At 38.2% G+C, this 281,154-nt stretch overlaps 1 protein-coding gene across 1 annotated transcript; it reads right to left on the minus strand.

The window, feature by feature from the left end:
* Positions 1 to 73,283: 73,283 nt before the first annotated feature.
* On the minus strand, positions 73,284 to 243,451 carry OLA1 (Obg like ATPase 1). Its single transcript, XM_027055467.2, has 11 exons — positions 243,261 to 243,451; positions 241,861 to 241,961; positions 228,024 to 228,167; positions 224,188 to 224,315; positions 139,895 to 140,070; positions 117,934 to 118,014; positions 117,512 to 117,609; positions 80,042 to 80,182; positions 79,278 to 79,374; positions 77,102 to 77,224; positions 73,284 to 73,792 (listed from the first exon to the last, which is right to left on the minus strand). Exons 2-11 carry the CDS (start codon positions 241,959 to 241,961, stop codon positions 73,691 to 73,693), a joined length of 1,191 nt encoding a protein of 396 aa, XP_026911268.1. The 5' UTR covers positions 243,261 to 243,451; the 3' UTR covers positions 73,284 to 73,690.
* Positions 243,452 to 281,154: the final 37,703 nt, after the last annotated feature.

Genomic DNA, 281,154 nt, shown 5'->3' on the forward strand with positions numbered 1-281,154 from the left:
CTGCTTGGAGGCAGCCCAGCACTGAGTCTGGCTCTACTCCAGCCTGGTTCCAAAGCCAGAAGTGGGAGTATGTGACAATGGGCCGTGAGTGCTCCCTCGTTCCTCAGTTGGGGCTGGAGGTGGGAGAGGGGAGGGTTTGTTAAAAGTAGATCTAAAATAGGAGTAGGCAGAGAACACTGTGTGAAGTCATTTAAGAAGAATGATCGACTCTCAGAGTTTGCTCTAGACTAAACTGGAAGAGATTTTTTTCAAAGTTGCTTTTACCATCTCCTATAGAATATACGGGTCCCTCATTATTTTAGTTCCATGATGGAAACCAGCAACTTGCTAATTGGAAAGAGCATGGGCTTTGGAGTTCCACCAATCTGACCCCAGCTCCTTCCTTGTCAGGAAGAGAACACACTTCCTATTTACCTAGAAATGATGCACTGGCAGGGAGGGTTCACGGATTCAAGATGAGGTCTAGGAAAAAGGAAGTTAGTAAATAAGAAGTTGTCAGTGCTTCTCTACCATGATGCAAGAACGATGGAACTCTGTTCTCCCTGACTGGTAGTCTTAAACAGAAGTATTTGTAGAACAAGTACAGAGAGGAAAACCAGCTCCCCTGGTCTAAAGGCTGTGCTCCCTGCGAACAGCCAGTTCCTTCTGTTCTTATTCTACACCCCACAATCTGCCTTTACATCTACAATCCAGTTTCCTGAGTAGACTTGCTTTAGAGCATCCTGTGTATATAACCAGCTCCAATTTTCAAACAAAGCCTTTCTCCTATTGCATTGTTTTCCATATTGGAGACTTTAATCAAATCCTCAGAGGTCCATGAATTCTTTAGAATAACTTTTAAGTGTTGTGTTTTCATTTGAAAGATCGCATAAACATTTTAACACAAGCATCACCTGGATCACCATCTTTTTACAGAGTAATGCTCTGTAATATCAATGCCCAGACTGGATTTGCATTGATGACTATTTTGGTCAAGTGATCATCTAAAGTCTCATAATGTAAGTGTGAAAGCAATAGTTCTCAAATGGGGATATATTCAAAGGTCCACACGTTTTCAAGTCTGAGAAACATTTCTTAACTATAAATAACATGACAGGCTGGTTTATATATCAGTCTCTTGTAAGTTTGGCTATGATGAATTAATCCCTCCCAGCTTAATCACCCTGAATGAAGGGACCCAATAGTTATTGCATCTGTAGAGCTAAAGATCAGATCTGTGGTATCTGTACCAATATACTGCCAGTCAGTGAAGCAACCAGTTAAATGACCTCCTCCTGAAAAGCTCTACTCTCTTGTATGTGACACATAGATTGTGATTGGCCATCAGAAAAACTAATCTTAGATCTGAAATAGAAGACCTTTTGATCTCTGCTCTCAACTTTGTAAAATGCAGGTGAAGCTACCTCCACTACTATTAATAGGGATATGGGGCTAATAATTCCAGACTTTCCGCTGTGCCAGGTCTGTCTGGCCCTGCTCCTGACTCAGTACTCTTATCTTAAGGAGATTACGATGTGCCAAAGACCAATGAGATGAAAGAGGCATGAGAAAGAACATCTGGAGAAAGTCACACCTGAGGTCTGCAGGCTAACTCAGGTAGGACTATGAAAAATTTCCTTAGGCAAATCATGCATCTGAAAGACATCTCTGAGTCTGGGTCAGAGTAGTAGTATTCATGTTTTGGATGCAAATAACAAAGTCACCAAGGGGACTCATTTGTTCCCGTAACTGGCAGTGCAGAGGTCGATCCGACTTCGGGTGTAGACTCAGTGGCTCAGCACCGCCCTCAGGACAATTTCTTCCTGCCACTCTGCCCTGCCAAACACAGCATTGGCTCCAACCTCAGGCTGGCTCTCCTCACGAACACAGGATGGATGGCTGCCAGCAACACGTAGACCATGCGCTTCCTCCTTTGGGGATGCTTTTATTTAGCATTCCAAGCAACAATTCCAAGATTTCACCCTGCTTAGAGTCCTTGAGATCTCTCTTCTCCAACATTCACATCGAATCAATCAGAAAACGATGGATTCTACCTTCAAAATATATATGGCATCCAACCACCTGTCACCATGTCTGCTGCCACCACCCTATTGCCATATTTCACCTGGATTACTGGAGTCACCTCCTAACTGGTCTCCCTGCTTCTGCTCCTATTCCCCCTAAAGCAGCCTGCATGATACTTTAAAAATGTAAGTCAGATCATGTCACTGCTCAGAATCTTCCAATGGCTCCCCATCGCACTTGCGAATGAGCCAGCGAGTTTGCAATGCCCTGTAAGTGCATGATCTGGCTCCCGGCACCCTTTTGGGACCTCAGCCCCTGCCACACCCCCTCCCTTTCTCACACCAGGTGTGCTCAGCTTCTGATCAGGGACATTATACTGGCTGTCCTCTTTGCCCAGGACACTCATCTTCTGGAGAGCCACACGGCTCACTTCCAAGTCACTTTGTCAGTGAGACCTAACCAGGTCACCCCATTGAGAACCACAATGTCTGCAAGACCCTCTGCACTCACAATCTCCCTACCCTGCTTACTTTTTTCTCTAGTACTGCTCACCTAGTGTACTTATTGATTTATTGACTCCTCCCAGCAAGAATGTAAGAGATTTATGTCTATTTGTTTCCCTGATGCAGGTGCTCAAAAAGGTTTGCTGAATGAATGAATGAATCAGCCTGGCTCTGACACCTCACCTACTTCTGAACTGTTTTTTTTTTCCAATGTTTATTTTTTGAGAGAGAGAGAAAGAGAGAGACAGAACGTGAGAGGGGGGAGGGGCAGAGAGAGAGAGGGAGACATAGAATTCGAAACAGGCTCCGGGGTCCAAGCTGTCAGTACAGGGCCTGATGCAGGGCTCGAACTCATGAACCACGAGATCATGACCTGAGCCGAAGTCAGATGCTCAACCGACTGAGCCACCCGAGCGCCCCTACTTCTGAACTCTTATGGGAAAATGCCTAAGACCATAAAGTTAGGAGTAGGACCTACGAAAGTTGGACTACGCTGGATGTCTCCAGAGAATTCTGATTGGAATTTTGATTATGTTCTAAGAAAGAAAATGATAGGAATCAACAATCGGTGGGGTTAACAACACCTATGGTGCTTATGTAAAATGATGGTTCTTGGGTCCAACCACAAACTTACAAATCAAAATTTCAAGGGACAGGGATTATAAAAATCTCCATCTTCTTTTGTTATTTCTTTCTTTCTCGTTTCTCCTTCTTCTCCATCTTCTTCTTTGTCTTCGTCTTCACCCTCATCTTCATCTTCGTCTTTTTAAATCAGCAGCTCCAGGTGATTCTTCTGTTCATTAAAACTGAGAATAGTTTGGGGAGTGTGTATCCATACTTGGCAGGAGCAGCACAGGTGTACTGTGAGACATAACAAGTATGACAAAGACAACTGAGATATAATAAACAGTATTTTTAAATGTTTACTTATTTTTGAGAGAGAGAGAGAGAGAGAGAGAGAGAGAGAATGAGCAGGAGAGAGGCAGAGAGAGAGATAGAGAATCCAAAAGGGTCTCTGTGCTGACAGCCCGAGGCGGGGGCTCAAACTCACAAACCATGGGATCATGACCTGAGTTGAAGTGGGATGCTTAACTGACTGAGCCACCCAGGTGCCCCAAGAATATTTTTTTGGTTGTTTATTTTGAGAGAGAGGGGGAGAGAGAATTCCAAGGAGGCTCTGCACTGTCACTGCAGAGACCGAAATAGGGCTTGATCTCATGAACCATGAGATCATGACCTGAGTCAAAATCAAGAGCAGATCCTTAACCGACTGAGCCATCCAGGCACCCACAGAAGAATACTTCGAAGTCGAAACTGTTAATGAACTTTGGGAGTTGGAGTTCTCTTTAGATAATTATTTCCTTTTGTTTGCATAAATCTTTGTTTCTTGATTTTTCCATACAAATAATCAATATTAAAAAAAACAATGGTATTTTTGTCACTTAAATAGAATTAGATTAACATTTTGTTAAATTTCATGCCAGTTTATAGGACTAGATTTTGCTTTTGACATTTTCATAATCATATTTAATCAATCTCTGAATCTGAAGGACAGTTTTTAGTGAAGTGCTACTTTTTGTTCAACAATAAAATTATCATTGTTTTCATCCAACTTATTTAAACAAACAAACAAAAAGTTCACCCATTTCTCTTAGCCCTACCACTCCCTGCCTCTGGCAACCACCAATCTGTTCTTTGTATCTATGAGTTTAATTATATGTTTTTTTCTAGATTCCACATATAAGAGAGATCATATGATACTTGTCTTTCTCTGGCTTCTTTCATTTAACACAATGCCCTCAAAGTCCTTTCGTGTTGTCACAAATAGCAAAATTTCAATCTTTTTTATGGCTGAGTAACATTCCATTTGTGTATTTGTGTGTGTGTGTGTGTGTGTACCCCAATTTCTTTATCCATTCATCTATTAATGGACACTTAGACTGCTTCCATGTCTTGGCTGTTGTAAATAATGCAGCAATGAACATGGGGGTGCATATATTTTTGAATTAATGCTTTCATTTTCTTCAAATAAATATCCAGAAATGGAATTGCTGGATCACATGGTAGTTTTATTTTGAATTTTTTGAGTATCCTCCATAGTGTTTCCATAGCAGCTGCACCAATTTACATTCCCACCAACAGTGCACAAGGGTTCCCTTTTCTCCACATACTCACCAACATTTGTTATTTCTTCTCTTTTGGAGAATAGTCATTCTGACAGGTGTGATGGTGATATCTCATTATGATTTTCATTTGCATTTACCCAATAATTGGTAATGTTGAGCGCCTTTCCACGAACCTATTGGCCATCTGTATATCTTCTTTGGAAAAATGTCTATTTAGATTCCCTGTCCATTTTTTAATTGGATTGTATGTTTTTTTGCTATTGAGTTGTTTGAGTTCTTTATATATTTTGGATATTAGGTTCTTATTAGATATATGATTTGCAAATATTTTGTCCCATTCAGTAGATTGCATTTTGATTTTGTTGATTGTTTCCTTTGCTGTGCTTTTTAGTTTGACATCATCCCACTTATTTATTTTTGCTTTTGCTGCTTTTGCTTTTGGTGTCAGATTCAAAAAATATCACCAAGACTTATGTCAAGGATCTTACCACCTATGTTTCCTTCTAGCAGTTTTTTTTTTTTAATGTTTATTTATTTTTGAGAAAGAGAAAGAGAGAGAAAGCATGAACAGTGGAGGGACAGAGAGAGAGAAGAGAACAGAGGATCCAAAGCAGGTTCCAGACTCTGAGCTGTCAGCACAGAGCCCGACACAGGGCTCAAACCCATAAGCCGTGAGATCATGACCTGAGCCAAAGTCTGACATTTAACTGACTGAGCCACCCAGGCACTCCTTTAATCCATTTTAATTTTTGTGCATGTTATAAGATAGTGGTCTAGTTTCATTCTTTTGCATGTGGCTGTCCCAAGTTTCCTAACACCATTTACTGAAAAGACTGTACTTTTCCCATCATATTTTCTTGGCTCCTTTGTTATTATTGACCGTATAGAGGCACCTGAGTGGTTCAGTTGGTTAAGCATTCAACTCTTGGTTCTGGCTCAGGTCGTGATCTCATGGTTCATGGGTTTGAGCCCTGAGCTGTGCTCCTGTCTCTCTCTGCCCCTCCCCCCCCAAAAAAAAATACATACATACATAAACTTAAAAAAATAATGGACCATATATGTGTGGGTTTATTTCTGGGCTCTCTATTCTGTTCTATTGATCTATGTTTGTTTTTAGTGCCAATACCGTATTGTTTTAATTACTAAAGTTTTGTAATAGTTTGAAATAAGGGAGTGTGACACCTCCAGCTTTGTTCTTCTTTCAAAAGATTGACTATTCCAGGTTTTTTATGGTTCCATACAAAGTTTAGGATTTCTATCTTTTTTTTTTTTTAGGATTGTTCTATTTCTGTGAAAAATGCCATTTGATAGAGCTTTCATTGAAACTGTAGATTGCTTTGGATTTTAACAATATTAATTCTTCCAATCCATGAGCGTGGACTATTTTTCCATTTATTTGTGTCTTCTTCAATTTCTTTCATTAATGTCCTAGAGTTTTTAATATATAAGTCTTTCACATCCTTGGTTAAATTTTTTCCTAGGTATTTTATTCTTTTTGATGTGAGATTATTTTCTTAATTTCTCTTTCTGATAGCTCACTTTTAGTATATAAAAATGAAACATAATTTAAAAAAAAATTTATGTTTATTCATTTTTGAGAGACAGAGTGTGAGGGGGAGGGACAGAGAGAGGGTGAGACCCAGACTCTGAAGCAGCCTCCAGGCTCTGAGCTGTCAGCACAGAGTCCCATGCAGGGCTCAACCCACAGACTGTGAGATCGTGACCTGAGCTGAAGTCAGATGCTTAACTGACTGAGCCACCCAAGTGCCCCCAAAAATGAAACATATTTTTTAGTATAAATTTTGTATCCTGCAATTTTGTTGAGTTTGTTTATTCTAACAGCTTTTTGATGTATTCTATAGGATCTTCCTGTATACATTATTATGTCACCTGCAAATAATGAGTTTTACTTCTTTCTTTCTGGTGTAGATGACTTTTATTTCTTTTTCTTACCTAATTGCTCTGGCTAGGACTTTCAATAACATGTTGAATAAAAGTGCAAGGGTGGACATCCATGTCTCATTCCTGATCTTAGAGGAAAAGCTTTCAGCTTTTCACCATTGAGTATGATCTTAGCTGTGGACTTGTCATATATGGCCTTTATTATGTTGAGGTATGTTCCCTCTACACCCACTTGGTGAGAGTTTTGTCATAAATGGATGATAAATTTGGTCAAATGCTTATTCTATCTACTGACCTAATCATATTTTTATCCTTCATTTTGTTAATATGGTGTATCACATTGATTGACTTGTAGACATCACACCATCTTTGCATTCCTAGAAAGAGCCCACTCAATCATGGTATATGATCCTTTTAATGTATTGTTGAATTTGGTTTGTTTTTTATTGAAGATTTTTGCATCTATACTCATCAGGGATATTGGCCAGTAATTTTCTTGCGGCATCCTTGCCTGCTTTTGGTAACAGGATAATGCTGACCTTGTAAAATTCATTTAAAAGGTTCCCTAAAAAAAAAAAAAAAAAAGCCACCTGGGTGGCTCAGTCGGTTAAGTGTTCAACTTTGGCTCAGGTCATGATCTCACAGTTTGTGGTTCGAGGCCCACATCAGGCTCTGTGCTGACAGCTCAGAGCCTGGAGCCTGCTTCAGATTCTGTGTCTCCCTGTCTCTGCCCCTTCCCTACTCGCACTCTCCCTCTCAAAAACAAATAAATATATATTTTTTTAATTTTAAAAAGAGTTCCCTGCTCTTCTATTTTTGAGAAAAGTTTGAGAAGGATTTGTATTAATTCTTCTTTGAATGTTTGGTAGAATTCACTAGTAAAGTCATCTGGTCCTGGACTTTGTTTGTTGGGAAGTTTTTGATTACTGATTCAATCTCCTTATTAGAAATTAGTCTATTCAGATTTTCTATTTCATCATGATTCAGTCTTGGTAGGTTGTGTATTCTAGGAATTTATCCATTTTTTCTAGTTTGTCCAATTTGTTAGTGTAAATTATTTATAGTTGTCTCTATTAATCATTTGTATTTCTATGGTATCAGCTGTAACATCTCTTTCATTTCTGATTTTGGGTCCTCTTTTTTTCTTGGGGAGTCTAGCTAAACACTTGTCAATTTTGTTTATCCTTTCGAAGAACAGCTCTTAATTTCATTAATCTTTTCTATTATCTTTTTAGTTTGCATTTCATTTATTTCTGCTCTAGTCTTTGTTTACCCTTCTACTAACTTTGGGCTCCATTAGTTCTTTTTCTAGTTTCTTGAGGTGTAGAGTTAGGTTGTTTATTTGAGGTTTTTCTTGTTTCTTGAGATAGGAATTTATCACTATAAACTTCCTTCTTAGAACTGCTTTTGCTCTTAACAATAGAGAACAAACTGATGGTAACTGAAGGGGAGTGCGCAGGGGGGAAGGGTTAGATAGGTTATAGGTATTAAGGAGGACACTTGTTGTGGTGAGCACTGGGTATCATATGTAAGTGATGAATCACTAAATTCATACCTGAAACTAATGTTACACTGTACATTAACTAACTGGAATTTAAATAAAAACTTTGAAAGAAAGGAAAAAAAAACCTGCTTTTGCCACATCCTATAAATTTTAGCATGTTACATTTCCATTTTCATTTGTGTCAAAGTATTATTTTATTTCTCTTTTCTTTGTTGAACCACTCGTTATACAATAGCATGTTGTTTAATTTCCACGTTTGTGAATTTTCCAGTTTTCTTCATGTAATTAATTTCTAGTTTCATACCACTGTGGTCAGAACAGTTGTTTGATATGATTCAATCTTCTTTAATGTATTAATACTTGTTTTGTGGCATATGGTCTATCTTGGAAAATGTTCCATGTGTACTTGAGAAGAATGTATATTCTGCTGCTTTTGGATGGAATATTTGTATATATCTATTAAGTCTCTCTGGTCTAACACATCATTTAAGACCAATGTTTCCTTATTGATTTTCTGTCTGGATTATCTATCCATTGATGTAAGTTGTGTATTAATGTCCTCTAGTAGTCTTGTATTGCTATTTTTCCTTTAGATCTATTAATATTTGCTTTATATATTTGGATGTTTCTCTATTGGGTACGTATTTACAAATGTTGTATCTTCTTGTCGGGTTGACCCCTTTATCATGTAACAACTTGCCTTGTCTCTTACAGTCTTCTGTCCGAAAGTCTATCTTGTCTGACAGAAGTCTAGCTATTCCAGCTTTCCTTTGGTTTCCATTTGCACGGAATATCTTCTTCCGTCCCTTCACTTTCAGATGTAAGGGTGTGTCCTTACATCGAAAGTGAGTCTCCTGCAGATAGAACACAGGGGGGTCTTGGTTTTTTTTTTATCCATTCAGCCACTCTGTCTTTTGATTGGAGAATTTAGCCCACCTATATTTAAAATAATTATTGAGAGGTATGTGTTGGTTGCCAGTTTATTAATTGTTTTCTGGCTGTTTTTACAGTTACTGTCTGTTTCTTTCTTCCTCTGCTGCTCTCTTCCTTTGTGGTGTGATGACTTTCTTTAGTGGTATGCTTACATTCCTTTCTGTTTATCTTTTGTGTATTTACTACAGTTTTTACTATGTGATTACATTAGGTTTATCTGTGACAACTTATATCTATAACAGTCTATTTTAAGTTGATAATGCTGGGGCACCTGGCTGGCTCAGTGAGCTGGGCGTCTGACTTTGGTTCGGGTCATGATCTCATGGTATATGGTTTCGAGTCCCATGTTGGGCTCTGTGCTGACAGCTTAGAGCCTGGAGCCTGCTTGGTATTCTGTCTCTCTCTCTCTCTCTCTCTCTCTCTCTCTCTCTGCCCCTCCTCCATGCACACTCTTTCTCTCTCTCTCAAAAAATAAACACTAAAAAAATTTAAGTTGATAATAACTAATTTGATCCCATCCTTTTTATAAGGATGCTAATCATATTGGATTAGGTGCCATTCTACTCTTAATCTTAACTAATTATTTCTGCAATGACTCTATTTCCTAATAAAGTCACATTCCAAGGTACTGGGAGTTAGGACTTCAACATATGAATTTGTTGGGGACACAATTGAATCCATAACACCATCCCTTTCTCTTTGTGATTTTAAGATCCCTAAACAACTTTCTGGTTACTAGCATGGTTCCCCAGGTACCCAGGGTTTAGCAGAGGATCCTGGAGAACATATATCCAAGAGGATTCTCTCTTGGTCAGTAGAGATGAATATCTCCATTGTGAACTGATGTTCCGTTCTTTCAAGTCTTCAGTGAGTCTGGCTAGCATGACTCGGTCCCTGAGAGCCTGGTCATTCTGGTTATATTGACAATGTGAATTTGGGGAACTACACAATAGTGACGAGCAGTCATTAGGCCCAGTTTGCAGAATTGGTTGACTTCTCTCTCTGACATTAATGTATCCTCTCTATAACTGCGATCTCTCTAACTCTATCCATTTTGGAAGGTTCAAAAAACAGCTAATAATGTCAGGAGATGTGCCTAGTGAACATCCTCTGCCAGTCCTGTTTCTCGGCAATCTCCACACCCAACCTACTTCTAAGGTTCCGGGCCTGACATCCGCAGATACGAAGTATGTTATACAGCATGCCCTCATTAAAAACGGAATTGAGGTACCTAAGGCACAGGTGGAGATTCCCAGATATTTTACCACAGTTAGTCCATTCTTTCACTGGCCCCATCTTTCTTGAACAACAGGCATTTTGAAAAGGAGTTAACTTCTGAAAGCTAGTTTGCACAACAAGGTAGCTAGAGCTATCAACCCAGGAAAATATCCACCTGTCTTTCCTATGCTCTGTGGCAGGATAGCCCCCAATATCTTTCGTAACTTGGAGCCTTCATGGAGGAGAAGAAAGGTCTTGATTTCAACTTAAACAAATATTCTTTCTTGCATATCCTTTTCTGATTCCATCAAATATCTTTCTCTCCCTGGAGAGAACACAAGGCTAAGGCTTAAGTGGAGGTTCTTAGAGGCCTCAGACATTATCATAAACTTGAAAAAATGCTTTCTTATATTAGCTTAGCCATTTTATCAATTAATCAACTTGTTCTATCCATGGAAAAGGATATCATCAAATAGTTCAGTTATGGTTGGCTAAATATATTACATGAACCCTGTGGGCCATTAGCACCAACTCTAAGTTTGAGAGTTTTAGATCTACTCCAGCTTTAAAACTCAAAACAGAGGAGCCAAAACTTGAATGCAATGAAATTTGCAAACCCTAGTGGTTGACCCAGAAATTTAATACAACAAAATTTGAATACAGGAGAAGCTCTCTTAATGGAACATTACTTAACCAACTTACTGGATTACCTTCGCTCCCTAACTCTCTTTAACCCCCAATGATGCCAGGTGCACTGAATGTTAGCAGGCTACTCTTTATCACAGTATTTTTCAAAGTGTAAGTCTTCATATCAATTTACTGGGTTGACATAAATTCACTGAGTCATGACTGGCATCTTTAAAATGAAACAGTATAGAACAGTTATATTGTATGCTTAAAATCAGTTATTTATTCTAAAATGTGTTTATATTTATGGCATCAAAAGTGAAACATGAGTGCAAAAAAAGAAAACCCCAAACAAGTAAATTTTAAAGCCAGACATGAAAATTAATGTAAAAATGAAGTTGAACACTTTGAAAAGACTATAAAGGCAGGTCGCTAAAAAATAAATAACAAAAACTGATGTCAAATTAGTTGCAAGCTAGAAAACTAAAAAATGAGGAAAGAAATTATAAAGCCTAAAACAACTCCACACTAATATTGTTTACAAGTGTCTTTAAACTCTCTCTCCCGCTATAGAAAAACAAAGGTTGGCAATCCTAAACCCAAGGTATCAAGAATGGGGCTTTTGCAAGAAAAACAAGGAGGATTTCCAATCAGCAAACCCACACAGTGAGCCCCACACCTAAAAACTGGGAAATGAAGGTACAATTATATGTTTTAAGTACAAATAAAAAGTTTAAGGTTTAAGTTGTCTTAGAAGTCTAAATCATTCATGAAAACAGGACTTACATATTTTTAAATTTTGGCCAGTCCGTAGAATATGATGGAATAGAATTTGAATGTTATAAACTCACTGCACCTATCAACAAAGGAAGGAATGACAAAGCATACCATTAATGTATCGGAGAATGTAATCAGATGGCTAGAGTATAAAACAACATGATCAGAGCAAAGTACAGAAAGAAATAATTGTCTCACATCAGGAAGGACTAACCACTTGTAAGCTAAAGACTCATAATCAGCCAGATAATCAGTTTTCTATGATGCTTTCTTGCCTCCTCCTTCTCGTTGTCCTCTTGCCCCACGAGAACTGGTTACTCCTTCATGTGCCACTTGCTGCTGTAAGTTTGTCTATTCAGGGACCTACCAGAGCCTCCGTAATAATTCCCTATACATCATCGTTTATAAATATGCATGTCCATTATCTAGATGCCAAGCTCCTGGAAGATAAGAACCAGGTGTTGCCTGGTATTCTCAGCATCAGCCTGGGGCCTGGCACTTGGTAGGTACTTAGTAAATTTTGTTAAATGAATGACTGTGCACATAGAAGTCAAGGTGTTGCCCTAATTTTCAATAAAAATGGAAGGCAACTTAGTTTGAAGTAAATTGTAAATCTGGCATTAAAAAAAAGAAAGGTTATAAGTGCACCTGGGTGGCTCAGTTGGTTAAGCTCTGACTCTTGATTTGGGTTCAGGTCATGATCCCAGTGTAAGGAGATCTGACCCAAGTTGGGCTCCTCATGGAACCTGCTTGAGATTCTCTCTCTGTTCCTGCGCCCCTCCCCCATGTGCTTGTGTGTGTGTGTGTGTGTGTGTGTGTGTGCACGCGCGTGCATGCTCTCTTTCTCAAAAATAAATAAACTTTAAAGGAAAAAGGGTTACAGTAATACAAGCAGGATGGCACTGTTACATTTTTAAGCTCAAAAAGAAAATCACTGGCAAGGTCAAAGTTCAGTAGGCTGTTACAACCATTCTATTCACTTTGCCTTGACTCTGGATTTAATATGAACCTTTCTATAATTTTGGCTCCCTGTTTGAGATCTTGACACTTCAAAGGAAGTCCTCCTAAATAGTCAAGACAAGTATTCTGGTCACTGAAAAAGAAAATGTTTCCACCTCTCAAACTGGTAAGTTGATTTTCTCACATAAATCAGTAAAGACTGATCTGGTCTGGGAAAAAAAATGGAGGAAAACCATTGTTTTGCTCTCAGGTATGTCCCTCCACCTGTAAATGTCCAAAATATGATCACTTTTATTACTTAAATTACATAATTAAAGTAATTTTCCTGAGTAATGGTGTAATACATACTGACTGTAGAAAAGTTGCAAAGGTCTAAAAAGTATAAAGCAAGAGAAAACACACACACACACACACACACACACACTCTCATAATCCTACTTCACCATGGTATCAACTCTAACATTTGGTGCATTTGCTTCCAATTGTCTTTTTTGCAGTCTTCTTTATATAGCTGAGATTACTATACATGATGCATTTTTACGGCCCTAATCTAACAAGATAAGTTCACCTATCAAGTTTTCTTCTATTTACCCTGCCCCATGAAGAGTTTTCCTTTCCTGTAACTTCAAACTTTCTAGAAAGACCGCTCTCTAGAAAATAATATCAGTGAGATTCTATTCATCAATCAAAAAATGTTTATTGAACACAAGCTCTGTGCAATGTATCAAACTGATGACACTGAGTACAGATAGAAATAAAAGTGACTATGTTTAAAGAAATTAAAAAGCAGATTGAAGAAACAAACCATCTGTACACAAAACATGTCAAGCGACCCCCTGTTTAATTAGGTGGCAAAGTAAAGGGGTACAGAAGGGGGGATACCAAAGGTAGCTTAAGAGTAAGTGGGTGCTCCTGGCTTCGACAAATAAGACTAGATACATTCTACATGAATCATTTCATTTAATCCTCCGGTGAACTTTGGGAGGTGAGTACTACTATTCTCTCCCTTTTACAGCAGTGGACACTGCAGTGCGAGGAGGCACGTAATTTGCCTCAGATCATAGAGCTAATATCTCAGTCTGTCTCCAAAGTTGGGCTCTTAACACTGCCTTCCATGCGATGTCCAAAGGCTTCAGAGAGACTGGAGAGTCCAAGAAGAGGGGGAAACATCCAATCAAGTATTAGCAGAAAGCAAAGTATGAGCTTGCAGTCTATGGTAGGGAGCAGAGGAGAAGAGGTAAACAAATGGAGTATTTGTCATTCGGTGATGATAAGCTTCCCAGGAGATCTCCTCCTCGGGCAGGACCGGAATGGAGGCTGGAGGCCGTGGTCTGCCATTAAGATGCTCAGCCCTCCGGTCATATTGGAAGACAGGACTTCCCTGGGGATTTCCTGCCATCCTGAAGTCGGACAAGCTGCCTCACCTTCAGGTAGCCCTAACCCTTCCCCCTGCCCCTCCCTAAAGGTCTGGAGAGCTGGGGTTCTTGGAATAAAGATCCTCATTCTGCACGGACACTCACTGCTGCTCACGTACCTCGGTACACGCTCGCATTCACACACACCTTCTGCCTGGAACAGAGAGCCCCTCACGACTTCAAGTTTCCAACGTGGGGCCCACAGAAACGAAGACCTCTGGTTCAGCACCGGGAGCCCCGGCTCGGTTGAGGACTCCCGCAGGAGTCGCACTGGAACCCCGACCACCGAGCTCCCGCCCTTCAGATCTGAGCACCCGCAGCGCGATGCACTCTTGGCCGCCGCCTTCCCCCGAGAGCACAGAGTGCCTGCGCTCCACTCTTAAATCCACGCTTAACCGAGCGGCAAGAGCAAATCCGAATTGGCCCCGGCGGGCCGTAGGGGGCTCCACCAGCCGCCCCTCCTTCCAGGTCTCTGCCCCGACTTCCGCTGAGCCCCTAGCGGTCAACGCCCCCCCCCCCCCCCCCACCTGGACGCTCGGGCCCAGCCGGGCGGGCGTCCAGGCGGCGGCGACCAGCGCGGGAAAGAGAACTCTACGCCCCCTCCGACGTCAGGAACCGCTCGCCATCCCAACCCCGTACTCCTTCCCAGCGCCCGGCTTCAGGCGCCGTGGCCCCGGCACGGCCGGCGCGGGCCGGTCACAGCCACCCGCTGCCGCGCCCCGCCCGCGGGCGCGCCGCCACCAGAGCCCCTGCCTCCCCCGCCGCCCCTTCCGCTCCGCCCTCCCCCCTCCCCGCGCCCACCCCGTCCCCTGCCACCCTCTCCCTACTCGGTTCTCCTTCCCCTCTCTCACCCGAGCGCTGCCCCTGCCTCCTCCCCCGCGCTCGGCCGGGAGGGCCCCCCCCCGCCGAGGAACGGACCCCTTCCCTCCCCCGGTTGCTGGAAGCTGTGGAAGTTGAGGCCCCGGCCGCCAGCCCGCCTGCGTCCCAGCACTTCTGGACCCAGACTCAGCAAACACCCGGCGCTGAGCCTGCGACTCCCGCCCAGCAGGTTAAAGGCGCGCAAGGGGGTTTCCACGAGGCTCTTTCAGCAAATTAAGCTTTTCACACGGTGGCTCCTTCCTTAGCGCCGGGGGAAGTAAGGCAAGGTTGCAGCTCCTGAGAGGAAATGTTCGGACGCAGAAGGGGCTTGTGGCCCTGAGGCGCGGTGGAGAGTGGGCAGGATTTGGGGTGAAAGAGCAAAAGTCCGGGGCCAGACCTGCCTCTCCTGTGTCCTGGGCCTCTTCAAGGGGAGCCCGCTTGACTTCCCTGCGTGTGCCCTCCAGGCCTTCGAGGTGCTAGAACCTTCTTTAGCATCTTTAGCGCCTTTCCTTGGTGGCCCTCAAGACTTCACTGAGAACAGCGGAGCCAGTATTTTAGGTTTAGGTGAGGGGATCACAACCCCAAATCTTAGGAATTTAGAGCCAACATTCTGACTTGACCAAAAAGCAAAAGGATGTGCTCGAGGAAGAGAGTCGAGTGGAACTACAAAAAGATGGTCAGACGGAGAATAAAAAGATTGGCTTATCTCGGCATTACCTCTAGCTAGTTTTAGGCCTTGAACAAGTCAGGGAAGCTCTTTGAGACCATTTGCCTATAAAATGGAATAATAATAAGCCCTACCCTCAATGTTATTGTAAGGAAAAGCAGATTGATGCATGTGACAATGTAAACTATAAATTGCCATACAAATTTAAGGTATTGTATCTTCAGAGATTTACCGCCCAGTCCAAGGAGAAAAAGAAACAAGACAGCTTAACCTTGACTTCTAAGAACACCACAGTGAAAGCCACATTTCCCAACATGGTTTTAGCCATACTTTGAAGAAGATCCCAGGGAGCTGTGGGACTGTCACAAAATTCTTGCAAAATCGTCTTAACCAGGATACTTGTATTTTACCTTCATTAAAAAAAAAAAATTGCTTGCCATTTAGTACATCTGAGAAGAGGGGATGTTATGAATCAAAGACTGAGTGTAAAAATAGTGAAAAAGTAGATGAAGACTAGGAAATCATTCAGCTGAACCAAATAAAACAAGTTGTGTGTTTTACTACAGAATCCCTCAGAGCCTTTGACTGCACATTGTGACTCAGAAGAGATTCCCAGGAATCCGCACGTGAGGCCTGATGGATCTGTCAAGAAATGCACCCGAACACCAAGCCTGTTCTTTATTCACAGCTTCATCACAGGCCGATTGGACTAATCTCATACCCGGGATTTCTAAGCTTTGGGACCTCAGGCAAATCATTGCAATTTCCCCTTCTTCATCTGTAGCCAACTGCTTGCAAAGAATTAAAACCTCATAGATTCATTAACCCAACTTTTATTGACGGCCTATGTGCCAGGCCTAGCACAGCACGGTTGGCACACAAGCACAGGAAGTAAAAACTTCAGCCCTTAAGGAGTTCCAATGGCAGGAGGAGACGCACACAAATAATGAAGTGACAACTGGTGTTGGCCATTCACCTTGAGCAGCTGTCGGTTGGCCTAGAGCGGAGGGATCTGGTCTCCCACGCAGATGCCTACAGGGAAGAGATGGGGAATAGAAAGGTGAGAGTCTGGGAGTGCAGAATGGGAGAAGACAGGCGTGGTCTGCAGGCAGAGCCACCGTGAAGCAGACGCTGATTGTTGACCCAGTCCTTCAAGAGAAGCCAGACATCTGAACTGTTATGTGAAATCCCCTGACTTCCGAATGTTGTCAGCTAGGGCAGGCTTTTAAAACACACTTGCAGGACCATCAAAACTCACCCCGCGGGCTGCCAGTTCGTAACTTCTAGGCTGCCATGTCACCAAAAATTATTCCATAGTGTGGTAAGAACACAAGAAGCTTGAGAGACAGTGTTTTATAACTACTATCAATAAAGGAAGTATGAGTGCCAGGTAAGTGATATTCAGTCTTCATAACATAGAAAAATATTGATAATGGGCATAATATGTGATGATCTTATTACTGCTTTGATTTTAATAACCTATGTGAATAAGTCATCAGGATCCAGTACCTTGGTTTACCCATCAAAAAAACAATAACAGAATCTGGGCTTTACCTTGGTAGCAAAACACTAAATTTTCCGAAGTAAAGCAAATAGAATAGAAATGATGAGGGGAACATGCATGTTTGCTGAATTCGAAATGTTGTTTTATAATCCCACTCCCTCTAGGTTCTCAAAATACTTGAGTTTGGGGAGGAATTCTGGTACACATATACTATATTTTTTTAATGTTTTTTATTTATTCTGAGAGAGACAGAGTGGGGGAGGGGCAGAGAGGAGAGAGAGCAGGCAATGTGCCTGTCAGCACAGAGCCCGACGTGGGGTTCCAACTCATGCACCGTCAGATCATGACCTGAGCCCAAACCGAGAGTCGGATGCTTAACCAACTAGGCCACCCAGGCACCCCTATAAACGTAATTATATTTATATAATTACCAATTGTTTCAAAACTGCTACCCAATACAGTTTGCATTTGTTTTTGCCAAACATCTCACCCAACTGTAGTTTTTTCGTTTACTTTTTAAGGGATGGAGTTCTGAACCAAGTTGCTGAAGGGTTACCACAGAGGGACCCAAATACTGTCCGGCTAGTTTGGCTGAGATTACCTCAAGGAGAAACAAATTAACAATTGATTACATTGGTCTCCACTAGTTTTCTGACTGCTATTTCTCACTCTCCTTCATGGGATCCGCTCTCTCCTTCCTTGTGTTATTAAGTTAACCTTTCCTTTCCTTCTCTTCTCCCTGAAGAGGTTATTTGTGCCCACAGCTTATATTATCATAAGGACACTGGGACTCTCAAATCTGTTGCTCAGGCCCATCCCTCTGTCCTGAACTCTAGGTCAGTGTGTCCAAAGACCAGATGTCTCCAAAAAGGATCCCACAGATGCCTCCAACTCATCATGTGATAACAGAATATGGGGCACCTGGCTGGCTCAGTCAGTAGCACATGTGACTCTTGATCTTGGGGTTGTGAGTTCGAGCCCCACGTTGGGAGCAGAGATTACTTAAAAATAAAATCTTTAAAAAAAAAAATAACAGAATACATCACCTTTACCCCAAATCCCACTCTTCCTCCTCTATTCCTGTCGTTGGCTATGATATCTGTTACCCATGCTAGATACCCAGGGGTTATCATAAGCTCCTCCTCTTCCTACAGCCCCTACATCAGGTCAGCCTTCAAGTTTGAACTTAGCAGCTTGTTATCTCTTCTCCACGCTCTCACCAAACGACCTTAGTGTAGTTCATCTTTTATCTGGACTTTATTAGGATAAAGTTGGAAATACCTCACCTTGCCCACAGGGCCCTCCACAACCGACCCCTCTCTAGCCTCACTTGTCCCTGCTTTACTCCTTGCATGCTACGCTCCAGTAAAAACTGTTAGTATTGTGCTCACGTTGATGGAATCCAGATGTTTGCAACTCAGCATCTTTGTCAGCCTTAAGGCTTTACTCAGACCCATTTTCCTTGCATTGGGCAGTGACCAAAGCAGAGAGTAGTGCAGCCTGCCACATCACCAGAACAGGCTCTAGAGGACCCCTCCTGACCCAGTGAGCCCCCACCACAGTGTGCTTGAGATGGCTTTACAGGTCCCACTGCCTGCCTCTACCTTGTGGACCCACTGAACATCTTCACTGTCACTTCTCTCAGCCACCTTGTCTCTCATCCTTGGACCTCAGGAATGCTAATGTCTGTCAACAATGAACACACGTGTATCCCTTAAGGTTGCTGCCAGTGTCATTGTCTTATTTTGGAGAAAATGGCCTCAACGAGGAGAGCCTGGTTTTCTCCTACAGGCCCTTGTCCATTCCGCTTCTGTTCCCAGCCAGGTCACAAGTGGGTTTTTCTTTGTAGGGAGGAGAGACCCCACCTAGCTGTTGGCTGAGGTCAGCTGACATTTCTCATCATCATCAGAGTCCACGGCCCCATGATACTGTTGGTGAGGATGAGGCTAACTTGGGCACTCACGGTTTTCAAACATAAGTTTATTAAAACAAAAAAAAAATTGAATTAATAATAACCCATCCTGGTGTAGTTTTGGCCACACTTTGAGGCCAATAGTGAGATAATCCTAACGTTCTTAACAAGGAAATGTATTGGGGTTTTCAGCGGGAGGGAAGGACTTTTCAAGGCACTCTATCCCGCAATTAAGATAGGGCAAGAATTGCCTTTAGATGCTTGACTCATGTGCACAGAGGAGAAGGGAACAACTGTCACTCTGCGACAATAAATTGTCAATTTAATTATCTATTAATGTCCTGCAAACTGAAAATCATTTGATATTTTCTCCAAGAAAACATCTCCAAATTGTCAGCAGTCTCCCCTGCGTCCTAATTATTGTGTCACTAACTGTGTTGGTTTCATTTCTTTTTTCCACAAAATGGGTCCCTCAGCATCGGCTGATCATAGTTATCATTTTTTAATGGCCAAATTTGATGGATTTACAAAGAGTTTCCCCAAAGCTGTGGGCCATTTGGGCCTCATGCATCAGTGTGAGGCAAATGTGAATTGAGTAATTCTTTCTCAGCCATTTGTCAACACCTCAGAGGAGGAAATGTCAGCAGCACATGACGGTGATCAAACTAGTTATGAATTTGAATTTGGCTGTTCTCCTTTTAAGGATGATAACCGCATGATGTTAACCATCTTTTATCTTTACATTTCATAGTTGGGTTTTTTTTTAACTATATCGTTTAATTTTTATGCCATAATTCTTGGCCTACCAACCATCGGGAGGATAACACCAAAGGAACTAGACATTTAGTCTACAATAGTAATAATTAAAAAAACAGGGGGCGCCTGGGTGGCTCAGACAGTTAAGCGTCCAACTTCGGCTCAGGTCATGATCTCACAGTTTGTGGGTTTGAGCCCCACGTCAGGCTCTGTGCTGATAAGCCAGGAGCCTGGAGCCTGCTTCAGATTCTGTGTCTCCCTCTCTCTCTGCCCCTCCCCCGCTCATGCTCTGTCTCTCTCAAAAATAAATAAACATTAAAAAAATTAAAAAAAAAAAACAACAGCTAATAGTTAACACGGGCTTACTAGGCTCTGTTCTGAGTGTGTATTGACTTTGTGTGTTTGGACTCATTTAATCCAACAAAAGCTCTATGAGATCGCTATTGTTATTATCCCCATTTTACTGATGAGAAACTGAGGCAGAGAGTTTTATTAGAGTTACATAGCCAGGCAGTCTTCCCTTAAAACCAGTCACCTGTACCAGGAACAGCAGCATCTTCATTATCACCAAAAAGCATTCATTGGATAGTTAGGACAGGCATGTGAACTGTCTCACGTGCATTCTCGCATTTAATGCTCTCACCCCATAAGGAAGTACAATTATTATTCCCCATTTTACAGAAGAGAATACCGAGGCTTACATAGTTATGTGCCCAAGGTCACAAAACTATTCGGTGCCAGGTCGGGAACAATGGATCTGTCAGATTCTTTCCCACTGTGACAGTTGCCTGTAAGGATAGGATTCTGAGTCTGGCAGCACATTATGCCCTTAATAAAGCCATCAGCATATCAGCAAAGAAATTAAAAATGCCCTGGGAGGCGCTCTGGAGAAATGGCAGATTCTACGGCTGGGGCTGAAAACACGGGGTGAGCTTGGGGCATTTTACACTGACAGAAAGTAAAGTCGTGCTCAGAACAAAGCAAATCACAAAAAGGATGAAGGCGTGTCAGGAGGACACAGGGGCAAACCGGAAGAAGTTCCCAGTGTCCAAACCCGGAACATTTTGAGCACTGAATACATACCAGTAGTATTAGATTATAAGTCAAAGAAAAAACAAACACCCATGAGTCCATACTGATAAAAAATAAATGACCGAATAAATAAATGAGTAGAAGAGAAAAACTGTCCTTAAAGAAGGATTCCAAATTGTAAATGTAGAAGGAATGAGGAAAGTACAAAATCGCCTTAGAGCCCTGTGGTAATTATGGTGGCAGGCAAGATCCTCTGAGGAATGTGAAAGTTGGTGGGTGAGGCTTTAAGGAGAAACGGGATCTTTGTATCGCCCCAGATTATCTACCCAAAAATAATAATTAATTACTGTGGTGGTTTTCACATATATCCACAAATTCGTTGATACTCCTTCCTCTAGAATAGGAGTTTCATTCCTTTTCCCCGGAGTGTGGGCTGGATTTAGTGACTTACTGGTAACAAAGAAAGTTAGTAACATGGAGCATCTGGTGGCTCAGTCAGTTAAGCGTCCAGCTCCAGCTCAGGGCATGATCTCACGGTTCGTGGGTTCAAGTCCTGCATCGGTCTCTGTGCTATCAGTGCAGAGCCCGCTTAGGATCCTCTGTCTCCCTCTCTCTCTGCCCTTCCCCTGCACATGCTGCATGCTCTGTCTCTCTCTTTCTCAAAAATAAACATTAAAAAAATCTTTAAGAAAAGTAGTAACCTTACTGTTGCAAAACCTGATAGGTACCACCTTAACCAAGTGGTCAAGGTTAACATCAGCTGTAGCGTTATACTCATATCATGAACCCCTGATTCAATGTCTTGAGAAAGACACTGCCCCTGTGTGGTCTTCTTCCCAACAATTCACACCCCAGTCCAGTCATGAGAAAACAGCAGACAAACCCAAATTGAGGCACATTTTACAAAGTACCTGACCGATGCTCTTCAAAAGTGTCAAGGTCATGAAAGACAAGGGAAGCCTGAGAAACTGTCACAGACTGGAGAACACTAAGGAGACATGACAAGTAAATACAACGTGATATTCTGGACTGAATTCCAAGAACAGAAAAAAGATATGAGTGAGGAAAAAATTAAAATTAAAAAATTGCCCCACCTGTGCTTTCGAAGTAAACCGAGCACAGAGACTCACTGAAAATTAGCCAGAACTGCCCTGCTTTGGCTCCAGAGACCTTGTGAGGATGCCCAGAGGGAAGGGATGTGACAAGTGGCAGGGAAGCAGCACAGAGACGATAGCAGGACTCCGAGGAGGGTGACAGGAAAGAGAGGGGTGGTGGGAGAGCAAAGAAAGGGGTGTCTGCACTTCAGGCCGTTTGTTTTACTTGGCTACCCTGCCCCATCAGTTCCGGTGCCTCTTAGCTGCCTCTCTTCCTCCTGTGCCTATTGCCTTTTAATATACTGCATGATTGTGCTAATGCTGTTTGTCCAGATTCCTCTCCACTCTTTTCCACTCTGCTCTGTGCCCCAGGGGACTCCCTGCCTGCGGCTTCCCTGGGGGCCAGCCAGTGGGCGGCACAGGCAGGAGCCCTGAGAATAAAGGAGAATGGGGTCCAGTCCTGAGGCTCCCACCCCACCTGGGGTGCCTGGCCTGGCCAGGTCCCTCTAGCAGAGGCCACAGCCCCCACCCAGAGTTCTCACTGGGTTCTGGTGACTGCCCCTTCTCTTGCCCTGTTAGACTCATGCGTGGGCACTGATTCCCCCACAGTGGGTAGTTCTCAGGTGCAACTCCGTTTTCTCTTTCTCAAAGAGAAACTCTCAAAGTCTCAAACCCTGAAGTCCGCCCACATCTTGGTAATTCCTCTCATGAAACTTGTCTCGATTACTCAATTGACTAAGTCATCTGTTTCCTGCTGGGATCACAACTGATGGAAAAAGTTACTATATTTATTGTCCATTGTTTATCTTCCCCTTTAGAACATAAACTCTATGAGGGCAGAAATGTTAAGTACTCCCTTCGCTGCCATGACACTCTGTAAATAAATATCTGTTGGATAAATGAGTGGATGTTCATTTTATCTGTACTGTCTCACACGGTAATCACTCATCGCATGTGGCTATTGAGCACTCGAAATGTGGCTGGTAGGACTCAGAAACCATTTTAAATCGTATTTAATTTTAATTTCCATAGCCACAGTCCTAGTCTATGGAAATTTCCCGAGCATAAGGCAATTCTGGAGCTACTGATGTCCGCACTGCCCCAGGAGGAGTCTGGAGGGTGGCTCGGTGGTCTCAAATGTTTGCTCCGCCCTGGCGATCTGCGGTGCTGGCCTTCTTGTAGGCAGCCCGACTCAGGAATATGTGCCTTGTTTTTATACATTTACATTTTCATTTCCCTGCAAACTGTCCATTTCTTGGATAATAGAGTTACAGTGTGCTCACCAGGCCCTTACAAACTTGCAGCTTACAAAAGAGCTCTGGCCCCTAGCCAAGGGAGTCTCCAGCTGCTGACTGACCCTGCCTGGAAAGTCAACTTGGAAGAGACGCAAATGTCCTAATCCTCTTCCAAACCACTCTAAGTAGGTTTTATCCAGTGACCTGTAAAACCAAATTAGTAAAGGGACACTTTAATTCCAGCTCATTAGAGAGCTTCTAAAATCTTTGAGAAAGCCAACACAGCAAATTTCTGTGCTGGGGGGCTGAGAAACGCATCCCATTTCCAAAAGCAAAATGTCCTTGCTTTCTTCTGGTTCTTGCACATCACTCGACATGCAGAAGATGTTTTCTGAGGCTTTCACAGGGATCTCCAGTGAGGTGGGGAGCGGTTCCTGCGAGGGAGAAAAATATGGTGGCCTAGGGAGGTCAAGTGATTTTCCCCACGTTCTGCCAAGTCCAGTCCCAGCTCTGGTCTCCTGACTCTGGTGCAGGGAACATTTGCACTGTTCTTATTATTACCCCAGGAGCTGGCTTATTGCACAATATCAGGAAATAGTCCATATGAAATCCTGGCCCACAAAGCATACATGTTCTGCTTTTTATTCTGCAGCTTTTTTATAAAGTGTGTTTTCCTTTCCCATAATGTCATCTGGAAGCAATTCCTCCCAACAGCTGGATTTGCTTTCACAATTGGTAAACACGTAAAATGGAAGGCAGGGGAAGATGCGGAGTGTCACTAGAGGAGCCTTTCCCCCACCCGCTTGGCTCGTGTTCTGAGGCTTATCTTGGGTCTCTGCACAAGCCTCATCAAAACTGAGAACGTCTTCAAACAAGCGACCCACACTGCATTCCCTCCTTCAGGGGGTCAGCATGTTCTTTGGGGGAGAAATTTTCTGAATACTTTGCAGATAAAATCGATCAGATGCAGACCAGATTGCCAGCCGCCAAGATCTCAGAGCTACACGTGGAGGCCAGCAAAGCAGCACCTTCTCCAAGACCTCACCATCCTGGTACAGTCAGGACCTCTGGGGTCCTGCAGGAAGCCTCCCGCAGGGCACAGCCTTCCCAGAGCCACTGCCACCAAAGCCAATACAGGACGAGAGCCCAAAGAGCACCGACTAGGTCATCAAAGAAAATGAATGTCCCCCCCACCCTACCCCCCCATGTGCTCCCAAGGAACAAGTTTTCACACAGGCACAAACAGAAGGCAGCCAGTACTCCGGAAGGCCAAGAGCACAGCTGTCATCTGGGTGTTGGCTCACACCCTCTCCACTCTGTCTCCAGGGTCTCGGGGGCCGCTTCTCTAGGGGTTCACCAACATGGTTAGTTCTGGTCCAGGAGGTTCAGGGCACAGTTTAAGCTGGAATACAGTGCCGGGGGGCAAAGCTGAGGCTTCAGGCACTCTCCTCCCACATAAGAAATGCTATTCTTTGATCAAAGTTTCAAATTTGGAAGAAATCAACCTAGCATATGGCTCAACTCTCAGAGGGAGCACGAGAGTATGCCGTTGACCAGGCAGCCCTACAGAGATGCAGAAGAGGGTATGTGTCACCCGGCCCAGCGGCGGGGATGACCTCAACACGGTGCCGGCCAGATGGGGAGAGAGTGGGGGGTAGGAGGGTCTTCCTTCCAAGCACCACCAACCCTCTGGGTAACCAGGGCCCCACTTCCTGTGAGGGAGCTTCCCTGTGCTGTGGACCCTTGGCTGCAAAGTCCTCCTGGAAGAGATGAGCACCCCACCCATTGAACAAACAAAAGGAGCCGATCGGGAGCAGGGCTCACCAGAGGACCCTGAGGAGGCTGACTGCCCAGCTCCTCAGCACAAGCTGCAAACGGAGCCCCTTTGCCTAGGCCCATGGTGGGTGGAGTGCACTCTTTCTCGGGTCTGCTTCTTTCCTGGGGTCCATCTTCTCTCTCTGTCCTCCAGGAAGAGGCTGTATCTTGTCTGGAGTCAAGGAACAGAAATTTCATTATACAGTTTTCCAAATCTCATGCCTCATATCTGAAATGTCGAAACTCCGTGTTTCTAGTTGCAGGCCAAGGCTGCTTCCTCCAGACCCTGGTCACTCTGGTCTGATCGCCTGCACTGCTGGGAGGGCCCTCAGAGTCCACTCAGTGAGATTCACTGAAGCCCAGGGGGGTGGGTGGGTGAGAGCACCCCCCTGGTTAATACTTCAAAGTGATCCCTAGATTAAAGCAACTAGAGCTCTAACAACCATATGCAATGTGTGCACCTTGTTTGGATCCTGATTCAAATGTAGCAACCGTAAGGAGACATCTTGGGATATTTCAAGAAAATTTGAATTTGGACTGGGTATCAGAAAACATTTAAGAACTTATTGTTAATTTTGATAAGTAAGTGTGGAAAAAAACATAAAAAATAAATACGTAAACAAATTTTTATATGTGTGATAATGGTGTTGTGGTTATATAAGACAATGCCCTCATCTTTTAAAAAGTATACCCCTAAGTATTTGGAAGTGAAATATGACATCTGGGATTTATTTTAAAATACTTAAGAAAAAAACATCATGATGGGTACAGCTAGGTGCCTCAGTTGGTTGAGTGTCTGACTCTTGATCTCAGGTCTTGAGCTCAGGTTTGTGATTTCAAGCCCCAGGTTGGGCATGGAGCCTACTGAACAGAAAAACACATGATGAAACAAAGATAGCATCTTAGTCCATTTGGGCTCCTGTAACAGAATTCTATAAACTGGGTATAAACAACAAAAATTATTTTTCACAGTTCTGGAGGCTGGAAATCCAAGATGGAGGTGCCAGCAAATTCTGTCTAATGAGAGCCCCCGTCCTGGTTCATAGATGGTGCCTTCTCATTGTAACCTAACGTGGCAGAAGGGGTGAGTGAGCTCTCTAGGGTCTCTTTCATAAGGGCACTAATTCATTTATGAGGGCCCCACCCTCATGGTTTAATCACCTCCCAAAGGCCCTACCTCCCAATATCACATTCAGGGTTAGGTTTCAACATACAAATTTTCATGGGGACATTAACATTCAGCCTATAGGATATGGTAAGATGTTAATGGTTAGATCTAGATGATCGGTGTATGGGATTCTATATACTACCCTCTCTACTTCTATATATGTTGAAAAACAATTATAATAAAAATTTTTAAGTATAGACAATTTTATCACAAAAGCTCAGAGAGGACAACAAACACACATGTTTACCCACTCAGTGGTGACTGAATCCTGTAATGAGGTTCTTCATCCTCCTCATGGTCAGGAGGGGTTAGCTCTTGCATACAATGGGGAAGTGACAGGGCCCAGTCCAAGATGATCCATACGAGCTTTGACTGGGGGTGCAGCAACACCCTCAGCCCCTCTGCCTGGCAAGAAGCGGGAAGGAGCTCCTCTCCCAGAACAAATGCAGCCTTCTTTGCTCCTGCTGGCGCTGGCTTTGGGGGCTGTGGTTTCCTCCTGTGTGTGCTGCATTGCTTCATGAGCAGTTCAGGGGCCTGTGTGTGGGTGGTGGAGTAGGACACAGGCCACTAAGTATTAGGTTAAGTTCTTGGTATTACAGCTCGAGATCATTCCTGCTGCCTTCACCCCCACTACCCCCCGCATTCTACACTGTCCCATCCTGCACTGACTCATTCACAGACACGCGTCAGGGTAATCCTATGCCAGTCCCCTTGCGGGGCATGGGTGGGATAATGACGGTCTTTGAAGGGCAATGGAAAAGGCCTCCAGTTAGAAAAGTCAATGCAGGCCTGACACTTACTGTTTCCCTGCTCTGGCCCTAGGCATCAACTTCTGTGTTCTCATTCTAGGTTAGTCCATACTCTTTAGCCTTAACCTGGTCTTGGGAAGGAGAAGATTCTTTGCCATATTACTTATCTCCTCTTTCTGGAAAAACAAGAAAACCAATTTTCCCCCTTCTGCTTTGAAATATGCTGGGCATTCTGTTTTTCCTTATGTCCTTGAGTAAAAAGTAAGTGCCCTTTACTGGTGCTGGGCCATGCCTGTTCTTTCATTCCTCTTTTTTCTTTTCTTTTCATTTTTATTCCAGCATAGTTAATATACAGTGTTTATTTGTTTCAGGAGTACAATAGAGTGATTCAGTGATTCCCTATATTAGTGCTCAATAAGTGTGCTCTTAATCCCCATCACCTATTTCATTCTGGTAACCATCAATTTGTTCTCCGGAGTTGACAGTCTGTTTTTTGGTTTGTCTCTTTTTTCCCCCCTTTGTTAATTTGTTCATGCGTTTTCTTTCTTTAATTCCACATATGCGTAAAATCATCTGGTATTTGTCTTTCTCTAACTAGCTTAATTTGGTCTCTAGATCCATCCATGTTATTGCAAATGGCAAGATTTCATTTTTTTGTGGCTGAATAATGTTCCAGTGTATATATATACTGCATCTTTTTTATCCATTTATCTGTCGATGGACACTTGCATAATTTGGCTATTGCAAATAATGATGCAATAAACATCAGGTGCATGTATCCCTTCAAATTAGTGTTTTTATATATGGGGGGGGTAAATACAGTAGTTTGATTACTGGATCACATGGTAATTCTATTTTTAATTTGTTGAGGAACCTCCATACTGTCTTCCAGAATGGCTGCACCAGTTTGCATTCTCAACAGTGCACAAAGATTCCTTTTACTCCGTATCCTCACCAACACCTGTTGTTCCTTGTGGTGTTGATTTTAGCCATCCTGACAGGTGTGAAGTGATATCTCATTGTGGTTTTGATTTGCATTTCCCTGACGATGGGTGATGTTGAGCATCTTTTCATGTGTCTGTTGGCCATCTGTATGTCTTTGGCGAAATGTCTGTTCACATCCTCTGCCCATTTTTAACTGGGTTATTTGGTTTCTTTGGGGCGTTAAGTTGTGTAAGTTCTTTATATATTTTGGATGCTAACCTTTTATCGGATATGTCATTTGCGAATATCTTCCCCCATTCAGGAGGTTGTCTTTTAGTTTTTGTTGGTGGTCATACCTGTCCTTTCTTAGTACTGACCAGAGCACCCAGTCCTTTGGAGTGGAAAGAAAGGTCTCACATATAGGGCAAGTGCTCTTGCTAAAGACCTGCCCAAGTTATTGCCAACATATTTCATAAGTAAGACTGCTCTCACAGAAACAAAAAATAAATTTTAAAAATCCTATTTATACTTTGTTAGACTCAATATTTGATATTTCTACATTTTAAATAGGTTCTCTAATTTTGCTTTTTTCCTTCCTAATGGTTTCCATCTTTGTCTCAATCATAAATTAATGAGAATTACAAGTCTTACCAATAACATACACTTTTATTTTTTAAATGTCTCTTCATTTTTAGTGACTAATAAGGGCACTGACACTGCAAAGACTGAACTGGAGCCCCAATGGTTGTGACGTCAGGTGGTAGCTATGACATTTCACTCGTCAGCGGGTCCGTGGAAGTCCAAACTCAGTCTGCAAAGGGCGAATGGAGAAGGTCAGTGTATACAGTTCGAAAGTGTGGGTGGTTCAAAAGCCGAATGTACAAAAGTTGAAAATGTTGCCCAGCTCCAACTAGAACGTAAGTGTCTTGCAGACAGGAATGTTGTCCATTTTGTACACAGCGGTATCCCGTGCCTAGAACAGGGTCCTGCACACAGTAGATGCTTCATGCTTTCTGGATTCATGAACTGCCCGTGCTTTGGAATTCTTGCAGCCACTTGTCACATTGTACTGTATATACCGGTATCACATTTAACTTCAAGATTGACAGTATCTTGGAAGCAGAAGGAAGCCTTTTTTCTCTTGCGACATCTACATCGTCCATAACTGAGATTCAATAAATGCACATTGAGCAGGTAGAAGTACCTTTGTATTGTTGGGAGCTAGCTAGTGATTAAACAGTTTAAAAACAAAATCCCTCACTGGTCATGAGAAAAACCATAGCTCATGCTACAGAAATGGACAATTGCTGAAGCCCCCAGAAGTTTCTCAAGTACTGTGTGGCAGGGAAGTAGATTTCCTGCCCCAGAAATCTGGCAAAAGAATTCACTTGAGGATTTAAGTCTGAGAAAAAAAAGACCCAAGAAAGGAGGCAGAGAAGGGGAGGTCTTTTCCAGGGCCTAGAGATTAAGGCTATTTAGATACCACTTAAGAAAGGAACCAGATGCCAGCCAGGTTTGTGCTTCGGTTTAACCGTGTTCTCTGCAAAACTTGCTTATGGGAAGATCAGAAGCTCTGACGATCATTACTGAAGAGGATTCAGAGAAATTATCGTCTACTCCTGGTTGAAGAGAGAACAAGTCCTGATCTTTTTTTGGTGTCAACCTCTACTGAAATGTGCTGTTGTCAAATCAAAAAGGGGATAGATTCGAATTTTACAACTCTGATGAAAGTGAAATAAAAGGAAATCTGTATCATCTTAATCAAAGCATGTGCCACCTGAGTCGGCTCCCTGTCTCGTCCCTTGGCCTTGGTGACTCTCATGTGCTGGAGGTTAAGGGTTTGTTAAAGAAGATGGGTTTTGATTAAGTGTCACATTTAGTGTGATGTGACATGCTCTTTATCATTGCAAGGGAAGATTGGGGGACCAGGGGGAGCTTTATAGCTAGTTCCCAATATAAATTAGGAGTCTTGGGGAATGGGTACTTTGCAGTTGGCCTTGATCTTTCCAGGGCCCAATGAATGTGTGTATGTGAGAGTGTGCACACATGTATGTGTGTGTGTGTGTGTGTGTGCGCGCGTGTGTGTGCGTAGGGATGGCAGAAAAGTCAGTTTTCACGTGCCTGCGCTAATGGGCTGGTTACCCCACTTGGAGTTTGACTTGCAATTGTAACATAAGCCTCCAGCTCTAAATTTGTCCATGTTCTTGATATGGGGCAAAGCTCTCCCTGCCTTTTACTTCTTTGGAATTTCACTGTTGCTTAGGGAAATCTCAAGCATTCATTCATCCCTTTGGGGGACAGTAACACAAATTTGAGGAGGGAGAAGCGGGAGGAAGCATTCCAAATGCCACATGCCATTTCTAGCCAGAGGCCATGGCCATTGCCTCCCCTGACTTCACCTAGAGAAAGGAGAGCAGTCAGAGCCAAATCCTCCTCCCTTCAAATCGGAGATGTGCTCCACACCTTAAGACTCAGATTCTGGCTTAAACTGGAGTAGTGAGAGCACAGTGAAAACGGGGGTACAGTAAATTCCCAGAGTGCTCATGAAGGCAGGGGATGGGGATTGAAGGAGACATCCCAGAAGGAACCATTCCCATCCAAAAGGCACCTCACCCCGCCTCCAGATCAATTTTTCTAAAATATCACTTGTGGAGCTCCTGGCTGGCTCAGGGGAGCATGCAACTCTCGATCCTGCAGCTGTGAGTTCGAGCCACACATTGGGTATAAATACTATTTAAACAAATAAACTTAGAAAAAAAAAAGACTCTCGTCAAGTCAGAACCCTTCCATAAATACCCTTCCCTTCCCTCCCATTGCCTTTATGCCACAAGAATAAAGGAAATCCATACCCTTTGTTCCAGCATTCAATGCCACACATCCTGGCACTGGCAAATTGGCCTACTTACTGCCTCTCAAATGACTTAGCTTTTATCTTGCAGCATTTGCTTGTCACTCCCCTGTGTGGAGTGCCTTTTCTGTTTCTCTCACCTATGGCAAGATGGCGCCCATCTTCCAAACATTGGCTACAGCCCTTTCCTTTTTATGAGGGAGTCACAGCCCACTTGAGACAATGCCTCTTTTTATTCCAAAAATCTGAATGGAGCTTCTACTAAGTGCCCAGAACTGCTCTAGACACCTGGATTAGGTCACAGAACAAGACGAAGACACCTGCCTTCAAGGAGCATGCACCGTAGTCATCAGGAGGATCGTGCGGTAAACTTAAAAGACAACTCAAAAATATTACTTAATGGTAACAGTTACTATGGAGAGAAGAAGAAGAAGAAAACAGAGCAGGGTAAAGGAGATCAGGAGCTCCCACTGTTTGAGGCCAGGGGCTGGCTACAGTATTACAGGATGACCACGGTAGGTCTCATAGAGGGATGTGTGGACCAAGAAACTAGAAGAAAATCCATAATGTCGAATAACAAACGGAAAGGCCTCCAGGGGCACCTGGGTGGCTCAGCTGGTTGAGTGACTGACTTCGGCTCAGGTCATGATCTCCTGTGAGTTCAAGCCCTGCATGGGGCTCTCTGCTGTCAGCACAGAGCCTGCATTCGATCCTCTGTCCCCCCTCTCTCTCTACCCCTCCCCCACTTGTGCCCCTGAGCTCGTGCTCTCTCTCTCAAAGATAAACATTTTTTAAAAAAGAAAGAAAGGCCTCCAATGTTTGGTACAACCAGTTCAGGTGACATTAAGGAAGAAGTTAGGCAAGGAATGGAGAAATGCTTAGGTTTTTATTGCTATGTTCAAAAGTAATTTTTTTTTAATTAGAAAAATGATTTACTTTTACTCCTTCCCTACATCTTACTGTTCAGGAAACCATCTTACAGACGTATCTGCAATAATGTACTGTTCCCAATCTGTTTAAAGGCAAAGCAGCATAGGGAAACACCATCAGCGGTCCAGACTTCTCAGCTTATGGGATCTTGCTTCCTGATTTTACATGAAATCCTGAAACTTAGAAGTGTTTTCTCCAAAAAGGAGAAAACAGGGCATTGTAAAAGAAAAATCACTTTATTCAGTATGACAGTTTTAGAAATGGAATATATTTTCTTTAAGGAACGAGAAACTTTTTTCTCAACTGTTATTGGTTTGTCAGTATAGGTCAGCAGGAAGAAACATTAACAAGCCTGGCTCTTCAATATCAAGACATCTAGTCCAAGCGATGGTATGGCTTTCTTCCTTTTCAGAGATGCTTCTTTTTCTGGTGCTTTCCATCCTTTTCCACATTTCATATTAGAGGATCAGTACAACCTTTAAAACTTCCTGAACAACAGCAAATTCATAGCCTCTGATTTCTTCCCAAAAGGCTTTCCAGCCCGTGACTGTTCCAGCCACCAAACAAACCAACAGGACACAGAAGAGCCCAATGAGTAGAAGAAATCTCCTGAGTTGTGGGATGTTGGGTGCATTGGATTGGTCCAGCATTATGAAACAGAAACTTCCCCACTATCCATTGTAAACAGGAAGCTGGATGCAAGTCCTTCCACACTATATTGGCCATTTACTCCGTAGGCCAAGAAAGCTGCTGGCCTCTGACACCCATGTTCATCAGAGACAGAGCCAACGCTAGGAGGTTCTGCAACAACACCATCAATTGTTCCTCCCACGACGAGGATGTCAGAGGCCACCCGCAGGGCTTACACCATCGTGGTCCTGCACCCAGGGCGACTTCTTCAGCTTCAGGTTGGGACCATCCAGCACAAGAACAAGACTTATTAGTACAAAGTGTCCGTGTTGGTGGTGGCAGGGGCAGCTCTCAGCCTCAGGCCCCACATGCCACCTGGAAGCAGCTAAGGTAATTTTTTAGACATTAAAATTATAAAAGCATTAACTGGCGATTGCTTCTTGATATGGAAAAAATAATAAATACACTTCAGAAATTGCAAATACCCCTTTGCTTCATGAAAAAGTCCCTCCCTGTCTTTCTTCCCCTTTCCCTGACTCAGCGATTCTCCTGCTGCTTGGCTTTGACCCTCATCACAGACACTTCCCTGGAGGCTTTCTAATAACCGGCCCCCGGGGGACCCTCTTCCAGCCGCAGTCATACTTGGAGACAACCTAGCTCTGGGAGGGAATCTGGAGCCGGGTCTACACGCTTGCACTTCCTTCCCATGAGTCTTTGCGCGAGTTCCTCAGCCAACCTGTGTTCGTCTGTAAAATGGGATCTATGTTCACAGGGTTCTGCAGCTCACTTGAGATAATTCTTACAAAGCATTGGGTATAGGGCCTGGCCTAGAGCTGATCCGCAGATGACTGCTCACCGTTGCACCTCTGGCCTCGGGTGAGGGAGGGGTGGCTATGCCTCCTCCCTCCTGCCTCCTGTTAGAGCTTTCTTCCTCTTTCTGCGGGAACCCCGAGAACTTCATAGCCCCTGCTATCTGTCTCTCATCCACGCTGTCTTCTGCCCAGCCCACAAGTGGTGAGGTTTCTCACAGCGCTCTCTCTCTGCCCACACTTCCGAAGTGGGCTCCTCACAGCCACAGCCACAGGCACAGCCACAGCCACAGCACTGACTTCGACCCCACCCCACCCCATTTATATTGGTGGCCACCACTCGATTTCTCTATCCGAGCTCCTCTCCTGCACTCCAGACTGGTGTGTCCTCGAACTGGGTGCCTCTGCCTACCCAGAGGTTCAAATCTGCCCCACCAGCCCTAGGCTCTACCCCCATCCCTCCATCTCCAGAGGTGGGTCTGTCTTCCCACCCCTCCCCCTTCCTGCTTTGCCTCCTCACCTCCAGGAGTATTCCCGCTGTTAAGAAAGTTCTTTACAAAGTGGCCCCTGCTTTCCGAGAACTCTCAGAGCAATAAACGGAGGCAGATAAGGACAATCTCAAGAGGAAAGTGGTTTGACTAAAGGAAGCACAGTACTTAGGTAAGAGGGCAGGAGAGAAGCCCACCTGGCCTGGGGGGCCAGCTCCGACTTCCCTTAGGAGAGCTTGGGGAGCCAGTGTAAGATGTTTCCCAGGAACAGACCTAAATACATTTTCATTTTGGAGCAGGGCAAAGGTGAGATGGGGGGCCTCTTAAGATTCGCTATTACCTGAGGGGAGAAATAAAGATTGCTTGGCCCAGGGGACTCTCACTTGTGGAGACCCCACCTTACTTGGAGTCAGGCATAATACCACAGGAGACACAATTATATTGCCCTTTTTGAGAGATCTCTCATAATTTTGTAGGTTTTTTTTTTTTAATTATATGGTTACCAGAAAAGAATTTAATATATATCAACCATTATTTCTCTCAAAGGCCATAAAGAGTCAGAAAATCTTGAATATAATAAAAAATTAAACCTATAAATTGCTCTCCAATTTAATGAAATTTTTATGAAATCAAATGTTAACAATTAAAGGAGCTGATCTAATTTACATTTTGTAGTCATTGCAATAAAAAATTGTAAGTTTTAATTTTGCACTTCCCTTATTTTTGAGCCAACAGCCCCCCCCCCCAACACCCTCAGATTTCAAGTGTTTTGGTAGGACCTTGGCACACTTGTAGCCCTAGTGATAAGCTTAGGGGTTCTTCCTGGGTCATCAGAACCAAACCTACATCAGCCAGAACGGAGAGTGTAGTGGGCTTCAGTATGCTCCCCGCCCAGAGGTGCCCGTTTTCAATGCTTCCATCCCCCCCACAGCCTGCAATGGTCCATGAGGCACCAAACCCCAGACTGGCAGGAGTGTAGGGGGTTTGGGAGAAGCAAAGGGCAGCACCCCCTGAGACTGAGTAAAAGGCACATGGCCTACTCTTCAAACAGGACTTCCTTGACCAAAGTAATACAGACTCATTGAATAAAATTTGGAAAACACAGGAAAGTAAATATACTGCCCATAGGCCTGTTACCCAGACATGAACATTGATCACTTTTTTATCTTCTCGTGATTTTTTCTGCATAGGTGTGTTCTTTTTTTTTTTTTAAACATAGTTATAGTTGTGCCTATAATTTCATATCCTGCTTTTCTTACTACATTGTGTTTCCTTCTGTCATTGCTCACTTTAGTGTACTATATAATAAGTGCATAAAATGTCATCACATGGATTTATCAGAGTTTACTGACCTATTGCCCTATAGTTGAACATTTATATTGCTTTCAATGCCTTACTATTATAAATTTTTTGTTATTCTAAATGACATTGCAATGCATGTGTGCACGTAACCCTTTGTTTAATGTTTATTTATTTATTTCGAGAGAGAGGGAGTACATGCACACACAAGCAGGGGAAGGGCAGAGAGAGAAGGAGAGAGAAAGAGAGAATCCCAAGCAGGCTCTGTGCTGTCAGCACAGAGCCCAACGCAGGGCTTGATCTCACGAACCCTGAGATCATGACCTGAGCCGAAACCAAGAGTTGGTCGCTTAACCTATTGAGCCACCCGGGCACACCCACATAACTCTTTTTTGACATTTAGGATTATTTCTAAAGATAGAGTCTCAGAAGTGGAATTATGCAGCTAGCAAATACAAATGCTTCTAAGATTTTTAAATTCATATTGCCAGATCGCTCCCCAAAGAGGGCTGTATTAATGTGCACTGTCACTAGCAATATGCGAAAATTCCAGCTTTGAGATGGCTTTCCACTGCACTGGCTATTATCACTAATATATGTATATGTAATATGTAAAGTAAAATATAATATGATATATTATTATAATATAACCTAAGAGGTAGAAAGTGGAATTGTCTTCTTATGTAAAATTTTTGGCGAGGCTTATCATACATTCAGAGAAGTACACAAATCATAAGTGAATTTTTACAAAGTGAAGACTTCTAAGTAACCAGCACCCAGATCAAGAAACTAAACGTTACCAGAACCCCAGAAGCACCTGTCATGCCCCCTTTGACCCCTTGCCCCCCACCCAAGGGTAATCACTACCCTGACTTCTCATACCCTAGGTTAGTTTTGGACAGTGGCACTGTTAACAATTTTCATTTTTGTGGTTACTAGAGGAGCTAACCCTTTTTCCACGTATTAGTTGATGAATTGAGTTCCTCTTTTGTAAATTATCTTTTCAAGTTCTTTGTCCAGGAAATAGTTGATTATTAAGCAATCTCCTAATGTCAAGTTTGGCTAAAGTTGGACTGTAGTCATCTGGACACTGTTCAAAACTGGGGAAGTGTGTGTGTGTGTGTGTGTGTGTGTGTGTATGCTCCCAGGAGCTCACTCTGACCATACTCTTACTTCATCATGCTTCTTTCCTGCGAGGCAAGGTGGCACCTCTGTAGGGAACACCTGGCAGGGGTAACTTTTCAGTGACAGAGCTGAGCCTAAATAGACTCCGCTGTTCTTTCAGTGTGTGTGAGAGTTACAGAAATAGGTCACTGGACCTTTTTAAAAATAGAACTGACACATTTGGGGAAAGCATTGTTTCTGCTGAGATCGCATACAGTAGGAGATGAAATGATCTCTACGGAGTAGATGAATTTAGACATTTGGTATAAAAAATAAATATCTTTAATGGTAATAACTCACAAGAGATATAATGTCTTTCGTAAGAAAGGTCACTAAACATCATTACCTGAACAGCCTACGGAAAGTTTTTTCCCCTTCGGTTCTAACCAGTTCTAACCGGTTCTAAGCAGCAGCTTGCTGGCCCCTGGCCGGCCCCACCTGGCAACAGCTGTTGATGGAAAGAGAAGGGCCACACCGTCAACTGCAGTCAGCATTTGTTCCCCCAGCAAAGCCAAGACGTCCTGTCTCAGTGGGTTTGCATTCTCTCCGTTTAAGTTATGAGACAACCCCCTGCTACCCGTGTACCACTATCTGTGCTACAAAACAAGCGGGGACAGCGACAGCTGCCTGAGTGCAGCTCCATTCCAGCCCTTCCAATGGCTTGACCAATTTGTGGCAGGCCAGCCCCACATCTTTGCCCACAGCAAAGAGCTCTCCCCAAGAGCCGTGTAAGGGCCCTGGTCTGCCCTTGGGGGGCCCTTTTTGGCCCTCTCCTGAGACATTCTCAGTAAGCTCTCTCTGGCACACCCAACCTGCCGGGTTCAGAAGCTCCATGCACTTAGGGGACAGACACTTCTGTCTTCTCCAGGGATTCCCGAGGAGCTGCTGACAGTGCCATGCTTGGGCTCCACTAATGAGACAGGCAAGATGTTGGCCGGAAAAGCAAAGCTTGGGGTTACTACGGGGAGCACACTTTGATTCAGCCCCAAGGAAGGCAAAGAAGGCAAGGAAGACACAGAAGGGGGTTGGTTGTCCCAGGAGTGGGGGTGAATGAGAGCAAGGGAGGAGGGGACAGACACCTGTGTTTCAGGAAAGTCTTGGCAGCGGGGGGCGAGGGACAGGGCTGATAGTGCCCAGGCAAGGGAGCAGCAGCTGTGAGGGGTGGGAGGTGGCGAGCAGGAGGGGACAGGGGTGTGAGACATTTCTCAGAAGTAGAACACACGGGCAGGACCTGAGGACTTTGACATTGGCACCAAGGGAAAAAGAAAAGTCCCAGATGCAGATGCAGCATTTTCTAACAAGAACACAGTTCCTTTTTTAAGACACGCATCCACCCAATGAGCACGTGTTGCGTTCTTGCCTTGTGTCAGATAGTTGTAGACTCTGGGAATGACATGGAATTCCTGCCCCAAAGGTGCTTTCACTCTGCTAGATGGTGGGTGGGCTGTGTAGACAACAAACAAATAAGCAGGGGGAAAAAAGGATGATTTCCTGTGGTGATAAGTGGTCTTGAAAGATAATTTGTGCTTGGGGGCGGGGGGGGGGGGGTTGTGTGATCAGAGAGGACTTTTCTGAGGAAGTGATATTGGAATTGATATGAAGGAGCCAGTCAGGGAGAAGAGCCAGGTCAAGAACATTCTAGATAATCAAAATTGCCTCTGCAAAAGGCCCTAAATAGGAACACATAGCACATTTGAGGAACAGAAAGAAGACCACTGTGGCATGACGAAGAGTTTTACAACACAAACTTGTTTTCTATTTGCTGCAAGGCCACTGCCTTAGAGTTTCATCTTTGGTTTCTAGACACTCCACACCCCTTCTAGACCCTTCTCTCATCTCTTTTCTGTCTCCCTCCAGACCAGCTGCAGTAAGAAGTGAGACCAGTAGCTATCAATCCCATCTGGGAGTTGCAGAGGGACTAGAACCAGTTCAGTCTTTGTAGAAACCAAATGGGGAGGAAGTCCTGGGGCCAGCCTGGCTCCTTTTTTCAGGTCCATAATTCTTAACCACTTTTGAACTATGAACCCCTTTAGTCACCTGATACAAGCTGTGAAAAAATACAAGTATATGAAAAAATTACCTTATAAACAGCAGATTAGCCTATGAATACAAGTCTTATGACCATTGTATCTTCCATAGAGATATATCCATATATGACAATATGTAACCGTAATGATAATAAAAATACATTTGCACAGTGTTTTTTACTTTCCCCACACATTTCCACTTAACATCCTTTGGTCCCATTGACATCCTTGACACATAGGTAGGAAAGGCATTTGTTGTCCCATTTTGCAGATGAGGACACAGTAATAGAAGGCTAAGCAGCATGTGGGCAATAATAGGGCCAGTTGGCTGTAGCTTTGGGACAAGAACCAAGGTCTTGTCACTCCAAGGTCCAGGCTCTCCAAGAACAGGTCCTGCAGTGACCATCTTGACTTCTCTTTGACTTCTCTCCCCATGCCCTTACCCCAGGGCCTGGAGACACTCACAGCAAAGACAATCTTTACACATACAACTCGGCCCACATTGCCCTCCTGGTGAGGAATCATATGGATATGATTCTTCCATAGTGATATGGAAGAAGTGATATTTTCTAACACAGGCAAAGAGGCACCGAGTCTGATTATAGAAGTCAAAATTGTATGGATGGAGGGGAACTTCCCGCTGGGGCTTCCTTTTGGCCAGTTAAACTTAGCGAGTCATTTCCTTTTTCTTCTGAAGACTTACAGCATTTCCTCCTACAGTCCCACAGAAATGAATCTAAAGGAGTGCCACCTAGTGGCCCGGACTCTAAGGATCACCGATTATTTTCCCCTCGCCATCCCACCCCCACTCCATGGGGCCACCTTGCTGATCAGAAAATTGGACCCATGCCTCTTACTATCCACCAGGTTAAACACCTGGTGTTTAGAACAGTGTCTAAGTATCTGTAAGTCTCTCCAACCAGGATTCCTTGGGTCAAAAGGAGGCAATGTGGACCTCCTGAAAGAGAAACAGGTGAAAACCCATCAGCCTGGTTCAGCTCCGGCCTTCATCACCTCCTTGGCAGAAGGGAAAAGAAGTCTCACTACTGTGCCTCACAGAACAGAGAGAATTAGGATATCAGGATAAATGGAAACCCAGTCCAAATGCAGCCCACCTCCCAAATAATGCTTTCTAATGAAAAATAAAATATCCAGATGCAGTAAAAGAAAATATTAGTAAATCCAGCAGCAGTTTTTAAAACCCTGCTTGGGGCACCTGGCTGGTTCAATTGGTAGGGTGTGTGACTCTTGATCTTGGGGTTGTGAGATGAGCCTCATGTTGGGAGTGATTACTTGAAAATCAATCTTTAAAAAAATTATTTTAATAAAAAGAACCCCAAACCCTGCAAGTCAAAACCACAATGAGATATCACCTCACACTTGTCAGAATGACTAAAATTAATAACTCAGGCAATAACAGATGTTAGCGAGGATGCAGAGAAAGGGGAATCCTCTTACACTGTTGGTGGGAATGCAAACCGGTACAGCCACCATGGAAAACAATATGGAGGATCCTCAAAAAGTTAAAAATAGAACTACCCTAGGATCCAGCAATTGCACTAGGATTTATTTAGCCAAAGGATACAAAAATACAAATTTGAAGGAGTACATGCACCCTGATGTTTATAGCAGCATTATCGACAATAGCCAAACTATGGTAAGAGCCCAAGTGTCCATTGACTTATGAATGGATAAAGAAGGTATGGTGTATATATACAATGGAATATTACTCAGCCATCAGAAAGAATGAAATCTTGCCATTGCAATGACACGGATGGAGATAGAGTGTATTATGCTAAGTGAAATAAGTCAGAGTAAAACAAATACCATATGATTTCACTCATAAGTGGAATTTAGGAAACGAAGTAGATGAACATAGAGGAAGGGGAAAAAAGAGAAAGGGAAGCAAACCATAAGAGGCTCTTAATGATAGAGAACAAGCTGAGGGTTGATGCAGGGAGGTCGGTGGGGGATGGGCTAAATGGGTGATGGGAATTAAGGAGGGCACTTGTTATGATGAGCACTGGGTATTATATGTAAGTGATGAATCACCAAATTCTACTCCTGAAACCAATATTACACTATATGTTAACTAACTAGAATTTAAACTAAAATTTGGAAAAAAAATTGCCTGCTCTATGGCAAAAAAAAAAAAATAGCATGGTGAAAGAAAAACTTTGCAACATTTATCACAGATACAGGCTAATCTGTAATATTAGGAATATAAAGAGCATTAAAATATTAAGAAAAAGAGGCCAAAATAAAGGCCATCTATGAAAAACCTGCAGCTAACATTATACTCAATGCTAAAAAATAGAGCTTTTCCCCTAAGATCAAGAACAAGACAAGGATATCCACTCTTACCACTTTTATTCAACATAGTACTAGAAGTCCTAGCCACAGCAATCAGATAAGAAAAAGAAATAAAATGCACCCAAAATGGTTATGGAAGAAGTAAAACTTTCACTATTTGCAGATGACATGATACTGTATATAGACAACCCTATAGACTCCACCAAAAGACTACAAGAACTGATAAATAAATTCAGTAATGTTGCGAGATACAAAATCAATATACAGAAATCTGTTGCATTTCCGTACACTTACAGTGAAATTGCAGAAAGAGAAATTCAGAAAACAATCCCATTTATAATTGCACCAAAAATAATAAAACACTTAGGAATTAACTTAACCAAGGAGGTGAAAGGCCTATATTCTGAAAACTATAAAACACTGATGAAAGAAACTGAAGAAGACACAAACAAATGGAAAGATATCCCACACTCATGGATTGGAAGAACAAATATTGTTAAAATGTCCATACTACCCAAAGCAATTTACAGACTTAATGCAATCTCTACCTAATACTAACAGAATTTTTCACAGAACTAGAACAAATAATCCTAAAATTTGTATGGAACCACAAAAGACCATTGAATAGACAAAGCAATCTTGAAGAATCAAGCCCAGATATCAAGATATACTACAAAGCTGTAGTAATCAAAACAGTATGGTACTGGCACAAAAATAGACACATAGAGGCACCTGGATGGTTCAGTTAAGTGTCCGGCTCTTGGTTTCAGCTCAGGTCATGATCTCACAATTAGTGGGATTGAGCCCCGCATCGGGCTCCACACTGATAGCACAGTGCCTGCTTGGGATCCTCTCTCACCCTGTCTCCCAATCCGTCCCCTGTGCGCATGTGCTCTCTCTTTCTCTCTCTCAAATAAACTTAAAAAAAAATAGACACGTAGATCAATGAAACAGAGCAGAGAGCCCAGAAATAAACCTACAATTATATGGTTAATTAGTCTTCGACAAAGGAGGCAAAAATATGCAATGGGAAAAAGACAGTCTCTTAAACAAATGGTTCTGGGACAACTGGACAGCCACATGCAAAAGAATGAAACTAACCATTTTCTCACACCCTACACACACACACACAGACACACACACACACAACAAAACCTCAAAATGGATTATGGAGTTAAATATGAAATATGAAACATGAAACCATAAATATCCTCGGGAGCAGAAGAACTTCTCTGACATCAGCCATAGCAATATTTTTCTAGATATGTCTCCTGAGGTAAGGGAAACAAAAGCAAAAATAAACTATTGGGACTACATCAAAATAAAAAGCTTCTGCACAGCAAAGAAAACAATCAAGAAAACAAAAAGACAGGGACAATACCTGGCTGGCTCAGTTAGTGGAGCATACAACTCTTGATTTGAGGGTTGTAGGTTTGAGCCACCCTGTCCCATTGGGTATAGAGATTATTTAGAAATAAAATCTCTCTTAAAAAAAAAAAAAGAACCTGCTGAATGGAAGAAGATATTTCCAAATGACATATCTGAAAAAGAGTTATATCAAAAATATATAAAGAACTTACACAACTCAACACCAAGAAAACAAATAATCCAATAAAAAAATAGAAGACATGAACAGACATTTCTCCAAAGAGAAATAGCCAACAGACACAGGAAAAGGTGCTCAACATCACTCTTCAACAGGGAAATGAAAATCAAAACCACCATGAGATGCCACCTCATACCTGTCAGAATGGCTAACATCAAAAACACAAGAAACAGGGGCACCTGGGTGGCTTAGTTGGTTGAGCGGCCGACTTCGGCTCAGGTCGTGATCTCACGGTTTTGAGTTCAAGCCCCGCGTCAGGCTCTGTGCTGACAGCTTGGAGCCTGAAGCCTGTCTCGGATTCTGTGTCTCCCTCTCCCTCCACTCACGCTTTGTCTCACTGTCTCTGAAAAATGAATAAACTTAAAAAAATTTAAAAAACACACACACACAAGAAACAGCAAGTCTTGGTAAGGATGTGGAGAAAAAGGAACCACTGTTGGTGGGAATGCAAACAGGCGCAGTTTCTAAGGAAAACAGTACGGAGGTTTCTCAATAAATTAAAAATAGAATTACCATATGATCCACTAATTCTAGGTATTTAAACAAAGAATATTTAAAAAACACTAATTTGAAGGGATACATGCAGCCCTATGTTTGCATTGTTACTATTACAGCATTATTTGCAATAGTCAAATTACAAAAGCAGCCCAGTGTCCATCAATAGATGAATGAAGAAAATGTGGTACATATATTCACAAGGAATATTAGCCATAAAAAAGGATGAAATCTTGCCATTTGCAACAACATGGTTGGATCTAGAGGGCATAATTCTAAGTGAAATAAGTCAGAGAAAGACAAATACCACATGATTTCACTTATCTGTGGAACCTAAGAAACAGAGAAAAAAAGAGACAAACCAAAAAATAGACTCATAACTATAGAGAACGAACTGATGGTTACTAGAGGGAAGGTGGGGGGGATGTAGATGAGTCTTAAAAATATGAAAAGATGGGAGGCACCTGACTGGCTCAGTCAGAAGAGCATGTGACTCTTTTTTTTTTAATTTTTTTTTAACGTTTATTTATTTTTGAGACAGAGAGAGACAGAGCATGAACGGGGGAGGGGCAGAGAGAGAGGGAGACACAGAATCGGAAGCAGGCTCCAGGCTCTGAGCCATCAGCCCAGTGAGCATGTGACTCTTGATCTTGGGGTCATGAGTTTGAGCTCCACATTTGGTGTAGAGATGACTTAAAAAATAAAAAAAATTTAAAAAAAAAGATGTATACTTAAAAAAATTTTTAATAAAAATATGAAAATATATTCAGCTTCTGGGGCACCTGGGTAGCTCAGTTAGTTAAACATCCAACTTCAGCTCAAATCACGATCTCATGGTTTGTGAGTTCGAGCCCTACGTTGGGCTCTGTGCTGACAGAGCCTACTTTGCATGTTCTGTATCCTTCTCTCTCTGCCCCTCTCTCACTCTCTCTCTCTCTCAAAAGTAAATAAATAAACATTAAAAAAAGATATTCAGCTTCACTCATAATGATATAAAGCATATTAGAGCTACATTGACATATTAGTGTTTATCAAATTATCAAAAATTCAGAAGTTTGGTAATATACTCTTTTGGCAAGGCTGTAAAGAAAAGGGCATTCTCAGCGTGCCTGGCTGACTCAGGCAGTAGGGCATGTGACTCTTGATCTCTTGTGAGTTCAAGCCCTGCATCAGGCATGGAGCCTGCTTAAAAGTAGGGGGATCCTCATAATCATTGGTGGGAGAGCAGAATGGTACAACCTCTAGGGAGAGAATCTGGAAGGCCTAGCAAGACTACCTATGCATTTACCCTTTGATCCAGCAATTCGAATTCCAGGGATTCACCCTGAAAGTGCAGTGCCACAAACCTAAAACAGTATTTTTATAAGGTTCTTCACTGCGAGACATTATTTATAATAACAAAATATTAGAAACAACATAAATGCTGACCCATCAGGATACTAACTGAATAAACTATGAGGAATTCACACAATGGAGTAAATATAAAGCCAAAAAAGGATTGAGGAATATTTCTATGAATTAATATGTGGTGATTTCTAAGATATATTAAAAGATAAAGGTGTTCAATACTGTGATATGGCATCTTCCTTTTTTTTTTTTTTTTAAGTAATCCCTACACCAATTGTGGGGCTCAAACTCATGATCCTGAGATCAAGACTGGCATGCTCTACCAACGGAGCCAGCCAGGCACCCCTATCATGTTACATTTTGCATAAGAAAAAAAACACAGGAAGAATAAACCAGAAACTAATAAAAACATTGCGTATCGTGGATGGGTGGGAATGGAGTGGAAGGAACTTAAGGATGGGGATAAGACTTCTGAATGTACATTTTTATATATAGTTTTGACTTTTAAACCTTATGAAACTTTTGTAACTTTAACCCTGTAAGTTAAGCCTGTACATTCAGGGGCACCTGGCCGGCTTAGCTGGTGGAGCATGGGACTCTTGATCTTGGGGTGGGGGTTCGAGCCCCATGTTGAGTGTAGAGATTACTTAAAAAAATAAAATCTTTAAAAAATAAATTGTTTTCGAAGATTTGAAGAAAGCAAACCCTAAAACTAAATGCAAATAGAAACAAAGAAATCTGACTATATATCAAATTGATAATGGAACCACACACACACACACACACACACACACACAGAGTTCATTTCAATGCTTTGTAAATACTGTCCGTGTATACCTTTAGTGGGATCATTCTAAGAACAGACAGAACTGCAAAGAAGTCTTGAATTTTTTTCTTAGAAGGCTTCTTTGAAATGGTATTGGAGTAGTAATTCTGAAACTATTTTGAGTACATTGTAGGATAGAGCAAATGAAATACATTGATGCGATTGGGAATCAGGGTTCTCACTGTGGAGGAAGAGAGATACAGACATGGAATGGGAATGGAAGGAAGAACTCTATGGAGCTGGATTTGAACTGAAATAAATTTCTTTAAAGACTTTTTTTAGGGGTGCCTGGATGGCTCAGTTGGTTAAGTCTCTGACTTATGTTCAGGTCATGATCTCATGGTTTGTGAGTTAGTGCCCCGAGTCGGGCTCGGTGCTGACAGCTCAGAGCCTGGAGCCTCCTTCTGATTCTGTGTCTCCCTCTCTCTCTGCCCCCGCCACTCATGTTCTGTCTCTGTCTCTCTCAAAAATAAGCAAACATTAAAAAATTTTTTTAATTAAAAAATCTTTAAATACAGTTTTTAGCTTTGTCCACTAAAGGGGTCTATTAGCAATGATATTCCAGTTGCACTATTCTAGTGGCCAAAACTTGTTTCTGAATGCCATTCTCCACTAAAAGAAACCTTGGAGAGACGGCTGATTCCAGGTCTGGGGCAGGGAAAGTACAGAGTGAGCCAGAAAGTAAGAAAGTGCACAGACTGATACGAATGTATGGGAAGGAGCTCAGCTTGAAGGAACTTCTACTGACCAAATTTGGGATAATTAGTCTATCAGAAAGAAGTTATTATAGTCGATTATTTCACTCAGGTGGCTGTTGGCAGCCTCACCATATTCACATCCAAGATCACTCCTGTGGGCCTCTCCACACAGCTGCCTCACAGCACAGCAGCCGGCTTCCCTCAGGACAAGTGAGGCAAACAGAGAGCTCCCGAAATGAAAACCACCATCTTTTTATAACCTAATTTCGGGAGTGACATTCTATATCTCCCGCCATGTTCCAGTCTTTAGAAGTGAGTCACTAAGTCTAGCCTGCACTCAAGGGGAGGGAGACAAACAGGATATGAATTCCCGGAGCTGGGGACAATTGGGGCCATCCTGGAGGCTGCCTACCAAGTAATCAAACATAATGACATCACCTATAATGGGACAGACTGACATTATATGCCTCCCGAAATAACGGAGTGGTAAATACACAAGGTCACCTATGTAGCATTCCTGGGAAGAAAAGTAAGGGAACAGAGAAATCCAGAACGTGGGACACTCTATAAGAAAATTAGTCCGGGGGCACCTGGCTGGCTCAACTGGCAAGGCATACCACTCTTGATCTGAGGGTCAAGAGTTCAAGCCCCATATTGTATGTAGAGCTTACATGAAAAAACAATTTTATATTTTTTTTCTTTAATGTTTATTATTGGGAGACAGAGACAGAGCATGAGCAGGGGAGGGGCAGAGAGAGAGGGAGACACAGAATCTGAAGCAGGTTCCAGGCTCTGAGCTGTCAGCACAGAGTCCGACACAGGGCCTGAACTCACAAACCATGAGATCGCGACCTGAGTCGGATGCTTAACTGACTGAGCCACCCAGGCGCCCCAATTTTTTTTTTAATTTTAAGAAAATTAGTCTAAATTCAAAAATATCAGGATCATGAAAAAGAAGAAAACGTCAAACTGAGGTTACAGGAGACTAAGGAGAAAAGATAACTCAATGAAATCTGTGATCCTTCAACAGATCCTGATGAAATCAAAAACAGCTATAAAATGCTGTTTCTGAACTAATTAGGGGATTTGGATAAAGACTATACCTTAATGATCAAGTATATGTGAAATTCGTAGGTGTGATCCTGGTGCTGTAGTTATGGAGGCAAATCTAACAGAAACATGCTGACATATTTAGAAGTCAAGTGCCATAAATATCTGCAAGGTAAGCAGTTTAGCAAAAAAGCCAAAAACCGAAAAACCCCAACCCCTAACAGAAATACCTGTATAAGGGCACATGAGTATTTGCCATATGAAAGATACACTCATGTTCCTTCTCCTACTCTTTCAACTTTCCTCTAGGTTTGAAGTCTTGCACATAAAAGTTTACAAAGGTGGGAGGCACGGGTTGGTTATCAGGACCCTTGGTATTTGCCAGGCCATCCTGGAGATTCCAAGGAACCCATCAGGGCCATAAAGGTCTCTTTGTGGTGCTCAGTGTACATGCTGGGGATTCTGTGAGTCAGCCCTCACTCCATCATGCAGGGTCCAAAGATGATGGGGGGGGGGGGGGAGTCAGACCTGAATTGTAATCCTTGCTCTGTCTCTTCCTGGCTGTGTGTCTTGAGGCAAGTTACTAAATGCCTCTGACCTCATTTGTAAAAAGAGAGATCAGGACCCCGAGATCAAGAGCCGTATGCTCTTCTGACTGAGCCAGCCGGGTGCCTCCCATCTTTTGTTGTGATGTGCTCAATAAATAATACTTCCCAATCCCACCTCCCAAACTGCCAAATCATTCATTCAACAACCATGCATTGTTACTCCCTGCAAGGGCAAGGGGTATACATGTGAATTCAGTTACTCCAGGGAACTCGTGATCAAACGGGGGTGGGGGGGGAAATACACTGGTAAATTCTAAAAGTGCTAAGGCTGTGACAGAAACACTGGCGTCTGGAGGGGGAGGGGCTGCCCCGGAGGTGGGCTTGGTGGCCTGAGGGGGGGATGAGGGAGGAGAGGGAGCCGCACTGAGAGGCCCCAGGGACAAAGGCAGAGAAGACTGGAAGAGAGTCTGGCAGAGTGGACAAGGCCAGGTCAGGACACTGGTTGGGGAGGCCACGGGAGCAGTGTGGGCCCTGGTCTCAGAAGTAATGGGGCGCAGTAGGCCGCGATGTTTGGTTCAGAAAACATACCAGGGCTCAGCTATCTGAGGTTGGTTTTAAAACACTGGAGGGAGGAGAGTTCTCCAATAAAAAGGAAAAAAATTTTAATAAAAAAACACTCGAATTAATAAACAAATAGAAGGAAGTAACAGACCCTAAGCTTTCCCCTGTTGCCCTCCTCCCTGAAGGGGAGGAGGGAGGCACGGATGGGGGACGAGGTCTGGCAATAGGGCCTGCTTCTGTGAAGGGAGAGAGGGACTACCAAAGAGTAAGTAAGGCTCATCTATCACCTGCTATCACCATCTCCTCATCCAGTTTCTGTCCCCACGCACATAAAACTATGAGGTCCACCCACCACCCCATCTCTGCTTTCCAAATCACGTATTTCTGGAATGCATTAATTTTTTTCCCCTTGCTGGGGAGGCACGGAGGCCCCCCACCCTGTGCCAGCACACCAGGCACTGAGAACTCCGGGGTCCCTGCCCCAGCGGGCCCCCCAGGGCCCCTCTGCTGGGCTGAAGGGGTGGCCGAGGCGGCTGGGCGGGAGCGCTGAGCCTGGCTGGGTACGCAGACGCAGAAGGAAGCTTCTTGCCTAATTCCAAATCATTTTTCTAAGAACAAAAACTATGTACAAATGAATATTTCCATCTTTATTTCAAATTCTAGGTTTCAACTGCAATATTAATGCTACTCCACAGTGTAATTTACTTGTAATAATATATCATTATTTCCATTTTACAGTTCTCTTCTTAAAGTAGTAAAGCAAATGTTTAAAACAGCACAAATCCACAGCCCCACAATTCTCCATTCAGGCTCAGAATTTGTGCTCTCCTTTCAGAATTGCACATAATTGAAAACAATGAAAACCCCCGATGTGCTAAATGCTCTAGTCATTACAGCATTTTTTTACTTTGGAATAAAAGACGATTCTTGTGGTTATAGTTATTATTTATTTATTTATTTTTAGAAGCCCCAAACAAGCTGCTTCCTGTTCCCAGACTGACATCTGCTGGGGATGTCAGGCTGACCGGCTTCCTGGGCAGGCCCGCAGCCGGCTGCCACTCCTCCCAGCCTCGGGGGGCAGGGGACCGCACCAGGCGGCCAGGGCCCACCGGCAGTCCAGGGCCAGAATGGCCTCTGCAGGCCAGTATCCAGGGTCGGCAACCTGCCCCAGGTACCCAGTTTCTCTCCTGCTTCCAGCAGCTGGGTTAAGTGCCAGAATAGCACTGGCTTGGTCTCCAGTGTTGAATCAGGCAAGAGGCTGGTAGACAGGAGAGAGTTTGGGGGGCAAAATCAGGCACATGGGCAGGATGATTGTCATCTGCGTGCAAACAGGCCTGCAGACTCTGGAGAAGCCCACGCTGTTTCTTTGCTTTCTCTGGGACGTCTCCATGTGCATCTTTCTTTTTCTTTTTTCTTTTTTGGTACTGGTTCCTTTGCCTTTGATACAACAGCTCCCCTTTAGGCAGCCCTGGGAATCGGGAATCAGGCCCTGTAGGGGAGGGTCTCCGTCCTTTGTGAATTAGATTTCAACGCCTTTGGCCTCACGGTTAACAACCAGGAACGAAGCTTCCTTTTCCACCCAGAATGCGGGGCTCCCTGCCTGTTTCCCAATTTGTAGGAAGCCTGGTCTCCTCCCTCTCCTCCACAGTTTAAATCACCGAGCCGGTGGGGGTGGGGACCTGAGGGGCTGGGGCAACAGAGGGTTCTTTTCTCTCTCCTGGAGAGATCTTCCAGCCCCTTTATGATCTGTGTCTCTGGCTCTGAGCTCTGGCTTCCGGCCCCATGAAGGACATTTTCCGTAAGGTGACTTAGGCCCCCTCAAAGTCAGCATCCTGCCCCATCCAGACCTCTAACACACCTCCTACATACCCCGGCCCTGCCCCAGCACCTCCAGTGGGGACTTTGAGCCCTCCCACCCTCCCATATCTGTCCTACATCTGTCCCTTCATGACCACCAACATTTCCTCCCCCCTGCCCGACTTCTACTCCTGCCAAACTGCTCACCTCTACACCAGGATGAAGGCACCCCCAAACCCACTTACACACCTCTAATCAAACCTCATCGTCTACAGAAAAAGCCCAAGGCCCTTGGCCTGACCCAGCCCAGACCCAGCCAAGATTTCCCAAGGCCCAGAGCTGCCCTGGGATGACTTCAGGCAGGATGACAGGGAGGCATTAGAAGATGGGGTGCCTACATGAGAACAGTGAGTTTGCTTTTTACTCTCATTTCTCAGTGTCAAGGAAAAAGTCCGGTTTGGTGTTAGTCACCTTGTTTGTTCGCTCATTTTATAAACTTTTAACTTAGAATCGTTTTAGATTTCCAGAGAAGTTGCAAGAATATCACACGGAGCTCCTGGACTCCCTGCTCCCAGTTCTCCCACTGTTAACGTTGCCAGGGGAGGCTGTCAACACCTCCCTGTGACTCTCCCTTTCAACAAGAGCCCTTCTGCAGCCACAGCAGGGAGGGTGAGCTGGACGCTAATTACATTGCTTCGTTTGCAATGAATATATTTTCTGTTACCTTTTATGTCCAGCAAGTGATACTAATCACCCACATTCTGAATTCCAAAAAGCTCTGAAGAAAATGAAAGGTTTTTTTGTAAGTTTGGAGCCAAAGCTGATTTGAGGCAATCTATAAATAGTCTTTATGCTGCTTGGTGTAAATATTCATACATTTCTCTGCAGAAATATTCATTCATTCTTTGGCCCTCTGGGGATGTTAAATGATGTTGCATATATGCACTATATCACCTTTTGAAATCAGAAAAAAAAAATGTGAATTCTGGAACACATCTGGCACCGGGGGCTTATCGTGGGCTTACCATTTACGGTTACGATATAAAGTTTCTTTTGAAAACAAATTTATGTAAAAAGAGCAAGTCATTTCAAGAGAAACAGTAAGTAAATTGTAAGTACAGGTGACCTGTACTTTTAAGTTCCTCTTTCACTTTTTCCTACCTCCTCATAGAAGCATACGACTGGCGCTAAACAGAAAACAAAGAATCTGCAAGGCCTTCAAGATCTGGTCCAAACACCCCAGGTGGTCTTCATCTGTGCTCTGGCCCCACTCTCCCCACCACCCCCCAGCCTTATCTCAGTGCCCTCAACATGCCAGACTTACTCAGGCCTCCAGTCCTCACACAGTCTGTTCCATCCCCTTTCCCCACCTCTTTCCCTGGCAAACTCCCTGCCCTTCTACCAAACTGAGCCCAGATGCCACCTTGTGCAGGAAGCCTTTCCTGGTTGCACCCGGTCTTGATTTGGTGCCATCGTGTGTGGTCCCAGGGGACATAGTACCCCGGGGAAGGAAGCAGTCTTAGTTTGACTCCAGTCTCACTCGGCCCCTCTCGGCTGGGTGGTTTGGTCACTTAATTACACCCACCAACATTAATCAGTGGGATCAGTCATGATAGCTGCTATTTGCTACCTACAAATTCATTTCATCCTCACAAGCCTGAGACAGAGAAACTGTTCTGATCTCCATTTAACATACGAAGAACTGAGACCCAGAGAAGTTAAGTTCCTTTCCCAAGGTCACGGTAGGCAGGGGCGGCAGGGATTTCTTCCTCCATCCCTCTTGATCCCCACCATAGAGCAGCTAGAAATGTACTTACATCTCAGGGCTGCTGGGAGGGAAAAATGGGATAAGCTTGGTCAGGTGCTGTGCCTCATTTCACAGGCTACTTCTGGACACCGGGTACCCCAGACACAGGGCACTTACGTCCTTCTGAGGATAGCCCAACCCAAGGGCCTACAAGCTGTTGCTCTTTGCTGCTCCTCTTGACTTTCTCATCTCCTCACTGGAATCTTCCTGCCCAAGCCCACGCTGGGTGGGGCCTCCCCACAGCTTTATGCTGTAATCAGTATTTACAACTCTGGCCTCTCCCTCTGAGCTCAGCAGAAAAAAATGTGTCTTTTATTTAGCACCCTGCACAGGATCTGAACCAAAAGAGTTTTGTAAAGAAATGCAAAGAAAAAATGATGAAGTAAACGTATGGATGGATAAACGGATGAGCAGATGGACGGATACATGGATGAAATTAACAACGAATGGATGCATTTTTGTCCTTAGAATTTCAAACGCATTTGACATACCATGACTAAAGCAGAATGAAAAATAACATTATCCAGATAACACTCTTAAGCAGATGTACAGAGGCTGAAGAAAAAAGGAAAGAAAACAACCTGTCACATTGCATTGCGCTGTATGTCTGCATTTCTAGTAAAATAATGTGGTAGTAACATTCGACCCTTATGCTTCTCACTTGAGATAGGAAGCCAGGACGGGGACAACTGGCATTTATGATAAAGTTAAGACACTTCGGCTGTCATTGAATAAATGTGGTAGCATAACAACACTGAGAAGTGAATCTGAGAGGGGTGCCTGCGTGGCTCGGTCGGTTGAGTGTCCAACTCTTGGTTTCAGCTCAGGTCATGATCTCGTGGTTCATGGGTTTGAGCCCCACTTAGGCTCTGTGCTGACAGCACGGAGCCTGCTTGGGATTCTCCCTCTCTCCCTGGCTCTCTGCCCTGCCCCCATTCGTGCTGTCTCTGTCTCTCTCAAAATAAATAAACTTAAAAAAAAAAAAAAAAAGCAGATCTGAGGCAAGATCTTGAAAGGGGCCAGGCCACGCAGGCCCAGCTGTGATGACAGCCACACTTGAGCACATGGAACAACTATGTAGATGACCAAACGTGACCCAAGACAGATGGCCTGCATTTCAAAGGTGACAAAGGGATGCAATGTCATTGATATTCAATTTCTTAGACTACTGCCCCTTATCTGTTTTCTTCTAACTCTGGCAGTGGAAGGATAATATATGCATTAATGAGTGCAGTTTTTAAAGGTACAAGTGTCTAATTATGGGATAAGAGGAATTACTTAGCTGCAGAGTGCAGAAAAGTCGTGAGTCCCGGAATGGCACCCTCACACACAGCAGTTTAATTTATATGCTATTTATCTCCTCACTTACACCTGCCAGAAACAATTAGCACTTGGTAATTTGTTGATCTTATCAAGGCCCTGGGATTTGTTATCATAGTTGCCACCAATATAAACACTGTGTGAAATAAACAATTTAGAAATAGCCTGCTATTAAATCATGCCCATTTAACCGGGTTTGAATTTCTTTTAGTCTGGTGGAGTTTTCACATTTTGTCATTTCTCGATCAATATATTAATTTTCCAAAGGATTTGAAGATGCTTTCAGAACCCTATACTATCACAGTGGGAGTCAGGATCCTTTTCAAACGTGCCAGAAATCAGTGCCTGTGGAAACACAAGGGCAACCGTGAAGATACACTCTTCCAAGGTTTTCAAGAAGCCGTCAAGAACAGCAACCTCCCTACCCCGGCCCCCACCCCCACCCCGCTCGCCCTCGGCAGCCCCTGGGACTCCGGTAACTTGGGGTCAACCGGGATTCCGTCCGTTCCGCCCTCCCCTTCTGCGCCCACTCCAGAAGGGCTGCCGCTGTGCAGAGGAAAGCGCTCCCCCGCTGTCAGTCGCGCACTGGGGGCCCTGAGCCTTGCTGCGGCACCTCCTCAGCCCCCGGCGTGTTCTCTGTAGGCCACGTGGGATGGCACCTGCAGAGTTTCCCTGAACTGTGCCCCACAAAACTCTTCCGAAGTGACAACAGGTGTGACGGAGGGAAGGTAGTTTTAGATACGAGCTCCTTTACTCCGTCTCTTCCAATTACATACTCTCCTTCCCCATCTAAGCTGAAAGGGGGTCCGGTGCTCGCTGCCCTAGGGGAGGCTTCTATTAGAATAGAAAACAAAACAACCGGGCTTTCTGGCTTTTGTTATTCAAAACCTAAATCCTTAGGAGAATTCAGCTGATTCTCCAGCAAAGTCTGGATGAATAGAGTGGGATTTACCCCAGCCTGGAAAGTTCTTGAGCCGGAGGGAGGAGAGCAGGAGAGAGAGGAGGGGGAAGGAAAAGAGGACGGTGAGTAGGGGTGAGGAGTAGGAGGGGAAAGAAGGAGGAGGCATCACGGGAAGGGGGAATCTGGAAGAGAAGGGGAGGGAAAGGAGGGGGCTCGTGTCCGTGTGTGTTCAGTAGAGTTCAGGGAGGTGGCTGGGAAGAGCCCAGGGAGGTAGCAAAGGTCAGCAAAGTCACCTAGACCAGAGTTTGCACTCAGAAGCTTTCCAGAACCGGGCACAATGGGTGGAACAGGACTGAGAGGGAACCGGACTGAGAGGCAACAGGAAGTTCTGTGGACAGGGGAGCTGTGAGAGAGTGTGTCCCTCCCAAGGACAAGGCTTCCCATACCCTGAGTATCACAGGAGGGCCAGCCCAGACCTTGGACCCGGGCTGGGATTTGGGGCATCTGAGTGGTGCCTGGATGGATCAGTGAGTCAGCACCCTCCTGGCTCCTGGAGCTGGGGCACAACCCGGGGGGTGGGAGGCTGGTGAGGCAATTTCCGGAAATTACATAGCTTCTGATACACTTGAGTCTGTGGACTAAGATTTATATCCACATCATATCTTTGGGGGATGCTTATTCACAAAATTAAACACATTTCCTTATTGTTGGACTTCTTAGAGATCTTAAAATGCTAAAAATAATACATTCTGGATCTCAGAGAATGGGATGCAATAGGTCACTTGTGTGCTGGTAAATGATCAATGACCAGCTGAAGGATCAAATCAGGGATTAAAAGCCCTGACTCATAGCATATGCCAATTTCTGTGGTGTAAATACTCTGAGGGGCCCTCCCAGCCGTAGAGCTGCCTGGGATATTTTGCTGAGGTCCTTGATGCTCCCTGACCCCAGTCAGCCTCCACTCTCCACAGATCTTGGTCCAGAGGGCTGTCCACAGTCAACCTCCTACGGGCACATCTCTGCCTTGGAGATGTTTCCCAGGTTGGCTGATCTAAGACTTGTCCTTTTACACATGTGTCATCAGTTTTAATTAAAGGAACCAGTTTCCTGTTCATTATGGTATTCCTACAGCATTGAGTTCTTTTAAGTGATTATATCTCTGCCAAGATCTGTGATGTAGCAGGCATAACATAAAGAATGAATAAAAGGCTGGATCCCAATGGTAGCCAGCCTCCAGGATGGCCACAAATGATTCCTGCGCCCTCGTATTCATGCCCTTGGGGAGGGTTGATCTGTGTAATGAAGGGGAGCAAATTTTGCCATCCTAAAATATGTGTCTTTGGCAAAAGGATTATTTTGAGCTAAAGGCAACCAAAACTCAGCAGATTCAGGAAAACCTCTTTACCTCCCCCCCGCTTCAACTGCCTAAATTTATACTGGAAAGGGGGCCTGTTTCAGGGAGACAGCTATTACGAGAGACACCTTCTTACCCAAGAAACTTACCTACATAAAAGGACAGCTTTGTTTTCCAAACTTCTCCTGTGCCTTCCTGTGAATGGCCGTCTTCTGCTTGGTATCTCCAGACTCCGACTCCTTCCCTTACTTAGCTCTGGATGTTCTATAAGCTCCAAACACCTGGCTGACCTTTGGGTCTCATATTTTTATGGGACTCCTGTTTGTTTGAACTTTGTTTTTCTTCTGTTAATCCATCTTATATCAATTATCAGACCAGCCCAAGAACCTAGAAGGGAAGAAGGGAAACATTTTCCACCCCTACAGTAACAAATAGGAAATCTGGGAAATGAGTGTGGGACTTCTTCAGAGGCTAGATCACAAAAGACACTGTGGTTTTTGCCTTGCCCCTTGGGTTGCTGGCTCTAGGGGAGAGCGAGCAGCATGAAGACTTTCTAGCAGCTCTGCAAACGAGTCCACGTGATTAGACACTATCTGGACACAGTTTGCCAGCCGTGGGAGTGCTCTATCCTGGAAGCAGATCCTCTGGGTCCAGTAAGCCTTTATCTGGATGCCTGCAGCCCAGCTGAGCAGCTCCTGGGTCTCTGACCCACAGAAGCTGTGCGAGATAATGAGTGCTTATTGTTGCTTTTATGCTGCTGAGCTTGGATGTATTGTGTGATGCAGATATTTATAACTAGTAGAACACCTAATCAAGAGGAGCTCTACAACTTTTACCAGGGGAGGAAAGATGCATGTGGACATACACAAATTCATGGAGTCAGCCAGTATATGTATAATCAGATACTGACTATTACCTGGTATGAGAAATGGGAGAGGGGAGGGAAGAGGTTATGCAGTTGAAAAACAAGGAGCCCATCTGGGAAGCTTTCAAGAGGTCGGTTTTGGAAGAAAAGGAGATTTGAAGAAAGGCAGGGCTACATTTTGGTGGCCAGGTCGGTGGGGGAGGCATCTCTCCTTTTTGGAGAAATCAGTTTCTGAAAAGTTTACACAAGCATTCTTTGCAAAATGTGAATGTCACTTGAAAATCAAGACTATCTCTTTTTTTCTTATTTTTTTTTTAACATTTATTCAGTTTTGAGAGAGAGGGAGAGAGAGCGCGCGCAAGTGGGGGAGGGGCAGAGAGAGAAGGAGACACAGAATCCAAAGCAGGCTCCAGGCTCTGAGCGGTCAGCACAGAGCCCGACGCGGGGCTCGAACTCACGAAGTGTGAGATCATGACCTGAGCCGAAGTCAGACACTTAACTGACTGAGCTACCCAGGTGCCCCTGAAAATCAAGACTTTAGGACAATATGAGTCAACCTGTTTTTAGTAAAGTAACTCATAAAATTGTGTATTTTGCACCTTATAAAAAGTACAAAAAAAACTTACCAAGACACACACAAGTTGTTACCAGTTTGTTGTCTCCTACCACTTACATTGTGTGAGACATAACAGAACATTTATTTATTAGTTGGTTTAAATTGCAGAATAAAAAGATCCAGTTCTTGGTGGGTTGGTTTCCATCCTGGAAAAATGGATATAAGCTGAAATAAAGGGAATGATTTCTATTTAGTCGAAAGGAATAAACAAACAAACAAAAGCCCTTCAATCAACCAGAGAAAATTAGTACCTCTTTGCAGTCTATTGTTTTTCATTTTGCTTTGCTTTTTGTTCTTGTTTTCTTTCTTAAAAGGACGTTGAGAGCCATCGTGGAAGTCATGATGATATGGAAACACTGGCTGGAAAAGCATCCTGGTATCTTTTTCTTTTGCCTAATTCTCCTTCAAGATACTAGCTTCAAATGACATAGGGAGTTTGCTTAAATCAAATAGAAAATTAAAGCACACGAGTTAACGAGCTGGAAGAAAAAGTACTATAAAGTAAATAAACAAATATGTAAAAAAGGTACTCAGCCTCACAATAATTAAAGAAAGACAAGCTACAAGGAGATGCAATTTCTAAAACCCTATCAGGTTGGCAAAGATGAAAAAGTTTGATAATACTCAGTAAATGAGAGGAAAGGGGAGTAAGTCAAATCACAGGATAGGGATGGGAATGCAAATTGGCACAATTTCAGAGGGCAATTTGACAACATCTAGCAAGATGTTAAATGCGCATACCCTTTGACACAGTAATTCCATCCCTGGGTATAAGTACAATTGGAGGATATCCATTGCAGCCTTGTTGGAAATCATTAAAAAAATGGAAATAGCAATGTGCACAATCGAGAGTGGCTAAATCACAAGTGATAACAAAGGCAGGGAGTGCTTGCTTGTTTTGGGATCAGCACTGTTCTAAGAGTGCGCCTATGTGCAGTCACGTGATCTCGTAAGAGCCCTGAGACTCCATTCTCTTCCTATCATGGTGCAACCATGCCATACGAACACCATCCTGCCATCCAGATCGCAGGGGGAGGTCCACCTGTGCTGACACAAAGGCCACTTATGCAATAGAAGGGATAACAGGCAATTTTAGAACAGGTTGTCGAGCACAATGTCATTTACGATAAAGAAATAATAAAGTGTGTATATACGCTTACATTTATGCAGGAAATATCTAGAAAGATAATCCAGAAAGAGTTAACTGGGGATCCTCAGGAGAAGTGTCCATTTTTTATTTAATATCTTCTTTATTTTTCAACTTTGTGTATGTATGTATGTATGTATTTACTTATTTACTTACTTACTTGCCTAGTACACATGTGTAGAGATTTCGCCTGGAGTTAGACACACTGCGTAGGTTGAGGTCACAGTTTTCAAGACTGCCTTCACTTCTGACACCAACTGCTATGGAGCACTCAGTTTCGATGATCCACTGTAAGGGCTCACAGAACCCATGGCGGCTAGTCTGTTCATGGTTTTGGTTTCTTATACGGGAAAGGAGGCAGATGAAAGCCAGCCAAAGGAAGAGACACATAGGACGGAATCTGGGAGGGTTCCAGACATGAGACTTTCATTGTCCTCTCCTGTGGCTTAAAGATGCATTTCCCTCCTGGCACTGATGTGTGACAATGCACACAGAGAACTGCCAACCGTGGAAGCTCACACGAGCATCAGTATCCAGAGATCTTAACAGGGTTTCGTTAATTGCCCCCACGGTTGAAGTTTACAGATTGATACTACAGGATCCAAAGCCACACACTAAATTATAACTGATCTTTCTGGAGGGGCCGGTCCTTACTCTAAGATCCAGGGTGGCCATCCTATCCGTAAACAAAGACCGTCGTATCGGGGATGACACAGATTAATTCAAGAAGCTGAGGGTGAAGGCCAGACGTGTTTTTGGGCAAGGCCAAATTCTTTATTACAGATTTTTGTAATAAAAACCTGGAATAGCTATACGGTTGGTGTTCCAAATGCTTATTGGTACACAGTATAATTTCCAAGCTGTGTTTTTATGTAAGAGGACTGGTTTGCGCTGAGACTCCCTGGTCACGTGGATTCTTGTTCTGCGTTTTCTTAGATTCTATATTTGTCTACTTGGCATCCATTGGTTACAGACGGGGTCACACTAATGGCCAGAGCTGTTTACATCTACCTCTGTGAGCCAGCTTTTGTGGGCACCTGATAATATTACAAATCCTCCAATCGGTCATGAGTCCGTACTCCCAACCACCTCTTTTACTGCACTCACATACCAAGCCAATATTCCTCTGCCCTAATAACCCAGGGCCAGGTAGCATATAACAAGAGACCACCTCTATAGCCCAGAGCCTGCGGACTCAAACTAGCCAATATTAACCTGTTTTCTCTGCCTTGCCTTGCCTTCCTGTGGGAAACAATAAAGGTTCTGGCCCATGCTTTCCCCTCACTGCTTCTGCCTCCTGACCAAAACTGGTGCTACCCCACGTGGCCTTTGTGGCACAATGTGCTCCCTTCTCTCGGGAAATGTAAGTAATAACAATCTTCCTTCAGTGGCATTAGCCTCGTTGTGTCATCTCCAAAATTAAAAGCCTGTGGGTACAACCGAGGCAACTCTGAGACCTTCCTCCAAAAGGCCTAGGTTTTAAGAGGGTAATAATCCTTACTGATTGGCACAGGCCTGGGCTCATATATGCTCGTCGAATTTTTTTTAATTTATTTTATTTATTTTCTCTTTTATTTTATTTTATTTTAGAGAAAATGAGGGGGGGGGGGGTTGGGGGAGGAGGCAGGAGAAAGAAAGAGAATCTCAAGCAGGCTCCACACCCAGCACAGAACCTGACATGGGGATTGATCCCACGACCGAGAGAGCACAACCTGAGCCAAAACCAAGAGTCAGATGCTCAAATGAGTGAGTCACCCAGGCGCCCCACATGCTTGTTGAATTTAACGAGTAAGTTTATACTACTAGTTTTTCCTACAGTGATACAGCCGGTAAACTATTCATCTTGCTTGATGTGATCAGGGCCATACATGGAATTTGAGAAGTTCCATAAACCACTTGCAGAAATACGTATCAGCTTTCAAATTCTGCACTGAGTGAATTTACTGGAATACTGATGTCCTACTTGGTCAGTGTTGTTTTGTTACTCTTTCTACTCCGCTAACCCCAATTCATTTAGTTAGCAAATACACTTACATCTATCTATTGCTAAGAACTAAAACGTCCTTGGTCAACTTAAAAACTGAAACTCAGAATGAAGAGAAAATTGTACTTATTCCATTTAGGCTGGTTGCATGACTTAATTTAGGCTCTGAGCAAATTCAGCTTATGAGTGTTTTTGCTTGTTATAAAATGTCAGGGATTTCTTGGAGCTGGCTTTAACCAAAACACCTGTGTATGAACTCTCAGACAAAGATATGAAAAACAGAAATTCTGGTAAACTGAAGGTGTACATTTGATAGTTAATTCTATACATGACAGTGTTTGACCCAGTGGTCCCTGAAATGAGGTTTGGTCATATTCATGCATTTTTAGGGACATAAGGTGTAAAGATGGGAGTGGGTTAGAAAGGAGAAAAACCTCAATAATATTAAATAAAGAACAAATTTAAGCCTTGAGCAATAAAAATGGATAAAGCACTGAAGTTCTGGACAAATAAGATTATGAAATGCCAAGCCATAAAGAATGAAGAATATTTGGAGTTTTAATAATGTAGGTGAGCTTTTATAGCAATTGTAAAAAAATAATGTGATTGCCTCAGGCAATAGTAGAGCCTGTTTATAGTCAGTTTCTAATAATTCCCAAAGGCGGACCCCAATTAAGAACTCAAATTCTGAACCAGAAAGGTTGAAAAACATTTTGAAGACAACTCTAAAATGGCTCTTTGGGAATACTGACACTTTTCGAGAGATTAGTTAATGAAAAATCATTTTAGTTATACTATTACACTTAGCCAAATTATGCTGGAAAACCAGAAAAATTAAAAACACTTTGGTTTTATAATACCCTTGGAGCTTTAGCTAAAGTTAACAAGCTATAAAGGAACCATGGTTTACCAGCCAAGTGTAAGGTGGGGAATTGCTTTTGTTGAGTCAGGGTAAAGAGTGTTAGTTATAAATGCTCTTGAGCATGGCAAATTTTGTGAAGTCATGTGTATCTGGAGGCTTTTAGCTGCAAGTAACAGAATACTCAAACCAAAGTGTCTTAAACAATGAGAGCATTTCATTCTTGCACAAAACACGAAGTCTGGAGGCAGGCTGATCCAGGTTTGGACCAGCACCGGTTAGTGATGTTTCTTGGTCCACGTTTATTTTTTTTTAGGTTTATTTATTTTGAGAGAGAGAGAGAAAGTATGAGTGTTGGGGGGGGGGGCACAGAGAGACAGGAAGAGAGAGAAAGAACCTTAGGCAGGCTTTGCATTCTCAGCCCAGAGCCCAATGCAGGGCTCCAACCCACGAACAGTGAGATCATGTCCTGAGCCGAAGTAGGATGTTAACTGACTGAGCCACCGAGGCGCCCATGCCTATCTTTTTGACCTTCCTTTTCCACTACTCCGAATACAGTTCTTTACTAAATCTATTATTTTCAAATCTAAAAGGAATGCTATCCAGAGAGCCCTGGAATTCATCTCAAGTCCTCATAACAGGAGGGAAAAGAGTGGGGTAATCTCTTCTGTTCTCCCTCTTTTAGGGGAGGAAAAATCCACTCTTCTTCCAGCTGTGTCAAGCCCTGTCCTCAGACTTCTTTACATTTCGGAGGCCAGAGCTGGGTCACCTGCACAGTAGAAGAGAGATTACAGGATGAATTTGGGCTAATAATGATTCATCTCCTAGAGATGGGCACACTTACTATGGAGCAAAATTGAGATTTTGTTAGCAAGCAAAAAGCAATCAGCAGTGTTTGTGATATTTGGAGGCTTTAGCAGGTGGAAGGTGGGGCATCAGTCCCCTATAGCTGAGCTGGTCATTCCTATTCAAAGGATGCATAAAAAAACGAAATTTAGGGGCACCTGGCTGGCTTAGTCCATTGAGCGTCCAACTTCGGCTCAGGTCATGACCTTGGTTCACGAGTTCAGGCCCGACATCGGGCTCATTGCTATCAGCACAGAGCATGCTTCAGATCCTCTGTCCCCCTCTCTCTCTGCCCCTCCCCTGCTTGTGATCTCTCAAAAATAAAAAACATTAAGAAAAAAAATTTTTTAAAGGAAATATATCTTTCATTTATTGTATGGTTTAAGTTGGGTAAGGACCTCAGTAAAACCAGTTATCATATGTGGCATCATTTCAGTTAAGCTATGGGATAAGCTCCTTACTTAGAAAACTTGACCAAACCTAATATGGCCCTTCATTAAATCTATTTTCAAGTAAAAAAGAAATGATATGGGGTGCCTGGGTGGCTCAGTTAATTAAGCGTCTGATTCCTGATTTTGGTTCAGGTCATGATCTCCCGGTTTGTGGAATGGAGCCCCACATCGGGCTCTGAGCCCTGCATCAGGCTCCATGCTAACAGTGCAGAGCCTGCTGGGGATTCTCTCTCTCCCCCTCTCTCTGCCCCTCCCCTACTCATGTGTGCTCTCTCTCTCTCTTTCTGTCTCTTTCTCTCTCTCTCTCAAAATAAATAAACTTAAAAAAAAAAAAAAGAAATGATGCCCAAGGTCGCTGGAATTTCACCCCAAATGACACAAATAAGATAAGCCAAATGGCTGAAATCACTTACACACCAAATTTGACCAAACAAGCTTGCTCTCACGCTGGGATCAGAAGAGTGGCAAGCTGGAGGCTTTGTTCAAAGCAAAGAGAGCACTGAATTCTACAGACCATTGTCCTCTAAGCCAGCAGAGAGATATTAGTAAACAGGGTTAGTTAATCCATTCAGGCAAGAACCTCAAAAGTTCAAGATGGGCTTTCTCATCTGCACTTTCATGGGATTTCAAAGGATTGAAATGAAAGGCTATGGGCTATACCTGTCCTCCCCCCGTTTATATCACTGATAGCAGCAGCCACACCTGCTATTCTCCACTGAGACTGAAACTTTTCTCAAGAAGGGTGGTTGCCCTAAACAGAAGGTTTGGCAGGCCTCACGAGGGCAAGAACCAAGGAATCTTACCACAAAAATAGACAAAATGCCAAGCCTCATGAGAGATTACCTGAAGCGCTGGAACAAGGCAAGAAGCAGGAGCCAAGGGGCCAGAAGGCGCAGTTTCCCCAGGGACTGACACTCAGTGGGCAGGCCGTGCAGTGTCCACACTGACAACATACTAGGACGCTTCTGAAGTACCTGATGGCTGCTGGCCTGCACCCCAAGTGCTCCTCGACCTCCCCACAAACCATGTCCCCACAGCCTAAGTAAAGGTTTAATCAGTGGCGCTTCTAGGATTCTGTGCTAGCCCGCGAAACCTGGTTTAAAAAAAAAAAGGAAAAAAACCCCACAAAAGCAAAGGGCAAGTTGAAGAGAGCTGTGTGAAAGCTTCCACTTTCCCTTCAAACTGCCCCCTCCACAGCCCCTCTGCTGTGGCTTTTCACTGAGAAATAAGGTACAGAGGCCCCATGTCTTCCCTGTCTTTTCTTCTATCCCAGAAGAAGCATTCCTGCACCTACCAAAGGCCGGGTCCTCCACCCATGCGCCAGATCGAACCCCATCACCCCACCACCTCTCAAGGACCACACTTCTGTCCCTTCCTTTCCTTCTTTGCCTCCAGCCTCAAACCCTCCTCCTTCCCACTGCTAAAAAAATCCAACGAACCCACCAACCCACCAACCAATCCGCCAACCCCAACCACCCTTTTGCCTGAACATCTCGCTCTACCTTCGATCCCATTTCTCTTGTCCCAATTATGGCAAAACTTTTCACAAGAGTCATCCAAACTTACTTTCAAGTGAAACAGAACTCATCAACCAGCACACCTTTACACATATCTTGTTTCAACCGCTCAGCAGCATTTGCTTTCTTTTTGAAACTCTGCCTTCCCCTGGCTCCTCTGACCATACTCTCCTTGGTTTGTTCTGACATCGTTAGCTGCTTCTTTCAGTCTGTTTGGCTGATCTCCACTCCTTTCCTTGACCTTTGTTCCAGGTCAAGTGATCTACTTCACTTCTCAGGTTTTGAATACCACCCACAGAGTAATGATTCTAAATTTATGTATCTGCTGCCTGAAACTTTCTTCCGAACTTCAGACACATGTAGCTAGTGGCCAACAGGATATCTACCACGTGTTTAATTAAAGGGCATCTTGAGCCTACATTTAAAACATTTTTAAATTGGTTTGTTTTCTTATTGAGTCTTAAGAATACTTTGTATATTTTGGTTAAAAAAATTTTTTTAAGTAGGCTCCACACCCAACATGGGACTTGAACTCACAACCCTGAGATTACAAATTGCATGCTGCAGCCAATTGAGCCAGCCAGGCATCCCTATTTTGGTTAAATTCTTTATCAGATAGGTCTTTTGCAAATATTTTCTCCCAGTCTGTTGCTTGTCTTCTCATTCTCTTTACAGTGTCTTGCAGACATTTTTAATTTTAATGCAGTACAGCTCATCAATCCTTTCTTTCATGGATTGTGTCTTTGGAATTAAAAAAGTTATCACCATACCCAAGGTCATCTAGATTTCCTCCTATGTTATTTCCTAGGAGGTTTAGTTTTTAGTTTTGTATTTTACATTCAGGTTTGTGATCCATTTCAAGTTACTTTTTTGTGAAAGGTGTAAGGTCTAGGTCTATTTTTTCTTTTCTTTTTTTTTTTTTTGCATGTGGATGTCCACTTGTTCCAGCACCATTTGTTAAAGAGATTACCTTTGCTCCATTGTATTGTCTTTGTTCCTTTGTCAAAGATCAGTGGACTGTATGTAGGTGGGTCTATTTCTGGGCTTTCTATTCTGTTTCATTGATCGGTCTATTCTTTCACCAGTACCTCACCACAGTCCTCTTTACTATAGCTTTACAGTAAGTCTTGAAGTCCGGTTGTGTAGCCTACACTCAAAATACACTCTCAATTCCTACCTCCACACACTTTCCATAACTGCTCCTCCCTCGAGTCTTTTCCATTTCAATAAATGGCACCATCCATTTGCTCTGGCTAAAAACCTAGAAGTCACTCTTGATTCCTCCCTTCCCTTCTCTCATTCAGTCCATCATTGTGTCTTCCTCCAGCAAGCAGATCAAGTCAAGTTGCATCTCTACATTTCTGCCTAGTTCAGATGAAGAGCCACTCTCATTGGTTCTACCATAACTGGTCTCCCTCTTGCCCTCCTCCATAGTCAGCGAGCCCCACACCTTTTTATCTTCAAAAAAAGGAGAGGAAATTAGGATTTATTATACGCATTTTATATTTACCCTTAAATGAAAACACAGCCAGCCTGAGCAAAGTGGGATCTTTTATGAGATGTGTTGAAATCAGATGGGGATATGAGTTCAGGCTAAATTCCTGAAGAAGAAAGGTAAAGCCCTAGACTTGTAATAGCCACTGCAGTAGCCACTCGACCACATGGCTACTGAGCTCTGGAAATGTGGCTAGTTTGAACTGACATGTGTTTTAAGTATAAAATACACTCCAGATTTTGAAGACTTAGTATAAAATTAAAAAAAAAAAAAAAAACACAACCCTAAACAGTCTTAATAATTTTTTGGTTGATTACATGCTAAAGTGATAAAAATTTGAAACACTGGGTTAAATGAAATGTTATTGTTTCTTTAAAATGTGGCTGCTAGAAAAATTTAAATTATATCCATGCCTCACATTCTATTTCTGCTAGGCAGTGCTGCCCTGGAAGGTATATAATGCAGGCCTGGTGTGGTTCTCTGGCCTGACGTCCCCTTTCCTGCTCCATCTCTCCCAGGCATGTCAGCCAGCACATTTGCTTCTTTGTCACAGGATCCTCTCATGACTGGGAGGACTGGGTGAGATGGCTGATAGATCAAGATTCCAAGTGATCTTTGAAGACATGCATCAAGGGCGCCTGGCTGGCTCAGTCGGAAAAGCATGCGGCTCTTCATCTTGGGGTTGTGAATCTGAGCCCCACATTGGGTGTAGAGATTACTAACATAAATAATAAACTTAGGAAAATAAAATAAAAACACACATCAGACTGTATGGCTTTGTTGTTGTTGTGGTTGAAAAACTCTAATGGCTATCCATTTAAGTTACAATGAAAGCTCAACACTATGTCATACATACAAGGCCCTGTGTAACTGAGAACCTCTTACTCATTACACATTAGCCACCCCAGCCTATCTGTTCTTCCAAAACACGGGGCTCTTTCTTCCCTTGTAGCCTCTGCATTGGCTGTTCCTACTGCCTGCAATGCTCACACCCTCTTCACTCCTTGAGTTTTGGCTCAAATGAATACACGGAAGTTCTCAGATATGATGTCATTCTAGATGCATCTTTACATTGCCTTCACATCTTTCAGTTATTTAAATGAAAAATTGCATAACTATTTTAATCCCATTTATGTAAAAACAAATATGTATGCACATATATGTACATACAATAACTATTTGGAAGGATACACACCAGGTAACTGAGATTACTTCTGTAATCATACTGTACATACTGCCCCACAACTGACTTTTCCATAAAGCAGTATGAATAAGAAATTTTTCTATGCCAGCTCATATAGATGCACTTTATTCTTTTTAATGGCTGAAGGTATTCTTTTGCATGAGTGTATTATAACTTGCTTCACCATTTCCCTATATTGATGGGATACTTAAATTGTTTCCAATTGTTTTTGCTATTACAGTTGAATCTTATTACAGCTGATATGGATTTCAATTCTTTGGATCATAGAAAACAATTTACCTTCTTATGTATGGGAGTCAGTTTTTATCATATTTTCTGAAATAATTCATCCTGTTCAATAGCAAAATGTGGCCATCTTAAGCATTAACAAATTCTTTGTATGTGGTTTATATATTGATCTTTCTAACCAACATCTTTAAAAGTTCAAAGTAGGGGTGGGGCACCTGGTAGCTCAGTCGGTTGAGCATCTGATTCTTGATTTCAGCTCAGGTCATGATCTCACAGTTCATGAGATCAAGCCCTGCCTCAGGCTCTGCTCTGGCAGCACAGAGCCTGCTTGTGATTCTCTGTCTCCCTCTCTCTCTATGTCCCTACCCTATTCATGTGCACTCTCAAAAATAAACATTAAAGGGGCGCCTGGGTGGGTCAGTCGGTTAAGCAGCCGACTTCAGCTCAGGTCACGATCTCGCGGTCCGTGAGTTCGAGCCCCGCGTTGGGCTCTGTGCTGATGGCTCAGAGCCTGGAGCCTGCTTCTGATTCTGTGTCTCCCTCTCTCTCTGCCCCTCCCCCATTCATGCTCTGTCTCTCTCTGTCTCAAAAATAAATAAAACATTAAAAAAAAATTTAAAAAAACATTAAAAAAAACTTTATATAAGCACTTTGTGATGATTCAATATTGCTAGTAATGCTTTGTGCACAAGGGCTGTAATTATATAATTACATTTATAATTGAGAGATACACTTTTCTAAATTGAGGTAACATATACAGTACAGTACATAAATCTTGATCATACAGCTTGATGAAATTTTACATATGTATACATCTGAGTAACTGCTCCCAAGATAAAAATATAGAACATTTCTTACACCTTAGCAGACTGAGTGACAGCACATTTTCGTTGAGTAGGATACTTTTTAAGCTGCTTTCTTTCAAATTCCCACATTCCTCATCTCTTTAGGATGATTACTTATGATTCTTATGCTAATAATTTGGAGAAGGGACAGTAGGGTGAAGAAATAGGGGAATCACAAGTGTCTGTTGGGTGTTTTCTCATCTGTACTCATCTCTAATCATTTATCTATTTTTAGAAACTGCTCATGGATGTCCTAGGCTGAGTTAAGGAGAAAATCATGGATTGCCAAAATTTGCAGGTTTATATGATCCAGACTGACAGGATTTTCATTCTATTGTCCCCAAATTGTTTCTATTCATTAAGGCCAATATGGGTCATTCAATGAAGATAATCCTATGTATACTATACTATTTGTAAAGTTATGAACATTTTTTAAAGATTTTTTTTTTTTTATTTTTGGGGCACCTAGGTGGCTCATTTGGTTAAACCTCCGACTTCAGCTCAGGTCATGATCTTGTAGTCTGGTCCCTGAGTTCCAGCCTTGCACTGGGCTCTATGCTGACAGCCCAGAGCCTGAAGCCTGCTTGCGATTCTGTGTCTCCCTCTCTCTGTGTTCCTCCCCAGCTCGTGCTCTGTCTCTGTCTCTCAAAAATGTAAAAACACTAAAAAAATAAATAAATAAAAAATAAAATTATTTTTAAGCAATCTCCACACCCAGCATGGGGCTCAAACTCAAAACCCTGCGATCAAGAGTTGCGTGCTCTACCGACTGAGCCAGCCAGGCTCTCATTTTTTTTTTTTTTTTGAATGGGAAGTAATGAGCTGTGCAATTTTGGTTATGCAATTTAATTTCTTTGTGTCTTTACCAGAAAAGGGATAATGAGAAAAAAAAAAAACAAACAAACCTGGAGATGTAAGAATAATAATGGAGATACATAAAATAATGAGAGAAAAGTAGGTTATGGTCAGATTATCAATGGCCTCAATTGCTGACTTGATATATTTGGATTTCCTTAGCCTTTCTTTTTACTGCTTTTTTTTCTTGACTGTCCAAAGTCCCCTACGGTATTTTAGTTACACTGTATTGAATAGAATTTTGTGGCTACTCTGTAAATGTAATAACAACTTTCTGTGAGAAAATTCCAATTTCCAAAGAACTAATTTACGACCTACTCTTTGCAACAGTTTGTGACTGGTCATTTTGTTAGCATTACTTAACCTTTCTGCTCCTCAGTAACTTCTGACTTACAGAATAGGTGAGTTAAGCAAGATATTCTAAAATGACATTTTCAGCCTAAAAATTCCAAGATTTACATGAAGTCCGGGCATGTTATTAGCAAAAAAAAAAAAAAAAAAAGTCAACACTTATCACTCAATCCAACAATTTCCTCTTTGAAAACGTTCTTTAGCAAAAGTAAAATATTAATATTTCTTCTGCAGAACAGGTATTTAAAGAACCACAGAAAAACATGCTGCATAGTTTTCTTGTGTAGAATACATAAGGACTGGGCCTGTTAGGTGATGTTAAAGGGAATTATATAGAAATTTACATCTATTGTGTACCTCTTATACATCTGGAACTCTCTTTAGTCCTTTTGTGCCAGGGCATTTAATCTATGTGTCAGTATGATCTTCATTATGTATATGAAGAAGGACCAGCTTGCACAGGGCAACATCCAAGTAGTGGATGTGTTATCTGAACCTAGATCTGATCACAAGCTCTCTCCACCCTGTAAAGCTGTGCTTTACAGGTACAGAAGGTGTGAATTCCCAAGAAGGTGTAATGGAGACAAGTATGGGAAATGTATATGTTTGTTGGGGTAAAAACCTAAGCTGCTACAAGAGAAATACAGTAGCTCAAAGAACACTGAAGTTTATTTCTTTTTCATTTACCAGCCTCACGGTTAGCAGTCAGGCAGTCGGGTGCTCTGCTCCTCAGTGTCCTTCCTGCCATATCGTGGCTCTACCGTCCTCTGGGGTGCGTCCTCGCATGGATTTTTAATGATGGGCTCTCTGGGACCTGTTGGGAAGGAAAATCGCTCCTGAGGGAAACACACATCCAACAATTTGAAGGCCTAGATCTGGAATCAGCCTTCACTCACATTCCACTGACAAGATTTTAGTCATGCGATCTACACCTGGCTGCAAAGAAGCTGAAAAAGTTTGTAGCAAGACAGCCAGGTGCCTAGATATACTCTATTAAAATTACGAAAAAGGAACGCATTCTGGTAGCCAACTAGCATACCCTCATATTATGTCACTTCTCAGAGTAAGATCAACAGAGTTGATAAAGTAATCGGCAAGCGCCTCCTTCAAACAGTTCATAGTTATGAAGAGTAGAGTGTTTTATAAAACTATATCCAGAGGACTAGGAAAACGGACTTGCGATGTAATTAACTGAAGATGAGATCTATTCCTTGTACTCTTAAGACAACCAAGATGGTTTATTTCACCAGAAAAAAAAAAATAGCAATTTGCACAAAGACCAGAAGGAGAGTCAAAGAATCAGACGCATCACTATTTATCAGTCTTTCCCACATTCCTATGGCAACAGAATGCACTGATCTTGCTGGATGGGTTCTGTGCCTTCAAATGCAGGCCAGACACAGGCACTTGAGGACGGTTTCTTTCCTCCTTAGCAGCTTGCCAAGCATGAAAGCAACTCTATCATACATGATGAGAAAGCAGATCTAGAAATGCTTCCCTGGAACAGCATCAAAATGAGCTGCGGTTTGAGAAGCACAACTACAGAGTGAAACGAAGAGTTGGATCTGAGAATCTCAACTCCAGTGATTGAGATCTCATGTTTCACTAAGAACTCTGTTGCACATCCTACAGCTTGTACGTCTGTGATGTGAAACAGGCACATCTCCCTATTACCTCCCATTCTTATGTGTCCTTAGGAGAAATACTGTAACTATCTGTGACCATGTTTTCACTGTGACCACACAGAGGCAGGGCTAATAAAATGACTTCACTGGTCAAGTAGACAGAAGTATCCTCAATCGAAGATATCCATTAGAAGACCCAGGAGTGATTTCCTAAACAACATTTACATTTCTCTCTTCTAATTTTACATTTGCCAAGCAACTTTCTGTTCTATGATTTAGTCTTGAGTGGGTACAGATGCTACGAGAAAGTACTCCCAATGTAAGTTAAAAGAATTGCTATCATTTACTAAGCACTTGCTCGGTACTAAGCAGTTTCAGCATTGTACATGTACAAATTCATTCAATCCTCACAACCATGAGAGAAGTCCTATAACCTGCCTTTGATAGCTGAGAAAACTGGCTCAGAGTAAAGTAACTTGCCTAAACAGGGACACACAACCAGGAAGCAGTGCGGCCAGGATTCAAACCCCGGCCTCCTGACTCCTGAGTATACACCTTTATCATCATTTTCTTACTTACGTATCGGGAACATTTTACTATAAATTGAAGAACTTGTCATTCTAGTTTATAAATTAGTCTCAGATTTGGAAAATGTTACACACAGCATAGGCTGAGCTGAGAAAAGCAAGTCCCGAAACCTGTAAAGCCAAGGCCCGTATCAGATACTGGCTTAGGAACTCTTCGAAGTGCTGCTGGTCCAATGAGTCCCCTGTTTTTAAAAAATATTTCCTAGTTGCAACATGGGGCTTTTCATTAAGATACTAATTTGCAAGTGGCTCAGGATATTCCTAGACCAGGAAGGCAATTCAAAAGCTGTCAGTTTTTATAGGGGCCCCAAATTAATTAGGAGACAAAGTCACTCAAGTCAAACCTCTTTTTTAATTTTTGAGAGAAAGGTGGGGGGGGGAGGGGCGGGAGAGAGGGAGACACAGAATCTCAGGCAGGGTCCAGGCTCTGGGCTGTCAGCTGAGAGCCCAATGCAGGGCTTGAACCCACGAACCACAAGATCATGACCTGAGCCGAAGTTGGACTCAACCAACTGAGCCATCCAGGCACTTTTTTTTTTTTTTTTTCTTTTTTAAGGTCAAACCTGGCTCTTTTATTCTATCACTATAGTGTATTTTTACAAGCTTAAAAGGAGACCAATTTTCGTGACTAAGCAGCTTGCCATTAGGAATAATCATTTCTGAAGTCTCTGGCAAAATAAAAGAAGAGCATTTAGTGTATGTAAGTAGACTAATCAGAAAAACATGAGACAGGAAAAGAAGGGGTTTTCTGTCTCTGACTTTTTGGGGTTTTTTTAAGATTTTATTTTAAAGTAATCTCTGCACCCAACATGGGCTCATACTCACAACCCTGAGATCAGGAGTTGCATGCTCTCTACTGATGGAGCCACTCAGGTGCCCTGGTCTCTGACTCTTTGAAGGAGAGGGGACAGAACTGTTACAAAGAATCTTTGAGAATATAATACAAAGAGACAACTGGAGATAAATATCAATATGGATTTTAATGCAAGAAAGTTAACTTAATCATGAGTAAGAAGACTTGTTCTCCAAATGGATCTGGCAATTTATAAGTGAACAGAAGCTTCACTCATAACTACGTAAATAATGATAAGTATTTGTGCTTTTTTGGGCGGGGTCCTGGCTCTAATTTGAGCCATGCCTACAAAGCAAGTTATGAAGGTAATATGATAAAAGTAAACTAAGTGCTATCACACTTTTTTTCAAGCTCTCAGCACAAATCTAACCTCATCTAACACAAATTTGACTCAGATGGATCTACAGATAGGTGAAGAAAACATCCACTTATAATCCTAAAAATACATTATTACCAATATCAAACGAGGGAAAACATGAAGATATAGGCATATACCCAGTTATCTGTATGTAAAAGTTCTTAGAATTCTCAACTTTTGTAGAAAATACAATTTTTCATGTGTATAGAGAATGCTGCAGAACTTCTAACCAAATTCAACATTTTTAGCATTTAATTTCAGCCCGTAGTGAACAGTTACCTCAAAACTTCTTTCTTTTATTAATGGTTCTGTTCTGCAATGCACAATTATCACATTAGAAGTTATAGAGAAAGTACAATTACATACTCTTAAAGCCTTTTTAATGAGATTTCAAACTTCTTTAAGAAGTCTATGCAATTTGGGGCACGTGGGTGGCTCAGTCAGTTAACCCTCTGACTATTGATTTCAGCTCAGGTCATGGTCTCACAGTTCACGGGTTCGAGCCCCATGATGGGCTCTGTGCTGGCAGCACGGAGCCTGCTTGGGATTCTCTGTCTCCCTTTCTCTCTGCCCCTCCCCCACTCTCTCTTTCATAAATAATTTTTTTTTTTTTTTTTAAAAAGCGTTCTCTTAAAAAAAATAGCCTATGCAATTCACTTTGGAGAAGATTCAAAAGCAAGAGATTTGATTTCCTTTTATATTGCTGAAATCCTTACCAATCCACTAATCTATACATTCCTCCAATACAGAAAAATAACAAGAATTTACACAACAAACTTGGTCAACTGCACCCGTACCTGAGTTTCATTTATGTTTTATCTAGTTCCACTTATTCTTATTTTTCTCCTGTTTACTAATTTTTATGTTTGCAGAAGACCAGCATTTGATTCCTGAAAAGAGCATATTCACTAAAGAGCTTCTCAATTATATTCATTACTTGCCCAAATGCCCAAATACTCTTTAAATATCCTTTCCTCTGTATAGCTAAATCCCCAAATGCTTAAAAAAATACTTATTTATTTTAAGAGAACACAGGCGGGGAGCCTGACATGAGGCAATCTCATGAACCATGAGATCATGACCTGAGCCGAAGTCAAGAGTTGGACGCTTACCCAAGACTGAGCCAGCCACCCAGGTGCCCAGCCAAATCTCCTTTAAAATCACTTCTTTTCTTGCCTTTTGTGCTACACTAAGTAACTTTCAGTGTTAAGTTTGTGTGTGTGTTTTTAGTACTTCCTTATCTTTAATGTGACAAAGTAATATAGTAGAGGCAAAGGCTGGCCTGAGTGTGAACCTGCATTCCACTGAAATGGTGCTAGGATCATAGAAAATCACAAAAGGACATGGACGGGGAAAAGGGAGGTCTGGCAGGACTGTGAACATGGGAAAGAAAGCGAGGCTCAGGGATGAGGACACTCTGAGACTATCATCGTAAGAGAAGGCTAAGTGGCAAAACGTCTCCAAATAACTAAGTTTGAAACTATTTTCTTTCAGAATTTTCTGCTACAATTTCCGAAAGTTCTTAACTTACACATACTAAAATTTCAAGTAGCCTAAAATATTCTAATAGAAAATATAAGAACATTTACAGTTTTCAAGGTCTAATCTTTTTAGCAGTGAACTTTTACACTCACTACGGAAATGAAACAAGAATGTAACCCACCAGACACAAATGGTTAGTTTTCACAGTAATTCCATAATTTCAAAGGAAACATTAAAAATGAATACTCTCCTCAATATAATCAGAACCACCACCAAAAAGCCCTTAATTTTTGAAGCAGAATTTGTTTCCAGCATTATTTTCTTTTTGGTCACAGTCTATCTATGGTCTATCCTTTGTAACGTCATTGCTATCATCTTTCAAAAAAATGTCCATCTACAAATTAATTAACTTTCTTGAGACAAATCCCTGGTATACTATTCTTCTGATTCCCGTGAAAGACTCACTTTTAAGATACAATTGCAGCTGCCCCACACTGCCAGTTACTGTGTCATACACACGCCTTAAAATTCTGTAATCAGCAACCACCAGGTGCCGTATCGCATTCAGCACACCACAGTCAGTCAATACAGACATCCCCAAACACACCAAGGCTGGTTTTGTCAAATGTTTTATTGAGTGTAGACATCTGGAGTACTGTAAAACATGCATTATCTGTAGATTCAAAAAGGAGCAAGCCACATTGTCCTCACTGTCAAATGTGTCAGGCTTGGAATCCATGATGGAGATTAATGAAGTATCATGAGAGTAATATGGTTCCTGAAAAGCCTCTACAATTTGGACTAGGGTCTTAATCACGTGAAAAGCAAAGCTGTTCACATTTAGTGAACTTGCATTTCATTGGAGGTACACAGTATTTTAATTTTAAAACAAAAATAATTCTGTTTTTAGAAGATTCCCATCCCCCAACTGTATCTGTCCCTCAGTTTTCAGAAATTTTAATTTAAAAAAATCATATCCCTTTTTGGAAGTTGTACATTTATCTGAACAATAACTACAATTTATTTCTTCTTCGGTTGCTGAGGTGTATTAAATTTGAAGAAGATAATATCTCCATCTTCGACAATGTAATTTCTGCCTTGTTGTCTGTACTTTCCAGCAGCCTGTAAAGAGGAGATAGAGAGGAAATGGGTTATTTTAAAACTAAATACATGAGGTAAATGGTAGCAGCAGATGCAAAAAGTATTCTACTTCTTGGGTCATATTAAACACAACAAGAAATACGGGAAAACATGTAAGTTCAAAACTAGACTAGGAGAGAAGCAAAGTCTTCCTGATTTGGGCAGAACTAGATTTTCCATATGTACATAATCATAATGTATTCTCTACTAAATTGTTGGTACATAAATGTAATTATACCAATATCATTAAGTTTCATTACATGCTGTTTATGGTACATTTCTGATGTGTCTGCAAACATCCGGCAAGTCACTGTAACAAAACAGATCAAACCAGGCAGGAAGACTAGACAACTAGTTCGAAGCTACTTTATTTGCTTAAGGAAAATATTTGGTGATACTGGTGATGCCAAAGAGTCTGCTACAAGAGAGACTATTACCAATTTTAATGTACAGATTTTAAATTATTTCCTTGAATTTTTTTTATTTAGTCTTGACAACGGCCAGAGTAGTGTATACTAAAATTCATCACGAAGAAGTTTACTGACTAACGGCCCTAGTTACAAGCAGACTCTAACAGGTTGGAACTGCAAAGACAGATATTTTTCCCACTTGTAAATTAGTCGGCAAAGCAACTGATTCCACCTGCTGGCATGCAGATCCCCAAGTGCAATCCGCCAGTAATTCTAATACAAACAAGCAGCAGTTCCAGGGACCCAGGTTCACCCCAGGTGCAGCACACACACTCCACCCTAAGCACAACAGGCTCTTCAGCATCTACACTTAACACTGCACACAACTGGCACAGTCCCACAGGACCCCACCATCGACCACTCAACAATGAGAACTCAAGGATCTTTTGGGAAAAATTCTCCAAAGTATTTTCTCTCTGCTAGAATTTACTGAGAACATGAAACCTTTGCCCAACAAGATTAGTACTTCTCTTTGAGGATGTTGATAAGAATGTTCAAAGTCAAGTACAATTATACTAATCAGACACAACACTAACAGAGATCATATATCTGAGGTTAAAATCAACAAACCAGATCACAGAACCCTAGTAAGCATATTTTCAAATGTCTAGACTACTTATTAAAAATCACCTACTAACAATGTGCTATTAAAATGGAACCATTTTTCAAAAAACCAAGATACCCTAACATTCTAAAAAGATACAGATAGATATACACATAAACACACACACACCCACATTCACATGATTTCTGTAAAGACATGTGATATATTGAAGGCCATATGCTACTTATTTTGAGAATCTAAAGCCCCCTGTTATAAAACAGTATAGACAATTTAAATCAAATACGTATTGACATGACATATTAATGTAAGTTTATATACTTTGTTACCACTCAACTTTACTACTAATTAAAGGTGACAGTGTTCCTTTAAATTCTCTAGAGACCATTTAATCCATTTCCACTGCTATCAGAAACACTGGTTGAAAAAAAAAAAATCAATACCCATTTGTGAATCTTGAGTATGTATTAAACAAGACACGTCTAACCAGTTCATTTGCACTTGAAAGCAGCCATCTGTAGAAGCCAGCTTTGCCTAAGCAGATATGATTGCTAATAATGTGATATCCCTGTAGACTACAAAGCCCACACAGAGCTATTCAGTATATAGTTCACAGCACTGGCATTAAATTAGTTATGCTGCACTGGTGTTAGAAATACATATATATATATACACACATACACACGTACACAATCTTGCTCTCAAACGTAAAACCTACTTGATAACATACAAGTAAATATTTGTTGAAAAGAGAGCATAATGCAATTCATAAATGCTTTACTTGGAGTTCAAATTCTGAAATATTAGTTTTGGTGATGAAAAACCACATAAAATACTTAATGGTATTCTAAGCTGAAAAGCCAGAGGTCATTCTTTTCTAATTTATAATATAAAAGCTTCCAGTGAGTGTTAAGCATTTCTACAAGCAAGAAATATTATTGTATTATATATGATAAAGTTTCTCTGTATAGTGCAAGGAAGCGTTCCCAATTTATGTATCCTTCAACTTTATTACAACATAGACACTGATTAAGGATTGGTAAAACATGTTTACAGAATATAAAAAAGAAGCATCGGTTCTTGAATTCTAGTACTAGAAAGACATCCTTAATCATATTTACTTCATGAAAAAATACACATGCCAACATGATGTAGCATGTTGAAAAATAATCTGAGATTTTTCAAGTCTGATTAGCATTCCTGACAAAGTTCAATCTCAGTATTTGTGTACCTATCAATACAAATGACACCATTAAAAAGTTAGTGACTTTGTTTAGTTATAAAATGTAACTTCTTTCACTCCATTTAAAAATCAAAATGGGGCTCTCACTCTACACTGAACCAATTATACCAAGATTTTTCCCTCTTCTTCCTGGGGTCCCAACAGTTCTATTAAAGTCCTGCTGTCCAGTATGATCTTTCCAATGATTACCAATGAGAATAAACTAAACTTGAAACAAACTTTTTTTGCATTCCTTTCAAATTACCAAACAGTAAACACAAGAGAGACCTTTTAAACTTCTTAATATTTTCTATGGTATTCTTCAAATACCGAATTAAATGAAAGATAAAGAAGCCTTCCTACAATGTCAGTTTAATCACTTGACCTATTTATCAATTACAGATGACACAGTATTAGATTTTGCTAAGTAAAACCTAATAAAGCCAAACTAAGCTTGCAGAATTTACGTTAAAAAAAAAATCATTATTCATGTATAAGCACTGCTTCATTGTTAGTGGTTGCAAATCAAATTATACTTATTAGCTAAAATAAAGCATGATTTTGGACCTGCCCTCTAGTGTTGAGAAAGCAAATCAAATTCCCAAAGATCTTAAAAAAAAAAAAAAAAAAAAAAAGTACAACTATGAAGTTTTAGCAAGAACAGATTTTGATTAACTACATTTCTGTCTCTTTCCTTGAATTGATCATGAGCATATATATACTACTTTTACTTTAGATATTCAAATGTAAACAGTATAATTTTCCTTTGGCCATTAGTGAACAAATTCTTTGAAATTATTTATAATTACTTAAAATTATTTTTATTTTCAGTTTTAGAAAAATGCCACAAATATATACTGATAATTCACACATTTTAAAAATTATCTAAAAGCATGTAAACAGCAACAGCTCTTCAATCAGTTGACAGGAATACTAAACCCTGACACACATTTTAAAAGACAGCTATCATTCATTTGAATGAGTATTTTTATATTAGTAAAAATTATACAACATGAAACCAGAAGATAATTCCTTACCTTGACTGCATTTTCAGAACCTTCTTCTTTAAAATCTTCGTATTTCATTACTTCAGCCATAATGAATCCTTTTTCAAAATCTGTGTGAATCTTTCCTGCAGCCTGAGGAGCCTTCGTCCCTTTCTTTGAGAAGAAAGACCAGAGAAAACTAATTGCATTTAAGATGATTGATTGTAAGCGTAGAGTTTCTTTTCTCTGATCTGCAGTTGGGTTCAACTTAAACTTAGTTTAATATCACAGTTAAGATGTCAGATATACAATTAGTCCAATGTGAACACTGGGCACTGTCTGTGCAGCAGATTTTAGCACAGACAGATCAGTAGATATTAAAGAAGCATGGCTTTGTTTTTCCTGACAGTCATCCAGTTTTATTGATTTAGATGCAGTGGTCTAGTTTGGGTGTAGGTTTCATTTCGATTTTCTATTCTTCACAGTGGAAAAAAAATAAGGATTTTAAAGTAACTTTCAAGCTGAATTATCAAAGGTTTAAAAAAGATAAAAAGCCTTAAAATTTCAGCTCATTTAAAGAACATATAAAAATCAATATACAAAGGGACCTTTTAAAGACATTTCCAACAAATCATAAAAATCTATGTTCAGCAAATAATTTTGAAATTCTCATAAAATTTCAGTAATAAAATTTCCAAACATTTAACATAATACAGGCTGCCTCTAACCATCAGGAAGGAAAATTCAAGTTGATATGGGAAGAAAAATGTCTTATAATTACTCCATATGTTAAATTACAAGGACATACATTCCAGACACACACAACCATGGAAAGAAATTTGAGAAATAATGGTGACCTAAAGGCTGCTTAATAAAGCATGTTAAAGTGATAAGGAGTCTGACACTATAAAGCACAGTTTTTACAATAAAAGATGTATTGGGTTAATATGGCTACTCACTGATGCTTACCTGACTAAATATCTTAGCACATTAAATCATGGATACTTACAATCAGTCTTAAGATAAACCAGCTTTCACATTTTCAAGCCCAGAACATGTTATCTTTCCTGCTACATATACTTAAGTTTGGAAGTTTAAAGGCTTTAAAATATATAGTGAAAATAAACCGTGGCAATTTGTTTACCAACTTGGATTTGCTTTGACATTATTTTCTTAGTCTATATAAAAGGACCTTGGTTAGAAGTCAATCAAACATTTCTTTACAAAGAGGAGAAGGAATAAAAAGTGAATCTCATTCACACAACACATTGAACATTACATTGAACTGCCTCCGTGATTCTACCCATATTAAATCAAAATAAATCTAACAATAAATTATGATAGTCAGTGAAAACAGAAATCAAAATAGCATTAAAATTTATCATGGAGCATATACTAAAAAAAGCATAATGGAAGAATCCATAAGACAAGGAGTATTTCTAAAAGTTATGACATTATTTTTATATCCTGTAATGCTATTTGGGACTACATATATTTCAAAATATTTTTAAGTAGTAACTACCATATTACAATATATTTACATTTAAAAGCAAGCCATTACAGTTCACAGTTTCTATTGTCCTCTGGGAATAAATTAGTCATTCTTTCTGGTCGTAATCAGTATACATCAATATTTAAAATACATATCACATTTTTAAAGAAGAAAGACTGAATATATAACATTGCAAAAATAAATACCACTTCTATGAATTCAAATAAAAAAGCATGAATTATTACACATTGAGTTTAGCTCTTTGAGCCCAACTGTGTATCTATGAAGAGCATAATGATGTCATATTGCTTTTATTGCTGAAAATGTAATCCGAGCAAAGCAAAGGAGGAAAGAACCACCCGCAACCCAAACAAACTTAGCGAATACAAAATGAAAAGCAACATCAATTTCACTGCAGACAAACCCAGTCACACAGATTAAGCAAGCACAATACTGGTGCGTCTTATCTCTGACCACAGGAGGAGGGTAGACAGATTCTACAGGATGAAGAAATTCAGACTATGTAATAGGCAGAATCAATTGTTACCTGCCTCAATCAATGCCGCTCCACTTTCACTGTTCAGCAGCTCACAAATAATTAAAGTTATCCTGGACAAAAACCTCATCTGTAATGACTAGCTAACCGCCACCATGACAAACTTCAAAGTCAGTGATATCAATCTGAATTCAATAGTGTGGAACTGGATATAGCTGATGAATAAGTATGAATCTTACCCTGATGGTCCATGCACGTACTTCATCTGGGCCTGCAGTGAAAAAGTATTCTAGTTGGAGTGCTGCAAACCCAGCCTTAATGATCTTTGGCAAAGCACTGAAATAAAATGAAACAAATTCACTCAACATATAAGTTGATTGTGCCAGAGATCAGTATAGAGCTAAAATTATTCATTTCAAGCAGAAATGTTAAAGATATTAGTAAATGACCATTCATCTTTCATAATACACTTGAAGAGGACTGAAACCCCTTCTAAAATAGGTTTTAATTATATTAGTCTGAATGTATCATTTCGAACTGTTTACCATAAAAAAAAAGAAAAATTTGATCTACCCATCCTAAAACTATTTTCCTCCAATATTAATTATTTCCAGGACATGGGTCATGCAAGCAACATTATTTGACTGAAATCCAATGTTTAAACAATATATTAGTGTTACTCAGAAAAAATTAAGGCAACTGATTCACCCTTTCCCCTCCCCCACTGAACATGACGAAAGAGTTTTGGCGATCATTCCTTCTCAAAAATATACATAACTAATACCTATGTTATAATTAAAACACTGTACAGAGATGACAGATGACAGTTAAAAACTTAATTTAAAATAAATCTTTTCACTCTGTCTCATGGTAAAGAAAGGAGAAGATTCCCTCTTTATAATGGTAATTACTCTGTCATTTATTATTCTATCAGCGCAAGCAATTAAATTACTGCAAGGAAATAGTTGATAATAAAGTGTAGGGAAAATGAATGCTAATTAACCTTTGTGTCATGTTCGCTTCCAGATACTTCTGTCTCTCCTCAGCACTCAATTCTTGCAACTTGAGTTCCAAGGCCCCACTAAAAGGAATGACCAAGGCACCTGGGTCATACTTGTCCACCCACTCTTTAATTTTTATCAACCTGTAGACAAAAAAGGGCACAACATTATCTTGTAGTGCATGCATGACTGTACCACATTCATTATTATCAAGTAGCACATACATATTCATAAGAATTGCACGGTTTTATGATGCCATCTTTTTGTGTATAGCTTTCCAAGGTCAAGGCATTAACAGGCAGCAATTGCTTCAGGTAGACGCCATGAGATTTTACTGTAATCTAGTTTTACTTTAGCACATTTTCAATACAAACTATTACACAAATATTATAAAACTTTTTAAACTTACACTAAATTTTTTCAGCATTAACACCTGTGCCCTTGAAAACCTCAATTTTATGATTTATATTATTTTCCTTACTTTACAAAGTAAAATGTTAAGAAGCAAAAACGTCAAGTTCTGTTTATATAGGAACCATAACCTAAAAAGTGCCAGCTAATTGTGAAGTTTTTGTCAAATAAATAATTGGTTCCACCCAGATATTTATATGCCTAGTTCAGTTCCCTCTGGGACTAACAAAAGCTTACAGTTACACCTGGTTGTGAGGGAGAGTTCTGCTAATCAAGACAAACACATCCAGAAACACAGATTTACAAACCTAGTTGATTATATATGCACACCATTCTTAACGAATCTCACTTTTGTAGGACCACAAATAAGGGAACTGCAGAGGAAATAAATTCCTTTAATCACAAAGGGTTTAGAAAGCCAAATCAGTTAGGGAATAGATACCAAGTGTTTGCTGAAAGGATGTTATTGAATGATTTCTTTTTCTTCCAAATCATGGAGTATTCTGGCAAAGCAGTAGTTAGAAAATGAAGAAGTAGAGTGAATATATTAACTAGGTTCTGATTCTAGCTTTTAATTCCTGGGCAGGTTACTGAAACTTTCTTTCTTTCTTTTTAATAATGTTTACTTATTTTTGAGAGAGAGACAGAGACAGAGAGAGAGAGAGAGAGAGAGAGAGAGAGAGAGAGAGAGAGAATCTGAAGCAGGCTCCAGGCTCTGAGCTGTCAGCCACCCAGGTGCCCCAAGAAGCCTCAGTTTCCTCATCTATAAAAATGGAGATAATTATAGTACACATTATATTGTAATGAACCTAGAAAAGTAATGCCTGGCCTCCAATAAATGGTATTACTATTATTATAACTGTTAATAATAACAGTAGTTACTATTTTCATTCTCAGATTATCATAGATTATATGCCTATGATTCTGGAACAGGGTTTAGTATAGAAGTGAATATAGATGTCATAGAAACTTATGTTAAAAATGTTAATGCATACAAGTCTTACATAACCCTACTAGTCTCCCAAATTTAGACCAAGGTTTTAATAGCTATTATGGCAAAAAAAATTGTGGCAGGTATCCTTTAAATAATCAATGTAAATGCCACCTTAGAAACACAAGAACTGGACCACAAATTCATCAAAACTCACCTATCAAAGAAAATGACAGGGGATCAGAGTTATTATAAAATTAAGAATATAGCCTACTGAGTAGGATTTAGGATGGGATAAAGGAGTGAAATATTCACACAACAGTATGTACATGTTTACATACAGCAGTTTGTACATGTTTGTTATATAAGGCTAACCTATAATTTACTTATTTAATATGTTATCAGTGGTTTCTGATCTTAATTTTTTTTCCCTTTGGTCACATCCTAAAAGAATGGAACAATCCCTAAGATTATTTTGGAATAAAGTATGTGTCCTTTAAAATAAGAAATCCAAACCAGATATTTTATTATCCAAAATTATGAAGGACAGGTTAAAGAAAATAAGGGAAAAATCTGTTTTTATTTTTATTACTATTTTTAAAGATTTTACTTTTAAGTAATCTCTACACCCAATGGGGGGCTCGAACTCACAAGCCCGAGACCAAGAATTGCACACTCATACTCCACAGACTGAGCCAGACAGGTGCCACCAAAAAGGGAAAATTTAAATTGATATACTTCTGCCTATAAGAACATTATAAGATTCTAAGTTACTTCACAGACTTACACTATTCAAACAAACGATATGGTTTAATAACATACGTTTATTATACAAGTCAGAATCAAGCGTGTGTGTGTGTGTGTGTATGTATGTGTGTGTGTGTATTCATTGAAAATGAAATAAAACAAGCCCAGGTAAGAGGATAATATAAAAATATAATACACATTTTGTTTCATAAATATGGTCAACATAACTAATAAAACCAGAACTGTTATGAAACAACAAGATAAGAAATAATTACTTTGGCTAAAACATCAATTCAGAATAACAATAGTTCTACCCTGTCATTTTAACAGCCTTTCCTGCAGAATCCTCAGAGGGATTATTTGCATTCCTCAGGTGTTCTATTGTACAATTCAGATGAATAAAGACTTACAAATCATTCCTCTACCGCCAATGTGAGACTTTGATCTAGTGAATACACCATTGTACCTTAACTATAATTGGCAAAAAACCTGACAGTGTAGAGCATCACAAGCTTAATAACAAAGGAGAATATCTCAAAGTGTTGACAGATGATCTTCATAATGCAGAAGCAGAGCTGGTACATTTTAGCAATAAATGAGCACTGAGGTCTAAAGGTCTCTAAAGTGACTGACATCAGACCTGCTATAGCCTCACTAAAAGAAAAAGGTACCGGAGCACTCTCCGTAAAGTGAGTTAGGCTCTTTGCCTGCAAGCTTCACTTTTGTGACTTTCACTGTCATAGAAAACACAGGGAAGATGAAAAGTGAGTTAGGTTCTTTGGCTGTCTGCTTTACTTTTGTTACTTTTACTATCAAACAAAAGTGAGAAATGTCCCAAAGTGATTTTTAATTACATATTTGAAGTAAGCCTTCAGTAATGAAAACATAGTCCTCAATTTTAAGATTATAGACTGAAATACATATAATATATCTATTAGGTCTTATGGTTACAAAAGTGTGATAATGAGGCCAAGATCACAAGTTTGAACCCCATTGGGACCAGTTACCTTTTGCAGAAAAATGTCTATTCTATTGCTACAAACCATACCCCAAACTATAGTTAGTCATCTAAAAAATGTGTGCTACTAGCACAAGAGGGATATGAAAAATCAAAGTTGAGCTCAGTACCACCACCAGAAAAACAGTTTCAAGTACATTCTGTCAAAGTGACTGAATAATAATCTCCATATACAACGTTAACAAATGTCTAAAGAACACCATCCAATTGTTAGAGACCAAAATAATGAAAATGATGATGAAACTGTCACAGAATATCAAATTATATAAGGAGAGACAAAACAGTAAAGACACTACACTCCCAAAGAGTTAAGCTGTAAAGACTTTGATAATGTTCATTTTGCAAATTTATACAACCAGATTATTGCAAGGGGATCCACCCTTCTCTTGATAAGGAGCCAGAGCCACGCTGATTTCCCCAAAGTCTTATGAGTGACAAATGGAAAAAGGAATTGCCATTAGTTGTATTTTTCTCTCTGGTAATGATTCCATAGCAAGGGGACAAAGCAAAGACAAGGAGTTTTAAGACTAAAAGGATGATGCTTTGGAGATACACTGGCAGGTTGTGAGGTGAGACTGTTTGGCAGAACAAGATCTTTAATATTAAATTAGTATTCGATTTCCAAAAGATCATGTCTCAAATGTATCTTTGCTCTTATAATCTGACCTTCTCAGCAAGTCTTAAAATTCCAGATTCCATAATTTGATTTTCCTAGGGTTTATTTACATTGCTTGTATTTCTTTTCCCAGATACTAATTTTATTTCTAAAAACTCTATTTGTTTCTCTTTCAAATCTACCTGCTCTTTTTAAGAATATTTTACTCTTATTTAATGAGTTCTTAGTCCCTTTCCCTATTTTAAGCAGATTAAAAGTTCTTTTCGGACTGCTCTAATTACTTCTGGTTTCTTGGGTAAAACTCTGCCCCCCCATCATTTGTCACCTGCAAGCAGCCTCTCAAACAGTTGGTTCCTTTGTATGTGCTGTGCCGTTTGGGTCATTTGTGTGTGGTCATTTGGCAGCAGCAGTCAAGTTCCAAGGGAGTCTGCTTCCCCATGTTTAGAGATCTATCTATGGAGTAGTTTTGCGCTTATTCTTCCAGGAAAGAGCTATGAGGGTCATGGGCTCTGGATCATTTTAAGGCTTAGTTATTTCTGCATTAGGTTATTGGTCATGCAAATTAAGGCCTCCTACCTCATATAGTTCTGTCCTAGTCTCTAATTCCTGATAGTACAGTTTCTTCCTTTGTCTGGAAGGGGTGGGAATGGAAGGCATTTTTCTAGCACCTGATTATGGAAAGGATAGCTTTTTCTAAGCTTTTATGAATGAGCCTCATTCTGGTACCTGCAGTCCAGGGCCCATGCCTGGACTCTTATTCCTATGGCCACCAAGGCTTCTAGGCCATATATTAGCTGGGTTTTCCTCAAGAGCCATACCTTATTGATTTTACTCTCTACTCTCACTGAGTTTCCTCATTGTTTTTGGCACCTAGAAAACCCCTTACTGTCTTTCAAGTCCTTCTGTGTGTTCTAAAAATACCACATCATCATCAAGACCATCCTTGACTGGTTATTTTCTCTGGTGTTTCCATACATGAGGAACAAGAGGGGAGCCTCCTGTACCGGCTCAGTCCACCATCTTAACTGAAACCTCTCCATACTGGAGTTAAATCTTCCATTTTATTGTGTTCTAATACAACAGCTTTCAAACTTGTTTTTGAATATTACCCACAGGAAGAAATAGATTTTATACTTGATTCAAACATATGGTGCACAGACATATTATTTTCATACACATATCCAAACTGACACAGGTTTCACAAAACAATACTTACCTTTAAAATGGGAAATAGGACAATCTCGATGGTGCTATTTGATATTCTACGTAACTAAATTCTTGCAACTTAAACTCCTGAAATAGTTTTCTCTAACATACTTTCATAAGAACTTTAACTTTTTTTCCATACTTCATGTCCATCTAGCCATTTGACTACATCCTAGCTACTAAAGATCACTCAACCCAGCACTAAAGCCAAGTTATATTGTCATTTATGGTATTTTTGCTGAACATGAGAACTCTCTCCAATCTGTTCACTCTAGTTTGCAACATCAAAGTATATTTAAAATCCTTAAAACTGTTACATATGATAGGATTAGGTCCTTATATACAACCCACATAATTTTCTGCGAATCTAGGTCTTACTTTTTCTTTCTTTTTTTAAAAATCAGCAGTAATATCTTATTTCTGACCAACTGCTAGCCAAGAACCATATGTCAATATTCAGAAAATGATGCAACTTACACAAAGGAGGATCTAGGGCTGGTTCATTCAGTGACTTAATATCATTCAGTCAATGTTATTAAGGACTTGACCTTTACTAAGCTAGTTCTCTCATGCTGTTCATGGTATGGATGTACCATAAATCCAGGGGGCACTGATAAACACTGAGGTCATTTTAGTCTCCCTGCCTTACAGGTTTACTCTCTCTTCTATTAAAACTGCTCAGAGTACCAAAGAAATGACTTTAAAATATCACATTCCTTTTTTCCATTTTCCAAACATAATCACTGCAAATTAATGTCAATTTACAGTGTTGTAGAAGAAAAGAAAAAAAAAAGAAATAATGGCTCATGGAAGGTAAGGTTATCCTCTTAAAGATGACAGAAACACTGATTAATCCAGGTCTTTCACAAATGGCAATAAATGACACTAGAATTATTAATACTAAAATTAATACCACAAACAATATACAAACTGAAATATATGCTGTAAGCAATATTTGTTCAAGGCCAAAAAGTTAACTCCAGAAAATCCAAAATTCCCAATTCTTTAGAATTCTTTGAATAAAGTTATTAGAATGGCGTTACTAGAATAGGGAAGCCAATGGGGGCGGAGGGGAAGGAGGGAGAAAGGAAATACCAAAAAAAGGTAAACTTTAGTCTAATTGATTCGTGTCTAAAAACCTAATCCCTGTTCCAAAAGAGATCCCCATCTTTGATGTATGTAACAGACTTCAAATTTCAGTGTTCTTGTCTGACTTCATGGAGCTGTACAGAAGAACAATTATAACTTTGTTCCTCAGAACATGGTCACATCACTTGGGTATCTATTGGAAGTGCAGAATTTCAGAATCTGCATTTTAACAAGATCCCCAGGTATTTCATAGATATATTAAACTTTCAGAAGCACTGAACTAAAGGACTTTGAAAATAACAGCACATTAACTGAAAGGAGGAAAATGTCTGAGATAACTCCTCAGACCAACAGACAACTAAGCAGATGCTGACCACCTATCCCACTGATATGAGAGGAGTGAGAATAATAAAAAAAATTCCTGCTTACATCTTCCAGGTTCAAAACCACAAGAGAAAAAAGTCACTAGAATTTCAGGAAGTGTAAGGAAAAGGTCTGTGAATACCCTACAATGTCAACGAAGTTCCAAATTCACAGTAAAAATAATTACTTTAGACAGAATTACTATATGGTCACAGTTTCTTACTGTGTAAGACATGATTACACGTCTCTTATTCTAATAAGCCTCAATACCTGGAAAAACATCTGTAGTAAGTTAACTTTGGAGTCTAGATTCAAATTATAAGAAGTGATTCCTACAGAGCAGACTTTGTGAAATTTAAATTCTTATCAAGTAAAAGGGATATTATACCACAAATTGTTCCCTATAAGGACCTCACAGAACCACTGTCTGAAAAACTCCACTCCTTCTGCAGTCACCATAGTAAGATGGCCTTTGTATACATCTAAGCATGTGTGTGTCCGTGTGTGTGTGCCCATGTGTGCATAAAAGGAAATAAAGTCTACAGAAATGGGCATTCCTTTTGCAGCAAATAAATAAAAACCAGGTTCCAGGCTCTCTGGTTCAAGGATTAACAAGATTTCTGACTCTAGCAGTAACTGGAAGGTTATGAAGAAACTGAAACAATAGGTGCTATGACAAGGAGACAACCTTAAAAGCAAATTAGAAAAATTGGGATATATTTATCCTAACACTTTGGGTTCACCACGACTCTGAGATTTCTTTAACTCTTAACATACTTAAAAAAAAGATAATATATGCAATTATCTATATTCAGCAAAAAGGCTTTGTTTACAAAAAAAATTCTTTCAATGAATAGACAGGAGGAAACAGCAGGATGAATCCTAAATAGTTGGAGAAAACCATAGTAATCCCATTCTCTAGCTGGCAACTGGTTTGAGAATGGGCATAGGAACCCCGTTCTGGTCATGGGGCATGAGGGGAAGCCTCCTAGAGGTTTCAGAAAAAGACTCTGAAAGGTTCCTTTGGCTCTTAAGCAAGAAAAGATGGGTGTCTTTACTGCACACTATTTCTGGATCTTACCCTGGAATTCTAGGGGCCACTTTGTGACCAACCGAAGTGGGGAAAGAGGAGAAAAACCCTTCTTCTTGCTAATAATATCACAACCTTGAGTTAAACAGGAACACTGAATTAAACAACCCTAGAGACATACTACCTTGGGTCTTATTATTATGTATTAGAATGGTGTTTGTTATTTATAGTTAAAAGCATCCTGATACTGATAATGACCACGTTTTGGGATTATCTTCATTTAAGTATATGAGTAACTGGTCAAACTCCAATTTATTATTTAAGAAACCTGCTCCTGCAGAGTCTTCTCTGAGCTTCCACATAGACAGACGCTATTACCACGTTCCACCCTGTATTATAGATTGCCTATTTTCTTCTCTTCTCCCACTGTAATAAAAACTTCTTGAGGTCAGGGACTGTCTTTTGTTCCCAGATATATCCACAGAACTCTCCCAACATAGCACTGAGACACAGTGGATGTTCAATCATCTTCTGAATGGATGATAAAATGGAAAGAGCTTTAGGCTAATAACTAGTTGAATGACTACGGGCAGTTACTTAAGGCCTCTTAGCTTTAATTTACTAATCTGCAAGCTGATGAGTAGTTTTCAGTATGTTCTGGGTTCTCTAAAGGAGCTCCCAAGATGCTAGGAGACAAAAGGGTGGAAAGAGATGAAGGAACATGGAGGCTGTAGATCCTCCACTCTCGCATTTCAACTACAGCTGCATCATTCTTATATGTTGTATTTCTGCATCTGATTTCATCAGAAGAAAGTTCTGTTGTTTTTAGCAACTCTCAAGTTCAATGAGTAGATGATCCTTTTTAGATGGCAAACTACCATTTTATGGCATATGCCAGAAGCCGAACAAGTGTAAGTGCTAAAGTCTTTCTGCTTAAACACTACTTTTCACCATCTTTAAAAGAAAAACAAAACAAAACACCTCTCTCTTCTCCTCTTCTGTCATTCTCTATTCCCTCACCTCATTTTTTTTTTCCATAGCACTTATTATGTTCTTCTACCCAGCACTGGTGAACCCGCTTACCCAGTTATTAGGGCAAGGAATTTTTAAATACTTTGTTCCCTGCAGTATCCCCAGCACCACTTATAACCGTGCCTGGCACAAACAGATGCTCGTTAGGTGCTGGGCAGATCAACAATTAGGAATGAATTAAATTGAAAGTTAATCTACAGATTAGGTAAATGAACATTCAGAAGTACATATTTAACAAAAGAAGTGTCCTTGTACAAGAAAATTACAAAGTACCATTAACAGAAATTACGGACTGAAGTGGAAAGACATCCGTACTCATGCAGTCAAAGACTGAATACTGTTAAGACAGCAATATTCTCCAAACTGATCCACAGACTCCACGCACTCTATTAAAATTCCAGCTGCCTTAGGTGCAGAAATTGACAAGCCCATCCTAAGATTCATATGAAAAATGAAAGGCCGAGACAGACTAGCCAAAATAATATTGAAAAAAACAAACAAAACCCCAAACTGGAAGGATTCACCATTCCCTATTTCAAAACTTACTAGGGGCACTTGGGTGGCTCAGTCAGTTAAGTGTCTAACTTTGGCTCAGGTAATGATCACACAGTTTGTGGGTTCAAACCCTGTGTCGGGCTCCATGCTGACAGCTCAGAGCCTGGAGCCTGCTTCAGATTCTGTGCGCCCCCCCCCCCCCCCCCCGCCGCCGTCCCTCCCTTGCTCGTGCTCTGTCTCTGTCTCTCAAAAATAAACAAATGCTAAAAAAAAAAAAAAAAAAAAAAAAGAACCTTTAAAACTTACTATAAAAACTATATGTCAAGTAATCAAGATTATGTGGCATTGGCATAAAGCTAGACATACAGATCAATGGAATAGATGTGTGAGTTCAGCAAAAAGCCCATACACCCATAATCAATTGATTAAGACAATTTTAATTGTGGTATGGAGGGGTTGTGGGAGGGGGGATGGGCTAAATGGGTAAGGGGCACTAAGGAATCTACTCCTGAAATCATTGTTGCACTATATGCTAATTTGGATGTAAATTTTAAAAAATAAAAAATAAAATAAAATAATAAAACAATTTTCACTGTGGTAAAAGAAAAACATAAAATTTATCATCTTAATCATTTTTAAATGTATAGTTCAGTAGTGTTAACTATATTCACACTACTGTGTAATGATCTTCACAACTTTTTCATTTTGCAAAACTGAAATTTTATACCCAGTGAACACCACCTTTCCATTTCTCCCCGAACCCCAGTCTCTGGTGACTATCATTCTACTTTCTGTTTGTATGATTTGACTACTTTAGACACCTCTTACAAGTAAAATCATATAGTTTTTCTCTTGTATGATTTGGCTTATTTCACTTAGCATGATGTGCTCAGGATTCATCCACGTAATAGCATATGTCGAAATGTTTATTCAAGCCTTTGCCCATTTTTAAACTGTGTTATTTGATGTTGATTTTGTTACAGTCAATTGGTTTCTGACAAGGGCATCAAAACAATTCAGTGGATTTCCTTCTTTTTAAAGGCTTAATAATATTCCATTGCAGGTATATACCACATTTTGCTTATCCATTAATTCACTGATAAGCATCTGGGTTGCTTCTATCTCTTGACTATTATGAACAATGAGGCAATGAACATGGGTATGCAAATATCTCTCAAGATTCTGCTTTCAATTCTTTGGGATATATGCCAAGAAGTGGGATTGCTGGATTACATGGTAATTTTATTTTTAATTGTTAAAGGAATCTCCATACTGGTTTTCATTTCCACCAATATTGCACAAAGGTTACCATTTCTGCACATCCTTGCCAACACATTTTCTTTTCTTTCATAGTGCTCATATCTTAAAGGGTGTGAGATGACTGATACCTCATTGTGCTTTGATTTGCATTTCTTTAATGATTAGTGATATTGGCATCTTTTCATATGCTTGTTGGTTCTTTGTATATCTTCTTTGGAGAAATGTTTATTCAAATCTTTTGCCCATTTTTAATTGCGTTATTTGTTTTTTGTTGTTGTCATCTTTGCGTTACAGTCAACTGATTTTTGACGAGGGTACCAAAACAATTCAACGAGGAAAGAATAGTCAACAAATGGTGCTCGGATAAGTGGATATCTACAAACAAAAAGAAAAATGAACCAAAGCCCTAAATGTAAGGGTTAAAACTATAAAACTCTTAGAAGAAAACTGGTGGAAATCTTCATGACCTTGGATTAGGCAATAGTGTTTCAGAGAGGACATGTAAAGCACAGGTAACCAAACAAAAAAATAAATTAGACTTTATCAAAATTAAAAGTTTTGTTCACCAAAAGACACTATCAAGAAAGTGAAATAAGAATCCATAAAATGGGTAAAAACATTGGAAATCATTTATCTGATAAGGGTCTAGCAGCCAGAATGTGTATATTTAAAACTTAATAATAATTATAACTTACAACTAACTCAGTAATAAAAGTACAGAAACCCAACTTAAAATGGGCAACCATGTATCCTGGAAATGTCCAACAAGCATATGAAAAGATGCTCAGTACCACTAATTATTGAGAAATGCAAATCAACACCATAATGAGATACCATTCTATAACCATCAGGATGTTTATAACTAAAAAGATAGACAATCGGGGTGCCCGACTGGCTCAGTTGGAAGAGCATGCGATTCTTGATCTTGGGATCATAAATTTGAACCTCACGTGGAGTGTAGAGATTACTTAATAAGTAAAAATTTTTTAAGAAGTTAAAAAAAAAAGGATGGACAATAATAAGTTGTATATCCATACAATGAAATGTAAGTTAGACATAAAAAGAAATGAAGTACTGATACATGCTACAACATGGATGAACCTTAAAACGTACGAAGTAAAAGCCATCAAACACAAAGGGCCACATGTTCTATAATTCAACTTATTTGAAATATCCTCAATGGACAAACCCAGATAGACATAAAACAGATCAGTGGTTACCAGGGGGTTAGGTAGAGAAGGCAATGGGGAATGACTATTAATAAGCACAGGGTTTCTTCTGGGGGTAAAATGTTCTGGAATTAGTGGTGATGGTGGCACAACACTGTAAATACATTAAAACCCACTGAATTGTGTATTTTAAAAGGGAGAATTTCGTGTACACTAATTATCTAAAAAATATAAACCCCAAAGCTAAACTTAGATTTTAAAGATAACAAAAATGCTAATATTCTGTACATTATGATCCTATGATGTCTGACCTTTTAGAGAGAATAGGGATCAATAGGAAAAAACAGAAATTTTGGAGTAAGGCAAAGATCAACTCAAATTTCAGCTTAATTGCACACTAGCCACAAGATCCTAAAAAAGCCGTTTAGGTTTCCTGAACCTCTGTTTAATCACCTATAACACAAATAACAATACTTTTCCTCACAGGTTGATGTTAGTATTAAAGTGCCTAGAACATAAGAGGCCTTCAAATGTTAGTTCCCAACCTTAGCTCTCTCCTATCAGTGAATGGGGTCATTCTTAATCATTACTGTAGAGTTAAAAATACTATTAGATTACCTGTGAATAAAGAGTGAGAGTCCTTTTTAAAAATCAGGTCTGAAAAAAAAAATCAGGTCTGTATTTCTAGGAAGAACTCTTGTCTCACCAACCTTTTATAGATAGGGAGGTAACTGGAAGGGAAAGAATTTAAGCACAATGATTGAGAAAATATTATTAAGCAACTATGTGTACTAGTAAGCATTACGCTAGATCTTTCAAAGTTACACTTTGAAAAAGGGGGTACAGGGGGTAAAGGAGCATAGTAAGTGTTATGATAGGGGAAGTAATGCGCTACAGGCATAATGAGGAGGGGGTGCCACAATCCCAACAAAAGAAGATTTTGGCCTCATTTAAATCAGAAATCTCAGAAAAACAGAAACCAATACATTTAATTGTCTTTTCAATTGTAACATTGTTTTCAGGTTTAGTTCTAACAGGAAAAGCAGAAAAGGAAAGGGGTTTTTACTCATGATAGAGCTGGAATTTTGTGGGGCCAATAAGAATGTAAGAAACCACCAAGGCAAAGACAAATATGGGTGTGTATGTCAGAGTCCATTTGCACAGACCTCCTTTCCTAAATGGATCCTTCTTCCTGAAGTTGTTCTGAATTCAGCCTCTGTAGGGTGCTTCTATAATCTAACAAAAGTGACCATTCCCTCATGATCCTGTTTATCGAAATCCTCAGTTTACCATGTGGGGTACATGTACATTTTATAAAGGAACCGACACAGAAGGACCCAAACCCAAGGCAAATAGTCACTGTAAGAAAGGGAAAGTCACTGTTTATGTATCTGTGGAGAAAAGGGATTTGGGGACAGAGGAGAAACAAGAAGCACTAAGAAACAGAAGAGCTCTTATGTAAACTTCAATCGCTGCAAATAGGTACCTGCAATTATTCTTATTAATATATATTTTCAGAGAAATTAAATAGAACCATGTTAGATGAGAAATGAAGTGACTTTTATCAGTGGTACGCCAAATGGCTTAAGAGAAGAATATTTTTATACAAGGAAAGGAGTAACTGGGAAACATGGGAATGGAATCACATCTACCAAAACTTGTAGTTGGTTTCATAGCTTGTACTTTGTCCTAACAAGTAATGATAAGCCATAGTCCATTATTTTACTGACAAGACATTGTGTGCCAAATGAATTTTTGTAAATAAAAAAAGTTAATTTATTTCAATGAAAGGAATCCTATAATTAAAGAACTCCCACAGGCAATCCCTTTGCTAAGGGAGGCAGTACAGAATATAGTTATAGAGCACTGTCTGGGGCCAGACAGGAGGAATCCTAGCCATGTTATAGAAACTTTCTGAAGTCTCAGTTCCCCCACCTATAAATGGAGATAATAACAGCAAGGCTGGTATGAAGATTAAATGAGAAAGTACATGTAAAATGCTTAGTATGGTACCTGACACATGGTAGGTGCTCAACATATATTAGCTTATAAAGATAAAAACGACAACTGCTGTCTTTTTTAAACACCTCAACTCGGTTCTAATTTCTTACATAAAACTGTGTTGTATCTGTGTTCTGGCTATTAATCAGATTTATCTGATAAGGCAGGTCTAAGGACTAACCACATCAAAATATCTTTAAAGAGATTTCTTTTCCTCTTTATATTGTCCTGTCTGCTGTATAAAAAATGGCAAGTTTGCTACTCATTAAAATCATAGCTGAGTGATATTCCTACAGTGTCTAAGAAGGGGCAAAATATTATTTAGGGCTGCAAATATCGTACAAGAAATGGATTTGAGGTAAAAGAGTAGGAAGCATACTTTCTTTTTCTTCTTCTTTATTTATTTTGAGACAGAGGGAGGGAGAGAACAAAGCAGTGGGTTGGTAGTAAGAAACAAGACAAACATGGTCCTTGTTGTCACAGAGCTTACCAAGTCAGCCTTACCAAGTTCATCTAAGTATTTTTTATGTATACTGATATACATCTGATAGGAAACAAGGAACCAATGGTGGTTTTTTAAAACTTTACTTTTTCCATTATGGCCCTTTCTACCCAATCCCACTCCTGACTCACCATGTTGCTCTGTGTATTTTATGGGTATAAATAGGCACAATTATTCATTTCCCTACTGATAGACATGCAAGTTGCTTCTAATTTTAGACTATTACGAATAAGGCTGCTACTATTTTGTGTAACAGGACCATTTATAACATATGAGCATACATTTTTACTCCAGAAGTTGGAATTACTAGACCACAGGGTCGATGTTCATTGGAGTTTGATTCATTGAGTGGATAGGTCTAGTAAGTTTTCTTTTAAAAAAAATTTTTTTTTAAGTTTGTTTATTTTTTAGAGCGAGAGACAGAGAGAGGCACAGAACCTGAAGCAGGCTCCAGGCTCCAAGCTGTCAACACAGAAACTGACACGAGGCTCGAACCCACTAACTGAAAAGAACATGACCTGAGCTGAAGTTAGACACTTAACTGACTGAACCACCCAGGTGCCCCAGTACCTATTTTCATGTTTATTCATGTATCTTCTTCCATAAAGTGTACGTTTGAGACTTTTGCCCATTTTTAAAATTGGGTAATTGGTCATAACATTGTTCATTTGTAGAAACTTTAACAATATATTCTGGACATAATTCCTTGGTCAGATATATGTGTAATAAATATATTTCTTCAGTCTGTGGCTAGTTTATTCACTTTCTTAGTAATGTTTTTTGATGAAGGAAAGTTATTCATTATGATGAAGTCATAAGTGTTTTATTATAAGTGTTTTCTGTAACTCATCCCAGAGATTTTTGCCTATCCCAAGTTGTGAAGATACTCTCCTATGTTTCAAGGAAAGATGGTGGACTGAGAAAATGGCACAGTGATTTGTTTAAGGCAAACGAGGGGCTTCTGGGGTGGCTCAGTCGGTTGAGCGTCCGACTTCGGCTCAGTATACATAAAAAATACTTGTCTTGTTTATTACTACCAACCCACGATCTCACAGATCATGAGTTCGAGCCCTGTGTCAGGCTCTGTGCATTCTGACGGCTCAGAGCCTGGAGCCTGCTTCGGATTCTGTGTCTCCCTTTCTCTCTGCCCCTCCTCAGCTCACGCTCTGTCTCTCTTTCTCTCAAAAATAAATAAACATTAAAAAAATTTTTTTAAAGCAAATGAGAATGCCCTGCACATGAAAAGAAGCTACAGTGTCAAGGCTGATAAGCTAGGAGGCTGTTACATAACTCAGACATGAAGTGGTGAGGTTTTAGGTTTAGTTGATAGGCAGTGAAAATGAAGAGAAAAGGGTGAATAAGGGCCAGATTTAGAAGGGAAAAAAAATGGAACTCAGTGATTAACTGAATATGGTATATGAAAGAAGATATGTTAAAATGATTTAAAGAATGAAGAACTTAAGCTGAAAAGATTCAAAGGGTGCCAGTACCACTAACAAAGAGGAAAGTTTAGAAGTAGATTCCACTGTGGATGCTTTATAGGAAAAAATAAGGAGTTTAGTTTTATACATCTTAAGCTTAATAATGATAATGGAATAGCCAAGTGGGGTTTTTTGTTGACAGTTAGGAATAATGAAACTTGAAAAGGACTAAGAGAAGAAACTAAGGAGGCCAATTTGCAAATTATTAGCAGAGCGGCACTCTTCAGCCTAACCTCCGTGTACCACAGATCAGGATCACCTACAAACTTTTTGGACGTGACAGTTCTCAGACCCCATCCCAGACTTACTGGATCAGAAATCTGGTAGTGAGGCCAACAATCTATGTTTTAATAAACGCTGCAGATGACTCTGCCACACACTAAAGTTTGAGAACCACCAGCATATAGGTTAGAGTTAAAGGTAGAGTACAGAGAGAAGTGAAAAGGGTTAAGAGTCATTCAATCACTAATCCCTAAGGAAGAGCCATGGCAGGCACAGAGGAAATCAGTAAAGAGATTAGAAGTGAAAAGCTAATATACCTGCCACCCAAAAGCCAAGCAGAAGAGAAAGTCATGAAGTTTCTAAAGACAGTTTATTCCGGTAGGGACACAGACAGAAAGATAGAAACAGGTACACAGAATAGAGCGTATTTTCATCTATTATTGATCTTCTCCCCCCAATACCATGAGGGTCATATTGCATTGAAGAAAAATATTATTCAGGATATATCTTCCACACTAGTTTTCCCTTAAAGAAGAGAAATCTGCAAACGAAGTAATACAAAAAATACTACTATAAAACCACATTTCTTTTAAAAGGAAAGGAAAAACTGACAGGCATCTGACATATGTAATTTCATTTAATATTTACATAACTCTTTCAAGGAAGAGGAGAATAGGCTGTAGTGTGAAAGGAATATGGGGTCAAAATAAGTTATTCTAAAGACTGGACACATAACAGCAAGCTTATATGCTGACAGGAAACATCCACCAGGGGAGGGGGAGGGGAACTGATGATGCAGGAGAGAGAGGAGAAATGAAGGTGAATGGGGATACATAATCACATGCACAACTGAAAGATTGTCTTTGGCTAAGTACATAGACCAGGATCAGCAAATTATGGTATGTTTTGTATCACCTGCAAGCTAAGAATAGTTTTTCCATTTTTTAAAAAATTACTTTGTTTTTAAGTAATTTCTATACCCAACACGGGGCTCGAACTCACAACCCCAATCGGGATCAAGAGGCACACGTTCTACTGGGTCAGCCAGGTGGCCAGTTTTTACATTTTAAAATGATTTCTTAACAACAACAAAAAAAAAAAAGAGAAGAAAATTTTGTGACAGTAAAATTATATGAAATTCAAATTTCAGTGTCCATAAGGAATATCGACACTGCCACGCCCATTTATTTACATACTGTCCAAGACTGCCTTCGCAGTCTAACAGCAAAGCTGAGTAGCTGCAACAAAGATTGTGTGGTCCTTCAAGTTGGAAATAGTTACCATGTAACCCATAACAGAGAACATGTGCTGACCCCTGGCATAGACAGTCTATTTACCTGTACTCTAAACCTTAGATGTATCTAACTAGCATAGACAGACTTCAAGTGATCTACATATTTGTAGTAATGAGGACTAAAAGTCAGTGTTGAAACATAAGGGATACATTCAACCCATTTCATCTGGCCAGCTATTCAGTCAACAGTATTTACTGAGTCCAGGTTCAAGAACTGAAGATACAAAATGCAGAAAATACGGGCAAAGTCCTTATTCTCCTGGAATTTAAATTTTCACAAGACAGACAAATAAACAAGATTGTATAGCTTGTGATAAGCACTCTGAAGTGAATACACGTGATGCTGTGAACAAAAGGGAGTCTAGGAGATGTCTCTAGACAGGGTAGTCAGGGAAGGTGTTTCTGAGAAGGCCACTGGGGCCAACCATGGTCAGGAGAAGGGGTGTGGTTAATAAGGGGAGCAGACAATTAAGTGTTCTTAGATTTCTGCAGACACAGAAACACGTGAGGATGGAGAAGTTCATACACTGTGAGCAGCACATGCAAGGAACACTTTCCCTGATGAATTTTCCAATGGTATTTTTACTACAAAGTACACACAGTGTAATTATATAATGGGTTCAAATGGTTTGGGAACAAAATACAAATTAAACACACACACACACACACACACACACACACACACACACCCCACTGTATAATTACTTAATTACCCGAGAGATAGGAATGGCTCCAGAAAACCATTTCCGCTTATCAGGTATATACAGTAACAGTTGTTGCTTTTTTTAATTTTTTTGTTTTGTTTTTAATGAGGAAGAAACATTCCATACAATGGAAGTTTTATAGGATACTGGCAAATGCAAAAATGCTAAAGAAAGTATATATAGTAGGCATTTCTGAATTGCTTAAAATAAAATTCAGCTTTCCCTACTTTTTAGTCTATGAATACATCACAACAAATAAATATCAAAAATGAGCATAAAAGGATAAACAATACCAGAAGCCATAAAATGTTCTTCCATTCTATCTCATACATAGCTAATGCAGCATAACCTATCAGCTGAAGCTTGACAAATGATAAGCTATGAACTTTGGGGACAGAGTTAGTGTCATCTGGTTCTTAATTCTAAATTTCTTACTTTAGCATATATTAAAATAACTATTTAAGACACAACCTGTCCCTACTGTGGATCAGCTATGCAGTTTGTTCCATGTTAAAATAACTAATTCTTTCATTATCTTGTTTTTCAGGCACAAATAACTTTCTATTTAAAATTTAAGCAGACTTATAAAGTACAAAATAAAACATTCAGTAATCTTTCAGATATTTATAAAATTATACAATTCCAGTTTATTTCTCCTTATGAAAAACAGAGAAAACATGATTTTCAACCATTTAAAAAGCCAGACACAGGTCTATCGAAATGTACGGTACATTCAATGTAATGATTCATAGTGTCTCTAATAGAAAGATTCAGCAGTTCTCAATCGAGACCTTTATTCCTTCTCTGAATAAATGATGCCTGAAATTTTTATTCTTGTTCTAATGGAATTTCAATGGCCTTCACTGCAAATCTACTGGAAATTTTTGCATATTAAGTGGAAAAAATTAAATGATGTTAACCACATTTTAATGTGATTAAGGCTGACAGGGTCATTATTTCTGCTAATCACTCAGTTTAAAAAGCTCAAACAAAACTTTATAACAGACAAGGTTTTTAATTTTCTGTATATCTTGCTGAAATTAAAAAAAAAAAAACTGTAGAAGAAAAAGAATGAAAAAAACCATACTACAGTCCTTGACAAAAACCAAGGAGTAGTTCCTACAATTTGCAGATGGGTTTCATTATACTTAATCTGGTGATGTAAAAACAAAAATGCAAAACAATCTTACACTGCACATGCTCCTCTGGTTTCTTTCTTTTTAAACACAAAGAGGGTAAGAAAATGTGCTTTGTAGAATTTTGAGTTCTGTGTTTCCTATTTGCTGCTAAATGGAAACAAATACAGTTTTTTCTTTAGATCTTATAGCAAACTAAAAACAGAATTAATGCAGAATACTGCCTCAAACAATTCTTCAATGTTCTATTTTTTTAGGTTAATCTATGCCATGCTACTAATATTTCAAATGTATCAGTGTAAACTAAAAATCTTCACTGAGATAAATCTCCAAAAAGAGTGGCACTAATTGCTATTAGAAGAATAACAAGAATTCTAACGACCAGAAGTGCTTAGAGACAATTCGTCTTTTCTGTTTTCTGATAGGATATTTACTTTGTTCACTGGTCATTCTATACCAGAAACTTAAAATTAATTACTTAAGATCATAGGCAGAGTTGACGTAATTTTGGTGCTCTACTTCCAAAAACTTATTCTTAAAAGTTCAATATTACAATATTCTTGAAGCAAAAATGAGCAGGAACTTAGCCAAAAACGCTTAACCAGTGTCTTCTCTAATTTTCTGAGCATTTCAATATTCTCCATAAAGAATAGCAGTTAAGCTAGGTACATAACCCATACAATTATGTAAGAATGAATCAAATACCTCACTACTTTTTTTGTTGGCTGTGAACTGCTTAACTAATACTGGTTGTTGAAAATCGTCTTTATCTTTCAGCTACTAAAATGGCAATTTCTAAAACTGATTTGAGGACTGTAATTCATTTTGACATATAACGTAATATGACTATTCCTAATCCAGTAGTCGTAGTTTTTACAAAAACAAAATTAATTAGCTTTTAGAAAAATATGACAAGCAAATTATTTTTTAGGAGAAACACACACCTGAAGTTCAGGCAGTCTAATTCATACTGATTCACCCCAATCTAGTAAACTTAAACCAAATTCAATGACTACAAACAAAACGTTTCATACATAAAAAAGATTAAGTACCCATTTTTTTTGCATTGTAGTTTTCTAAAGCTGTATGAAACTATGATCACTGCAAATAATAGTCAAACTAACAATTATAAAACTTAAGCTACAGGTGCAGTACTTTTAGCCAAAAACCCCCAATCATTCTTTGTAATTCTCTAAATTACTCAACTGCATGCGAATAGATAAATGAGTTTACTTCACTGATCAAAATCTGAGTAGCTAACAAAAGCAAAGCACCTGGCCAATAAACAAGTCCTTTGAAATACAATTTAGTACTAAAGTTTGAAAAACTGCTGTTCTGTTTTCATAGTGAAAATCATAACCAAACTACTTTCCAGCAAGAAGCTCAGCCTTTTGTGAAGAGAAAGAGATTAGGGTCTGTAGTAGATTACATAAATATCAAGAAGTTCAATATTAATGCTACATTGTAGACATAATCTTTGATAGCTACACAAAGAATTAATATTGCTGAACTTAAAAAAAAAAAATTTAGTGTGATGCTATGCACTGGGGCATCAACTAATAATCCTCCAGAATTTCCGTGCTCATCTAAAAAGAGTCCCTGCTGAATGTTCTAATGCATCTTATTGTGAATCTTCAGCAAATAAAACTTCATGTATGAGCTCATGATGTGCTTTGCTGCCGGAAAGTCACAGACTCTGTGGGAGGCTCTTTATCTTCCCAGCAGTCAGTTCTCTGAGAACATCAGTGCAGCTACTGTAGTTACCTGTAGATTACTTGTATTTTCTCACATCTGTGTCCAGCAATCTAAACCATGATGATAAAGGGTCATTAGGTTTTGAGTGAGGAAGGGGATGGACTAGACAATTTGCTCTGATAAGCTCCTTGTTGGGAGCTCTAGTTTAGAATGTGAAATGTCGGATATGTACAGTTTTACACTAGAAGGAAAAAAGAATTTCACTTTTCTGCACTAACAATTAAAAATGATGTGATTTAATGTCTCACTATACTCTACTGATTCACGTTTTATTTGGGGGATTTATAATTAAAATTATTTAAGAGAAATAATTTTCTGCTTGTAAAATGGACGTCTACGCTCTATTAGCCACAAAGAATTCAGGTACAATTACTAAGATAACTGCTGTTTGGAGCACAGCAAAGCAATTTCCCACAGTGGGACTTACAGTTCAATTTACCAGTTGGGCAAATATTTTGTGCTCTGTAGTGGCCTAGAGAGTTAAAAGCTATAGGTAACATTCGAGCAGTGTTATACCTGGAGAAAAGTTTCTTCAATCCAAATGGATGGTTTAGATTTCAAACTAAAGAGAATATCCTAAAACATTTCCCCAAATTAATATTATATAATTTTAAAACTAACACAAACTACATTTGTCACAGAAACTGACTGACCTCCTGTTCTCCCTGAAACACGGCTCCTAATTTAGAAATCAACACTGTATTTTATTTTCGTTATTTGTGTCGGATCATAAATCGTTCTGATACTTAATCACAATTTCCTAGTAATCAGCTGATAGAATATCGTTATATTCTTGATTAGATTATAGAATGAGAATACTAATTACTTAACTTTAAATGGCTTAGAATAATTGTGTCAGGTTACAGAAATATGAAAAAGAAAAAGTGTGAGGTTGGTTTTTTTTTTTTTGTTTTTTTTTGGTATCCTTCAGTTACTGTGTAGCACACCACATAGTTAGGACGACAAGTATTTTAGTTCAGGAAAAGAAACAGAGACATTAAAAATGCTTGCTAAATTTGCATTCATAATTTACATCTTATTTAGGTATGCTTATCTCAGTACAATGTTGTGTCTTCTACCCACATTCCTCCGGAAGGAAATGTTAAGAGGTAACAGTGACTAGAACAAATAAAACACTGAACTGCCTGAAAGAAATGTTAAAATTATAGAAGTATGTCAACAAAATCATCCAATATTTTAAAATGAAACATCAAGTAGTGCTTTGTTTTTTCTGGAAACAGTCTTAAAATGGTATTCATTTGGACCATTTGAAGGCTTTCCAATGCTGGTGAAGAAAAATAAAAAATACTTATTGTGAAAATTGTTTGGTAGCACTAAACACAAGCAAGCAATATTTTCCAATAGGTTAAAGAAAAATTAAGCATTTAAAAACTCCTGTTCTTCCTTTCAAATACACGAATTGTCTAAAATCCATTTATGAAAGACCATAAGATGGGAGGTATGTCACTATTACCAATGTAGAGACATTTTTAAAAATAAAAATTACTGTAAAATATAACATTTGGGTAAGTAACGTTAATATCTTAAGGCAATATGAGAACGCAAATCTGAAATAATTATTCATACACCAAGCCATTGTAAACCTAAATCATTTCTGAAGACCTGAATGTGTCAAGAACTTTGACAATTATGACTGGAGCCAGGAAACTGTAGCAGTGCAGAATTTCTTATGAATTTCTCCAGTTACTTTTTATAAATGCTGTCTTGGATGACAGCTTAATGTGTACCACATGCAATATTTATTCTTCTTCAGTGTCAGACTGTCTAGCCATCCAAGGGAATACAAAGAATGTCACTTATTAGGATAAAAGCACAAGCAAGGTAATCAAGGACATATGTAACATCAGCCAATCATGCCCTATTTCAACATCCTATTCCATTCATAACAGTTCAACAATTATTTGCTTACTGATAACTTGCTTTCAGGCTGTTTGTGTTCACCATAATGGTGGTTTGCATTTATTTTGCTCTTTAGAATTGGACACTTGCTGTGCTATACATGTTTGTCAAAACTTTATATCTTCTGTCAGAAATGGCTTAGCATATCAAATAATTTCTATTTGTCAGGAACTACTAATACAACAATCAGTAGCCCTTGATGTCAATAGGGCATTCACATAACTATAAAGCAACAAATGTATAAGTATTAAATGTTCCACAGAAAAACATTCTGTAAGTGATACATAGTAAGAAAGTCATTATTATTGGCTAAGCCACACTCACACACCTACCTCTGCTTATGGCATTAAGGATGCTTAATAGGCACTGCTTTTTCTTTTGTTTCAGTTTTCCAAGATTATGAAACTCAATCTAATCTGATGGTCTTTAAATTATACATCCAAAATGTCTAATACTTGGCCACCCATACAAACTTCACTTAATAACAGATATAAAATAATGTCCCATCATACATCATAATCATGAAATGCATAATTACAGAAACATAATTACTTAATTATACTTAATCAGAAAACTAACCAGATAGGACTTCAACCATGTATTCTAGTTTCATTTGAAAGATTTTAAAAGGATTAATTTCCAGAAACCTAGACAACCAAGATGTTTACCTCTGAACACAGGAAAGGAAACAAATGGTCAATATTCTCCATATTCTCTCTCTCGGTCTCTTTTTCTTTTCTGTCTCTATCTCAGATTTGGCCTGAAATAAAATTCTACTGATGTTAGAAACATTCCACACAAACTAATCCATTTTAACTAAGCCACTTTCGTGGGGTTTTTTTTGACTCTTACTTGGATATTGTATAGATTAGTTTCGGTGGAATGTTTCTACATACTAGAACTTCACTTCAGGCCAAATCTCCCCACCCCACTCTACATATGCCTTGTAATGCAAATCGCATATGTCTTCCTTATGAGAGACAAAGAAATACTGGTATCTTTGGAGTCCTCCAGCACAACAGATAACGTCTAAGGAGTGACTGGGCAGGCCACTGACTTCTAACACCTTGATGCCAAGACACCTGACTTCAAGGAATCAATGACTTATGAAGGGCACCTGGACCCTCTTCTTGTTCTGACCAGTTCCTGGATCCCTAAGAAGACACGTGCACCAGACCACAATTGCCAATAAAAACCCCACACTCCATGCAAAGATGAGACTCATTCTCTTCTCTGAATCTCCTGGACACTCTGTATCTCTCTCTCTCTCTCTATATATATATATCTTCAAGAAACTCTGCTTTCACTTCCAAAAAAAAAAAAAAAAGAAAGAAAACATTTTTGTGGATTTTTTTAAATCTACATCTATGAACTATGTTGTAAACCATCAATTTTGTTAGTTATTTAATAAGTGTTACAATGTACCTACTGATAGTACTAGGGAAAAATCCATTTGGATAAAGTTGGAAAGGTATGGGGATAAGTCTTGATTAACAAAAAAAGAAAACCACAGCAGGATTTTCTAAGTGTTGCTGTTTCATTTAAAAGTTTTGAGAATTGGGGCACCTGGGTGGCTCAGTTAAGTGTCCAACTCTTGATTTTGGTTCAGGTCACGATCTCACAGTTGTGAGAATGAGCCCCATGTCAAGCCTGCTTGGGATCCTCTCCCTCTCTCCCTGTCCCTCCCTCCCTCGAAGAAAGAAAGAGAGAGTGAGGGGGAGGGGGAGGGAAGAAGGGAGGAGGGAAGGAGGGAGGGAGGGAGGAAGGAAGGAAGGAAGGAAGAAAAGGAGGCACCTGAGTGGCTCAGTCAGTTAAGCTTCCAACTCCTGGTTTTGGCTTAGGTCAGGATCTCACAGTTTGTGGGTTTGAGCCCTGCATCAGGCTCCACACTGATAAGGCAGAGGCTGCTGGGATTCTCTCTCTCCCCCTCGCTCTGTCCCTCCCTTGCTTGCTCTCTCTTTCAAAATAAATAAATTTTAAAAAAAGAAAGAAAAGAAATAAATGTCTTGAGCATTCATAAAATAGTAAAATCTCACCAAACATGAGGTTTGGTTACATGCCTAAACAAATTTTTAACTGGATACTGAAGCGTTGTTTTTTGTTTTGTTTTGGTGGGGGTAAAGAGAGAGTAAATGAAAATACAGTGAAAGGAAGGGAAAATGTACGTGACCATACCCTTATAAATTTCAGAAGCTAGAACACTACAATATTAAAAAACCAAAAATATGTATATGTAGGAGAAATAAAAGAAAATGGAAAATTGCTTTTTTAAAAAAAAATTCAGGTATAATTAACATACAGTGTTATATTAGTTTTGGGTGTTATAATGTTTCAACAATTCTATACATTTCTCAGTGCTCATCAAGATAAGTGTACTCTTATTCTCCTTTACCTATTTCACCCATCTCACCACCCACATCCCCCCAGGCAACCACCAGTGTCTCTGTATTTAAGAGTCTTTTTTGTCTCTTTTTTGCTTTGTTCATTTGTTTCTTGAAATTCCACATGAGCGAAATCACATTTGTCTTTCTCTGACTTATTTCACTTAGCATTATATCCTCTAGATCTATCATGTTGTTGCAAATAGCAAGATTTCATTCTTTTTATGGCCATGTAATATTCCATTATGTGGAACATTCCAAGATGTATGTAGATATACACATCTTCATCCATTCCTCTAGGGATGAATACTTGGGTTGCTTCCAGGTCGTGGCTATTGCAAATAAACATAGGTAGGGGTGTATATGTCTTTTCAAGTTAGTGTTTTCATTTTCCCTGGGTAAATACCCAGGTAAAATACCCAGCCCTACAGTGGCTCTACCAATTTACATTCCCACCAACAATGCATGAGGTTCCTTTTTCTCTACATCCTTGTCAATATTTGTTTCTTGTCTTCTTGATTTTAGCCAATTTGATACACATGAGGTGATATCTCATTGTCGTTTTGATTTGCATTTCCCTGATTACTGATGTTGAGCATCTTTCCATGTATCTATTGGCCATGTGTAGGTCTTCTTTAGAAAAATGTCTATTCAGGTCCTCTGCCCATTTTTTAATTGGATTTTTTTTTGTATTAAGCTGTACAAATTCTTTATATATTTTGAATATTAACCCCTTATCAGATATATCATTTGCAAATATATCCTCCCATTCATAGGTTGTCCCTTTGTTTTGTTGATGGTTTCCTTAGCTGTGCAAAAAGCCTTTTATTTTGGTGTAGACCCAATAGCTTATTTTTCCTCTTGTTTCCTTTGCCTGAGGAGACAGCTAGAAAAATGTTTCTACAGCCAATGTTAAAGAAATTACTGTCTGTTTTCTTCTAGGAGTTTTATGGTGTAAGAAAGTGGTCTAGTTTCATTCCTTTGCATGTAGCTATTTTCCCAGAACCATTTATTGAAGAGACTATCTTTTACCCATTGTATATTCCTGCCTCCTTTGTTATAGATTAATTGACCATATAATTTACTTATTTATTTTTATTTCCTTTATTTCCAATCTTCTAGCTGGTATGGGTTTCTGTGCAATTTTCACTAGAATACAACTAACCAAAAAAACAAAAACAAAAAGAACACAAACCTGTATTTTTTGTTCCATGAAAAGTATGCTATAAATGCATTAAAATGTTTCATACGTTTTCTCATAAGCTCGAGATAAAAGATGTCTTTAAAACGTTTAACAAGGTTTCTCACTTTATACTTCTCAAAGTAAATAGGTAAATATTTGCATTCCAAGGTTGTTATGAGGACTAATTCAAATAAGAGAGAACCTATTATGTTAGTGCCCCAAAGTCTAGCATATAACACATGCTCAACAAATGGTAGTTACTATTTTGTCCAAGACTTGGTTGTATGTATACATACATACACATATATGCATACATATGTATATATAATGTTCTTTCCATTACACTGCTATGTACAAATACAGAATTTCAATAGAGTATTATACAAATTATCTATTTGTACTTCATCTAGTAAGAGATACACACATGTACAATTCCCTACTCCAAGGTCTCAAAATTCCTTACTCCTTGAAAATGCAAGGAAATACATCACTATATGGCTAAAAACACACAAAACAACCAAGTGGTAGAAGAAAGTACTTATCTTAAAAAATGATTGATAGTATGTTATTTTCTATGTAAAAATATATTAACCACTTTACTGTCCCTATAAATGGCTATTAAATTGCTACATGTTTGGAATATAGTTTTCAATGAAAAGTTCAAGAAAATAAACATACAGTTTAGGTAACAATTTTTACATTACCTTCAGTCGGCATTCCCTAATCAGGTTATAGTGAGTGAATCTTTAGTCTCAAATTTCAGTGTGTTAACTGTTTAAGACCAACAAAACCTTATCTAAATGAAATTTACAGTGATAGGAAATGTAGCATTTATGACCTATTGCTCAGGCCTGGTCTACCTTTCCCACCACCAATGGCCCAAAGCTGAGATACCATGGCATAGTATAGTAAAGATCATGAGTTCTGGAGATAAACTGCTTAGGTTTGAATCTCAGCATCACTGACTGGCTATGCAACCTTGGCCAAGTTCCTCAATCTCTCTATACTTGTTTTGCCTTCCTTAAAATAACAATGGTACCTATTTCATAAGGTTTTGGGAAGTCTTAAATGTAACTGGCATATAGTTAGGTATTCAGTAAGTACTGACCTGATGACGACTACAATTAATACAACATTTTAGGCATAGGAATTTGTCTTTATTCTAATTCATGATATTCTTTCACTTCCCTTTTCATTTACACATCAACTCCAGACAAAAGAAAAATGGCACAAGTTAAAAGGCAACAATTTTAAATATAAATTATGTATGAAAACTACTGGTGACCTTCACATTTCAGACATCCAGATATGCTCTTTGGGAAAAATCTTTTGAAACACCATTTAAAACAAGAAAAAGCCAAAAAATGATTACCAATAGACAGATATTTTTCTTTTAAGTATCAAATGGACTAAACCCAAAGATGTTTTCCGCAGATTATACAGTTCTTTTTAAAAGAATTTCTAAGGAAAATGTTGATATTCATCCAGGAATACTGACGACTACTCCTTGATCTTAATGACAAATACTACAAGTACTGAAAAGGTACCTTAATATCTTTATTAATGGAAACACTAATCTCATTTATCTCTCAGCTAACTTAACCCATTCCTTTTTTGTTTTGTTTTGTTTTTAATGTTTATTTATATCTGAAGGAGAGAGATGCAGGGCATGAGTGGGGAGGGGCAGAGAGAGAGGGGAGACACAGAATCCAAAGCAGGCTCTGTCAGCACAGAGCCTGACGTGAGGCTTGAACTCACAAATCACGAGATCATGACCTGGGTCATGAGTCAGACGCCCAGCTGACTGAGTCACGCAGGCACTCCTAACTTAACCCATTCCTAACCTAAAATGCAGATCTCTTAATCCTATGATGAAATGTTTCATTTTAGTGAAAATTCAATTCAAGGCCAAAATAGCACAGTGTTGTGTGGGCCAGGTTGGGATTTGTCTGTGGATCCAATGAACTAATGTAAATTAAAACACTGTAAAGTTTTGACCAATGTTAAGTTGCTATTTTTTTTTTTTTAAGATTTTATTTTTGAGGGGCGCCTGGGTGGCTCAGTCGGTTAGAGACTTCAGCTCAGGTCATGATCTCACGGTCTGCGAGTTCGAGTCCTACATCCGAGAATCTGGAGCCTGCTTTGGATTCTGCGTGTCCCTTTCTCTGCCCCTTCCTGGCTTGCGTGCTTTCTCTCTCTCTCTCTCTCTCTCTCAATCTCAAAGATAAATAAAAATAAATTTAAAAAATTAAAAAAAAAAGATTTTATTTTTGAGTAATCTCTACCCCCAAACATGGGGCTTGAATTTATGACCCTGAGATCAAGAGCTGCATGCTCTACCAACTGAGCCAGCCAGGCACCCCAAGTTACTATTATTTTTAGTAAAGTTCAATCTGCTTCTTTGAGGTCATACATTGAGGGACTTTCAAAAGAAGTGTTTTGTGAACAGTAGCGTGGATTAGCAAGTTACTAGATAAGCATGAAAAAGGAAAGATGAAATTCAAAGTAAATCTATATATTCGCAAACATGACTTTAAATGCTGTTTAAAACCCTAAAATCTCTCTGGATTTTGAGAAATTAACTATCACAAACTAGAAAATAAATGATGGCCACTCTTAAAGCCCTGAATTCACTTTTACAACACATTTAGGATATGTTTAAAAAAATCTAATTACAATGTATTTGAATAAGAATTTACAAAGTTCTTTTCAAGCAGTTGTTTTCAAATTTTACTTTTTCAGTGCTCTGTCATGCATGCCTTTGCTTTTGCTATTCCCTCTCCCCGGACTGAGTTTTCCTCAGATTCTCTCAGGGCACACTCCCTTACTTCAAAAAGGCCTTCCTTGACTACCCTAACTAAAGTGGCATCCTCTTACCCTGCTTTATTTTTATTCATTGTTTTAATCACCTCCTGACATTAAATATCTGTTCACTGGTTGTTTATCACCCCATTAGACTATAAGACTTAGGGGGGCAAAGTCTTTTTCTGCTTACCATCTAGAATGGTACATGACACACAGAAGGGCTCAATGATTATCTGCTTATAAAAGGAAAAAGAAAACATAGTAACCACCTCCTCAATGAGTTCACAGTCTTCATAAGAAACATAAATTTGAAATTTATATTAATGATCAGTTTTTATGAAATCAATTTCTCCCTTTTTAAAATGTATTTATTTTGAGAGAGACAGAGAATACACATGAGCGAGGGAGGGGCAGAGAGAGGGGGAGAGAATCCCAAGCAGGTTCCGTGCTATCAGTGCAGAGCCCGGCACAGGACTCGATCCCATGAACCCTGAGATCATGACCTGGGCTGAAATCAAAAGTCAGATGCTTAACCAACTGAGCCACGTAGGTGCGCCAATTAATTTCTCTTATGAAAGCATTTAAAAGACTGAATGGATACCAATGTACAGCCCCGAACTTTATAGACAGGGGTGTACTCAAAGTTCCTAAGTCAGTTATTTTGGAACATATTTTTAAGGAGAATTTAAAAACTGGAGGTACAAATGGTCACAGATACCAAAACATGTCTCATTGACACTGCACTATTTCTACCTGAGAGTATTTCATAATCTAATGTTTTTGATGGAGAAATGTTTTCTAGGTCACATTAGAACAAGGAGACGCAACAGTCTGAGTAATGGAAGTAGCCTCAAATATAGATATGCTAATTCTACAAAGGGGTCTTATTTCTACTTTGTCCTCAATTCTAGCCAAAGTAATAGCTGCCCACGACGAGGAAAGATGGGAACATGGTGAGACCCAGAAAAGACTTATTTTCAAGGGGAAGAGATATGAAAGAGGGACAGAGCAGAAGACCAGGTCTTATCTCCAACCCAGCCAGAAAGCTGCTCATAAAATGGGTATTTGCAACCTCAGAAATGCTGTATATAGTTCCACAGTTAGAAAAATCCTACCATGACAAACCTATACATGAGGGCTGAGAAGGTTCTAGATACTTGAATAGGCATCTTTTCTTTGTGAATTTGTTAAATCTAATGCATCAAAATCACAAAATTCTATCACTGGAAGGGAATCTTAGAGATGATCTTAATTCTTTAACTTTCACTGCCTCACCTCCAACACGCACACATACATATATTCAAAAATAGAGAAAATGAGATACAGGAGATCACAATGGAATTGTTCTGAAAGGCTTTTTAAATAATAAACACTGGGGCATGGGTGGCTCAGTTGGTTAAGCGTCTGACTCTTGGTTTCAGCTCATGTCATTATCTCATGGTTTTGTGGGTTCGAGTCCCCACTGGGCTCTGCACTGGCAGCACAGAACCTGCTTGGGATTCTCTCTCTCCTCTCTTTCTCTCTGCTGACCCCACCCCCCGTCTCTGTCTCTCTCAAAAATAAGTTAATAAACTTAAAAAAAAGAATAAGCCCTTAAAAAAATGCTATTGTAACAATTCAACAATGATTTCATCTAATGGAAGCCAAGAAATAAAATCCTCTAATCTGCCAAAGGTAAAGTCACAGGGCCCAATCTGAGGAGATGGGAGTGGAGTCATGGAAGATGGTGGTGATATCATGGGAGTTTTATCGCTATTGCACAACAGAGATGGTTCTCCACCGTTCATTTTGTTTTGGAGGACAACTGTCTCAAAGCAAGGAATTAACAGCTATAAACATATGTATGATACATTTTATTCCTTTATCCATATCATGAAAAGAAAAGCCAAGGGAATATATTCAGAAGATACATTTAGAAGACTACACAAGTCCTTTTTCTATGATTGTATTCTATTTGAGTTATGGTAATTAAATTTGGGAAATATTGTTTATACAGAACATATTTTATGTGAACATTCTGATGAATTATCTTCAATACATGAAAGACTAAGTAATTTGCTTGTGGTCAAAAGAGCAAGTTAGCAGCAAATAAGGACCACAACACTAACATTTCAAATTCTAAAGTAGCAGTATTCTTTTTTTTTTTTTAGTTTATTTTGAGAGAGAGAGCACATGTGAGCAATTGCACACGGGCAGAGAAACAGAGAGAATCCCAAGCAGACTCCGCACTCTCAGCACGGAGCTCGACTTGGGGTTTGATTCAGTGAACTGTGAGATCATGACTTCAGCCAAAACCAAGAGTCAGATGCTCAACTGACTGAGCCACCCAGGCGTCCCTACAGTATTCTTAATATACCAAAAATACCTCATAATATACACTACCTACTTTACAAATAGACTATATGCTCCAAGTTTCTTAGAATTTATCTTCTTTACAGACACAATGTTATTAATGGTACTCAGGACTTTGGTCTAGTCTATTTAACTCATAATGTAGTAGCTGAACTACAACACTAACTCCAAAGGTAGATCTTATGACTGGGGAATACAAGAGAGAGTACAGGAATGAAGGGCCGAGAACATTATACTCCTTTCCTATTCTACACAAGCAGGATATTAGACAAAACACTGAAACTGCCCAAAAGGGCACCCTCTCCTTTCCTTCTCTATTGACTTCTCCCAGGAAAAACTGATGCAGATCCTATATACAGCATTTAGGTTCCATTCCAAACCCTTCCCAAGGCCCTGTTCTTTATCTCCTACCCCCAACAGTCCTAAAATTTCTGGGCTTTAAACTTCTCCACCTCTACCAACTACTACTAGTCAAAATTCCCATTTTATGAGTGTAGCTCATCACAACTCACAGCTTTGGAAACAAAATTTGATTTAGAGGTCCTTAAGCGCCAGGGCCCAAATTTTTTTTAATATTAATAGTCCTTGAATTATTCACCAAAGTAAGTGGGGATAGAGAGGCAGGGGAGTTCTTTTGTGTACATGAATCATTTGTAATTTGAAAAACACTGTATAAGTCAAACTTTGCCTTTCATTTCTGAGATTATGTATGTGTGTGTATGTAAGGGGAATATATATTTTAATTTCATATGAGAGAATCCTAGAGAACAATTGTTTTTATTTTGTATGGAAAACATTTTATTTGTTCCTTTTTTAAAAAAATTAATTATTTCTAGTTCACGTACAGTGTTATGTTTCAGTTGTACAATAGAGTGATTCAACAATTCCATACATTACATAGTGCTCATTGTGAGAAGTACACTCTTTAGTCCCTGTCACCTAATTCACCCATCCCTCTACAGACCTCCTCTCTGGGAAGAGAACACTTTTTCTTAAAAGAGCTTTAGTCTCTCGAAGCTAGGAACAATTTTGTGAAATGTTTTCCTACTATATGCAGTGAAATTCTTTAACTATTTTAAAAAAAGATAAATGCCCTGACATATTTGACAAGTTATATCACTCATAAATCAGTAAGTCAACAGATGGTGCTAATGAAAATAAAAATTGACCCTCCCAAAAGTATGACTTTCTCAGATTCAGTGAATCATTTTGCAAATAGAAATTATTGTCTATAAACAGTCTTGGGCAAAAAATGCAAATGAGCCAGGACAAATTCTTAAAATGCACAGTATGGTGGGTCAACAGCATTATACTCCTAAAAAAAGATGTACCTTCTTCTATAATCATCTTTGAGGTGTTATTTGGTTTTGTTATGATAAAGCGCTTTAGATCACTTGATAAGAATATGAAATTGCTGAAAGAGCAACCAAAATCGTTTTAATGAAAACCAGAAAGAAATTCACAAGTATTATTACATGTACCTGTATGTACAAATGCTAAAGATCATCCCAAGTAAAAAGATTACTGAATGGGCAAAGATTCTTTTCCTCCCACTTCTTCTAGAGTTCTACCTCTTGTAATTAAAAATTTTTTTGCTTTTAGTATATTCTTAACTCTCAAAATTCTGCATCAAGAAGTTATGAAATAATTCCACAAAATCCATTCACCAGAAATTATTTGAAATCCCAATTTGTAGAACATATGATACTGTTTCAAAGCTTTATCACAATACGAATTAAAAAAGCAGATAGTTGAGAATCGTCTAGTAGCTAAAAGACTAAAATGAAGAAGGGTTCTTTAAGACAATTTTTTAGATTCATTTATAACAAGTAAAATTAAGAATATTTTGTAGAGAAATTCACCAATTTGATCAATCCCATATTAAAAAAATTTTTGCTTAATTTAGACATCCAGAATACCCTTGACCTGCCCTATCACTCCTTCATCTCTGTCAAAGGAGCAAATTAAGCACTAGTCCTCATAAAGGAATCATCATTAAAAAAAGTATTTGATTTATGAAAACAATTACAAATTTTCACTCATAAAATTTAATTCAGCCAAAAACCCCTCACATGTTAAAATAAACCTACTAGCATTACGTTGTGATTTCGAGTAGTTACTCAGAATAACTAAGTATCCTCACAGGCTTCACAGTGTTAGGTACTTCAAGATGAAGGAGACATAACAACCCTCCAAAACTATATGAACCACAAGTGATAAAATATAGAAATTATAATCCCCCCAAAATGTTGCATGGATATGTCAGAGCTTTTCCTTTGCCAGACTAATGGATGATGAGAACATTTAAAAATTTTCCTTTGCCAGAGTAGTGGATGATGAGAACAATTAAAAAACTCATACATGTGAGTCTTGCTTTATACAATAGGGTATGTTCCTGAAAACTTTATGTGAATTAAACCTAATTTCAAATCTACCTGAGAAGCTCTTAAACTAAAATGACTAATTTATTTCAGAATACTTATTCCTATTTTATCTATTTCAGGTAAATCAAATGTGTAACAATGTGATTTTTCCACAGTAGCATAAATTTCTAGCTTCAATAAATATCTTCTTAGAAACTGATGACTTCTTAGAATAATTTTACAGAAATAGTTTTATATTTATACATCTATGTACATATGTATCCATGTATACACAGATAGGTATACAGACATACAAAATTATATGTAAAAAATGAACATACTTCCTTTTGCATGCATAGTTGCTGATATAGTACCTGTAATTCTCACACAAAGTTCAAGAAAATAAGAAAATGTTGGATTTATTCTCCCCCTAATCAGGTACACAATGTATAGTATCGCCAAACTATTTTTAGTTGTTGTATACAAATTATGTGGAAAACAAACAAAAACAGAAAAGTGGGGATGAGGGGGCTGAGTCACAGAATAGTAAGAATTAATAAAACCTTTTTCTATTTAAAATTCATTTAGTGAAACTGACACACTGCCCTTGATGACACAATCGCCTAAGAGACAGCATATATTTTGTCTACCTATCTCAAATCAATTTCAACACCCAGATTAATTGATTCGTATAATATTAGTCAAAGGGTAATGTTTAGTGACCACAAGCCCACCAAGGCATATGTAAATATGTGTTTATATGCACACATACGCATACCAGAAATTTGAATTTCTTAAATTGTTGCTATATTTTCCAGTTGAATATGAACACGTAGTATAGTAAGCAATAAAATGGAATGATCCTTTACCAATAGTTTTAAGAAAGACAGAAATAATAGAACACAAAAATAAAACACAATTGGAAGCTATGTAGGTATACAAGATACCTAAATTTAGTTTGCTCTACTGATTTCACAACTGGATGGCATATACTACTTACAGAGCAGCAAAGGTGCAAAGATTGAAATTCAAACCCCTAATTAAGGAATGGTTTGACAGTTCTGATGTCCTGTACCTGCCTGACACCATAACTCAGTAGGCAATCTCAAATGAAAATACTGCATAAAGTACAATCTTAGTTGTAAGTTATAAGTGATCGTGTTTAAAAAATGAAATCCTCAAGTGTTCAAAAATCACTGGCACCCACCAAAACAACAACTTCTACATAGTTTTACATTCAAAGAACAGCAATTTGTAATAATAAAAAAGGTTTCTGTGGATTCCCCTTACAACATCTTGATTACTGTTATCTGATCATAACACAACTGTAACTAACCCGGCTGCCAAGTCAGCTTCTCTTCAAGGAGCTAGGTCTTAATCATAAATCAACAAAATGACTAATTCAACATTGTTTAAACCAGTGAGTAGATGCCTGGAGTCATTCCAGTTTTTACATCTTTCAAAAGGTCAATATACCTACTCAAAAACACAATAGACTTATCTTTCAAAGTGCTTTCTTCTTTTCTAGGATTGAGAAACAATGTTACCATTTAAATTTAAAGTGAATAAAACGTTCATTACGTCTGAAATGGTGACCCACTAAAATATAGTTTCAGTCTTCCTCTTATGGCCCAAATCACAAATCCTTCCTCCTCCTCTTTCCTGATCATTTAAAATAGTTTTCTAGATCTAAAGACCCATTAAAATATTTATTCCTGCACCAGTCTTCATTTGCTACAGTAACATTACACAATAACCGTAAGAAACAAAACTTTTTCTTTTGCTAAAGGAGCAACTGATGCAAATGGAGCTTAGATATAAACACTCCCCCCAAAACGGGATGCTAACACAAATTAAAAGGATTTAGTGGTTAAAATGTATCTTAACTATTTACATCTGCTTGCAGTGTTAGAAATGATGAAAACCCAGCGTTCATATCCTTCATAATAAAAATTCATTCTGGACTTTAATACAAAGGCTATGTTGCATAAACAGAGGATTTAAAGCTGTAGCAGAGTGGCTGAATGAAAGGAAAATGGCAATCCTTCTGGCTCCAGTAGATGCCATTCCCTATCACACAATGTTTCCCACTCATAAATACATGACAAATACTTCCTCAATCATTTTTTACGAGCAGGGATGCACAGGGGGTAGTCAATGGCTAGCTTGAGGGAAAATAGGAACAGCAGGCGGCAGAAACTGTACAGAAAATGGCTATGTGGTAAATTCTCTTCTGGAACATCACTCAGTTACCCAGTCTTTGATCTTTCAGCTACAATTACACTAACTTCCACAAGATCTGATCCCCCACTCCCCACCAAACATACACACAACCCCAAACCAGATCATTAGTTATATATAAAATCTAAAATTTGGTTTCATAAATAGGATCACCCATACCTCTACATTTTTATAAATTAAAATTTGCTATTTAGACAAGAGTTTGCTTTCAATTGACTATAACCATATCATCATCACAACTGGTCTCACAAAAAACATGGGGTGTCTGGCGACAGCTAAATCACAGACTGGCGTCTCCCAAGCAGTCTGTCTACCATTAGGGTCTGGGAAATGGTATTTACTATACAATTAGAGCCAGGGAGTTCTACCTGTAATCATCCAAATACAGGTGTGAGAAGCCCCTTTGGGCAAGGAAACTGACTCATCCCTTTTCATGTAAACTTTGATGTCTGTATTGTTTCATGAAGCCTCAAGAAACCTTGCCATTCACACTACAATAAGATTTATTAACTGAGGTCAAGTAATAAATTTTAAAATTCCTTCCCAAAGGTAACAATTTTTAACACATTAATCATCAAATTTATAAGAATTTGGAACAAGACAGAACTGATTATTTTAAAGTTAATTATCTACTGGAGGGCAGTGACCAGGTAGAACTAAATTTTCATGTGAAGTTTATGCTTTCTAGAACACTACCAATAAAGAAGACAAATTCAGTTTCCTTTCTGGAACACAAAATGTCTTAAAGTAATATCAACAGGGCATTTTTAGTTGCAGTAATTTCACAGAATTTATTCTAATCATTTATTGGAGTTAACCATCTGACATTAATTATTGTTTTGGCTTCCAGTCTATGAATGTTTATTTTTCAGTTTAAAGCTTCTCACTCTTTGATATCATATGGAAATGAGAATTTTTAATGGAAAATTGAAACCATGTGCATCTAAGTACTTAATGAAGTACAGGGAAAAACCGACAATATATTTTAGGAGAACGCAGATATTCTGCTCTGGATAGTTTTGATTTGTTTGTATGACTTAATAGTACAAAGCACTGAGGGTCCAGTGAGGCGAGTCAAAGTGAGCGCAGTGCCGAATGTGTACATGCCCCATGTTACATGAATATAGGATGTTTTCAAGTTATTTGTGAATGAAGGAAACCCTGCACATTTGGGTTACACGTCCAAAATGGCAATCAACACATGAATGCATAGTTTTTACCTCTCTACACTTTAAGTGTTTGAAACAGATACCTGATCTTCCTCTCTTCCCCCCGACCCCCGCCCGCTGCACACAGTTGTTTTCATTTAAAAAATTTCTTAAAGCATTTAATCAGGATTTTAAAATTTACGCCCAGCTACAATCTCAAGTGGATATTTTAAAGCCACATGTAATATCAACAGTTAGAAATTCCTAGTTTAAAAAATATTATTGTTCTATGTAAATTCTCATTTGGCAAAGGAAACAAACAATAATGTCTATTAAATTTAAACTTAATAAGTAAATACGCATGATTCAATATTGCCTAATTTAATTGTTTTTTCTTAAGTTCTCTCAGTGTAGATCAATTAGGAGATTCATCTCAGAATGTAAATACAAACAAAGCTTTCTCATCCATTTTAAGCTTTTTAATAATAAGGAGAAAAATATTAAAATCTAACATAGCAGTAAGTTCGTGTGTGTGTGTGTGTGTGTGTGTGTGTGTGTTTGTGTGTGTGTACGGATAGAGATATGATGTCTGAATATATCTAGGAGGAAAAACTTACCATTTGTTTTTCTTTCTAATGTAGTCTTTTTCAGAAAGATTAACCAAGTAGACCATTGGTTTTGAAGTCAGAAATAAGTGTTTATTCAACACTTCAATCTAAAGTGGGAGACAGAGAAAGAATCCTTTTAAAATGTTGAGCAAATATTGAGTAAGTCACTGAAAAACTTGAAAGTAAACTCTTTCTAAACAAGTAGCCATTTTCATTTTCATAATTCTTATTTGTAAAACACTGGCTGTTATGCAATATCAGAAGTAGGGAAAAAGAAAATAATAACAAGCCTGGGAATAAGCAATCATTGACAGAAATAAAGTTTAACTAGATATTAATAACAATAAAATATAAAATAATGACAACTCTAATTCATTCTCTAAGAAATCAAAGCCAAGGCAGTAAGAGGTGGCAAGATGTTTACAACTTACCTCTTTGTCATTCCAATCATGATAGAAGCGAACAGGTTTCTTTTGATCTATAACCCAGGATTTGACTTTGCACATTATATCCTATACAAGATTGAGAAGAAAGTAATTACAGGGCGGATACTAAACATTTAGTTACTAAATAGTAAAATTAAAAGTTTTCAAATCCTCAAAATAAAAAGTCAATTTTATATGACAGGGGAACTAAATCACACAGATCATTTGTTTTCAATACCTCATTAAAAATCCAAATACCAATGAAACATTGTTGTGGCATTAACATTTGAATATATAAAATGTGGAATACTAGCACGATTAGTAATAGTCTTAGAAATTTCAAGACAATTCACATACACCAAAGATTATAAGAGTTAATAACATTTCAACATCACCTAGTGATGCCACTTGCAAGATAAACATGCTATTAGGAAATGGAGGGAGGGAGGAATACTAGGAAGAGACTGAATTATAATTTTTTCCTTAAAAAGGAAAACAAACAAAATAGACGAAATTGAGCCTATTATTGATGATCTACCCTCCAAAATATTAAATCAACTGACCAAAACCCTTCTAATTCTGAATTAATTTTTTGCCAACACCTTCTTCCTGCCCACTTCTCCTGTCCCCGCTCCAACACCGCCCCCGCACCCAACCTGCCAAAGCCTCCATTACACAATGGCAAGAGCCCTGCACTGGTGACCTCCAACCAGCTGCATTCACTTTCAGAACATCTCTCTCTGCTGGAAATCTAAAGGCCTTTTAGTTAGCAAGCTAGTGTGCATTCAGAAGGAGTAACTGCAGGAAGAGCCCAATGTGCTTTGTTTCTCTAGCCTTTCTTCACAGAAAGATTAATCATCTGTGAAATGGAAACGGCAAACAGCAAGTGACACAAACTGAACCCTTCAAGTCTTTCCTCATCAGTTTTGTGGTTCTGAATCTAAAAGCTGCGTGTGGCAAGGTTCTTCTTACAGGCAGGTGTTAATAAAAGGCTCTTGGGTCTGAAAGGTCAAACTTAGCTCTTCCAGAAGAAGTGCATTTGAGAGTCATCTGGTTTTTTGTTGTTGTTGTTAAAGATAATTTATGGATATGTTTTAAATATGCATTTCTCAAAATTTTATTGTAACACACAATTATTAGTAATAGAGTTCTTGGGTTCTCATCGATGTATTTACCATAAATCAGTTATTTTTCTATAAATATCCACTTGTATAAATTACCTCAGTATTTAGTATACCTTCCTTCCAAATCTTGCTGTTACCAACAGGAAAAATAAGGAAAAAGCCCTATGTCCTTAGATCCTGATTTGAAACTCTCCAGGAAAAGGACTTCCCACAGATTTTAACAAGGAAGGGGCAAGCTGAAAACTTTTAATGAAATCTAACATGTTCTGCTTAAGAATAATCACTTTTACTCTTCTATAACTGAATTTCACTCATAAATGTTTAAAAGTGGCTAATGTAACACCATTTCCTACAAGGAGAAGATCAAAGTGCTATATTACAAATGCATTATGATTAAAAAAGCCCTGTGCAGCCTTGCTATTAACTGTTCTTTAAACCCTAAAAGGCTTCCCATAGATCTCACTTGGCACTGCATATACAACCTTTGACAAGTAATGTAGACCATTTTTATTCATTGCCTAAAATTGTAGGCAATTATGTGCGTCACACTGGCCACCTGCAAATTCTGAATGCCTGCTCCAGTTGTCAGTGCAAAAAACTAATGTCGGAGGGGATTAATCTAGGGGGAGAGAGTCCTCTTTAATGGCTCCAGCAGGTGAAATGGCCCAGCTGGTTACTATGATGAGTGGCCAGAACAGCTTATGTAGAGACATGCAACAAGATTATACAAAAGGAGGAAACAGTGGTACCATCTTATATTTGGTTCCATTAGTTTTTTCAATTAAAGAAAGAAAAGAGAATAGACAAAATAAAGCCAGACCAAAAATAAGGAAGGAAATTAAATTTTAATCATATAAAAAGTATAACATACTTTTGTAACTGTAAACACTTTTATAAAACCAAAGGGCCTCAATAAATGCTCATCACTAGTGAAGGAATTTGAGTATTTCTTTTTCATCTTAAATTACATAATCACTGCAGACATAGAAATGTTATCAAAAAATCTTTTGGCATTAATCTTCCCCCTCACATCAACACATTAAACTACAAATTAGAAACACTCAAATTTTAGTCAAAGAGAATTAACTCATAATTAAAGTTCTCAAACAGTATATTCATCAAAGCCACATTCAAAACTTTTTTTTTGACATGGGGCTCGATCTCATGACCATGAGATCATGACCTGAGCCAAAATCAAGAGTCAGATGCTTAACCAACTGAGCCACCCAGGCACCCCCACTTTCAAATCTTTCAAAAAATATATTATAGATTATAACCAAATGTTTGACAAGTTGAATTTTAAAATTTAAAATATTTTATTTTGTACTAGTACTCTCTATATTATCCCCATAGAAGATTTAACAGCCAAGAAAAGATACCTTAGATTATTAAAAGGTGCCAGTTTACTTAAGACAAATAAAAAAGGTCACTCAGATAAGATTATTTTACACAAATGACCATTATACGGTATAGGTGTAATGTGCTGTTTTTCTTACATAAAAATTAATTTTAATTTTAGCAAAAAACTAAAAGGTGTTTTATGTTCCTTATCTGAAAAAACTCTAATCAGATTAAAGAAAACATTTGGACTTATTTGTATATAATACTTAATGAACTAAATTTTTATGCTTTATATAAACACATATATTAATAATTATGATTAGAATAATAAAAGGTTCTAGTTAATTGACTATGGTTAACTGAGAAAATAATACACATTTAACCTACTTTTAACAATTTGGAATACAATCAAAACATAAAAACACCTTAATGCTTGAGGCATCAGAAGTTACGTTAGGATTTCATAATTTCTTTAGTAACATCATTATGTAGAAATTCAGATGTGAGAGGATAACTTTTGTTTTGATAACTTTAACAAAGTCCTCACTTTCAAAAACCTATATACATAATGAAGGCTATGCAAAAATTCCTGGATATTTGAACTTTTTGGTTATATTGTAGTGATGTGAGTACACTAATTGGAGAGGTAAGAGCTTAATGCTTAAATGTGAAAATAAGCCCTAGACCTACCATTTACCAGCTCTGTGATCTATTATTTTATTAATAAATCATAGATGATGACACTATCTACTCCTGGGGGTTGTTGTGAAGATCAAGTGAGATAATGCATATAAGGTGTTTCAGTCCTTAGCACAGAGTTAAAATTTCAGTAAATGTGATCTGTTGCCATTGTTATTACGATTGTTGAAAGATTAAATACCAGTCATCATTAGTCCTTTTCTTCAAATTTCTTAAGTTTTACCAACAATAGTGTCTTTCTTAGTGAAATTTCAATTCAGGCTTCTAGTCTTAACATTCTACAAGAACTAGTTTTTACTAAACAATGATCTTTTAACTGCAAAGAAAATCCAAACTCACCTTGAATTCCTCACTCATCTGCTTTGACTCTTCTTTCTACTAGTCTCATATTTGACTTAAGAAATGCTCTATTTTTTTTATTTATTTTATAATTTTTGTTAACAGCAGTTGTAATGTATGTAGGCTCAGGGAGAACGTGTGACTTGTCTATATTCCCACAACTAGTAAGTGGCAGAACTAAGATTCAAATTCAGGTCTAAGTGACTCGAAAATTCACGTGCTGTCCAATCACACTGCCTATTTATCTTCCTTATTGTCTTTCTAATTGCTCCTTATTTAGCTTAGTTATTCCCAAGGTTGTTATTCTAAGTCTTCATCTCGGTCCAAGGTCATCAAGGAAATTTAGTATTCCTACTATTTGGGTATAATACCTGATTATCAATCCATGTATCACAAAAATATTTTTCTTTGCACACAATAACATAATTGACTTTCCAAGACTACATACAACATTTCTCTGTTTTGGTATTCTTCAGTTTCCACAGCAAGAATTATTAATCTGTGACCCATAAGTAGATTTCAGCGTTTCCCTAACACCCTGAAATTGTATGTAAAGTCCTATGTTTATGTGCCTTTGAGGGATGACAGCACATATCTTTCAAATGCTTTTACAAGGGATTCATGATCCACGGATCCAAAACCATGGTTATGACTGACTCTGGCAATACTCAAATGCCCCCAAAACAGCCAATTAAGGAAATGTTTTAGGTCCATGGACTTCCAGACCTGAGGACCAGAGACACTAACTTAAAACTTGTTTCAGCCAGACTCTCACTCAAAATTCATCTACACTGATTAACAACATGCTGATAAAATTCCTAGCTACTATAATGTTTAACGTAATTCTAGTTAAAATTATAACAGGGATGTTGGAGAATGTTACAGATTGAATATATCATTATTCTAAAAGAATGAACTGTTCGAGCGTAAAAAATATTTAGAGAGAAAAATATGTTACTTACCTTACTATGTAGTAAACCATAAAGCTACAGTAATTAGAATAGTGTGATACTAGCACAAAAAGAGAGGTACAGATTAGGAACAACATAAAAACCCATTAACTGGAGGTTTGCTAATAAATTATGGGACATTAATAGAACAGTTTTTATCCATGAAGACAAGACCTATCTGCATGTACATTTGCATGGGAAAATGTCCAAAATGAATTCCTAAGTGATAAAAGCAGATTCACAACAATGAAATAAAGTTAAGAATATGGATTTTGTGGGGGCGCCTGGGTGGCTTAGTCGGTTAAGCATCCGACTTCAGCTCAGGCCACGATCTCACGGCCCATGGGTTCGAGCCCCACATCAGGCTCTGTGCTGACAGCTCAGAGCCTGGAGCCTGCTTCAGATTCTGTGTTTCCCTCTCTCTCTGCCCCTCCTCCGCTCGTACTCTAACTCCCTTTCAAAATAATAAATAAACATTAAAAAAGTAAAAAAATAAGGAGTATGGATTTTGTCATCAAAAAGATCTGGGCTTGAGTTCTGGCCCTGCCACTTTCTACCTGTGAAACTTTGGGACAGTTAGTTAACATCTCTAATTTTTGTTTTGGTAAAATTGATGTAACTCCAATTCAACATATGGTGATCACGAGGATTAAATGAGAAAATACACGCAAAGTTACTACCACAGCTCCAGGCACATAGTAAATACTCAAAAGGTATTTGGTGTTATCGTTTATGGCAGAATGCATCATGTGATTCCGCTTGTGGTTTTGAAACTATATAGAATATAAATATACCCAAATAATGAAACTAGGCAGATGCCATACCAAATTGTTAGCAACAGAAATTTCTACAAGATTGGATTCCAGAGAGACTTTCCCTTTGTGCCTTCTTTTGTAAAACTACAATGCTGTTTTATTTCTTTCTAACCAAAAACACATCATCTTTATAGGAAAAAATATATATTTACAGTGTGAGGGGGAAGGGAGGACTTCTCCTATTCTCTGCTCACCATCTGTAACCCTAAAATTTGATGACTAAATAGATAAGACCTGGCAGTTTATCAAGGTGACTCACTCTTATTCTGTAATAATTATAGCTTCCAAGTCAGATGCTTGTCTCTAGCCAAATCCACTACCCCAGTACCTGATACTGACACCCAGATGAGCTGATCTGTGCTGGTTAGGTGGCTTTAACTTAAAACACAGCCAACAATGCACTCACCAAAAGAAAGGGGACCAGGACTTCTGCTCAAAATAGTCTGGCTACGAGTCCACCAATATACCTTGTTCTTGCTCCAACACAGAGAGTACCTCCTTTTAAATATTCCAAATTGAGGAAAGACCAATCTATGTTTTCTCTAATGAAACAGACAGACCTCCATTGTACATTCTAACATGACATTTAGGATCTGCCTGAATCAGAATATTAAACATTTGTTGCTCTATTAGATGAATATTGCTGTTTATGTAGACCGGAGTACTGAACCTTGACTACCATCTTTCTACATACTTCAGGGACTAAAATTCCAGAAAGGAAACAACAAAGGACCAAACTGTAAGACAACTAACTGGCAGCAATGTTCTGCGTGGGTGTGGGTGTAGTATAAGAAGGATATCATCCAAAAATCAAAATAATAGGCTAATTCTAGCAATAATCTGGGTAGAATGTATGTTGGCTGTTGTGGGTTTTCCGTTGTGTGATTCACTGAAGTAAACAGTGAGAACTTAACATAGCAAAGCTCTTGGCTTCTTGGCCATAAAGTCAGTGGCAAACACCCAATTCATTTATGAGGTATAGATTTCAAGAGGATTTGAACATTACCAAAAAGAAGAAGGCAACAATCCTGTACGATTCCTGTAAGTAAGTCTGAATGGATTTCATCATGTTCAGGGAAGGATGGGGGCAGGAGTGGAAGAAGTCCACAAATTTGATTTTAATAAAAAGGCTACTGAATGAAGAATGTTATAAAGGAAAAAGGAAATGATCATGCACATGCACACACACACACCCTCTTAGTGAATTATCTGGCATACTTGGCAGAATTCAAAAAGATACAGATATATGCAAAAAAGATTCTGTTTCTATGAAACAGAAGCATGAGGCCATAAAGACAGAACAGAGTAGTGTCAGAAAAAAATGGATGAAATGTCAAGAGAGTTGACAAACTAAGAAAAATTTGTAGAAACCAAACCAATGCAGAAAGTAGGAAACAGAAGTAGGAAAATAAAGATCCAAAATGAAAATTCAACTGATACAAGGCAGAAGGTAATCATTGGTTTGAATGTCAAACTTGAGAAGGTGTACACTGAGTATCAAATATACACAGTATAAACTATGTAAGCGTATAGCTTGATGAAGTATCACAGAATGAACAAATACTCTGATCAATATATAGAATATTATTAGTAATGCAGTCGCAATGTTCCACTCCTCTCCGGGGACAATCACAATCCTGGCTTCTCTGTATAACAAAGTAGCCCGTTATTGAAATTTATAGAAATGGAATCATATAATAGGTATTATTTTGCATCCAGCTTTTGTTCAACATAGTGAGATTCATCCATGTTGTCAGATGTAGCAGTAGTATGTTTTTTCTTTGTCATATAATAATCCCCTGTAGGAATATTCCACAGTATCTTTATACATTCCACGGTTGATGGACACGTGTTGTTTATACTTTAAAGCTATTATGAACAAAGCTGCCATAAGCATTCTTGTACATGGAGTTTGGTAAATCTGTGAATGCATTTCTCTTGAGTATATACCTAAGCCTGGAGGAGTTCTGTCATAGGTCATACATTCACCCAAATTTAGTATATGTTGCCAGTCAGTTTTTCTTTCCAATACTTGGTACTGTCAGTGTTCTTAATGTATGGGGCAGTCTGAACTTGCATTTCCCTAATCATTAATGGTGGATTTCTTCCTTCATGAAGTACGTGTTCAAATCTTTTGTCCGTTTTTCTATTGGGCTGTCTTTTCCTTATTTATCTGTAGTTCTCTGCATATTCTATAGACAAATTCTTTGTTAGATGCTGCAAATATCTTCTTCCACTCTGTAGCTTATCTCTCCTTTCTCTTGTTTAACAGAAGTCTTAATTTTATTTATTTATTTATTTATTTATTTATTTATTTATTTATTGAGAAAGAACGTGCGTGTGTTGGGGAGAGGATCAAAGGTGGGGAGAGAGAATCTTAAGCAGCCTCCACAATCAGCACAGAGCCTGACACAGGGCTCGATATCACAACTCCAAGATCATGACCTGAGTCAAAATCAAGAGTCATATGCTTAACCGACTGAGCCACACAGCACACCAACAAAAGTTTTAATTTTAATGTCCAATTTTAAAATCTTTTCCTTTATGATTACTGATTTTTGTGTCTTGTTTAAAAAATATTTGTCTATTACAAGGTCATGAAAATATTTTATGCTGTATAATAGATGCTTTATTCCATATGAGTTTCACTTTTTACGCTATGTAAACTTTTTTTTTTTTTTTGCATAGGGTGAGGTGGCTGAGGATTTATTTCCTCTCCCATGAGGATATACAACTGACCCAACACCATTTCTTGAGAAAAGCATTCCTTTTTGTTACTCTGCAGTACCATCTTCACCACAAATCAAATTGTATTTGTGGCTGTACAGCCACTGTTCCGTGGTCAATTTGTCTGTCCTTGACTTTCTTAATTACTGCAGATTCAGAATAGTCTTGATATAAGATTCATGTGTACCATATCCTCTCTGTTTTTCTTTGAGACCATCTTGACTATTTTGGGACCTTTGCATTTCTAGGTAAGATGCACATCTTGTAAGCAGCATAGAGGTAGGCTTTTAAAATCCAATCTGACATTTCTTTGTCCTATTTAATTTTTAAAAAATTTTGTCAAGGTGAAATTCACATAAATAAAAAATTAATTATTTTAAAGTAATTTTGTACTAAAAACTTGGTATATTCACAATGTTACAGAACTATCACCTCTATCTACTTCCAAAACATTTCTATCACACTAAAATAAAATCCCATATTCACTGAACAGTTTCTTCTCCACAGTCTCCCCAGTCTCTTAGCCCCTGGTAACCACCAATCTGCAGCTCTGACTCTATGAATTTACTCATTCTGGAGATTTTGCACAAATGGAATCATACAATATGTGACCATTATGTCTAGATTCTTTCATTTAGCGTAAGGTTTCCAAGGTTGATCCACAGCTAGCATCAGTCATCATTTACTTTTTGGGTTTTTTTCCCTTTTTTCCTAAAATTCCAATATAGTTAAAACGTAGTGGTGTATTAGTTTCAGGTGCACAAAACAGTGTTCCAACAATTCCATACACCACCCAGTGCTCATCGTGACAAATGTACTCCTTAATCCCCATCACCTATTTCACCCAACTCTCCCCACCCACCTCCCCTCTGGTAACCATGTTTGTTCTCTATTGTTAACAGTTTGTTTCTTGGGGCACTTGGCTGGCTCAGTCTGTTAAGTGTCTGACTTCAGCTCAGGTCATGATCTTGCAGTTTGTGAATTTGAGGCCTGGAGCCTACTTTGGATTCTGTGTCTCCCTCTCTCTTTGCCCCTCCCCTGCTTGTGCTCTCTCTCAAAAATAAATAAACATTAAGAAAATAATATATATTTTTTAAAAAAGAGTCTGTTTCATGGCTTGTCTCTCTCTGGTACTCATTTACTTCTTTTTTTTTTTAATTTTTTTTATTTTTAAGTAATCTCTACACTCAATATGGGGCTCAAATTCACAGCCTTGAGATAAAGAGTTGCATGCCACACCAACTGAGCCAGCCAGGTGCCCCAATACTCATCTACTTTTGAAGGCTTAATAATACTCTACTGTATGTATATACCACAATTTGTTTAAACACTCATCCCCTAAACACTCATATCCGATGGACATTTGGGCTGTTTTCCACATTCTGGCTACTGTGCATAGCACGGCTATGAATATGCACGTACACATATTTCTTAACTACTCGGTCATATGGTAATTCTATGTTTAACTAAGTTTAACTCTTTGAGGAACCACCAAATTGTCTTTTAATTGGAGTATTACTCTACTCTTTTACTCTATTATTGCCTCTTCTCACTGATTGTTATTATTGTCATGTATTTTAACTGTATCTATATATTAAAATCATAAGACATTTTCTTTTCATTTTGAAATAATTTTAAACTTAAAGCTACAAGAATAATAGAGAAATGTCTATACATCCAAATTCATTAATGTATTTTCTTGCCACATTTGTTTTATCCTTTCACTGCCTGTATATATGTATATGTGTACATATACAAGAAAACATAGGCATATCATTATATCTACATATTACATATTGCCAGAATTCAGTGATGGACTAGATATGTGAAATGATGTAAAGAGACTGTGTCAGAGATGACCAGGTTTCTGGTTTGCATAATCTAACAGTAGTACATTTCACTGAAATCAAAAACACTGGAGAATCAGATTTGAGGGAGGGTACCCTTGAGTTCAATTTCAGGTGTGCTAACTCTGAGATATCTTTGAGATATCCATAAGATGTTAAGTCAGGAATTAAATACACTAGTCTGCAGCTCAGAGGAAGATAAGGGCTATAGATAGAAATCTGGAAGTCATCTGTACTTAAATAGTAATTGTAGCAAAGGATATGGATGATATCACATAAGAAGAAAATTGAGAGAGGAGAGCCTTAGATTCAATTTTAAGTAATGCCAATATTTAGTAGCAAAGATAGGATGAGCCTGCAAAAGAAACAAGTTGCTAGAGAAGGAGGGAAAGCAGAATGCGGTCATGGAATCCAATGGAGTAGTTCAAGTGTACCCAATAGTGTCCACTGCTACTGACAAATCACAATGACTGAAAACGTCTACTGGATTTAAAACTACAAAAGTCACCAATGACCCCGGTGAAAGCTGTTTGAGTCTGATGAACAGATAATCCAGATAGATTAGACTGAGTTATCATGAGGTAGAAAAAACAAACTCTTTCAATAAGTTTTTAAGAAGGAAAGTCATGAGAGGCACCTGGGTGGCTCAGTCGGTAAAGCAACCAACTCTTGGTTTCAGCTCAGGTCATGATCTTACGGTTTCATGAGTTCGAGGCCCATATTGGGCTCGAGCCTGCTTGGGATTCTCTCTCTCTGGCCCTCCCCTACTCATGCTATCTCTGTACCTCACAAAATAAATAAATAAACTTAAAAAAAAAAAAAAAGGAGAGTAGTGAAAATATGGTAAATGAAGGATAAGGAGTTTGGTACTAAGGAAGAAATTTTTTTCCCCCCTTGAGATTAAAAAGGGCATCTTTATATAGAAAACAATCTAGCTTGAGAGGGATAAGTTGTATATACAAGAAAGAAGGGATTACTGGTGATCAAAACACAACTTTGTGAATACACTAAATGCCACCTGAATAGTAAGGGTAAACTTTATGATATGTGAATTTATCTCAATAAAGTAATTTAGGGGTGCCTGGGTGGCTCAATCCATTAAGTGGCTGACTCTTGATCTCAGCTTAGGTCTTGATCTCACGGTCCTTGAGTTCAAGCCCCATGTTCAGGTTCCATGTTGGGTGTGAAGCCTACTTGAAAAAAATAATATAAAATAATTTAAAGGCAATGAAGAGGGGAATAAAGAAAGGATGACTAATAGTGTAAAGTTTCTGAAAAGTTGGGACATGATAAGATTCAAAGAACTGGAATAACCACCCACTGATAAGAGGAGTGAATAAGCAGGCTTTTTAGATTTGGCTTGTGGGAACCTGAGTGAATTTCTGTCTGGTAGTTTTTATTTTGATCTCTGAAGTAGGAGGCAGGGTCATCTACTGAGGGTAGGGATGGGTGAAACACAAAGTGGGCATAAATAAGACGTTTGAGGAGAAAAGGGAAGGAGTTGCAGCAGAGAGCAGGAAAGCAAATAAGAAGGCTAGATATAGGTGAGGGCTCATTTGAGGCTGCTAATAATGAGTTAAGGGGGATACTAACACGTCCTATTTAAAATTTTCTCCATCTATGTTTTGTTGGCTGCAGGCAAGGAGAAAGTGGACAGGAAAGTATGTCTATAGCATAGGTACCATAACATCAGTTCATTTAGGAATTCATTCCCTAAATGTATTAGGTATATATAAAATTGATGATTCTAAAGTAGTCTGGCCTCAATGAGTCTAATCCTCCTTGCCCAACTACAACATATTCTTTTGCGTTACCTTGGAAGTCTTAAAACAGCTTTGCACTTCCTAGCTGCTATCCTCAAATGCATAACAATGAGCACTGAGGACCTATAATGTGCCAAGTCTCCTACCATTTTACATAGTATCCCAAACACACTAATCAACATGGGTTTACTCTCAGGCCACAGGTTCTGCTGAGTAAACGGTTCTTACTCAAAAACAGTCTCCTGGCCTGAACTGGTGGGTCCTTGACCTATGAAGGGGTCTCATGCAAAAAAACACTGCCAAAATGGGAATAAACTGAGGCAATTAGATGCTTGCTCTCAGGAAATACTGAGATAAGAGAACTGGAGACTTAAGCTGAAAGGACACACTGAGCCAACATAAGACAGAGTAAATTACATGATGTGATAAACAGGCTAATTAGAAGTAAGCAGAAATTGGGGCGCCTGGGTGGCTCAGTCGGTTAGGCATCTGACTTCAGCTCAGGTCATGATCTCATGGTTCATAAGTTCAACCCCTGCATGGGGCTCTGTGCTGACAGCTCAGAGCCTGGAGCCTGCTTCAGATTCTGTGTCTCCCTCTCTCTCTGCCCCTCCCCTGCTCACACTCTGTCTCTCAGTCTCTCTCTCTCTCTCTCTCTCTCTCTCTCAAAAATAAATAAACATTAAAAAAAAATTTTTTTTAAAGAAGAAATTACGAAGAAGCAGAAATCAGGAATAAAAGCAATATACAAAACAGCAGATGAACTGTAGTGGCAGCAGAAAAAAAGTAGAATTCTAGTGAAGCAGAAATGAAGGCCATCTGAGTTATGTGAATGGCAGAGCACCACACAGAGAAGGTGCACACACTTTCAGATTCCTGGGTGATGCCCTGGGCTGATTTACAATTCTACTCCAACAGGTCTGGCTATATACCACACTTCCTGATCTCAACATTTTTGGATTTCCATTTCCTTTATTGTCTTGTATTTTAAAAATAAAAATCCATATCTTGAAATAGCCTAAGTTGAATACCTGGTCCTTATGACTAAATATTAAAAAATACAATAAAACTTCTGAGATTAAATCACTCAGGGGTTCCTGGGTGGCTCAGCTGGTTAAGCATCCAACTCTCAATTTTGTCTCAAGTCATAATCTCAGTTTGTGGGATTGAGCCCCGCACTGGGCTTCACACTGAGTGGAACCTGCGTAAGATTCTCTCTCCCTCTGGGGCACCCAGGTGTCTCAGTTGGTTAAGCGGCCAATTCTTCATTTCTGTTCAGGTCATGATCTCAGGGTTCATGAATCTGAGCCCTGTGTCGGGGCTCTGTGCTGACAGCATGGAGCCTGCCTGGGATTCTCTCTCTGCCCCTAACCTGCTCCCACTCCCTCTCTCTCTCTCTCTCTCTCAAAAATAAATAAAAATAAACATACACCTGCGTGACTCAGTCAGTTGAACATCCTACTTCAGCTCATGGGCATTCTATGCCAGTCATGATCTCATGGTCTGTGAGTTCAAGCCCCGCTTCGGGCTCACTGCTGTCAGTGCAGAGCCCACTTTAGATCCCTTGTCCCCCCCACCCCCCGCTCCTCCCCCTGTTCCTCTCTCTCTCTCAAAAATGAATAAAAACATTAAAAAAATTGTTTTTAATCACTCAGAAGATTTTCATCTTTAGCATATTTTACCTATATGTTCACATACTACCAAATAAGTCAAAAACTTTTTCCTAAAACCTTAAAAGAAAAACAATGATTTGCTTAAAATAAGGACTATAAACTGAGAAAGTAAAATATCTTACACTGTTAAGATAATCATTAAATTAATCCTGGTCAATTACATTTATATTCTCATTCTTCCCATCTCAGTTCAAGAAAAAGGAGACACTTTGCCTTAATCCTTCCCATTGATAAAAGCATCATTGTCAAAAAATACCTCCTTTATGCTTAGAATACTCACCAGGATAATCACTTCTCCTAAACCCATCAAGTAGTCCTATCTCCCATAGTTTGACTCTCAGGATGGGATTGCCACATTAATTTAAGCAACTTGTCATTCTAATTTTGAGAATTTTATAACCTCTTTCCTAGTTTTGGGGTATGTGTATTATGTAGACTCAAATAATGTACTACAATAATTTTTTTTTAATGTTTTATTTTTGAGAGAGAGCGTGTGTGCATGTGTGCAGGGGAAGGGGCAGAGAGAAAGGGAGACAGAGGATGCAAAGCAGGCTCCATGCTGATAGCAGAGAGCCCGATGCGGGGCTCAAACCCATGAACCATGAGATCATGACCTGAGCCGAAGTCAGAAGCTTAACTGACTGAGCCACCCAGGCATCCCTGAACTACAATAATTTCTAATCACATTCCTGGTTTGTGCATTTGTAAATGGGCTGCTATATTTAATAAATACTTTTTTTAACTCTGGGTTCATTTCCATACATTTATTTTATAAAAACAATAAAATTAAAATAGAAAAATATTTTAGGGGGGAAGCATTCATAACTCTCTCTAATCCACTATTATCACTTAGTATCTCCTTCTGGACTATTTTCAATGGAGATTTCTTCAGTTACAACCACAATATACTTGTACAATAATGTTCACAGCAGTATTATTCACAATAGCCAAAATGTAGAAACAATCCAAATGTCCACAGAACGTGGTACATACATATAATACTATTCAGCCTTAAAAAGCAATGAAATTCTGATCCATCCTATAACATGGATGCACCTTGAAGACACTATGCTGAATGAAATAAGCCAGGCACAAAAGGACAAAAATTGTAAATCTACTCATATGAGGAACCTAGAACAGGCAAATTCATAGAGAAATAAAGGAGAGGAGAGGTTTCCAGGGGCTGGGAGGGGGAGGAAAAGATGGGAAGTTATTATTTAAAGGACACAGAGTTCCGGTTTTGGATGGTGAAAGAATTCTGAAAACAGACAGTGGTAATAGGCATATAACACTGTGAATGAACTTAATGCCACTAAATTGGTACACTTAAAATGGTTAAAATGGTAAATTTTATGTTATGTACAGTGCATCACAATCAAAACATTTTTATAAAAAGTAGGACACTTCTCTTTAGGCCATGTCTGAAAGGATGACTAAGAAACAGGGATGGAGAGGCAGCAAAAGGAGGAGAGTTCTAGTAAACGAGCTCATGTGAAACCAAAATGTTTAGTTCACTATCAGGCAAGGTGAGAAAATTTAAGTCAGGAAAGGCTGAATCGCAAAGAAATCTGAGAGACATGGACTTTATGTTGGCAGTATCTTTATAGGAAGATGGTGAGGTATTTTAATCAAGGGAGTGACAGATCTGCACTTTATGTTTGCGGAAAACAAGGGACAAGAGGGCAAAGAAGTCAGGTAAGCTGCAAAAGTAAATGAAGCATAATGATGCCCAAAACTAAATAAGTCATGAAAATAAGAAGGAAGGAAGGGAGAGGTATAGGGAATATTCGGGAGATAAAATCAACAGAATGGGATGTAATGGTAGAGAAGAAAGAGGAGTCAAAGATATTGGTTTTCAGGTCAAACAATTTGATGTCATTAACTGATGCAGAGACTATGAAAACAGAGAGAATATAGGGAGAAAAGATAAATGAATGCAGTTCCGCCTCACCCTGTACTTGCAGCATTTTATTCTTTTAGAAAACAATCTAAGTCATATAAGAATAGTTCTGGAAGGGTACATAAACTTTCAAGAGGAGAAATGTGTAAATGAGAAGACAGAAATGGGAGGATTATACCCTTTTGAATTTTTTTGTTTTAGTCAAAAATATACCTATTACATATGCAAACAATGTTAATAATTTTAAGTTATGTAAAAATCAACTTTAAAAAGTGCCCTAAGAATAATGAGAAGAAATCTGCTCATAGCTATAAGTTTTGGGGGACATTAATTATTTAACTCAGAGATACTGACAGAAAAAAAGACTCAATTACAATTTCTGGTTGTTTTCTTTGGTTGTCTAATTAATTGCTGGTTCTATGAATATTTTTTAATGTGATAATTTCCAAATAATTCATCAATACAAAATAAATCGTTCCTTAAAAGCTTCTACTTACATTTTCCAAAATTTGTCTTTCCAAATGAAATGTACACACACTTAGAATAGATTTAAAAATCAGCCTTGATCTTGATGCCCTGGTGTTAATGTTAAATCGTAAACCGTCCCAAAAAGATACGTTGAAATCCTAACCCATGGTACTCCGTGTGATGTTATTTGAGAATTAGGATGAGGCCATATTGGAACAGGGTGGGCCCTCAGCCCAATTATGACTGGTTTTCTTATAAGAAGAGGGAAATTTGGGGGCACCTGGGTGGCTGAGTCGGTTGAGCATGTGGCTTAAACTCAGGTCCGTGAATCTGAGTCCCACATCCAGCTTGCTGCTGTCAGTGCAGAGCCTGCTTTGGATCCTCTGTCCCCCTCTCCTTGCCCCTCCCCTGCTTGAACTCTCTCAAAAATAAATAAACATTAAAAAAAAAAGGGGGGGGGAAATCTGGATGGAAACGCAGAGGGAAGATGGCTTATGTGAAGATGGAAGCAGAGACTGGAGCTATATAGCCACAAACCAGGGAATGGCTGGGGCTACCACAAACTGAAAAGCCAAGAAAGGATTCTCTTCTAGACGGCTCAGAGGATGCATGGCCCTGCCAACACCTTGATGTCAGACTACTAGTCTCCAGACTGTGAAAGAATACATTTCTGTCATTTGAATCCAGTTCATAGTATTTGTTATGGCAGCCCTAGGAAACTAATACACTTGGCTAATTAATACCAATAGGAAATGTTTACCACACACTTGCCTTAATTAGTGCCCCAGTTTTACCACAGACAGCAAGATACACTATACAAGGTGTTTTTATGTCAGAATATATCAACTTTACACTTAGGAGATATTCTGTTTTAGCATTAAAAAGTTGGCTCATGTTTTATGCTAGAGTGTATCTAAGTGTATTTACATAAAAATACTAATGATACCCAAATCAAGAAAATAGAAATTTCATAAGAGAGGCTTGAAATGTTGCATTTTTGGAAGATTACCTAGAAAACAGACACCACAGAATGAATATTAAGGAATAATCATATACCTAGTAAACAAAATGATCTATCTAATTTTCTTATAACTTTCAAGTAGTTATCTCTCTTATAGCCTAGGGTCTATGTCCAGTTAAAGTCCCACCAATAACATTTTATACCTTTAGACCATTTGTTAGAGAATATAAGGAAAAAAATTTTTAAGAACTCTCCTTTAAGAACCAGTTAACATAATCACATCGGTACTCTCTTGTGAAAACTAGAGATAAATCAGAAGCAAGGAAAAATACAAAATACCACCAAATTAAATTTGTGATCCTAAAAAACATTCCAAATTAAATAGAATGGTTAGGACAAAAAATCTAAATGCACATTGGGTGAAGGGATGTATAGCAGAGACTGTTGTTTACCGTCTATAACCCGTTTGCTCTCACAGGTCAAGTAAATGCTGATGGCTTCTTATACTGTAAGCATCTGTAACGTTGCCTAGGCACTGTGCTCAGTCCACACAGACATCAGGTACCAGGGACTTAACACTCCTAGGAGCAACTCATAGCCAATGACTAATGGAAATCAGTTGACAATCACCCCAGCTTCCTCATCCTTTCAACAGAAAAACAAGACATTTTTCTTTTTCTTTCTTTCTTTCTTTCTTTCTTTCTTTCTTTCTTTCTTTCTTTCTTTCTTTCTTTCTTTCTCTCTTTCTCTTTCTTTCTTTCTTTCTTTCTTTCTTTCTTTCTTTCTTTCTTTTTAGAGAGCATGAGAAAGGAAGAGGGAGAGAGAATTTTTTTTTAAGTTTATTTATTTATTTTTGAGAAAGACAGCATGAGTAGGGGAGGGGCAGAGATACAGGGAGAGAGAGAATGCTAAGCAGGCTCTGCACTTCTAGTGCAGAACCTTATGTGGGGCTTGAAGTCACGAAACCGTGAGATCATGACCTGAGCCAAAACCAAGAGTCGGATGCTTAACCGACTGAGCCACCCAGGCACCCCAAGATGCTTTCTTTTAAGTTTATTTATTTATTTTGAAGGAGAGAGCAAGTGGGGAAGGGGCAGAGAGAGAGAGGGAGAGAGAGAATCCCAAGCAGTCTCCGCACCACCAGTGCAGAGTCTGACGTGGGGCTTGAACTCACGAACAGCGAGATCATGACCTGAGCTGAAGCCGGATGCTTAACTGACTGTGTCACCCACATGCCCCTAACAGACAATTTCTACAACCACGAGGAGAGCTTGTTAAAACATATTCCCAGAGATTCGGATTTAGAAAATCTGTAGCTTTAGTTTCCATTTCTAACAAGCTCCCAGGTGATGGTGATATTGCTAGTCTGAGGACCACACTTTAATTGTCCTTGATCTAGACTGAAGACTGGGACAGCAGGGGACAAGGAAAATACAGAAATGATTTGGGGAACACACAGAAGACCAGATTCTGTGTATCAGCCCCTCATTTTATCTTAGCCTTCTCACCTTCACCACTCAAGACGGTTGGGATCCCACTGTCACTTTTGGCCACTTTTACCTGGGGGTCATCTGCCAATCCTCAGGAAAGGGTTAAGATGCCACAGCTCTTTGATTTATGACAGAGGAGGCACTTCATTGGAGTAGGGAAACACAGTCTTTAAAAAAAAAAATGGTGCTGGAGTAACAGGTTTTCCATATGGGGGGAAAAAAGTCAAATTGATGCCTGCCTTCTACTATTCACACACACAAAAAATTCCAGGTAGGCTAAAGACCTAACTGCAGATGGTAAAATAATAAGGCTTTTAGAAGATACAAGATCATCCTGATAACCTTAGAGTAGGAAAGATTTAAAAAAGACACAAAAGGCACTGTACTTAACACTGAGTCCTGTTCCTCAAAAGATACCATTATCTCAGAGTCGGAGAAGATATTTGCAATCCATTTAAAACAAATGATCAGTATCCAGAATATATAAGTAACTTTAACAAAGTAATGAGAACAAGACAGTGATCCAACAGAAAATGGGCAAAATTAGAACTAGCACTTAGTGGAAATCTAAGAGGAACAAAGAGGAAATCTAAGAGTCAACAAATATTTTAAAAAAAAGAAAGGTCTCCAATCTTAAATAGAGAACTACAAATCAGAACCCTAACCAAATGCCATCATACCACAGTTTGCAAAATGAAACAAAATCTGACAATACCAAGTGTTGGCAAGAGGATAAACTCTCATACACTAGGAAGCAGTGTTATCTAGTAAAGCTGAAGATACATATACACTCCTACTTCTAGATGAATGAATGCCTTACACTACCTTTATATGCACCGGGATGTAAAAGAGCTGCATTGTTCATAACTACCAAAAACTTGGCGGGGGGGGGGGGGGGGGGGGTTCAAATGCCCAGTGACAGTAAAATGGATTTTTAAATTATGATACATTTTTTCAGTAAAATATTTTACAGTAAGGAAAACAAATGAATTAAAGATAAATGCTACATGAATGGGTGCACAAAATAATGTTGAGTGAAAAATGCTCATATAAATACATATAAAATGACACTACATCAAGTTTTAAATCAGGAAAAACTAATTCATATTGTTTTAGGTGGCACATACACTGGTCTAAAAAAGCAAGGATATTATTATAAATTTCAGAATTGTGGTTAGCTGTGGGAAGATGAAGAGGGTTAAGACTGGTAAGTGATGCAGATATTTTTGGATGATAATAATGATCTATTTCTTGACATGAAAGTAGGTTTTACTAGCCTTTATTTTACAACTATTTTTTAAATATATATGCATCTTTTTGGAATACATTTCACAATTTTAAAAAATGTTAAAAAAAAAAAAAAAGACAGGGGTGCCTGGCTGACTCAGTCAGTAGAGCATATGACTTGATATAAGTTCAAGCCCCATGTTGGGCCTAGAGCTTACTTAAAAAAAAAAAAAAAAAAAAAAAAAGACAAATTGGCCCTGCAGTCAGACTGATCTTGCTGAAAAACTTGTTCTACAATTTACTAAGCATGAAATCTTGAGCAACTCATAAAATCTCTTGAAATTTAGGCTTCCTCAGTTTTAACATGGAGATAATTTATGTCTCACATGTTGCGGGGTTTAAATAAGATGACATATATAAAAAGTGTCCAAAAATGCCTGGCTCAATAAAAAGAAAAAGAAGATTTCCCTGCACTAAATGATTCAATGCTGTAAGAGATCTTAATTCTCGCCAAATTAAGTTACAGATCCAACCCAAATCCTGTTTCTGCTAACAACTAAAAAAAATTTCTAAAAGCCATGTGTTTTACCGTATTTACCAGTACTGGGGTTTGCAACAAAAATCTATGGCATACATTCTCAGTAAGGGTGATATTACTCCTAGAGGGGCAAAAATTAATTCTTATGGGGGGAAAAAAACCTTAGTTATTTAAATGGCTTGTGGCCCTCCAAAGTTCAACCCTATCCAACAAATCCTTACTCATTAGTATCTAATTTCTCATTAGTAAGAAATTAAATTAATTAATTTATATTAAATTTTAATTAACTTTTTTCCTTTGGGACAGTGATAATGAAAAAAAAGGTTAAGAAATACTGAACTGTAATTCATTCTGAAGCAGCTGAGTCTAATATGAGGAAAGAAACCGATGGAATGATCACAGTTTTGGGAAACAAGAAAATTACATAATGCATTCCATCTATCCGGAAGAGCTGAATAGGGAAAGGGAAAGGGAAAATAAATGGGGAGAAGGTGTTCAGATTCTTCTGTAAACACAAGTCCAAGTGATGCTTTCAAATCTGATACAGAAATTTTAGGAATATCCTTAGAAATAAGAACAAAATACTGTTACAGGGAATTAAAAATAGCACTCAACATTCTAGTTTTCTTTTGAGAGGAAAGGCCAGGAAATGGTAGCTCAAGGACTTAAGAAGAACCTGATGCCCCTTTCTCCCATCTAAAAAGCAACATTGATAAATTTATTTATAAGACAGTTGATGTTTCTGAAAGACAGAGGGATGTCAGTAACTTTCAATAAACTAAGGAATGACTGCCTAAGGATTTATTTTTATCAGTAACCATGCTGTTTGGGGCAAATGAATTGTTTTCAATTTTGACCAACATCTTTCTCACAATGTTTTTCCTTTTTAAAAAGGAGTATTTTTCATAACTGTACTTTCAATCCCCTTCTCTGTCCTAAATCTTATACAATTCCCTCAGACAAATCTCCCTCCTTTCTCTGCTCTATTTGACTAAGAAATGACTGAAATAGCCATGATGTTAAGAGAAGTAAAATGAATTGGGCTTGTTCCAGACTACCAAGGAAATCAGTGGTCCAACACAGGTCTCCTTGTTCCAAGTCCAAGCACTATTGACCATAATTTACTAACAGTCTGCTCAAGCGTCGAGGCTGATTCTGTAATTGATTTCCTCCTTAAGAGTATAGAACTCTCTAATCAACTGAGTTTTCCAAACTTACTGCAAATAAATTAAAAAAGGGAAAGGATAATCAGTTTCCAGACATGAGAAAATTAAAAATAAACACATGTATTAAAAATACATGAAAAAGTAAAAAGACAGAAAATCCTTCCTATGACAAAAAGCATAAAAAGCAAGTACGGTTTAGGGAAGATACTAGTGAGAAAATATGTAATTTTTAAAAAGATTTTATTTATTTTAAAGTAATTTCCATACCCAATGTGGGGCTTGAACCTACAACCCTGAGATCAACAGTCATCCTCTCCACTGACCGAGCCAGCCAGGTGCCCCAAGAAAATGTATGATTAAGGCCATCACTTTTTTAATGTAAAAGACAATTTGACCATAAACTAAAAGCTTCCAAACTGATTTTGAAACACTAATTATATTACTAATAATTTCTCACTACAACGTGATAAAAAATACATTTGAATATTAAAGACAATGACATGTGTTTTCATTCCATAAAAGATTAAAATTATCTAATACTACATTCATTCAGTCAACCGCTATGGAAGACCAATTCCTTATATAAATCACTTCTTCAAATCCACAAAACTCATATTCATTCATTTCTCTAAATCCATAAGTTTTTCATCATAAAACCACACTTTCCTAACACTACAACTTGAGGATACACATTGTAACCATGTAAATACTCAATATTCCTGCTAAACATGCCTTGCTAAGAACACCTTAAACAGACTGTCATCATGACACTTTGTTGCCAAAAGAAAATGAAGTTTCTCCATGATTTTTTAGTGGAAATTATCCTTGGATTCCAAAGTTCTATAACAATATTAGATATTTTATTAGATGCATTATTGTAAAAAAAAATAATTTAAAAAATGAACTCAAGTATCAAATAAGCTGTAAATTTTTACTTACATATTCAGGTTTTAATTTTTTATCTCCTCCTCTCACAGCCACTTTTTCTAGTTTATCTATAATGGGCCCAATCATTTCCTCATCTTTAAGCTGAAGCTCTTCGTGTATTATTTCTATATCTCGAATAGGATCTACACTTCCTTCAACATGCGTGATATCATCATCTTCAAAAGCACCTAAAATGAATGAAAGAGAAGCAATCCAATAAACAATACAGAAAGCCATTATCAAAGATTCCTGGAAAGTTAACAATTTATTCAAATTATTCTGAAATCTTTCAAGTAGGACATAGTGGGTTTTTTGTACTATTTAGTAATATTTAGGGCACTAGCAACAAAAACAGTAATTCAAGAGCCTCAACATTTCAAAAACTGATTGAAATAAATAAAATTAATCTTTACAGAAAGAAAATTATGCTCCAGAACTACTGCTATTTTCAGGTTTGGTACATTAAAAGACACTGAATTCCAGGCATGAGAGCCTGAAGTTCTAAACTGCACTATTAGGGTTTCCAAGGGAAACCGGATTTGGGGTGGGGGGGTGGGTGAAATCATCTGGCAGACCTCTTCCCTGCTTCAATCTACTTTATCACTGTGGTTCTGACGGTGATTAGATAATGAACCACTCAGACACACAATTTACACAGCAGCTAATTTCATCGGCCTGATTTGAGGGTATGGTTTTTAGGGGGCTATCAAAGAAGCAGATGAAGGTGCATTTGTCATATATGAGTGACAACCATTCACACTATCTGAACAAAATGGTGCTGGCCCTTATTAGAAACACATGCTATTATCACATATTTAAAGTGCAGTTGAAGCCATAATTTCAAATTGCCAACTGGAAACATAAGGGTAAAACAACCAGATATTATTGAAGCATGTGTACTGACTTTATGCCCTTTTGAAGACATAATGTGGCAACATAATTCAACTGGATTTACTCAAATTACCAGATAAAGAACAGTATCACAAAAATGAACAAATACTGAGAAATATTATAAACAGAAAGCAGTGATATACCCACAAAACAAAAAACACATTTATAAACAAATTAATTTAATTTAAATTACCAACTAGATTATATACCCAAATTGAGATGTTTTCAAACATAAAACATTGATTATTTTAGATAAAGATATCACAGGGATCATGAGAGACAGTTTGACTGAGTTTAATGAAAGAAAAACAGTGACCATAACTCATTCTTCCATACCAAAGACCAAGATATTCTCATTACAGGTTACAAAGAATTTTTAAATATAATTTTCTAGAATTGAAAATAATTGAGCCATTTGTATCTTAATGTGGAGCTACTCAGTAATATAAATAAAAAAATGTAAGTATATTGTTACAATTAAAATCTAAGTATTTAAAATACTTGGCATAAAAAATTCTTGGCATAAAACTGATGATATATTAAATAGTGCCATATAAATTATATGAACAAAATTAGCAAGAAAGGAGGATGCATATTATAACTTACCCGTAAACACACTAGACAGACAGTGATTTAGGTAAATTGTATGAATATTTGAAAAGCATGAAAAACGTCTCCCTGGAAGCACGGTATTACTTATCAGGATTTGAGGCATCTTACACAAATGGCACAATAAAACAGGAAAATAAAAACAAAAGCTTCTTGGCAAAGCAACAAAGGCAGCATGGTCAGTTCAGTTATAAAAAGAACTACATTTTATGACACTCCAAGTGAAAAATATCCTATATAGTCATCTTTATGTAGGAGCCAGTAAGTAACTATAGCGATGTCCTCAACAATAGTAAATGCATCAGCAGGTTTCAAATGGCAATTTCTTGATTACATTCCTCAATTTTAACTGAGCAGATAACAGAGAGAAACTTAGGAGTCGCAATTCTTCTAAAAGCAAAGAAAATAAAGCTCTCTGATCATCTGAATTAATCCAAATAGAAAACCAGAATAAAGGGAAATAGCACTTGTCTATCTTATAACCTTCAAATTATCCTCTAGGTTGCACTTTGCCTGGAGTCTGCCAAGGATTAGGCTAGAAAAGGAGTTATGACTGGATCATCACTAATCCATTCCCCTACTACTGGAAAGAAACTCAAATCACAGGCCCTATACACTGTGGATTGCACTGCTGTTCCTATGCCTGAAGGTTAGTATTATTATATTCACTTGTATGTGAGTGGTAATATACTACAAGAACTTAAATTTATTTTTGATACTAAATATTGCCAAAATTAAGATAAAAATTAAGTGAAGGAAATATTAAAGTTATCCTTTAAAACTGAATAGCCTTGTGATGACATGAAGCCTAAAACAGCTATAAAATATAAGCTTACAGAAAATTTGGTGGCCATATGCTCCAAGTTGAATAGACTTCACTGTACACTTACAGCATTCCTTCGCATCTTATCTGATTTAGTACGAAATTTAGTGGTTAAAAGTAAGGGTTCTGAAGTCAGACAAGCTCATTGGTCATAAATTCTTAAACAAATCACTGAACCTCTAAGGATCTCATTTTCACATCTTTAAAATGAAGATGTTTCTACCTCTCAGAGAATGGGTATAATTAAATCAGATAATATATGTAAAGTGCTTGGCAGACAGCCCCACACATAAGCTCTTTCAGCAACTGGGGCATATACTATTTTTTAAATGATGTAGGAATTAGTAATTAAAAAAAAAGGAATCAGTAATTTAGAAGAAATTGCATAGTAACATACTCAAACATTAGTTTTGAGTAATACCGTTTCATATCATTCAGTTCACCTTGGGACAGGTTAAAATAAGTTTTGTGAGATTTTCCCCCACTAATTCTTACTAGTTCACAACATTTTACCTTAGTCCATACCAAAGTTATTTATTTCAGCTTCACTTTAAAACACTGATTATTATGATTATTACAATTATTATAATTCCCCTTTGGGGGAAACACTGTACTGGTAAAGAAGATGACTTTAGTCATCTTGAAGACTATACTATATCATACCGAACTGTTAAATGAGAAAGTTATTTCCATTTCAATTCTCTTCAGTCCTTCTGACTATATCAAAGAGAAAGTATCAGTTTGATGCTGTTGGTATTTAATATCTAACATTTATAAATGTATCTCTTTATCAACAGAGCAGGCCTCAGTCTCAGAGCTTCTAAAGGCTAAAAAAATTAGTAAGTATGCAGTTTTCATTGTATTTGTTTTTATTATCTCAATATCTACAGGTGATACTAATTTTCTACTTACATTAGTGACAAAGTTTCTTGTTTAATTTAGTAAAAAAATGTGAGATCAAAAAAAATTTTTTTTTGTCAAATCAAGACATTTCTTTGGTGATGGGATTTTATCTGATTTTTTAAAACTTTGCAGGGGGGTTGGTGCTTGGTGGCACAGTCAGGTTAGGCGTCCGACTCTGGATCTCAGTTCAGGTCATAATCTCACAGTTTGTGAGTTTGAGCCCCACATGGGGCTCTGCTCTGATGGTGCAGAGTCTGCTTGGGATTATCCTTCTCTGCCCCCAACCCCCCTCCCCCCCCCCCCCCCACCCCACACTCAGAAAAAATAAACTAAAAAAAAAAAAAAGACTTTTTGGTACTGTTCTGTATAAAATAAGCTAATGTGATACAGGATGTGTGTGCAGGGTGGGGGAATGATCACGCTGCTGTGCCATACTTTAGCTAAGATAGTAAGGGAGGCCTCTCTAAGGAGATGACACTAGTCCCGAGGCCAGAATGGCCAAAAGGAGGCAGTAATATGAAGATCTGAGCGCAAAGGATCTAAGAAGGAAGTATAAAATCCTTAAAATGGGAACAAGCTTGAAGTGCTTCAGAAATAGAAATAAAAGGTCAGTGTGGGTGAACCACAGGAGAGGATGGTAAACAGAGGGTAAGTTGGAGAAGTAAAGCAGTTCACATTCATTCATAAGTGATGTGAGCATGCATTTTATTCTAACTGTAATGGGAAGCCATTAATTGGAGAGTTTTAAGTAAATAAAGAGGAGACAGGGTAATAACATACGATTTACGGTAAGAGGCCACTTTGGCTACTTTAAAAAGAACACACTTTAAGGGAGAGGACAAGAAGAATGGCAGAAAGACTCATCAGGAGTTGGTGGTAATGGTACAGATGAGAGATGACCAGATGAGTGGTTAACTTGAAATAAAATGGAGGAGAAATGTTTGGACTGGGAATATATTTGAGAGATGGACTAGATGTAGGATGGAAGGTCATGACTAAGATATAAAATTGGGAGTTATCAGATATGTTTAAAGTTATGGATCTGGATGATGTCATGTGAAAAGAGCACTCCAACACTCAAATGTTTGATGGGAAGGAAGATTTGGCAAAAGAGACTAAGAAGGGGTGACAACGTGAGAGAAAATGTAAGGAAATGCTCTTATGGGACTGAGGGGAAGAAAATGTTTCAAAAAGGGCAGAGTACTCAACTATAGCAAATGTTGCTTAGAGGTAAAGAAAGGTAAGTATAGAAAGCTGACCACTGATCTTTGGCAAAAAGTGATTCTTTAAGAAATACTTTAATGGCTATATCTTCTTCACTATTTCTTCTAGATATCAGTGATGGGAATACTATAACTCAAGGATCTGTCCCCTTATTTATTATAACTCTAGAGCACAAAAGAACTAAATCCTAGCATTTCTAAGTTCATTCAGTTTTTAATATACTCCTCTCTAATATACTCTAAATGGACTAGTTATATAAGGCAAACACCATTATTTTTCTCGCAATCTTTGAAAGACATCCTATCAGTTAAGAAGGTGGCCCACTTAAAAATCACGGCCACGTTCGAAGTTTCACATTCCAAGTAAGCCGGCATAAACAAACACTGAAACAAACACTGACCAGCTGCACGTTGGTAAACCAACTGATACGGAATCATTGACACCATACAATACACATCACCAAGAACAAAATCTGTAAAATCAAGTCACATATAAGGCTTCATTCAGAATTTTCCAAGGCCGCAGCTCTATGCCAAAAGACAGTGGAGAGAAGTCTTCTAAGTTCTAAGGAAAGAAACTGTGACTCAAGAATTTTAAATCCAGCCAGCCTATTTTTCAAGGATAGATTTTGACAGGAATAGAGATTAATGGCAAACAGACTGCATTAATATATTCTAACATATAAGACTGAACAACTATAGAAATAATGCAAACAAAACAGAACATATGTATTATAAACTATGAAAAGTTATAAATAACAAAAATTCAGAGATAAGGAAAGGGAGGTAAAAACATTAAGTGTGCTAATTTCCTCATCTTTCACAATAAGGGATCAACAGATGGACATATAAAGATGAAACATGTAATTAAAAAATAATTTCTCCAATCTCTCAGTGTTCTCATGATCCTATTTCTTAACTCTATCTAGCAGAATCATTTAAGAAAACATATCTTTTGTGAAAAAATTACCTGAAGTTCAGTCATTTCTTCTATATTCAGTTTTTTCTTTCCTTCAAACCCAATAAAATAAAATGTAGCATTCTATTTAAAATAGCATATACATTAGTGATCATATTTTTATGAAATTGTTTCTCTCTCTTAATAACACTGACCAAATGCTAATAAAATAATGCCTGGGCAGTGAGCTATTGAGCAATTTTCAAATCTTCTTCATCAGTTTGGTCTTGCTTTAAAGTTTTTATAATAAACATGTACTGTTTGCGCAGTCATTTTTTAAGCACAATAAATCGGTTTAACTTCAAGAGAAATTTGCACAAATTTTACTTGAAATTTTGGCTTTGCACTGACTAGCCACAAGGAGAAAGCCACTATTACCATAAAAATTATTTTACACTATACATTTTTAAACATATAAAAGAGATGAATGAAAATAATAAACTATAGTAAAGCCTTCTTATCAAATGATTTGTTACAGGAGAAAATGACCCATAAGCTAGGCTTATGGATCCCATCACAAAGACTTTTTACCCATCAATCCTGCATCATTTCCTTTCATAACAAAGCACCTTTCTCATATCTTCCTGACTTCTCTCACATTTCCAATACTTTTTTCTTCTCTTTTGCTACTCAGCAGCAAAGACTTCATCTTGCTCACTTCATTAGGGAAAATGCATGTGATGTTTGGAAAACCAAGGCCCCTTTTTGGTTGTACCCAATCTTTCCTTCTTTCCAGCAGTGAAACAGAAAACATTACCTTCTGTTTATGGCCAATCCCTCTACCGTCTCTGCTATGAATCTTACCCTCCCCCAAGGAAATTTGCTCCACAGATTGTTCCTTGTATCCTTGTATTTCCTGAGACCTCAATCTAGTATGCCTCTCTCTCCAGTATTTGTAGCATCTCTATTCACTAATATTCTCCCATTAACATTTAAGCAGGCTTAAGATTCTACAGCAAATCAATCATGTCAGCCATCCTTGGACATTAATCCCCATTCTACTATTGCTTTCTTTCCTCTAGTTCAAGGTCAAATTTTTTGGAAAGAGCTGTCTGTACCTGCTCTACTTCTTTCCTCCCTCCTTAGAACTTAACCCACTGCAGTTTGGTATGCTTCCACCATGCTCTCAGAAGCTGATCTCAAAAAGGACACCAATGCTTTGTCTTCATGATGCTAAGTCAAGTAGCCATTCTTCAGAAATCTTGAGTTGCCTGTCAGTAGCGTCTAGCTTCAGAGCACTGATATAATCCCTTTCGCAGATTCCTTATAACCACATTCTCCTGATTTTCTTCTAGTTTCTCTGGCCATTTCTTCTTAGGCTATTCCTTTACTTGCTCAAACTACCACCTAAATGTTGATGTCTTCCTTAGCTGTCTTCTCTTATCCCTCTATTATACACTCATTTACAGAATTTCTAGCCCAGAACTTCCCTGAGTGGCTCCAGTATATTCTGAGGTCACAGCAAATAAGATGAGCCAAAAATTCTTTTTAGTTATTACAGAAATCACTTCTATCATAAAATCTATTCACTAAGTGAATAAATGCAAAATGTCAATGCTTATACTAAAGTTGTAACTTTTAATATTTATGTGCCTTCTTTACTAAGAACCAGTCAAAAGAGAAATATTTTACTTGGTAAGACATATTTGACTACTCATATGGCACTGGACATTCTGAATATTTATTTTCTGGTGTGATGTGGCAGAAATGAGTTCGCCATTTTCAATTATTATAAATGGATTAAAGTTTGATCAATTTACTCATTCATTCAAAGTCTAATATCTTATTCCATAAGATAAGATTTGAATAAGAAAGATAAATCTAGTGTTTAGGATGTTTAGGACGCTAAATCCAACTAGGAAGGATTTTAGAAATAAAAATATACTTCAGAATTTCAAGACTTCAGTGAACTGCTTTGCTATATTTCTACTTAAATCTAGGCTATATTCAGTTTTCAGAAGCATTCTAGTTAAATGTCGAAATAGGTTTCAAAATACATGATGTATCTAAGTATATAGGCTTCACAGCAGTACTTTATGTAAACCACCTGTCACAGAAACCTTATATTCCAAATTGCATGTCTGGTGTTTTCTTGGGAATAAGAGGGTATATGGTCAAGACGAACCTATTTGACTTATGTTTTTTTTTTTCTATCTTCCACCACTACACAATACAGAGATAAGGAATTCCTTGGTATATAAACCAGTATATAAACTGTCACCTGCTCAACACATATATAAGACCACAATATGCTTTGCTAAATAGAAATTCCCCATTTAAAGAAAGCTTGTTTATATATCTAACAATAGGCTAAGTCTTTTGAGAATTAAAAACAAAAAAAATATAATAGGACCTTAGTCTCAATGAGTGGACAATGTGGTTGGAAAAACAAATCTTATCTAATAAAAAGAATAATATTCACTAACAAGGACTTTAAGTATAGGTTCAATTAAGAATTAATCATCAAGGCCTTTAAATATAGGGGAAAAAATATATTGGTAAAGAAGAGGAAGAAAGGCATGACAAGTAACAGGGAAAAGCATCAGAGAAAAAACAGGCTGAAATAAACAAGGCTTACCTGAGAGCTGAGTACAGTAAGAAATTATACTGAGGAGTAGTAGAAGATAAAAGTTTATCACATCAGGTTGGTATGAAGGATAGGAAAGTCCAAATAGGAATATAAGTCTGGATGTCAACTGATAATCAGAGGGAGCCAACACTGGTTTTTGTGTTAGTAACAAATGGAAAGCAGCATTCAGAAAGACTAACCAGAAGTAGGGAACCAGCTAAAAGAGAATTGCTATACTCTAAATACACTGCCAAAGTACACTAGGATACTGATGAAAGATATGAGGCCATCAGGATGAATAGTGAGACTTAACTAAAGAAAACAATGTCAACCAGATAAAAGCAATGAGAGAGAGAGAGAGAGAGAGAGAGAGAGAGAGAGAGAGAATTGTAAGGTTTCAAGCCAAAAGATCTTTATTTGCACTCAAGGTAACATCAATACCGATAAGATTCAAAGCCCAAATCCAGTATGAAACCAAAAGGTATTATATAACAAAAGTACAGACTCTTACAAATATAAACAAAAATAAAAAAATAAAGTACATACTCTAGAAAAAAAAATATTACATGTATATACTGAACCTTAAATCATAGCACCAAACCCTGCATGCCACATAATTTCACATTCTTTCCAGTTTCTCCTATGTGGTAAGAATAAATGTTTTGAGGGGTGCCTGGGTGGCTCAGTCAGTTAATCATCTGACTTTGGCTCATGTCATGATCTCCTGGTTCGTGAGTTCGAGTCCAATGTCAGGCTTTGTGCTGACAGCTCAGAGCCTGGAGCCTGCTTCAGATTCTGTGTGTGCGTCTCTCTCTTTGCCCCTCCCCCTCTCGTGCTCTCTCGCTCTCTCTCATAAACAAACAAACAAACAAATGTATGTATGTATGTATGTATGTATGTATTCTAACCGAGACTCTCACCACAATTACTAAAAGGTTAGGGGGCACTCTACCAAACCAGTAGAAAAAATATTATTAAATACAATGCTAGAAATCAAGATAAGGATATCCTGCTCAAAAAAATCTTTACCTTTTTGAATTTCTAATCCACTTTTCAAACAAAGTCATACCTTGTGTCAGAACTATGATTCCCAACTTCCTTAGAATTCTATAGGTCATTGAAGAGAAGGGAGAGTGCTAAACTTGTATTAGCAACTCAACATCTATAGTTTTATTCATAAACACTGAAAAATGGCAGTTCCTATTTACTTTCCATAAATGACATGACAAAAATTCCTCAAAAATTGTTAATGTTTATGTATTCAACTACTTTTAAAGGTATATAATACATACATATGTGTGTGTGCATCTGTATCTATATCTATATATTTTATTGTCAAGTTAGCTAACATACAGTGTAGTCTTGACTTCAGGAGTAGATTCCCGTGATTGATCGCTTACATACAACCAGTGCTCATCCCAACAAGTGCCCTCCTCAATGCCCATCACCCATTCCCCGTGCCCCCCCAACCCTCCACCGCCATTAACCCTCTCCTCTGTTCTCTGTATTTAAGAGTCTCTTATGGTTTGCTTCTCTCTCTGTATGTTATTTTTCCTTCTCTCCCCCTATGGTCATTTATTAAGTTTCTCAAATTCTACATATGAGTGAAATCATATGATATCTGTCTTTCTCTGACAGACTTATTTTACTTAGCATAAGAGAGAGAGTGCAAGCAGGGGAGAGGCAGAGAGTGGGGGTGGGGGCAGGTTCTGAAGTGGGCCCAACGTGAGGCTGGAACTTACAAACCGTAAGATCATGACTTGAGTGAGTGGAAGTTGGACACTCAACCGACTGAAACACCCAGGTGCCCTGGTGACAAATTCTTTATTTTATGGTGGAGAAAAGTGGTTGAAAGCAGGAGTTAAAGGGGCGCCTGGGTGGCTCTGTCGGTTGAACGACCAACTTTGGCTCAGGTCATGATCTCATGGTTTGTGAGTTCGAGCCCCGCGTCGGGCTCTGTGCTGACAGCTCAGAGCCTGGAGCTGGTTTTGGATTCTGTGTCTCCCTCTCTCTCTGCCCCTCCCCCACTCATGCTCTGTCTCTCTCTGTCTCAGAAATAAATAAACATTAAAAAAATTTTTTTAAAGCAGGAGTTAAAGCTGTTTAGTGAACACTCCAGATGCTCTGATTTAGTAGTGTAGTTTAAGCCCAGGTTTACAGGTGCACTTAATTTTTTTTAAGTAGGCTTCAGACCCAGTGCAGAGCCCAACGTGGGGCTTGAACTCATGATCCTGAGATCAAGACCTGAGCTGAGATCAAGAGTTGAATGTTCAACAGACTGAGCCCCCCAAGTGCCCCGACAGGTGCACTTTAAAACTCTAGCCCTGGGGTGCCTGGGTGGTTCGGTCAGTTAAGCATCCAACTTCGGCTCACGTCATAATCTGGTGGTTCGTGAGTTCAAGCCCCACATTGGGCTCTGTGCTGACAGCTCAGAGCCTGATGGAACCTGCTTTGGATTCTCTCTCTCTCCCTTCTCCCACTCACACTCTGTCTCTCTCTCTCTCTCAAAATAAATAAACATTTAAACAATTAAAAAAAAAAAAACCTCTAGTCTTAATCTACATAAAGCCCCTTCTCATCTTGACCATGAAAGCAATTTGAGCAAAAACAGAATCTAATTCATAGCTGAACCTCAAGCTTATAGTATTTCTCTATCTCTGTATTAAATAAGATGTGCAGTTTTAGCTACCTTAAGTTATGAAGTGGGGAAAGGGCATCTTGATTTATTGTATTTACTTCAAAAATCCATTTACCTTCTTAAAGAATCTAGGACACAGAAAAGAACCAAAAAAAAACCATTCTGCTAACAAAATTCTGCTAAAAAGGCTATAGATTTAAGCCTCTTAAGCTTTCAGAGTCTGAAGCAAATGAAAAAGGGTTCTATCAATCAGATTTTAATTACCTCAAATGGATATATTTACAGTCCTCTGGAAAAATAAAATATTGTGTAAACATACAAAAACGAAAATAATTGTCTAGTAATGTAATATAAACTGTTAATTACTTGATGCACAGCATAAATGGAACCGCATAACAAGACTTGGTGGGTTGTACTTATTTACAATAACAAATCAATCAAAAGTAGCCTTTAAAGTCTTTAACCTTCATTTTCCAGGAGAAAACTTATTATCTGAGACATAGCAAAGGCCCCCAAATAATTCAGTCTATGCTACAGGCTAACTGTTTAATGCTGGAATAGAAAATAGAACTATGGGTAGCCAAAAAAATTTGCTTTTGCTTTGCTTCTCTTCCCTCTCCTCTCCTCTTTCATTATAGGAAAAGGCTCAAAACAAAATCCCGGTCAACAGGAAAAAAACCGACCCTATCTCTGACATAATAAAAAATTAACCAAGGTTTTCAAAACGCTTAGTAAAATAACATGCACATGTGGCTGGCTTTGAGAGACCAATCTAAAATTAAAGAAATTATACATGACTTATGCAGAACTTTTAACAAACTAGTTAATTTATATGAAAGCAATCAAGCAATGCTAGAAATAAAAAATCATCCCCAATCTTGAGACAAATAGATATTTAGGAGAGAATAACAAAGTAGGTCAGTCAGGTTCTGAGAAACCTTACAAATTTTTATTATTTTCTCCTAATAGTAAGAGTTTGTATAAATTAAAAATAATATGCTTTTAAGGAGTAACTAAAAAACAAAACATTAAGTAGGAAGAACAAGATGAACAAAGAGGAAAAAAAAAAGATACAGGTATATAAACATGAAAACCGGTAAATATGAAGCTTATGTTAGTGTAGTAGGAAGGAAAAAAGCCTTTTGGTTATTACTGATACCACTTAACTGATCAGAAGCAACACATTACAAAATCATACAATATAGTTCTTTAAACGTACAGAGCACCAAAAAACTCTGCCTAACAGTTACTGTTATTGTACTTATATTGTAGATAATAAGACATCCACACCATTAAAGATTTCTTAAAGTCACTTAAAAGTTATGAATTATAACCCAGAGTCAACACCTGTACTTAATCATATTCAACTGCTCAAGGGCTTGACATTTTTAGTTGCTGAAACCTATCAACTCTCTTTTTATATATCAACTCTTTCCAAAGAAGTAGGCAGAAAGTACCTTAATGAGAACTAATATTCATCTCTCAATAATATTTTCACTTCTTATTCTATATAAGATACCTGAAATGTATAAAAGGCAATTTTATTCAATGATATTTTAAATTAGTATTTATTGAGATTCTGCTCTACCTCCAATATTGAGCTAGCTGCTTTTGTTGTATTTAACCTTTCCAATAACCATCTCACTAACTTCCTAACTTCTAAAACGGCATTAACCCTTCTGCTAGTAGAAAAATTCCTCTAGAAAATGGCTTTGCCCCACACTCATTCTCCACAAATCCTCAGTTCCAGCCAAACTTGTACTGACTCAGGAAGTCCAGAAAGTTCTTCACATTCGACTGTCACTGTATTTTTGCCCATTCCCTTCCCTGGGTCTCAAAGACATATATCACTTCCATTACAAATCAAATCTATCCCTAAAATGCATAGTTAAATTTCCCCTCATCTTACAAGGCAATCCTAGAGGAGTCCGGGTCTATATTTCTACAATTCCAGAGTCATAGGAGGAATTGTAGGGATAATTGTTTGGAATAAAGTATGGTAAAATTAGTGGCTTAATATATTACCCCAAATAAGGCTCCTGGGAAGATCCATTTTTATACCTTTTATAGAGTTCTGTTGTAAGCAGGGGGTAAATGCAGAGAGAAATTAACAAAAACCAGAATCTTATCTCTACTACCAATACTGTAAGCAATGAATAAAAGAGTCATGTGGACTCTGCCATTCACAATATAAGCTAAAGAGCAAAGCAGAGCTTTAATTTTTCTAATGTCAGTGCTCACTGATATCTCACCTTTTAATCAAACTGATCCATTCTCAATAATTTCATTTTACATTTTTAATGCTATTACTCATCCTTCTGCATGGAATAGTCTTCCTCCCCACTTCTGCCTTTCAAGAGAAGTTACGTATTTTTCATGGCCTTAATCAGATGTCACTGAAACGATACTTCCACGATACCTTCTCCAACCATACCTGCTTTCTGAACTATTAACAAAATCTATTTTATTCACATGATCTGTAGCATGTATATCTAGTATTAGAATGTATGTGATTAGTATGCGATTAACTGTGATTAGTATGTGATTCTATTTCTTAGTTACCTAAGCTGGAGGATTCTGTCTTATATGCCCTTCTAGTTCTCTCCAGTGCCTTGATCAGAGCTGATACATAATTAGGCATTAGGTGAAGCGAAGAATAAAGGAATCAATGAATGAATGAATGTTTCAAGCACTCATTAGCACTCCAAATGAAAAACTGTTGGAGGGGAACTATGGATTCTAGATGAAGCTAGACATGTAGCACAACAGCAAAGGATCAGTTTCACAGCACACAATAAGATATTTAGCAAGTATTTCAAAGGAACCAGTGCTAAGCATGTCAATCACATAAATTAAGAGTAAGTAAAACACAAAACACGGCAAACTGCAATAACAGATGTGAGAAAATTTTGTGTTTCATCTCTTCACCTTTGAACTGCGTGACTATTAGTGATGATTATTCATTTATTTTCTGAGGACTTCTTGGGTGTACTGTACTGGATTAGTATTACGATAGAATTTTTAAAATTTATAAATCAAATTAAGAAAAAACATACCTATAAACTATAACTAAGATCAATAAACACAAAAGGAAAGGAGAGACAGGGATTAATCAGCACAAATCAGGATTAAGGAGGGAAGGCGTGAATATAGATGAGGACTTTCAGAGACCGATAGCAGCAAACAGAAGCAGAGTCAAGAGGACATTCCAGGCAGAATGGAAATATAAGTATGGCAGAAGTGATTAAGGGCACAGATTCTGGGATCAGACTATCTGGATTCAAACCTGGGTTTCAGACTATTTGATTCATCCGTTGTAGGATTATTTAATTTCTCTGTGCTTTCATTTTCTTATCTGTAAATATATAAAATAATACCTACTTCATAAGGTTGTTCTGACAATTAAAAATGATAACATACGTAAAGATCTTAGGATGGTGCCCGGTACATAGAAAACACTCAGAATATGTTAGCTATACTGATAAACGAAAAGATAAAGACAAGGTATATATCATGGTTTTTCAATCTTGCTACTACTAACATTTGGGTCCATGTAATTCTTTGTTGCAGGGGGCTGACTTGTATATTATAGGATGTTTAACAGCACCCCTGGCCTCTACGAACTAGATGTCAGTAACATACACATGTGCACACATGCACGCAAGCATGCACTCCGACTGTGAATATCAGAAATGTCTTCACACAGGGGAGCATGGCTGGCTCAGGTAGTGGAGCATACGACTCTTGGTCTCGGGGTTGTGGGTTCAAGCCCCATGTCAGCTGTAGAGATTACTGAAAAATAAAATCTTAAAAAAAAAAAGTAATGTCTTCAGACACTGCTAACCCACAGTTGAGAACCACTGGTGTACATTAAAATACAAAGGTTGTCCTATACAGCAACCAAAAAGATACTACCATCGGTGCAAATATGCAGGTGTCAATTGATGGAAAGCTTCTAACAGTGATTGAGGAGTTGAAATTTAATCTCTTATATTAGAACATGCCAACAGAGATTTTCAGAGAAGCACTGTTATGATCTCGTTCTTGCTTGCTTATTCACTCATGCTCTCTTTAAATGATTCTATCAGTTTTGTACAAGATCTAATAGTTTGAGGGCACCTAAGTGGCTCAGTCTTAAGGGTCCAACTCTTGATTTTGGTTTGGGTCATGATCGCACGGTTGGTAGGACTGCGCCCTGTATCGGGCTGCTTGGGATTCTCTCTCTCTTGTTTTCTCTCTCAAAACAAACAAACTTAAAAAAAAAAACAAAGCAAACAAACAAACCTGGGGCACCTGGGTGGCTCAGTTGGTTAAGCTCAGGTTTCAGCTCAGGTCATGATCTAGTGGTTTGTGAGTTCAAACCCCGCAACCAGGCACTATCAGTGCAGAGTCTGCTTAGTATTCTCTTTCTCTCTCCCTCTCTCTCTAACCCTCTCCCTGCCCCCCTGCCCCCACCGCCTCTCTCTCAAACTAAATAAATAAACTTTAAAAAAAAGATCTAATAGTTTGGAGAGACATCGATGGTCACAAGCAAAGCAGTTGACTGTTGAGTACTAGTGCTAGAAATAATGTGAAAGGGGTCAAATCTAAAAAAACAAAAAAAACACTTAAAATCTTTACAAAGATTTTGTTTGTTTGTTATTGGGTAGGAAGAATGATATCAAATTGAGAAGAAATGAAATGTAGCCAGTCATAAAATTAGAGGTATGTAATATTTAGTTAAAAATACAATTTTAAGGCATATTTTTAAAACGTTTACTGAATGTTAATCAGAAAGAGAATGGTGCCAGGAGCCAGAAGGCAAATTTCAGAGATGAGAAAAAGTTGAATAAGATTAGTTTCTGCCTTCAAAAATGTTTATAATCTAAGAGGGGAGACAGATCAGCACATAATTAATACAAGTAAATCCAGGCTGAAGGGAAGCAAGGATGGGGTCAGTATTCAGTATAAGCTGATGGAAAAAGACAGTCTCAAGGTTTCAAACTGGAACACTGGAGTCATGTAGATGCCATTTAAAATTTAGATTAAGATTCATGTACAGGTTTTGACAGAAGTATAAATTATTTTTTAATCCCATATTTAAGTGTATTGATGCTGTGATAAGAGATAATATTGTCTCCACAAGAGTTTGAAACTGGTGTTTAAATGCTAGAAAAATGTAAATATGTGACAGGTATTAGTCAAGTAAATGGCTGGCTATTAATTTTAAAAATAACTACTTTATAGCTTTATCTATAATATCAATGGACCACGACTTTTACCCAGATTTTCTACAATATGAAGGTGCAGGAGAAGGAATAGAAAAAGGAGGACTCTGGTATTAGAACAGTGAAGTGATGGTTTGACTGAATCCACATTAAACAACAGGGAACACATCTGTGGGTCCAGATGAAAAGTATTATGAAGGTAGAGGTCTTAAAACCAAATAATATACCTCACAAAATAATTACATCCTTAAATACAATAATCCACAGTTCTAAAACAAGAGCAGAAACATGGAAGAACAGGTAAGGCCTAGAGACTACATCAAAGACAGGCAAGCAATCACACCTTAGGGAGCAGACTGTATAAGGTAGGGCATTGCATCCCCAGTAATCTTCCAAAACAATCCACTCTAATTGACTCAGCAAAGTGAGTACCAACTATCTGAGAGCATCCTAGAATTCTAGTGCCATCCTAAAATCCTAAAGATCCAGTCTTCACAGTCACTATTTAAGCCCTGAGCAAACAATCACCACCAGGTGGTGCCAAACCAAAGACAGTACCAGAATGGACCTGGCTGGGCCAGCACCTTGTCACACCCTTCACCCTCCTGCAGCTAGCTTTGCAGGTTCACCCTAGTCATTTCATTCATCTAGCACTAAAATCACCTCATATTTATGCAAATGAAACTTTGGGACCCATGTAGCACATTATGTCAAGCATTAAGGGGTGGTTACTGTAATACATTCTTCGGGGGGTGGGGCTCAGGGAGAGATGACAATCTGGGCTTACGTGAGAAGCCTAGTTACAGTAGTCCCACTTATCCATGGTTTCAGTTACCTGCAGTCGACTGTGGTCTATAAGCAGATGCTCTTCCTTTTGATGCATCATCAGGAGGTCAATAGTAGCCTAATACTACATACAATGCCTACATCATTCACCTCACCTCATCTCATCATGCAGGCATTTTATCATCTCACATCACAAGATGGGTAAGTACAGTACAGTAAGATATTTTGAGAGAGAAAGAAAGAGACACCACACTCATATAACTTTTATTACGGTTATTGTTACAGTTTTTCAATTTTTATTATTATTCTCTTACTGTACCTAATTTATAAATTAAGCTTTATCATAAGTATGTATATGTAGAAAAGAAACAATAGACCGGGATTAGTACTATCCATGGTTTCAGGCATCCATGAGGGGTTTTGGAAAGTATCCTTCACAGATAAGGGGGGCCTGCTACACACAGGAATAGACTAAATTATTTTTTTCTTTATGCCTTACTTCATTAATATAAATGCAAATAAAGTCATAAAAATAATCAGAAAATAAATAAGAATGCAGTATACTAAAAGTTCTAACTAAGACTTCAAACAGTTAAATATGAACACAATGAATACTTCAAGGCTTTCCCACATGGCTCTACTAATGAACCATGATCTTCAACAAGAGTGAAATGATATAATAGCACCAATCCCCCCCCCCCCCCCCCGCCCGAAGAAAGTTAAATGATCCTTTGGTTCTTTTGTCTTTAGAGCATAAAACATGGGGACTACAGTAAAACAAAGGAAGACAAATCTCCCTACCCCCTCCCGAATGTAAAAAATATATAAAAGTTTCTCTAAATTCCTTTAAAAATTACCTCAAATTTTCCAGTAAAAGACTTCATGGCAAACTTACTCCCCTCCATCTCCACCACCACCAGATTTTAGCACTGCTTATATGTTATACCTGTCAAGATCTGATGACTGTATGTTATGTATTCATCTGAACAGAACCACTACACTTAGTTACAGGCTATCATCAACCAATTCATTCTCTTGCTAAAATCAAGTCATCCAATTACTCCTTGACTAATCAAGGCTGTTTTGGCTTTTTCTTTTTTCAAAAGGTACTCAACAGCATAAACAGTTCACTTACAAGAAATGGAAAGGGGCTAATCAGCAGAATTATTGTTTTGCTGCTACAATTTGCAGTATTTAAATTTAGTTGCTGATTGGACTGAAAGTTTTATGATATAGCATATGAAACTAGTTTAATACAACTGGGAAGCTGTGTAGCTGTATTGTCTTGCCATGGCTATATTGGTCTACTTTGTAGGATAGATAATTGACCACTTTCCTTAAAATAAAGATATTTTAAAAATAAGTTTTAGTATACTTTCCCACATACATTGGTTTTATAAAGGCAACATGCTATTAATTCCTGAGCATTCTTTTTAACGTTAGCAACTATGTGCATACATACACATGCTGTAAAAACCCACAATTGCTTGGGGTTTTAATTTACATTTATTTGGGCTTCTAAGCAGCAATAAACTAAAAGACATTATTTAATTATCTTCTTATTTAAGAAAATAAAGAGGTACATGTTTTATATAAATCCACATTATCCCTTATATAATAAATAAAACAGTGACCACTGTATTTCTAAAATGGGGATTATTTCAATTCAAGAATAATTTTGGGTGCAAACTATAAAATGAAACTATTATCCATCAACATTATTACTCAATATAGAATTTCTGAGAAAATATTTAACAAAATGACTAAAGACTAAAATCTAAACACTAAACTAAAACCTTGGATTTTTTCACTAAAAAGAAAAAAATTAGTATGTCAAAATCTTGACAAAGTTTTGGAGAGAGATGAGATCCATTCTTTAAATTCAGATTACCTTGTTAAGTACAGAGATACAATAACAAAAAGGAGAGGCTGTATTTTGCAGGAGGAAGAGATGCTTTTAGAGTAAAAGGGATAGTTAGGGTTTTTAAAAAAACAACAACAAACAAACTTAACATGTAACCAAATTTCTTACACATTAAATAATGCTGTGCACTAACCATCAACAAGAACTTACATACAGAAAGGAAAACATATACACACATAGATAAGATTAAAACAATTTCTAAATCTTTTATATATGTGCACATAATTACATAAGTAATACTCTATAGGCATATGTTTTGCATGCTAAGACCCATATAGAAATGAAATTCTATACAGAACTGTGAAATTATACTTCCATTAAAATGTCTGCAAGGACCACTTAACATACACACAAACATTCCAGAAAGTCTTACTTTCACAAATGCACTTACAAGGTATACAAATGCTAGGATACTTCAAACCAACTATGTTTAATTTCTAAAAAATGTTATTTTAGTAATTTTTTAAACAGGATTCAATCTAGCTTATCTATGCTGAAATTCAAGGAAGCAAATAAATTAAAAACTAAAATACATTGATAGAGAACTAGTATTCTTTAAAGATGAATATTTCAGAGTCGGCACACCTGCCAATATATTAAAAATAAGTAAAATCAACTACAAAAGTGATAAATCAAATGCCATGGTAGACTTGACTTCTCGAGACAGCATTTTCAGCCGTCTTTTGTGGCTTTGTTTGGCGCCATAGTCCTTTAAGTTTTGTCTTCATAAAGCCCTAACTAGTTGTAATCATTTGCAGCCTAATTGTGGACATTTATCTGCTTTTCTTATGCATAGAACATAGCTATTAAAGCTGAATGGTGATGGTGTGAAGTATAGGTTAAATTGGGTGAAATTAAAGCAAATTACTCCGGGATGTGGAAATCTGAAAATAGAAACCACCAATGATTTGCAACCCTCTTGATGATCAGCTTCACAGAACCCTAAACGACAAGAAAACTTACATATTTTAAAGTTAACTAGGTTTTTAAAAATAATATGTATAAATGTATTTTTAACTACATGCACTTCTTAGTAATGTTGGAAAGATTATTTGTTTAACTCAGCTGCAATGTGAAAAAGATCTCAGGTTTCTATTTTAAATAGTGCAGTTCATTTCTTAAATGAGATTTCCTTTCCGTCATATAAATTTTTACCTATAAAAATTCATCCAACTATGTCAAACACAATCTATACACATTATCATATATTATTCTGCTAGCAAAGTTTTAACCCTGAATAAAAGTATTAATGCTGTAGATAATATAACACTGAAGTTATACTAATAAAAGTAAATTAAAAATGTAAACATAAATTTATCATATCTATACGCATATTTATATATATATGCCATACATAAATCTGCGTATGTGACTAGCATACAGAAAAAATATACAGAGGCCTAGAAATAAATATAAAACATTAAAATACAAAAATTTTGTTTTCATGTATCTAAAATCTTACTGGTTAATCCACAGTTTGGATTAAGACAATAAAACATTTGCACCTTGCATGTTTTCTTAAGCAAGCAAACAAAATAGTATAAAAAAATTACTAGATCACAATTTAGATGAGCTTACTCTAAAGCTGGAAAACATTTCCAGCAATGAAACTGACACCTTTTTATTGAGTGCTATGCAGAAAGCATATTTAGGTATCTGGGAAGAAAGAAAATTACATGACATGTCCTAAACCTTCAAGGAGCTTACAGTTCAGTTCAGTTGGAGAAATAGGACAAGCGTATGTAACTAAGTCATGGCTGCATGAAATGGTACCTTCTACCATGAAGAAAGCTCCTAATCTCAAAGATAAGAAAGAAAAGGGGTTTTAGGGAGGAGGACCACAGAGGATATGGACCTTAGAGAATAAAATTCAGCCAGAGGTACAGCAAAGACACGGCAAAATGCATAAGGTACATTCAAAGCACAAAGAACAAATGCATCTGAGGAAATCTAAGAACAGATAAGAAAACAATGAAAAACATTAATGCTTGACAACGAAGAGCCTTGAGTATTAAGCAGAAAATGTAATTCCCAGTAAGGCATGAATGTTTTACAAGAGGCAGTAATAATCCAATTCAATGACTCACAAACAGTGATATATCTTATTTCTCAATGACTATAACACAACTAAAGGCGATATGCCAAAGACATGGCTCTCTGGAATATTAGTAATAACCCTACCCCCTCAATAGTCCCCTTTTCTTGCCTCATATCAGGCTACGAAGATACTGCTTCCTACTTAGCAATTGTATCCTTGTGTATTCATTATCTTCGTGTTTCAGAGATAGCATAGTACAAAATTTAACATTCAGCTACTGGTAAATTTTTATTGGTGTATATTTTACAACCCTAGCAATAATACATACTTCTAAATAATATTGCAATGTTAGTAAAACTTGAGTTGGCAATTTTAACAAAATGTACACAATTATCTTCTGCTTTGTGAAAATTAAGCATTTTTTTTTTGCCCTCCATAGAATGACACTCAAATTCTTGGACATAGTTGCTATGGGTCATAAGAATGGTTAGAAACCATTACTCTTAAAAGAAGAAACTAGAAAAAGGAGAGACTAGAACAGTGATTTTCAAATATCTAGGGTATAGATGATTCCCAGTCTCTCCTTGATTCTAGATCACTAGAGTACACCACAGAGTTTAAAATTCTGCATTTTAAACAAAATTATGTAATGCATGTGGTCCCAGGGTCACACTGAAAAAGGGAGGCCCAGCAAGAATTTACATACTAAAGTCCGTTATAACGCATAAGAATCTGAACTAAAAAGTGGTAGTGAAAACAAAATGAAGTAGAAAAAGAAAAGAAGCACTTCTAGAAAGGACCAACAAAAGTTGATGATAGATTATAGCAATATAAAGTAAATCATTATTATCTCTAAGCAAAAGTATGGGTGCCTACTTAGAAAGCTGACCCAAAATTTAAATCTATATACAAAAGACTGCACCTAAAAAGGAAAAAGAGAAAACTCTGCATTTGAACACAATTCCTTTATTTAACCAAATAAACAGAGATGGTGTAAAAATAAGTAAAAAGAAATATAACTTTTAAAACATGGCATTTAATAGTTTTGAATTAATACTATGTCTTTTTTTTTTTTTTTCATATAAACAAGCTTAAAATTTGCACTAACCAATACAGAGCACGATGTACCATTCTGCTTTCTGTTTGGTGATTTTACAAAGTAATATATTAGTTTCGTTTTCATGAACAATAAACTTCACCACATATTTAATGAAGAGGAAACGTTTTTATTACAACTCTAGTAATGAAATTTCATCAGAATTATACTGCTCATAATAATGGGATGTTTTAAACCAGTATCATGAGGTAATACCTGAAAAGAAAGATGATGTTTGCCAGTCAAAAATCAAACTAAATTAGTACCTAAAAAGTTTTAAACTTAAAATTGAATGGGCATTTTCTCCTCTCTAAAAATTAAAAGAAATGAAAATAACAATGTTCAAGCTTGGAATCTGGAATGTACAGACTTATTGTCAACTCCCAACATAGTTGGGAGATGGCTAACTCTCTCCTAGCCCCACCCTATTACTTCTTAGGAGTTTAAATGGCTTCAGGTAAGGATGATTCATCTACCCACAGTGACTGGTCAAGGATTGGCTACGTGAGTTAAGGAGTAAATCTCAAAACTTTTTATTGGAAGGCTGGGCCAAAGCCACTTTGTCTGCCTTGATTGATGTGAACTAGAAACCACAAGGACGCCATGTTAAAAATCATGAGAGAGTAATCAGCCTTAGGATAAAGTTAGTCAAGGCAGAAGGCAGAGACAGAAAGAAATGAAGTTCTTAGGGATAGTTTGAGTCAATGGATAAAGTACTGCCTAAAACCATTTATCTTATCTGCTCAATAGTGGAAGCTGACAGATTATCTTAAAGCCATTTTGAAACAAATTTTTATTGTAACTAGAAACATCACAACTCAGACATTATGCTTCCTACCATAAGTAAAACACTGTAATAATGAGTATCTATTATTCCATATTTAAAAATTAATGCATCCAATTGTTATAAGGTATCATGGAAAGTTCAGGCCAACAGTCCTGGCTCACAAATTACGAGTTTTGCCATTAACTTGTGTCAGGTCGCGTAGCTAACAACAATCTTTCTGTCTCCTAGTTTTTTCATCTTCAGAGATATTATCTACTGAAAAATAATTGTGCAACACAATATCTCTGACACAAAGAAGGTACAGAACAATTGCTGGTGCTATCCCCTTTTCTGGAGAATCCATGCCAAGGAAAGAAACATTATTAATGTTTATTTTGAGAGAGGACATAAGCAGGGGAGGGGCAGAGAGAGAGAGGGAGAGAGAATCCCAAGCAGGCTCCACACTCAGCACGGAGCCCTCCCTGTATGGGGTTAGATCTCACAACCTGAGCTGATGTCAAGAGTTGGATGCTTAACTGATTGAGCCACCCAGGCGCTCTATGCCAAGATAATTCTTGTTTCCTTTTATCTAAACAAAGTCTACCCAGTTCAAGTTTTATTTCTTCCTTAAATATAAAACATTTAAATGTTTAAGCCCTTATTGACGGTATTCAAGCTCTTATTGACTGACCTATCAAGAAATTGGATTAGCTTAAGCAAATAATCTCGGTAACAGAGAAAAAGAAATGTGCTTTATAAGACATAAAGAATGTCTTTCTTGTTTCATTGTCTATCAAATAATTTATCTCTCATAGTCAAATGTCACCTCGTAATACTTATCAGAAGATAATACCTGATAAGATTTCTTATGTACCATGAACATTTTACTTTTGACCCAACTTGGGAAATTTCAATTCAAACAATAAAAGTAAACCAATGTTACTTACAAGTAGAACTTAAATTTGCCTCCTATGGAGAAGAATTAACAAAACTCTGAGAAGCAGCTTCTTAGGTAGACTGAAGACAGCTATTACTTGATCAGCTATGAGCATACAGACACAACAGAAGACTAGGAAGCTCTGACAGGAACCCAACTGTGCGAGTGGCAGTTCCAGTTCATAAACAGGGAAATAGGATCTGAACATGAATTAGGAAATCTCAAAAACAAAAACAAAAAACCACTTTATTTGAATGGGGTTCTGGTCTCCAAGGGGAGAACTGTTTTTATTGCAACGACTGCAGAGTCCAGCAGTGGTCCTTTACCATTTTGCTAAGTATCTCCACCTGTATAATTTTAAATATCTGCAAAATTCTGTTCTGTAATAATAGAGTCTACTACAACATTTCTGTTAGTGATAATCATCAGTATTACCTTTAAAATAACGGGGCACAAGGATGTAATAAAACATACTTCTTGTACTGCTGATTTATCCACCTACTAATTCTAATTGATGGCCCCTAATTACTCTGTTAAAAGATATTATTAACTTGGGCTTTATTTAAGGGAAAAATATTTAAAGTTCTCTTCCCTTCCCCTATTGTGAATATTTAGTTAAGAATTCACTTAATAAGTCTTTTTTTAATAATACTATCATAATTGTTATGCAAGTTAAAGATTAACTCACATTAAAAGGTAGTAACTATCATGTCTTAAAGAATCTTGAGTAAATTAAAAAAAGGAATGGGGGGGAAGAACCTAGAAATCAAAATATTTAGTCTATCCCCAACAAAAATATTTCCATTATAAGTCGGTAAATATAAACTAGTTACAGTTTGGTCAGTAACACACTGGACTAAATCTTTGCATCTTAAATTCACCCCCAAAGGCTATATGAGAGACAGCACTCCAGCAAAAGTAAATTCAGAATGTTTAGAAATATAATCCTTATAATTCAACAACATTTTATTACATAATAACCAAGATATGATGACAGTATGTTAATAAGAATAAAATACTGTATAATAACCAAGATTATGAATATACTTTGGTAATAACAATACTACTAAACATAGTTTAACTATATTTTAACTATAAATTTCAAACGCCTACTTCGTAAGATTCAAAATCCACTGCTTTAGCGCATATGCTATCACTACAGGAAGTACTGATATACAAATATAAGAAATGTATTCCAATTTTGGTGTGCCACTGAGTTATTATAGATAGCATGTAAGTTCACCCAAGGGCTTCCATTTTCTTTCTTCAAAAAAACCACAAAAACTATTTATTTATTTTGAAAAAGAGAGACAGCAGGAGAGGGGCAGAGAGAGAGAATCCAAGTAGGCTCCACAACGTCAGCACAGAGCTGGACACAGGATAGGATCCCATAACTGAGATCATGACCCGAGCCAGTATCAAGAGTTGGGCACTCAACCAACTGAGCCACCCAGGTGCCCAAAGGTTTCCATTTTCAATAATGGCATAGTTAAGATTCCCTGGACAACTACCACTCTCCACCATGGAACAAAAATAAGAACTAAAAAGCAGCTATCTAAAGGCATCAGAGAACAAATACAGACAGACTGGTTGGGAATACATGCTTAAAGGAGAGGAGTTATATGAAATGAGTTCCTCTTTGTAAGACTTTCAGCCTGGGGCCGGGTGTAGGCAGCACAACCCAAGAAGCAGATAAACTATATGGACTGGGGAGCTAAAAACTAAAGCCAGGGAAACTATGGCAACAGAAGAGTACAAAGGAATAGGAAAAAGAAAAAAAACAAACAGAGGAAAGCCCCAAAATCAGTGCAGATACCTCTTTGATGCCAGAACCATGCATAGACAGGGCACTCTCAAAGCAGACTAGCTAAAGACAAAATATGTGAAGTGAACCTGGAGCTGCCAACTCAGAAGTAGTCTTTGCAGTTCAACCCCAACTGACTACTAGTAGAAAAGAACACAAGTTGGAGAAAACAATGAAATCCAGAATCACAACTTAACATTCATAATGTCCAGGATACAATTTAAAATTACCTAAGGAAAATCAAACACATAGTTAAGGGAAAACAAGTGAGACTAAACTTGAGATGACCCAGATGTTGGAAGTAGCTGAGGAAAACTTGTAAGTGCCTATTTAAAAATCTTCAATAAATAAAAATATACAGGGGCGCCTGGGTGGCTCAGTTGGTTAAGCATCCAACTTCGGCTCAGGTCATGATCTCACAGTTCGGGAGTTCGAGCCCCACGTTGGGCTCTGTGCTGACAGCTCAGAGCCTGGAGCCTGCTTCACATTCTGTGTCTCCCTCTCTCTCTGCCCCTTCCCTGCTCATGCTGTGTCTCTGTCTCAAAAATAAACATTAAAAAAAATTTTTTTTAATAAAAAAATATAAATAAAAATATACAGGCACACAATGGACAAAAAGATACACATTGTCAGCAGAGAAATACAAATGGTTTTGTAAAGAAAAGAAAAAACGTAGTACTGATGAACATAATACCTTAAAAAAAAAAAAACAAAACAAAAACCTGTGTGAACATAGCCAAAATTAAGATGACTGAGGAAAGAGGAAGTTAACTTTTAGATAAATCAATACAAACTAGCTAGTCTAATTTTGGGAGGTTGTATAAATTAGATTGAACAAAAAAGTGAACAGAGCATCAGCAACCTATTATATAATATGAAATGATCCAACATGTACGTAATTGGAGTCCTAGGAAGAGTTGGAAAACAGGGTAGAAAATATGTAAAAATAGTGTATTTAATGAAGAAATGTTGTTGAAAGACAAAATTTATAGCTTGAAGAAACTCAATGAACAATAAGGAGAAGAAACTAAAAAATAAAAATCCATTCAAAGACACACTCAATGGCAGACAGAACAGCAGAAGTATAACACAAATAACAAAAGTAAAAAGCAAGTCTTGAAAGCAGCAAAAGAAAAGTATTTCAATTAATGGTTGACTTCTCACAAACTAAGAAAGGCAGAAGTGAATGCAACATTTCTTAATTGCAGAAAGGGAAACAAAACAACCAGTCAACCAAGAATCTTATATTCAGCAAAAATATTCTTAAGGAATGTAGCTAAAATAAAGACATTTTCATATGAAAGAAAGCTAAGACAATTCATTGCCAACAGCCCTGTACTATAATTAATGCTAAAGAAAATTTTCAAATTTAAGGGAACTAACAGAACTTAAAATTTTCAGAAAGGATTAAAGAGCATCAGAAATGGTGACTATCTTAATAAATACAAAAAACTTTTATTTGTTCTTTTATTCTCTTGATTATTTTATAATATAAATATATGTTTAAATCAAATATTGTTTATGGGATGTACTAAATGCCATCAAAATGTACACTTTTTTTTTTTTAATGTTTATTTTTGAGAGACAGAGAGACAGAGCACGAGTCGGGGAAGAGCAGAGAGGGAGACATAGAATTGGAAGCAGGCTCCAGGTTCTGAGCTGTCAGCACAGAGCCCGACCCGGGGCTCGAATCCACGAACTGTGAGATCATGACTTGAGTCGAAGTTGGACGCTCAACCGACTGAGCCACCCAGGTGCCCCTGTACCCTCTTTTGTAAAAATATTTTATTTTTAAGTAATCTCTCCACCCAACATGGGGCTCAAACTCACAACCCCAAGATCAAGAATCAGTTTCCACCAACTAAGCTATCCAGGAGCCAAAATGTATGCTTTAATATGTTTTATTTTATATTATGTGCATTTTACCTCAATTTTTTTAATTGTTAGGTTTATATACGTAAAATATAACATAAAACAAACTATAGCATAAAGGACTGAGAGGGAATAAGGGCTTATATACTTTCAAGGTTTTTATATTTTATACGAAGTTATACAATACAAACTATGTAAAATGTAAGAAAATTTAAGATACCTATACATTACCTATGAAAAGTAAAGAATGTATATTGTAATCACTAAAGCAACCAGTAAAAAGGTGAAGAAGTCTAATTAAAAACCAAGATGAACAGGGCACCTGGCTGGCTCAGTTGGTATAGTATGCAACTCTTAATCTCATGGTTGTGAGTTCAAGCCCCACACTGGGCACAGAGCTTACTTAAAAACAAAAAAACAAAACAAAACAAAACAAAACCCTCAAGATGAATATAAAAATAAAACTCCAAGAAATACTCAAATAAACAAAAAAAAATGCAGAGGGAAAAAATCCCAGTAGAACAAAACAGAAAAGCAACAAATAGAACACAAATATAAAAAGACAAAACTAAACCTATCAATAACTACATGAAATAATACACTTTAACAGGCACTGTCAAAATTGATAATGAAATAGAACACAACTTTATGCAATGTAGAACAAATGTACTTTAAATATATTGATATGTTGAAAGTAAACAGATGGAGAATAAGCATTAAGATTGTGGCTGTATTAATAACAGATAAAGTTAATTTCAAAATAAAAAGCATTATCAGAGCTCCAGAAACCAATATTGCACTGTACATTAACTAAAATTTAAATTAAAAAGAAAAGTATTACCAGAGATATAGGTACATTTTATATAAAGAAAAAGCAAATTCATCAAGAAGGCATAATATTCACATATGGGTATATGCCTTGTAAAAAAGCTTCAAAATTTAGGAAATCAAAACTGACAGAACTAAAGACTAAATAGACAATTCCATATCAAGAATTGGAGATTTTAGTACCCTTCTTTTATTGATAGAACTAGACCAAAAAAAAAAAAAAATCAGTGAAGACAAAGAAAATATGAAGAATGCTATTAATCAGCTTTACTCGGATGATATATATATATAGAAAATTATATCTAATAAAAACACATTCTTTCCAAGAGTACATAGTTCATTTGGCCTAGACTACATAAGGGGTAAAAAACCAAGTCTCAATACATTTATAAAGACTGAAATAACAAACAATATGATTCCCAACTACAAGGGATTTAAATTAGAAATCAATAACAAATTGGGAATGCAAGCTGGTGCAACCACTCTGGAAAACAGTATGGAGGTTCCTCAAAAAACTAAAAATAGAACTACCCTACGACCCAGCAATTGCACTACTAGGCATTTATCCAAGGGATACAGGTGTGTTGTTTCAAAGGGACACATGCACCCGCATGTTTATAGCAACACTATCAACAATAGCCAAAGTATGGAAAGAGCCCAAATGTTCATCGATGGATGAATGGATAAAGAAGATGTGGTATATATATACAATGGAGTATTACTCAGCAATCAAAAAGAATGAAATCTTGCCATTTGCAACTGCGTGGATGAAACTGGAGGGTATTATGCTAAGTGAAATTAGTCAGAGAAAGACAATCATATGACTTCACTCATATGAGGGGTTTAAGAGACAAAACAGATGAACATAAGGGAAGGGAAACAAAAATAATATAAAAACAGGGAAGGGGACAAAACAGAAGAGACTCATAAATATGGAGAACAAACTGAGGGGTACTGGAGGGGGTGTGGGAGGGGGGATGGGCTAAATGGGTAAGGGGCACTAAGGAATCTACTCCTGAAATCACTGTTGCATTAGATGCTAACTAATTTGGATACAAATTAAAAAAAAAAAAAAAAGAAATCAATAACAATTACAAAAACTGGGTAGGGATGCCTGGGTGGCTCAGTTGGTTAAGCATCTGACTTTGGCACAGGTCATGATCTCATAGTTCATGAATTTGAGCGCTGCATCAGGCTCTGTGCTAATAGCTCAGAGCCTGGAATCTGCTTCAGATTTGTATCTCCCTGTCTGCCTCTTCCCTGTTCATGCTCTGTCTCTCTTGCTCTCTCTCAAAAATAAACATTAAAAAAAATTAAAAAGAATACTGGGTAAACCAAAGCATTTAAGAATACACATATTTCTTAAGAATTAATGGATCAAAGAAGAAATCACAAGAGAAATAAGAAAATATTTTTAAATGATAATGAAAACATATCAACGTATGTGGAACACAGCTAACGCAAAACTTAGAGGGAAATTTATAATTTTAAGTGATTACATTAGAAAAGAAGCTCTAAAATCAATAATCTGAGTCCTCACCTTAAGAAACTAGGGGAAGAGAGGAAGCAAATAAAAAACAATTAGGTGTAAATGAAACAATAAAGATATGGCAACTGGTAAAATAGGAAATGAACAAATAAAGAAAATGAAATGAAACCAATGGTCCTCTGAAAAGATTAGTAAGATGACAAGCCTCTTGACAGACTGTACAAGTAAAGATAAAAAAATAAACATTACATTTCATTCCAGTATCAGGAAGGCAAGAGAGGGCATTGTTATAGACCCTAAGTCATTAAGCATTTAATAAGACACTATTATTAACAACTCTATGGCATAAATTTGGCAGCTTAGATGAAATAACCAAAATGCTAAAAAGATATAAATCACCAAAATTAAACCAAAAAGAAATTGAAAATATTAATAGCCCTATATCAATTAAAGAAACCAAATTGTAAATAAAAACCTTTCCACAAAGAAAACTCCAGGCTCAGCTTTACTGGTAAATTCCATCAAACATTTAGAGGATAAATAACACTAATCCTCCACAAATTCTTTCAGAAAACTGAGGAAATACTTTCCAACTCAATTTACAATGTTAATATTATCCCCACATCCAAATAAGAAAAAGATCACAAGAAAACCACAGAACTGATAATCCCTCATTAACACAGATGCAAAAATCCTTCAGAAAATTATAGCAAATGAAATCCAACATAATGTAAAATGATTATTCATTATAACAATGTGAATTTATCTTGGTAATATGAACAGCTTATCTAAAAATCAGTCCCTATAATTTATCATACTAATACAGTACAGAAGAAAAAATATGATTTCAATAGATGGAAAAATGCCATTTGACAAAATTCAGTACCTATTCAGGATAAAAGCCCCTGGACAACAAGAACAGAAAAGAACTTCTTCAACCTGACAAAAAGTATATACAAATAACCTATAATATCATTTATAAGTGCAGAAAAATATTAACTACTTTGGGATATATAGTTTTTAAATATGTACAAGACCTATATACTGTGACCTACAAAATATTGTTGAGATAACACCGACATAAACTGAGAGATCTACCATGTTCATGGACTGATAATCTCCACTGGTAGTTTGAATACAAAGTCAAAACTCAATAAAATCCCAGCTGGCCTTTTTTTTTTTTTTTAACTTGTGGAGGTGACAAATTTTTAAATTTATATAGAAAACCTAGAAAAGTCAAAACAATTTTGAAGAGGGAAAACAAATTTGGAAGACCCATACTATAGGATTTCAAGACATACTAAAGCTACAGTAATCAAGATAGTTTGGTACTCATAGAAGAATAGACCAATGGAATAAAACAAAAGCCCAGAAATAGACCTACACTTACTTGACCTTCAAATGTAGTCAATTGATTTTTGACAAGGTGCTGGGTGAATTCAATGAGGAAAGACATTCTTTCCAACAAATAAGTCTGGAACAATTAGATATTCATATAAAAAATTTTTTAACTTCATTCAATCCCTTACCTCATGCCACACATAAAACCAACTAGATATGAATGACAGATTTAAATGTAAAAGCTAACATTATTAAACTTGAAGACAATAAAATCTCTGTGACACTGATTTGGGTAAATATTTCTTTTTTTCCAAGTTTATTTATGTTGAGAGACAGAGAGAGAGAGAGACAGAGAGAGAGAGAGAGAGAGAGAGAGAGACTGAGAGTCCCAAGCAGGCTCTACACTGTCAGTGAAGAGCCCAACAGCGGGCTCAATACCGCAAAACATGAGATCATGACCTGAGCTGAGATCAAGAGTCAGACTCATAACCAACTGAAGCACCCAGGCGCCCCAGGGCAAATATTTCTCAAACAAGGCACAAAAAAGCATTGAACCACTGGTTCACTGGTTGTTCGGTAGCATGTTGTTTGATCTTAACATGTCTGTGAATTTCCCAGTTTTCTTTATGTAATTTCTAATTCATACCATTGTGATATTGATAAAGATGCTTGATATGAAATCAGTCCTCTTGAATTAGTTAATACTTGTTTTGTGCCCTAACATGATCTATCCCAGAAAATGTTCCATGTACACTTGAGAAAAATATGTACTCTGTTGCTTATGGATATTCTGTATTTATCTGTTAAGTCCATCTGGTCTAACATGTCATTTAAAGCCAATGTTTCCTGGGGTGCCTGGGTGGCTCAGTCGGTTAAGCATCCAACTTCGGCTCAGGTCACGATCTCACGGTCCGTGAGTTCAAGCCCCACGTCGGGCTCTGTGCTGACAGCTCAGAGCCTGGAGCCTGTTTCAGATTCTGTGTCTCCCTCTCTCTCTGCTCCTTCCCTGTTCATGCTCTGTCTCTCTCTGTCTCAAAAATAAATAAACGTTAAAAAAAAAATTAAAAAAAAAATAAAGCCAATGTTTCCTTACTGATTTTGTCTGGATAATCTATCCATTGATGTAAGTGGGGTATTAAAATCTCCTACTATTGTTGTACTGCTATCTATTCCTCCTTTAGGTCTGTTAATATATGCTTTATACATTTGGGTGTTCCTATGTTGGGTGCATAAATACTTACAAGTGTTATATTCTCTTGTTGGATTGATTACTTTATCATTACGTAACACCCAACTCTGTCTCTTACTATAGTCTGTACTTTAAAGTCTATGTCTGATATAAGTATAGCTACTCCAGCTTTCTGTTCATTTCCAGTTGAAAGGAATACCTTTTCACATACCTTCACTTTCAGTCTCTTGTAGGCAGCACATAATAGGTCTTGTATTTTTATTCATACAACCACTCTATTTTTTTATTGGAAATTTAATTCATTTATATTTAAAATAATTTTTGATAGGTATGTGCTTATTGTCATTTTGTAAATTGTTTTCTGGTTGTTTTCGTAGTTCCTCTCTGTTCCTTTCTTCTTGCATTGCTCTCTTTGTAGCTTGATGACTTTCTTCAGGGGTATGTTTATGTTCCCTTTTGCTTATCTTTTGGGTTTTTTAGTATAGGTTGTTTTTTTGTTTTGTTTTTGCCTTGTGGTTACCATGAGGCCTATAACAACTCATATCTGTAATAGTCGATCTTTAGCTGATAAAAACACTTAAGTTTGGTCCCATTCTAAAGCTCCATATTTTTACTCCCTTCCCATGTCTTATACTTTTGATGTCACATTTTACATCTTTTTTATCTTGTGTATTTCTTAATTATTGTAACCGTCATTACTTTTACTATTTTTGTCTTTTAACCTTCATGTTAACTATATGTGATTAATCCACTACCTTTTTACTATGTATTTACCTTTCCAGTGAGATTAATTCATGTATCTTCTTGTTATTAATTAGCACCCTTTCTTTTCAGCTTAAAGAAGTTTCCTTCTGGGATGCCTGGGTGGCTCGGTTGGTTAAGCATCTGACCTCGGTTCAGGTCAGGATCTCACAGTTCATGAGTTCAGGTCCCGCATCAGGCTCTGTGATGACAGCTCAGAGCCTAGAGCCTGCAGCCTGCTTTGGATTGTGTTTCCATCTCTCTCTGCCCCTTCCCCACTCGTGCTCTGTCTCTCTGTGTCTCTCAAAAATAAACATTAAAAAAAATGATTAAAAAAAATCTCTAACATTTCTTTTAAGGCTAGTTTAGTGCTGATGAACTCCTTTAGCTTTGATTGTCTAGAAAATGCTTTATCTCTCTTTCAACTCTGAAGGATAACTTTGCCAGGTAGAGTATTCTTGGCTGGAAGTTTTTTTTTTTGTTTCAGCACTTTGAATATATCATGCCATTCTCTATGGGCTGCAAAGTTTCTGCTAAAAAACCTGTTGATAGTTTTATGCGGGTTCCCTTGTATATAATGAATTGTTCTTCTCTTGCTGCTTTTAATATTCTCTCCTTGTCTTTAAATTTTGACATTTTAGGGGCGCCTGGGTGGCTCAGTCAGTTAAGCATCTGACTCCCGATTTCAGCTCAGGTTATGATCTCACAGTTCTTGAGTTCAAGCCCTGCATCAGGCTCAGTGCTGGCAGTGCAGAGCCTGCTTGTGATTCTCTCTCCCTCTCTCTCTGCCCCTCTCCTGCTCATTCTCTCTTTCTCTTTCTCTCAAAATAAAGAAACTTTAAAAAGTGAAAAACTATATATTAAAAAATAAAATAAATCTTGACATTTTAATTATAATGTGTCTTGGTGTGGGTCTCTTTGAGTTGATCTTACTTGGAACTCTCTAGACTTCCTGCATCTGGATGTCTTTTCTTCCACCATGTAGGAAAGTGTTCAACCATTATTTCTTTAAATAAAATCTCTGCCCCTTTCTCTATCTTCTTCTTCTGGAACCCCAATAATGCAGATGTTAGTCCACTTGATGTTGTCCACCATGAGACCCTAAAGCTATCTTCACTTTTTTTGAACTCTATCCAGTACACTACTTATTTCCATTTCATTAAGGTTTTTTCTGTGGTTTTGTTTTTTCATTTGGAATATATTCCTCTGTTTCTTGATTCTGCTTTACTTTCTGTTCTGTTCCATGTACAGTACATGAAACTACCATTTCTCCCAGTACTGAAAAAGGGGCCTTGTGTAGGAGCCCCAGCTCTGTTGTCTCTCAAATCTCTGTACTTGTCCAAGAAGGCTATTATATTTTTAGTAGCTTCCAGTAGAATGATGTGCCAAGGCCTGTCAGTGTCTCTAAGGGGAAGATCTCAGCACCTAGATGAAGGCTTTTTGGAAGCTAGATTCTCAGGCAACAAATAACCTTTAATAGTATGCAAATATATACAGTCTTGTTAAACCGTAAGCATAAGCCCCACTGGCCAGGTGATCTAGCAGTACCCTTAGGCAGCAATCCTAAAACTCAGGGCTTTAGATGAGTATATATGCTTCTTCTGGGGGGCTACTGGTGAGCTAGAGCAAGGCAGAGGGAGAGCATCAAGATGGCATCCACAGCCTAAGTTCCTTGAAAACAGCTCTGCAGCCCACTAGATATGAGCCAAACCTGAAGAAGCTCCTCAAGCAAAAGCTCCAAGACAAGCAAAGATGCCTCCTTCACAGGAAGACTGTGGTTTGTCTCAGTTTGCTATCTACACAGTGCCCTTGGCATGGGAGCCTGCCAACAACTTGTTTTTCTAATTACCACAGTCTTGTAGGAACCTGGAATGCAAGCCCCTTGCCCAACAGAGTCGGGCAATTGAGGGGCATCTCCTGGGTAGCAGCTGCAAACACCAGGTCATCAGACATAAAAACAAGAGCACCAGCCATGTGTAAAGAGCTCCCTCACAGGAGACACTGGTGATGTGGAACATGGCAAAAGGAGACTGTGGAGATAGCACCCACTCTCCAAGGTCCCTGGAAAGGATTACAGTCAGCCCCTAGATGCATATTTAATTAGAAGCTTGTCCCCCAGGCTGGGGCCAAGACGAATAGGCCTCCTTTACAAAAAGACTAAGCTCCGGCCTCTGTTGCCTCTTGCTGGGGGCTGGGGGTGGTACCTGTTCAAGAAGCCTTTCTCCATTGGTTACAGTCCTGGGTAGCCATAAACATAAGTGCTCCTGGTTGCCAGACGCATGGGATATAGAGGTGTGCCTTGGCAGCAACCACAAAAACTGGGGTATCAAACAGGGTGTGTATGAGCTCCTTTCTTGGTGACACCTATCATGACAGTCCCATGGGACCAGAAACACAAACTCCCATGGCCTCCAGCACCAGCAGTCAAGATGCAGCCCCTGGGCAGCAGCTGCAAAGATCAAGGCACACAATGTTTGTAAAAGCTCCCTTCTGAGAGATAGTGGAACTCTGACATACGCAAACGGAGAGCATGAAGATGATGCCTGCCAGTCTCCGTCCCTGAAATGTTCCAGCAGGCTCCTAGATGTGTGTATTAAATTAGATGGCTGCCCCTCAGACTGATATAACATAAGCTGGTGAGCCTCCTTCACTTTATGTCTGGACAAAATAAACTGCCTCTGAGCTGGGCCCTATGGCAGGTAAGTCTGAGCCCATAGGCCCTTTAAGAGCTGTCTCCCTGGGGTGCATAGGTAGCTCAGTTGGTTGAGCATCCAACTCTTGATTTTGGCTGTAATGATCTCACGGTTTGTGGGTTCGAACCCCAAGTCAGGCTTCATGCTCTCAGCGCAGAGCCTGCTTGGGATTCTCCCTCCCTCTCCCTCTCTCTCTCTCTCTCTCTGCCCCTCCCATGCTCAGGCTCTCTGTCTCTCTCAAAGACACATAAATGAACACGTGGGGGAAAAAAAAAAGGCTGTCTCCCAGAGTGCTACAATCTTGTGGGTCTTAAGATATAAGCCCCACTGCTTTCCAAAGTTAGATGTTTTCGGCAGGGGGCCGAGGGGAGGGTGGAGGGGGAGGGTCTCTCAGGTGCACGGTCATAAAAGTAGGGGCCTCCCAATATAGGGGTCAAACCTTTTGCTCCCTGGGACAAGCTCCAAGTTTTCTCTGAGCTCCTTCCTAGTTGTGAGTGGCTTCACCAGGAGTATAGTTTGTGGCAAGAGTGTCCCAGCCTCTTCAATGTGGTTTTCTTTTTGTTTGCCCAATGTGTAGCTGTCAGTCATCGAGGCTTTGAGTTTAAGAGGAAATTGTTCCATATGTAGCTACAGACTCGGTGTGTCTATAAGAGAAAGTTAGTTCAGGGTCTTCCTACACTTCCATGCTGAACTAGAACCATGTAACACATATTTGAAAAAGCACCTGTATCTGGAATATATAAAGAACTCTCAGCTCAAAATAAGACAAGCAATCCAATTAAATATAATATATAATATCTGAACAGATACTTCACCAGTGAAGATAAACAAATGGCAAATAAGCACATGAAAAGATGCTCATCACAAATCATCTGGAATATAGAAGTTAAAGCCACAATAAGAAACCTTCTAAAACATCTAGTTTAAGCAACTGACAATATCAAGTGCTGAAGAGGGTATGTAGAACCTGGTACTTACATACTGCTGATGAGAAATGAAAATGATACAGTCACTTTGGAAAACAGTATACGGCAGTATATCTTATAAAGCTAAACACACATTTACCATACACTTCTTCAATCTCGCTTCTAGGTATTAAAAGAAATAGAAACACAAAAATGTGTATGCAGATATTCATAATAGTAAAATTGGAAACTAAAATTCAAATGTCTATAGTAGAAGAAAAAACTAATGAGTGGATAAGCAAATGGTGATATATCCATGCTGCTAAAGGCTACAGAGCAGTAAGAAGGAACAAAATATTAAAGAACATAATATCAAAAGTCTCAAAAATATTATGTTAGGTAAAAGCAAAGTCAAACACAAAAGACTACATACTATATGATACTATATGAAATTATAAAATGACAAAACTATAATAGAAAGCAGATTAGTGGTTACAAATTTTTGGATAACTAAAATTTTTGGATAACTATAACATTTATTGATTGTGACAGAATACACAATAAACAAAATTCACGAAACTGTACACTAAGAATGGGTGATTTTATTATATGTAACTTATACCTCAGTAATGTTAGGGGAAAACTCCATACCTAGAGAAACTTGATAGATAAAATTATCTCTGATAAGTTTTGATACTTTGAGGCTCAATACTATAGGGTCTTATGAAATTAACTAAGATTAAATTTCACGTATATTGAAATCTTAATATGGGAGAAGAGTAGTTTACAATGATTTGCCATCAAATGATTTTCAAAATTATTCTGGTCTCAGATTTCTAGAAATAAAAATGAAGGGAAGGGTGATAAAAAAAAAGTTTCGTAAAAATAGTAGAAGAAAAATTGTAAAAAATATCAATTTGAAATACATGTCACAAATAATGGATAATGACAAACAAATTTGAGGGGAACAATTTCCCATAGGAGTTAATTACAGTCTACTCCTAATGATTTAAGGACTTTCCTAGACTCATTCTCAATGATTTGGGTGCTTTTCTAAACTCCTTCTTATGTGATCCTGTGACTATGCAAAGAGGCTCTTGACAGAGTACTTGGGATATTAAAAGCTGACCATTTCACCATGGTTAAGTCCTTAGACCTAGAGAGATAAAGAGCCTCTTATCACAAAATGGGGGGGGGGGGGGGGAGTTAAAACAAAGAAAACAAAGCATGTTTCTGCAAAAACTTTATTTTCAAAAGGAACCATTTTGTTTAAGATTTCAAACTCATCAATGCAAAATTTTGTTTTCAAAAGACTTCCTCAATGAAACAGTTCATTTCTATGCTATTTAGTTCACTGTATTTTTACAAGCACCAGGCTGAGCAAACCATGATTGAGACAAGCCATCTTATGCACATTGCTGTTGTCCCACATCATTCAGAACAAACCTTTTTAGATCGTTAACTACCACAGGAGTGCTGATTACACAGGCACCAGCAATTTCCTAACCAATGACCACCTGAACAATGATGTGTTCAGCTTCTCAGACCCTGCAGCCTTTCAAAGGTGAATCATTTCACAGTTTGGAACTAGATCTCCATAGCAACTTCCCTTTGAGGGTTTTAGAATCACCATCCAGTAATTCTATGATCATCAAGCTCAACCATTCCCAATGGTTCTTTTCACAGCAGATGGAAAAGGAAGCCTTGAAATTTTACAGTCTATTTCAAGCAATTCATCTGGCAGCCTATTAGAATTCAAAATATTTCGACCTTCAATCACAAAGCATGTTATCTGAAGCTGTGGTGATCTCAAGTCAAGACAAGCAGACGTTTTAGTCTAATCATCCATGATGAGAAGAGACTGACAAAAACTCTTAATTCAACCACCATCAAAATGCTTATTTTAACTGCATGAAAGTCTTTCAACAGGCAATGAAAACACACCATGTACCATTTTATCACAACCTTCTGTTCAAGGAAAATATGAATTCTGAATATTGACATGGATCTCTGTGCTTCTTAGACTGCCTGGAACAAATACATTTCTTAAAAGTCAGCATAAATCCAATTTAAGAGCACTATTTCTCTCCCTTGCAAAAGCCAAAAACTACAAGCAAATGGCAACAGACTTTAGATAAAGTTAGTCAGCAAGTATATCTGGACTGCTTAAGTTTTCTTCAGGCAAACTCTAACATTAATAATAAGAAAATAACAATTCCTCAGGAAATTAATCAAGTAAGAGGCAAAGGCAGATCTTAAAGAAAAACTTAACTGACAGAAAGTCACTGACTTTTCCCTATTCCAGTAATTTTCTAATGGTTTCAAAATATACTAACCCTCCTTCTTTAAAATATTGCATTCAATCACATTTAAAAAACTATACATTTCCAATTGCTAATAAACACAATTAACAAGTTCTTACCCAGACGCTTTTTACTTAAAAATTCAAGTGTATGTCATAATTTCACTAAATAATTTTCAGAATCTATTCCACATGTAAACCACATATTTATTTCAGTATTACAAACGTTTAGTGGCATATTAGAAGCTCCATGTAAAATTTTTAAATGCTATTTCCTAATTACTAATCAAATCAAATCAAAACACAGTTCCCTCTGAAGAACTACACCAACTTTAAGAATACACTACACATTGGCAAAACAGGAATCACTAAATCAATTCAAAGCAGATGATAATTTTCTTAATATCAGAACATAAATATTAACTATTTTTGCATAGTCTGAAACGTAAAATAGAACAAGGAAATATATATGGTTTTCTAAGTAACCACCTAGAGTCTTCACATAGTTAATGACTGTTGAACTAAGCCAATTTTAATTTATGAATCCACAAAGACAAATTCTGAAGCCTCAGTGCTTTAGAAAAAGTAAGATTAAATTTAATTATCTCATAAGTATGAAAAATTTTAATAGACTTATTCTACTTCCTAAAGACAAAGAGACAAACATACACATGCTTCATACAAACTATATTTTATACTTTCTGTATAAAATGTGGCAGCTAATTTGTCTTTATATGAGCCTATGAAATAAATATCTCTCAAATCAAATACAGATTTATAGTTTGTTGTCTGCTTTATGCTTGGCTTAAATATCTAATCACAAAAAAGAAGATAGCAAAATTATTCCATGTTGCATAATTAGCTCTCCAAAACTTGTACAAACTAGATAAACTCCGGACTTCTGAAAACTAATGCAAGTTTCTAAAGAAAAAATAAACAATTTAACAATTATTTCAATGATAAAATCATTAACTTTCCTTCTAAGGAGAATCCCCTCTTATTTTCAAAATCTCCACTTCCACTAGGAAGTGAATAGAAGATGCCGTAACGATACGCCTTACTTGCCTTATTTTGGATGGGTTTAGTTTATGATCTAAGCTATAGAACTTAAATTTAATCCAAGGACAAAGCTTACATTAAAAAGATAATGAGCAGAAAATTATATACACAGGCATTCATGCATTTTCTACTTTTAATTATAAGTAGTTTATTTTACTTATATTGGGGGAGGAGGCACGGGGTGAACAACCAAGGGAATCACAAAAACACTAATGCAATTCTAATACCTAAAATTCTCAAAGCGCAATTTAATGGCTACAGTTTGACAACAATGTGGAAAATTGCTGGCTATTAGTACCATACATCGAAGTTTAAATAAACAAAAACTTCTCAAAATAGTTATGCATGAGCATTGTATCATATAATATCTGAGTTCAGTTTACTAAATATTCCAAATTTCATGTATGTATGCTGGATATTCAAATATATATCTTTGTTGGCCTACAAGGCTCTGTTATGGGCACTCTATCTCAGCTTAGAAATACTTAAAAACTCTTCACTATCAATAATTATGGAGTCTTTAAATATTTTTGCTCAATTATCTGTAAAACAGAAGCTCACACAGGATGGCCTGAGAATATATAAAGATTACATAGACATTTCTATTGGGGGTAACAACATTATAATAAACTTCCTAAAACTATATGCCCCTTAGAATACAAAGCAGATTCACCTACTAATTCTGAGTTACCATGAATTTCATCATTTGTCTTAATTCTCCATTTGGCTGTGAACTTTTTAAGAACAGATATATTATGCATTTTACTAATCTAGTCCTTTAGGGTTTTACATCTGATATTGTAGACACACAATAAATGTCTGCTATCAATTATTAGATAGTAATGATAGCTATAACGTAAAAACTCCATGTTCTTAAAACATTCTAGACTGGTAATAAACTTACTTTTCACCTGCCAGTCATATAATGAGAACCAGAAATTTAAAAAGATGAATTTACTGAGAAACCTTAATGAAAGAGAAAATATCTTGATACATCTTTTTTACTTTTATCTTCCCTTCTCGCCCATTTACAAGAAACTGCTCCTAACAATAAGCTACCATGCAACTACTGAGTTTTGTAGCCTAGGGTAACACTAAGTTTATTTTATAACGTATATTCAAGCAACATATCATAACTGAAAAACTCTTAAAAACTAGCTAATTAACAATAGCAGAAGCATTTCTCTCAAAGAAGGAAAAAAGTTGAAGATTTCATAATAAAATATGTTAGGTTGTTAGGTTAAATATAATATTTAAGTTATGTGGAAAAATGGAAAGCAATTTTACATTCAAATATAATACTAAGAACAACTACAAAACATGCATCCATTTTTATTTTTATCAATAGCTATGCCTACATTTTTACTACAAAATACTGGGAGCATATAAGTAAAACCACACTACTTAGCTTTAAGTCCAGCAATAGAAATTTGGCCACATAAATCAAAGTATAAATTTGTGTGTGCGTGTTTATGTGTGTGCGTGTGCATGTGTGTGTTTCTTCAATCAATATAGCAAAAGTATAGTTACCACAGTACTTGACCTCTGACTGGGGCAGCAATCTAAAGGAAAACTCATTTAGCAAGTGTGTTATTCCTCAGGTAAGACAGGAGGATGCAGTATAATGGCTGAAACCTCTTTCATAAAGACAGTCATACTACTTCAATAATATCTAAGTCTCTACTACTCTGCACACAGAAAACTTCAGGAAGACCCTTTTCTATTAGACTATCTAGACCTGACAAAATATTAAAGTATACAATTGCAAGTTACACTGGATTTTGGCATACATAATTTGATCCTGTCAATCTGGGAAAAGATACAAACCTAAAACAATAAAAGTATCTAAGAGGTGTTCATAATAAACGCCAAAGCCTTAAACATAAATGCTAACAGTATGTTTTGGTTAAGGAGACAGCTTACAAACAAGTAACACCCTTTAAGATGTATACACCCTTTGACTCAGTAATTTCTACTTTTAGGAATTTACCTGAAGGAAAAAAAATCTGGTGGATAGAAGGTATGTACAAGGAGGTCTGTAGCATCATTCACCCACTCATTCAACAAATACTGAGGAGCACCCATGTGTCTGCTGTCATGGAACTTACATGCTAGAGGGACAAAGGAATATTAAAAGAGAAAATTGGTAACTGGCTAACATTCAATCAGAGAGAAAAATGGGGGAAAAAAAAAAGCATTTGGCAATATGAAGGTCATCGGTGACCTGCACAAGAACATTCTTTTTTTTAATATTTTTTAAATGTTGATTTATTTTGAGAGAGAGTGGGGGAGGGGCAGAGAAAGAGGGAGAGAAAATCCTAAGCAGGCTCCACACTCAATGCGAGCCCCATGCAGGGCTGGATCTCACAACCGTGAGATTGTGACCTGAACCAAAATCAAGAATCAGGCACTTAAATGTCTGAGCCACCCAGGCACCCCAACAAAAGCATTCTTTAAATGCTCTTTTGGGAGCAAAAGCTCACTGGAGTAGGTAAAAAGAAAACTGAATGTGGAAAAATGGAGACAATATAAACAAGATCTTTCAGTTTTGTTGTGAAGGAGAAGAGAGAAATTAAGCAGTAGCTGGAGGGAGTCATTATACCATGTTTGTATTGTCATGAGTGAGAACAAATCCATAGAGAGGAAACATGATACAGAAAAGAGAGGGCATGGCTGCAGGATCATAATCCGATATGAGAGAGGAGGAAGCAGACTTTATGTGCATGTGGAGGGGTTAAACTCACCTGTTATATAGTAAGAGAAAACACTTGACTACGATACAGGTGGAGATGGGATGACCACTCAAAAACACCAGGCCCCACTCTCAAAGCCCTTTAATTTGCTGTTGCATCTGTACCCAATTATTCACATGATTCCTTACTTCCTTCAGTTTGTTACTCAAATGTCAACTTTTCAGGGAAGCCTCCCCTTGTAGTGTTTAAAATTGCAAACCCTTTGGTTCATCATGGGATCTAGCCCATGTTGGGCTCTGTGCTGAGGAGCACAGAGCATGCTTGGGATTCTCTCCCTAACTCCCTGCACTTCCCGGACACTCTCGCTCTCTCTCACCTCTCTCTCTCTCAAAATAAATAAATAAATAAACTTAAAAAATAAGTAAATAAAATTGCAAACCTCACCCCAATACTACTATCCTCTTTCCCTATTTTATTTGTCTTAGTATTTATACCATCAAATATACAAATATTTTACTTTTTAAACATTTTGTTTATTGTCTATAATAAATGTCTAGTGGTAAAGGACCACTAAAGAAAACTGACATCTCTTTAATAAAATGGGATGCTATTTCAACAAAAAGATTAAAAGGTCAATTTTTGCTAATATCTGCATATAACTTACTTCCAGAAAAATGTCTATTTCATTGCATTCAGTTGTAAGGGAGGAACAAGTTATAATGCAATGGCATACAAGATTCCAGGTTGGGGGCGCCTGGGCGGCTCAGCTGGTTAAGCGTCCGACTTCAGCTCAGGTCACGATCTCGCGGTCCGCGAGTTCGAGCCCCGCATCGGGCTCTGGGCTGATGGCTCGGAGCCTGGAGCCTGCTTCTGATTCTGTGTCTCCCTCTCTCTCTGCCCCTCCCCCGTTCATGCTGTGTCTCTGTCTGTCTCAAAAATAAATAAAACGTTAAAAAAAAAAATTAAAAAAAAAAAAAAAGATTCCAGGTTGGCAGAAAGTAGGTCACTGGCATCACAATAAACTAGCCAATGGTACTCAGACTTGATAATCCAACCACCAGCTATGCATCAGTGAGCCAGAAGTATGACCAGCAGAAGCTAGTCTCTAAAGAGTTTTTTCATATATCCCAGAAGTATACACTAGGGCAGAGAAAATGGGAGAGGAAAAGAGGCGGCACATGGTCTAGGTTTGGGAAGTGAGATCCTAACCTGAAAATCTAATTACATCATATACCATTAATGATCTTTATCTCTTCATATCTATTGAGTATACCAAACAGCTAACATATCCCTCTATTTAATGATAATTAGTTTGTTCTCATAGATGTAAAGACAAAAGAACTGGTGATACTGTGATATATAAAAGGACCAAAATGCAAACAAAAACCAAACAAACAAAAATACCCAAAAAACAAAAAAGACCAGGATGGGGAAGGCAGGGACGGCCTTCATCTGGATACTACCACTTACAAGTTGAATGACATTAGGCAAGTCAAAATCTAAGTCTTAGATGCCTCATTTGTAAAATAAGGAAAAATGAAAAGAATAAAATGAAGACAATAGTGTAAAATATAGATAACAGTGGTACTTCCTCTTAGGACTGTGATAAAAGATTAAATATAATTCAGCCACCTGGGTGGCTCAGTTGGTTAAGTGTCCGAACTTGGCTCAGGTCATGATCTCACAGTTTGTGAGTTTGAGCCCCACATTGGGCTCGGTGCTGATAGCTCGGAGCCTGGAGCTTGCTTCAGATTCTGTGTCTCCATCTCCCTCTCTCTGCCCCTTCCCCACTCACACTCTCTTTCTCTCTCTCTCAAAAATAAAAACATTTAAAAAAATTAAAAGATTAAATATAATTCATGTAAAAGGTCTAGAACAGTCCTAACCTCAAATGAAACTCAATAAATGGTACTCAGTAAATCTTGGTCCCATCAATATTGCCAGAAATGTTCAGATCTCCAGAGACTGTACTGAACTTCGATTTCCAGATCAAGATGACCAAGAGAAAAAATGCGGCATTTGGAGAGGGACACAGGTGTATTCTTTGATCCCATTTTTCCGTCTCTTATTCCCAACTAGTAAGCTATACTCCATCTAGCTAAAGAAGAAAATTTCTACCTGGTTCCATGTTGACTGGTCAGCTATCTGTACCATCAAAGCAGAGAAATTCAAGCATCCAAAGTTTGGTGGACAACCACCAAGTTGGTATCTACCAAATTAAATTTAGCCTTCAAAAATGGATATTTTCCCCTTGCCCTATGAGTATAGGCTATGTTTGACTTGTTTCCAAAGAAAAGGAAAACTGAAAAAGAAAACACAGTAACTTTACAGTGGAGAAACATAACAAGCACCACCTTCACCATGTGATAAAAGTTTATATCGTCACTGATGTAAATGTAGATACCATGTACTCCTGGACACGATTATGAAGGGCACTTCACCTCCGTGGTACCTTTTCAAAACTGACAACCCCAATCTAATCATGAGAAAAACATAAGACAAACCCAGTTTGAGGGACATACTACAAAAGATTTCATTTGACGTTTATTTATTTTTGAGACATAGAGAGACAGAGCATGAACGGGGGAGGGTCAGAGAGAGAGGGAGACACAGAATCTGAAACAGGCTCCAGGCTCCGAGCTGTTAGCACAGAGCCCGATGTGGGGCTCGAACTCACGGACTGTGAGATCATGACCCGAGCCGAAGTCGGTCGCCCAACCGACTGAGCCACCCAGGCGCCCCAAAAGATTTCAAGAGTCAAAATTATTAAGGTCATGGAAAAGAAGGAAAGTCTGAGAAGTTATCAGAGACCAGAGAAGACTGAGGAAACATGACAAGTAGATATAATGTGGAATCCTGAATTGGATCCCGGAACAAAAAAAGGACATCAGTGGATAAACTGGTGAAATCCAAACAGTCTGGAGTTTAGTTAACAGAAATACACCAATGCCAGTTTCTTAGTTTTAACAAATGTACAATGGTAAGATGATAAGGGGAAACCGAAACTGAGTGAGAGGGATATAGGAGAACTCTCAGTGCTATCTTTGAAACTTTTCTGTAGATCTAAAATTATTTCAAGTAAAACACTTATTTAAATACAAATGGGCACTAATGGCATGGCTAGAAATTCAGGATATGTTAAATGAGAAAAAAAACAATTTTCAATATAATACATATAATATGATCCTACATTCTTTGAAAAATAGATTTTTTTAATTATAAAAGTAATGTGTTTTCACATATTTAGAACACACAGGTGCATTAGCTACAATAAAACTAAATAAACAAATCCAAAAAAAGTGCATTAACAAACAAAAAGTTTCTTTCTTTTTAATTTCAAGCTTGAAATGAATGGTCCAGCCAGTGAAGCAATTCTGCTCCTTCTAGTCATTCACGAATCCAGGTTCCTTCTGAGACATGACTCTACTATCCTCTAAGGCATCATAATCACCTGCATGGTCTAAGCACTTTTAATTAAAACAGCATAAAAGAACTACTAGAGGAGGTACAACCAATGTTAAAAAATCTAGGACCACAAGTGTCACCTATCACTTCCTTTTAGAATCCACTGCTGAAAATGAAGACACGTTTCCATTCCCAATGTTTGGAAATGGAGTAAAAAATGGAGTAAAAATGAATAGCCATGTGCCCGGAAGAAGAACATGGATTTTGGTGGATGACAAGTAGTTGCCACCTAAAGAGGTAGGCAAAAAGAGGAAATTATCTAGAAATCTACAAATAACCATTATTAACATCTGAATACAAAATCGGAGACTTTTGCAGGGGGGAGGGGGACAACAAAACCAGAATACTTCTATATATACTGTTTTGTATAACCTTGCTTTTCACTTCAAATGTCATGGACACCTGTCAACTTTAATATAAACTGCATTGTATTCCATTGAATTAAGGTACTATATCTAATTTCACCGAATCTATATTTTATCCATCCTTTAAGGCCTTCTCCAAAACCTATGTTATCTAGTAAGGCCTCCCTTACATTGAGTTTATAGATTCATTATGCTGATGCTGGGTGGATCATTAGGTCTCAGTTATAGTTTGAAATGCATAGTAAAGATGTGAAGGTAAAGTATTCTGGGTATTTCAGATATATAAGCCTTTTATATTCAACGTACGCATTAGTCATTCAAGAATATGGAAAATTTTTCACATTTTTTGAGTAATCTCTACAGTACTTAACAAAGAATCAGTAAACAGACTGATTTTTAAATATTCTTAATACACAAACATCAGTCACAAACATCATATAACAGAAGGGAAGACTACATTTATAGTAACAGCGACAGGGTGCCTGGGTGGCTCAGTTGGTTAAGCATCCAACTTCGGCTCAGGTTATGATCTCATGGTTCGTGAGTTCAAGCCCCGCATCAGGCTCTGTGCTGCAGCTTGGTGACTGGAGACTGCTTCCAATTCTATGTCTCCCTCTCTCTCTGTCCCTCCCCTGCTCCCTCCCTCCCTCTCTCTTTCTCAAAAATAAACATTTTTTAAAAAATTATAATACCAGCAATAACAGAGAAAAGATAAAACACCTGAAATAAATGTTTTATAAGAAATGTGCAAAACCAACCAAAGGGGACACTTAAAACCTTTCTAAACACTTCAAAAGTAGACTTAAACTTTTACAAGAATACTATGTAAAAGAAAAAGAATACTATGGTTTTAAATGGAAAAGAATGTAAATTCTTGTTAACTGACTTATAAATGAAATGCCATCATAATAATTCCAACCAGATTTCCTTTCCTGGTATGAGGAAAGCTGATTAATAAGTTTATAGAGAAAGAATAAACAAGCAAGAATGGCCAGGAACACTCTTAAAGGGAACAGCCCTACCAGATATTACAATATATACTAAATCTTGATGATTTTATTAAAAAGTGTCACGTTAGCAAATAAATAAAATGACACTGATGAAAGAGACTAAGAAGATTCAGAGTAGACCCAAACACTTATAGGAATCAAGCATATGATGAAGGTGGCATATAAAATAAATAAAAGATGGACTTCCTAGTAAATACTATGACAACCAAAGAGCCATTCTCGAATAAGTAAAAATAAAACAGGATGCTTCCGCACAGTGTATACAAAGATAAACTCTAAATGAATTAGAGATTTAAAAATAAAGAATGTGGGGCACCTGGGTGGCTCAGTTGTTGGGCGTCCAACTTGGGTTCAGGTCATGATCTCGCGGTTTGTGGGTTCAAGCCCCACGTCGGGCTGACAGCTCAGAGCCTGGAACCTGCTTCGGATTCTGTGTCTACCTCTCTCTCTGTTCTCCCCAACTCGCACTCTCTCTCTCTCCCTCAAAAATAAAGATTAAAAAAACTTTTTAATAAAATAAAATAAATAAAAATAAAAAGAATGAAAAGAAAATAAAAAGAATGAAACCATAGGGGCACCTGGGTGGCTCAGTTGGTTGAGCGTCCGACTTCAGCTCAGGTCATGATCTCGCAGTTCAAGAGTTCAAGCCCCATGTCGGGCTCTGTGCTAACAGCTCGGAGCCTGGAGCCTGGAGCCTGCTTTGGATTCTGTGTCTCCTCCTCCTCTCTCTGCCCCTCCCATGCTCATGCTCTCTGTCTCTCAATAATAAATAAGAGTTAAAAAAAAATACCTATATATATGCGTATATGTATATACATATATAAAAAATGAAACCATAAATGTACTGAAAGAAAATACAGGCAAATTGTTTTATAACCTTGAGCCAGGGAAGGCCTTTTTAGTAATAATTTAGTTCAACTACCAAAAAAAAAAAATTTATAGCAAAACATACCATCAACAAAGTCAAATACAAATGAGAAACTGGGGGAAAATACCAGCAACTCATATAATATAGAGCTAATATTCCCAGTATATAAAGAATTCTTAGTTGTTGAGAGAAATAAAAGAAAAGTATAACCCAGTAGGAAAATGGGCCAGCAAAATAAACAGGCAATCCATAGAAAAATACAAATAGCTACTAGACATATGAAAAGATACTCACTGTCACTAATAATGAGAAAAGCAAAGTAAAACTATACTAACATACCAATTCTTCTAATGGCCTGCAAAAATTCTGTAAGATGAACACATATTTTGTGGTCAGGGTTACGGAGAAGTAAATAGTCTCATAAATTGCTGGGAGCAGTACAAAAATTATAACCCCTAAGAAGGAAATCTGACAGTTATCTGTCATAAATACCAATAAATATGTTTTCCCTTTAGCTCAACAAGCCCATTTCTAGGAATCTATCTCTTATAAATTTAAATGTGTATGAAATGACATATTCACTACATTATTAATTGTGACACTGTAATATAATCAGATCAAAAACCAGGGAGCAATCCAAGTATCCAGCAATACTGAACCTTCTGAATAAACAACAATCCAACCATACAGTGAAATACAATGCATTTGTGAAGAAAAATGAAAATAATCTCTGTGCATGGATATGGCAAGCTCTCCAGGATATTTAAATGTCAAAAAGCAAGGTTCATCACAGTGTATATGGTATGCTTTCTGTTTAGGAAAGGGGAAGAAATATATTTAACTGTATTTGCTAGTACTTGTAAGAAACTATAGAAGGATAAAAGAAACTAGCAAAAATAAATACTAGAGTTGTGAGGAGGACTTGGTAGATAAAGACACAGAGCAAGACTTCCCTGTAATCCCTTCATATATAATTTTTCCCTTTTTTAATAAAGATTTTTATTTATTTTTAATGTTTATTTATTTTTGAGAAAGAGAGACAGAGCATGAGCGGGGGAGGAGCTGAGATAAAGGGAGACACGGAATCGGAAGCAGGCTCCAGGCTCTGAGCTGTCAGCCCAAAGGCGGACAGACATGGGGCTAGAACTCATGAACCATGAGATCATGACCTGAGCTGAAGTCAGACGCTTAACCGACTGAGCCACCCAAGCACCCCAAAAGATATTTATTTTTTAAGTAATCTCTAGTCCCAACGTGGGACTCAAACTCATAACCCTGAGATCAAGAATTGCATATTCCACCCACTGTGTGGCCCAGACACCCTTATAATTTTCCCTTTGAACCACGTATATAATTATTCAAAGCAATGACTTTTCCATTTAAATTTGTATAATATTTCTCAGTATTTATGTTTAGTGCTTGATATGCATTATATTTAATTTACATCTCACTATGAGTCTATATACCAGGAATGATGATAATCTCCACTTCATTCAAGAAGCTTTAAGTGTTACTGCTTACCCAAAACTAGTTAGTGAGTAACAAAACTGGAAGTGAAAATCACACATCTCTTTCCAAATATTGGGTCACTTCTATTTTGAGTATGTGAAATTCTATCTTCAAAGGCAATAAGTACTACTCATTGAAATCATTTACATGAAAGTTACCAACACAATATTAAACACAGATTTTTATCTACCAAAGAGTAACACTCTGCAGAATTCCCAAGGAAAAAGTGTACTGGTAACAGATTCTATTTCACAAATGAATTTTGAAAACTTCCTACATTAAAAATAAGTCCTGATCCAATATCATTTAGGAAATGGATAAGCCAGAAAAGTGTCAATGTATGTTTACATAATGCTTTTTTCCTTTATTTCAGGTTGGTATTTTTGAAGTCTTAAATACAATGTGCCTTTTATCTCTACTCACACCCAAGTTAATTTGATCCCTTGAAATGAAAATTATTCCTTGAAAGTCAATTACTTTTAACTGGTGGGTACCACTGTGAAATAGTGGAATCCCTCGTCATACATATATAGGAGTATCTAAATTTTAGATGCCCTATATGTCCAGGAGCTCTCTTGATCACTGCATACGTATACAAACAAGTGAAACTAGGTGGAAATACTTTGCCAATCCCTGATTTAGATCATCTACATTTAGTGTGATTACTGATATGACCATTTGCTGGCTGTTTTCTATTTGTTCCATCTATTCTTTGCTTCTTTCTTCCTCTAACTTACCTTGTGCTGAGGATTTTTTTCATAATTCCATTTTACTGCCTCTACAGATTTATAATTTATGCCCCTTGTGCAAAATTTTTAGTGGCTGTCCAAAGGTTTACAATATACATTTTAAATTAATCTGAGGCCACCTTCAATAGTACCATACCATTTTATGTGCAGTGTAAGGACATTACAGTAATATATTTCTAACTACTCTCCTCCATGTTTTATGCAATTGTTCTTATCTTTTACTCTTATATACATCATAAACACATAATACATTGCTACTATTTTTGCTTTAGGCACTTATCTTCTAGAGCAAGGTGCAGCTCATGGGCCAAATCTAGCTCATCGCCTGTTTTCAGAAATAAAGTTTTATTGGACCACAGCCATGCTCATTCATTTACATATTTCACACTTACAACCACAGAATTGGGTAGAAGAAACAGGCAGTATGGTTCTCAAAGCCTAAAATATTTATTATCTAGCCCTATTTACATAAAAAGCTTGCTGTTCTTACAGAAAAAAATAAATTTTTTTTCCCATTTCCAATCATCTCTGTGTAGATCTAAGCTGTGCAGACCATCTTCTTTCTGCATGAAGAATCTGCTTTCACATTTCTTATAGGGTTGGTCTGCTGGCAACGAATGCCTAGTTTTTGTTCGCCTAAGGAAAACTATTTCTCCTTTATTTTTGAAAGACATTTTCATTGGGTATGTATTTCTAGGCTGACAGGTTTTCTTCAATTCAGCACTTTAAAAATGTCACTCCAATGTCTTTTGGCTTCCATAGTTTCTTAAGAAAAGTCAGCAATAGAACAAAATTCCTATCTTTGTTCTTTGTTTCTTTTTTCTCTGGGTGCCTTTCAAATTTTCTCTTTTGACTTTTGTTTTCAACAGCCTGAATATGGTGTGTGTGTGTGTGCGTGCATGTGTGTGTGTGTGTTATGTACCCAAGGCTGTTATTCTCTGAGCTCAAATCTGTGGTTTTGTGTCTCACTATTTTTTGAAAATTCCCAGTCATTATTTCCTAAAATATATCTTTTACCTCATTCTCTCTGTTTATTTCCTGGTATTTCAGGCATGTGTACATTAGGCCTTATGATGTTTTCTTGCTGTTCTTGAATATTCTTTTTTTCTTTCGTAAGTTTTCTTCTCTTTGTGTTTCAGTTTTGGTCACTTCTACTGACCTATCTTAAAGTTCACTGCTTCTTTCCTTGGTTGTGTGGAATCTACTAATGAGACTGCTCAAGACATTCTTTATCTGTTACTGTTTTCTGTTTGTTTGTTTTTAAATAGGCTCCATGTACAACATGGGACTTGAACTCACAATCCTGAGATCAAGAGTCATGTGCTCCCACTCATTGAGCCAGCCAGGAGCTCCTACCACTGTGTTTTTCATTAACAGTATTCCACTTGACTATTTTCCCATCTCTGCTGAAATTACCCACATGATCATGCATATTGTTCACTTTTTAGTCCTTAACATGTTAATCACAGTAATTTTAAATTCCATTTCAGATAGTTCTAACATCTGTGTCATATCTGAGCTTAGTTCCAATAACTGCTTTTTATCCTGAGTATGTTTTTTCTTGCCTTTAGGTATGCCTTGTGATTTCTCTATTGAAAGGTGAACATCTTGTGTAAAATAGCAGAAATTAAGGTAAATAATTTTTTTTATGTAAGTTTATTTATTTTGAGAGAGAGCCTGCATGTGTGCGCATACACACAAGTTGGGTAGGGGCAGAGAAGGGGAGAGGCAGAGAGAAAGAGAGAGGGACAGAATCCCAAGCAGGCTCCACTCTGTCGGCACAGATCTTGACTCAGGGCTCAAACTCACAAACCATGGGATCGTGACCTGAGCTGAAATCAAGAGTCAGACACTCAACTGACTGAGTCACCCAAGCACCCCATGGTAAATAGTTTTTATGCTAGAAAAGATACAAGCTTCTTCTCCTCCTAGGCCTCTAGGGGACTTTTGAGTGTACTCTGTTTGACTGTACTTCACAGATACTGTGTTTTTTTACAAACTGAAAAACAATCCCATGTTGAACAAGTCTATTGCTGCCATTTTTCCAATAGCACTTGCTCATTTTGTGTCTTTGTGTCACAATTTGGTAATTCTTGCAATATTTAGAACTTTTTCATTATTATTATAATTGTTATTATAATTAACACTGTGACCAGTGATGTTTCATGTTACTATTGCAACTAATTTGGGGCACCACAAACTGTACCTATATAGGATGGCAAATTCTCAACATATGTTCTGTGTTCTGACTACTTCACTGACTGACCATTCCCTGGTCTCTCTCCTTCCCCCTGGGCCTCCCTATTCTCTGAGACACAGCAATATTGAAACGAAGCCAAGTAATGACCCTACAATGGTCTCTAAGTGTTTAAGGGAAAAGAAGAGTTGCATGTCTGTCACATTAAATCCAAAGCTAGAAATGATTAAGCTTAGGGAAGAAGTGTCAAAAGCCAAGAAAGGCCGAAAGTTGGGCCTCCTGTGCCAAGCAGTTAGCCAAGCTGTGAATGCAAAGGAGAGGTTCTTGAAGGAGATTAGAAGTGCTACTGGAGTAGCACTTCTAATGATAAGAATGTGAAGAAATGATAAGAAAGTGAAACAGCCTTATTGCTGATATAGGGAAAGTTTCAACTGTCACGATAGGAGGTCAAACCAGCTATAACATTCTCTTAAGTCAAAGTCTAATCTTGAGCAAAGCCTCTCTTCAATTTACAGAGGCTGAGAGAGGTGAGGAAGCTGCAGAAAAAAAGTTGGAAGCTAGCAAAGATTGGTTCATAAAGTGTAAGGAAAGAAGCTGTCCCATAACCTAAATATGAAGCAGTAAGTGCTAAGGCAAGTCATCTAGAAAATCTAGCTAAGAACGTGAATGAAGATGGTACATTAAACAACAAGTTTTCAATGTAGATAAAACAGCTTTATATTAGAAAAAGATATCATCTAGGACTTTCATAACTAGAGGAGAAGTCAGTGCCTGGCTTAAAAATTCAAAGGACAATCTAACTCTCTTATTAGTGCTAGTGACTTTTAACTGAATCCAATGTTCACCAACCATTCTGAAAACCCTTGGGCCCTTAAGAGTTATGCTCAATCAACTCTGCCTGTGCTTTATATGTGAAGCATAAAGCCTAGATGACAGCACATCTGTTTTACAACATGATTTACTGAATATTTTAAGCCCACTGTTGAGACCTACTGCTCAGAAAAAAGGATTCCTTTCATTGACAATGTACCTGGTCCCCAAGAGCTCTTTTGGAGATGTACAGCAAGACTGATACTGTCTTCACACCTGTTAACATTACATCCATTCTGCAACCCACGGATCAAGGAAGGAATCTGACTTTCAAGTCTTATTATTTAAGAAATACATTAAGAAATCACTGTTATAGACAAGGATTCCTCTAATGGATCTGGACAAAGTAAATTGAAAACCTTATAGAAAGGATTCACCATTCCAGATGCTATCAAGAACATTTGCGATGCACGGGGAGAGGTCAAAATATCAACATTAACAGAAGTTTGGAAGAAGCTGATTCCAACCCTCATGGATGACTTGAGGATGACTTTGGTGGAGGAAAGAACAGCAGATGTGGTAGAAATAGCCCCACAATTAGAAGTGGTACCTGAAGATGTGACTGATTTGCTACAACCTCATAATAAAACCTGAACAGATGAGGAGTCGCTTCTTATGGATGAGCAAAGAAGGTGGTTTACTGAGATGTAATCTATCCCTGGTAAAGGTGCTGTGAAGACTGTAGAAATGCCAACAAAAGATTTAGAATACTGCATAAACTTAGTTAATAAAGCAATGGCAGTATCTGAGAGGATTGATTCTGACTTTAAAGAAGTTCTATGGATAAAATGCTATCAAACAGCTAACAGAGAAATCGTTTGTGAAAGGAAGAGTCAATCGAGGGGCAAACTTCAATGTTATTTTATTCTGAAATGACCACAGCCACCCCAACCTTCACTAACCACCACCCTGATCAGTCAGCAACCATCAACACAGAGGCAAGACCCTCCACTAGCAAAAAGATTACAACTTGCTGAAAGTTGAGGTGATGGTTTACATTTTTTAGTGAGAAAGTAATTTTAATTAAAGTATATACAATGTTTTTATAGATATATGGCTTTTACATACTTAACAGACTACAAGTACAGGGTAAATATAACTTTTATATGCACTGGGAAACCAAAAAAATTCATCTGACTCACTTTATTGTGATATTCCTTTTATTTCCAAGGCATACCTGTATTTAGTTAGGAGTTGGGTTGGGTTTGAGGTTACTGCTATTGTTACTCCTTCCCACCCCATCCCCTACTCTCTCTGGTAGCAATTTTAAAACTATAGGAATGTTCCAGTTCAGAAGGGACCCAAAATATAGGCTTCTGTTTTAGTTAAATATCCTATCTGAATCCTGCTGTGTTTCAGCCTCCATCTGGATTTCTCTCTAGTTGTAACATTAGTATTTACAAGAAAATTTCCTTTGGTAAGCATCTATGGGTTTCTAATGTAAAATCCTACCATAAATAACCATTTTAAGGCATGTAAAAGTTTATAAATTTTTGCTATCCCTTATTACTATGCTCAAAAAAAAATGTTGTAATTTTTTTTATTCAGATATCACAAGCCCAAATTTTCTAGTTGCATGCATGAAAAAAAAATTTTTAATATGCTGTCTTCATATAGTAACTAATCCAAAATAGAAAACTATCCTTGCACCAATTGAAGTCTCAGGGACAGATGCACTGATTAGAGACTTCAACAACATAACTTATGCTGTCTGAAAGGCCTTCTGAGGCAGATGTTCCATCTTATGACTCATCTAATCATTTACTTATACACTAATGTCCACTATATTATATCAGTCATATCACAGCAACTAAGCAGTGCAAATGAAACTCCAAATTTTGCTCCTGCAAATATAAAGTTCCCATTTAAATTCAGACTATTTCTGAAAAGAACAAAAAAGCCTTATTTGTAAGTAGCTTTCTGCTTTTGAATCATTGAACTCATACAGAGTTTCTGCATACAAACTATTGTCAGTGTAGCAAGCCAACTATATTGCAGAGATATACCACTGGCTACTTTGGAAAATACACTTATATGTACTTTACCTCTCACTTATTACTAAAATAAAAAGTGAATAGTGAGTGACATTCCTAAAGCTTTTTATAAAGTACAAGATAAATTTGCATTAAGTAATTTTATTCTGTTAGTTTTGAATTCTGTTCACCACAAAAATTATCTAAAGAAAATACCTGTCAACTAAATAATGTCAATATATTAGTGCTATTAACTGATTTAAATAAATTATAACCAGGATTATTTAACAAGATACCAAAAGGGAAAAAATTACTTAGAATCCACTGGTAAAGTTCTCTAAGCACCTAGATTGCTGTGTTAGAGTTAATATTACCTTCAGTATAAAAGAAGTTATCTAACAGTCTAAATATTTATCCTAGTATCAATCTAAGTCCTAATCAAACAGTTATACTTTGTTCCTTTTTAACAGAAGGAAATGAATAAAAATGACTGCAGAATGCTTTTAACTAGAAATTTAAAAATTAGAACAATATTATTAAAGTGATCACAAATGTATCATATTAGGAGTATCAAACTTCATTTGAAAATCAAGTTGTATAATTGAAAGATTTTTCACACACATGTGGTTTTCTACATTTTATCTCTTAATGGAACATTTAAGAAAGCAAATTTCTAAGTTGAGGAAACTTTAATCATATAACTACCTTTCTTTGCTACCAAAGGGGGGAGTTTTTATGAAACTGTCATGTTTAATAGTAGTCAATAGCTGCATACAATCTGTAAACAAATTCAGTTCAAGGCAAGAACTACATCACCATTTAGTGGTTGCAATTTAGATTATTCTAGCGTGTAATACTTTAATTGTATAAAACAAAGCTGATGTCACAAACACAAAAGAACTTCTTGCGAAGCGAGTACCACAAATAATCTCTGTGCTGCCACTGATGGCTGACAAGTGATGAGCACTTTGTTCAAATGTATACACTATGCACATCAGGCAACAACAGGTGGTTTATAAAAAGAAAATACTGAATGAAGCTCTTAAATTTTTCATAATCAACAATTTCATAATATCTTGCCAGAATATCTGCTTTTATCTTTGAACAGCTGAAAGATTTCTTGTACAGGGAAATATAATATTCTCAGCATTAAAAAGGTAAAGATGAGCCAGACAAACTAGGATTGATCCCTGAGCTAAAACTGAGCTCATGAGACAATGAGTGAATGAGACAATGAGACAATGTATTAATGAGACAATGTATTAATACATTGAGACAATGTATTAATGAGACAATGTATTAATATATTGTCAATGAGACAATGTATTAATATATTGTCAATGTGTTGACATATTATCAATGTATTCCATGGTTTAGCAATTTAGGTTAAAATATTTTTAAGTATTTTTAAAAACCTATTCTTATTTATTGATATCTGAGCACTACTAGTGCAGGAGAAAATCTCTCCATAAAAGCAAACACACACCCAAGCTCATTAGGCCTTATTTTAGCCAACGGTGTTAGAGATATTTTCTCATCGATGTTAAAAAATGAAACAGATAACAGTGTCCAAAAGGGCTAGCACTCCCCACCACAGCCACCGCCCTAATGTAAGGATCTAAACTTGTAATAAAGCACTAGAAGCTATGTTGTTTTTTAAAAGAGAATAATACAAAGTCCAAATGAAATAAAACTTAAAAATTTGAGACACAGGTACTTAGTACCACAACCTCCACTCCAAGAACTAATCACAGAAAAAAGATTGTTTTGATAAGGAATGGGTTATGATTAAAGGATTCTTCCTACTCCCCCACTCCCAAATAATCCTAAGCACAAAGGACCCTTATTTGTCTTAAATGATTTTAACTGTTCTAGTTCAAAGAACAATAACTGAAAATAGAACAGAGTAGAATTAAGCCACTAAAAGATGAGGAAAAAATAAATAGGTAAGTGTGATCTTCTACAACTTCCCTCACAGTCACATTAACACAACCAAGGAATACTGAATTACCTCTAAAACTCACATTACAACAATTTTGAGTTATATATGCAACACTCAATTTATTTATATGCTGTAGCCAAATGTTCATTTGTAAGTAAGGTGCCTGAAACATGCAATATCCATTATTTGAAGTCATCTCAAATGACCTTGCAGCTGAAAGCACTGCACATTTGCAGCAAGATTTTTTATGCAATGCTTGCAAAACAAAAGTGGCAAAATTGAGTAATAAATTATTTTCATCCACTGGAATAGTAGAACTTGAAGAAATCTAGGTTGTATTAACAGAAGATGAGAAAGTAGGCAGATTCATAAAAACTAACAAAGACTTCTGGGCATTTTCAAAGAACTTAGAACAGTGGTTCTCAAAGTGTGGTTCATGGACCCTTGCGGGGTTTGCAAGATCAAAACATTATTTCATAATAACGCTACAATGTTATTTGCCTTTCTTGCTGTGTTGACGTTTGTAGACATGGTACAAAATCAGTAGCAAAAACTGCCAGGATCTTAGCATGAATCAACGGGATGATGCCAAACTGCACTGGTAGCCACTGTACTGTGTGTGTGCAGGAGCTCACACACACACATACAGACACACACCAATCAAGTTTCACTTAAGAGTGTCCTTAATGAGATAGTAAAGATAATCTTAATTTTTGTGCACACATCTTTTTAATATGCTGGGCAACGAGACAAAAGCACAAATAAAACACTTCTGCTGCATACCAGAGTACAACAGTTGTCAAGAAAAAGCATTTGAATTGCTAGCCACTTCTTTTGTGGAATACCATTTCTACTTGAAGAACAACCAACGTGCAAACCATGGCTATTTAACCTTTGGTATCTGCCAGCCATTTTATTGTAAATGATAAAACTCAGGCTTTTAAGTGAAAATCAGAATTCTGGAAAACTTGAATCTGCCCCCATGTACATGACAGCTTCCCAATATTTTCTTGAAATCTGTGGTGATATTAATCAATGTGATTTTTTGATACTGTATAATGAAAACATGTCAAGATTTGGAAGATCTGCATCACCCACTGAGAATCAGTATTTCCCAAATTACTAAGTGCATATGCATGGGCAGAAGAACCACTCAAAGCACAACATACACCAACAGATTTCAAAGTAACCAAGTACAAACAAGTCCATTGCTATAGTTGCAGATTCTACATTCTCATTAACTTCTAAGAAACTTAAATTTGTCAACTTTTAATGTAGTGCTGAAAAATAATATCCACAGTTATGTGAAAAGGTTATTAAAAATACCCTTTTTCCAACCACATATCTGTGAGGCCAGATTTTCTTCACATGTCTCAACAAAAACAACATAATGCAAAAGATTAAATGCATAAGCAAATACGATGATTCATCTATCTTCTACCAGATATTAAAGAGATTTTGCAAAATATAACACAATCCCACTTTTCTTATTAAATATTTTTGCTTTAGAAAATAAAATTAATTTTGAAAGATATATTATGTTAACATATAATGGGTTTACCATTGTTATTTCAAAATGCGTTAAGAAAAATAATTTTTTTAATCTTAGGTTTAATTTCTAATATGGTTAATATTGATTGATATTAACCTGATAAGCCCAAGATTTGGGGAGGCCTTAACAATTTTCAGAATATAAAAGAGTCTGGAGATCAAAAAGGTTGAGAACTGTTGCCTTAGAGGTTATTAATCCTAACTCCTCTTAAGATATTATTCTATTTTTTTCATATGAGTGAAGGGGGCTGAGAAGTTGCATTCTTTTTTATAAAAATGAATTTCTCTAGGGGCTGTAAAGAGAGATAGTTGAGTGAAAAAGATTATGGCAGTTAGAAATAGGAACCAGAGGGCTTTAGATACTTGGCTTGGAGCAGGATGGAAAGGATAAGCCAGAAATATCCTTCAATATCATGCCAGACAGCATAAAGCTTTCAAAGACCACTAGTGTGGTATCAAGAGAGTTCAGGAGCCAACTTGAAGAGAGGCTCCCTCGGCCAAAGATGGTACAACTTGATCATCAGTAAGGATAATAACTGCAATGAACTTAAACATAGTAAGTGTTTAAATCTATGAATTTATAATGATCCAGAAAGTATCATTATCGACCTCTAAAGGATGTTAATAAACCACTCACTACTGTGCCAACTTTATCCTAGGAAAAAGTCAATATAATCCCACCCACACACCCAAGAGGGAGGAAAAAGTCTAAATCAACGTAATCCTTATTTGGAAAAATAAGCCCCTGTAACGTTCAAATACAATTTTTTTTTTTAATTCCAGATAAAATACTGATGTTGATGCTAATTAGCAGTAAGCATCTATTTTCTAAAGGAAGCTGTATTTCCCTTGCCACACATAAACCGCCATCAAAGAAATCTACACAAAATACCTTTAAAAACCAAACAAAATTACAACTTCTCTGACTGAACATGATCTCTCTTTCCCTCAGAACTCTATCCCTAGAAGTGCTTGTGAGCATCAAAGTAATTACCATGACAACTTTAGGTTCAAAAAAAAGAATGTGAAGATTTTCTTGGACATAATGAGGTTCTAAGGTAAAAGGGACTAAAGACTTAAAACATGGACCATGAAAGTTATAGTCAATTAACTAAAAATGCACATAATATATGAGAGATAGTAGTTAAAAGGAAGGGCTTTCGATAAAAAAGAGCCCAGATTCAACTCCCAGTGCTCCCACTTACTAACTTGAGCTACTTAACCACTCAAATTGTTTCTCTAGTATGTAAAATGAGAATAGTAGTGCCTACACTTCATGTAAATATGGTCAAAGAGTAAATGTGGTCACAGATGTAATGATAAAGCCTTTAGATACTGCCTACAACATATAAATCTTCAATAAATAAAGCTTCTGGTAATAGTACTCTGCTATTATTCATGTCATGTAAAGATAAAGAAAGGAGATGATGGGAAAATGGGAAAATGTTGGTCAAAATGGTTCCTTTCACCAACTGTCACTCATTCCAGTAAAGGTTAGCTACCATTCTGCCTTTAGCTGGTATGGGGCAGTTATCAAAAATGAAATGGAAATATAACACATGAATGTGTACACATTTTCACAGATACCAGGTGTAAGTATACTATCTAAAATAACATTAACCTTGCTTCCTTTTTTTAGATTTCCTAATAAAATATTATCCAACAAAATTAGTGAAAAGACATAGTGATGTTTATAACATAATAATCCTTCTATGTAAATACTCAATATAAGCTTTCCATTTGCAAGTAAAATAGGCCAGTATCCTAATACCTCTTAAATCAAATAACGCAAACTTTTAAATTCTCATCTATGAATTACAATGGTAGCCAAGAAGGGCTGACAAAAAGAATGAAAGGGATCATAACAAAGAAGGATTCAAATTCAAATTATCGTCGTCTTAATTCACATCAACTGTAACTCAAGAGATTAACTATAAAACCCTACAGAGTATAGCAAACCAGGTACAAACCATCACCCATGGCATTCAGGCTACTCCATTTTTTTTCCAGCAACTGTCTACCTAGGAGAGTCACATTCTTTGGGGCTTCTCCAACTGTTACCTTATGAAAATCACCCACCTCTTCGCCTCTGCTTTCCACAGAGTAAATAGTTACTATGTAATCTGATTTCATCAATATCTGTACACTTTAAGTTGTTCCCAGTATATATTGTAATGTTTACATTTACAATTGGTTAGATAAGGTAATTTCTACAAAAGCAAATGCAAGAAACCCTTTCAAAAATGTCTAGCAAGAAGTGAAGTGTAAAAGAAGTGTATCCTTTGATTCATTAATTTCTAATAAATATTTCTTAAGAAAATAATACAATAGAGGCAAAAAGGCACATGAGTAAAGTCACTCACTTCAGAGTTATCATAGCAAAACAACTGAAGACATATTCCAATATTTAAGAAATGATAAATTGTAGATCACTAACACATTATCCTCTCATTAAAAATTATTAATATTAAGGCTATTCTAAAACAAGAAGAATGTTTTATGATATATTAATAAAATATCTTTAGGAAATAAATATAAGGTAGCATTTAAAGTATGGGTTTTGTAAAAATCCTGATTCTGTCACTCAGTAACTGTGATTTCTAACAAATTATTTATTTAAAGCCCCTGAGACACAGTTTCCTCATTTCCAAAATGGAGTAATATGATCTACCCAGAGAATCAAATGATATTTGATTTATACTGGTACTGTATATTACTATAAAGTACCTGGCCCCTAACTCAATAAATTCCCTTCCCTATTTTTTTATTCTTTCCTACTACTGCAATCATGAGTTTATAAACAGCAGATCATATCCAAAATGGTCCAATGGTGATAAGATTGTGGTTCTATATTTAAAATTATTACCTATAGTACATTTCTTTAATGTTGCTTATATTTTCCTCAGTTCTTTAAAAGTAAGACATCAATCCTTGGTCTGACCGTAACCCCTAATATAACTCTGTTTCAATGTTTTTAAAAATCATATTGAAAATAATTTTGGGGCACCTGGGTGGCGCAGTCGGTCCGACTTCAGCCACGTCACGATCTCGCGGTCCGTGAGTTCGAGCCCCGCGTCAGGCTCTGTGCTGACAGCTCAGAGCCTGGAGCCCGTTTCAGATTCTGTGTCTCCCTCTCTCTCTGTCCCTCCCCTGTTCATGCTCTGTCTCTCTCTGTCTCAAAAATAAATAAACGTTAAAAAAATTTTTTTTTAAACAAAATAATTTTAATTAAGACTTCTTTCCCAAACACGTTACCCATAATACACAAATCAGAACTCAGCTCATATGAAGATGAAGATGAAAAAAAAAATTAGGAAAATGGACAGAATACATGCAATCCTCTGCACTTTCACACTAATGCTTTATTAAAATGTGAGTAATAAATTTAGTTGGGAGGTAGAGGAAACACTACTCTCAAAAAACTATAAACTGATATATAATCCATACTTTTGGTTCTATCCATCTGACAACCTGGCATGTGAGAGGAGACCTTTACAAGTGGTCTGTACAGAACGTGGATACAGTTATCCATCAGCTCAGGTACAAGGGGAGAGGAATAAAACCATCTTAACTCCTTACTTAATGAAGTGCAAAATATCTCAAGGTCTGGTGGTACAATGGGGTCTTCTTTAGGTCCTATGGCAACAGTCAAGTCAGTGAAGTCCAGGTCAGCCAAGCAATGCTCCCTCTTCCCTCCCACAGAGGAAGTAAAGACAGCAGAGGCAGAGTTGTGAAGAGGAAAAAATAGATCAGGAAGGAAACATCACAGACCTGGACAAATAAATTCCAGACTCATGGCCACTCTGGGGTTTCTGAGGGACACCATAATCTTACCAAAGGAGAGAAGAGGACATCTCTGGTTATAAAATACTAGTGTTGCTACACAGCCTATAGCCCTTGGAGGAAGCCTTGCCTTTCCTTCAACTGCCCAGGCTGGTAAGTAGCACTACCAACCAATAAGCTCAAAATTATAAGTCACTGATGTAGAAATACTGTATCTGGCATACAATGGTGGTTTAAAGGTGTCAATGTAAACTCTGCAAAGGACAAGTTATAGGGAAATTGAAGACTCACTGGAATAAAACACAAGTGCTCATCTGATTTCATTCATGCAAATTAAGTATAACAATGAATGCACTGGTTTTCAAAACCAAATCAGTCTCAATACTTACATTTTTAACTTAACATAATGACAAGTGTTCTGACAACTAAGAAAAATGTGGTTCAAAATTTGATGCTTAAAGATCAAGAGACTCTCCAGGACCTTAGAAGTTGCCCTCACATCCTGAGTAATTTCAACTCGTTAGTGAGAGAAGAGTTTTTAAAAGAATCCATGTAGTCGGCTATTTTGAGCAGAAAGAACGGGGAAACAAGACCTCTAAAGCAGGTCAGAAAATACACTGAAGAAAACAACGAGAATGCCTCAAGCACTTAAAGCAGATATTAAGACCACCATGAATATGACGATATGTTCAAGCAATTAAACTGTAAATAGCTAGTATATTAAATAGTAGCTTCATATAATATTACAATGCAAAGTAGCAGGAAGTTTCCAACTGCTACAATATTTTCCACAGTAAACAGAAGTTGGTTATTAGAATGCATTGTATATGTAGATGAGAACCACTGCATAATTACTTAACCCATTGAATTTGTACCAAAGAAACAAAGAAAACATATGTTTTTTGGTCAGTTTGTTTACTGAAATCCAATCCTAGATTAATTTAATAAATACTGCTGAAAAAGAAAATTACAGGACCCAAAGAAAAAAAACTCTATTATTTTAGGATACAATCAAAGACAGTTTTATATTGGCAATTTGTGTCCAGGCAAAAATGTGTGACTCATTTTAAACTTTTAAATGATATGCTTATGGGGGGGAGGGAAGGTGGGCTCTTGAAAACAGTAATTTATGTTCATGGTAATTAAAGGTGATTTACAAAACATATAAACACCTAACTTAACCTAAAGGGGGAGACAATTAAATGAAGGCATTTTTACCTTCTCATTTAGGAGTTCAATAAAGTTGTAGTGCCTTCAGGGTATAATTCCATATAAACTAGAAAAGGCAACTTAAAACCTATGTCTTCCATCAGTGCTACCTTCATCTCTTTTTAGCAAATGAGGCAACAAAACTGAAGGACCTCTTTGGAATCTTATTGGTAAAGCTCTAGCTAAGCAATTTAGACATAAGAAATTCAAACAGATACAGAGGGACAGTAATAAAAAAACAGAATGAAGACACATCTGTCATTAATAACAAAGGAGAAAGGATAAGGGCTTCTATTTTCCCTGGCCAAAAATTCTAACCATCTGCACAGAAATCATCTACATAGATTAGTCTTAGTTCCATCTCTGTAAGAACTTGTCTGTCCAGTTTAAGAGGGGTGAAAGCTAAGACAGAAGTGAAACCAGTCAAGGACTTAAAATCCTACTGAGGGGAAGGGACAGAATATTTTCTAAGAACTGCAGAGATCTTTCAAAATAAAAAGAAATGACATCAAAAACCAACAATACAATTAGCAGTTATTACAAAAATTGACATACTCTACTTACTAAATAATTAAGACTATTTTTTTCTTTTTAAGGAAAATAAACTTTGAAAAGTAAATTTAAATATAAAATACTCCTTCATATAATCAGGAAGACAAAAAAAAGCATATATCCCTTTCTTTGGATTTTAAGAAAAAAGGCAATTACTTCTGGAAAATGGGAGGAAGGGGAAAACATGAAATTTTATTGTGAACACTGAATTATTTTCTATTTTGTTTATAATAAGAATACATCATTTTGAATTTTTTAAATATAACAAATATATTTTTTTACAGCATCTCTTTGGCCACTTACAATCACATGGTAGAGTGCAATCTAAGAAAAACAAAACTGTCTACTCATAAGGTATGAGGGGCAGGGGTATAAATACCTTATTAAATTACAATTTTATAGGCACTGTGGAATGAAGCTCATTTTTTCTAAAGTACAACTTTCTGTACCTAAATTACATATAACTCAATCTAATATAAGGGAACACTTTCTGATATCAAGTAGGTGGCTATCCCAACAGTAGGCTGGCATGACTAGTAAGGGTTTCCCTTTGCTTTGACAAACTAACAAAGGAATTCCAGGAGCACCTGGGTGGCTCGGTCAGTTAAGCCAAGCGGCTGACTGTTGATTTCGGCTCAGGTCATGATCTTGCTGTTCCTGGGTTCAAGCCCCACACTGGGCTCTGCACTAGCAGCACAGGGCCTGCTGGAAATCCTCTTTCCTTCTCTCTGCCCCTCTCCTGCTCTTTCTGTCTCTCTCAAAATAAATAAATAAACATTAACAAAAAGAAATTGGAATTCTGTTTAGGTGACTGTACTCTGTGCATATTAAAAACTAATATAAATATAATAGCATTGCTAAGAATTTATTTAGAAGGCTGTATTTCTTTCCCTATCATCATTCTTGTTCTTGGGGGGGGGGGGGGGGGAGGAGGGGAGGAAAGCCAGATGAAATGCAATACTGAATTCTCAATGAGTTCCTGCAATCTTTTCCTCTTTCAAACCCAGTTTAGGTGAAGTGGTCAATTCATGGCTCTACCTGGCAAAGGGTAAAGATAAGGTTCCCTCAGATTCCCAAGGTGGAAAGAGGAACTTGGACAATATCCCCCTCACCAAAAATATACAGACTGGAGAAGAGATCATTGCATACAAAGAAATTAGTTTATTAGAACAGAGAGTTGTATAAGGACAGTCTTATACATATATGTAATTTAGGTACAAAAAGTTGTACAGGCAAGTTGTACTTGCCTTTCCCCACAGCCTTCCTTCCTCCCCTCAACACCACATAGGGTAAGACACACACACACACACACATACACACAGACACGTTTACTATGCTACATTCTATATCTGCTCCATTAAAGTTTCTTAGAAATGCAAGTAACACTTTATCCAGGAGCGACCATGTAAACAAAATACTATGAGAATAATCAAGGAAATAATTTCTTTACTAGAATCCACTAATTTAGTTATCTGAGAATACACTCCTTAACTAAGTCATCCTGGCAAAACCATCCTAGTTAGAACAGCTTAAAAATCAAACATTTTACAGAGATAGAAATAGATCCCTGACAACTCCTGAATCACAACATTCTAGGCCAAAGCCATCTTCTTGTTGTTTTAACACAGAACTCTAGAGAATTTTATTTGAATCATTTGTGAATGCCTTACATAGGTATTTAAATTGAAAATTCCTCACGTTTTAAAAATCAGAATACTGTCCACTTAAAAAAAAAAAGCCATGGGTCTAAAGTAAAAAAGGAAAGTCACCCATCTCTCCCCCAACCCAATTCTATTCTTCAAAAATCTATCAATAATCTAATGTATCTTCTTCTAATTTCCTAGGAGTATAGAGTTTGAGCTGTCCACTGCTGTAGACACTAGCCACATGTGGCTATTAAATACTTGAAATGTGACTAGTCCAAATTGAGATGTGCTCTAAGTATAAATTACACACCAGATTTCAAACACTGGAAATCTGGTCTTTAAATATATTATTTATTATTTAAATATATTATTAAAATTAACTTCACCTTTTCGGTTTATTTTTTAATGTGGCTATTAGACAATGTTGAATTACATATGTAGCCACATTTATGGCTAACATTATATTTCTACTGGTCAGCAATGGTACAATCCAGAGTTTAGAGTCAGACTTGCCTTACTGATTACAACTCCCAACTATCCATTCAACCAGCTGTGTAACACTGGACAAATTTCCTAACATCTCTGTATCCATTTCTGACTTGTTCTGAGAATTAAATGAAATTACTCACATAAAGCAGTTAGCACACAGCCTGGCACAAAGTAAGAGTTCAATAAATATTTGATAGCAACAAAAGAACAAAAACGAAAACATAATTGTTTTAAAAGTCACTACATGGTACATGTCTCTTCAGGCACTATATATTTATTGTGCCAAACAGGTATTCTGAAAAACAATGTACACTAGCCACTTGAATTTTCTCTCTCACACACAAATACATAGATCTTAAACATGTTTAATATACAGATTCTAAACATTCAGATCTAAAAATGTATGAAAGCTGTATGATATGGTGAAAGACTGGAAAGAAAAAGAACTTTAAAGAATAAAGACGTGCTCTATGTCCAATTTACTAGCTATGTACCTTAGAAAAATGACTTAACTTTTCACTATCAATATGCTCATCTGTACAACTGGGATAATACCAATCCTGCAGAACTGTTAAGATTAAATAGATTAATTAGAAATAACCTACCATAGTACCTAACATATACCAGGTGCTTAATAATCATTTCCCTTCTTCTGGAAACCAAAATAAAATGCCAACAATTCAGACACATGCTACTAACATTTCCACTTGCTTGCTATGTCACAACTGTCCAAGCCTGTTCAAACTCTGAAGAGACAGCTTAAAAACACGCTAATACCACAGTCATCTAGATGTCCTACATTTTACCCCTTGTATGAATTGCAGTTACAAATCTGTACTACTGTATAACAGTATAAGTAAATACTCCAGAAAAGATAAATACTTCCAGGAAAAAAATAATTTAACTCTATGGCCTTTGTTTTTATCAAGCGTTATAAAGAGGGTAGAAGATTGCTTCCAAATTACTGCCTTTTATCCAAACTAAGAAAAAACACTGCACATCGGCTATGCCTCAGGTCTTTTACAAAGATGCAATAAATGTCAATTTAGAGCTAGGAAAGGGTATCTCTTCTGATATATACCAGATACATATGAAATTAGACAAGCTATATTTTTTTCTCTCTTTGCCTCAGCTGCCACGATGCTCAGCAGTAAGATTTATTCTCAATTTCAATATCTTATTTGGCATGGGTTATGTGTTACCATGGACCTAGGCTCCTCACCATCCATCCACCCCATTCCCTTTAATTCTCACTCTTCATTAATGGCTTTCATCATTTTCCTGTTGTTTTAATGTATCTGTCTTTTATTGTAAGACAGTTAAAATTCCTTTTAGAAGTCAAAACAAAATAATAAACAGAACTGAAGTTCACGAAGAGTTCAAAATAAATCCACAGGCAGAAAACTTGAACAAGCAACTGGAGACTAGAACTCAGGAAAGAACAGGACACTGTATCCCACACTTCCACCGTCACCACCAATATCACACAGACACATACATGCATACACACACCAATTTAGCTGAAAATAATCAAATGTATTTGAAGTTTTGTTTTCTATAACTAGAGATGACTACATACTTTATAATTAACATTCCTGCAAATCAGAACCTCCTTTATGTTTCTAAACTGGGAACAAAACTGTCCCATAGCTCAGAAAGCAGCACTCTTGTTTCTAGCCTACAAGGTCTTATCTCTAAGTACCTGTTAAGAAACTTTAACAAGTTTTATCTATAAATAGCTTAACAGTAGGTGCAGTGATACTGGCAAAGGTGCTGTCTTTCAGATAACACACAAACACCTCAGCTTCCGGTTGAAATATCACTTCAAAACTTCTAATGCCAGCTTAAAAAAGCCAAGGATTGAGTGAAATCAATAGGCAAGTCATGTTCAAAGCTTTAAACACCTAACAATAGGAAGTTATATTGCTTCTAAAAATTGGTAAAAACAAATCACATTGAGTCACCAAACTACAGTGAAAAAATTAATCATTTTTCTAAATAAAACACCTGTTATCAGAAGTTACTGCATGTGTGAATTTAGAAAGAATTTGTTTATCATAAGATGGTTGCTGTTTTCCCTATTCTGCATTGAATCTTTGGCAAACAGTCTTATTTGAGGAGAATTCTGTTTATAGGAGATATAAGAAAAGCCTATCATTTAGTTCCATCCTTCTTCATAAAGTCTCTCAAATTTGCTTTTCTATTCAACTGACAGTTTTCTGAAATTTAGCACCCATTATTTCCTCCATGAAATACTACAAAAACCTTCGGGTTGTTCTTTTGCCCCAAACTTCTTCCCTCTCAAATCCATTCACAGTGTGTTGATATGCAGTTGCTAAAGCATCAACTCTGTTTACTAAGTGATACAATCCTGCACATCAGCCCTAAAGTGAGTAAAATCCAAATTTCTGACTTAACAAATTACAAATGATCAATGCCAATATACAATAGGGCTGAATCTCACAGGCATTATGCTGAAAGAAGGAAAGCACAAAAGAATACAGAATATATGATTATATGAAGTTCAAGAATATGCAAGCATAATCAATGATGATTAAAGTCAAAAAAAGGATTACACTGAGTGGGGAACTATCTGAGAAGGGTGAGAGAAATGTTCTATACCTTGATCTACATGATTCTTACACAAGTGTATACATGTGTACAAATGCATCCATATCTCAAAAAAAAGAAACTAGAAGAAAACAGTTGTGAATATTTACCTGATCATGAGAAAGATTAAGAACTTTCTAAGCATAAAAGTATAAAGAAATCAAAGGAAAAGATTGACAAAAACATTTTCAACACAAATGACATAAATATATAATTAATATATAATTAATATATTTCACGTACCCGTACTGCATAAACAACTCTAGAACAAAGGTCAGCAAGTTAAAGCTTATGTCCTATTTTTGTTTGACCCCAGAGCTAAGAATAATTTTTACATTTTTAAAGTGCTGCAAACAGAGAGAGAGAGAGAGAGAGAAACATGCAACAGAGTAAAATATCTATTTGGGCCACTAAAGAAAAAATTTCCCAATCCTTGCTCTAATAAATAACACAAGAAACTAATAAATACCATTATACATGAAGGCAAAACAGAGGAATCCAAATGTGGGTCGGAATAAGATTTCTCCATGTAAACCCAATGTTGTAACAATTTTCTTTTTGAACCATTTAAATAGTTTATCTATTCCAATCTGAGACCTCTCTAAAATTATTCAAAAAATAAAAATTTTAAAACATCAATATCCCATGGGATGGAGGGGGAGAACTGGGGTATATCTGATAGAATTCTAAACATATATGCCCTTTGGCCTAGTAAATCCAGTTCCAAGAATCTCTCTTAGAGAAGTACCCAGATATGTACCAAAGAGAAGCCTGCACAGTAACGTCCATTAGCAACATTCTCTGCAATTAAAAAAAATCAGAACTAACAAATGCCCATACATTATGCTAAGTGAAACGTAAGTCATGCAAAGAAAGAAAAATACTGTATAATCTTGCTTACATGTGGAATCTAAAAATGCTGAACTCATAGAAACAGAGTAGACTAGTGTCTGCAAGAGACTGAGGTGGGGAAAATGGGGAGGGGTTGGTCAAGGGTACAAGCTTTCAGTTATGAGTAAGGTCTACAGATTTAATGTACAGCACAGTAACTACAGTTAACAACACTATACTATGCAAGTTGCTAAAAGAGTAGATCTTAAATGTTCTCACCACACCAAAAAGTTAATTAGGTGAGGTGATGGATGTGTTAACTAACCTTACTATGGTAATCATTTCACAGTACTGAAGTGTATCAAATCATACTCTACACCTTAAACTTACACAATGTTGTATGTCAATTATATCTCAATGAAGCTGGGGAAATAAATAAATGCCCACGAATAGGAACTACTTCAGTAAACTCTGGTACTTCCATACTATGGATAATGACACAGCAGTTAGAAAACAATGAAGCATGAAATAAGCCAGTCACAAAAAGACAAATATTATATGATTCTACTTTATATGAGGTACCTAGAGTAGTCAAATTCAGAGAAAAGTAGAAAGGCAGCTGCCAGGGACTGAGGGAGGAAGGAACTAGAAATTATCGTTTAATGGGTATGGAGTTTCAGTTTGGGATGATGGAAAAAGTTGTGGAAATCGATGGTGATAATGGTTGCACAATGTCAATGTTCTTTCTATATGCCACTGACCTGAACATTTAAAGATGGTTATAATGGTAAATTTTATTTTATATATGTTACCTTAATAAAAAAAATTTTTTTAATTAAAAACGTATGTTGAGGGGCGCCTGGGTGGCTCAGGCAGTTAAGTGTCCTACTTTGGCTCAGGTCATGATCTCACAGTTCGTGAGTTCAAGCCCCGCATTGGGCTCTGTGCTGACAGCAGGGAGCCTGGAGCCTGCTTCAGATTCTGCGTCTCCCTCTCTCACTCTGCATCTCCCACACTCATGCTCTGTCTCTCTGTCTCTCAAGAATGAATAAACCTTAAAAAATTTTTTTTCTTTTAAATGTCGAAATTAAAAACCTATATTCATCAAAAAGGCTACACCAATGTAACAACATGAAAAATAAGTCTATGTGCAGGGCACCTGGGTGGCTCAGTAAGTTGGGTGTCTGACTGCAGCTCAGGTGATGATCTCGTGGTTGGTGGGTTCGAGCCCTGCGCTGGGCTCTGTGCTGACAGCTCAGAGCCTGGAACCTGCTTCAGATTCTGTGTCTCCCTCTCTCTCTATGCCCCTCCTCCACTCACGTTCTGTCTCTTTCTCTCAAAACTAAACATAAAAATTTTTTAAAAATAAGACTATACTCAATGACATAGAATGATCTCTTAAACTTCAAATAATTTAACTGTAGTATTACAACCCACATTTTACATGAGAAAAATGAAGTTCGAAGACTTAGTGTTACTTTTTCACAATCATATATAGCCATAAATCACATTCAGTTTTGTGATTCTAAAACCCACACTCTTTCCACTTTAAGCACTGGACTAAAATGCAAAATAATAAAATAGAATAAAATAGTTGCATTATGCTAACATGATTCTGATTTTTTTCCCTTTCATTTTTATCTTTACTATTATTTAACCAGTAACTAATTTTTAAGGTACCGTTTCAAAAAACACATCCTAAACATCAAACAGTTGCATTTCTGATCCAAAGTAAATGAAGACTTAGGTTTTGTTCCAAATTTTAAAGAGCTCCTTCAGGGGCACCTGGCTAGCTCAGTTGGTAGAGCATGCAACTCTTGACCTTAGGATCCTGAGTTCAAGTGCCATGTTCAGCATAGAGCTTTCTTTTAATTAATTTTTTTAAATAAAAAAATTAAAAATCTCCTTCAGCTTATATACATAACCAGCCTATTAAGGAAATATGGTAATGAGTTTCAAAAAAATTAAAAAAATAAATAGCGTTTAGCTTTTTACAATAGATGTTCACAACAAAATCTCCCATAGAAGTGGTATATACGAAGTATAAAGGATATCTATTTTATTTTCAAAAGTTGTTAATCCATTAAAGAACTTTTAGAACGTTAATTTCTAGTGTTTTTTTCAGACACCAGAAACTGTTATTTCTTTCTCAATGGTAAGGTCAGTAAAAAAAAAAAAAAAAAAGTTAAAAAGAATATATTCACAGAGAATTCATAAAGAATTCCTGATCTACAGTTAGTATCACATAATTAGCAATGGGCATAACCATAGCTATTCAAAGTTGTTTACCCAAAATGTGTGACAATTATGCCAAAAACATGGAGAAATTTTTTCACTTTTATTTTTTTTTAATTTTTTTTTTTTAACGTTTATTTATTTTTGAGACAGAGAGAGACAGAGCATGAACGGGGGAGGGGCAGAGAGAGAGGGAGACACAGAATCGGAAACAGGCTCCAGGCTCTGAGCCATCAGCCCAGAGCCCGACGCGGGGCTCGAACTCACGGACCGCGAGATCGTGACCTGGCTGAAGTCAGACGCTTAACTGACTGCGCCACCCAGGCGCCCCAATTTTTTCACTTTTAAAACATCATACAAACCAGGGGTGCCTGGGTGGCTCAACGGGTTAAGCATCTGACTTCGGCTCAGGTCATGATTTCCCAGTTGGTGGGTTCGAACCTCGTATTGGGCTCTGTGCTGATAGCTCAGAGCCTGGAGCCTGCTTCGGCTTCTGTGTTTCCCTCTCTCCCCCTGCGCCTCCCCTGCTCACACTCCGACTCTCTCTCTCTCTCAAAAATAAGTAAACATTAAAAAAAATTAAAAAATAAAAAATCATACAAACCATTAGAATATGTTCTGTGTGGCTCAAAAGTCCCAAAAGCAGTTAGCTAAAATAATACAGCTTGTCAACTATACCTCAATAACAAAGAAAGAAACAAAGAAGGAAAGAAGGAATGGAGGGAGGGAGAGAGGAAAGAAGGAAGGTAGGTAGGTGGACAGGTAACTAGGAGATAGATACAGCTAGCACAAGAAAAAATTTCTGCATAATTTCAAACCTTCAAGATACTTTCGGGGTGTGGGGGACAATTAAGTAGGGGAATGATTATTTAGAACATCACCAACATTCAAATAGTTTGACATTGAGACCAAAGAAAACAATTTATATTTCAGATAAATAACCATCCAACTGCTTATAGATTTTTAAGCACTGCCAGCTGCATCATTTCAGGCAGACCTGAATTCAAATCATAGCTCCGGTGGTTCATCAGTTTTGTTAATTATGGCCTAATTTCCTAGTCTCTTAAAGCCTCCTTGGTTTTCTCATCTTTAAAACAGACATACCACTTCCCCTACAGGATTGCTATGAACAGAGCACATTAAGTCACATTAAGTCACACCGTCAAATGTTACATGTAAGTTCCATACAACCTCCAAAAAGAAGTTACCATCTAAAAGACTAATGACTACAGACTAATGCTACAGACACTGCCAGGACCTCAGTTACTGATCACTTGTCTATTTATTCACTTCATAAATAAAAAAATGAAAATACCAGAAAAAAGAACGTGTGAGAGTAAGTTCGAATGTATTCTCTTTCTGACATATGTTTTGTCATCTTTGTTACTAAAAGCCTAAGCCACATAATGTTTTTCTCTAAATAAAGTCATCCTTTCCCTTTAGGAATTTACAAAGCAAATAATTTTCCATGGTCTTTTTATTACGTAATTTGGGTATTATTTAAAACTGCTGGGGCGCCTGGGTGGCGCAGTCGGTTAAGCGTCTGACTTCAGCCAGGTCACAATCTCGCGGTCCGGGAGTTCGAGCCCCGCGTCAGGCTCTGGGCTGATGGCTCAGAGCCTGGAGCCTGTTTCCGATTCTGTGTCTCCCTCTCTCTCTGCCCCTCCCCCATTCATGCTCTGTCTCTCTCTGTCCCAAAAATAAAATAAACGTTGAAAAAAAAATCATTAAAACTGCTTGACCTAGAACTGATAAACATCAAGGCAACTTCTCTGGAATTTAGACAAATGTTTTTCAAAGTGGGTCCATAGACAAAAAATGTCCACACTTGATCTTAGCCAAAAGGCCGAGAAGTGATGCACAGACAAAAAGTTTCAAGAGCTCACAGACTAATAAAAATTTTTGTGATTTGAAAAAAAAAACTTCTTTATTTGCATTGATAATTATCAGCATAGATTAACAGACTAAACCAACACAGAGCAAGGACTTTGTAAACAGAGGTAAGTTTAAAATCTGATTCTACCTACTGCTAGCATTGCTAACAATGTAATCTTGGGCAAGTACTGTAACTCCTCTACTCTTTGGATTCCTCATTTACAAAATGAGGATAATAACAGGACCTTTCTTACAGAGCTGTTAACAAGAGTAAACGAGTTAGTGTTTATACAGGGTTTATGATACTGCACCTTTGTTAAAATAAACATGGCTAGACTGTAGTTTTAGTTAGCATTTCTCAAATTGTGATCCACAACAAAATCTCAGAGATAATGCTCTTTTTTCCCCCTAATTTCAATTATAACCCTTTATCCTTTCATGGAAGTACATTAAATATAAAATATATAAAAACATATGCGGTAAGGTCTCTGTGTTGAAAGATAATTAGCCTCTGAAATTTATTTCTCATCTAAAGTTTATCTTCTGTGATGTCATAAATAGCTACTTATAAAAGTAACTGAATTACACTAAAAAGACTGCAAGTATTTTTGCATGGAAGCCAAAACAGATTAATTCCAACTGAAATACAATTTTTGTGGCATTCTTTGTGTCAGTATTGAATGTTCATTCAAGCAACACAAGCATAGAGAATAAAAAAAAAAGAAAGAAATCCTTCGAAGTCAACTATTTGTTTTGTTTAATAGCTTGAAGAGATAGGCCATAAAAGAGGCATGAAACCTTAGAAACATGTATGAACATTTTTTTGAGTTACGCTTAACTCAACATATGTCTAACATTCTAGAAATTCCAGCACAGTAAACAGCACCTTATTTTCAGGCATAAAATGAGTGTTGGGTATTTTGGAAGCACAACTTTGCTACCTGAAATTATGAACTTCAAGCTCTTCCCAACTCCACTTCCATGTAAACCTGTATCAAGAGAGGAAGGACAGGAGCACAGGAACAGCCTACCAAACCGTGCTCCCCTTCCCCCACATACAACCCATCATTCTCATTCACAGGGCTGCTAAAACTAGACCTGGTGTACATGTTTCTTCCCACCTGCAACAAAACATTCAAAATGAATATTATGTCTTAGATGTGTATATTCAACTACCTTGGTAGGGAAGAAGTAACTGAAAAGACAACAGGGCTTTCATAAAGTAGACTCGTTAACATTTGCCTAAATTAGTCAACAAATTTTTGCAATAGCTATTCTCTCTTAAAGTTTACTTTAAAGTCCTCTAGGGGCGGGTGGCTCAGTCAGTTAAGCGTCTGACTCTTGGTTTCAGCTCAGGTCATGATCTCATGGTTTGTGGAGTTTGAGCCCTGCATCAGACTCTGCACCTATAGTGCAGAGCCTGCTTGGGATTCTCTCCCTCCCCCTCTTTCTCTGCCCCTACTCCACTTGTTCTCTCTCAAAATAAATAAATAAACTGAAAAAAAAACCCTAAAAATAAAAATAAATGAACAGAATCCTCTAAATGATTCATCTCACTTGTTAAAAAGTCACTTATTAAAAAAAATCACTTAATGTGTCATCCAAATGTATTATGTTTTGGTTCCCTCAAGCTGGTAATTTATGTATTAAATTTATAAAAACCTTATTCTTATCTCACATTTAACCCTCCCCCCTCCATCTCATGTTTTCAGGGAAAATTAACTCTTCAAGTTAACTTTAATCTTATTAAAAACTCTATTTAAAAAGGTTTTGCTTTAGTCAGCATGTATTAATAACACTTTTCAAGTTAAGAGCTTTCTTTTACATTATGAAAGTGCTATATCATAAATTTAACCCAAGCAGAATTTATATTCCATTTAACAAACAAAAGTACATGTATTTTCCCCTATCAATAGAGCTGACAGAAGATTTTATATTCCACTATTTTTAACTCTTAATAAAAGTTTTTAAAGACCCCCTATCTTGTTTGCTGAATACAGGTAAAGCAAATTGAGAAAGGTACATTCTAGGTGCTAGAGAGAGACAAGAAATCTACTGGCAGTGAATCCATCAAAACCCTTTACTGACTTTCTACTTAATAGAATCATTAGACCCTATGTATTTTGTTCAGCAATACAAATGACTGGAAACAAAATATCCTACCTGAATAGGTACTTACAAAAGCATGCACACATCACAATGTAACCTGAGTCCCCCAATGCTACTCCATGGAGCTCTGGCACAGGCTTCAAGAGTAAAAGCTACCTTTACAATGGATTATTATTCAGCCATAAAAAAGAACAAAATCTTGCCTTTTGCAACAACACAGAGCTAAAGAGCATAATACTAAGTGAAATAAGTCAGTGAGAGAAAAAGAAAAACCATATGATTTCACTCAGATGTGGAATTTAAGAAACAAATGAACAAAGGAAAGCAAAAGAGAAAAAGCAAGAAACAGACTCTTAACGATAAAGAACTGATGGTTACCAGAGGAAAGGTGGGGGGATGGGTGAAATAAGTAAAGGAGATTAAGGACGACACTTGTGATGAGCACTGGGTGATGTATGGAATTGGTGAATCACTGTATTGTACATCTGAAACTAATATAACACTGTATGAAAACATACCGGAATTAAGATAAGAATTTACACACACACACACACACACACACACACACACACACACACACAAGCTACCTTTAGTCCTCAGAAAATGAGGTACCTTTTCCATACACTGTCAAAGTTTTCACTCAAACATCTATTTCTTCCAGACATTTGACAACACAGAGTTACAGTTAATGATATGGGTCATGACAGAAAGAGTGGGAGAGGAAGGACTGATGCCATACAAAGTTGGTTTAATCACAGGGACTGACACCTTTCAGTTATGTGACTTGAGCAAATCATTTTACCTATCTAAGCTTTGGTTTTCTCATTTGAAAATGAGGATGACAATAAGGAATACACATCTCACTGGGTTGCTTGATGATCAAGACTTCACAATTTAAAAAGCACTAAAGAAACAAAATGCTATAAAGATAGTCGTTATTATTGTAAGCTGGACCTAGTTGTTTGGTCAGATAGGTCTTTTGATAGGTCTAGGGTGTTTATATCAACCTACAGTCCTGCTTCTCAAGTTGGGGACTGCATACTGCTGGAAGTACAGAGGAAAATAAACCATGAGATGCCAAAACTTTTCCCTGAAGTCAAGTGTCTGGGGCTGCACTGTGTACCAAAGGCCCCCAAGTTCTTCATCCTTTGCTGTGAGAGCTCTTTGGTAGAAAAGTCTGACAAATACAGTATTCTTACCATTTTCATAACATTCTGTATTTCCAGGCACTTTTATGTTTTAGAGATAGGCAGTTCTACCTGTTAGTTCAAGACTTAAATTTTAACAATTTTGTTACGAATTTTTAAAAAGCAAGCTTTGAAAGAAAAAAGAGTAGTATTTCCCAAAACACCAAGAGTGAAAGAAACACTGTGTTGTTTAAAAACACTTAAAAGATCCATAAAAGAATAGAAGAATGAGATCAAAGAAAACTGAAAAAGTAAAGAACAAAAAACACTGGAAACCAACCCCCTCTGGAATAACTTCAGCCCCTCCTAGGTTCCAGAAACATGTCTGATGGATGGGCCCAGAGGATATGCTAATAACACCATTAGTTTGCATCCTTAAACATCTTTCCAAAATGAAAACACTGCACATTCCTATTCTTTCACTGATATAACATTCTCAAAAAGACAAAACTCAAGTGATGAAGAACAGATCACAGCTATCATGTTTCATGGTGACAAGAGTGTGACTATAAAGGGATAGCCTAAGAGGATTTTTGAGGTGAAGTGTTCTGCACCCTGTGTGCCAGTGGTTACACAAATCTATACATATGCTGAAATTCAAAGACCTGTAGGCCAAAATAAGTCAATTTTACGATATGGTAATTTAAAAACTAAAATACACACAACTCCTGAACTCTACAAATGAAAATTTTTTAAAAGGTTTTGCCCAGGGGCACCTGGGTGGCTCAGTCGGTTAAGCGTCCAACTCTTGATTTCAGCTGAGGTTATGATCTTCCGGTTTGTGAGTTTGAGCCCCACGTCAGGCTCTGCACTGTCAGTGCAGAGCATGCTTGGGATTCTCTCTCTCCCGGTCTCTCTGACCCTGCCCTGCTGGTTCTCTCTCTCTCTCTCAAAATAAATAAATAAACTTAAAAAAAGAAGTGTTGCCCAACAAACTTACTAACAAAGTTGCCAATAAGTAATATTTTGGAATTTTTAAGGAATTCTCTAGTTAAAAAGAATCTGTACTTATCAGATTGATGTATGAAAGAGACAGATAATTTCACTTTAATTGCACCAAAATCCAAGTTTCTTCTCCACAAATCCCCAGACTCACAAAATGTCAGGTTGAATTCTGATTTGTAAATCAATACAAATAGTGTACCAATCTGCTAATTATTATCTAGAAATATGACATCTCCAATGCTTATACTGATACAATCAGGTAAAAGAATCTAATCAAAACTCCCCTAGAAGGAAAAGTGACATAAAAGATTGTGTGTGTGTGTGTGTGTGTGTGTGTGTTTTTAATTTCCACATCCTTTTCCTTTTTTTTCTTTTTCTTTCTCTTACTTTTATGAAGTAAAAAATTAACATTTAGTGAACTGTGCATAAAGTGTAAAATTTGATATACAGTATGTATATACCTGTGACACCATCACCACAAGATTATGAACATATCCATCACCCCAAAAGTTTCTTCATGCCCCTTAGTAATCCCTCCCCCTTACCCCACCCCATCCCCTTGACCCCAGGCAACCACTGATTTGCCTTCTGATACATTAGTTTGTATTTTCTAAAATCTTAGGTAAATGGAATCATATAGTTATGCTCTTTTTTTGGACTGGCTTCTACTTAGCATAATTATTTTGAGATAAATCCATGTTACTATGTGCAGAAAAAAAAATTATTATATCTACCTCCTATATAAAATTAGTCTACGTTTGCTACAAACTGGCTTAACACACTAAAGGAGTTATCTTCAATAACCTACCTAAGAAGTTTCACATAATGAACACATTATTAGATCATTCTTCAATTAATGTTCTTTTGCAAAAGTTTTCTAAGCATTTAAAATAGAGCAAGAAAAAAAAGTCACCCTGCAATAAAACTGATTGTTTTCAAATTAATTTTAATAAGAAAAGACTCATTGGTACTATTAAAAATACTCCCCACAAAACTTTGTTTATAACATTCACCAGAATAAAAAGATTAGCTTTAATAGTTCCCATTATACAAAGTCTGGCAATTTTTTTATTTTTATGTGTCCCATTAAGACTCACTCTCACTGGGTGCCTGGATGGCTCAGTCGATTAAGTGTCCAACTTTGGCTCAGGTCAAGATCTCATGGCTCATGAGTTCAAGCCCTGCATCAGCCTCTGTGCTGACAGCTCAGATGGAAACTGTCTCCATCTCTCTCTGACCCTCCCTTTCTCATGCTTTCAAAAATAAATAAACAGTAAAAAAAAAAAAAAAAAAAAAACACTTTCACTTCAGCAACCCTTGTTGCTGAAACATTAAATTCATATTTATGTAGCTGAATCCATAGCTATGAGTTAGTATTCAGTCACTTTAAAAACACACTTTAAAAGGTAAGTCTATCTCCATATCTGCGTACATGTGAACAAGATAATCTTTCATTATTTCTAGTATCTCTCATTACCTTATTAAAATACTTTACAAACAAGAAACCCCCTGAAAATAAAATTTTAAAGACAACTCTAATGATTAATGGAGAAGGGATCTGAAATACCTACACATTAGGCAACAAACCTCACAAGGAGAAAACACTATTTAAGAGGTAAGCAAATTTAGTAATGTGTATAGATCCTTTTACAAAAGAAGTATTCTATGTTTTTCATGCCCAGACATCTATGGAAATCATTATGAGTATCTTGAAAATAATCTTTTTATGACAGAATGAAATTTCAAATTCTTGGTGCCTAACTCCATTTTGATTTCTTAAAACATTAAAAATATAACTCAACTGAGTAACTGCAAAGTAAGCCCCTGGAACAATTTAATCTGCATTCCTACCCCAACTCTCTATTTAAAATTATTCAGGGGCACCTGGGTGGCTCAGTCGGTTGAGCATCCGACTTCGGCTCAGGTCATGATCTCACAGTTCATGAGTTCGAGCTCTGCGTCGGGCTCTGTGCTGATGGCTCGGAGCCTGGAGCCTGCTTCAGATTCTGTGTCTCCCTCTCTCTGTGCCCCTCACCCACTCACATTCTGTCTCTCTCTCTGTCTCAAAAATAAATATTAAAAAAAAAAAAAACTCTTCATATTCAAGCCATTAAACCTTAATATGGTGGACGTGGTGATCCCCAATTACCTCCCTGGCTCTCTTCCATCCCTCCTATTCCTCACCATTCATCTTACCTACACTGACAGTTCTTTCAAGGCAACAGGGCCTTTAAACAAGCCATTTACTCTAAATAATCAGTCTCTCCTTCTCCTCCTCCTTCCCCTAATATGTTTGTTCCCACTCAGTCTTTACCTGTCAGCATAACCATCACTTCCTCAAGGCAACACTACACACTCACATGCACACTACTGTCTCTCCTCTTTGTGCACAGAGAATAGCATCTAGTGTTTATATGACCATTTGTTCAATGTCTGTCTCCTCCATGTATTGTAAGCTCTCTGAGGGTAAGAGTCTTACCTGTTCTTACCCACTATCACATCCTTCAGCATCTAGCACACTTGAAAGAGGTGTTCCATAAATAATGTGTCAAATGAGGGGCACGTGGGTGGCTCAGTTGGTTAAGCATCTGACTCTTGATCTCAGCTCAATGATGATCTCAGGGTTCGTGAGTTCCAGCCTCACATCAGGCTCTGCACTAATAGTGCAGAACCTGCTTGGAATTCTCTCTCTCCTTCTCTCTGTCCCTCCCCAGCTTGTGCTTGCTCTCTCTCTCTCTCTCTCTCTCTCTCTCTCAAAATAAAATAAACAACATAAAAAAATTTTAATATGTCAAATTAATAAGATAGAGTGAGCTAATGATTTAAAGCCAAAGAAAACCTGTCAAAGTATTTATATTTAAAACAAGAATACATTTTTGAGGCAATGTAGGTATTTACAAATGCCTAATAACCAAGGGAAGTAAACAAGGTGAGAGAAAGTTTAATTTTTAAAAATTAAATTAATGGAGAGAAGCATAGCATTAATAAATTAATAAATAAACCAAAATTTCCCACTCATAATTTTTTCTCTCTCCTAACTTTCACATGTTCTAATGGAAAGGTTAAAAGTGCCCTAGACACTAATAGATATCATCACGATGCTGTCCCTTTCCTTAGTAGTTTTTTTTAAAACCATCTCCACACCCAATGTGGGACTCAAACTCATGACCCTGAGATCAAAAGTCACATGCCTTGCCAACGGAGCCAACCAGATGCCCCATCCCCCTCCTTGGTAGCTTTAATTCAACTATCTAAAACAAAAACAGAAAAACCAAAAAATATAAACACAGAAAACTGATTTTTTTCACCAAAATAAGAAATGATGAACTTAAGAATTCAAACAAGTTTCAAACATGGTAATAAGCAAATAAGTAAGCAATTCCCCAGTGAGGTAAAAAAAAAAAAAAAAAAAAAAAAAGTACAAATCCAACAATGTGATTACACATTTATTAATATAATGATTCAGTGTTTATTTCCACTACCAGACTAGAAGCTTCATAAAACCAGAGAATGTTAGATTCTGCCACCCACTATCTATTTCCAGCACCCAGAACACAAAGCATTTACTATTTAATAAATAAACAAGTCAACTGCATTTCTGGTGACTTTAAGATATTTGAAGAAAATAATCTTTAAATAATGAGTAATATGAAAGATAAAATCTTTTTTCACACTCATTCCATAATCTGATTGTTAAAGACAAAAATATATTATAATTTAGAATTAAAGAATTCCCAATTTTCACAGCTTCAAGGTAATCATTGTATCTATTTAATCTCTACAAGTCTTTTTTACTGATTGTAATGTTTTGAAAATTCTGGTTATACAACTATCATCCTAGGTTCTATGCACTATACAATAATATATACCATATAGCATCAATTGTAAGATGCATATTTTTACAAGTTAATACCTCTGAAATCAAATTACCATAAGAAACCAGGGTATCTAGTTTAAACAGACTTTTTTTTTCTTTATAATAGTTTTAGCCTGAATGAAATGCAATAAAGTATATATGCTCCTAACCAAATTCATTTTCCCTAAGGGTTAGAAAAACAGATGAATGTTATACAACAGATAACAAACCAAAGACTTGATTACATTTACTGATGGTTTTAGGCCATTATCAGGATCTTACCATCACCCTGAACTGCTCCACTTCAGAAAATTTTAAGTCAAATATCCCTTTCCTTTTTTTTAATGTTTATTTATTTTTAAGAGAGAGACGCAGGGGATGGGTGGGGGAAGGGCAGAGAGAGAGAGAGGCATAGAATCCAAAGTAGGCTCCAGGCTGTCAGCAGAGCCCAACACGAAGCTTGAACTCACAAACCGCAAGATCATGAGCTGAGCTGAAGTCAAATACTTAACCGACTGAGCCACCCAGGTGCCCCCAAATATCCCTTTCTAAGCACACACCCCATTATACCCAACATATCTGTTCTTGAACCTCCTCAGGTAATCAGATCCATGACCCTTCCATTTTTCAGTCCTCTCCTATGTTCCCTCCTACCTCATGTCAAGCTCTATTCCATCCATCAGTTTAATCCCTCTCACACCCAAAACTTCAGTTCTCTTACCCCCATCTTCCTGTCACACCTGCCCTATCAATCCTACTTTCTTAAAGATATCTTCTATCTGTATGTCCTAGGCTCAAAAATGCAAAGAAACTGTCCCAAACTGACCTCATCAACTCTCTCCCAAGACTTCTTGGTCCTTCTACATTTAACATTTCAGTGAATGGCATCAAGATTCATTCAACTGGCCCAGTCCAAAAACCCAGGAGTCACACTTGATTCCAAATCTCTTTGAAACTCTCACATCAGTCACCAGAACCAGTAAAAAGTCAAAGTGTCGGGAAAACAAAGGCTCTTACCAATGTAAGGCTTTAAGTAACACTACTCTACATTATTGAATTCCACCCTCCCACCCAAGCAACCCCAACCATAACCCTAGTCTTCACCTGCACCTCAAACCCTTCCAGAAGGTGTCTATATACCTCCACCCAATTAAATCAGTGCTTCTCAAACTATCTGAGGTGGACTTTTGTAAAATACAATAAAAATGAATTACTAGGCAAATGAATTTTTTAAAAAACCTACAAAAATACTAGACAATTAGTACTAATTAGTGTAAATACTAATACAATTTATTTTAGTATTTAGTATTAGTATTTTATTATTTTATAAATTAGTATTAGTACTTTATAATACTAATTAGTATAAATGCTAATACAACTTATTAGATTCAAATGACAAATTTCTCAGTCAAATGGCTATCAAATTTTCTAAATGCTCATTTATAATTGCTATAGTTATCTAGTCTTGGACCAGAAACAAACAAAAGCACTAAATCAGACCACAACTGGCCTGTACCTCTAACCTGAGTTTCCTTCATTTGCACGGATTTGTTCATTACAACACCAGACCATTATAATATCCTGCAGTGCAGTCTTGACCTGAACCTTAACCGAAGCCCAATCTAAACCTTTCTATCAGAGAATTACTATATTCTTGGCTCACTTTTGTAGTCAAAAGAACATTAACACCTAGTTCTAACAGGTTGTTCCCTTTGCTGTATATCCCCCCGCCCCCCATTAAGGAATAGCTGGTCTATAGTTTCTCCTTAACCCTGTCATCTCTAATAAATAACCTCTGAAATAATGGAATCCTCTCCTGTATCAATCCTGCCCTCTCAACACATAGAAAACCAAGAATGCAGAAAAGTTCCACAAGCTAAGAAAATGTCAAAATGCTTTATAATCAACAAAATTACTTCCACATAGAAACACTTCCCAGTGGATCTAATCCAGAATAAGGGATGAAATTCAACTGAAGTATCAATACAGCATATACTTGCTTTGGAATACGCCTTCTTATATGGAAATGATAGTAAATAACACTAAAGTCACAATTAGCAGACCAATCCATGATTCATCTTGTGAAGCTAGGCAAGTCTTCTATTAGTCAGTCATTTCTAATTTTATTTGAGCAATAATGGAAATACAACTGACTATTAATGAAATGAATGAATTAAATAAACAACTGTACTTACGTGTTAGATGAAAGATTCCATCACAGGCACTGATATGAGATAAAAAGGCATTTCCCAGGCCTTGCCCGTTGTGAGCTCCTTTCACAAGTCCAGCAATATCCACCACATTTAGAAAGGCAGGAATTTTGCTAAAAAACAAAAGATGGTTTTATTATAAAACAATACTAAGAAATTGTTTTTGTGAGATCAAGCCCCACATCCAGCTCCACTCTGTCAGTGTGGAACCGAACCTGTTTGGGGCTCTCTGTCTCCCCCTCTGTCTCTCTCTGTCCCTCATCTGCTCACTTGCTCTCTATCTCAAAATAAATAAACTTTTAAAACAAAAAACAAAAAACTCAGGGTTCCTGGGTGGTTCAGTCAGTTAAGCATCCGACTTCAGCTAAGGTAATGATCTCACAGTTTGTGAGTTCGAGCTCTGCTATCAGTGCAGATGGAGCCTGCTTCAGATTCTCTAGCCCTCTCTCTCTCTCTGCCCCTCCCTCACTCGTGCACATTCATATGTGCACATGCTCTTTCTCTCTCAAAATTAAGTAAACATTAAAAAAAACCCTCATACCATTAATTTTACTATACTGTTCTGTTGGCCCATGCGTAAAGACACAAAAGCAGTGGAGAACATTTAAAGAGTACACTGAAAACAAGGGAAGGTAATCGCCACAGAATGAGCCAACATAACTTGTGACTGGCGCTGGACTAACTGCTTTACATGAATCACTCAAAGTTCAAAACAACTCCATTAGGTAAATGCTACTTATTAAACCTACTTTAAAGATGAGGAAATTGGGCCTGAGAGGAGTTAAGAAACCTATTTACATATAGGGGATCACTCAGCTAGTGGTAACAAAAATAGGATTCAAACACAGGATATCTGGATTTGCATTTAATCATCATGTAGGCTGGGGCACCCCAGTCAGTTAAGCAACCAGCTCTTAATCTCGGCTACAGTCATGATTTCATTCATGGGATCAAGCCCTGTGGTCAGGCTCTGTGATGGCAACAGGGAGACTGCTTAAGATTCTCTTCTCCCTGTCTCTCTGCCCCTCCCCTCTCCTCAAAATAAATAACTTAAAAAAAATCATCACATAGGTTATATAAATAAAAAATGTATGTAATGATGTGAACCAGTTATCAGCACAGTAATAACCTGGTTGTTAACAACAGCAACACAAATAGAGGTATATACGAAATAACTTTTGCTTTGCTCAAAATAAGGTACAATTAACACAAGTTAGAAACCAAGTTATGAAAGCCAGTCAGTCAGTCATGTAAATATGGAGATTAAGTTGACCCTTGAGCAAAACAGGGGCGAGGGGTGCCAACCCCCGTGCAAATATCCACATATAACTTTATTTTTTAATTTTTTTAATGTTTACTTGTTTTTGATAGAGAAAGACAGAGTGCGATCAGGGGAAGGGCAGACAGAGAGGGAGACACAGAATCTGAAGCAGGCTCCAGGCTCTGAACTGTCAGCACAGAGCCCGACACGGGGCTCGAACTCACAGACCATGAGAAAACCTGAGCCCAAGTCAGCAGCCTAACCGACTAAGCCACCCAGGCACACACCCCCATTCAATCTTTTTATTTCCATTAAGGCATTTAATCAATGTTCACTGACAAAAGAAAAAGGAAATTTTGAGAAGTTAATTCCCTCACTGCCTAAAATTTCAACAAATTTGAAGTCTAAGAGCTTTATTGCTATTGTTTTTCTCTTCAGGTCTCTGAAGAATTTCAGCAATGTCACATGACCACACAGTCTAGCAGTGACAAGGGCCCACATCTAAAGAGTCAGAATGGGGAGAAAAGGCAGCACAATAGCAACCGGGGCCTGTACAAGGCATCTTGGCAGGAGAGCAATCTAGCAGTAGCCAGGGACCAAATCAGCAGCTCCAAATCAGTCAACAAGCCAGAGGGGTCAAAAGACTGGCTACATACAAAGGAACTGAACAAACAGGCACATCAATGGGACAACTGGAGAAATCTAAATGGAATCTATGAATCAGATGGTAATACTGTATCAATGTTAATGCCCTGATTGGTGATTTACTGTGGGAATGTAAGAGAATGGTCTGTATTTAGTAAATACAAATGGAAGAATGGAAGTGCAATGTGGCATCATGTCTGCAACTCACTCTCTCAAAGGTACAAAGAAACTTGGGAGAAGGGCACATAAGCATTCTATGAGTAATTTTGCCTCTTTTGTATAATTTGCAATCTTTTAAAAATAAAAAGGTTTGAAAGAGAAAACAGGGGCTCTTGGGTGGTTCAATTGGTTAAACATCCAACTCTTGGTTTCGGCTCAGGTCATACTTCACAATTCATGAGTTCAAGCCCCATATTGGGCTCTCTCTCTCACTCTCCCCACCCCCCCCCCGCCACCCCCTCACACAGGCACAAGAGTTCTCTCTCTCTCAAAATAAATAAACAACCTAAAACACACACACACACACACACACACACACACACACATTTAAAAAGAAAACAGAAGTCACTTTGAGGAGCCAATTTCAGGAATGTAATTTGAACTATGCCCAATGACTGTGACATTGTAACCAACTGAGTAACACATGAATGAATACATGAGTGAATAAATGCAGACAAGAAAGCTCTTCCTTACAGAAGAATGCCAATAAATGATAAACAAATGGATAGAATTATAAAATCATATGGCAATCATCATTATAATTCTTAATTCATAAAAAAAAACGGATACTCAAACAAATGGATGAAAGTAGAAAAACTAAATAAATGTGGTATATATTTTGTGATTAGTACTCATAAGAATTGCTTATAGACTAGATCTAGAGATGATGAAAGAGGTATCAAAGATAAATCTTGGACTTTGACTTAAGCAACTGGGAAAATAATAGTGCTATTTACTGAAATATGAAAGTCTTAAAGAACAAACTTGGCACAGGCAGGATGAAAATCAAGAGGTCCATTTTGGACATGTCAAGTCTGAGGCGCTTATTTAGTCATGCAGGTGCCAATATCAAGAAGGCAAATTCAGGGATAGAGACAGAAACTTAGGATTTATCACCACATCTAAAATAGTGAGAAACTAAAGGAAAACTAAATTGTTACAAAAACCTCAAATGATACAGAATATGAAAAAGTAAAAAGCACCTAAAAATTCCACTACCCAAAGATAACCATCAAACAGCTTCATATATTTTCCTATGAATATACATGCACACATATAATTTTACATGAATGGAATATTTTTTTTTAATTTTTTTTTTTTTAGTGTTTGTTTATTTTTGAGACAGAGAGAAACAGAGCATGAACGGGGGAGGGTCAGAGAGAGGGAGACACAGAATCTGAAACAGGCTCCAGGCTCTGAGCTGTCAGCACAGAGCCCGACGCGGGGCTCGAACTCACGGACCGTGAGATCATGACCTGAGCCAAAGTCGGACACTTAACCGACTGAGCCACCCAGGCGCCCCACGTGAATGGAATATTATACAGGCTGCTTACTCCCTCTACTTCATACTCCTCAGAAAAAAAGTAACTGCAATGTTAACTGCCAGATGTATCCTTCCTCACCTTTCTCTATGCCCTACATTATTTTTATAATCACCCATAATACAACCATAAATTCTGGAGAAAAAAACTTCTAAATGATTTTATTTATTTACTTACTTACTTACTTATTTATTTTAAAGTAAACTCTACACCACACTTGTGGCTCGAACTCACAACCCGGAGATGAGGAGATGCATGTTCCAGCAACCAAGCCAGTCAGGCGCCCCGTATATGATTTTAAATACATCATTTACACATATTTACTGCGTCTATATAGGGCCACCAAATAAATAATAGCATAAAGATTTTCTTACCTTGCTGGTTTGTGGTACTGGCAAAGAAAGTCAAACCTTTCATCTGGCACAGGTACTCTGCTCTCATTAGGATCAATAGTGCAGAATGGGAAGTTTTCTGCTGAAGCCTGACTATTGGTTAATACATTGAAGAAGGTGGATTTCCTAAAAGAAACAAAAACAATTTCAATCAATTCTTGGGCTAACACTGAGAAAAATTTATCTCATTCTCATTTCAGTGCTCAATAAGATCCATGATAATTATAAAACCAATCAGGAAAAGGAAGGTGGAGAATAAGAGAAATGAATGAAATTTGCTTATAAATGAATTTTTTTACTAACAGAAAAGAATGAAATCTACAACAGTAAAACTCATGATTTATAGATGATGTTCCTATCTCAGTCTATCTGAAACTTGAAAAGCATTTTCCCAAAGAATCTTTGTTATAAGTGATAGCTAGTTTCACATATTATAAAAACTATTTTATTCCTAAAGTATTTGGTAGTACCAGTATCACTTTGCCTGTATCTAATATAATCTTCTCTAGCATAAAGAGAGGTGTGCATCTAGCTAGGTCACTTCCCAAGCATTCTGAATTGGGAAACAGATGCTAATTGTCTAATAGGAAATGGGAAGCTGGAGCTCCTAATTGTTAGTCATAAAGATTACTGCCAAGTCTAGAGTTATGAATTGTGAATTATGAAAAACCAAAATGTGAATTTTTTCAAGGTACAACAAATCAAGAAAAAACCTATTCATAATAAATAAACTGTTGCTAATGCTCTAATTATCAGATTCTTATCAGGTAATACATGCTCAGAGAATGTCAACTCCTATTAACATCAACTACATTTCTAAAATATGGTAATCATAGAGTCAAAAATCATAGAGTAAAATTGATCTAGTCTGTACTATTTTCCAATTCTATCACTAATATGGATAGCAGAGAATTCACTACAGTGCATTTTCTTGCTCCAGAAATTTCCAGGACTATAGCATTCAGATAAGGATTTAAAATGAAAATTACCATTACACATAATTTTTTTTTTAACTGGAGGAATTGAGGAAATAGTTACAGATTATGTCGTTATTGTCAAGCTGGTACTTTCCTTCAAAGGAGACCTGGAGGACCCGAAGAACATGACCAGTTTTCTGAGATATTTCAGAAATATCTCAGTATATTTCTCCCAACAGGGAAAACTATAAAATGTGCTGAACTAAATGGTGACATAAACTGATCCACTCCCTTTAGCTTATTCCTCTCCCCACAAAAAAATAAACTGGTTGCCAGAATCACCCATCAGTCCTATTTATCTAAAATTTAACTAGAACATTTTATTCCTGCAATGAAAATATTATAAAATGTTACAGTAGAAACACTTAAAGTAAAATGTAAATATATTAATTAATACAAACACTTACAGAACACTTGTGCCTTTTGTGGGGGGCACAATTGTATTTTTTTATATTATAGTCCTAAAATTTAAATTTAAAAATTGTAGTATTACAATTTAAAAATTGTAGTATTACCACAGTCATCATAATTACAATATAAAAAGGCCAGAGGATTTATGGAGTTATTTTCAAATTTATGGCTATCATTAAGACAGTATTTTGGGGACACCTGGATGGCTCAGTCAGTTAAGTGTCCAGCTTTGACTCAGGTCCCGATCTCACAGTTCATGAGTTCAATCCCCACATGTGATTCTCTCTCTCTCTCCCCTTCCCCTACTCGTGCATACTCACTCTCTCAAAATAAATAAACTTAAAAAACAAAAAGATAGTATTTTTGACTGCCCACCTTAACAAAAATGTTTTATACTTAGACAAAAAAATTATCCCTTAAAACATACAGAAAAACATAGCAAAAGAAAGTCCCATTATCTCTTAGGCTGAAAAAATTCTTATATACGGTCAAACTAAACTTGGAAGACAAATCCCCATTTACACAAAATGTCTCAACTCGGCCATCGATTTTAAATTTCATAAAAGGTCATTTGTACCTTCCAAGAGTTTTATAAATACAAAAAAGTAAAAATAAGGAACTAGAAAAAGGAAACTTTTTCTAAGGATTATTACTAGAGGCTTCGGTGACAAGTTAAGACATTTTGATCCATTCAAATCTATTAAAAGAAAGCCTTGTAAAAGCAAAGAATTTAAAAGCTTTGCCCTCATCTAGCATGTTAAAGCCCATAGTCTTTTGTGAAATGAGGATTTTACACACACACACACACATTTAGATCCCTTAAGGTTATTATTAAAGCTTCAAAATAGAAGAAAGATTCAAAATTGTTAAGACTCTCTCTTATAAAAGAACAGGCTTACATAAATATTATTTCAGCAATGACAGTATTAAAAAGAAAAAAGAGTCTAGACTTAATGAGTGCCCCCTCCATTTAGGACTTAAATATTTGTGAAATTACATATATTACTGTAATAAAGTAAATCTGACTGAAAAGTTGTTTTATCTAAAATCTTATGCAAAATTACAATATGTATTGGGAAGTCAGGATGCCAATGCAAATTCCCACAGCATTCTGAATTAACCATTTATAAAACACACGTCCAAAACATGGAAGAAAGTAGAATGTTCTTTCACTAAACTGTCAAAAAGTATCTATCTGATAGGTAACAGAAATAAACACAGCTGACAGAAATGGATACCAATACCTGTATACATGAGTTAGTATAACCACATGTATTTTCTAACTCTATGAGGTGACAGGGTCTACAAGCAGTAACACCTCGGCAGCGAAAATCATACGCAGAACCGGATCTTAGTTTCTAAATACCATTCTCCAATTACAGAACCAGGGCTTCCTGGAGACAAGGCTGGGACAGGAAAAATATAATAATAGCCTGAAACATCTTACAGTGTCAGAGAGGAAATGGTTAAAAAAGAAAACAAAAACAAAAACAAAGATGCGGGTATGTCAAAAGGACACAGGAGGCAACCTGAAAGAATTCCCAATGGTCAAAGCCAGAAAAATTTGAGTAACAAAATAAATACTGAGGACACTGGATTACAACCCAAAGAATAAAACGAGTTTCAGTGAGTCCAAATAGAACTACGTAAACAATCAAATAAATAACTAAATATGGGGAAAAAGATAAATCTTCCTTACAGATTTCAAATAATAACATAAAAGGAATAGAGGAAGTAGAAAATCACGATTGGAACACCATACTAAAATAACTGGGGCAGGCAAAATCCACTGAGGAATAATAAAATTTAGTCAGGGAAACTGTAAAGAGAAACAGGATACTTGAATAGCCTCAAAATATCCTTCCCCTATCATATTAATAATACTGTGGGTGGTTTTAACAAATTTTTTGATACTCCTTCCTTCTGGAGGTGGAGCTTCATTCCCTTCTTCTTCAGTGTGGGTTGGACTTAGTGACTTGCTTCTACTTCATGGAGTATAGAAAGGAAAAAAGGATACTTCTACAGTGAAGAAATCTGGCAGATACCACCTTACTCAGTGATCAAGGTTAATATCACCAGTAATAAGTTGTGTCGATATCATATACCCCTCAATATGATGCCATGAGAAAGATACTTCACCTCCATGGTATTATTCCCAAAAGTCCATAGCATGATTTCTGTTATCAAAATATATTACAAAGTTACAGTAAAGCTACAATAGTAAAAACAATGTGGAACTAACATAAAGATAGACACAGAGACCAGTGGAATAGTATGTAGAGAGCTCAGAAATAAACCCTTACATATATGGTCGAATGATCATCAACAAGGCTGCCAAGACCACAAAATGGGGAAGAAACTGTCTCTTCAACAAATGATGTTGAGAAAACTGGACAGCCACACGCAAAAGAATGAAGTTGGAGCCTTACCTTATACCATATGCAAAAATTAACTCAAAATGAATTAAGGACCTAAATGTAGGACCTAAAGCTATAATACTCCTAGAAGAAAACATAAGGGAAAGACCTCATGACATTGGACTTGGCAATGACATCTTAGATATGACACCAAAAGCACAGGCAACAAAAATTAAAATAGAAAAATGAGATTCCATCAAATTTTACAACTTCTGCACATAAGGAAATAATCAAGGGAGTGAGGACAACCTATATAATGGGAACAAATAATGGCAAATCATATGTCTGATAAGGGGTTAATATCCAGAATATTAGAATAAAGAACTCCTATAAGTCAACAACAACAAAAGTAACCTTAAAAAGTTACATACATGGACAAAGGACTTGAATAAACATTTTTCTAAAGAAGATAAACAAATGGCCAATAAGCATATTAAAAGATGCTTAACATCCCTAATCATCAGAAAAATGTAAATCAAAACCACAATAAGATATTATCTCACACTCATTAGGACAGTTATCATCAAAAAACAGAAAGTAACAAGTGCTGGGCCAGATGTAGAGAAATAGGAACTCTAGTACACTATTGATAGAATATAAAGTTTTGCAGCCACTATGAAAAACAGTAAGAATGTTCCTCAAAACACTAAAAGTAGAATTATCACATGATCCAATAACTCGACTTCAGGGTATTCATACAAAATTCAAAGCAGGATCTTGAAGAGATATTTCTACTTCCATATTCATTGCAGTGTTATTCACAATAGCCAAGAGGTAGAAGCAACCCAAATGTCTATCAACAGATGCATGGATAAAGAAAATGTGGTATATACATACAACAGAATACTATTTGGCCTTCCAAAGATAAATTCTGTCCCATGCTAAAACACAGATAAACTTTGAGGAAACTGTGCTCATGCTCAGTGCTGAGTGAAATAAGCCAGTCACAAAAGGGCAAATACTGTATGACTCCACCTCTGAGATAGCTACAGGAGTCAAAATCATGTAAACAGAAAGGAGAATGGTGGTTGACAAGGGCTAGGGAAGGGGGGAAATGGGAAGTTGTTGTTCAACAGGTAGGGAGTTCTAGATCTGCAAGGTGAAAGAGATCTAGAGATCTGTTACCTAATAATGTGAAAACAGCCCCACTGAACTGAACACTTAAGAAAGTTTAAAGAGTAACTTTTATATTGTGTTTCTTACCATGTATTTTTTTAAGTTCACACCATGAAAAAACATCAAACTTGAAATGAGAGACATTATACAAAATACCTACATCCATTCATTTCAAAAATAAATAAAAATTTCCATGACCTTTAAAAGATCTGTACTAGAAAAAAAGGACATTAGTGGGAAACCTGGTGAAATCCAAATAAAATCTACAGCTAATAGTAAATAAATAAATGAGCAAAAAAAAAAAATCTATCTGAAATTACATGGCAACACAACAGAGACCAGAATTCTGAAAAAAAAAAAAAAAACACTGAAAATTAAGATTTAAAAGAAAGCCATCTATCAAGTACTGTTAAGGGATGTAATTACTGCCGAAATAACAGTCGAGAGTGAAAAGGAGAGCAGACTTGTCATCCAAAAGATTATTCAAAACACATTAAAAAGAGAAAACAAATGGGGCTGGGTGGCTCAGTTGCTTAAGCATCGGACTTTGGCTCAGGTCATGATTTCACAGTCTGTGGGTTCAAGCCCCATGTCGGGCTCTGTGGTGTCAGCTCAGAGCCTGGAGCCTGCTTCAGATTCTGTGTCTCCCTCTCTCTCTGCCCCTCGCCCGCTCATGCTCTCTCTCTCAAACATAAGTAAACATTAAAAAAAAATGTTTTTAATAAATAAAAAGAGAAAACAAGGGGCACCGTGGTGGCTCAGTTGGCTAAGTGTCCAACTTCAGCTCAGGTCATGATGTCATGGTTTGTGGGTTCAAGCCCCGTGCCAGGTTCTGTGCTGGCAGCTCAGAGCCTGGAGCCTGCTTTGGATTTTGTGTGTGTGTCTCTCTCTCTGCCCCTCCCCTGCTTGCATTCTGTCTCTGTCTTAAAAATAAATAAACATTTTTAAAAAACTAAAAAAGAAAGAGAGAGGAAGCAAATAATTCCCAAATCACAAATTTCCACAAAAGAGCAGGCGCACTAGAATGCTGACAAGCATACAATAAGATTTAAGTTCATTTAAAATGGTACTGGGTAGTTTGCTTTCCCTTCTACTATGAAACCACCCTCCTGCCATAAAGAGCTATAAAACTAGACAAAACATACAGTAACAGTTTTCTGAGAGAGGACAGTATGTAGCACAGACGGTGTTCCCTGAGAGCACAACAAATGAACTAAGCTCTACAACTGCCCCCGCTCACTGCCTAAAAGTGATTTCAAAGTCACAGCACAGCGAGGGAAAACCAACAGGACCTGGTAGTCATGCCAAGTTGAAGAGACTGAGATGAGAGTATGAGGAGGCCAAACCAGCTAGGATTTATAGGGCAGTGTAATAGAAAGGAAGGAGCTGCAGAGAGAGGGGGCTCTGGAGATCAGCAGAAGGTATCCTCAAGACTACGGCTATGTAATGCTTTATGTATGAATAAATCAGTCTCCAAAAGGCTGGGGGTTGCGGGGGGGGGGGGGGGCCACTCAAAACCAACAGAGTGAACAATTCTCAGGCTCACACAGAGCATGGAATAGTTCACAGTCCTACCAGCCCCAGTAGAGAGATCATGTAATATAAGGGAACCTGGGTAGAGTCCTCAAAAGAGTCACATCCTAGTACGAGGGCCAAAGGAGGACAAGAACAAAAACTATCATGAATTCATAAGAAAACATAATAGGAAACCTCAAAACAATCAAAATGACACACAAATAACTAAATGCCAGAACAAAGTCCAACACGCTTTAAACAAATACTATAAATTCAGTACTCCACATAAAATCCAGTGTCTGGAATAAAAATTACAAGGTATGTAAAGAAGCCAGTAAATACAGACCAAAATCAGGATAAAAGCCAATAAATACAAACAAATCAAGTAATGACAGAGATGATAGAATTGGCAGAGAATGACCTACTAAATATTATAAATCTTTTTAGAATTTTTTGAAGGATACAAAGGGAAATATGAAGACAATGAAGAGTGAAATGAAAGCTATGAAAACTCTGCACACAGAACTATTGTATGAAAAATACAACATCTGAAATAAAATAAAACGGAAAAACACGCTGAAAGTGATTAGCAACAGATGAGACACTAAAAAAAGGGCAATGAACATGAAGACAGAGCAACAGAAACTATCAAATGAAGCACAGAGGGGAAAAAAGATTGGAGAAAAAAATAATCAGAGCTTCAGTGGCGTACTATTATCTAGAGGATTAACACACTTGTAAGAGTCCCAAGAGGAGGGGCAGAGAGTGGCTGGAGCATTTGAAGAAATATTGGCCAAATATTTTACAAACTTAATGAAAATCATAAACTCACAAACCTAAAAATCTCAACAAACTCCAAGCAAAGGAGGCATAAGTAAAACCACACCAAAGCACATGAAAATCAAGCTGCTAAAAACCAGTACCAAAGAGACAATTTTAAAGGCAACTAAAGGAAGAAGCAAAACATTATGTACAGAGAAACTAAGATTAAGAATAACAGTTTTCTCATTGGAAAGCTAGAAAAAAGTAGAAGATAACTTCAAAGTGCTAAAAGAAAAACTGTCCCTAGAATTCTCCCCAGTGAAAATCTTTAAAATATGAATGTGTAATAACCACATGAAAAGATGCTCAACATTATTAGGCATGAAGGAAATGCAATTCAAAACCACTTTACACTTTGGCCATAATAAAAAAGACAGTAAGTACTGCTGTGAATGTGGAGAAATTAGAACTCACATGCACTGCTAGTAGGAATGTAAAACGGCACAGTCACTTTGGAAAACAGTTATGCAGTTCCTCAAATGGCTAAACACAGGTCACCGTACAACACAGAAATTCCACTTCTAAGTATACAAAAGAGATGAAATCATCTGTCTACACCAAAATTTGTATATTCCAATGCTGGGGCAGAGAAAGTACCAATGGCCTGGAAAATACTGTGGTAAAAGAAAGTAGAAAATACTCAAAAAATAGAGAATAAAAGGAATATGAATGAACAGGAAGGCTCCTGACGGCCAAATATGGGCAATCTGAAGAACAAAATAAGTAAAATAGTAACAGATTAAGCAACAGAATAAACTAAGAATCCAATCCCGATAAAAACAAATTATAATCAAACACATGAAAAATGGGGAGCTCTTCCTTACAACAGAATTCTAGCCGATAGAATTTCCATTAGTCCTTCTATAAATTGTTCCTACTATAAACATCAGTAGTGAAAAATCAACATCATATGCTTCATGATATGATGTACTAAGACGTACATGTCACTTCTGTACCCAAAAGTGCATAACCCAAGTTAATCAAAAGAAAACATTCAGCAGACCCATCTCACGCAGTGGTAGCAACCAGAAGAGCTACCCCATGGTACGGTAAAGAAGTCTGAAATACCAAAATGTATTTCTCAAACAAAGGCAATACAATAGAGCAAAAGATAAGCTTTTCAACAAACCTGGGGCTGGAACAACTGAACATCCACATGCAAAAAACGAAAACGAAAACAAAAAATCTGGATACAGACCTTACACCCTTCACAAAAATTAATTCAAAATAGATCACAGACCTAAACATAAAACACAAAACAACAAAACTTCCTAAATAAGAAAACCTATATGACTCTGGGTATGGTAATGACTTTTCAGATACATCAAAGATATGACCCATAAAATAAAATAGTAATAATAGAAAAGCTCGACCTCAATGAAATTAAAAACTTCTGTTCTGTGAAAGGCATGTCAAGAAAATGAGAAGACAAGCCACAGACTGGAAGAAGTATTTGCAAAAGACACATCGGATAAAGAATTGTTATCCAAAATATACAAAGGACTCTTAAAAATCCACAATAAGAAAACAAACGGGGCGCCCCTGTGGCTCAGTCAGTTGAGTATCCGACTTCGGCTCAAGTCATGATCTTACAGTTTGTGGGTTCGAGCCCCGCATCAGGCTCTGTGCTGACAGCTTGCTCAGAGCCTGCACCCTGCTTCAGATTCTGTGTCTCCTCTTTCTCTGCCCCTCCCCGGCTCATGCTCTGTCTCTCTCTGTCTCTCAAAAATAAATAAATGTTAAACAAAATTAAAAAAAAAAAAAAAGAAAGAAAACAAGCAACCTGATTTTTTGTAAATGGACCAAAGGCCTTAATAAATACCTCACCAAGAAGACATAGAGATGTCAAATAAGCATATGAAAGATCGATGCTTCACATTAGATGTCATCAAGGAAACTCAAATTAAATTAATAATGGGATACCACTATACAACTACTAGAAAGGCCAAACTCCAGAACACTGACAACACCAAATACTGGTAAGGATGCAGAGCAACAGAAACTCTCATACAGTGCTGCTGAAAATGCAAAATGCTACAACCACTTTTTACAAAGTAAGAAACTTACAAGTTTCTTACAAAAGTAAACATTTAATTCAGCAATTGTGCTCCTTGGCATTTACCCAAAGAAGCTGAAAACTTATGTCCACACAAAAACCTGTACATGGATGTTTACAGCAGTTTTACTCATTTCTGCCAAAACTTGGAAGCAGCCAAGATATCCTTCAGTTGATGAATGGATAAACTATGGTACATCCAGAAATGGAATATTATTCAGCACTAAAAAGAAATGAGCTATTTAAGCCATGAAAAGACATGGGGAACTTCAATGCATATTACTAACTGAAAAGAGCCAATCTGAAAAGGCTTTAAGATTCCAACTATATGACATTCTGGAAAAGGCAAAATTATGGAGACAGTAAAAAGATTAGTGTTTGGGGAGGGTGGGTGAATAGGCAAAGCACAGAGCGTTTTTAGGGCAGTGAAAATATATAGCAGGTACATATCATTTTGCATTTGTCTAAACCCATGGAAGATACAATGCCAAGAGTGTATAATGTGGACTTTGGATGATAATCATGTGTCAATGCAGGTTCATCAATTGCAACAAATGTACCACTTTGGTGGGGAATGTTGATAATCGGAGAGGCTATACACATATGAGGTCAGGGAGTATATGTGAAATCTCTCTGCCTTCCCCTCAATTCTACTGTAAAGCTAAAACTGTTCTAAGGAATATATATATATAGAATATATATAGAGAGAACATATATATATATATATGTAGGCTATACATATACACTATATATAAAGAATATATATACATGTATATAATATATATACAATATATATACAATATATAATATATGTGTGTGTGTGTATATATATATATATATATATATATATATACATACATACATACATATACACACACACACACCCGCAATAATACCCTGGCCCAAGAGGAGCTAATTTACAAAGGCTTAGTGAGGTTAAAAAAAAATGGGGGGGAGAGAGGCAAAACAAATCTAGAAACCAAATCTTCATATCATGGTTTGGTATTCTTTCTACTTCATTAAAAGCAGCCATTAAACATGTGTCCTTATCATTAGGCCTACACACTATATCAAGGGGGAAAAAAACTACCAATTGACAAATAATTCCTGAATGCCTAATAAATTCCTAATACCCAGCCTAAGTGCTAGAAATATAACAATAAACAAGAACAATATAATCCTTACCTTCAAAAAATTTAAGTCCTTTTTTTTAAAAATGTTTATTTATTTGAGAGAGAGACAGAGCATGAGCAGGGGAGGGGCAAAGAGAGAGGGAGACACAGAATCCAAAACTGGCCTCAGGCTCCAGCTGTCAGCAGAGCCTGACATGGGGCTTGAACCGAGGATCCATGAGCTCATGCCCTGAGCCGAAGTCAGACGCTTAACCAACTAAGCCACCCAGGCATCCCAAAATTCAAGTTCTAATAGGCTGAGGCAAAGGGGTATTAAAGAGCTGATTAATTTAAATAATGCATATAAGACACTCGGAATAAATGTCATACAGTAAGTGTTCAATAAAAATCAGCTATTATCAGCTGTAAATATTACCTTTAAATTTCTAAGTAATCAGCCTAATGTATACTAAGAAGAAAATCTTATTTGTCCAGATCTCTAAAAATCAAGACATTCTTTAGATGTTTTGGTACCAAATGACCTTACTTTTGATCAGCAGGTCAGCTTTTAAAGAACTACCCCCCTCCCCAATCTCTCTCTTATAGGCCTATCCAGAGGTAGACATGTCCAGTCAGTTTCCTTATACCGGAATCTGAATCACTGCAGAGGCAGCAGGAGATAAGAAATACCAGAAGTTCAGTTCATATGGCTGAGCTGGACCCATCTCTATCAGCGTTACCCTGGTTCCCATTCTTCCTGAGGTCTGCTCAGCTTGTCCTTCAATTCTATCCTTCCAATAAGTCTCTTTTCTTGCTTAAGACAGCCAGACCTTGTGTAATCTTACAAAAAAACAAAAAACAAAAAACAAAAAAAAAAACCCTGATATAGTTAGATAATGTAAAATCACTCTACAAAAAGGAGTGCTCCCAAACCCAAATGCCAAAAATCAAACTGAACATTATTAAAATGAGAAAACTTCACTATTTGTAAAGCATACCTCAATAAAACCTGGGGGGCAGGGGAGGTAGGATAACAGTGGGATGTGGGTATGTAATTTAAAAGCATAAATAGCACATTTATACTGGATAATAAAATATTTTTAGGTTATTTTCATATACATGGATTACATTATGTTCCAATACTAAAATGTTTACAGAGAAAACACTTCTTAACATGTCTCAGTTTAAAGTAGTCCCATTTAGGGGCGCCTGGGTGGCTCAGTCGGTTAAGCGTCCGACTTCAGCTCAGGTCACGATCTCACGGTCTGCGAGTTCGAGCCCCGCGTCGGGCTCTGGGCTGATGGCTCAGAGCCTGGAGCCTGCTTCCAATTCCGTGTCTCCCTCTTTCTCTGCCCTTCCCCCGTTCATGCTCTGTCTCTGTCTCAAAAATACATAAACGATTAAAAAAATAATTTTTTTAAATAAAGTAGTCCCATTTTTTTAAAGTAGTCCCATTTAAAGCCAAGCTGCACTGACTGCAATGATTTTAAAATAAGATATGTTAATATCTAAAAACTGTATTACCGGTGAAATAAAGCTCACAACATAATGATCATATCTTGCTTTCAAGTTTATTGACAACACCCTACAGTACTTTGCTTAATTATTTGTTTTGCTTACATTTCCACTCTCTATTTAGTCTTACTTTGCAAGCAGCCTATATCACAGCAGGAAACCCCTTCAAAATGCAAACCTCTCCAGCTCCAGGAAAGACTGAAATTAGGACAGCCACACTTGCTCATGTTTTACATTATAAGAATTTAAGAACTGCCTTACTTGGCCATACCATGCTTCATTCAAAAAATCTCTAGCACAGGGGCTCCAAGGAACACGTGAAAGAACTATGGTTGTCCTACTTGCCACCAATCGAAAAGCCTAAAGCACATGCCAAAATATATTCATTCACCTTAATAAACCCATACTGGATCTGAGGGGCGCCTGGATGGTTCAGTCAGTTAAGTTTCTAACTTCGCTTCAGTCATGACCTCATGGTCCATGAGTTCAAGCCCTGCATCAGGCTCTGTGCTGACAGCTCAGAGCTTAGAGCCTGGAGCCTGCTTCCAATTCTGTCTGCCCTTCTCTCTCTGCCCCTCCCCCCTCACACACTGTGTGTGTGTGTGTGTGTGTGTGTGTGTGTGTGTGTGTGTGTCTCACAAATAAACATTAAAAAAAAATTTTTTTTCAAATCCATACTGGATCTGTTACCATTAGTCCACCCTCACCAGTTTTGAGACATTTTATATTTTAAGATTAGTAAAAGGTATTAAAATAGAAGGACAGGGGTGTCGGGGTGGCTCAGTCAGCTGAGGGTTCAACTCTTGATATCGGCCCCAGTCATGATCTCCCAGTTTGTGAGATCCAGCCCCCCATCAGGCTCTGGGCTGTCAGCACAGAGCCTGCTTGGGATTCTCTCTCTCCCTCTCTCTCTCCCCCTCCCCCACTTGCACGCACACTCTCTCTCAAAATAAACATTAAACAAAAATAGGACAAATAATGAAAAAAGTAAACTGAACATCCAGGGGTACCTCAGTAGCTCAGTCGGTTGGGCATCTGACTTTGGCTCAGGTCATGATCCCGGTTCATGGGTTTGAGCCCTGTGGTGGAGTTCTGTGCTGACAGCTCAGAGCCTGGAGTCTGCTTTGGAATCTGTGACTCCCTCTCTCTCTGCCCCTCCCCCACACATGCTCTGTCTCTCAAAAAATAAATAAACCTTAAAAAAAATTCAAATTGCATGTGCACAGGTTATATGATAAACTCCACATATATTTCCTACCGCTGCCTTATTTGCAAATGAATGATTTGTTTCAACTTTAAACACTATAAAACTCAAAGTTTTGCTCCTGTAACTTTCAGATTTAGCCACTTTATAATAGATACCCTTTTATCTAGCAACTTCCAATATTAAACTCAAACCTGTTACCTCTTTCTCCAGTAAAAATTAATCAACTTTATAGTGGGGCTTTTAGAACTACTTCTTAAATTATCCTACTATAATGGCCTCTGGCAGCCAGCCTAGGTAGGTACCTTACATACCAGCAAGCATCAAAATCAAATTTAAACTACTTCAATTCCACTTAAATTCAATACTGAGTGTCTCCCAACAGTGTTTCAAGCAAACAGAGATGATCTAAAACTTGATGTTTCAACTCTCATTGCTTCTTCTTCTAGTGTAGGGAAACAAACATAAGTAATTCAAGTTTGAACACAGTATCTGTATAGAAAGCCAAAAATAAAATACACCCAAATGAAAACCTTGTTTTGCAACATTAATATTCCAGCTTCCCAGCCTCTTTGCAATTTAAGTTTTAATTACCACATAAGTTCCCATTTCTACAACAAGACCCAAAATATTTACAAGATGAACAAGAGTAAAGCCCAACAACATTCACCTACCCAACATTTGGCAATCCAACAATACCAATTTTCAAGGAGGTTCCAAATCTTCCAATGATTGGGGGTGGTTTAATCCCATCACCTCCCTTTTTGGGGGGCATCTGAAATGTCAAAACATATATATAAACAAAATCTTTTACTATCCCCATTAACCAAAAACATTTCATCACACAAAAGATATTACTGAATAACAGATTTAAAATAAAACATACTGTATATACCAATCCAAAACTGACACAGAGCTAAATCCACTTTATTTTTTTAAAAGTATTTTAAAAGTTCTAGAAACAGGTCTGATTCTGATAGTTGTCAAAGCAGTCACTCCTAAGAAGTCCCAGAAAGATTAATCTAAAAATATGTGACACCATAAATCAAAAATAAAATTTAGCTGCCAATCTTCCATCCATATTGTTCACAAAATTCTTTCTTTCTTAACCCGATATAAGGTCACAAGAATGAAAGCATTCAGAAGCAGGAATAGAGAAAAGAGAGTCAAAGAAAATCCATTCTAGTACAACCTGCAACCAAGTCACCTCCCCCCAAACCACTCCTCGTACCTGGAACCCATTCTTTCCCATTTTCCCCACAAGCACCATTTTCACACGGATGAGCACACACCAGTATCAGAGTCTTGGCGACCACGTCTCTCCCACCTTTGGCACTGTAGATACGACTCAAGGGTCCTCATAAGCAACCTCCAGAATCTACGCTTTGGTTATTTCTAGTTCTAAATAATCCACTAACTCTTTTTATTTACAAACTGAAACTTTCTAGGTTCCTGCTAATCTGGCTCCAAGTTCCTCCGTGCAGAATTAATCCCACTTTACTACTGCAAGCTGAACTCATGAGGACTACTAACCTCACGTTCTACAAACTAGGAACTAAAACTGTCCCTGTCTTCTGGAGCCTGCTGAACCTCCAGCGGCCACACTGACGCCCTGCTCACAAGTGGTATTCCATCCAGCCTCTTGATCTCTGACCCCTAGGGCCAGGGACCTCCCGTCTCAGGGTCTTAACTCACACCTGTTCCCAGCTTCAAAGCCCAGGCCTCTGCAAGAGCAGAGCCTCTCCAGTCCTCTGGCCTCCTACCGAGGGGTGGCCGGCAGCCCAGCCAAAGCGGGCCTCCACCCAACATCTACCCCCGTGGACTGGGCCACTGGCCATCCAGCCTCTCAAGAAGGCTTTCCCCAGTGTGCCGGGCGGAGGCGTGGGCCGCTCTCGGGACGCGCGGCCTAGTCCAAGAGCGCCTCATTCATCCACACACCACACGTTTCCCGCTGCCCTCGCCCATCCCGGCCACCCGGCCACCCGGCCCTGGCCTCACACCGGCCTCAGGGCCACGAGCTGGGGCGCCGAAGACTCGGCGGAGGGGGCACCCGCGGGCTCGCTGAGGGACTCACCGTGCTCGGGGCGGGCGATGACACGGGGTCCCAGCGGCAGGGTAGACGGGTACTGCCGGCAGCGAGAGGAGGGGAGGAAGGAGGAGAAAGCGCAGGCCCGGCCCCTCCGCCGAGCAGCACGCACGACGGCGGTAGCGGCTGTAGCAGCAGCGGCGGCGGCGGCGGCGGCGGCGGCGGAACGGGCGGGCCGGGCGCCGGGCGGCACCTGCGCGCAGATCGCGCGCCCCGCCCCGCCCCTCGCTCCTGCCCACCCGGTCCATTGGCCCGACGAGCCGGGAGGCGGGAGCAGGGTGGGAGGAGTCGCCAGGCGCCTGAGCAGGCGGGAGGAGGAGCCGGAGCTGGAGCCCGTCTGACTGTCTCCCCAACTCATCCCCCCCCTCCTGTTCCGCTGGCCCCGGGAGCGCGCGTCTTCCGCCCTCTCAGCACGTGGGGTTCCTGGGACCCAGGTCTCTGCTTCCCTCCCGGAGCGCGCCCGGCGTTGCCACACACGCTCATTCGTTGGCCTGCAGCCGCACATTTCACCCGCTGGACCTCGAAGCGCCCTCGGCCAGACCGCCCGCCCCGAGACGGGTTTCACGAGGTCTGGCGAACAGCCGTGCCAAACCTGCGGACCTCCTGGCTGCTAAACGAGTCCTCCGGGGCAAGACCCCAGCTTGCCATCGTTTTCTTATAACTTTCTTGAGTCAACCCAAATGGTGAGAAGCTGTGAAATAAACCTAAAGGGGGAAAAAAAGGGGGGGGCCAAGGGAAGCTTGTGATCTAAGGACTCCTTCATCACTTTATTGTCCAGGCGTTTTACAGGCACTGGATCAAAGAATGCATTTAATAGAGCCAGTTTCCCCTACTTTTCCTCTGGATGGTTATGAGCAAGGGGCTTTGGAATTTGGGAAACAGGTTCCCATCTGGATTCCACTACTTGTGACCCTGGACAAAGTAACCTCTCTGAGCTTTAATTTCCTCTTTGATAAAAGTGAGACTATTGAGACCCACCTTAGGAGGTTATTATGAGGATAAAACGAGATATGTGTAAAGCTTACAACAACAGTACCTGGCACATACAGGAAGGGCTCATAAGTAGTCCATAAAGGGTATTGTTAATATTAGGGTTTCATCCGATCTCACGCACACATACTACACCATGAGCTCCATCTGTAGAAGGAATTCCGTCTGTAAACTTTGAAGTATTTGTTGCAATGAATGTAATACCTTTCCTAAAATTGTGACCCTAGAAGCTTCTTTCAAGGAGACTAGTTCATGGGGCGCCTGGCTGGCTCAGTGGTAGAGCACGTGACTCTTGAATTGGGGCTGGGGGCGGTTGTAAGTTGGAGCCCCTTGTAGAGACTACTGAAAAATAAAAAAGCAAAGATATTCATAATAAAGGGAAAAAATATGAACTGGTTGCTATCCCCATTTTATAGATGAGGGAACAGTATCAGAAAGGCAATGTAATTTGGATGTCACACAACTAGTAAATGACAGAGGCCAGATTTCAGACCCAATCTAACTGAAAGATTTGTTCCCTTTAAGCCAAGTTTTTTTCTAATATAAACTCCTTATAAGCAACAACTGAGCCATTATTTATCATAAAATTGCATTACGGTTTTTTTAATCTTTTTTAAGTTTATTTATTTATTTTGAGAGAGAACAAGTGGGGTAGGGGCACAGAGAGAGGGGGACAGAGGATCCAAAGCAAGCTTTGTGCTTACAGCAGAGAGCTGATGGCAGGGCTCGAACTCACAAACCATGAGAGCATGACCTGAGCCAAAGTCAGACATTTAATTCACAGAGCCACCCAGGAACCCCAGCATTAAGGTTTTTCATAGCCCTATGAAAATGATCTACTGAGGTAGGTTAAAAAGCTGCTTCTGTAAATTTGGAATTCTCAAAGACACAGGCAACTTGATTTGATTTTTTTAATATCATTCATAAACATGCACTGTTTATATTCTCTCAATCTAGCTCCTTTGTTGCCAGGACCATGCATTTTTTAATTTTTTTTTTTAACGTTTATTCATTTTTGAGAGACAGAGCATGAGCAGGGGAGGGGCAAAGAGAGAAGGAGATACAGAACCTGAAGCAGGCTCCTGGCCCTGAGCTGTCAGCACAGAGCCCAATGCAGGGCTCGAACCCACAAACCATGAGATCATGACCTGAGCCGAAATCAGACGCTTAACTGACTGAGCTACCCAGGTGCCCCTGAAGCATACATTTATAAAACAGGGATCTGAGTACACTCTAGCTATGAAACAGAGGGGAGCTAACTAGCCCACATTTTGTACCCACCATCAGTATAAAATTATGACTAGTCCTAGCAGAGTAATTCCTAATTATTTACTGCTGTTTTAGTGGTGAGGTTCTATAGTTGGTTTTCACACTGCTGCTTATGGAAACAGAGAGGAACCATTACTTAAAAAGCTGAAAAATCCCAGAGAGCCTGCTCTGCCCAGCAACCAGCCACTCCACTACTAATTGAAAGTGTTCCCCAGTCGTGAAGTAGTAGAATCATCTTCAACTTATCACTGTCTTTGAGCCAAATATAGCTACTTTTTCAATCTCAGTATCTTTCACATCTACCCATTCCCTTCAATTCACACTATCAAGTCCTTGAGTCAATCATCTGTTTTTTCTATTTGCAGTTACATCTTTCTTGCTTGCACTTTTGACCACCTTTAAAGTGTCTTGACAAAGCAGGTCACACAGATCTCAGTGAGCTAAGCAGACTTTCAGGAGAGGCCATTTGCTACTGCTGAGTTACCTGATAACAGGACTCCATTTCCAACTCAGTCACTGGGGGCCAATTCATATTAACAAGATAGAGAATCTCACAGGCCCAGTTTAGGTAAAGTTCTAGCAAGGGCCCAGTCAGCCTTGGCCAAGTAGGTAGAGGTCATATAGTGGAAACAGCCCTATGAATGACCTTTACTACTAAAACAGGCAGTTCTCAGGAAAGATCCTCACAGGCTATCTACTATTCCACATGACAAATGAAGACTCAGTGAGACAAACAGGATAATAACTTTAGGGGGGAAGGGAACCACTTGCAAAAAAGAAAGTACCCCAGGGAATGGGAGAATTGGGGAGGTTTTGGTCAAAGGGTACAAACTTGCAGTTAGAAGATAAGTTCTGGGGATCTAATGCACAGCCTTGTGATTATAGTTAATACCATATTATATACTTGAAAGTTACTAAAAGACCAGATCTTAAATATTCTCATAAAAAAGAAATGATAATTGTGTGAGGTGATGGAAGTGTTAGCTAGGGCTGTGGTAGTAATCATATTATATTTGTATATCAAATCAACACTTTGTACACCTTAAACTTAAATAGTTATATGTCAACTATGTCTCAATTTTTTAAGGTACGCTATCCAGTTATTAAGTAGCATTCTTTCTCTGTTACCTACATCACATTTTTCTCTCTACATTAAACTTCTATCATATATCCAGTGTCCAGAAAATAGTCCCCATATATTTAGAATATCCTATTCTTCACTTTTTGTTGTTCATATAAAATTATTTTCTTGTTTTTTTTAATTTTTTTTTTTTTTTTTTTTTTAGCGTTTATTTATTTTTGAGACAGAGAGAGACAAAGCATAAACAGGGGAGGGTCAGAGAGAGGGAGACACAGAATCTGAAACAGGCTCCAGGCTCTGAGCTGTCAGCACAGAGCCCGACGTGGGGCTCAAACTCACGGACCGGGAGATCATGACCTGGGCCGAAGTCGGCCGCTTAACCGAATGAGCCACCCAGGCGCCCCAGTAAAATTGTTTTCTTAAATACCTACCCCATGCCACTGCTCTAGGCTTTGAAACAGTGAAGAACAAAATAAATATGCTCTTTGCCCTCAAGGAGCTTGCAATCTGTTAGATAAACAAGTCATTATACAAATAACTATATAAGAACCTGGTAAAAAATCTATAGGATGCCTAGGTAACTTGTATTACAATTTGAAGATGTGTAATAACCCACCTTGATTGTCCTTACTTTCAGGACTTCTTATGAACCAGGCAGTGCTTAATCATCCCCTTTCTCTGTTTCATGAAAAACAGTACACACACTGCAAGGCATCAGCAAAGAAGGTTTTTAGTTTTCATTCTTCCACTTAACAGAGCATGATTTTGAATTTTTGCAACTGGACCGTAAGTTACCTGTGAAGCAAAACTTATGTTTAATCAACTGTTCTCTCTTCTGGAATTACTCGTAGTATTTAAAAGAATGCTGACTAATTAAACAGTCCAGGGTGCCTGGCTGACTCAATCAGAAGAACATGTGACTCTTGATCTCAGGACCGTGAGTTGCAACCCCATGTTGGGTGTAGGTGATTACTTAAATAAATAAAACTTTAAAACAAATACATAGGGGCGCCTGGGTGGTTCAGTCGGTTGAGCGTCCGACTTCGGCTCAGGTCATGATCTCACGGTCTGTGAGTTCGAGCCCCATGTCGGGCTCTGTGCTGACAGCTCAGGGCCTGGAGCCTGCTTCCATTTCTGTGTCTCCCTCTCTCTCTGCCCCTCCCCCACTTTCACTCTGTCTCTCAAAAATGAATACATGTTTTAAAAAATTAAAAATAGGGGCGCCTGGGTGGCGCAGTCAGTTAAGCGTCCGACTTCAGCCAGGTCACGATCTCGCGGTCCGGGAGTTCGAGCCCCGCGTCGGGCTCTGGGCTGATGGCTCAGAGCCTGGAGCCTGTTTCTGATTCTGTGTCTCCCTCTCTCTCTGCCCCTCCCCCGTTCATGCTCTGTCTCTTTCTGTCCCAAAAATAAATAAACGTTGAAAAAAAAAATTTAAAAAAAAATTTAAAAATAAATAAATGAAATGAAATTTTAAAATAAAATAAATAAATAAATAGATATAGAATCCAGTTATCATCCCAGAACCTACTAGAGTTTTGTCATCTGATCTCTATCATAATCCAAAGATGAAGATTTAGGGATTCTTGAAAGAAAATTTGCATACTGTTTTCCCAGAGGCAACATAAAAAGGCATATGCCAATCTAAAAAAATGTATATATTACTAATGTACTTACTTAGGATGCTTTTAGTTACAAGTTACAGAAATTCTGATTCAGTGGCAATTTATACTGTGTAACAAAGTCCAGAGAGAACTTCAGGATTAACAGATTCTGTAGCTCAATACTATATTCCAGGCTCTTGGTTCTTTCCGTATCAAGGCTGCCTTCTCCGGGCTTCCTCGGTTGTCATCCCCAGGCTAAAGAAGAAGACTGCTATAGCAATTCCAGGCAACACACCCAGAAATGACTATATTTGGGAGCGGGGGAGAAAGCATCTCTTCTAACAGCCCTGTCTTAGAAGAAAGGAAACAGGGGCACCTGGGTGGCTCAGTCAGTTAGTTGGGCATCCAACTCTTGATCTCGGCTCAGGTTGTGATCTCACAGTTTGTTAGATGGAGCCCCACACCAGGTTCTACAGTGACCTCGAGGAGCCTACTCAGGATTCTCTCTCTCCCTCTCTCTCTCTCTCTCTGCCCCTCCCCTGCTGGAGGGCTCTCTAGCTTTCTCCCTCTTGCTCACTCTCACTCTCTTTCTCCCCCATACCCCCTCTCTACTCCTCCCGTGCTCGTGCGTTCTCTCTCACAACAAATAAATTTTTTTGAAAAAAGAAACATGTCAGAAACCCTCCAGCAGTCTTCTTTCACTGGGCAAAATTGGGGTTTATGCCTATACCTGAACCAAACACTTGCAGAGGAAATGCAGTTACCCTTAGACCATCCATTCAGCCCACCCTAGGCATTAGAAGAGAGATCAACTTCCTCAGACATATGGCTATGTGGGAGATGGATAGGTATCTGAGCAAAACCATGGTTGTATAAGAAAAGAACACCAGTGGGGCGCCTGGGTGGCTCAGTAAGTTAAGCGTCCAACTTCAGCTCAGGTCACGATCTCACAGTCCGTGAGTTCAAGCCCCGCGTCGGGCTCTGGGCTGATGGCTCAGAGCCTGGAGCCTGCTTCTGATTCTGTGTCTCCCTCTCTCTCTGCCCCTCCCCTGTTCATGCTCTGTCTCTCTCTGTCTCAAAAATAAATAAACGTTAAAAAAAAAAATTTTTTTTTTTAAAAAAGAAAAGAACACCAGTTATGTCCACTATACTTCCTGAGCCGTTTTTTCAACGTAACAGTTTGAGCACTGTCTGATAATTCTGAAAGAAGTCAGTGGCATTGGTAGTCACCCAATCTAATGTACATAACTCTAATAAATGTTGTTACACCTAGTTCACTAAGAAAGCACCGAAGAAAACTGATCATTTTCTAGTAATACGTAATGGTCTTATAAAATGAGAGCTTATGAAAATACTATTTTTATTAACCTTTACAAGACACTTAATGTTCTAGTCATGGAAAGGGAAGATTACTTACCGAAGGGTGTCATAAGAGTTTCATCAATTGAACTGGAAATTGGGGGATGTTGCACATAGGCCTAGGTTACCGAACTTACAGCCTCTCCTACTAACTAACACGAGCTCTGCATAATATTTTCCCTTCATTACAGTTTTGAACTTGTGTTGTTCATTTCAAAGAATAGGGTACTAGTCAGGATAAGCTGGATTATAGTAACAGACAACTCCAAAATTAGAGTCTTAACAGAATAGAAGTATTTCTCTTAGACGAAGTCTCCTGGAGATCCACTAAATGGCCCATGAGTTGTCATGGCACTTCTAGGCTGCTCAGTCTCTAAATCCTTCCAATATCAAAGTGACATTTCTTGGCCAATGTAAGGCACGTGGCCACATCCAATATCAAGGGGCAGGGAATCCTTGTACCCCAAAGTAGAAAAAATTAGATATTGATGAAGAGTGATAATGCCCAACAATATTCACAAGTAGATGTTTTTTCAATATCATTACCTTTCCTTTTTTTTTTTTAAGTTTATTTATTTTGAGAGAGAGAGAGAGAGAGAGAGAGCGCGCGTGTGCGTGCATGTGAGGTGGGGAGAGGCAGAGAAAAAGGGAAAGAGAGAGAATCTGAAGCTGGCTCCACACTGTCAGTCCAGAGCCCGGCTTGGGGCTCGAACTCAGGAACCGTGACATGATGACCCAAGCCTAAATCAAGACTTGGACACTTAACTGACTGAGCCAACCTAGGCACCCCATTCACAAGTAGATTCTATGAAGAGCATTCTTTCCAAATCACTTTGTTCTTATCAATATATGAAATACTGCAACCAAAGCTGCCCTTCTTTCTAAGATGATTCTTAGAAAAAAGTCATGACTGATGTCACTTTGGTGGTGCCTACTCATCCCACAGCCCCCTCATTTTAAGAAAAATCCATTCTCCTCTCCCTACAGAGGGGTGGGCCTAAGTCTTCCTGTGTGTATCACATGAACCCTCCGGCCACGGTAGACTGGACTAGGACTGATTAAAACCAGACCCAAGCTGGGCAATCAAGATTCTCTTGAGAAGTTGGACGTAGGACATAGCAATAAATACTGTTGACTGCTTGAAGAACACAGAGTCAGGGCCATGTCAGACACTTTCTCGACAGGTACAGACAAAGCTCCTCAAAAGAAAGGAAAATAAGACAGGGAAGGCAGGAAAAGGGGGAGGTAATCAACCATGTTGTCCTTCGATCACAAGTGCTGACTTTCTAGTTCAAGTCTAGTCCTCCTAAAGCCCTGATGTTTTTGGACGTTGGACTGTATGAGATAACCCTGTGTTCTACCAAGACCTCTGGTTTTCTGTTCACATTGGTTTGCAAGGTGTTTCTATTTCTTACAGCCAAACAATGGTTGTAGTAACCAAAGCAAAGAACTTACACAGTCTTGAAAACTTTTAATGTACGTTAGGGGCACAGTGATCCAATATGCCTCTTGCCTGTAGTTTTAAATTACAAGGCATTATTTCCCGGGGTGTGTTCTGTAGAACAGTGATCCTCCAAGCTGCTCTATGGAACAAGGGATCTAGGATCAGGTAAGCTTAGGGAGTGCTGCATACGACATCCCCCTTTTGGAGACTTATACATTAGTATATTTAAGGTTCTGAGAAGTTCTGCTGTAAAGAGACCTATTAAGTCTCTTTAACCCAGCATTACCAGATGTGTACATACTTTTCCTTATAATACACATTAACATCCCTCAGAACATGTGCTCTATAGGGTCGCAACCCTTCAAAAGTTGCTATTACAATGATTCAGGGAAAGTACTTTTTGGCTGGAGTAAAAATCTGTTGAACATTGTCTTCCCTTGCTTTTTTAACTACCAAATGACAAAAAAGATTCTTTAACAAGGAAAAAAAGTGAGCACCAACCCTAAGAAAAGCATTGCTCCCGCAAGATGTCTCACTACCAAGTTGAAATTTAGAATCACAATGAAGAGTTTTGTGCTTCATCTTACTCTGCATGAGAATACGCCTTTTTTTTTTATTTTTTTTTCAACGTTTATTTATTTTTGGGACAGAGAGAGACAGAGCATGAACGGGGGAGGGGCAGAGAGAGAGGGAGACACAGAATCAGAAACAGGCTCCAGGCTCTGAGCCATCAGCCCAAAGCCTGATGCGGGGCTCGAACTCCCGGACCGCGAGATCGTGACCTGGCTGAAGTCGGACGCTTAACCGACTGCGCCACCCAGGCGCCCCGAGAATATGCCTTTTTAAGAGGAGTTAATAGATCTCCAAAGAGGGGGATGAAATTTGGAGGCTTTCTTGAGTGACTCAAGAAAATTCTTGAGGAATCTCCCTCTAGAAACTACCTTTGGGATATCCTGACGGCTGATAGGAGACCCCCTGAATAGGCTAGCCACTGCTCTCCTGCTCAGCGCTTTGACTTCCTGGCCAACTGAAGCAATAAATAATAGCTCAGGTTCTTGCTCCTTTAAAGTAGAGCTAGATTAAAATGACCTAAGTATCAAGGGAAGAAGCACTACTCACGATCATCTTCAAGATCAAATGATTTCTACTGCTTCTGTTTGTCTTCAGAGGTTTTTAGGTTGAGAGAATGAAATGCTTATCAAACCCCTCTTGTGTGCCAGATACTGTGCCAGCCATTTTACGTTTGGGACCCATTTTACCAACTCTAGAAGTATATACTGCTACGCCTCTTTTACAGCCAAGGACATCAAGTCTGTAAAAGGTTAGGCAATTTTATTACAGTCTCATTGTTAGTGACTATTAGGCTATATAAAACCAATTCCATCTGACTCCAGAGTTCTTGTGCTTTGTATTTAAATATGCTTGCCCCACAACATTCAAATATGTTTTTCACATGGTAAATGATGCAGTCTAACACTACAGATAAAAACACGTGTGTGTATGTGTGTGTATCAGATAACATATTCAGTATATCAGTGGGCTTTGGTATTCAAGGACAAACAAGACCCTGGAAACATTAAGGCTTCAGTATTCATGACATGACCAGGGTTATCTAAATTGAGGCAATGATTAAGATGTTGTGTCAGGGAACAGTTTATTCAGGGAATGCTAGATGAATTGCTCTGAAATCACTGTGCAACTATTAAACGATGCATGTAAGTAGGACGATGAAGTCCCAGAACTGTGTTTCTTCTCGTTTCTACTGTCTTTTAACCACGCTTCGCATTACAGCTTGAAGAAAAGTATTTTCTAACGATGCTTCTAGAGTAAACAAAGGACACTGCCTGACACACTACCAAGACGACCACTCTAAAACAAATGAACTTAAGTACATATCAAAGTTGGTGGTGATAAAACCACACAAAAGAACTATTTTAAGGTTCTTTTTAGAACACAAGACTTTGACTACATTTATTCCTAGAAAGTCAAATTTTAAATGTCATTTGATAGCCTAAGGAGTAGTAAAACATTTTTGTTGATTTCACTTTTGAAATTATTTTATGGGTATTATAGAGTAAATAATTATGTTAATGTTTTTGGATCCCAAACTTTCCATGTAGGAGTTGCATCATATAGAAAAGCAAAAAAGTGGGGTACCTGGGTGGCTCAGTCAGTTAAGTGTCCGACTTCGGCTCAGGTCATGATCTCACAGTTTATGGGTTCAAGCCCACATCAGGCTCTGTGCTGAAGGCTCATAGCCTGGAGCCTGCTTCGGATTCTGTATGTGTGTCTCTCTCTCCACCCCTCCCCTGTTCACGCCATCTCTCTCTCAAAAATAAACACTTTAAAAAATAAAAATAAAAAATAAACAGTTAAAAATTTGTTAAAAAAATAAATCATCATACTCTTATAAAAAAAAAAAAGTAAAGCAAAGAAGTAAAAGCGCTATAATTTTTTATTTCCTGAAAGAAATGTCTGAAAGAGCCTAGAAACCATGACAACCCAGTAGCAATAAACAGCCTTAGCACCCAGATTTCACCATATTTAGGATAGCTGATCCCAGGTCTGAAACAGAAATGTACAAAATGAGCCTGGGATGTCATCTACTTGAAGGCAGGAAATTATCAAAGACTGTTGGGGTCATAGCAAAATGATACAAAAGTCAGCTTCCTCTGGGGCTTCCTCTGGCCAAATACAGACCAATTTAAACATCCAACAGGAAAAATGACTGCACCTGACTAAGACACATGGAATATATAAAATCCATGAGTTCACAGAGTTAGGAAAAAGAAAACTCATCACCTAGTTAATTAAATACACAAGTCACTGGTCACCATTAGAAGTAGGGCAGTGTAGGGGCACCTGGGTGGCTCAGTCGGTTAAGCGTCTGACTTCACCTCAGGTCATGGTCTCACAGTTCGTGAGTTCGAGCCCCGCATCAGGCTCTGTGCCGAATGCTCAGCCTGGTGCCTGCTTCCAATTTGTGTCTTCTCTCTCTCTGCCCCTCCCCTGCTCACACTCTATCTCTCTCTCTCAAAAAATAAACAGAAAACAGTATGGAGGTTCCTCAAAAAACTAAAAATAGAACTACCCTACGACCCAGAAATTGCACTACTAGGCATTTATCCACGGGATACAGGTGTGCTGTTTCGAAGGGACACAGGCACCCCCATGTTTATAGCAGCACTATCAACAATAGCCAAAGTATGGAAAGAGCCCAAATGTCCATCAATGGATGAATGGATAAAGAAGATGTGGTGTATATATATACAACGGAGTATTACTCGGCAATCAAAAAGAATGAAATCTTGACATTTGCAACTACATGGATGGAACTGGAGGGTATTATGCTAAGTGAAATTAGTCAGTCAGAGAAAAACAAAAATCATATGATTTCACTCATATGAGGACTTTAAGAGACAAAACAGATGAACATAGGGAAGGGAAACAAAAATAATATAAAAACAGGGAGGGTGACAAAACAGAAGAGACTCATAAAGATGGAGAACAAACTGAAGGTTGCTGGAGGGGTTGTGGGAGGGAGGATGGACTAAATGGGTAAGGGGCATTAGGAATCTACTCCTGAAATCACTGTTTCACTATATGCTAACTAATTTGGATGTAAATTTTAAAAAATAAAATTTAAAAAAAAAAGAATTAGGGTAGTGTGTTAGTTTGCTAAGGCAGCCATTACTGAGTACCCCAAATTGGGGGGCTTAAACAACAGAATTTAATCACAATTCTAGAAGCTAGAAATCCAAGATCAAGGTGTTGGCAAGGTTGATTTCTTCTGAGGCCTCTCTCCTTGGCGTGGAGTTGACCACCTCCTCCCAGTGTCCTCACATGATCTTCCCTCCGTGCATGTCTGTGTCTAACTTTCTTCTTATAAGTACACTGGTCATATTGATTAGGGCCTATTCTAATGAGCTCATTTTAACTTAAGTACCTCTTTAAAGGCCTTATCTCCAAATACAGATACCGGAGGTTAGGACTTCAACATAGGATTTGAGAGGGCAGGGGACACAATTTAGTTATGACAGGCACCAAGTCCTCACTTTGAAAATTAGAAATTCATGGAAAAGAAAAGAGAATTTATCTTGCCTGTTCCATACAAACTGTATTGTAGAACCACTAAATAGCCCTACTTGAAGAGAGAAATCAAGTTAGTAAACGTAAGAGGAATGATAGAATTAGAAAACCACTATTTTGTGGTTTAGGCAGTGCTCATCAATGGATGATAAAACTATTTAGGAGAAAAGTTGATAGTTCACATTACAACTTAAACATGAAACAGTTACCGCCAGTCAATTTAGCATCTCTAAAAGTAAGACAACCAGGCATTATACAACTCCTGACGTGGTGCAATATAACTTATACCACATTGCCTATGAGATATTCTTGCTAAGCAAATTAAAAGCGAGTCTAAGAGAACCTCAGTTTTAACTTCCAAATAGCATGAACTACAATGGAGAGGAAGACAAGTTCAATTACACTACAAGGAAGCAATTATTCGAATCCAGAATGTAGGACATTCTACAGTATAACTGATCTGATTTTGTCAAGTCAATGGCATGAGAAAATAATAAAGGGAGAGAACACTGTTCTAGATGAAAAGATTTAAGAGTCATGGGGCACCTGGGTGGCTCAGTCAGTTAAGCATCTGACTTTGGTTCAGGTCATTATCTCATGATTCATGAGTTTGAGCCCCCCATCAGGTTCTGCACTAACAGTGTGGAGCCTGCCTGGGATTCTCTCTCTCCCTCTCTGCCCCTCCCCCACTTGCACACGTGCACTCTCTCAAAAATAAATATATTTTAAAAACTTAAAAAAAACGATTTAAAAGTCACAACAACAAAATGTAATGTGTTGACCTTGTTTGAATCCTGATTTGAGAAAACAAACCATAAGAGTGTTTTCAAGATAATCAGAAAACTTTGGTGATTTTTAAAATTTTTTTAGTTTTTACATTTACTTATTTTTGAGAGAGAGTGAGAGAGCGAGCGAGAGACAGCGCAAGTGGGGGAGGGGCAGAGAGAGAAGGAGACACAGAATCCAAAGCAAGCTCCAGGCTCTGAGCTGTCAGCACAGAGCCCGATGTGGGGCTGGAACCCAAGAACCGTGAGATCATGACCTGAGCCTAAGTCGGTCACTCAACTGACTGAGCCACCCAGGCACCCCAGTTTGGTGATTATTAATTAGATGATATTAAGGAAGAGTTATTAACCTAGGTGTGACAGTATTATAATATGTAAAATAAAAAGTCTTTATTGTTTAGACTCATATTGAAGTATTTAAGGGTGAAATGAGAGAAATGTCAGAAATTTGCCTATAGAAAATACAGAAGAGAAGGAAGAAGGGAGGAAGGAGGAAGGGATAAATGATAGATATGGCAAAATACTGATCAGTTTTGAAATTGCTAGACCAGCAGCAACAGCAGCATTGGGGAACTTGTTAGAATACTAATTCTTAGACCTCTCCCAGGCCGACTGGATCAGACACTCCGAGAGGAAGACCCAGCAATCTATGATTTAACAAACTCTCCAGCTGATTCTGATGCAGCTAAATTTGAGAATACTATGATAGAAAAAAGGGCTTCTGAGAATTTTAAGAGTGTTGAATATTTTGTAGTGTGCTTGAAAACTGTCCTTATAAAAAAAGATTGTTAAAAAAAACCACAACTGTTTGTGTTATATGTGATAGTCTGGAGGAGCATGAAGTCTAACCACCATGAGTGGTCATGTACAGTGCAAATAACCCGAAGAAGTGACTGTCTCTCAATAACATTGTTTAAAAGAGGAAAGCAGGGGAGGGGGTAAAAAAAAAAAAGAGAGAGAGAGATTGGAAAGCAAAAGGGCCCCTGGGTGGCTCAATTGGTTAAGCGGCTGACTTCTACTCAGGTCATGATCTCATTGTGAGCTTGAGCTCCATATTGGGCTCTGTGCTGACAGCTCAGAGCCTGGAGCCTGCTTCAGGTTCTGTGTCTCCCTCTCTCTCTGCCCCTCCCCCACTCACACTCTGTCTCTCTCTTTCTCTCTCTCTCAAAAGTAAATAAACATTAAAAAAAAATTTTAGGAGCACCCGGTGGCTCAGTCAGTTAAGTATCCAACTTTAGCTCAGGTCATGATCTTGCGGTTCATGGGTTTGAACCCCACATCAGGCTTGTCGCTGTCAGCCTGTTCAGCACAGAGCCTGGAGCCTGCTTCAGATTCTGTGTCTCCCTTTCTCTCTGTGCCCCTCCCCTGCTTGTGGTCTGTCTCTCTGTGTCTCTCAAAAATAAATAAATGTCAAAAAAAAATTTTTTTTATTTATTTTTTTAATATTAAATCTGTTGTCAGATTGGTTTCCATACAACACCCAGTGCTCATCCCAACAGGTGCCCTCCTCAATGCCCATCACCCACTTTCAGCTACCTCCCACCCCCCCCCCCCCATAAACCCTCAGTTTATTCTGTTTTTAAGAGTCTCTTATGGTTTGGCTCTCTCCCTCTCTAATCTTTTTTTTTTTCCTTCCCCTCCCCCATGGTCTTCTGTTAAGTTTCTCAGGATCCACATAAGAGTGAAAACATATGGTATCTTTCTCTGTATGACTTATTTCACTTAGCATAACACTCTTCAGTTCCATCCACGTTGCTACAAAAGGCCAGATTTCATTCTTTCTCATTGCCACGTAGTATTCCATTGTGTATATAAACCACAATTTCTTTATCCATTCATCAGTTGATGGACATTTAGGCTCTTTCCATAATTTGGCTATTGTTGAGAGTGCTGCTATAAACATTGGGGTACAAGTGCCCCTATGCATCAGCACTCCTGTATCCCTTGGGTAAATTCCTAGCAGTGCTGTTTCTGGGTCATAGGGTAGATCTATTTTTAATTTTTTGAGGAACCTCTACACTGTTTTCCAGAGCGGCTGCACCGGTTTGCATTCCCACCAACAGTGCAAGAGGGTTCCCATTTTTCCACATCCTCTCCAGCATCTATAGTCTCCTGATTTGTTCATTTTAGCCACTCTGACTGGAGTGAGGTGGTATCTGAGTGTGGTTTTGATTTGTATTTCCCTGATGAGGAGTGACGTTGAGCATCTTTTCATGTGCCTGTTGGCCATCTGAATGTCTTCTTTAGAGAAGTGTCTATTCATGTTTTCTGCCCATTTCTTCACTGGGTTATTTGTTTTTCGGGTGTGGAGTTTGGTGTCTTCTTTATAGATTTTGGATACTAGCCCTTTGTCTGATATGTCATTTGCAAATATCTTTTCCCATTCCATCAGTTGCCTTTTAGTTTTGTTGATTGTTTCCTGTGCTGTGCAGATGCTTTTTATCTTCATGAGGTCCCAATAGTTCATTTTTAATTTTAATTCCCTTCCCTTTAGAGATGTGTCAAGTAAGAAATTGCTGCGGCTGAGGTCAGAGAGGTTTTTTCCTGCTTTCTCCTCTGGGTTTTGATGGTTTCCTGTCTCACATTCAGGTCCTTTATCCATTTTGAGTTTATTTTGTAAGAAAGTGGTCCAATTTCATTCTTCTGCATGATGCTGTCCAGTTTTCCCAGCACCACTTGCTGAAGAGACTGTCTTTATTCCATTTGGATATTCTTTCCTGCTTTGTCAAAGATTAGTTGGCCATACTTTTGTGGGTCCAATTTTGGACTCTATTCTATTCCATTGGTCTATGTGTCTATTTTTGTGCCAATACCATGCTCTCTTGATGAGTACAGCTTTGTAGTAGAGGCTAAAGTCAGGGATTGTGATGCTTCCCACTTTGGCCCTCTTCTTCAATATTACTTTGGCTATTCGGGGTCTTTTTTTGGTTCCATACAAATTTTAGGATTGCTTGTTCTAGTTTCGAGAAGAATGCTGGTGCAATTTTGATTGGGATTGCATTGAATGTGTAGATAGCTTTGGGTAGTATTGACATTTTGACAATATTTATTCTTCCAATCCATGAGCACAGAATGTTTTTCCATTTCTTTGTATCTTCTTCAATTTCCTTCATAAGCTTTCTATAGTTTTACAGATCTTTTTCATCTTTGGTTAGGTTTATTCCTAGGTATTTTTTGATTCTTGGTGCAATTGTGAATGGGATCAGTTTCTTTATTTGTCTTTCTGTTGCTTCATTATTAGTGTATAAGAATGCAACTGATTTCTGTACATTAATTTTGTATCCTGTGACTTTGCTGAATTCATTTATCAGTTCTAGCAGACTTTTGGTGGAATCTATCGGATTTTCCATGTATAATATCATGTCATCTGCAAAAAGTGAAAGCTTGACTCCATCTTTGCCAATTTTGATGCCTTTGATTTCCTTTTGTTGTCTGATTGCTGATGCTAGCACTTCCAACACTGTTAAACAACAGCGGTGAGAGCGGACATGCCTGTTGTGTTCCTGATCTCAGGGGGAAAGCTCTCAGTTTTTCCCCATTGACGATACTATTAGCTGTGGGCTTTTCATAAATGGCTTTTATGATGTTTAAGTATGTTCCTTCTATCCTGACTTTCTCGAGGGTTTTTATTAAGAAAGGATGCTGAATTTTGTCAAATGCTTTTTCTGCATTGATTAACAGGATCATATGGTTCTTATCTTTTCTTTTATTAATGTGATGTATAACATTGATTGATTTGCGAATGTTGAACCAGCCCTGCAACCCAGGAATGAATCCCACTTGATCATGGTGAATAATTCTCCCCTGCTTGTGGTCTGTCTCGCTGTGTCTCTCAAAAATAAATAAATGTCAAAATTTTTTTTTCAAAAACTTTTTTTAAAGATAAAATAGGAAAACAAAATAGTGTTTTCTGTGGTTCCCTTGAAGCTGACTTTCTAAGGTTTGATTTTTTTTTAATTTTTTTAATATTTTAAAAATGTTTTAAAAATTTTCAGAGAATCCGAAACAGCTCCAGGCTCTGAGCTGTCAACACAGAGCCTGACGTGGGGCTTGAACCTGCAAACCGTGAGATCATGACCTGAGCCAAAGTCAGATGCTCAACTGACTGAGCCACCCAGGCACCCCTTTAATATTTTTAACATTTATTTATTTTTGAAAGGGGGGGGGGGCAGAAAGAGGTAGACAGAGGATCTGAAGCAGGCTCCACACTGTGAGCACAGAGCCCCATGTGGGGCTTGAACTCATGAACCGTGAGATCATGACCTGAGCCGGAATCAAGAGTCAGCGGCTTAACTGACTAAGCCACCCAGGGGCCCCAGTTTGATTTTTTTTTTTTTTTAATGCTGTGCCAGGTACTCTACTGAGGAACAGGGAGATAAAACCAGATAAAATGCAATTGCTTCCCTCAGTGGCTCCATAGCATAATGGGGAAAAGAAACAAAGGAGTCAATGTTTAACAACTGAGGGCTACACTGGAGGTGGGTAAATGCAATATGGCACCAAGACTGACGATAACTGGAGGGTTTCCTGGAGTCGGGAACACTTAGGCTAACTTGTAGAGACTGAGCAAGGTTAAATGAGATGCAGAGCAAGCAAGTCTCAGAGAAATGCAAGAAAACATTTCACTTAGAGTCACCAGGCAGCTAGGGCATAGCCAGGGCTTCATGGTGGCAGTGCATAGAGACAAGATCCTAAAGAAACCTGCCTGCTACACTTCCCACCACTGCTATTTCCATCAATATTTCTGTTTATGTTCACAATCAAAGTGTAGTAAAGTTCCTACCAACCAGAAAAATAACCCTAAGAAAAGCCAGATTATGAAATTGTGAAAGTCTAGAATAAGCAAATAAAAGAAACAATTTGGCTTAAAGCCATTGCTCAAATTTATATAAAACTATACTGCTAATGAAAGTGCTAAAAGACTCCTTTGTATAGAACTGCTAGCTAAATATAACTCCCCAGTCATTTGTGAATAAATTGAAATGAGCTATCTTGGGAAAGTATAGAAATGTCACTATTCTTTAACCACAGATTCTGTCTTACATATGGGGCTTTCAAGCAGATATCTCATGATGTTTGAAGATTTTTTTCTTAGTGTTCTTTTTTTTTGAGAGAGAGAGAGGGCGCAAGTGAGCAAAAGGGGCAGAGAGAGAGAGAGAGAGAGAGAGAGAGAGAGAGAAGAGGGGCTCACATTCACCCAATGCGTGGCTCGCGTTCACCTGATGTGGGACTTGAACTCACGAACCATGAATTCATGACCTGAGCCGAAGTCAGATGCTTGACAACTGAGCCACCCAGGTGCCCCTAACGTTAACGTGCTAATCCACATTATTTTTCTTCAAAATCTCAGGAATGTTGTGCTTATCAAATGTAACCGTCTTCTGTTCAACTTTATATTTATGACACAAATATCAACTTTAAAGAAAGTATGATGTAACGAATAGATCTTTGTCAGGTTGTTTGACAGCATTAAGCCAACCAAAGAATTCCATAAGTAACAAGAACAACTTATTTTTCCACAGAGATATAATAGAAATTTATTGTCATACAAGCCACAAATATATCTTGTTATTTGAATAATACATACCAAGAGAAGAAATTAAGTTCAGTAAGAGTCTATTTACTGAGACTATGATAAAGCAAAGCTTTGGCTATTTATATATTAGCACTCTACATAAAATAAGACCTTTCTGGTGCTTCATAATATGAAGGTTTTTTAGAATAATATTCTTTAAAATCACAAGTCATGTTTTTCTCTATGTTACACTTAAAGTTTTCCTATTAATTATAAAATATTGATGTCATGGTATACTGAAAAAAAAAAATGCAGGCATCAGAGCCAAATAACCTAGACTTGAAATCTGTCTTACTGCTCACTAGCTGTGTCCCTTTGATCAGTTCATTTGTCTCAGCCTCAGCATCCTGATCTCACCACCATCTTCTTCACAAAGGCTTTGCGACAGTTAAGAAAAATGGTGTCTAGGGCAGCGAGTAGGCTACCTGGCACAAGATGAGAATATTCTACAGATATTATTGGTTCCCTTCCCTGACCGTCTTCAAATCAACCAACACTTAGCAGCTTAACACAACAATGTAGTATTTCTCATGGGTTATCTGGGTAGTTTTTCTGCTTCAAATGACATCAGGCAGGCCCTGGGATTGCTAGTAGCCTCTCTCATTTGGCTAGCATTTGGTGCTACCTGGCTGGGGTTGTTGGCTAGGGCACCTCAGTTCTCTCCATGGCCTCACCATGTAGCTCTGGGTACCTCTCAGCATGGTGGCGGCGTTCAAAGAGCATTTCAGGAACAACAGGAAGTAAAAGCTGCCAATCCTCTTAGAGAGTCTATGTCCACAAGACCTAGAATGTTACTTTATCCACATTTCATTGGTCAGAGCCAGTATGGATTCAAGGAATGGGAAATAAGCCCATCCCTTGATGTGAAGAGTGGCAAGCATGTATAAGAAGTACTAAGGTGGGGGCACCTGGGTGGCTCAGTCCGTTAAGCGTCTGACCTTGGCTCAGGTCATGATCTCATGGTTTGTGAGATCAAGCCCTGCGCTGGGCTCTGTGCTGACAGCTCAGAGCCTGGAGCCTGCTTCAGATTCTGTGTCTCCCTCTCCCTCTCAAAGAATAAATAAACATTAAAAAAATTTTTTTAAAGAAGTCCTAAGGGAGACAATCTTTGGAGACTAGCCACTATGATCCACCCTCCGGCCACAATAATTCAGATCCCTTCCCTATGTAAAATATATTCACCCCTTCTCAAAAGCCATAAAAGTCTCATACTATTAATATGGCATCAGGTCAAAAGTCCAGGGGGCGCCTGGGTGGCTCAGTCGGTTGGGCGTCTGACTTCGGCTCAGGTCGTGATCTCACAGTTTATGAGTTCAAGCCCCACGTCGGGCTCTGTGCTGACAGCTCAGAGCCTGGAACCTGCTTTGGATTCTGTGTCTCCTTCTCTCTCTGCCCCTCCCTGACTTGTGCTCTGTCTCTCGCTGTCTCTCAAAAATAAATAAATGTAAAAAAACTAAAAAAAAAAAAAAAAAGTCCAGGATCTTGTCAGCTAAATAAGGTCCAGGAGCACTTGAACTGCTATAGGTGTGGCCTCTCAGGTACAACACCTTGGTTGTAAAGATCTGTGAATGAAAAAGACAAATTATCTGCCCCACATGTATCCAACAACACAATGATGGAAAAGGGACAGAATATGCACAGTAGATACCTCCATTCAGAAGGGGATGGGCAGGTGGGAGGCACATAGCAGTCACCAGACCACAGCAATTCTGAGATCAGCCAAACACATATTGTCATTTCCTCCTCCAACTCTGAGATCAGAAATGTTTTTCTTTTTTTAATGCTTAATTACTTATTTTGAAAGAGACTACAGGGGAGGGCAGAGAGAGAGCGGGAGAGAGAGAATCTCAAGCAGACTCCATTCTGTTAGCACAGAGCTCACAACTGTGAGATCATGACCTGAGCCAAAATCAAGGCCTCCCAGAAGGGAGGCTGTGAGCCTCCCAGGCCCCCCAGAAATGTTGATTAGGGCCTAGTTCTGCTTGCTAAAAGTATTTCTTTTAGATTCTCTAGGCCCTGGGCTCTGCCCTAGCGGTCATTCTTCCTTTTCTGTAAGAAATGACCCATGTTCACAGTTGAGTAGTTTTCTCTACTTGCTTCCTGCCCAGAGAACGTAGGAGGCTCAGAGGCCTCTTTCGTTTTTAACCTATCTCTCTGTCCCTTTGGTCCATGCTTGTATAATTTGGCCTTTAAAAAAATTTTGTGGGGGGCGCCTGAGTGGCGCAGTCAGTTAAGCGTCCGACTTCAGCCAGGTCATGATCTCGCGGTCCGTGAGTTCGAGCCCCGCGTCAGGCTCTGGGCTGATGGCTCAGAGCCTGGAGCCTGTTTCCGATTCTGTGTCTCCCTCTCTCTCTGCCCCTCCCCCGTTCATGCTCTGTCTCTCTCTGTCTCAAAAATAAATAAAACGTTGAAAAAAATGAAAAAAAAAATTAAAAAAACTTTGTGGGCTTCTTGTGTATCAAATTATAATCTACTCCATTAGATAAAAGCCACACCCACAAATATCTTTGAAACAGACCCCCTCCACCCTGGATTCAGAGTCAGGTACTATGGGATAATGCCTTTAAGATTAAGGTTCTCTTGGGGCGCCTGGGTGGCTCAGTCGGTTAAGCGTCCGACTTCAGCTCAGGTCACAATCTCGCGGTCCGTGAGTTCGAGCCCCGCGTCGGGCTCTGTGCTGATGGCTCAGAGCCTGGAGCCTGCTTCCAGTTCTGTGTCTCCCTCTCTCTCTGACCCTCCCCCGTTCATGCTCTGTCTCTCTCTGTCTCAAAAATAAATAAACTTAAAAAAAAAAAAAAAAGATTAAGGTTCTCTTAAGCCCTTTTGCCTAGCAGAGAAAATCCTAAGAGAGATGCATTTAAAATTCTTAGAAGGCCTATCATCTGGCTGGCAGCATTTTGGATTTGATCTTTGCCAGCCACGTCCTGACTTGGACACTCTATATTCATATTTCATTACATGCAGCTAAAAGAAACTAATTGGTATTGGCAATATTCTGCCTGGAAATATTTTTAGCTATATTCACAAGTTCATTAGGTATGTCTTCTATCTTGCCTATCAGTACAGTCGGCAGTGTTCCCAAATTTTCCACCGTTACATGACAGGAGTTGCCTTTTCTCTAGCATATGCTAATTTTATCACTATCATTTACAGTCTCCTCAAGGCCCTTCTGGCCCTCTACCAAATGGTCTCAAAGTCAGTGCCACGTGTTTTTAGTTTTTTGTAACGATAGCACCGTACTTCCAGATTCCAATTTTGTCTTAGTTATCTGATATTATGTTAAAAAATCCCCCAAACTTAGTGACTTAAAACAACAGAAGTTTTATTATTTCTTATGATGATGCTACAGTTTGTCAAAGGTTTAGCTGGGTGGTTCTTATGGTCCTATTTGGGGTCCCTTGTGTAACTGCAGTCCTAGTGGTTGGGTCTGGTACATACAAATGCTTCTTTACTCCCTTATCTGGTGCCTCAGTGCTCCTCCTTGTGGCCTCTCTCTCCATATATCTCCTCCTCCAGGGTCATTCCATGTGGCCTCTCTCCAGCTGAGTAGTCCAGATTTCTTACATGATTTTCAAGGTACAGAAAATGAAGTACCAGTTCCCTTAAGGCCTGAAATTGGAAGTCTCAGAAAGCCACTTCTGCTGTGTTCTCTTGGACAAAGCAAGGCAAAGACTAGCTCAGAATGAAGGGGAGGGGAAATAAACGCTCTGTTAAGAACTGAATGTTTGTGTCTCCCCAGAATTCATATAATGAAATCTAATCCCCAATGTGATGGAGTTAGGAGGTAGCGCCTTTAGGAGGTAATGAGGTCATGAGGGTGGAGCGCCCATGAATGGGATTAGTGCCCAAATAAGAAGACGCCAGAGGGCCAGTTGGCTCCCTTTCCAGTGTGAGGAAATAACAAGTCAGCCACCTACAGCCTGAGAGGGGGCTTCCGCCAGAATTCAAACCTGCTGGCACCTTGATCTCAGGCTTCCAGCCTCCAGAACTGTGAGAAACAAATTTCTGTTTTCCAAGCCACTCAGTTTATGCTGTTTTGTTACAGCAGCCCAAGCTGACTGAGACATTCCACTTCTAACTATTAGAAACAAAATGTGCATTCGGGGAGTGGGGGAATTGTTGAGGGCCAATTTTAGGGCTACCACAACAGTTAAGTCTAGAGGTGCCTTGTTTGGGGTAAATTATAGGAAGTCTCAGTCCTGACTCCTTTCCCCTTCTTCTTCTTCTTCTTCTTCTTCTTCTTCTTCTTCTTCTTCTTCTTCTTCTTCTCCTTCTCCCTCTCCCTCTCCTTCTCCCTCTCCTTCTCCTTCTTCTATTTATTTTAAGAGAGAGAACCAATGGGGGTAGGGACAGAGAGAGAGGGGAACAGAAGATCCAAAGCAGGCTCTGTGCTGACAGCAGACACTTGATGTGGGGCTCCAACTCAGGAACTGTGAGATCATGACCTGAGCCAAAGTCGGACACTTAACCAACTGAGCCACCCAGGTGCCCCCTGACTCCTCTCTCATTATGTATCGGTGCACTTAAGTGTGGGAGCATCTCCCTGACCAAGCACTGCCAGTCTCAAACTCAAACCCTATTTCAGGCCATCAGAGAATGTTAGATCAGACATTAGAAGATTGCAAAGTTTCCTCTTCTTTTTTCTTTTTCCTTCCTTCCTGCCTTCCTTTTTTTTTTTTTTTTAAGAGGCTATGAATGCATTTTAACTAGTCTTGGTAAAAAAAGAAAATCAATGATCTTTCCTTTGACCCAGTCACCTATAATTATAATTCAAATTTTAACTGAATTATTGAACCTTATAATTCAAATTTTCTTGAATTATAAAATGATACCTCAACCAACTATCACTTGTCTGGTTTCCCCAAAGCAGTATGAGAGAGTCTGTCAAGTTGCATGGTACGTCTTATTGGTTGATTCCACTGCTGGTTGTTTGACTCATGGACCATAGACCCAGATTCACCATTAAGGGTTTGGTCTGTGTAGTGATACTTTTCAAACTATGGGTGTAAATAAGAAATGTTTGATGTATGTAGAAATCTTAAATTCAAACAAAAAGGAAATATGACCAACTGAGTAAAAGGTAAGATTTTTTAAAAAATGAGGTCAAGGGGCGCCTGGGTGGCTCAGTCGGTTAAGCATCCGACTTCGGCTCAGGTCATGATCTCACGGTCCGTGAGTTCGAGCCCTGCATCGGGCTCTGTGCTGACTGCTCAGAGCCTGGAGCCTGTTTCAGATTCTGTGTCTCTCTCTCTCTCTCTCTCTCTCTCTCTCTCTGACCCTGCCTCGTTCATGCTCTGTCTCTCTCTGTCTCAAAAATAAATGTTAAAAAAAATAAATAAATAAAAATAAAAATAATTAAAATGAGGTCAAACTTAAGTTAGCGAACTTTATATCTTAGGGATGTATAATATAGTATATAGTGTATTATACAGTATATCTATAATATACTATAGTATAGCAAAGCAAAACAAACTAGCCATGGGGCATTAAATTAGAGTAAACGCTTTCAGGCCTTACTTTAATCTATAGTAGCTTTATTCACCTTATTTTTTTATTGATATAATTCACATATCATAAAATTCACCTTTTCAAGATCTATAACTCAGTGTTTTTAGTACTACTCACCTTTGAACAACTTAGGAGTTAGAGGCACTGATGCCCCACGAGTTGAAAATCTGCATATAACTTTCGATTCCCCCAAAACTTAACTACTGATAGCCTACTGTTTACCAGGAGACTTGCGTATAATATAAACAGTTGATAGCACATATCTTATATGTTATATGTTTCACATACCATATTCTTTTTTAAAAATATTTATTTATTTTTGAGAGAGAGAGGGAGAGCACAAATCAGGGAGTGGCAGAGAGAGAAAGGGAGACACAGAATCCGAAGCAGGCTCCGGGCTCCGAGCTGTCAGCCCAGAGCCCGATGTGGGGCTCGAACCCACAATCCAGGAGATCATGACCTGAGCTGAAGTCGGACACTTAACCTACTGAGCCACCCAGGCACCCCATTACATACCATATTCTTACAATAAAGTAAGCTAGAGAAAATAAAGTGTTATTAAGAAAATCATAAGAGAAAATACATTTAGAGTACTGAACTGTATTTATCAAAAAAATGTACATTTAAGTGGACCTATGGAGTTGACACTGGTATTGTTTAGGGTCAACCATATATTCATAATGTACATCACCACTGTATAATTCTAGAACATTTCATCACCCCAAAAAGAAACCCTGCACCTATTAGCAGTCATTCCCCATTCCTCTGACCTCCCCCCCCAACCCCCGCCGCCTACCTCCCCAGTCCCTGGAAACTACTGATCAGCTTCCTGTCTCTGTGGGTCAGCCTATTCTGATAGGGCATTTGAAAAATGGAGTCAGACAATATGTGGCTTTTTGTGTTTGGCTTCTGTCACTTAGCACAACGTTTTCAAGGTTCATCTGAGCAATAGCATGTATTGGTATATCATTTCTTTTTATTGCCACATAATATTCGATTGTATGGATATATGACATTTTACTTATTTATGCATCAGCTGATAAACAGTTTGGGTTCTCTTCACTTCTTGGATATTATGAATAATACTGTGAACATTCATGTATAGCTATATACACTTTAAAGATTCCTACAGAATACCCTAAATAAATAAGGTTAATGGTTTGTCTTTCTTTCTTTCTTTCTTTCTTTCTTTCTTTCTTTCTTTTTTTTGTTTTTATTTTAATAGTATAGACAGTTTTTTGGGAAAGAAAGCTGTCTAAAAACTGATTTCTGGAGGGAGAAATTAGGGCAATAATGAATAGTTAGATTAAGTGGAGAGTGTGAAGTTAGAAATTACAGGTCCACTTTACTAATCAAACTCATAACCCCAGGAGGATGACAAAAACATAAAAGAGAATTCAAGCTGTTTTTCAGGGGTAGGGGGGATTTATATAACAAACCTTAAATAAAAGTTCTCTTGTTTCAAGATTTATAGGAAGTATAAGCCAAATAAAATTGCCTTATTATGAAGATTTAGGCCAAGAACTCTTTCTAGCTAATTATTTAACATTGCAAGTGGCATAGTGCTTACCTCTCCTGTCCTGTTTCTTGTTTTGAGGGTGTTTTTGTTTTTACATATAATTAATGGTCCCCAGATGTACTTGATTTTCAGAGCTCTATCTTTTCACTTTCATCTTCCTTAGGGAACAGAGGTTTCCAATATTTCCCCAAGCCCAACGTTCAAAAAAGACCAAACCAAAGCGCCATGTTGACAGCACTTTTTGGAAGTTTTCCTTTTAGGTCTAATATCAGACTCTACTATGTAACCCTACCACACATCTCCACTCACTAATACTGACCTCAAGACCCTGGCACTACCTGAAACTGTTCTTCCTCTCAACTCTTTACTCAGAAGCCTCATTGTTGTTGCCACCACTCCGTGTGCCCCTGCATTCCACACCTCCCTGTCCTTAAACTTGGCTCTCAGGCCTTATCTCTCCCTTCAGTGTCTTAGGTTGTCACGCTTCGAGCCCCTTCCTGGTTCCTTTTCCTCGCCCTCACCTGCATCCCAAAATGTCAGCCATTCTCTCACCAGCCCCTTCAGTCCCCTCAGCCTAGGACTTTAGCCTCATGAACCCCGTCAGCCATCCAAGCGGAAAGCAACCTAGTTCAATTTCTCTGTTCCAAGACTGCGATCCTGATGCCACTCCTACGAGAGCCTTACCCGCTGAGGTTTCAGAGTGGCCCAGAAATTATTTTATTCCTTCTATTCATAATGTCTACTTCAAACCTTTACCATTCTCCTCAAGCCCCAGACGTCATCCACCATTCTCTCAGCAGAAGCAAAAACAAAAACAGAGGCATCAGGCAGGAACTACTTTTATTCTCCTCCATCCATAAACGTATCTGAATCTCTCCTTATCCTTACATCTTTTCGCTTCATTAATCACCTTCTCTGTGCCTTTTGTACCCTTTGCCTTCCTTCAAGAACTTCTTTTTTTGTTTAATGTTCATTTATTTTTCAGGGCAGCTGGGTGGCTCCGTCAGTGAAGCATCCAACTTTGGCTCAGGCCATGATCTTGCAGTCTGTGAGTTCAAGCTTCACGTCAGGCTCTGTGCTGACAGCTCAGAGCCTGGAGTTGGTATCAGATTCTGTGTCTCCCTCTCTCTCCGTCCTTTCCCCATTCACACGCTGTCTCTCTCAAAAATAAATACATATTTTAAAAAGTCAAATATGTATTCATTTTTGAGCGAGAAAGAGTACTAGCGGGGGGAGGGGCAGAGAAAGAGGGACACAGAGGATCTGAAGTGGGCTCTGTGCTGACAGTGGAGAGCCAGGTGCAGGCTTTGAACTCACAAGCCGTGAGATCATGACCTGAGCCAAAGTCGGACGCTTAACTGACTGAGCCACCCAGGTGCCCCTCAAGGACATATTTCTTGACTTCTTTTCTTGACTTCCTCATGTATAGCTTCAGGGTCTTCCACACCATCTCCTCCATTACAGTCTCTAGACAACATCTTAAAAACCCTCTCCTCCTACTTTGCCCTCTCTCTCTCTGGATTCCTCCTTAACTTCCTAATTAATTTCCCTGCTTTCAAACACTGTCTTTCTCTACAATTCAATCCCTTATGCAGACAGAGCATTCATAAACACAGATTTGATTGTGCCGTTGCCGTAACTTAAAATTTTCCATGGCTCCTCGTAGTCTCCAGGGTAAAATCCAAACTTCACAGCGTGCTAGACAAGACCCTCAGTCCTGTAAACCTCATTTACCTCTCCATCCCCATCTCCTCCCTCCACTTCCCAAGGAGCACATTACCCTTTGCTGTAGCAGACACTAATTTTCATATACTTCGTGTTTCTGTACCTCTCCCTAGAATGCTCTCTGTTGTGGGCTGAACTGTGTCTCTCCCAAATCCATATGTTGAAGTCCTAACCTCCAGTATTTCAGAGTTGACTGTATTTGGAGAGAGGGCTTTTATTATTATTTTTTTAACGTTTATTTATTTTTGAGAGAGACACACACATGGTGAGGGTTGGGGAGGTGCAGAGAGAGGGAGACACAGAATCTGAAGCAGGCTCCAGGCTCTGAGCCATCAGCACAGAGCCCAACGTGGGGCCCAAAGCCACGAGATGTGAGATCATGACCTGAGCTGAAGTCGGCTGCCCAACCAACTGAGCCACCCAGGCACCCCAGATGGCTTTTAAAAAGGTAATTAAGGTAAAATGAGATCATATTCATGGTCCCTAATCCATTATGACTGGTGTCCATATAAGAAGAGGAGATTAGGACGCAGAAGGATGAGCATGTGAAGACACAGAAAGATGGCCACCTAAACCCAAAGAGGGAGGCCCTCAGAGTTAACCAACAATGCTGGCACCTTGATCTTGGACTTGTAGCCCCCAGAACCATGAGGAAATAAATTTCTGTTATTTAAGCCACCCAATTTGTGGTACTTGTTACCTCAGCCTGAGCAAACTAATTCACTCCCCATGTAGGCTGCCAGAATCTCCTAAATACCCACTGTTTAGGCCACCTACTGCCTTCTTTAAACTTTGTGACTCTCATCTCCTCTCTAAGACCCTTTTCCTATTAAGAAATAGCCCCTCCTATCTTGAGCTCCATTCCTCCAGGGGGCCTTGCACTACCCACAAGCTCTATTACATTATCACCCTCATCAGTTATCAATGCCTCAATTTCTTCTTTAACCCAGAAGCAGCTAACGTAGCACCTGTATGACTGTAGATCAGACTCTCTCTGGACAACACATACTAGGAGCAGATATGTCTTTTCCTGGTAGAAACATCATAGCTTTAGAAACCATCACGATTTCATATCCATATGAAATTTTCTTGGTCTCTTAGCAGACCAACAACCTGATATGATCTGAAAATATATTGTGCTGTACAGATGTTCATTCAAGAAGTTTCTATTTAAAGATTCTTACTATGAACACTTAATAACATTCTAATAATTCTTAACATCGAGTTTTTCAGATCTTACTTGTAGGTATTTATGTCTCCTGAGTGTGTTTTTATGCACAGTGGTTAAAGGACATGGGAAATTTCACATGAGGAAACAGGTAGTTGTAGAGTGTTGCTTTTTAAAGACATCCCAAAATAAAGAGTAGTCCTTTAAGATGTGAAATAGGTTACAACCTTTGCCAGACCAGCTGGAGTTCTTACAAGACTGCAAAAGGCACCGTCCTTTAAAGATAGCACTTTCTGCTGTAACGATGGAGACAGAATCTGGCCACATGCTATCCGAGGTCAGAGGAGTGGAGAGAAAGGAGCACTGACATGTGTCTGTAGCCTCACTCATTAGAGCCGGAAAGAGCATCTTAGGCGGGCAGACAACAAAAGAGCCTATAGGAAGATCACCTCTGGCACGATGAAGGCGCTGGGAAAACTGTGTGCTTGCCATGCAGTTTGAGGTTGGAGTCATCTCACTAAGGCTTTGCTTCAAGCACTTTTCCCGGTGATTGTATGGCTATCTGGCTTTCTTAGGACTCAATTCTGACACTTTAAAGGAAATGAGGGTTTGGTACACACGTCAGTGGTGGAATTCAAGGGCAGAAATTGTGTTTCGTCGGTAGAAAACAACACCTCTAAAAATCTATTCAGTAAAAACGAAACAAAACAAAAAGACAGCTTGGGGAATTACGGAAGAAGAGTTGCCACAGATAATAAATAATGCATGGGATACACCATAGACTCATTTCATTGCTGCAGATTTCTGCCGACTGTCCCATTTCTTGGCAAGGTACCTTCCTCACTTACTGCATAAATCACTGTCCTCAATCTCTAGCAAAAAATCACAGTCTAGATCTAATCTGCTCCAGTTTGCACAGGCTCTGTTTCCTTGTCTATTTCCAGCTTTGCCTTCTCCATCTTCCACCCCATATAAAATGCAGTAATCACACAACAGTAGAGGAGGACAGTGACTTGAGACTAGGAGAAGTCCTGGGCCAAGAAGTGAGAGGGCTTCCCCTTATCTCTGCAGGGTTTCTTCACAACAATGGAGATGAGCTCATAGGACGGTGCTCTTTCTTCCTTAGAGGTTATCAGTGTCAGGTTTCTCTTTCCCACCCTCTCTAGCTCTCACTCACCATCAAGACACCTTATCTCAGAGGCTGCGAACTCCCATTTTAACCCCTATTGCCAGAGGCATAGTAACTAATTTTTACACTTGAGGGAAGGGAGGCTATCTGGGGCAAAGGAACCAAACTGTGGTACTACCCACCAACCCTTCATATGATCTTCTGCTCTGCACACTTTTCTGTCCTGTTGGTCATTCTGAGTCTGTGGAAGAGACCCTGGATTCTGAACCCGGGGTTTAAAGTTTAGGTTTGCTGCCCTCCACTCTTCCGTTGGACTAACCACCCCAGCTGCTGCACCGCCATGGGTTCCTGGCGGTTAGCAACAGTGGTCTCACACCTACCCTGCTCCTGATGTTATTGGGACATTCCAACAAGGTATGTTTGTGAAAGCTCTCTGCGGACTCTAAGTCATTATGCGAATATTCATAGTCATGTAATTGTCCTTGTCCTAACATGTCAGATACACTAGAAAAAGTGCCCTACCGTTCATTCATTTATTCATTCAACAAATTGTTCCCCTTGGAGATTCAAGGTAGATACATACATCTAATACTCACTACCACTCCTTCACTTTTACTTTGTCCAAAAAACTTTTTAAATACTTTACATGATTTATCCCATTTCACTCTCACAAAACATGTGAGGTAGGTATTACTCCTCTTTGCATATGAGGAACTTGTGTCTCCCATATAGCCCAAGATCTCAGAAGTCTGAAGTGACAGAACCGGTTCTCAGCCCAGACCTTTCCAAAAACATTTATTTTTACTGTGGTAGAATCTGCACAAATAAAATTTACCATTTTAACCATTTTGAAGAGTATACTTCAGTATACTCAGTATACTTCAGTACTTGATGCTCAGTAGCATCAAGTACATTCACATCGCCTTGCAACTATCACCACCATCCACTTCTAGCATTTTTTCATCATCCCAGGCTGAAACTCTGTGCCCATTTAGCACTGACTCCCCTTTGCCCCTCTTCCCAGCCCCTGGGAACCACTACTCTACTTTCTGTCTCTATGAATTTGGCTACTCTAGGTACCTCCTGTAAATGGATTCATATAACACTTGTTTTGTGTCTGGCTTATTTCATTTAGCACGTGGTCACAGTTCATCCATGTTGTAGCATGTATCAGGAGTTCATTCTTTTTTAGGACTGAATTACATGCCTTTGTGGGTATTTCATGTTTTTTTTATCCAGTCATTGCTCAATGGACATGTAACCCAGGTCTTTGGAATGACAAACCTCTTCACCACTAAAGCAAGCTCAGTTGTTATTCTAATAGCTAGGATGCTGTCAGAGTATATGAAAAGCTAAACTGTTACGCTTAGAATTTTACTCTGGGGGATTCTAGGAGTCATTTAACTTCCTTAGCATGATGAGCCACTAAATGCAATAGGATTTTCTGCCTAATATAATAGCACCAACTGAGATTATCAAGGATGATAGAAAAAAATTTGAATGAATTATATCACTCTAAAATGTTAATTTATTTTGGAGAATTACTTTTCTCCTTTGAAAGTTAAAATTCTATTCTTTTAACTTTCAGCAAAAATGACAATTGGTTCTGGTCACTAACTCTAACCCAACACAATAAGAACATTATTTTTTAATATCTTTTTTTTTTTTTAAGTAGGCTCCACACCTAATGTGGGGCTTGAACCCACGACCCTGAGATCTTCTAACTGAGCCAGCTAGGCATCCCAATAAGAAATTCTTTAAGTTCAAAAGAAGATGATCCAATGATAGCATCTGCACTTAGGCTGGTATGAACTCTTACTGTGTTTATCTATCTATAGGAAATCCTAACCCAAATGTCATTCCAATTCCAATTTGAAAGACTTCTGACATCATCTAAAAAATCACCCTGGATTTTCAGAAATAAATAATGTTTTTTAAACAGCTATATTGAGGTATATAGGACATACAATAAATCATACATATTTAAAATGTACAATTTGACAAGTTTTGATGTATGCCTATATCCATTCATTGTTTTGCATGTTTGCATATCCAAACATTCCAGCAACATTTGCTAGAAAGATTACCCTTTTTCCACTGGACTGCCTGCACACCTTTTCCAAAAAAATCATGTGGCCTATTTCTAGACTCTGTATTCTATTTCATTGATCTGTTTGTCTTTGTGCCATTACACTTCACTGTCTTGGTTACTGAAGCTTTACCAAGTCTTGAAATCAGAGTTTGTCCTCCAGCTTAGTCCTTCTCTTTCACTTGTTTTGACTATGCTAGGTCCTCTGCATTTCCTTTTGAATTTTCAAACCCGTCTGTCGATTTCTATAAAATGGCCTGCTGAATTTTTATTGGGGTTGCATTGAATGTATAGATCAATTTGGGGAGAATTTACGTCTTAACAATATTTAGTCTTCAACCCCATGAACAAAGTACAGTTTTCCTCTTATTTAGGTCTTCTTTAACCTCCCTCAGCAACATTATATAGTTTTTAGTATACACTTCTTGCATGCCTTTAGTCCGAAAAGTATTTCATATTTTTGATGCTATTGTAATTTTTTCTGAAGAAACTGGGTCTTTAAACTGCATTAATTCATCTTTGTAAAATATTTCAGCATAATAGAATATGGCTGGCTGTTTTGAGTATAGAAATGTTTCAATGCCAGGGCGCCTGGGTGGCTCAGTTGGTTAAGCATCCAACTGCACCTCAGGTCATGTTCTCACAGTTCGTGGGTTCGAGTCCCACGTCAAGCTCTGTGCTGACAACTCAGAGTGTCTCCCTCTCTCTCTGCCCCTCCCCCACTCATGCGCTCTCACTCTCTCTCAGAAATAAATAAACATTAAAAATTTTTTTTAAAAATGAAATGTTTCAATGTCAAGAATCTGTAACAGTTACCATACTTCGAGTTCTGTTTCTTATTGACCAGGAGTAGAACAAGTAGTCTTGGTGGAAAGGTTTCATCCAAGTGGCCAAGCATTTCGGTCCTTACTTATGGTTACTCCTTCCCAACTACAAAGAAAACATGCTTCTCTCTAACTTTCTAATTAGGAAGCTCATGAAAAATATATATTCCAGTTGGAATTTTGGAGCCAAGTTCTATTTTTTCTGGTGAATGAAAACATTTCCAGCTTTCCACCACAATTCTAGAAGGTGCTTAACAAATATTTGTTTTGAAGGAATGAATAGTTAGCATATGGGGCACAGAGGCTCTCTGGGAAGATGCTTTGTGCAGTTGAGGAGTCAGGATCTTTCATCTAAGATCTGCCTGGGTTTTATAATTTCACTCAATTTACTTGTACTCACTGCTTTCTATTTATTTCAAAGAACTTTGAAAATGAGACACACTTGAGGATGCTTAAAGATGGGTGGGAAGGAGCCAGTAGAGATGCATTGGTTAAAATTAAGGACAGGAAAAAGCAGTAACAGTTTCAGTTCTCTGAAAAATCAAAAGAAGTAAAGTCTAGGGCAGAGATGGAGGGATTGGCCTTACACAAGAGGAGCAGGGATGCCTCCTCCTCAGAAGTTGGAGGAATAGAAGTTATTGTAGTGTAGGTTGTTAGCTGTGTTGCCAGGACATTGAGGGAATTCTGGTCTGACAGTGCCTGCTTTCTCTAAGAGTGAGAGGTAACGGAGGAAGGAAGGAGGATAGGAAGTTTAGTAGGGAGAGCCCAGTAAAGAAAGATAGAATCATATTCTAGACCTCTTATTAATGATAAGTATATCTTTAGGCTACAAGATTATTCTGTTTTCTCCCCCTCCTCCCCAACAATCCACCCCAAGCCTTTGCCAAACCCTTGATAGCACTACTGAAGGGCCCTGTATTGTCATGAATGAGTGAATGAAAAGCTCACCTTTTACCAAAAAAATTCCTTATGTATATAAGCATTGTGATCATTTGGTCATTTCCAATTAGGTTGTAAGATCATAAAAAGTAAGTAGTGGAGCACCTGGCTGGCTCAGTCGGTACAGCATACAACTCTTAATCTTGGAGTTGTAAGTTCAAGCCCCGTGTTGGGTGTAGAGATTGCTTAAAAATAAAATCTTTTTTTTTTTAATTTTTTTTTCAACGTTTATTTATTTTTTGGGACAGAGAGAGACAGAGCATGAACGGGGGAGGGGCAGAGAGAGAGGGAGACACAGAATCGGAAACAGGCTCCAGGCTCTGAGCCATCAGCCCAGAGCCCCACGCGGGGCTTGAACTCACGGACCGCGAGATCGTGACCTGGCTGAAGTCGGACGCTTAACCGACTGCGCCACCCAGGCGCCCCAAAAATAAAATCTTGAAAAGTAAAAAGTGTTACGAATCACTTTCATTGCTGTGATTTTAAGTACAAATACAATAATTACATTAGTAGTTTAAAATTTCAATATTACTTTCTATCATAATATTTAGCATTTTAAAACACAAAGATGAGACATAGTTTCATTGTCCAGACTCTCCCCTACCGGTGGTAAGTGGTTGATAACCACTGTTGTCGGCCATGAAATTATATTTATGTCATCTAAAATGCATATTTTTCACATTTGAATATCTCAGAAATCAAAATATATCTTACAATTGATATCATCTTCCAGTTAAAATTGGAAGTACTTTTTCTTTTTAAAAAATACATCGAGGACTACCTGGGTGGCTCAGTCAGTTGAGCGTCCGGCTTCAACTCAGGTCATGATGTCAAGGCTCATGAGTTCAAGCCCGACATCAGGCTTAGGTCTTGATCTCGGGGTCGTGAGTCCAAGCCCCACATTGGGCTCTGCACTGGGTATCAAGCTTACGTTAAATAAATAAATAAATAAATAAATAAATAAATAAATAAATAAATATTTTAAAGTTACAAAATAAAACTACATCTAATAAAGGTGCTCCTTATGACTGAGGTATCATAGATTCCACAAAATAGCCCTTCTTTCTCTCCCTCCCCTACTCCTTTCTAAAACTAACAGGAAACAAACAAACAAACAAAAAAGATTTAATGCATTCACTCTCTTTCAGGGATAGATGGTTAAGAATATTATTGTCCCAAGGTACCTGGGTGGCTCAGTCGGTTAAGCGTCTGCGTCCGACTTCAGCTCGGGTCTTGATTTCATGTGTTCGTGAGTTCAAGCCCTGCGTCAAAGCCCTGCTTTGAATTCTGTGTGTGTCTCTCTCTCTGCCCCTTCCCACTCATTTTCTGTCTCTCTCTGTCTCAAAAATAAACACTAAAAAAATTTTTAAAAAAGTTTTTTAATGTTTTTATTTATTTTTGAGACAGAGAGAGAAAGAGTATGAGCAGACAGGGGCAGAGAGAGAGGGAGACACAGAATCTGAAGCAGGTTCCAGGCTCTGAGCAGTCAGCACAGAACCTGACGTGAGGCTCGAACTCACCGCGAGATCATGACCTGAGCTGAAGTCGGACGCTCAACTGACTGAGCCACCCAGGCGCAACAAAATTTTTTTTTAATAAAAAAGAACATTATGTCCCAAAATTATTTACATTTTCTTTTTTTAAGTATTTATATTTTAAAAGAGATGGTTAAGATAAGAGAATGAATCTATCCTATCCTATGAGAGTAAAGGAGATTTCTATCTGGGGAAAGGCCTATGGACCCTCAGATCCACAGTGTTGGCAACTATCTACTCCTCTGAGATGGTCCCTGTCTTTACCTCTTAAAAATTAGATAAACTTGTGACCAAATGAGCCCTAGATGTTTAGGAATTACCCTATATAGAATTACCCTAATGCAACTCCAAAATTCCCTGGGGAGTATAGGTATTCTATCTACCCCGTATGTTCATCAAAGCAAAGAAGACAACCTTCTAAATAGTCTGGTTTGGGGAATTGTTAGTCTCAAAAACATCCTCTCGTCAGGACACATTATCTCCTCTTTACAGAAACTCCAATACAGTCTTTGGGTAGCATTTTAAAAAATAAAAATGCAATAATTTTTTTTTATAGGAACAACATGCGCAGAGGGTTATATTTAAAAGATATGCATTTTCTGAAGGAAATAGGTAAAGGCTTGAAGCAATATTTCTCAAATAGTGTGCTCTAGCCAACTGCATCAGAATTACCTGGGAAGCTAGTTAAAATACAGATTCATATGGCCCATTTCAGGGGATGAGCCACAGAATATAGCATTTTTAATAGGCCGATTCATATGTGCATTGAAAGCAGAGCTTCTTAGACCTCTCTGGAGAAGCTCATTCTCTTATAAGAAGTTTTGCACAGAACCTGGCACATAAGTCCCACAAATAAATGGCAATGGCTTGTATTAGCTGTTGCTACGTACTAAATCATCCCCAAACTTAGTGGATTAAACAGCAAACATTTATTATCTCACAGTTTCCGTGGGTTCAGAATTCAGAAGAAGTTTAGCTGACGGATTCCAGCTCAGGGACTCTCATGAGGTTGCATTCCAGAGGTCAGCCATGGCTCCAGCCATCTGAAGGTTGACTGGGACGAGAGGATGGCTCATACACATCGTTCTTGACAAAAGGTCTCCATTACTCCTGTTGACTGTTCGGAGGCTCAGTTCCTCCGCCAATGGGCTTCTCCTTAGATTGCTTGAGTGTCTCTTGAGATTACCTCATGAGACTGCCACTGCTTTCCCCTAAGGGAATTATTCAAGAGCGAGCAAGAAAGAAACTTCAATGCCTTGTATGACCTAGTCTCCAACATCAGGCCCCATCATTTCTATCATATTTTGTCACTAATTCCATCCCCTAACAAGGAGAGAGGAATTAAGTACCAGCTCTTCAAGGGAAGAGTACCAAGGAATCTTAAAACATATTTCTATTACTACAGTGCTAATATTATTTCCTTATGGTAGTTCAGGAAGCACTTGAGTTCCCCAGAAATGCCGATAAATTCCCACCCATCTTTTGAGAAGAGACTGGTGAAGAACCCAACCATACTGAGGCTGTTTCATGCCATACATGACTTGCTTTTCTAATTGTGGATGGGAAGTGAACCTCCCTATACTCTTCCTTCGTCTGCAAACAGGCTTTGGCTCAGCTAGTGGTTAGAAGAACTCAACCACCTGCAATCACAAATGTTGTGGAACTACAGGAAGAGACAAAAAGCTTGAAGTGGGTGTTACTTTCTCCCTCTGTGGAACCACATAAGCAATGGAAGGGCCAAGCGGACTGCCATAACTACATTGCTACGCAGCCCCTGGACCTGGCCATCTGGAAGTCAGCACTCCATAAAAGCAACAGGAGTATGATAATTTGCCTTTTAATAACAACTCCTTCATTTTATAAAAATTTGGGATCTAAAACTTCTCTAAGCAGCCTGCACAATTAACACACTTAAAAATTAAAAATTGATTCATTTAAATTTGATTTACAGGGATGCACAAGAGATACATTTGCAGAACTCCAGGGGCCAAAGTTGCACAGCTTCCAAAAGCATCCAGTTTACAACCAGTAAGTAGTTTAAGCGGTGGAAGCACTGGGCTGATCCCAGGGCTGCTTTAGCTGACAATCTGAAGGGAAATTGAGCACAATACAAGATGGAATCAAATTTTGATCTTTCTTCGAATGCCTATTGTCTGTTTTGTCAAAGACATTCGATATTGACATAGTGCAGGCTATTGAGTCTCAATAAAATCTATTCTTCACTTTCTTTTACCTCATCTGCAGACTGTTGACATTTTCTTTTATTTCAACACTGATGTTTCTCTTTTACATTGGAGATTTTAGCACTGATGTTGTAATTGCTTATCACACAGCTGGCCCTGTTATGATGTTCTTGTGAATGTCCCTTCATTTTCCTGATGGTCCTGTGATCCAATCTACAATCCATTTAAAAACAAAACATTCATGTGCCATTTTATGCTGTGGCTCTTTTGGAGTTCCATTTCAGCTTCATTAATATTGATGCTGTCTGTCTCCTTGCTTATTTCAGAAGATTCTTTGAAATTAATCTTCAGAATTCACTGTGATTTGTTGCTGTTTTGTGCGTCAGCCCCAGTACAGCTTGTCTCTCGTTAATTTTGTTTTTCTTTATTTTTACGCGTCTGCTATGACTGTTCTCCTACTTGTACTACTGGTGTGTGTCAGGTCCTTTATGGAATCCTGGTTTCGCTTCTGCCTTTCACTGTGATTTTCCATCATTAGGGACCTCTTGAATAAAAATGTAGCCCTTGTTTCTGACAGAGTCCATGTTCCTTTACTTTTCTTTCTGTGTGATTTTCCATCATTATGGTTCTTAAATTTCTTGAATAATGACATATACTATGAACAAATGGACAGAAGAGTAATGGCTTCATCAGTGTTTTCTAAAATGTATCTGCAGCTTTTAGAGCATACAGTGCCAGAACAGAATCTGTACTATGTATGTAAAAGAATTTTTAAAATAGATTTTGTGGTCTGTTGGTGACAATGCTCTGGTGCATTAATAATTCACATTCTTGCTTACAGCATCTGCTTGTTAGAATGCCAGTTCCACAGCAGCCAGGTTGGAGAGTAACCTTAGGTCTGAATGTCTTTGAGGAATGTAGGTGCATTGCTCTAAGTGCTTTTTTTTTCTATAACATGTTCAAAGGCAGCCAATATTTCCTTGACCAGGAAGGCTAAGTTGGAAATTGCACTAATTAAAAAAATTAGGTGGATGAAGCCAAATTTTACTCATTTGAGACTTTTGTCATTT

This window comes from Acinonyx jubatus, chromosome C1, assembly GCF_027475565.1.
Source record: "Acinonyx jubatus isolate Ajub_Pintada_27869175 chromosome C1, VMU_Ajub_asm_v1.0, whole genome shotgun sequence".
Taxonomy (NCBI): Eukaryota; Metazoa; Chordata; class Mammalia; order Carnivora; family Felidae; genus Acinonyx; species Acinonyx jubatus.

Coding starts and splice junctions, on each gene's coding strand:
- OLA1 (XM_027055467.2), bottom strand. CDS start 241,961: ATGCCCCCCAAAAAGGGAGGTGATGGGATTAAACCACCCCCAATCATT. Junction 140,071..224,187: donor TGGAATCTTTCATCTAACAC/GTAAGTACAGTT, acceptor CATTCATTTTAG/GTGCTTTTGAAGATGATGAT. Junction 77,225..79,277: donor TACGTGCATGGACCATCAGG/GTAAGATTCATA, acceptor TTCTTCTCAAAG/AAAGGGACGAAGGCTCCTCA.